This window comes from Sceloporus occidentalis, unplaced genomic scaffold, assembly GCF_023333645.1.
Source record: "Sceloporus occidentalis isolate IW3139 unplaced genomic scaffold, rSceOcc1.0.p SCAF_59, whole genome shotgun sequence".
NCBI lineage: Eukaryota > Metazoa > Chordata > Lepidosauria > Squamata > Phrynosomatidae > Sceloporus > Sceloporus occidentalis.
Window position 1 is genome coordinate 604,811 of NW_028317039.1, and position 288,358 is coordinate 893,168.

The window sequence follows — 288,358 nt, forward strand, 5'->3', positions numbered from 1 at the left end:
GCACAAATCCTACCACCAACCCTTGTCAAAGTTTGTGATAGTAATTGTTTTTGGTGTTTTTTTCACATACTTTGTACTGTATGTGTTCAGCAACATCTCCTGAGTACATTGATACCCCACATGCATGGGTTTGTCAGAATGTTTGGAGGCAAAAGGGCCACATTTGGAACATGACCAATTCAAATTCAGTAGGAATTTTACATCTGGGTAAAGAAAAATGCTTGTACCCAACTATCAGTAGGGACAGGTTACAAGAAAGCCTGGCCTATCTCCAAGAAGGGATTTGATCTAGCACCTTAAGTGGTCCCTCATGCCACGGAATGGACACAGGGTTCACTTGACAGTGCAAATAAAAACGCTTAAAAATGGAGGAGCAAATAAAAGCTAAAAAACTGTAAATGTAACAAAAAATTTAAAAAAAAAAATACAAAAATGGAGCAGGAACAAAAAAAAAATAAAAATGGGAAACTGTGTGATACAGCTTGAAGCAGTCACCGACACAGAGTGCAGGTTTTCCAGGGCAATCTGGACAGTAAAATGTAGTGTCCTTTCTTTGCCCCCTGCTGTAGCATACCCTGCATCTCTTTTGGGGATTCTGCTTCTTTGCTGTAGGGGGGATTTTAAAAATAAAATGGGTAGCCCCAATTCTGTTGGTTCCCATCACTACTTGGGGACCAGGTGCATCACGGTACAAGATACCTGAAATTACTTCGAGCTGAAACTGCAAAAAAGACAGCTTCAGCCCAGTGTCTGCTTTTTTGTGCAGCAAAAAAGCGTTATAGGTTGCAATTTGCATTAGATAAATTGCAACCTTCTTGTACCAGGCCTTTGTCTTCCTCATAATGAGGTAGGGCTGTAGGAGTTGATCTGACAGATCAACTCCACCCATGTGCTTGTTATAGGCCCTGATGCACACTGGCTTTGTAGTGACCCCAGCTCTGCCACAGACAGAAACCTCCACGGTTCTTTCATCGTGGATGGTGCTCAGCATGCACACCTCTTTTCTGTCCCTGAACTTCAATGCCAAAAGGTCCTCTTGGCGTAGAGCTGAGGTCTCCCCCTTTCCTAGCCGGGTTCGTACCAGGTGTTGTGGGAAACCCAAGCGGTTCTTTTTTATAGTACCGCAAGCTACCGTATCGAAACAATACAGCAGCTTGAACAAAGAGACGCTTGTATAGAAGTTATCTACATACAAGTGGTAGCCTTTGTTCATAAGGGGGAATATTAGGTTCCAAACAATCTTGGCACTGGTGCCCAGATGGTCTGGGCAACCTGGAGGGTCAAGGTAGCTATCCTTACCCTTGTATACCCGGAAGGCATGAGTATACCCTGTCTCGCTCTCGCAGAGCTTATACACCTTCACTCCATACCTAGAGCGCTTGGAAGGAATATACTGCTTGAATCCCAACCTTCCTTTATATTTCATCAGGGATTCATCCACGCAGATATCCCTTCCAGGTGTATAAACCTCTGGAAACCTGGCAGCGAGATGGGTAATCAGGGGGCGGATTTTGTAGAGCCTATCAAACTGGGGGTCCTCCTTAGGGGGGCACAGGCTGTTGTCGCTAAAGTGCATGAAACGAAGAATCATTTCATACCTTTGCCTAGTTATAGTTTGGGCATAAATGGGGGTACTAAAGATGGGGCTGGTGCTCCAGTAGGAGCGGATGGAGGGCTTTTTTATAATGCCCATTAACATTGTGAGTGCCCAGAATTTAAGAAATTCTGGCACGTCAATGGGAGTCCATGGCTGTTTTGCCCAAAAAGAATTAGGGCTAGCAGCACGGTGCTGCTGGGCATAAATGTTTGTTTGTGTGACAATGTCTCCCAAGACATCGTCTCCCAAAAAAACCTGCACAAATTGCAGTGGAGTGAATCCTGTAACATCAATATTGATGCCAGGAATTCCAGAAAAAGGAGGGATAGCTGGCTTGTACCTATTAGGCGCTACCCATGCCTCTGGTGCACTGCCACGACTACGTGTGGCAGGCGTCCTAACAGCCACAGATACATCACTAGATGTATCTGTGACCTGACCAACGTCAAAATCTGACGCTGTATCAGTGGCCTCAGAATCTGTGGCCAAAAAGGCATACGCCTCCTCAGCCGTATACCGCTGCATGGTAACAATTGCAGCAAAAATAGTGGGGAAGGAAAGGGTTAATGGCTATAATAAAAACTAAAAAAAAAAACTAAAAAAAGTAAAAAAAATATGTAAAAAAAAAAAAAACCCCAAAAACAATTGCCACTATGCAAGATCACTGTTTATGCAGTGATCAATGGCAATGAAGGGGTTAATATTATATGGGTGGCTCTTATAAGAGCCTTTGGATCAATATATATATATTTTTTTATTAGAGAATACCTGAAATACCAGAAAACACACCGATCTGTTTCTCTCCCTCACTAGAAACAAGTGAAGGAGGGAGGCAGATCCAATACTGATCAAAGTGATTAGAAAACATTGCCTTTGATTTAGCAAATCATGATCACTCTTATGAGTGATCTGACCACTAGGGGTGTTATTCACTGGATGTCCATGACATCCAGCAACACCCCCCCCCGATGATGACAGCAGGCTCCGCCCCCCAGCTTGATGGGCGCCGCCATCTTGAAACACTGCGTGTGTTTCGAAGACGCCGGCACCGGGAAGGTAAGTTGAGCATTTAGGAAGCGATCGCGAGTCTCTTCCTTTGCTAAACAGGTGTTGCAAAGATGCCTCGATACTCGAGGCATTAGAGCAACACCGTTTGAGTGAAAAAATCGATCATGGATCGATTTTTTCACCCGTTTAAAGACGTGCCGGTCCTGGCACGTCAATTGTCATCAAATGGTTAAGGATGCTTACAACATTGCACATAAAGGCCCTCCATATTCCTTTAGCTCACCTTCCTAGTCCCTCTCCTGCAATACTTTTACTTGTGTGGCTGGTCCATCCCTAACAACGGCCCTTTTACCTATTGTGTAAATACACCCTATTGTAAGCTCATTTGAGCAGGGCCCTCCTCACCTGTTATTTCTGTAAGTTAAATTGTTATGTTGCATACTACTTGTTTGTCCTGTCCACCCATCGTATAGAGATGCGGAATTTGATGGCGTAAAATATAAAATATTGGGGAAATTCAGTCTTTCTCCACTGGGCTGCATGTGCCTATCATCTGCCAGTGCCTGCCTGGTTGGGCCCAGTGCTCTACTACTACTGCTGCTGTTCCTGCACCTCTGAATTACTCTGCATTACTCTGAATTAATTTTTTTTATACATTTCTATAATATTGGGGAAATTCAGTCCTGCTCATCTGCCAGTGTCTGTCTGCCCAGGCCCAGTGCTCTACTTCTACTGCTTTTGCGTCTCTCATCTGCACCTCATTGACTGATCGTTACTCTGGGGGATAATTTTTTTTTCACATTTCTATAATGAAAGGTGAGTACATAAGGTTTAAAGGTGAAAATCATGTTTTGGCTGTACTCAAAGTAGCAGAAAATTATGATTGGCAAAGCTTTGATGAGCAGAGAAGCAGTGCTAATAACCAAATTATAAGTCATCAGTATCAGTGGAAAGCCTATGTCTGCATTAACCCTTTCATGACAATGGTTGATTTTATTTTGTGTACCCTTTGCGGCAATGGCTGTTTTAACATTTCTGCGGTGCTCAGGTTTAGCTGCAATTTTCTTTTCTCTCATTTACTGAACCCACACAAGTTACTTTTTTTCAGGACAATAAGGGCTGTTAGTTAGATGCCATTATTTTGATTGTATCCTCTAATTTACTATAAAAAAAATTATAAAATAATTTAAAATAAAATAAATGAAATAAAATAAATAATAAAAATTGAAAAAAAAACACATTTTCTTACTTTGATTTGGAAAATCTTTTACTCATCTACAAAAGCTTATGAAAAAACCTGCTAAATAGATTCTACTATTTGTCCTGAGTTTAAAAATACACAAAGTTTTCATGGAGTTTTTTTTTGTTTTTTGCAAGTTATAGGGCAATAAGTACGAGTAGCCTATTGCTATTTCAGAATTATTTTTTTCAAAACTGGTCATTCTATCCGCATGTGCCATTTCGGACATCTTTGAACTCAGTTCAATGTACCCCATTAAAAAACTTTTTTAAACTACCCCAGGGTTTTTCAAATGTTAGTATTTTAACCCTTTCCATGCACTAATTCTACCACTAGCCTTTGTCAAACTTTGTGGTAGTATTTTTTTGTGTTTTTATTGTTTCCAACCCATATTTTACTTCAGGTATGAATTTACTGCTGCTAGTATATATCACTTTGAAACAACACCCCAATATGTGTTTAGCAACATCTACCATGGTAATACCACCCATACCAGGGTTTTTTAGGTTTTTGGAGGTTAAAAAGCCACACTTGGTTTTTTAACTTGGAATTTTGACATGTTGAAAACTGCCCCTATATCCTATTTGAGAGGTCTTTGAAGTGGGCCAATTCAAATTACCCCATCAAACCATATATTTTTGAAAACTAGAAAGTTGGAAGTGACATTGTCAGGATCTGCAGAGCTATAAATGTGTTTAGCAACATCTCCTGACTACAGTAATGCCATCCATGCATAGGCTTGCCTGTTTGGGGCCAAAGGGTCATATTTGTGAGGTGCGCATTTTTGAATATACAACTTTGACATTTAGTGATCCTGTGTCCATGTCCTTTTTGAAACCAGCCAATTCAATTTACCCCATCAAATCATATATTTTTGAAAAATACACACTGCAGAGTATTTTAAATGCTGGTATTTTAACTCTTTTCATGTACCTTTTTACATGTCAGGTATGTTTTGGGATAGATACACAATGCAGGGATATCTGAAAAAAGAAATAATTATCTCCCATTTCTCCTGAGCACGTACATATCTCAGTATCACAAGGTTACAAGACACCCTCAAATCATGAGTGCAAAGATGTTTCAACTATTTTTACAGTTGAACCAGGAAAGTACACCTCATGCTTTTGGGGATAAACCCAAATCTAACAGGAACACACAGGATTGAGTTTTTTTCTTCTATATTTTCACATTTCTTGCAGTTATCAGAGTTAATATCAGGATTTCCTTTTCCTTGCACACATGGCATGTGTTTTTGCTGAAGTTCCTTCCCTGGGTTTTGGGCAAAATATTTTAATCATTTTTGGTGTGTCTCCTTCCCTGGGTTCAAGCACATTTTGTTAAATGCTGTTTTTAGTGTCCTCTCCTTTCCTGGGGTTAGGGCTATTGTTTAAATGTCTTTTTAGTGCATCAGAACCAACCAAAACACAAATAGCTAACTTAACAACCTGACTGTTTCTGATTGACTACTGTCAGATATTTTATGATGGAAAACATGTATTACATATATATTCTGTATGTTACATGAACACAAAATGGAGTCAGAGCCATTTTATTTTACTTAATCATATAATGATTATTTATTTTTGTCCTTATTCCCTCTATAATTGAGAACAAAGAAGTATTCATGTATATAGATGTTTCAGTATATATGATCCAATTAACGTTATGTTCCATGAGAAAGTTAAGGAGTAGACACTACATATCCTTAGGAATGTAAATTGGAATGGGGGATACGTCGTAAGACCACCAAAGCCTAATTTACTACCTAGGAGGCAACGTCTGGAGATATGGGTGACTACAAAGACCTGATTTACTATCTAGGAGGTAACATCTAAAGATAAGGGGACCATGGATAAATTCCAAACGCATATGTAATGGTCTTAAGTTATTTAGACCAGAGCGTCTCTCGGAGGTAAATTAAGAAATTACAACGGTGTAAATATGAGTAGAAGTCCTAATTATAATGGGTAAAACCCACCGTTATGATTGGATAATTCCAATCAAGAGGTGGAGGCTATGATAATAAGCCCTGTCTTTAAAAGCTGATGTCTTTAATAATTAAAGACTCACCTTAATTTAATAATTAAAGACTCACCTTACTGCATTTGTACTTCACTGTACTGCAGTTTTACTGCACTTTTTTTTTTATATTGCAAACCTACAGTTGTGCTTCAATGTACCGCAGCTTTATTGCATTTGTACTTCTGTACAAAAATAACTGCAGTAAAACTGCAGTACAGTGAAGTACAAATGCAGTAAAACTCCAGTAAATATGCAGTAATACTGCAGTAAAAGTGCAGTATTGCAGTTTTTTCATGTCCAAAAAACTGCAGTATTACTTCAGAAAAACTGCAGTAATTTTTTCGTAAGGGTAGTAATTCATATTGATAACTATGGAGGGTGAGAGGTGGTGCGGGGGGTATCAGTGACGGGTGAGAGGTAGTGTGGGGGGTATAAGGCACAGAGAAAGGGTGAGAGATAGTGTGGTGGTTGTCTCAATGACAAGGAAGTTCTAGCAGCTATGGTGGAATGCTTCTCTGAAGAAGTGGGTTTTAGATTCCAGAGATATGGGGCAGCTCGAGTGAAATCTTGTAGACGGGAAAAGGAAGAGGTGATAAGTGAGGAGGAGAGCCTTTGTTAGGGAACAGTTAAGAACTGGAGGGAGTTTATGGTTGGAGATGATAGGAATAAAATTGGTTAGGTTGACCATGTTGGTTAAGTTTGGTGGTAGTATCATATTGCTAAGGACATAGCTACTTGTTTCTCTGATTACTATCGTGGTTTATATAACCTGTCCCCTGGCTCGGGGTCTGAGAACGGAGCCTTGTCGCTTGTAGATTCCTATCTTCGTAAATATTTACGCCACAGGATCTCTGCTGAGGACAGGGACAACCTTAACTCTTCTATCAGCTTGGAGGAAATTGAGGGGGCCCTTAAGTCCCTTCCTCAGGGTAAATGCCCAGGCCCTGATGGGTTTACCCCCCTTTATTATCATAATTTTTTTCCGGCCCTTGGCCCGCATATGGTAACCCTCTTCAACTCGTTGGCAACGGGTGCCTCTTTGAACCCGCAGTCTAATGTAGCTCATATTACAATCATCCCCAAACCTGGGAAGGACGCAGATCTTTGTAGTAGCTACCGTCCGATCTCCCTGATTAATACTGATCTCAAGATCCTGGCGAAAGTTTTGGCCAACAGATTGAAATACCGTATACCTGGTTTGGTTCACAGCGATCAGGTTGGTTTTGTTCCCGGGAGGGAGGCAAGAGACGGTACTATTAAGGTCCTTAATCTCTTAGCGCAAGCGCAATCCAGACAGGTCCCTTTTTTGTTGGTATCCCTGGACGCCGAGAAGGCCTTTGATAGGGTGTCGTGGTCCTTCTTGTTCAAGGTGCTTGAGAGGTTGGAACTTGGCCCCCGTTTTATACAGCAGGTGAAGGCCTTATATTCCTCCCCTTCGGCGTGTGTTCAGGTCAATGGGATTCTGTCAGATAAATTCCCCCTTGCTAATGGTACGAGGCAGGGCTGTCCCTTATCGCCCTTGCTTTTCATCCTGATGTTGGAGCCTCTTGCTAATGCACTGCGCGCGAACCCGGAGATTTCGGGCCTTTCTGTTGCAGGCACGGAATATAAGTTGTCGATATACGCTGATGACCTGCTTTGTATGGTGTCGAATCCCTTGCACTCCCTCTCCAGTATAACTGCTGAATTACGTCGGTTCAACCTTCTTTCTCACTACAAGATTAATATACAGAAATCTGAGATCCTCGGGTCTCATATTTCTTCTGAGTTGAGGGCCTCCATTCAGGCCCTGCATCCTTTTCGTTGGGCTGACACCTGCTTAACGTATTTGGGGGTGCGTATACCTGCCGATCTTTCCACTCTGGTGGAGGTGAATTTTGCCCCCTCCTTTCTTCGGTTGTCGCGGATTTGAGGCGTTGGTCCTTTCCTCATATTTCCTGGCTAGGCCGAGTCGGAGTCCTTAAGATGAATATCCTGCCTCGCTTCTTGTATCTGGTCCAGACCCTTCCGGTCTATCTCACTAGGTCTGTTCTTAAGGCATGGAATAGGGCCTTTACGAAGTACATCTGGGCTGGCCGCTCCCCTAGATTAGCTTTCAATTACTTAATTGCTCCTAAGGAGTGTGGTGGCTTGGGCCTCCCGGACGTCGAGGGGTACTGGGTGGCTTCCCATATGCGCAGGATTGTTGAATGGACGGTCAAAGCCCCGAAGCAGTGGGTTCTCATTGAGAACTCTGTGTTCTCCTCTGAGATCTCGGCCGTGCCTTGGTTGATGGAGGAATTCCGCAGACCCCTTCTGTCTAGACACCCTACCGTTGCACCGACCCTGGCAGTTATCACGAAGTACCTCCGTAAACTGGGTTGGATGGGGTTTCCTGGCCCGTTGTTCCCTGTCTCTTCCAATCCAGCTTTCCCACCCGGCTTGGCGACTGGTGTTATGCGTCACTTCATGCCTGAGGGGGTGGGGGTTCTGAGGGTTGAGCATCTCTTCAAGGATGGGGCGCTTCGCCCCGTGTCTGATTTTGTTGGGCACCAAATTCCTTTCCCAGTGCTTTTCGCTTATCATCAGGTTAAGCACTTTCTTTCGGCTCTCTCTCCAGCGTATGATCCCTTGGTGCCCCCTACTCCTTTTGAGTCGTTGTGTACTGACGCCCGCCGACATTCCCACCTTCTTTCCACTCTCTACAAGATGTTTCTCTCTAAACGTGTTTCTGAGAAGCCATATTTCCTGAGCTTGTGGGAGAGAGATCTAGGACGGTCCTTTGACACGGAGGAATGGGATAAGATCCTGATTCTCACGCACAAAGGCGCGATTTCCTGCAAATTGCAGGAATCCGCGTATAAATTGCTTACGCGATGGTATAGGGTGCCTGCGGAACTACACCGTTTTCTCCCTCAGGTTTCTCCCTGCTGTTGGAGATGCGGGGCTGCTTCTGGCTCATATCTCCACCTGTGGTGGGATTGTCCTTTGGTACAGCCCCTGTGGACTGCTGTGTTTGCTGTTATTGAAGAGCTAGGAGATCCCGATTTTCTCCTGTCCCCTGAGGGTATGCTTCTCCATCATACTACATCAAGTCTGGGGTCCTATAAGAGGTCGCTCTCCATTCACTTAATTTCTGCCGCCAAGGCGGTTATCCCACGTTTCTGGAAGCAACCCATCTCCCCCCCTATTTCGGCCTGACTATCTAGTGTTAATTTCATCTGTCAGATGGAAGATCTGGTATCCTCCTCTAGGGGTGCCGGGTACAGAAACGGACTTAAATGGCTCCCTTGGAGGGAATTCTTGTCGTCCCCCTCTTTTCATAGGGTTTTGACGGGTTTTGTTGGTGACCCCCCTGTCCTTGACCCATACTAGGTTTCTAGATCTCGGTCTACGTACTCTCTGCGGTTCTCTGGTCTCTTATGCTCTGCCGTGCTAATACACATTTTTAATTCATACTGCCTGCTTCTCCTCGGAGGAGTCTCAGTCGTCCACTGTTGGGTTCTCGTTTTCGGTAGCTTGCATCCTACGATGCATTCGTTCCTCTGCTCAATTCCCGTTTTATGTATATGCCACTCGGTACTTCTCTGACATGCTATGTATGGGATATTCTCTATGGGCTGTTCTGTTATGCTGCTGCCCTATGTATACATATTGGGCTTCTATGGATCTGGACATGTAGATGTCGTTAGTTTCTTTTACTTCTTTTGATCCTTGTTATACATGCATTGTATACCATTCCCATCATATGTCTTCTGATGACCATTGTAACACTACTTTTGATATGCCATCTATTTTTTTGTATGTGGTCACAATTGTTTTAATAAACGGTGAATTGAGAAAAAAAAAAAGTTTGGTGGTAGCGAGTGATAGGAATTGGGAGGAATATTTGGGGGACAGAAGTAGCAGAGCAAACACAGGCAGGTTTCACATATAAAGGTTAGTGTAGAGGTACTGGGATAGCTGTGATGGCAGAGAGATGGAGAGGGATGGTATTTGGAATGGTTTAATGGGGAGAAGTGGGTACTAAAGGGATCCAAAGTGTTGGTGCCCTCTACTGGCATGTTTAAATAGATCTGGTAATTAACTGTCTATATATTAGGACAACACTGGGGTGGGTGGGAGAGGGGCAGGGAGGGCGGGCAAAACGTCAGTTGTTGTGTATCTCATTAATATCCCTAACACTACGTTCATGTACCAGACCTTGGCTTTGTTTCCCGACTCTGATCTTGTGCTGCCTGCCCTGACCTCGGAACCTCCTGATTACGTTTCTCTACCGCTGACCCTGTACTGCCTGTTTGCCTTGGACTTATTACCTAAGCTCTTCATTCTGTAAATACGCTACCGTCTCTGCATAGTGGGTGCATCACCTGTGTTGTCCTAGGTCCCGCATAACAAGGACAGTGTATACTGTACGCGTGTGTATTAGCTGGTGTTTGTAAAAGCAATGTGTTTATATTTGTGTATGTGTATAGGCAGGTGTTTTTAAGGGCAGTATATGTGTAAATGTGTGTGTAAGGGCAGTGTATGTATACAGTATGTGTGTATATGGGCAGCGCAAATGTCTTTGTACGGGCAGGCAGTTGTAAGGGCAGTGTATGTGTATAAAGGTAGTGTATGTATATGTGTGTTTGTGGGCAATGCATATGTGTGTGCATGGGCAAAAGTTTGTAAGGGCACTGTATGTGTATACTGTATGTATGTGTAAGGGCAGGCGTTTGTAAGGGCAGTGTATGTGTATATGTGTGTATGGGCATCCACTACGCAACATTATATCATTGTCCACCAAACTCAAAGCAGTTAGCCCTCCCTTGCTCTCCCTTACATGTAGACACATATGCATACTTCTGTTTCTGTTGATTTACCCCTTCATGACAATGGCTGGTTTGATTTTTTGTACCTTTTTTTAGTACAAGAAGGGCTTTCTTCAGATACTATTATTTTGATCATATTACGTAATTTACTATAAAAAAGTTTAAAATATGGTGAAAAATTGAGAAAAACTTGAAATTGTTTTTATTCATTTACGAAAGCTAATGAAAAAAAACTACCAAATATTGGTAAATTCTACTATTTGTCCTATGCTCACTGTTTTTTTTTTTTTTTCCTTTTTAACATATTGCTATTTCAAAACCATTTTGTTTCAAATATGGTCATATTGCCCTCGTGTCCTATTTTGGACATATGTGAAGCCGGCCAATTTAATTTACCCCATCAAACCATATATGTTTGAAAACTAGACACCCCGGTGTATTTAAAATACTGATATTTGAACCCTTTCCAGGCACTAATTCTACTACCAACTGTGTCAAAGTTTTTGGAAGTATTTTTTTCTTTTTCACACACATTTTACTTGAAGGACAGCTACTCTTCATTGGTTGATGCCAGAGGAGCCCCTGCCGGCGACCATTAGAGTCGCTCTTACAGACCCTTAACTCCTGGAACCGAATCCATTGGTCTCCCCTGGCCAAGTTGCTCAGAGGTGTACCTTGCCCTGCCCTTTGCCAGGGGGATTAAAACCCCTGCTCCTCCCGGGCCAAGTTGCTTAGAGCGGTTTGTCTGAGTCTGTGCATTAATCCTCAGATTAGATCTCAGACTAGATCAGTGATGAGAGTTGTAGTCCCCAAAAGCAAGGGCACCAAGGGTGAAATAATATTGGCATGCTTTTTTATATGGGTGGGCTGGCCCAAAGTTCAGGAAGACAATTAACCACTGGGCTTGTCCACATTCTTCAAGCAGGTATGGTCAGATTTGGGCCACTTGTGTTCTATCTATATTTAGTTTCCTTAGCATTATTATGGAACTTGACCCTATGCAGAGGGTCAGAGGTTCAGATGTAATGTAAGGAAGTTTTTCTTTACTGATAGGGTGGTAGATAAATGGAACAGCCTCCCATCAGAAGTGGTAGAGATTTATAAAATAAGGGAATTTAAAAATGCACGTGATAAACTGAAAGCTTTCCAAATATAAGGCAATTCAATGACTGATTAAAACCTTACATCCAGTCTTACGTCAGCAAAAATGGCGTTTTGTTATGTGCTTTTGCAACCATGTCATGTGATCAGATGCACGGTTTAACTTAAAGTAGGCATCTATGAATAGCATAATTTGGTTTGGAGAACAAATATAGGTTTCCCCAGTTTATATGGTTGTCACCTTAATATAGCAAAAAAAAAATGTGCCCCTACACCAACTTATTAAAGGGTAAATATATAACTTGTTTCCAACACGGTGCAACATTTTAGATGTTACCTCATATTGCCTTATAAGAACTACCTCAATCTGACTGCTGTGGATCAGTGCAATTGTCCTCCAATAGAAGATGTAAAGGTTAATATAGTAACATAATACAATTACACACGGAGTGGACATTAGATTGTTCTAACTTAAGACACAATGGATCACTAAATTGGCCTACAGGTTCTTACTAGCCAATGTAGTTTTACCTGTGAAAGACAATAAGGATACACCTAAATACAATATACAGTATAGATTTGCTAATGCTTTTTTAGGAAGTTCTTTTTAGCTCTAAAGATGACTTTGAGACTAGCAAGGTATAACCTACCAAGACAGAATTATTGTATCGTGGAGGATCATATAAAATTGACATGGTGGCTACACTAAGGTGCATATGCCCCAGTAGGTACCCCGAGGCATGGTTCGCAATTTTTACCTTAAATTTTTTCTGTAATTGGGCAAAAAAACAGACTGAAACATAAAATGTGGCAAATGAAGTCTCGTTTATTATTTACAGCAAAGACAAACTGGGATATGGAGTCCCCCCAACTGCTGAGTCACCGTGCACTGAGCGTACAGTCAACGCCGAGATTATCCTGCATCTGTTGTGACACGTGAGCCGGAGGGGCAGACTAGGAGCTCAATTTTGTGTGGTGTAATTAGACTTACCCAGGCCGCCTTCAGCTTGCACCAGTAGGTTTTTCCTTACAGTTGTTTGGGCTGTGATTCCTCTGAAGCTACGACATTGCTGTCTTTTTCCATGCAGCCCTGCACGGTTTGATTTTGCGTCACGGTAGGGATGTTTTGGCTTGAGCTGGGTGAGACGCCCGTCTGTGTTGATCCCGCTTGGCTCTGCTGAGAGAGAGGGATAACATTCTGTGTGGCCGGGGGTAATTGGCCGGGATGGTATGGGATTTGGTGACATGTATCGTCCCTTTGCTGGGGGTATTGCAAAGGCCTCCCCATAGCACGGTAGCTTGTAAAATTAAATGGCTGGGAAAGAAAAGGGTTAAAGTATGTTGACTGAGGGTTAAAAGGTCCTGTGTAGCCTTGGAGGTTCACTGGATTATCAGTGGGGTTCGGTGGAAGAGCACTAACCCGAGGGAATGGGGTTGGGGGCCTGGGGAGGTTGTATGTATGGCAGGGGGGATATGATAACATTATATAAATATATGCAGGGCCAATATAAAGAGCTCTTCAATGACCTGTTCATTAACAGAAATATACAAAGAACAAGAGGTCACCCCTGAGACTGGAAGAGCGCAGGTTTCATAGACGGCAAAGGAAGGGATTCTTTACAGTGAGGACAATAAAGGTATGGAATTCACTTCCAAGGGTGATGGTCTTATCCAATACATTAGATACCTTCAAAAGGGGCCTTGATATTTTCTTAGAAAGACATGACATACAGGTAAATAGAATAACATTAATATTTTAGAGCTTCTTGATCCAAGGAGAAATCCGATTGCCTCTTGGAGTCAAGAAGAATTTTTTTTGAGGGGATCTGCAGCACTGGACGGCGCAGAAGGGGGTGGGCCACCGCAGTAGCGGTACTGGCATGGGTAGCGGGACGGGAGGGGGCTGGGGAAAAGCTAAAGAAGAAGTAGGACGAGAGGGACGATGATGCCAGTGGATCTCCTCAGATGTCTAATTTTTCTCTTTTTCTTTTCCAGGTGAGCTCCTGTTCCAGGTTGATCGAGCAGGTAGAAGGCCTCGGCTTCAATTCTTCTCCACAGCGGGTCCAGCAGCAGGGTCTGAAAAAACAAAGCAGAAAGGTGAGTAATAATCAAATGGCAAAGAGGGCCAGTTTAAGAGCCACTTAATTTGCCTAAAATCCTTTCCCTGCCCTAAATTCTCCTGCCTTTGCAGTTAGCCCAGCCTACAGCCCTTTGTTCCCTGAAGGGAAATATTGCATGATGGGCTAACCTGTACACCATTTTAGGTGTACCTAGGGACAAAGCACCTTAATGGTGCTCGTTCCCAGGCAGTCCCTTGCTAGTTTCTAGGCTCTAATTTCAGAATAAACTATTTTTGTCATCACCAAAATGAATTTAATCCGTATTTCTAAACCTCCTCTGAGATCATTCATCAGCTATAGCATGAAAAAACCTAAGCAAGTAACAATTAGGGAAAAAATCAATAACGTGAAAACTGATCCATATTAACCCTTTGTGATATGCTACAGGTCTGCCTGGCATTTTAAGAGTTACCTTCTCCCCTTAATAAAGGCTTCACTTGTGTTTACAGTGGGTGAAACATACCAGATTCAAACCTTTAGGCAAAAGAAAGTGTTTCATATACAAAACCATAGGCGTATTTACAGATAATTGAGATTGTCAAATGTTTCAGTATAATGACAAAGTACAGAGATCCCCCTAAATTCAACAGCCTTGCTGGTTTTTGTTTTTTCAATGTTTTGCCCCAAGGGCTTTTGTTCCAGGGATAGGACAAATTAGGCTCTAGCTTCTCTAACATTGGAGGAACTCTGTGATTTTTATATTTTCATCATAGTCACACATATGGATTTTATTTTAGGCCTCAGCCACACACACACACAAACAATAGTAAAGGGAAAAATCCCTCCATTCCAGCATATGCATGATTTTTTTAATGTTGCTATAAAATACAGTAGTTTTCAAACTGTGTTCAAAAACACCTACAGTCTGAAGTCACAAAATCAGCACAGTGTTCCCTGTCAATATTTGTATTTAACAAATTTTTTGCACATTTAAATAGCTTACTTTCTTTTTCCCCATTATAGTAAAAACATTGCATATTATGCAATTAGATATGGATTAGCTAATAACACAAATAAATCTTTCAAACATTGGTGGTGATATATATGTTTTGCTCTGTTACCGCTAAAGTAAGTTTCTGCTCATTTTCAGTTAAAAGTCAATGGTTGTTTTATTTTAAGAATATTTTGTCTATGTTTGAAATTTCTTTTTTTTAAGAAATACATTTTGTTAATTTGCTGAGATTGAGAGCAGAACTAAATTTCTCAAAACAGAGAGTGTCATAAACTTTTTTTTTGCCTCCAGTTTCTGCAAAAGGGATCCAAACACAAGAATATGATATTGAGGATCTAGTGTTTAAATCTAAATTGTTCAATATATAAAATAAAACATATCATCTACTATGTAAACATTTATGAGCTTTTCGAAAGTTACATGAAAAACAATTATTATTCGTTACAATATTTTTGGTGAATAAGGAATAATATAGCACAGATTAATAATATAGCACAGCATTAAATGTATCAAAAACTTAAGTATGTAGAAAGTTTTTTTTATCTTCTAGCAATCAGATCACAAAATTCTTCATGTGACATATATCTTCATATATATATATATATATATATATATATATATTTGTGAAATACAAGTGGATATGATGTAAATAACTTTATTCGGAAAAGTTATTTAAAGATTTTTTCATATTCATCATTGAAATAGTTTCTCACCTTGTTTCATGTTTACTATTTTTGTTAATTAATGCAGATGTTTTCTTTTTAAAAAAATCACATTTCAATAATATATCTTAATTATCAATTATAACTCATAAAACTGTAATTTGGCATCAATGTCCTGTAATTATTGTTGACTTGTAAATGTATGTGTATAATTTTATATTTATATCACATATTCCATGGTTTTAAAAACTTCAAATTTTTCTAGAAGTTGATTTGATTATTCATTGTGTGTGTAATACCTTTATCCTTTAATACAAAACATTATAGGTACACATTTGTTCTTATTGTTATAGTAATAGATTTTTATTGTTTAACACTTAGTTTTCTTTAATATAATTATTATAGATTATTGAGTCTCCTGTTTTTGTCATTGCTATTTGATAAATTAAACTACTGTAGCTGAAACATCAATACATCTTTTTCGAGTTTCCTTACTTTGCTGATTTTATTTCCATATATGTTGCATTTATGTAAATAAATAAGCAGGTGGCATGACATATTACAAATATTAGCAAAATAATATTAGCTGATTTGCTATGCAGGTATATTCTACCTTAATCTATTAAGCACCAGGGGTCTGGGCACATTTTTTTCTCAATTTTCATAGTTTTACTATAGTTACATTTAGGTGACAATCAAATCAACAGTTTACATTTTACCTCAAGAAACAGGAATGTTTTCTTTTATCCAGGACAAGTAAAGTTATTCATAGATACCTAGTTGAAGGCAAACCATACATCCAATTACATGATATATTGGTAAAAATACAACCTCCTCCCTCAATAAAACATAGTATTTCACCTATTGTTTCCTTATACATCCAAAGACTATAGTAAAAAAAAAATATTTTTTTTTGTGCAACTCATGTAGTTTAAAGGTACCAAATATCAGTTTATATTTGAGACACAAATATCTGTATGTCTGTATCTATGCCAACCTTTTTACACCCATGGTGCACCCAGCAATACATTAACCTTCTTTAACCCCTTCAATCCCAGGGGTTTTTGATGCCTCAAGTCCCGGAGCAATTTTTCCATTTTTGCGGAATGTCAGTTCAGCGACTATTGTCCTTTCCTGTGAATAGTGTACCCATGTAAACTACATATTTTTTTTTCAACGAGAGATAGAGCTTTCTTTTGATACCATAGTTAGGTGATTAGCTGAACATTTAGGATGAGAAATTTAGTAAAAACTAGTGAAAATTTGAAAAAAAACACCTAATTTTTTATAAATTTTCCCTCGGAATCCTCACAAAATTAGGTTAAGTGATGGAAAATCCCCTCCAAGTCAATCAATTCAGGTGTCCTGATTTCAGAAATACCTAATTTATATAGATTTTCCATACTTTTCCAGCAATTATAGGGAACATACTATAAGGCATACATTATATGTAGAATTTTTATGCTTATGGCTTAACGGGTTTGGGGGTTGTGAATGGGGGCAGGAGGGTTATATTGTTTGGATGTTGTGTTAGGGCAATGGGATGTAAGGTGTTTTTTTTCTTTTTTATTATTTTTATATATATTTTTTAATTTTTTAATTTTATTTTTTGTATTTTTTGTGTTTTTTATATTTTTATTGTTTTTTAAATGGTTAGAGGTCCTCTTAGGGACCTCTTGAACATGTTATTAATGTCAGTGATGTCACAATGACATCACTTAGCTCACTTTATTGTTTTTATTATTATTATTATTTATTGTATTATTTAGTAATTTATTTATTATTAGTTTTTTTAAATCACTAATCATTTTTTTGTTTTGTGTTTCAGTATTTGAGGAGGGTGATAAATATGGTTTCTCACTCTCCTCCCTGCGATCCCCCTGCACCGATCACACTGTGATCTCTATGCAAGTCCCCACAGACTTGCATATAGATCGCAGTGTCTGTGTCTCATCGGAGCGATCGGATAATCCTGCAGGGGATATCCTGTCCTCCATTGACCTTCTGGGTGACGTCAGCAGTGACGTGACCCGGAAGGGAATGCCCGATTGACATTTAAAAATGTAACAGTTTTCTGGCGTTCGTGCCAGAAGCTGTTACATGAGATCGGACAGCAGAAAGCCAGCGATGCTGGCGTCTGCTGTCAGGGGGGAAGGATTCCTGGGCTGCGTTTTTGGACGTACCGGTACTTCCATAGGGGACTGAAGGGGTTAATCCCTAGCTGCCCACTCTTCGTTGGAGTCTGGACTGCTGGTCCCTGGACCTGCCAATCTAGGCATAATCAGCCTAGGCCAGAGTATGTCACCCAGTTTTACCCTTGTCATAGTTCTGGCTGTAAGCGATGGGAGTTGTAGTCCACCGAAGCTCATTTGTCCATTTGTCATTGTTTATTTTTTAGAATTTAGAGGCACTGGTGGCATCATAATTACTGATCCCTTCATGGTAGCTGGAATTGGGGTTTTCTTACCAGCAGGCCAGAGAGATTAGCTGGCACTGAAAGGGTAAAGGGATTGTATTGTTTTCTTTTTTTCAGGTTTTTTTTTTGGTTTTTTTATAGTAGTCATTTGTATTAGCCTAATTTACTAGACAAACCCTTTTAGTCAATATTCTGCCTTGTGGTAAACAGACTGGTTCTAAAAAAAACTAAAAGCATGAGTTTTAGTACTACATACAGTAATGTTCATAAGCTTTGAAGAAAACATAGTTCTATTTAAACTTTACCTTAATCTACACATATAGGTATAGAACACACACATATTACTTCTATGTGTGTAGCTGTCTGAAACTTTGTATTATGCAAAAACTAGAACTGTTTTTTCATGTTTTAATGGTTTTGCAAATGTATTTATGTGATACAAAAGAAGAAAAATAGATAGGAGGTAAAAGCCTTTAACAAGCCACTCTAGTCCAAGGATACTATTTGTTCACAAATTGTCTTTTTATATGGTAATTTCTGACAAAAGGGGGTATAGATAGACAACACCTAATGTGCTTGATGCCATGAAGGACACTGAATCTTAGGCTTATGTGATACTAGCAATAAAAAACAGTTCCCCTTTGACCTCCTAGCCTTGACACATTGTACAAGCATAACTTCATTAATATCTGCATAATGAATCAGCTCAATGTGATGTATATTCAAGGAAAGTCAGTCAAAATATCACATCACTGACAACAGTAGCCTCCAGGTCCTGCAGAAATGTATTGGAGCAAAATTAGTTTGTCAGTCCTACTGTGCATATACGTATAAAGCATTTTTTTTTTATTCCTTTGAGAACTAGAGCTTGAATTAATGAATAATTTAGGGCTGCAACTAACGATTATTTTAATAATCGATTAGTTGGCCGATAATTTTTTCGATTAATTGATTAATCGGATAAAAAAATTTAATTTTTTTTCAATTTAAAATAATGTAATAAAAAACGTACAATTTACACTTTCATCTCTTTATTGCAATGGCCTCTCTCTCTCTATTCACCTTCTTATTTTACTGACATAATAATAAAAGCTACAAGAACCCAAATAGTTTCTCAAACTAGGTTTTAATACAAAGTTATTAGTAAATATTAATTCATATGTTAACTATTTTTCATATTTAATAAAAACTATGAGAAAAAAGCCTTGTTTAAATTTTTTTTATTTACCAAACTGCCCCCGGTTATGCACATCTGACCCCCAGCTTGCCACTCTCTTATATGCCAGTGATATGCAACTGAGCCCCCTGATATACCTTTTACCCCCAGATATGTTTTATGCCCCCTGATATGCCTAATATCGATATGCCTTATACCCCCTATATGCCCTGAAATTCATAATACCCCCCATACACCACTATAACTCACCCATACACCACTCTGGCTCCTCCCCCTCCCATACACCACTCTGGCTCCTCCCCCTCCCATACACCACTCTGGCTCCTCCCCCTCCCATACACCCCTCTGGCTCCTCCCCCTCCCATACACCACTGCCTCCTACCCCTCCCATACATCACTTTGGCCCCTCCCATACATCACTTTGCCTCCTCCCCCTCCCATATACCACTTTGCCCCCTCCCATACTCCACTCTGGCTCCTCCCCCTCCCATACACCACTCTGCCTCCTCCCCTCCCATACATCACTTTGGCTCCTCCCCCTCCCATACATCACTTTGGCTCCTCCCCCTCCCATACATCACTCTGGCTCCTCCCCCTCCCATACACCACTCTGGCTCCTCCCCCTCCCATACACCACTCTGGCTCCTCCCCCTCCCATATACCACTTTGCCCCCTCCCATACTCCACTCTGGCTCCTCCCCCTCCCATACACCACTCTGCCTCCTCCCCCTCCCATACATCACTTTGGCTCCTCCCCCTCCCATACATCACTTTGCCTCCTCCCCCTCCCATACTCCACTCTGCCTCCTCCCATACATCACTGTGGCCCCTCCCCCTCCCATACATCACTTTGCCTCCTCCCCCCTCCCATACTCCACTCTGCCTCCTCCCATACATCACTGTGGCCCCTCCCATACATCACTTTGCCTCCTCCCCCCTCCCATACTCCACTCTGCCTCCTCCCCCCTCCCATACTCCACTCTGCCTCCTCCCCCCTCCCATACTCCACTCTGCCTCCTGTCAGCCATGGAGGTTCACAAGACACCAGGGAGCCGGGTAGAGAGGCAGAGTGCCGTATGGGAGGGGGAGGGTGGCTCCCATACACCCCTCTGACTCCTCCCCCCTCCCATACACCGCTCTGCCTCTCTACCCAGCTCCGTTACTGACAGGAACTTTCACTGCAGCTTCATAGAAGCCTCGGTGTAAGTGAAGGTGAGTAACGGAGGCTGTCTGTGCGATGCAGACCCCACCGGCTGACAGAGGATCAACAGATGCGCACAGACAGCCTCCGTTACTGCCCTTCACTTACGCTGAGGCTTCTATGAAGTCAGTAACGGAGCCGGGTAGAGAGGCAGAGTGATGTATGGGAGGGGGAGAGAGACGGAAGTGAGAGACCGGCCGACAGTGAGGGGAATCCAGGTCCCCTGCAGCGTTGCGGGGGATCTGTATTCTAGTGTTATAATCCGATCTCTGTTTGAAGTCGGATTATAATTTTTATAATCGATAAAAATCGATTCGATTAATCGATAATGAAAATCGTTGACAACTATTTTCATTATCGATTATTATCGATTTTATCGATTAGTTGTTTCAGCCCTAGAATAATTATATCTCACTAAGCTATAAAGGTAAAATCTGCACATGAATAGATGAGTTATTGAGAAATTTAGTTATTTAAATGTGAATTTAGCGTATTTGCTCAAATATAAGACAATTTTTTTTCAGAGCAAATTAAAAATACCCCCTCGTCTTATAATCGGACCTCAAATAGAGGTCTGACTATAAGAGTAAGATCCAGATCCCCCGCAGCGCTGCAGGGGACCTAGATCCTCCTCTCTGGCAACCTTGGTTGCTGTCCAGCACTACTGCCAAGGCTTCTATGATGGAGCGCCGGCGTGACATGACCTTCCCAGCAGAAGTACAGAGCAGCAGCGGAGGTTGTCTGCGCGCATCTGCAGGAGACCTGGATCCAGTGGTGTCAGCAGGGGGGGGCCATACAGCATGCTGTGCCCCCCCCGTGTGCCAGTAATAGACACGGAGGAGAGAGAGAGGTGCCGAACGGTCGGTGAGGAATAAGTTTTCAGAAACCGTTTGGCGCCTCTCACTCTTCTCCGCGATCCCACCCCTGGACTTCAACAAAGTAAGTGAACTTCAAAGGGGGGGAGAGGGTAGAAAGTGATGAGGGGGTAGATAGGGAGTGAGGAGAGGTAGATATGGAGTGAGAAGAGGTAGATAGGGCAGAAGGGAGTGAGAAGGGGTAGATAGGGAGGGAGAGGGGGTAGATAGGGAGAGGGGTAGATAGGGAGGGAGAGGGGGTAGAGAGGGAGGAAGAGGGGTAGATAAGGTAGATAGGGAGGGAGAAGGGAGTGAGACGGGGTAGATAGGGAGAAGGGAGAGGGGGTATATAGGAAGAAGGGAGGGAGAGGGGGTAGATAGGGAGGGAGAGGGGGTAGAAAGGGAGGTAGAGGGGGTAGAGAGGGAGAGGGGTAGATAGAGTAGATAGGGAGGGAGAGGGGGTAGAGAGGGAGGAATAGGGGGTAGATAAGGTAGATAGGGAGGGAGAAGGGAGTGAGACGGGGTAGATAGGGAGAGGGGGTAGATAGGGGAGAAGGGAGGGAGAGAGGGTAGATAGGGAGAGGGGATAGAAAGAATATTAAAATAAAGAGTCAGAATGAGAGAGACAATGAATGAAAGGTTGAGGTTAAGAATAAATGATTGTGTGAATGAAAGTGAATTAGTGAGTGACTGTAAAAGTGTTTGTGTGAATCATAGGTGTATTACTGATTTGTCAAAAAAGCAAAGATGGTATAAGCAGGGTGTTTAAGCACTGGGGACAAAGATGGCACAGGTTGCGTGTTTATGGGACAAAAATGGCGTCCGCTCATCTGTTTGGGGACAAAGTTGACTTATGCTGGGCTGTTTGGCAACAAAGATGGCACGTCCTATGTGTGTGTAATTTGGGTGCTGGTCAGGTTCTATGGGCAATGTGGACGCCGGGGTTGGCTTTGGGGTGTGTGACCTGTGATCTATGCCTATAATTTAGGGGGTTTTATCTATACATTTAATGCAGAGTTTATATGTAATTTCCAAATCATATATACCTGGTTTTGTGTTATTCTGTGGATCTGTATATTTGCAGGTAAACATAAATAATGTTTCCATATGTTATTTATGTTTACCTCCAAATATAGGATTTGATGTCTTATTCAGTTGATCAATAGCTGGAGTGCTGTTTCCATGTGTTGTTTATTTGATGTATACCTTCAGTGCTGAGTTTACATGTGATTTCCAGTTGATCTATACCTGCAATGCTGGGTTTGTGTGTTCTGTTGGTTTATACCTACAATGCTATGTTTCCATATGTTTCCATAGATCAAATAAACAACACATGAAAACAGCACATGCAACTGAATAACACAAAGAAAACCCTTGTACTTGCAGGTATACATAAATAATGTATGGAAACATAGCATTGTAGGTATAAACCAACAGAACATACAAACCCAGCATTGCACTACAGGGTGTACGTAAAAGAGCGGTATGGTTTAGTGAATGAGGGGAAATAGGGACTCTGGGGATGATTACAATGTCATGGTGCAGTCAGAAGGAGGGAAGACTGCACTGACTCTCACTGTCTTCCCCTGATCTGCAGTCAGTGTGGCAAATTTTTTTTGGTGTGGTGGCGGAGGGAGTGATTGCCTGCAAGGGAGCGTTGAGCGGGTCCCAAGGAAATGCTTGGGTAGTGTAGGGTTTAGTAGTCGGAGCCCAATATGGAAGGCTGGAGACGTGGATGAATCAAAAGCGAGGTACCGATAGGGATGAGACGTAAACAAAGTCAGGATAAGCAGAGGTCAGTTCAGGCAGCGAAGGTTCAGACACGATAAGGAAAGCGAAGGGTCAATATTCAATGAAACAATGATAAGGGAGCACTGACGTATATACGTAGAGAGCACAGTATATCTGAGCAATGAATGAACTAAACGGCACAGATTTATAGGAAGGAGGAAGGGATACTCCCTCTGATGTCCAGATTAACCTGATTCTATACACCTGGGAATATTGTGACTGTGCCTTTAAGAAAAGGAGTTGTATGCGCGCGCCACTAGAGGGCGTGCGAGAGACGGAACGTGTTCTCCGTTTCTGTTGGGACGGCCCTGCAGTTGTGTTCCGGCCGTCCTGAAGATCACCAGGCCGGGAAGAAGACCGCGGCATCGTCAACGTCGGGGAGTGAGCAGTTCTGCCACGTCGGACCCCTCTTCGTGCGTCGCCATATCGGCGGTGTGGGTCAGAAGGACGACGCGGCGTGGGACCAAGGTGAGTACCGCGGCGGGGACCTGACAGGTAGGGTCCAATTTTTTCACTATAAAATATATTGGCAACAGGGTCTAATATTTATATATATATATTGACAGCAGGGGTAAATATTTATATATATATTGGCAGCAGGGGCAAATATTTATATATGTTTTGGCAGCAGGGGCTAATATTTATTTATATATTGGCAGCAGGGTTTAATATTTATATATATTGGCAGCAGGGTCTAATATTAATATATATTGGCTGCAGGGGCTAATATTAATATATATCGGAAGCAGGGACTAATAATGTATATCGGCAGCAGGGACAAATATTAATACCGTATTGGCTCGGATATAGGCCGCCCCCGTATATAGGCCGCACCCTAAAAGTTTGGTGCTTTTTTAAAGAAAAAGTTTTTTTCTTTAAAAAAGCACCAAAAAAACATGCTGCCACTCTGCCCCCCCCGAGATATGCTGTCACTGTCCTCCCTCCCCGAGATATGCTACCACTGTCCGTCCGTCCCCCCCCCGAGATATGCTGCCACTGCCCCCCCCCCCAAGATATGCTGCCACTGTCCTCCTCCCTCCCCGAGATATGCTGCCACTGTCCTCCTCTGCCCCCCGACTTACCGGAGCTGACTCCCGGGTGTCTTGCGAGGCCGGCGGGGGACATCTACGCGTATTGCGTAGATGTCCCCCGCCGGCCCCGCAAGACACCCGGGAGTCTGCTCCGGTAAGTCAGGCGGGGGGCCAGAGGTAAAACGCATCGTGCGGTTAGACAACCGCACGATGCGCTTAGACAACCTCCCGTGCCGGCACCCCCCCCCCCGTGGGAAGTGCTGGCAGGGGAGGCTGTCTGAGCGTATCGGGGAGTAGGATGCAGGTCCCCTGCACCGCTGCGGGGGATCTGTATCCTAACCCCGCTGCCTGCCCGGCGCCCGGGACTTCATGTCCCGGGCGTCGGGCGCTAGACCCCGAATATAGGCCGCACCCCCACTTTAAAGACTTAAAGTGGGGGAAAAAAGTGCGGCCTATATCCGAGCCAATACGGTATATGTCAGCAGCAGAGGCTAATATTAATATATATTTGCAGTAAGGGCTAATATTAATATATATTGGCTGCAGGGTCAAATATTAATATATATCGGCAGCAGGGTATAATTTTTATGTATATCGGCAGCAGGGTATAATATAAGTATATATCCACAGCAGGGGATAATATTAATATATATATCCGCAGCAGGGGCTAATATTAATATATATCCGAAGCAGGGTATAATATTTCTATATATCGGCAGCAGGGTCTAATATTTATATATATATATTGGCAGCAGGGGCTAATATTAAAGAATGAAAAATAACAGTCAGTTCAGCTGTTATTTTGAAATCATATTTCAATCACAGTAGGGCTGCAACAACTAATCGATAAAATCGATAATAATCGATAATGAAATTCGTTGCCAACGAATTTCATTATCGATTAGTTGAATCGATTATTATCGATTATAAAATGAGGGTTTTTTCAGAGCAAACGCTGTGAAAAATACCCCTCATTATATAAGCCGTTTCAGTGACTCACAGCAGCAGCTCCTACTTACCAGTCCTTCCCTGTAATCACTGTGACAACTGGCCCCGCCCCCTTCCTTCTCCCAGAAGGCCAGAACCACATGGCTGTGACACTCATCTAACTGTAAGTATAAAATTAATATTTGGGCTGCTGAAAGTTAGGGGAGGTGGGGGTTAATTTAGGGGCAGTTATGGTTAATGGGGTGTTTAGGGGCAGCTATGGTTAATGGGGTGTTTAGGGTTAATTTAGGAGCAGCTGTGGTTAATGGGGTGTTTAGGGGCAGCTATGGTTAATGGGGTGTTTAGGGTTAATTTAGGAGCAGCTGTGGTTAATGGGGTGTTTGGGGTTAATTTGAGGCAGTTGTGGTTAATGGTATGTTTAGGGTTAATTTAGGGGCTGTTGTGGTTGATAGGGTCTTTAGGGTTAATTTAGGGGATGCTGTGGTTAATGGGGTGTTTAGGGTTAATTTAGGGGCAGTTATGGTTAATGGGGTGTTTAGGGTTAATTTAGGGGCAGTTATTTTGATGGGGTATTTAGAGTTAATTTAGGGGTAGTTATGGTTAATGGGGTGTTTAGGGTTAATTTAATGATGAGGACTGAGGGTTAATTTGATTAATTTAATAAAGTTAACTTAAGGTGCAGTTAGAGATAAAGGGGGGCAAACTAAGGGGAATCTAAATCCTGGGGGCAGTGAAGATTAACCCAGTACTTATTTAAAAAAGTATGGTGTCAGTGTGCTGTGAACGGGTCTGTGACTCTATGAGGGGACTATGAGATATCTGGGGGGTATAAGGCATATCAGGGGAGGACGGAGTGACATATCTGGGGGTATAAGGCATATACATTATATAAGGCATATGTGGGGAGGGCAGTGTGGCATGTCTGGGGAGGACAGAGTGGTGTATCAGGGTGTATAAGGCATATCTGGGGCCACAGTGGCATATCTGGGGGTAGACTGGAGTGGCATATGTGGGGAGGGCAGCGTGGCGTGTCTGGGAGGCAGTGTGGCATGTCTGGGGAGGATGGAGTGGTGTATCAGGGGGTATAAGGCGTATCAGGCACAGTGGCATATGTGGGGGTGGAGTGGCATATGTGGGAGGCAGCGTGGAGTGGCATATGTGGGATGCAGCGTGGAGTGGCAGATGTGGGAGGCAGCGTGGAGTGGCATATGTGGGAGGCAGCGTGGTATATGTGGGAGGCAGAGTGGAGTGGTATATGTGGGAGGCAGCGTGGAGTGGTATATGTGGGAGGCAGCGTGGAGTGGCATATGTGGGAGGCAGCGTGGAATGGCATATGTGGGAGGCAGCGTGGAATGGCATATGTGGGAGGCAGCGTGGAGTGGCATATGTGGGAGGCAGCGTGGAGTGGCATATGTGGGAGGCAGAGTGGAGTGGCATATGTGGGAGGCAGCGTGGAGTGGCATATGTGGGAGGCAGAGTGGAGTGGCATATGTGGGAGGCAGCGTGGAGTGGCATATGTGGGAGGCAGCGTGGAGTGGCATATGTGGGAGGCAGAGTGGAGTGGCATATGTGGGAGGCAGAGTGGAGTGGCATATGTGGGAGGCAGCGTGGAGTGGTATATGTGGGAGGCAGCGTGGAGTGGTATATGTGGGAGGCAGCGTGGAGTGGTATATGTGGGAGGCAGCGTGGAATGGCATATGTGGGAGGCAGCGTGGAATGGTATATGTGGGAGGCAGCGTGGAATGGTATGTGTGGGAGGCAGCGTGGAATGGCATATGTGGGAGGCAGCGTGGAGTGGCATATGTGGGAGGCAGCGTGGAGTGGCATATGTGGGAGGCAGCGTGGAATGGTATATGTGGGAGGCAGCGTGGAATGGTATGTGTGGGAGGCAGCGTGGAATGGTATATGTGGGAGGCAGCGTGGAGTGGTATGTGTGGGAGGCAGCATGGAGTGGTATGTGTGGGAGGCAGCGTGGAATGGCATATGTGGGAGGCAGCGTGGAGTGGTATATGTGGGAGGCAGCGTGGAGTGGTATATGTGGGAGGCAGCGTGGCATGTCTGGGAGGCAGCGTGGAGTGGTATATGTGGGAGGAAGCGTGGCGTGGCATATGTGGGAGGCAGCGTGGCATGTCTGGGAGGCAGCGTGGCAAGCCTGGGCTCAAATGTGCATAAATTGGGGGGGGCTGGTTGGGAAATAAAGACAAGAAATGTATTTTATCAAAGTTTTTTTTTATTCTGCTCTTTGTATTTAACAATTTGTTTATTAAATTATTTTAAATAAATGAAAAATTTACATTCATTTTTTTTATCCGATTAATCGATTAATCGAAAAAATAATCGGCCAACTAATCGATTATGAAAATAACCGTTAGTTGCAGCCCTAAATCACAGTCTTTACTTCAAAGAGATAAGTACATATTATGTAGTTAAAAATGCATGTCTAACGCATATATAATTATGTGTACCGTTTTATAATTGGCCCCCCTACTTTGGTCCCTGGCCCCCAGAAATATGAAAGCTGGAGACGCCACTGCCTGGATCCTCCTAACATCTGCTGTTATCTGACACTACCCAAAGCCGGGGTCGTCTATGCTCATTGCGCAGAGGTCCACCAGCTGCCCGCACTAGTAAAACTTTTTTTCCAATAGGGTAGACTTATATTCAGGGTTTTTTTAGGGGGTCGTTTTATAATCTAGCAAATATGGTATACATACACTTAATAGTATGCTAACATCCTGAGAAATACTAACTGATCCAGATAATGTTTGTGGTAATATGTAAGCTATCTTTACTAATTACGTTTAAGTCTGTACGTATTATTATTATTATTATTATTATTATTATTCCTATTATTATTTTCTTAGTGATTACAACAATACCATCATTTTAAGCATTATTATTTTTATTATTATTACGAATGTGCAAATGGCCCTGTTTTTGAGGTCTGTGTGTTGGAAGGCTGTATAATGGAATATATATTAAAATTAGTTAATAACCTAATGGTGGCATATTTTTTCAATATATCTATTCAATAATATTTTTTGACTGTTGAGATTATCAACTGGGAGACTGATGCATGACTAACCTCATCTAATATATTCTCCCAACCTCCAACAATATCTGATTTTGACAAATTTCCCAGCAAAGCGTAAAAGGTCACAGTTTAAAATTAATAAAATATAGAATAACAAACTAATTTTGTCATATAAAGGACCAACATAAAGATGTAACTTGAAAAAAAAAGACCTATGCCATTGTTATCATGATTTGTTGTTCTGTACAACGTTACACATAAAATGTCACATATTTAAACAGAGACAGTACGTATGGATTGTCCTGCCTACAAAAGCTAACAACCTTCTAAGTACCTCTAATTAATTTCTATGTAGCATTGCATATTGCAACTTTAATGTTGGTGGTTAAACATTTTTTTATTCTGTGGACTCATCTGAAAGCAGCCCTTTTAGGGACGATCACAGGGTATTTGATTGGCAACACTTACAGATGACTCTGGAATCAGACACAGGTAGTATTCATATTTATGAAGAGTGATGAATGGTGTTAGGAAATTGTAACCCAATTGGAACATTATATTTCTTTCCATTTTGGTACACAAGCCATACATACATGTATATATTTGAATGTGTGATAGAAGTGTTGTTCTTATCTCTTTAATAACTGACAACTGAAAGCCGTGACCAAGTAAAAAAAATAAAAGTTAAATATACTTCTGACTCTTGTTGATATATATTGGGGTGAATATAAAAATACACGATTGTTAAATGTATCTCAATATTTTCCAAGGCCAAGCAGCTGCACACAAGCTGAAGATCACTACGCACTATACACAACACGAAACGTCGTCTAGAGTGTGTAAAGCACACCGCTACTGGACTGTGGAACAGTGGAAAAGTGTTCTGTGGAGTGTCAAATTTTGCTTCACTATCTGGAAGTCTGATGGTTTAATGCGGGTTTGTTGGGTGCAAAAATAACATTCCCTGCTCAAATGCATAATGGCTACTGTAAAGTTTGTGGAGTAGGTTCAGGTTTTTGATAAGCATACTTCTCCATGTAGCTTATCGCATATCAGATTTATTACATTACCTAGTTAAGCCTAAATTGTCACTAAGTGCATTCACCCACATGCACATTGTTATATTTGCATTACGTTTTCTTTGCTTTATGGAGGGTCTTTGGGTGATTGAATTGTATGTGGATTCATTAAAGGTTGCATCTTTACCTTTTGGGTTTTTTTTTTCTCCTTTTGGTTTGAATTACTCAATAATTATTTTGTGATTCATTTCCTCATAGATAGGAAATAGGTTATATGCCCCCATTGCTGTATCACACCAACCTGACAACCTGATAACAGAGTTGAAGAATATCACTCTTTCTGCCTGTAACCTAGCTAGAGGTTTATCTGGGTTTTCTGGCAGGCATTAAATCCTTTCCTATGGGGCAACAGTGGTCAAGTGGAAAACCTTACACTACACCAGTCTGGGTCAAGGCCCCATATTTTTTTCCCCACCGCAAATTTAAATATTTATTAGCGGTTCGGCGACCTGCGGATCTTTTAGGAAACGGTTCACGCGAGCCAGCGCAAACCTGCTAAATTCCACCACTGGGTAAAACCTAATTTTGCTGCCACCTTTGCACTACCCCCTTGTATCCCATCCCTTTGTGCCCCGTTGGGGCAGAGTCATGTGAGCACAACATACACATGACCCTCTCCTGATTCACAGCACCTAATTCTCCAGTCCTCCTCTAATACAAAATGAAGGAACTGGAGCAAGTATATATAAAAAGCAGCCGTCCAGTACACTAGCCGAGAGCTGCGTCCCTTGTTCTGGGTGCTCACTCATTCAAGACACAGCCCTGCCTTTATGACCTGTATAATAAATATCAACTATAGAGTTTTAATTTACATATGTATAAAACAAAGATCTGGAGCAACATTAAGATGCACAAGGGATTGCATTGTACCGTATACTCTCAGTAACTGATACTTTAAAATTAAACATTTTTTTTCTAAAAAAGTCTGGCCCAATTCACATTTTTCTGTTACTAGTTGGTAACAAGATGTGTGGTTTGTGATGCTTTGTGATACCAACAAATTCAGAGAATAAGATGTAGAGGGTTGCATGACCTCAGAAGTCCCTTCTTTCAACCTGAAAAGCCCATGTGAACTATACACCTTTATAGAATGCTTGTGACTATATGCTAAGCCCAATAAGCACATGTTGTTAAAATTTTGCTTCCTGTCCTGGTCAGCGTAGACTTTTAATTTAGACGTTTCCATAAACAATTTCAGTGATCAGGTTTGGTGATTCTTTTTTATAGTTTGTGTGTAATTAAATCCTGTTGTTTGTGTGATGGAACAGCTATTTTATTAAAATTAGGGGCAATTTATTTACATTTCTGTCAACAGATGGTAATCAAATTTCTATTTAATGCTGAGTTTTGGGAAAATGTATATCCCAAGCATGCTTTGCATTAACACCATTGCTACCTTGCCTGATGTACATACAGTGAAGATGTTGCGTTATATCAGGTCACTGACCTTAGTAACTAGTAACATACAGATCAGCAGGAAGCAGGTGGAAAGCTTTTTGCTGGTTGATAGAAGCACAAGACCTGCCACATTGCTGACGTACCACAAGATAAATGATGGTAGACACTCCACTACAAGTTCTATATATATGTCTACAAAATGGCCATGGTGCTAATAAGTTATACTGCAGCACAGAGCAATGGAAATGTTCAGTATTGTACAGTGTATTTTATTGCTGCAGCACCTGTGGCACTATGTTGTCCCAAAGCCCAGAAGTTACATAGTTACATAGTAAATGTTTGAAAAAAGACCCCAAAAAATCCCTAATAAAGCTACTCTGAATTCTGTCGTCAGGGGGAAAATTCCTTCTTGACTCAAAAAGGCAACTGGATTTCTCCTTGGAACAAGAAGCTCTAAAATATTAATGCTACTGTACTTATAGCCATTGAAGGCATCTAATATACAGTATTTGATAACATCACCTCCCTTGGCACTGAATCTCATACGTTTATTGTCAGTTGTTGGTTAGTTAAATTTAAACCAATCAGTAGCTTTAGGGACCACCAAGGGTGATGCAAAGGGTTAGTATGAAGATAAGTAGAACTGTACACACCTGTAGCATATCTGAAGGAAACTCATAAACTCCTACCATGAAATCTAATCAAGCTCACATCCAACTTTTACTTGAAACAGCCTCAGTTTCTGAACATGTTTTACATTGGTTCAGCATATTGTCTTTCAAGCTGATCTTCAAACACATAACTTTTAGGAAAAAGAAACATTGACATAGTTAACAGGTAAATAATAGGTAATAGGTAAAGTGATGGAAACACCCCTCCAAATGTATCAATTCAGGTGTCCTGATTTCAGAAATACCTCATTAATATAGAAGTTCCATACTTTTCCAGCACTTATGGGGAACATACTATAAGGTGTACATCATTCTTTACAAAGCTGTAGATTTTTTACATTTGGGCACACTTTATGCAGCTATTTGGCCACCAATCACTGTCAAAGGTGGCCGCAGAAATCATTTCCTGCGCCTTCTGCGTAGCTTAGATTTTTTTGCACAGGGTATGTGTTACGGCAGAGAAACCCAGCCAAAATTGTTTTGCTGCATCTCCTGATTACGGAAATGCCCCACATCCTTAGTTTTTTTGTTCTAGGGGGCCATATCCATCCCTTACATATAGTATCCTATAGGGTGGTAATAAGGTGCATATGCCCTACTAGGTACCCCTAAGCATGGTTCGCAATTTTTACCTGTTTTTTCTGTAAGTGGACCAAAAATAAGACTGAAACATAAGATGTGGCAAATGAAGTATTCTTTATTATTTACAGCAAATACAAACTGGGATATGGAGTCTCCCAACCAGGGCCGGCCCTACAATGGAGCCGACTGGGGCAATTGCCCCAGGCGGCACTTCAGAAGGGGCGGCACTTTGCCGCCCCAAGCGTTTTTTTTGGTTTTTTTGAAGCGGAGGAGAGGGGGCACCGAGTGGTTTTCGCTTACCCGCTCGGCGCCCCTCTCTCTCTCCTCTGCGGCGAGTTTCCCTGTTCGGTCTCGGTGCCGGCTTGTAATGCAGAGCGCCGGAAGTGACGTGGCAGCACAGGGAGACTCGCCGCAGGACTGTTTAAGGGTAAGTACCGGTGGGGGGGGTAGATAATGCCGCCCCCCCCCGGCGTCGGCGGGGGGGCGGCATTTTAAACTTCGCCCCAGGCGGCGTAAAGTCTTCGGCCGGCCCTGCTCCCAACTAATGCTGCATTCCATTAGTTGGGGATAGCTGGTGAGTCACCATGCACTCAGTGTACAGTCAACGCCCCCAGATCATCCCGCATCTTGCGTGGGTCCGAGGGGCAGGCTAGGAGAGCAACTAGCCATCCACCCCTCCCCAAAACAACAGATATCAGCCAGGGCCACCCCACTCAGCTGCTATCGCTGAGGATCCACGGGGCATTATCACCATGGCCCTCCCCATCAGCACCCTGGCGTGCCTCTGGCAAAAGCCCCATTTGCCCTGAAGACAAGCCTGACCACAAAGTCAGTGCTTGGCATTGACCACCTGACCACAAAACAGGGCTTGTCATTGACCGATACCCTCACTTGAGGGGTATGCCTGCACCCAGCCATCTGCCGTTGCCAGGCCCGACCACAAAGTCAGTGCCCAGTTCTGGCTCAAATCGAACTGTAGAGGGTGTTTGCTGGCAACTCTATTTGTTTACCCCTCTTGCCGCCACCAAATTGGACTTCTGCCACCATTCAATAATTCCTACATGTTCTTGTTGAACAGATTTAACTCTATATCTGACAAATGAATCCTGTCTTGTCTGTAAAGGTCGCCACAGCTAGGATGGATATGGGGTAGGATACTCACCGTTCTAGGTGTAATGCCTAAACTAATGTAAACTCTGGCCGTCTCAGCAGTAGCTTTTTGGCCTCACTCTGTAATCAGATTATTAATTCAATGATTTAACGAATGTCGTTACACGCCATAAGTAAAATTAACAAAATTCTGCTTACCTCAGCTCCTCAGCTGTATGTCTAACATGCACAGCAGGTCTTTCTGGGTCATTCCTCTTTTCTTGAGCCAATGAATATTCTTGTGTGAGGATATCGCAGCTAAGGCTACTAACGGCCTTGGCTCTTGTCTGTTACCAACACCCAAAGGTTTTTGGGAATGTTAACGCCCTTGCGTGGGGCAGCTTTGAAAAATGTGTTCATCTCACCCCTGGACAGAGCATCAGCAATGGTATTGTTTACTCCTGGCACATGCTTAGCCTGAAAACTAATATTGTACTTTATGCATAATAGTACCAGGTGCCTAATGAGCCTGATGACTGGAAGAGATGCAGATGACAGGCTATTAATAGCATGCACAACACTCAAATTATCTGTCCAGAACACCACAGACTTGTTGGCCAAGCTAGCCCACCAAATTTCGAGTGCTACAACAATGGGGAACCGCTCGATGAGTGTCAGATTTTTTTGTGAGCCCCACCTGGTGCCATTTGGCTGGCCATATCTCGGCACACCATTCCTCGGATAGGAAAGCATCAAAATCCACTGGGCCCGCTGCATCGGTAAACAATTGCAATTCTGTTCTAGACACTTCCTTATCGACCCACAGTCTGACTCCATTAAAGTTAGGCAGGAACCTGTCCCAGACTGCCAGGTCTTGCTTTAGCTGCTTGGTTAGCCTTTTCTTAAAAATGCTCTTTGTCACCCTTGCCATGGATCTCTCCAATCTTCAGTTGAATATCCTCCCCATAGGGATCACCTTGCATGCAAAATTCAAAACGCCAAGCAGCAACTGAAATTCGCAAAGTGAAATTTTGTTTTTACACATCGTTTGGGTAACAAGCTGCCTGACCTTCTCTACCTTGTCTGCTGGTAACCTGCATTCTCTTTGCTCTGTGTCTATTTCAATTCCCAAGAAAGACAGTCTACTAGATGGAAACCCATCAGCAGACATTTGTTGACATAAAACTTTCCTTGAAAATAAGAACCCGTGTATTTAAAACTGTCTGGGCGAGTAACCTGAAAGCTGACTCAGTGTCAATCTTGGCCATTAAGGCCCCCGAGCCTACGTTCCTGATGATCTCCAGGACATTGTCAAATGACTGGTAATGCACTCTGCATATCACTTTATCCAGAGAATCGTTCACTGAACTAACTTCAGGGTAGGACAGGTGCTGAATGAGTCTGAACTGCCTCCTTCTTGGGTACTACCCCTAGCGGTGAAACACATAAATCTGGAATAGGAGGGTTATCAAAAGGACCTGCTATCCTGCCCAATACCAACTCTTTAGCCAGCTTGTCTTTGACTGTGCCCGGGTATTCATCAGATGACCTCAAATTTCTCAGGCTAGATCTATGTACCACAGCATCCCTGACAGGAATTTTAAAACCAAACTTAAAACCATGCAACAAAAACTACCCCTCTAATAACTCACTGAGTCTGCCTATTATTATTGGTGTTGGCGGTTTTAACAGGTTGGGCACAAAAGGAGCCATTAGCCTGGGTTTGTTTTTTAAAGCACTCAGCTGCTGGGTGACCCCCACCACACTCTCTGCACTTGTGTCTAAATTTACAATTACAACCCTTGCTATATTTTTTCTCATTAAAAACCCAACATGTTGGTTTTAAAGAACTATTCCCAGGGTTCTGCGTATTAACTGTCATGTTCTGGCTTTTCAGAAGGGACACTACCCTTGTCCAAACATCAATATCTTTTTGTCCAAAACTTAAGGTTTTTGATCTCTTTTTTTCCTCCTGAATTCTCTATTGTATTCGTGTCATATGGATCCAGGGCCGGCCCAAGGCAAAATGCTGCCTGGGGCGAATTTTAAAATGCCGCCCCCCCCCCCCCATTATCTACCCCCCCCTGTACTTACCTTTCAGCAGTCCTGCGGCGAGTCTCCCTGTTCGGTCTCGGTGCCGGCTTGTAATGCTGAGCGCCGGAAATCTTGACAGCTTGGTAAGCAAAAACCACTCGCGCCCCTTTCTCTCTCTCTTTCGCTTTAAAAAAAAAAAAAAAGTGCTTGGGGCGGCCCCACTCGGCTCCATTGTCGGGCCTGCCCTGTATGGACCCCCGTAAGACATGTACAGCTCGACTATTAGGTCGGCGTACTTTATGAGTTCCCGCACTCCTGCGGCTTGTGTTCAACATATATACTTGAATAAACATTAAAACCACAAATCCACTGAAAGATGTTATTAAGGTTTCTTTTTTCTATGTCACCTTCCCCTCTTTCTTCGTTATCCTCCTCGGCCATTACTGCCTCCTTAGTCAGTTCAAACACATTAATATATTTGCCTGCCCTGATCTTTCTTCTCATGTTCTCCTTTATATGCATGTGCGTAGGCGTTATTGCACATGCATGTGTCAACTGCCCCTGTTATCTCAACTTTATCCGAGCTGCCTTTGCGCTTGCTTTTACCCTTCTTCCTACTAACTTGTTTAACATACTTTTTCAAAAATGTAAGCATTGTGTCATCTCTAGAGTCGCTGATTCTGATGTGCCAGAATTGTCAGAAGTCGAGTCGGAGCAGGGTAATTGTGTGGTGACTTACCCAGGCTGCCTCTGAAGCCACGACATTGCTGTCTTTTTCCATGCAGTGCTGCAAAGTTTGATTTTGCGCCACGGTAGGGGTGTTTTAGCTTGTGCTGGGTGAGACGTCTGTGTTGATCACTTGGCTCTGCTGAGAGGGAGGGATAACATTTAGTGTGGTCTGGTTAGGCACCGCGGTGCTTTGGGAAGGGGCATGCGCGACTATAAGGGGGTAATTGGCCAGGAAGGTATGGGATTTGGAGGCCTATGTTACCGTCCTTTTCTTGGGGTATTGGAAAGTCCACCCCATAGTGGGGTAGCTTGTAAAATTAAATGGCTGGGGAAGAAAAGGGTTAAAGTACATTGACTGAGGGATAAAAGATCCTGTGTAGCCTTGCAGGCTCACTGGTTTATCAGTGGGGTTAGGTAGGAGAGCACTCCCGCCTAACCCGAGGTAATGGGGTTGGGCACCTTGGAAGGTTGTATGTATGGCAGGGGCAGTGGCGTAATTTATTGAGTCGATGGGGAGGTTATTGTTAGGCATGGGGATGGTGGGGTTTATAAAGAAATTAGGGGAAACTGGTAAAGAGGGAGTTAAATTAGGATAGGGGGAACAAACATTACCCTGTGATTGCTGGCTATTGTCAGCAATCAAAGGGTTAACTTGAAAAAAAAACAGGGTCGTCTCACCTGCCGCCAGGGAACCCTGGGGGTATCTCCTCGGCAGGGCCGGCCTTAGGGCAACAGGGGCGCCTGCCCAGGACTTAAATTAAAACATCGGGGGGGGTTTTTTTTGGTTTTTTTACTTTATTTAACATCCTCCATGTTAAATAAAGTTTTTTTTAACTTTATTTAACATGGATGATGTTAAATAAAGTTAAAACAACAAAAAAAAACAATGTTTTAATTTAAGTCCCAGGCAGGGAAGTTTTCAGCAACCGCTCGGCGCCCCTCACTCTCCCTGACTCCGTCGCGGTGCCGGTGTTTCATGCTGAGCACCGAAATATGATGTCATATTACGGCGTTCAGCTGTGAAGCGTGCACCGCGGCAGAGTGGGAAGACGGACGCCTCCCCACACCCACCGCAGGACTCAACAAGGTAAGTAAGGATAATGAGAAGTAGGGAGGGGGGGGAGGCAGTGAGTAGGGGCAGAGGGGGGGAGGCAGTGAGATGGGGCAGAGGGGGGGAAGGCAGTGAGAAGGGGCAGGGTGGTAGATAGTGAGAAGGGGCAGAGGTGGGAAAGGCAGTGAGAAGGGGCAGAGGTGGTAGATAGTGAGAAAGGGCAGATGGGGGATGGCAGTGAGAAGGGGCAGAGGGGGGAAGCAGTGAGAAGGGGCAGAGGTGGTAGATAGTGATAAAGGGGGAGAGGGGGATAGATAGTGCGAAAGGGGAGTTTTGTGACAAGATTTTTTTTCCTTTCTTTTTTTGGGATGGGGGGGGCGCCAGAACACAGGGTGTCAGAACACCTAAGACCGGCTCTGCTCCTCGGAGGTCTAACTTTTCTCTTTTACTTTTCCCGGTGAGCTCCTGTTCCAGCTTGATCGAGCAGGTAGAAGGCCTCGGCTTCCATTCTTCCCCATAGCGGGTCCAGCAGCAGGATCTGAAAAGAAAGCAGAAAAGTGAGTAATAATCAAATGGCCCAGAGGGCCAGTTTAAGTAGCAACTTAATTTGCCTAATCCCCTTTTCCCTTCCCTAAATCTTCCCGCCTTTGGAATTAGTTTAGCCTGCAGCCATTTGTTACCTGAAGGAAACTATTGCATGCTGGGCTAACCTGGACACCATTGTAGGTCCTTGTTCCTTAATGGTGCTCGTTCCCAGGCAGCGCCTCGCTAGTTTATTTTCATACTTATTGCTTAACGGGTTTGTGGGTTGTAACGGGGGTTCTACCTTTTAGATGTTGTGTTAGGGAAATGGGATATAAAAGTTTATTCCTTTTTTTAATTATTCTTTTTTTTGTAATTTTTTTATTTTATTTTTTGTATTTTTTTAAAAAAAAGTGCAGTATGGTTAGAGGTCCTCTTAGGGACCTCTTGAACATGTTATTAATGCCAGTGATGTCACAATGACATCACTTAGCTTACTTTATTGTTTATTTTTTTATTATTTATTGTTTTATTTTAGTGATTTTTTTTATTGTTAAAAAAAAAATCACTAGCACTTTTTTGTCTTTTATTTTTTTGTTTCATTTTTCAGCATGTGATCCCCTGCTTCGATCACACTGTGTCTCCATAGACTTGCATAGAGATCACAGTGTCTGTGATCAGTGCCTCATCGGAGTGATCGGATATCCCAGCAGGGTCTAGACAGACCCTGCAGGGCATATCCTGTCCTCTGATGACCTTCAGAGTGACGTCAGTAGTGACACGACCCGGAAGGGAATGGCCGATCGCATGATCAGGCATGTAAAACAGTAACAGTTGCAGTAGCAGCTGTAACACGAGATCGGAAAACAGAAAGCCAGTTTTTGTACGTCCAACAACCTGATCTCCCGTGTAGCGGCAGGGATGTGTCCCTGCCTCTGCAAGAAGGTCTGGAGGTACCGGTACATCCATAGGGGTTTCTTAAGATGCGTTTTATGGACGTACTGGTAGGTCCTTAGGGGACTGAAGGGGTTAAAGTGTGTGGGTAGGTTGCCACATATAGTATCCACCTGGGCGCCAAATACTCTAGCGTTCAACCTGCGGCCCTGCAGCTGCTTCAGGACTACATCTCCCATAATGCTAAGGGGCTGGCTGAGGAGGATGGGAGATGTAGTCCTGCAGGAGCTGGAGGACCACAGGTTTGACGCCCCTGCTCTAGGTAAACCCTGCTGTCCACCTCTGTGCAGAGCTATTATTTAAATGCAGTCCCCACAAGCCAGAGAAGTCCAAACACTATTATACTGTTCCCGCAGCTTACTTTGTTTAAATGGTCCTGTTAGGGATAATTAAACATACTTTCCCAAGTCTCCCATACTCAGGGAAGTTGAAACGTCAATCCGCATGTGTGTGCACTCTTATGTAGTTCCTGTAGGCCAAAACATTAGCTAGACCAATCTACTGTTCTCCTTTAAGTTTTAGGGTAAACATTTGTGTTTATAATAGCTGATGTATGCCCGGTATGTTACACATTTATATATATGTGCATATTCACATAAGAGGGTGGTAGATAATTCTAGGTTTCTACAACTCTAGATAGTACTTACAAACTATACTTACAAACTATATATAAATATATATATATATATATATATATACATATATATATGTATATATACATATATATATATATACATATGTGTGTATATATATATATATATATATATATATATATATATATATATATATAGTTTGTAAGTATAGTTTGTAAGTACTATCTAGAACTGTAGAAACCTAGAATTATCTACCACCCTCTTAGTGAATAAAAAATACAGACATAGCCCACATTAATGTACACAATTGTGTCCAGATTTATATATCTCAATGGCTGGTAAAATGAAGATATATTTATGCAAGTAAGCATCATACATTACATGGTGAAGGCCATATTGCTGTATGATAATGGGCCAAAACATTTGGCACCATTAAGAAATTGTATTTTGAAGATGTTTCCCCTGGAATTTAATTTTAAAACAGCCAGAGTGAGGAACATTTAATCAATAGTGCATTAGAACTTTAGTTTGTAACTTCTTTATGTAGCAAGACAATGCAAATGAATGTTAATTATGTTTTGTTGCTTATTGTTGTATTAAACATCTTTCTGTTGAGCCACAGCTCTACCAACATATTAGTATGTGAGGTATGTAAGCTACCAAAAAAAGTAGTATGTGAGGTATGTCAGCTACAAAAAACGCTGAATAAGAGAGTAAAAAGTACATTTGGTTGTCTTCTTCAAATTGAGTAAGTAATGTTTCAATAGTTCATTAGGTAATATCATGGGATCATTTAACACAAAATTTAATATGTTGCAGATATTTACTGCATCTCACCTTGCAAGAGGCAAGTAGTGACTGAGAGATAGAAAGAGACTATGATTGTGTGTCTTACTCCATTAATATATTCTGAACAGCCACATTTCCATTTGAAGTAAAAAGAAAATTTTATAGTATGCTGTTAACCCATCTTCACTAAAAACTCAATTTATGCATACCATATTCTCCTTTAAGTAACAGTAAAGCAAAGTTCACAGGGATAATAATTACCTATTCCAGTTTAACAACTCAGTTGTCAAGGTTTAGAAGCAGCTACTTTCAAGTCTTGTTACATTTGTTAGTCATTTAAGTGGCTGTGTGTGATTGTAATAAAAAACATGTAAGGTCTGATTCTGTTTGACTTTCTGAAGCTATGTCCATTGATTAGGCCCTGAGAGTTCATGGTAAATAAATGGTTTAATTCAAAGAGCTGTAAACATCCCAATTCCAACCACAGCCATTCAGTTAAGACATTTCTTATCTGGACACAATCAACTTAACGTGGAGGTCAAAATCAATCCATAAAAAGACATTATACCTTCATGAGGACTGTCAAAGTCACCAACAGAAATGTATCTGAAAATGACTCACATCTGGGGCTCTGATCATTTGCTACAAAATGGTATTTATATATAACACAAACTTACTGATTGAGACTTCACATGAGTGGAATGTCAGCATCCTACTGCAGTTTATACATGAATATATGTATATATTTGCAAATAAACAATTCATATACCTATAATTAATATGGTATATTTAAAGAACATTGCCATATATTGCAGGACGTTGTTTATTTCTTTTATCTGCATGTGCCATTGTGCGTGCGTATATATGTGTGTGTATATATATATATATATATATATATATATATATATACATACATACATACATACATGTGGCATATTTTTATTATAGAAGAACGACAGGACTTTGGAATGCAAGAAAATTCAGCTATTTATTATTTTTTTATCTCTGGTGTTCTGCTTTGTAGTGTCTGCTTTGAACAGTTATCCAGAATATTGATTTCGAAAAGGAAGTCAAAATATATTTTTTAATACCGGATTGTTTTAGGGGGAAAAGTATCCATGCAACGAAACCTTTATGCAATATAAAAGAGTAAGAAAAGTTCAAAAAATTAGCATAAAACAATTAAAGAATGGCCAACAAACATTAATTGCATAGAAAGCAATGTTTTTCAGTCACTGTCGAATCTATTTCAATAATTGATTTTTATAGTAGCCTTAATATTGCAAAGTTATGTAATACAGGTGTTCAATGCAGCTTGATGTTTTCATGGAGATATATTTTGATCGAAAGATCTCAGAAAATAGAATTAGGTCAACAGCAAATTCGACTTAATCCCACCTGCCTGCACATTACTAGGAGAGGATGCTGGATTTTATATGTATGTGTTTTTCGTTTTACGACAGTTTGGAAAAAACAGAGAATTCTTAAATAATGCTAATATAATGTATATAAATTTCAGCTTTGGTAAGATAGTGGCATACTTGTGGATTATTACAATTTTATGATTGTGATTATAAAAAATAATTCTTACTATACTTTTTTTTTATTTAATCAATTTACTCAATTGTTTAACTTTATTCTTATTTTAGTTAGCTCTTTAATGATGATATATATATATATACATATCTTACGTGTATGTATGTATGTATATGTATATATATATATATATATATATATTTAACGTGATATTTAAAAACCAGCAATATTTCAGTTCTGTTTTATAACTGTCCGTGACCTTGTGGTGAAATTTACAGTTTTAAGTTATAAAGGTATACACATTGTGAAGCGCTGCGGAATATGATGGCGATTTATAAAACAATCAATAATAATAATCACAAAAATTGTCCAAAATTGAAAATGCCACATCATCGTAAACTAAATAATATCAACAGTTTATATTTTACTAATTTCCCTTCCTGGGAGTTTGTGAAATTATCCGTTAAATCAAAATTCAGCAATAAAGCTTATATTAACATGTTTCGTGTGAATATCTCCTATATTTAATTATATTCGATATATATATATATATATGTGTGTGTGTGTGTGTGTGTGTGTGTGTGTGTGTGTGTGTGTATCGATTATGTCTTCTAATTTCGCAAAAAAAAATGGAAAGAGGTGATTTGGTGTATGTTTTTTCTTTAAAGATAGATGTTACATCGGCATCACGGTAGCAATTTGCCAAATCGTATAAATCTGTTCCTAGAGTTAAGCAGTTTTTGTACGTACAGCGCCCAGGAGTTGCCTGTAGAATTAATCTGCTGCCCATATTCACATGTCCTATACAGTTCCTAAAACCTAGTGAGTCACCATATCACTACCACACATGTAGAACGTCGTCTACACAGCAGGCTCAAACGAAATGTAGCCTTGATCCTATCGAATCTTCATCGGCTAATTGGTGAAAGTAGCGAGGTAGTTTCTTAAGGAATGTTACAATTTATCACTTTATGTGTCAAATGGATGTATGTGGATTTGTTCTGCTTCCCAAACAGTATGGTATATTATGATTTTACCATAAGAACATTATAATAAAATTATTTGCTTCCAGTGCCTTCAAATATATTTAAATTTTGCCTATACTTATATAATACCTTTAAAAAAATTGGAGTGTCTAAAACTGTCTTTGTTCTTTTGGGGGAAACCTTCAATAAATACTTTATGTTTTAGCATATAATGATTTTTTTGTACTGTTGTGGCCCGAATTATTATGGGTGTCCCAGACTCTGAATCGTAACTATATACAGTCTCCTATTTACATAAATATTACATTAAATAATTCCTTATTTAATGTAAACATTTTTCCAATTTAAACTACTAAAAGGATCTGAACTTCTGCAGACACTTAACCTCTAATGGGTGTAGATACCTTTGCTACTTGTAAAGAAACAAAGTCCACGCCAGTGTGTGTGTGGGGGCCAGCACATCATATCACAAGGATAAAACGAAAAGCTAGACGAATTGAAGGATTTATTTACATTAATGCCATTACCAACCCTCTATAATCAATTGGTTCAATGTGGTCAATACCATAACCATTTCTTACCTTATTCTGTTATGACAGAAGGGATTTAGATTTTTTTATATCTGAAAAAATATATCAGATTCATTCCACCTCTTTTTAAAGTAAAATGGCTGATTGTGTGTTAATTGGAGAACTCCTGGACTGGCAGTCCTCAGATAATAATAAGACTATCATATTGATGTATATAGATTCAATTTCATGTTGCTCTGTTGTGCGGAAGACATTAAACCTTTAGCGTTTTTGTGTGTTAACATGTATGTGGCTTTGGTGACTTATCATATAATATACCAATTAGGGAGCTAACGGACGCACACCAATAATCACAGAACACTTTAGTTCTAAAATATCTACACTACTAAAAAGATCGCCTCTGTCTAAGTAGTCTAGGCTTTACTTAATCAGAAAGCCTGGTCTCAGAGATGTATTAATCAGTGGACCCTTATAATCCATTTCCAGAATGAACAGTCTCTTGTCGCGTTAGGTAGGACGGTTCTCATCGGATCCAAAAATCCGCACGTTAAAATCTTAATTTCCCTTTGATCAGTGCTACTACTCACGCATAACATGTTATCTATCATATATGCATGCTGAAGTATATAGGAGCGTTGTAACAAATATGGCGTTTAGACCCTCGGGCTGCAACAACATTAAATACATATGTATGGCAGAAGGGTGAATAAAACATTAATTGGTTATGTCTATTATCTTGAATTCTAATATACTTCTAATAAACGTTTTATGTTAACTAAATACGTATATGTCTGTGTCCACGGTAATTATTCCCCAAACGTCTATGCTGCCATTTCATAGAACTACCTATGTGGCCTCCACATGGAGTCGATCAGTATGGGTGCTTTGGAGTCCTCCGGCATTCGAAGTCTCCGCTACATTTTCGGTCGTTTCCCAGATTGCCAGCACCGAGGGCAGGTGTCGTGACAATAGCTTTGCCGCTGTCTGACCTTTCACTCGTCAGGGTTATTAGTAAGTTCTGTAAAATGGTAAATGTGACGGGAGTATGTATCTTCTTTAAACGATATAAAATGCAAAGGTCGTAAGAGGTTGGGAGTCCACATCTTATGGATGCATCATATGATTAAACGTTCGATAAATTTCACTTAATGACACGATTAACTTCCTCAAGACGTTGGTAGTACACGGTTCCAAATCACTAAACTGTATTCCAACTGATTAAATGTACACAAATTCTTTGTTATATTCTACATAAAGGACCGTGGTAACCAAGACGCCATCCCAATGTATGGTTATGATAGTATAAACTCACATCATTATTAGAAACTGATAACATTGTCAAATGTATTAGCGTTTAACCATTTTGACTCCTGTAGATGGAACCTTTGAGTGGTAAAAGATTGCATCAAAAATGATTGCAACCGTTTGTTAACATTCTGTAATATTTTTCAAACTTCACTCTCATTCCTTCCAATAGTCTATTGGAAATTTCTTTACAAAAACAAAGTGTCCGAAATGTATATAAAAAAAGAAAAATGCAATACATGATAACCTTTAGTTTTGTTATGTTTTCTCTATTTATTTCACATTGGACATGTGTCTAGTTCTGGAACAAGTCTATTTAAATCCATTTCATTTTTTCATCATAGTGATCACCCACAACATTCACTCTTTCTGTGCCAGATGTTAAGAGCGTCAGTGTTTCTGTACTTTTAACCGTTTCTGTCATGGTTAACCCGTTGCTATCAGAAGCTACTGGGTAACACAAATATATGAAGAAAACACTACTTGTTAATCACTTTCTGTTTCTCATTTTCAAATTAACCCTGGGATTTCAGTGTGCTGTATTGCATACGGCCAGCAGGGAGCGATGTGTGAGGAAGACCGAAAGCATTGTTGTACTAAGCAAAACATACCTGGATAGCTCAAATATCAAGATTTAACTGTTCTTAGTGTGCTTCTCAGCCAAAAGCTAACTTGTACTTTTCAAAACCGTTGTTTTGCTTTGTGGCATTGACCCCCTGTTTGAGGGATGAATGTGGAATATTACAGGCACAGTCCATCGGAACTCAAACGGTACAAATAACTAAATTCCAGCTCCACTTCTATTTCTAAAGGTATAGAAATGTACCGTGTTACCCATAGAAAGAGAGAAAACAAATTTGGTAAAGATGATATTTTATTGCTAACTGATTTATATTGGATTGCAAGCTTTCGGGACTACCAATGTCTCTTCTTCAGGCAATTATGTATCATCTTTACCAAATTTGCTTACATTCCTACTATCACAATGCTTTTTTTAAAAATACAGCATGAAAAAAATCTTTCATAAATTATAAACTTATATCATAAATTGTATCATTAAAAACTGGTTTATGCCAGAGGTTCAACGCTGTAGAATTTTTACCTTGCCAAATTTCCCCTGAAGATTTCTAGTGTTAGGGGTGCTTTTTTTTCTATTAGAAAGTACTTTTATAATGAAATAGTCTTTAAACATAGGGGTTGATTGGAGGGGTTGAGGATAGTCCAGAAAACACACAGGTAGGGACAATTACCCAAGACTATATACAACGCGGTCCGAACCTCATTCAGAAATTTGTTATTTTAACCCTGTCATTAATTTAAGCCTGAATTAATCGTATAACGTTTAGGTGTGTCTTTCCAACGCAACAACTATTAAATAAATCAAACAGTGTTATATATATATATATATATATATATATATATATATATATATATATCGTACACAAAGTAAATTTACATTCCATTTAAAGTACTCCCAACGCTTTCATTTACTTTTAGGCCGGCTTGGTGTTACCCCTTAGGAAGGGGTAAAGTATTATTTGAAAGCAGTGGAAGAGCGCAGTTCGTAGAGATTATACGTTAACCAGCTGTAATCTGTAGACAGCTATTTGTTTTGTGACAAACATTTTATTGCTGTCTACAAACAGGGAAATTAAACCGAGAACCAGCAAAATCCTGCCATATACCCTTGTGTATGTCACAGAAACGAGGTACAAATTACAAATACATTTCTGTAAGCATGTCCTTAAATACAAAACTCCAACAACAAAGTTATTGAAATAACTTATTTTTTTAATTCAGCTGATGTCAAATTTAACAAACAGACCGAAAACTATGCCGTCCGTTTGTTATTTAATTCATCCACAATAATATAAATATTCTTGGTATATTTAATGGCAAAAAGTATATACAATGATTAAAAATCAATAATCATCACATTGACATGTTGGTCTTAGAGAATCGAACGTTGAACAATATTATTCCCTGAATGTTAACAATATCGTACAAAACTAATAATGAATTAAAAATCTAGTAACCTTAAGCATAAAGTAATTATTTACATTATTAATTATTTGTATTATTACTAATTTCCATTTAATTATATTAAACGGAATGCACATGCTTTTACTTTGAATCCTCTATAGAATAATATTTTAAAAAGTACTATATGTATTTCATCATGTAGTGCAAGACGTTTATATTCTTGTGCGCAGAATGACAATAATTTTATTAAACATACATTTATTAATAATATGTTACTTTCAACCTACACAAGCATGTTTTTAAAATTGTGGTTAGTTTTATTAAAACATCTTAAATATCTATATGAAAACTGTATATATCACACGTATAGACATTACACCCTTTTATAAGTCTGTATGTCTCTGAGCCTGACTTAATTACCTAGTATCAATAGTTACCCTTTAAAACGTTATTAAATATTTACACTTGATAAAATATTAAAAAAAATAATAAACGGCTATTCTTGGGGGGGGGGCGTTAAACAAAAAACTGCCAGCATCTGGTTAGTGAGATAAGCCTTCCTGGATTTTATAGAAATCCTGCCCAAAACTGGGGGGAAACACTTTAAATAGATAGCACAAAAAAGTAATATTCTTTTGGAAAGCGTATAAATTAATAATCAGGAAAAACATTATGTTTATTTTACCAGAGTACAAAAACTGGTCATATCCACAACGATGTCTACAGGTATAGGTAACGTGAGTGTCACAGTTGACTAAATAACAATTGACTAATATGCATATATATATATATATAGATATATATATATATAGATATATATCTATATATATATATATATATATATATATATCTATATATATATAGATATATATATACATACATATATAAAATGTGTGTATACATTATAGAGGTGTCCATGTGTCTGTCTTCCTGTCTATCTATCCATCAATTGGTATATCATTACCTGTCTATCCAATCATCCTACAATAACTGTGACCAATCAGGTTGTAATGCAGGCTGAATACCTTGTAATTAATTATAGCTCATATGTGAATCTGGATTTTCTATTATTATTACCAATCCCTGAAACTCGCGCTGTCTATCCAGTGACGCTGACACACACACACATATATATACATACACGTGTGTGTTTCATTTGGATTTACATGTCATGCACCGACGTAAGTATATTAATCTATTCTAAAGTGTGCCCTGTATTACTGTGTACTAAAGTAATTCATATTTTATTGAAAGCCAATGCCCAGTTCAGCAGACTTAATATTGTATATCGCGTATTAATAACAGCTTTATTTAACACATAATTGTATTAAAACATTTTAGAATCGCATACCATATGCTCACAATAATTATGTTTAGTACAAATTTATGTAACCACTATAGATTTGTGGATTAAGATTCTACAACATTTTCTGCAAGAATTTTGTGTACCAAATGCCTGTTTGTATTAATTCGGTAATTTGTCACAAAATGTTTATTATTTATACATAATTCTTATCGAGCTAATAGTACATATTATTAAATTGATTAAGACTAATCCATGAAATTCAGTAGTACTCATTAATGTTTACCCATATCTCAGCATGGACAGGGCACGGTGGAAATCCATCACTCTAGTGCAGTGATGCCACCATGTCACATGGACCTCGGGCGCCACCATAAAAAGCCTGCCTTGAGAGGCTCAACTGCTTCGGCAGGGGGACCGGTGTCACAGAACCTCTGTTGAAAGCTTATCTTGCCGCCCGAGACATAAAAAGAGAACGTCTAAACAGGCTATGTCAGGCAGGAATGCGTTCCGTTAACGGGCGACTTGGAGTAACGAGAACCTTAAAGAAAGGCACTAACAGGGAAAACGTTAACGTCACAAAGGGGTATTTGGGATTGACCTCTGGAACTATTTATGAAAATACATGGATGTATATATATGGCTGCGCGTGTACATAATATAACATAGAATACATCAATATTGGAATATAAAAAATGCACGTGCATCTGCTATAAAGCAAAAGGCATGCATTGGAGATCCCTTAAAGGTGTGTTATCCAAGTAACCCAAGTTTCAGGCCCTGAATATGGGGAACGTTGCTGCTGGTGCTCTGCTTGTGAAAGAAGTGAGACCCCAGCTGGGAAGGAGGAAGTCCCGAGCTTTATATTGCCAAGTTACCACAAACTGGACATACACCCCTCCACACAAACTGCTGGCCTGTGACTAATGACACGATATCTTAATTACATAATTTTGGACCCGTTAACTTTTTAACCCAGAGAGAATACTTACGTGTAATTATTAAAGTATTGAAAAATACTTGAATTTGAGGACAGTGCAGGAGAAAAGCGTGTTGATATCACATCGTGAAATTCACATACTAACAGGTATAGATCCGATGAAACATGAAACTCTTCTAAACTAACATTGCATTTTTTCATAACTGGTTTAACCAGCCAATGGCAAAGTGCAAACGAATGGCACACAGCTGCATTTATGTTGAATATTACCTTGTTTTACAGGAAGTTGCATTTAATCGAGTCCGTCATCTCATATTAAATACAAAATAATAATAAACGACTAGGTATTAGCACAGAGCCAGAAAGTGAGGCTGACAATTCAGTAATAGAAAAAAAATAGACCTAGGATTTTACAGATGCATATCACCCAGACGATACAAAATTTCCAACTCGTTGTTGTTGCCCTTGGAGAGTCCACGCCTGTTCATTTCCTCAGTCCCATAGAAAGCGGAAAAGCTCCCATTTAATTGATCATGCGCTTCTCTATTAGCCATAATAAATACCAAACCTCCGTACAGTGAGCAAGCTGTTTTGAGCGATCTTGTTGTCTGCGTGGACATAGCAATAACGTGAAGGATAGGGGCAAAGATTTTCATCCAGGCTTCCTGCTTAATTCTTTTCTCTGCACGTCAAGTTATCATTCTCTAGAAACCAAACGCACTGCCACTCGAATCTCAAGAAAAACAAAAAAAAACCCAGCAGCAAATCCAGAGCAGGTTTTCACGTCCTTCCTTTTTTCTATGCCTCCTCCTTTGGATTTATTTTTTCTTCCTGTGTACTGATCCTCCCCTCCCCATATCTGAATGAGATCCTCTCTCTCCCCCTTTCCTATTCTCTCCGGTTAATGGCAATATGCCCGTATGAGATCAGGTCTGCATGGGGGTGTGCGTAGAAGAGAAAAAAAATGAAATCAGGAAACCACGGACAGCCTCAAAAGGACTTGACTCTAGTCAACTAATAATCAGTACTGTCTGTGTGTGTCGTGTGCCAGTCACTTTGTGTTCCTGGCAGCCTAAAAAAGAGATTGAGTCTGTCACATCTCCTTTGCCTGCAGCCGTTTTAAGGGGGTCAAACGTGAATTGTGGCGATTTGCAGATTGGGCAGAGTTTCATATTTATTTAAAGTGCGAAGACTCTCAGAGCCCGTTCTCTGCCTCTTGTATACAATTTACCAGAGAAACAGGAAGACTAAAGGGTTCCCAATAACCTCTCATCCCTGATCACATTTATCCTCTTGCAGAAGACGACACGAAAGGGGACACATCAAGCAAAATATAAACCGTAAAACAACTGGGCAGACAAAGAGGAGAGGAAGACTGAAATATAAGAATATTAAAGCAAAGAAACTTCTAATCCTGGAGTCTTTACTTATGATCCATGGGCAGAACTTCAGCCCATCCCAGGCAACATACAGACCATCATTAAGCAGTAAGTACATGACACGAAAACACATTTTAACAAAATTATATTTTTTTCTCTATGTATTAATGTATTAATTGGCAGTTAGAATGTCGTGTGCCCAGTAGTCAAGATGTAACCCAGCACCTTGTAATGAAGGAACACTTTGCTTAGATTTACTATTGTATATTTAAATATCCAAAGTGTTTGCTTCTACCTACATCCACCAGGTATATAGAAGTTGGGTATTCATTTTGCTAAGAATGTAGAAGGAATATTTTATTTACTGTTTATGTATAGATATAGTTATAAAATTATATATTTGTCTAGAGCTGAAGCAGGTAAAGCCAGTGTATCAATCAATGAGGCTTAGGGATGAATTTTATTACGTTAAACAATTCTCCCACAAGTTTTAAAAAGGCACTTTGGAATTATTATTTTCAAGCAACATGAATTCTCAAATATGCAAATTAACAATATATATATATATTCATATATATATACACACATACATGTCTGTGTGTATTTGTCATATGGACTTTAGAGGTTTTACATGCTTACTTAAAAGGCAAACATACTTTACCCATTTTGTCTACATTTAACCTTGTTTTATACCAAGTTGGCAAGTGAGGCCAGTGAACTCTTCCCTTACTTCTCTCCTGTCTTTGCTCAATTATTTATTTAGATCCTTACTATTGTGACCTGCCTGGGAGAGCATTTTCTCCAAATCAGAACAGCATGGAGATCAGAAGTGAGAGTCCCAGTCTAAGGGATAGTCCAGATCGACAGAGTAACAGTCCTGATGCTAAAAGTCCTCTTCCACTCAAGGTGGCCAGGTTGGAACAGAATGGGAGTCCTCCAGGAGCCAGGGGTCGACCAAACGGCTCACTCAACAAATCTGTGGGAGGTAATGAAGCAGTATTTTTGAAGCATACAAAATAAGTTGCCAATGGCAATATAATGGCTTTGGGTGTCAGGGTTCATGCTAACTATATTTTTTTATTCTCAGTATAGCATAACAGGAAGTCAGTTTGGTCTGTTACGGCCTTGTGTTCTTTGTTAAAAATTGAAGTGTGCGGTGACCCAGGAGTTGGCATGTTGTGGGCGTAGTGCCACTATGAGTTGAGTTGTTGGCAGCTCTGTATCACTGAGGAAGAGGCTCTAGCTATTCCTCGACAGCTTGCAGTTTTTTACCCGCTTACCCTGATTACACAAATTCTGCAAAATGGTCATTAAAAGGGATTTGGATACATATAGAATATCATTCTATCAAGCATGTGTTCAAAATATGTTGATTTAAGCTGTGTCTGCATTAGACCCTGTGTTAATGTACACTGAACTCAAAATTATATTAAGCATATATAGTGTAGGTTCTATATATATATTTTTTCAGTATGTGTGCATAGTAGGGATCTTTACAATTTCATTTAATTTTATTCTTAATAATAAACTCAAAAAAACATTCAGAAATAAGTTTGTTGTCTCACAATAGTAAAGCATGTTTCTTGTAGAGCTTACATTAAAACGAGTGCAAATTTTTATTCAATATAATTTTCTGACTACAGAAATTAATATATATTTTTATATTATATATAATCAATCATACTTTTCGGTACACTTATTTTATGTGCTACACAGTGTGCTATTGACGTATATATTTTAATAATCACATGAAGACTAATCATAATTATAAAACACAAGTTTTCAACTATTTATGTTAGACATTTGCACAACACTATTCAAACATTTAGTTTTTCTAAGATTCCTAAATTTGCTGAAAATCAAAGCCTGCTTACACTAAAATATTTTTGCTACACATTTCTTTTGATAAAGTTGAATACTTTATTGTGGAATTCCCAAATATTTCATTGTTAACATTTTCTTACGTCTAATATGCTAAACACAAATTTTTGTGTTCTGGTTAATATTCCTTTTGACCGGACAAAGGAGTGTTGACAGTCTTGAAGGCTTGTCCTTAAAATAAAATGTATTATTTTATATTGCATTTAGGTTATATCTATATCTATATCTCTCTATATATAGAGAGATATAGATATATATATCTATATCTATATATATCTATCTATCTATCTATATATATAGATATATATATATCTATATATATATAGATAGATATCCACACACACATCTATTCATATGTCTACATTTATGTAAATGTGTTCAAATGTAATATAAAAATAATAGATGATAGAGGCATATATAAGTAAAAAAAAAAGTAATTCTCTTTATTTAAAAACTGTTAAAACTATTTTGAAATACATAATGTTCCCAAAATGCACCTATATTTGATGGGCTGTTTTTCAAACATACCCCTAGAAACTGACATTAAAAAGAAGAAGAAATGTGTAAATATGTCTGGTGCCAGGATACGTGATGTTTAGGCTAATACTGAAAGGAGTCAGTTCTGCCTGCCTTGCAGACGTCCTGGTGTGTGCCTTGTGGCTCTGCTAATACGAATGACCCCTTGTGCTTGCTCTGACCATTGCCCTTTAATCATTTGAAAATCATGTATTGATTCGTCTGGCCGATAGTGTTTAGTTTTCTAATTAACGTCACAAATCTGCAGACAGACCACACTTTGTGCTCCTGCGATTCTTCTGGGCTGTGCAGTGACTGGTGTCCTGCAGAGCTGACCGTATAAAGCACAGCTTGCCAAAAATATCAACACAGGACAAGTTAAGCCCGGGTGATTTTAAAAAAAAAAACTTTTTAGTGCCAATAACAACGTTTACACATAAGTATATGTAATTTTAGGCTTACGAACGGGTCCTCTTTACCTAACATATTGTTTTGTTTTAGTCTGTCAAGTCCAGGTTGGCAAAAAACTGTTGGCACTATATGAATAAAAGATAATATATATATAAATCTTATTGTTCATATCCACCTTAACAGTATATACATAGATAATGCGTGAGTGGTTGGCACTTTCACATTATGTCGCTCTGTCTATCAAGCTGTGGCTAGAAGTAGCAGGTGTTGAATACTTCTTATTGCGCGCATGGTTTCTTCTCTATTATATGTATTCATATGTGCACACATATGCATTGTGGTGCTTTTGAAATTAGTTAGGGACAGTTATGGAAATTTAGTTTATCATTCAGTATTTCACAAAAATATTACTGCAACAGAACCTGGCTATATGCCAATAAACATTTGCACTGGTTGCAAGGTTACAATTAATTTATACTCCTTCAAAATTAAATTGAAGAATATGATGCTGTTCAAGATTTTCTTTGTGTCTTCAGCATAGCTTTAAATCATTAACCAGCATTTTACTAAATCCAGTTGAAGTATGTGTGCACCTGAATTTAAACCAGCACTAAAAGTTACTCAATTACTTAACTGCATATAGCTCCAAAGGTATCATATACAGTAGGAGATAATATTTTACTTATTTAAATGTAGGATGTTATAATGTAAGAATTATAAAATGTTCAGTTGTTGCGGGTAAAAAACCAAACAATTATTTCTACTTTTTTTGTTTGGAAATTTCTATTTTGATAAATCTGCATACAAAGAAGTACATGTATAATTACATGGAAGAATGATACTCTGATCTAAAGAGGTTAGGAATAGATATCTTTGACAATTTAATGTTGTTATTTGATAATTGATTTACTTGTTTGATTTCAGACCAAAAGCTTTTAGTGAAAGTAACTCAATGAATTTTAATCTAATTATCATTTGGTAACGATTATCAACAACCACCTCCCTTTTGTGGAGTTCGATATATTTAATATTTTCTAGTTTAGCTGCAGATATTTTGTCATACATTACCCATGCAATTTCTTTACAATTCTTAATTTAATGTATATAAGGATATTTAATCACATATTTAAAATTGCCAATTAATAATTGTGAAAAAATCCATTAACATACTACCCAGTCTGACCAAAGTTTGCAATATTTGGCTGTTAAAAATGTTTAAATTATTTTATTGAATGAAAATCCAATAGCTTTAGCCTTTAAAACATTAGTGATTATCAATAACGTCAAAGTTATCCCTATCTAAATATACTTTGCTCCAATTACTATAGCCTAAAAGGCAATTATTATTATTAGTCTAAAATTATGTGTTTCCATTAGTATTATATTTTAATTGCAGATTTTTTTATTATATTTTTTAATAAATTAAATGTATTGGTACTTTGTTAGATATGTTGTGCTGTATTGAACTCTTTAAATGAAAAATGAGGTTTATCTTTTAAGCATCTATCACCATTCATTCTTAACAACGTAACTACTAAAACCCTGTGGAATATATATAAATATATGTATATATATATATATATATATATATACAAATACTATTTTATATTGAATTAAGCAATGTACAATTTAATACAAAAAAATGCAACAACAATGCAAACCTCCTTAAAGGAGTATGATCTAGGACTGTTGGAGTTGTCTCACCTTATACTCATGAGAAGGGACCTGTTAAATTTGGTCATTTTTTTAATGACCTTACGCAAACTGATTTGTGAAATTTCTCTCAAATTATTTATGTACATTTTTACCTAAACTAAATAATGGCATTTGTAGGCTAACATTTATTAAAAATATAACATTGGTATATAGATAAGGTTTAGACTCTAGGTTGTAAGCTTGTTTTAGCAGGGCCTTTCACATCTGTTATTTCTGTAGGTCAAATTGTTGAGTTATATATTACTTGTTATGTCCTGGTTACCTATTGTGCAGCACTGTGAAATGTGATGAAGCTATATAAAACAGTAAATAATAATAATAGCCCAGTGCAGCTGCTTAACCTGTTGACTTGGTAGGACCACATCAAATAAACTCAAGGCTGCTTAGCATTATTCACCTTATGTAGGGGTCCCTAGTTAGAGACACGCTATGGTAACCCTAAATGTCTAAGGAGGGTCCAGACTACTAAAATGACAAGAAATATTTTTGAGAAAATATAACATATTAGGGATACTAGTACAATAATTATATTCTTGTGCTGTTTGTTATTCATCAGATGAGTATTAATTTTAACTAAAAGCTTAAAAAATCAATTTGTTTAAACATTTACCATTTACATATGTAATATTTATTTGGCTTCAGTGAGTTCTTATTTTATTCTCTGTGACATAATTTATGTAACAGCCATCCTTTTATTTTCCAGGGACATGGAATTATGAGCCCAGGATTGAGGTCAAATTTGACAAATAAACTGTCAAATTGTATGTGTTATGTTGATTTGAATAAAACAGTAAATAGTATGATGTTTAATCTGTGGAGATCATCCTTTGATGAAGGTGATTGTTTTAAACATCCTACAGGGAAGGTGTTGCGGCAGAAATGAAATTTCATCATTCTCGAAGCAGATATGCTATTAGTGGGTCAGCCTTTTCCCTGATTTCCAAAAATATGTAATGACTTTTTGCATATTACAAGAATATCTTTGGATGAAAATTAAATGTGCATTAATGGGGTCATCTGCTCAGTTTGGCATCATGCAATATTTTTGTAGTATAGTTAGGTGGGTTTTACTATTCAGACTTTTTATATGGATATCACATGGGTCGTAGTTACGGGGAACAGTCTCCCAATAGAAGGTAATACAGGAATAGAACTTAAACTTAAGGTAAATCTAAGACGAGACCAAGGACTGATTACGGTCCAACTAGATGGGCCAAATGGTTATCTGCTGTCAACTTCTGTGTTTCTATGTTTCTATCTTGTCCAGTGTGATTATGTTAAATAACTAAACGCAAGCAGAGAACATAGAAATGGTGTCAGATTAGCATCTTAAACTAAAGTTTTTTCCGTAAATCCTTTTACAAATTAAATATAGATGCTCTTGAAAAAATTGCATATATATACGCAGTGGTTTTTATTTTTACTTCACTTGATTATATAATTCCTATTGGTAACTTTTTTTTTAAAGTTTTTGTAATCATATGGATTTCACATTTGTTAGCTTCTTTGAATTTTGTTTTAAATAAGTGTTTTCAAGTCCTGTATGTTGCTAATCAATAAGACAGAACTGTAATTAACCTTTAATGGTCGTTTGATTGCAAAACACCTAGTAAGGTGTCAGCCTCCCAGTTTCTCTGCATTTTAATTTAACAAGGCAAAACAGACTCCAGTCTCAGAAAATTGTTTATTGCAGAGGTATCAGATTTGAGCTTCAAATGTTATAAAAATGAAGTGATGTAGCAAGTGTTATCTGAAGGTTTGAGTCTATTGGACAATTTGGCAAGCCCCCTTGGACTATAGTTAAGGTTTACCACTTAAAACCAAAAGCAGTAAATGCAGTGCAAAAATATGTAGTATAATTTTTTGTAACTCCAATGAATACATTTATATTAAAACATCATATAGGTTTCTAAAAAAGAAACAGATTTCAACCCACTGTTCAGAGCAGTGGAATAGTATGGTGTTATATAATTCATTTAATAATAATTTAAAGCATCCAGACTTAAGTATAAATGTGTACTAAGGGATCTAATGCATTTTTGTAATGGAAGCATAAATGCTATGTGTGTTTTTTATATCAGCGATTAGATGCTATATGCTATTTTTACAATAGTTACCACATTCTTCACCACATTTGTACAAGGTTAAAGGTTCCCGAATAGAATTCTCTTTATTATACATAATGTGATTATTCTATGTAATTAATCTACAAAGTCCTGTCAAAAAGTTAATTTGCAAGGATCTGTCACCAAAAAGTATCTAGTTGGAATTAATTGATTACTTGCCAATGGATCCGACCATGTGGCAATTAGACAAATTCAAAATGTACAAATAGTAGAACTATTCAACAGGCCTTACTTCTGAAGTATTTGAAATAATATTTGGTGGTTGCAGATTGAATTTCTATACTCTGTTTGCCAATGTTACTTAAATATAAATAGTAAAAATGTACGGTGTTCAAATGTCAGAATGTGCAATATCAAATAATGATGTCTATGTATACTGTTTTCAATATATTTTCAAAATATTGTTTTGTATCTGTCCCAGATAGTGTATTGTTAATTTCATTCATAGCTGGAACATTTATTTTAAAGTAAAAATAACATTCTACAAAATGTCTTATTTAAAAGGATACTAAATATTAGCCATAGGAAAAATAACACATTAATAATAATAATAATAATAATAGTTATTCACAAATTATTCGTTTATTATTTTTCTTATTTCATGTAACTGATCAGCATATTTGAAGAGTACTGAAAGTGTTAAGTTGTCCTAATACCCAGGCAGTATTTAATAAAATCAAAAGTGCTTTGGTGTTGACAGTTTTATATCCCTACTGGGTAATATTCACTTACTCAAATTGGCAAGGTCTTTCAGTCAGTAATTTAGTCTGTAAGAATTCAGTATTAAGACAAATGATTGATGACATGGAAATGCTTATTTATGAAATTGTTGATAAGAATTTATAAATCCACACAGAGTAATCGTTTTTTTTCTCAAAATGTATTGTAAATAATAATACAGTATTATGAGCTGCACTTGAGACAATACAAACTTTCTTTGTTAAAGACAGCTTAACCATGTGGCTGTCCAAATATTATGTTGTTTGCCATAAGAAAGAAAGAAAGAAAGAAAGAAAAAAAGAAAGAAAGGGCTGTTTATATACACTGCTGTTGACTGTTAATGTGTTAAGCAATTTGGGTTGTTAAAAGCATTTTATAGAAACATTTTGCAGATTCGACAAATGTTACCCTTTCATGTACAAAATATTGGGTACATTTAAACCATAACATTTCTAAAACAATTTCACAAACCTTTATATGCCATTTTACACTTTATCTTTTATTTTTACTAGTGTTCCAACATTCTTGATACAAGTAAAATTGTTGAATTCTTAGTTTCAACAACACACACACAACACTTAAACACTGTGTAGTAGTACAGTGCCTTTCCTCTATCAATCTAGTGAAAATGATTGTTCAAAATTATTTTGGTGCTCAACGAATTTCTTGTCCATACCTTAAAGTATAATACTAATTCAACATATAGAACCACTTAATATCATTATCACTACTTTAGAACACTATCAGTGAAAGAAATACATGCTGGCATTAGTGATTAAAAAGAATAATGAAATTATTTAGTCTATGAATTATAATTGTTCATGTTTGGTTTTTTTTCACAAAACCAACCACTGTCAAATATACTAGACCAGATATATGATTTTAGTGAGTTAACATAATGTTTATCCAAAAATAACTTACAAACAGTTTTTAGCATCTAAATTGAAAATAGTACATTGTAATTTCAGTTAGCATGTCATGAAGATATATGGTACATTGAGTCCCATGAGAATACAAAGGGTTAAAGAACCAAATAAACCACATTTACAAAAAATAGTTCACCTCTGTTTAATGTATCCTTGTATATGTGTGTGGAAGAGGATCTTAAATGTATATGCGTTTGTGTAATAATATATATATATATATATATATAGTGAATAAACAGTAATATATAATTATAGTCAACACTATTGGCACCCTTAAATATTTTGTACATCATGTACAATATCTTCAGAAATAATTGTTTAATTTAATGGGATTTCTAAAGATATTCAACAAAAAGAGGCAATTTTAACTCATGCAGGGATTTCACAGAAGAAAGAGAATATGACCTAGGTAGCATTGAAAACACCCTTCCTTAATATTTGGTTGCACAACCATTGGGAATCATGGCAGCCTCTAAACATTTCTTGTAACTGTCTGTACATTTCTTGCACCTGTCTTCTGGCAGTTTCTTCTACTCTTTAATTGCAGGATTCCTTTTCTCAGTTTTTTCAAGAAGTTTTCCAATGGCTTGAGATCAGTACTCGATGAACAGTCTAAAACAGTATTTTTTTCCTTCAACTGTTATTTTATGCTATTGGATGTTTTCTTTGGGTTATTGTTGGAAGACCTATGATCTTTGACCCATGGCTAGTTTTCTGACACCGGGTAGCACATTTCACTGTAAAAAGCCTTGCTAATCCACTGATTTCACAATTCCTTTAATGCATTCAGTGCTTCCAATATCTGAGACAGCAAAGAAGCCCCACAACATAACAGATCCTCTATCATATTTAACTTTATGTATGGTGTTCTTTTTCTTATAAGTTTCATTTTGTTGCCTATAAACATATGGCTACTCTCCAGGTCAGCTTTAATTTACCTGGTGTTAGTTTACACCAACCTTCGAGGACATCTCTGATCAATTTCCTGGGAGGTTTTTAACAGTTCCATGAGCAGCAAATATCTTAATAACATTGTAAACTGTTTAAATAGGGATGTCAAGGTCCTTGGATATGGTATTGTACCCTTTAGAATGTTTATGTTTGGTTATGACATTTCTGATGCTCTCATATTGCTCCCTTGTCTTCACTTTCCTGAAAAGGGAACAGGGAATAGAAGTGGACATTATAAGCATTAACTCCATCTTTGATTGGTTAATTCAAGCCACTGGCATTTTATCACAGGTGATTCTAATTTCACAACAATGACATTCTATTTCATCGTTTCGAACTGATTTAAATTCTTCAAAAGGGTGCCAATAGTTGTGCCATGGCAATGGTACCATTTTTTTACTTTTTTGCCTTACTTCACTTTTTAATTATTGTTTTATCATGTGCTGTTCTTTATCAACCATGAGTATATATGACCATAGATGGTTCACTACATTTTTCTTACAAATAAATTACATTATGTACAAAATATTTGTAATATGCCAATAATGATGACCAGTGACTGTACCTGTAACTCACATATTTTGGACCTGTGATTAATTCAGAGCAGGCCAATATTCAAATAGGGGTGCACAACTGTTACTGTTCTACCACATTAAGTTGGCAAGTATTCAGTTATTCACAGGCATTTTAAAGATACCCTTTCTCGCATTAACCTCTAATTTAATAGTGATGTAATAGGCTGATTGAAGTCTGGTTCAGACATTTGGCAAACCTGTTATGTTCAATAAAGTTGAGTGAGAAATTGACATTAGTTATACGTTTGTGATTAGGACTTTTAAATACACAAAAAATAATTCTGATTACCTTTCAGAGGAATGTCATCACAAAATTATCAAAATATAGACAATGTATTTTTTTTATTGATATAGTCATTTACATTAAGGTAATATATACATATTTTAGTCAGACTAACTAAATATAAAGTGAATATGCAAGATGATAAATACTTTCATTTTTGTACGTTTTGAGTTTCAGTTATTGAATATTATTACTATTATTACATGTTTTAAAATCAGCTTTCTGTAACACTATTACATTAAGGGGAGAACACAAGTTTAATAACATTACAATTAATATACAATAGTAAAATCAACATGGACAAATGTAAGACATATTGTGTAGAAGGGATCCAATATGAACCAGCAAAAACATACATTTAAGGATTGTTGTGTCAGTAAGAGACATTGTAGTGCACTGAAGTAAGATACACATGGACAAAATAGTTTAAGCATAATATAGCAAATCTTACGTTGGTAGGAATTGTACAGACTATATAAATATTATTTGCCACATTTGTGGTTGATAGAAAGTACATCATAGCTTGGAGGAAAGACCCTTTGGAGCAATGGTTTATTATAATATCCAGTTATTAGCCTAAAGATGTTACTTTTTAATTGGTGACCTGGAGGCAGTAGATAGGCTAAATGTAAGCCATACTTAGATGTGATACCCACCTCTGTCCATACCCTTGGCATTTTATGCCACTTTCTGCTCCTGACTAGCCCATTGTCTGCATGCATAACTGGGGTGTAAATCTGGGCCTGTATCCAAATATGAAAGGGGCAGTTAAGCATGTCATACAGCCTCATAAACAGCACTTTAATGCATAGTTACTATTAACGTGTAATTCATTGGTATTGAGGAAAATAGACTGGGTCAGCCAGGAGTAAAGACATTCTTAAATTCTACAGGAATTGTGTCTTAGGAAATTGGTAGAGAAGCCAACAAGGAAGGAGTCTGTGCTAGATTTAGTATCTAAAAATTAAGACTTGATTTTGGATGTTACTATAGGGGAGTGCTTGGGCTTCGGTGATCATTAATCAGTGTGATTTTTCTAAAATGGAAAGGTCAAGTTATCATTCGGTATTCAGTATCAATTTAATAAACATTGCTAAAACCTTTTTTAGATGAATAAGTAAAAGAAGAAAATATAAACAAGAAACAATAAAACTTAATACAAATAAAGGGAGTTATGTAAATGAGTATAACAATCTAGCCAACTGCTTAAACAAATACTTCTGTTCTGTTTTCACAGAGTAAGGTAAAGATAAGGGACCCTGGTTAGCAAGTATAAATAGGGAAAAAGAAAAAACAGCACAATACTTTTGTTAACTTGTACTCTGAAACTAGTAATAAAACACATTGTTGGAAGATCCCCTTTAAAATTCAACATGAACGTGAGGAATAGAGACAAAATTATATTTATTCTACTAATTTCGTAGAAATAATTGTTATGAGATTATATGCAATTTTTACCATTAGAACTAGACTTTACGGTTTGGTTCATAAAAATCAAACCATAAGTGATTGATGTTCTACATGTTATAGTTTAGAACACTCAACATACATATGAAGTTGCATATACAGATGAAAAAAAAAACTTTAGAAAATCAGTGGGTACCCTGAATCTTCACTACCGGTTCTTATAATTGCATATTATTTATGTAGGGTTATTCCTTCTTTTTTTATAAGCTATTTGATTATGAGTGGCGTTAGCCTTCGCAGGATAGTAATTAATTTTTGACTTATATATACTTCACTGAGATAAGTTGGTACAAGCCATAGTTGGTTTAAATAAATGAAGCTAATCATTCTAAAAACTGTAGGCGGCAGTTTGGGTTTTAAAAAACATTTTAATATTGTCATCATTAAAAATTGCCTTTGTTAATTATTTTTACTATCTCCTTTTGTAGCAGCGCTATAGAATCTGCTGGCGCTGTATAAGTTAAACAAATGTAATGTAAACTGGAAGGCCATACTAACTGTGAAGGACCATACTGTTTCTAGCACCACTAAGTACATACAGTAGATTCCCTTACGAAAAATTACTGCAGTTTTTCTGAAGTAATACTGCAGTTTTTTGGACATGAAAAAACTGCAATACTGCACTTTTAGTGCAGTATTACTGCACATTTACTGCAGTTGCAGTGGCGGATCTACCGGGGTCGCAGGGGTTGCGGCTGCGACCGGGCCCCGGCGGCAGGGGGGCCCAAGCCAAGGGGCCGCCCGAAATCTTTTTTACGTTTTTTTTTTTTTTTTTTTTAAATAAGACAGGGGCGTCCAACATGCGGCCCGCGGGCCAAATGCGGCCCGCGAGACCTCGAGGTGCGGCCCGCGTAAGATCGGCAGCCAGGGCAACCGATCTTACACGAGCCGCACCTCAAGCCCTGCTACTTACTTGTGGGAGGGTCTTCTGGACAGCACGGAGGAAGCGGAGTTCACGTGACTTCCTACTTCCTCTGTGCTTTAGCAGAGAAGGCAGAGGGAGGCCGCGCCCCCTGCTGAAGTCTGTGAGCGGCATCGAGGAGCTGCAGTACAGGTAAGGGGGTGGGGAGGGTGTTTGAATGAGTGTGTGTGATTGAGGGAATGAATCTGTGAATTAATGATTATATGAATAAATGAGTCTGTGTGTGTGTGTGTGTGATAGCATGGATGTGTAAGTGCTGGAACCTTGGCATGATGGGACTGTGATTGCTGTTAGCAATCACACTCCTATCATGCCAAGTCAGCCAGTACATGCTGAAACCTGGCCAGCTGCCCCTCTTGTGTAGTGATAATGCCAGCAGTATGGGGTCTGCACTTACAGCCACCCTGTACCAGCATGTACTGGCTGACTTGGCATGATAGGAGTGTGATTGCTAACAGCAATCACAGTCCCATAATGCCTAGGTTCCAGCATTTACTGGATGGATGTGTAAGTGCTGGAACCTAGGCATGATGGGACTGTGATTGCTGTTAGCAATCACACTCCTATCATGCCAAGTCAGCCAGTACATGCTGAAACCTGGCCAGCTGCCCCACTTGTGTAGTGATGCTGCCAGCAGTATGGGGTCTGCACTTACAGCCACCCTGTACCAGCATGTACTGGCTGACTTGGCATGATAGGAGTGTGATTGCTAACAGCAATCACAGTCCCATAATGCCTAGGTTCCAGCATTTACTGGATGGATGTGTAAGTGCTGGAACCTAGGCATGATGGGACTGTGATTGCTGTTAGCAATCACACTCCTATCATGCCAAGTCAGCCAGTACATGCTGAAACCTGGCCAGCTGCCCCCCTTGTGTATTGATGCTGCCAGCAGTATGGGGTCTGCACATCACTTACAGCCATCCTGTACCAGCGTGTATTGGCTGACTTGGCATGATAGGAGTGTGATTGCTAGCAGCAATCAGAGTCCCATCATGCCTAGGTTCCAGCATTTACTGGATGGATGTGTAAGTGCTGGAACCTAGGCATGATGGGACTGTGACTACTGTTAGCAATCTCACTCCTATCATGCCAAGTCAGCCAGTACATGCTGAAACCTAGCTAGCTGCCCCCCTTGTGTAGTGATGCTGCCAGCAGTATGGGGTCTGCACATCACTTACAGCCACCCTGTACCAGCATGTACTGGCTGACTTGGCATGATAGGAGTGTGATTGCTAATAGCAATCACAGCGAGCACAGTCCCATCATGCCTAGGTACCAGCATTTACTGGTTGCCTAGGCTAACAGCAATCACACTCCTATCATGCCAAGTCATATTGCTAATTTTGTCCAATTGCGTGTTACCTACTTTTATTAAACATGTGAGTTTTTATTATTATTTTTAAAGGTGGGGGTCATTTTCGGTTTTGGCTAAGTGAACCCTGAATGTTTTGGTCCAGAATTTTCATTTTAGTTCATCCCTAGAATAAATCTAGGGAATCCTGAATTTGTAGTCGCAAAACTTTCAAGGCCCAGAAATCAGTGAGAGGAAGAGTAAAGGTTTTGTGTCATTTACTTTATTTTAATCTGCATATTTTATTAAAGGCCATATTTTTTGTCACAGTGAAAAATGAGTGCGGCCCGCGCACGTATACAATTCTGATGAAGTGGCCCACTGCAGAAAAAACTTGGACACCCCTGGATTATGCCCTTTGTACATGCGCCCCTTTTTCTTTGATTATGATTCAATATGTAAATTGAATTTGTTGAATTAGTTGAAAAAAAATTGTTGGGTAAAAATCATGTTTTTTTTGGGGGGGTGAGGGGGTGGGGGGGGCCCTTAACAGATTCTCGCACCCGGGCCCTGAGGCGTCTAGTTACGCCCCTGTGCAGTTGTACTGCATTTGTACTTCACTGTACTGCAGTTTTACTGCACATTTACTGCACTTTTTTTTTTTATATTGCAAACCTACAGTTGTACTTCAATGTACTGCAGCTTTATTGCATTTGTACTTCCGTACAAAAATAACTGCAGTACAACTGCAGTACAGTGAAGTACAAATGCAGTACAACTGCAGTAAATCTGCAGTAATACTGCACTAAAAGTGCAGTATTGCAGTTTTTTCATGTCCAAAAAACTGCAGTATTACTTCAGAAAAACTGCAGTAATTTTTTCGTAAGGGTTGTTTTTCCTCTGCATTAAAACATTTGCAATGTCTCCATTGCAATAGGCCTGAAATGTACTACAATGTACGTCATTAGCTATTTGTACAAATGTGTGATAATAATTTTTTTTAAATTGAATGCATGCACTTACTTGTCATTTACTACCAGTAAACCCTTTAATAATGAATAAAATAAAATGAGAAAAAAAACATTTTGATACAAAGAAAGGTATTCTTTATTAACCCTTTCGCTGCTAAGGACGTAGTGTTTACGTTCCCACAAGTGGGCTTCAGATGCTAAGGACGTAACCACTATGTCCTCAGCAGTGACTTACCTCAGTGGAGGTCACAGGCATCACCAGGGCTTCGTCCTCCAGAAATGACATCATCGTGCAAAGTCGTGATGATGTCATCTAGAAACTTTATTAACAACTGACAATTGTCAGTTAAAGAGGTATGGGGGGATGCAGCCTCTATCTCAGGCATCTAAGCAGCTACAGACCCCCAACATATAACATATATATTAAGTTAAAATTGTAAAAATTTTACCACAGTGATCATATAGCTATAAAAAGTCGCATTCCCTTTTTAAATTTTAATCCCATGATCCCTTTGATCATGGGGGTTAAATTTAGCCAATGGTAGAGGGAGGCAATTTTTGAAACACAGGTTTTGATATTATAGTTTAGAAAAAAAAATAAAAAAAAACTAGTTTTTATTGAGTCGGAAGTGAAAAAATACACTTTTTTCCTCATTTTTGGCTTTATTTTGCAAACCTAATGAGACATATACCTATAAAAATGGTATATTTGGAATCTGCTGGGTGTGCTGAAAAAAACAATATATAGTTTGTATAGTTTATTCCCATGAAATTTACTTCTAAATGCGTTTAAACCTGAGCTGCAGCAAAATGCTCAAAATTGCCTTAGCACCAGGGTGGAAAATGGCTTAGCAGTGAAGGGGTTAAACAAGTATAGCTACATGAAGAGTATAGAGATAGACAGAGGAGAAATACATTAAAAGATACCTTTGTGGACTAAAGACTTTTGATGTACTGTGCAAAAGTTTTAGGCTGGTATGAAAAACTATGTAAAGTTTTTTCCCTTTGTCCTTCCCTCTCCTCTCCTTTTTTTTTTTTTTCTCTCTCTCTCTTCTATCTCTCTCTCCTATCTCCTTTCTCTTTTTTCCTTCTGTTCCCATGGACCCTCGTCGCCTTCGCTCTCTTTCATGTCTCCAGCCCCGACTGCTTTTCTCTGTGAGTGACCATGCCGCCGGATCAACTTAAGATAATTACCCACAATGTCCGGGGCCTCAACTCCCCCCAGAAGCGGCGACAAGCTATGCGATACTATCAGAAGCTGCATGCCGATGTTATCCTTCTACAGGAAACACACCTTCGTAAGGCCTCCTTGCCCTCATACTGGAACAGATCCTTTGGAGTCCACTATCACGCTACACATCCTACTAAACGTAAAAACGGCGTTAGTATATTCCTGAGAGCCTCAATGGGATTCCAGTGTGCGGACGTTTTGCGTGACAAATGGGGTCGTTACCTCCTTTTGTCGGAACTTTTACATAATACACCTGCAGTCATTCTCAATGTTTACGCCCCGTCGACTCAGTCAGCCTCCTTTTTTTCATCGGCTCTCGAATCTTCTCCTGCCGTTTCGTAACCTCATGATTATTGTAGGAGGCGATTTTAACACATATTGGGACGCCTTCGTTGACCGGAAAGGTCCGAATATGCGGCAGGGCTCTTCTCCAGCCTCTAAACAACTCAGAGACTTTGCTAAAACAGCGGCGATTGTGGATATTTGGCGGCTTCATCACCCCAAGGATCTGGACTTCACCTTCTTCTCTCACCCTCACAACTCCTACTCGAGGATAGACTACATTTTCCTCGGTCAGACCCTGGCCCCGGCGGCCCATGCTTCGCGGATCCACCCTATCTCCAGGTCCGACATCACGGAGTTTCACCGCTTCAATGACACTCCGGGCACTGACCCGCTGCTCCTTTGGGTTACCCATAAGGCCTTGAATAAGAAGTTGCGGCGCCAAGCCATAGACTCCCTCACTGCTAAACTCTCTTCACTAGAACAGGTCCACAAGCGGACACTAGACCCCACTGTTCTCCGGGAAATTGTTCAACTGCGGGGCGAGCTAAATGTCCTTTTTAGCAATGACGTTCTACACTCCTTGAACCATACCAAGCAAAAATTCTTCGAGTCCGCTAAAAAGCCCGATGCCATGTTGGCGCGCCGGTTACGTACCCAAAGGAAGTCACAGAATATCCATAAGATCATTGACTCTACCGACCCATTGGGTGTCACCTACAGACATTGCTCAACAATTTGCTCTCTTTTACGGCACTCTGTATGACGGCAACAAGGCCCCCAGGAACCGCTCCGGGAGCGTTTACGTACGCCGATTCCTTGACTCGCTGCCAACCACGAAACTCTCTAACCAGCAAGTTGACTTTTTGAATCAAGAGATTTCGGAGGACGAGCTACTCGCTGCCATCTCCAGTGTCAAGTCGGCCAAGGCGCCGGAGCCGGATGGACTCCCGGGCTCCTACTATAAGAAATTCAAAGATCAACTTCTGCCGCAGCTGCTACGTCTCTTCAATTCCTTCCTGGGGGGCTCTGTCCCCAAGCCTGAAATGCTGCGAGCTAAAATTATTGTTATCCACAAAGATGGAAAAGACCCCTCTAGATGCGGCAGTTACAGGCCCATCTCGCTCATTAACGCGAATATAAAGCTCTACGCTAAAGTTCTGGCTACTCGCCTGGGCAAAGTCATCACCTCCATCGTCCACCCTGACCAAGTCTGCTTTATCCCGCACCAAGAAGCACCTGATAATATCCGGCGCACGGTTGACCTGATTGAAATGGCAACACTCACCCACCAACCGGCAATGCTGTTGGCGCTCGACGCCGAAAAGGCGTTCGACAGAATAGACTGGGCTTACATGTGGGAGACCCTGAGCTGGTTCGGTTTCCGCGGCAATATTTGGCAAGGTATCTGTGCTCTCTACGACAGCCCGATGGCTTCGGTTGCACAGATGGGCTGTGAATCTCGAACCTTCGACATACTCAATGGCACGAGACAAGGGTGCCCGCTTTCTCCCCTTTTATTCGCCCTCTGCTTGGAGCCCCTGGCGATAGCTATCCGCCAGCACCCCGATATATCCGGCGTTGAGGTTCATGGTCAGCAATATAAACTAGGACTCTTCGCAGACGATATCCTCCTGACTCTATCTCGTCCCCTTGTCTCTCTGCCGAACCTATACTCGGTCTTGAACGTGTTCTCTCAGGTTTCGGGTTACAAGATCAACGACGCAAAATGTGAGGCCTTAAACGTCAATTTGGATGCTGGGACGCAACGGACTATAGCCGCGACCTTCCCGTTCCAGTGGAAACCGTCGTCACTTAAATATCTGGGCATTAATCTTACCAACAGCCCCCAGACGCTTTACGCTGCGAATTACCCCCCCGCTCCTGTCGTCGCTCCGTCAGGCTCTTCGGCAGTGGTCGCAGTACGACATTTCCTGGCTGGGCTGGATCTACGCGGTCAAAATGACTACACTGCCATGTCTGCTGTACTTGTTTCGTGCCCTGCCGATTGCTGTCAACACCAGCGACATCGACTCGTTTCAATCGTGCATGTTCCAGTTCATTTGGAATGGCAAGCGGGCCAGGATCAACCGGCACACAATGTACTTACCTAAGGAGCGGGGCGGTCTGGCGGTCCCATGCCTTCACCTTTATTATCTGTCCGCCAGACTTTCGCAGATGGAATCCTGGTCTTTTCCGGCTGGCACACTGCCCTGGATTGACATTGAACGCGCCTGTCTACCTGACCGTCAGCTCCAGTTATGCTTGTGGCTTGAACACAAAAAAAAAAGGGGATCGATCCAGCATTTGAAAAAAAAAATCTTCCAGCTTTATTTAACTTAATGATTAAAAAGCATAGTTCACACCTGTGCATCCAGTACACAGGAAACCCCAAATCTGACGCGTTTCAAGCGGTGGCTTGGCCATGATCGGTTGCCGGGCTCCCCGCTTCTTTCCACTATGCAGGCGTCCTACTCTCTCTGGAAGAAGGCTAGATTTAAATACCAGCTGCGGGGTCGTGTGTCCCAACTGACCCCACTGTTCTTTAACCCCCTCTTCCCTGAGGGCGTGGATACGCGGCAGGCGTGGTGGATCGAGGCAGGCCTGTGTAGGTTGGGTGCCTTGGTGCGCAGGGGGCGAATACTTTCATTTGAGGAGCTGCTCGACCACAAACACATCCCCCAAGCCGAGAGGTTTCGATACCTACAAATCAGACATTTTGTGCACACTCTTCTTCGTGTAGCCGGGGTCTCTGAGCTGACCGCCTTTGAACAGAGATTTCTCACCTGCCGCAGACTACGAGGCTCTATCTCTTTTCATTACTCATACCTCCTGTCCAAGACATACGTCCATCCCCCGTCTTATCGGGCACGCTGCCATGAGGCCCTACAACAAACCTTTGAAGACGATGATTGGTGTAGAGCGGCGACTAACACACATCGCATTACTGCTAACACAGTTATACGAGAGCGGTCCTACAAGGTTATTGCTCACTGGTATCTCTCACCGGTGCGGCTTTCCAAGCTCTGCCCTACTTCCGACGCCAACTGTTTTCGCCACTGTGGCGATGTGGGCACTTATCTCCACGCCTGGTGGTCCTGTCCGCTTGTCCTGCCTATCTGGTCCAAGTTTTTCCAGGATATCTCGACGGCATTGGGCACTCCGGTGACTGCTTCCCCCCAGACGGCTCTGCTGAACATGGATGTGTCGATAATGCAGCTGTCAGTACCTGGGCGTAAACTGATTCATCGGATCAGTGCCGCTATTAAACAAGCCTTGGCCAGAAGGTGTAGGGGAGTCCCTCCAACAGATGCTGAAATTCAATCCAATATTTGGCATATCATCTCTATGGAAAGGATTACGGCTAAACTTCATGATGAGATGCAGAAATTCTCTGATATTTGGGACCCCTGGATTGCGGCCTTCGCCCAGGGGAGCTCTGTTCTGCCGTTGGTGTCTCTCTGACTCGCCGCTGGTGTGAGGTCTGTCCTATTGGGAACTTTTTTTTTTTCTCTCTTCTTCTCCTTTCTCTTCTCTTTCTCTTTTTCCTCTTCTCCTCTTCCCCGCTTTCTCATGGTCATCTGCTCCCCTTCCCCTCCCCCTCCCTGTGGCTACCATTTGCTGATTATACAGTGCATATGCCATCGCATTCGTTGTCTTTCAGCGCCTGCGGCGCCGCCTGACGGCGCTGACACTCTGCACAAGCGCTCATCGGATCACAAAAAAAAAACCCAGAAAATACTGTCGACTATTGTTTATTCAGTTTTCTTTATTCTCCTGCGCTGTATACGTGTTTGCCGTGCCAGTCATATTTGTATGTACCATCTCTTAATGCTGTATCATGAGTGCCTTTACCCTTTTTGACATCTTTTGCATTCTCATATGGGCCTTGATGGCTGTTTCATGACTGGCTGTCTGTTTCTCTTTTACGTCATTCGCTGTATTGCTGTCGACACCAATAAACATGTAAAAAAATAAAATAAAAACTATGTAAAGTATGAATGCTTTCAAAAATAGACATAGGAACTCGGCAGGTAGGTTGTTCGAAACGTCTTGTAAAACTTGGTAGCCTGTTATTATACTGTTAAGCTCATGGCTCTATAGGGGCCAATCCATCGCTTTAATGACTAACTTTTTCTTTATGCTGACGATAGTTCTTAAATACTTTTGGCTATATGCTTGGGGTCTGTGTTATGCTGCAAAATAAATTTGGGACCAGCCAGATGCCTCCCTGATGGCATTGCATGATGGATAAGTACTGCCTGTACTTTTCAGTATTGAGAAGACCTTCAATCCTGACCAAATCCCCTATGCCATCTGCAGAAATGCAGCCCCAAACTTGCAAGGAACCTCCACTATGCTTAACTGTTGCCTGCAAACACCTTTTCTTGTGCCACTCTCTGGCGAACAATCTGCCTTCTGCTACAGCCAAATATTTAAAATTTTGACTCACCAGTCCAGAGCACCTGCTGACATTTTTCTGCACCCCAGTTCCTGTGTTTTCATGAGTAGTTGATTTGCTTCCATGTTAGAGGTATGGCTTCCATGAAGACCACTTCTGACCACACTTATCTGGACAGTAGATGGGTGTACCAGGCCCCACCGTTTTGTGCAATGTTAAGCTGATGGCACTGGTGAACATTTTCCCCTTTGCAAAAGGAAGTAAGCATGGTGTGTCTTTCATCTTCTGGAAGTTTCCACTGTGTCTACGGTCCTCAATATTGACAATTCTTTGTCCTTCTTCAAAAGAACATGGACAGGACAACTGAAAACCCCTGTCTGCATTAATTTTGACATTAAAAAGTCTTCAACAACCTCAACTTGTTCGTGAGTTTGGCTGTTCCTCACCCAGTTTTATGCCTTCTATAAAGCTGTTTCTCTTTCAGTTAATTATTGTGTTTCAATAATTAAACACAAATTCAAATTAAATTGATGATCATTAGCGCCTGATCTATAACTATATGCCTACAAAATCCATGACTTTGTGCAAATGTACCTAGATGAATTGATGCTGTTTTAAAAACGAGTGGTCACACACACCAAATATTGATTTGATTTAAAGTTTTATTATGTTCACTCACTTTGCATGTTGTTAAATGATAAAAATAATCTTGTAACATGTCTATTTTTGAAAACATTCTTACTTTATTTTTTCACACTTTCCTAAAACTTCTGCACAGTACTATGCATTGAGATATGTATATATACCGTATTTGGTTGAAAATGCTCTGAAAAATACCCCTTACATTCAAGGAAGTCTTATAATCAGACCTCAAATAGAGGTCTGACTATAAGACTAAGATCCAGATCCCCCGCAGCACTGCAGGGGACCTGGATCCTCCTCTATGGCAGCCGGCGAACGTCTGCGAGATGCGCGCAGACAACCTCCGCTGCTGCTGGCACTTCCTCTGAGGATTCTATGACGGGGCGCTGGCATGACATGACGTTCTGGTGCACCATCATAGATGCCCCTGCGGAAGTGCTGGCAGCAGTGGAGGTTGTCTGGCCCCATCCCGCATGCGGAATGCACACAGACAACCTCAGCTGCTGTCAGCACTTCCACCGGGGCTTCTATGACAGAGCATTCAAAGTCAAGTCGACATGTATGTCCTGAGGAAAGTCAGCAATGACTGAAACGTCGACTTGACTTTGAATAAAGAGAAATTGTTAATTTTAAAGACCTGGAGAGCTGACCATCTTTTGAAAGTGCTTAGTATGGAAACTGCTGGTTACTAGCACCAGGCTTGGGAAATTTGGAATAGTGTGCAATTGACTTTGTGAGTAAATATATACTATACATATAAAACTGCTGTTTTCGTTTTTTATTGCTTTCACACAATGTGATATAAATAAGAGGATACATTGCCAAGAATGTCACAATTGAACTGACCCTCTTACCAAATACAGTATATAATGTTTTTGCTTTATCTCTTAACGGTAATCAATTAAACATGTATTCCTCTAAATGCTACCAAGTGAGTTAAAATTGACCTGCTCTGGAGCACAAATGCTTTGTATTTCTTTTTGCTGCATTGCAGTTTCATTCATACCTAAATAATAATGAGACAGATAATTCAATGTGCATCTTGTTTAAGTTACTAAAGATATATATTATATTTAAAAAAAACACAAATCCCTGCCCAATGTAACTTATCTCTTATTTCTTTGTGATAGGCTGCAGTAATCTGTTAAACCTCTCATAGTATAGTATATTCCATATTGCTACCATCATTTGTGCATTTTTTTCCATAGCAGATATATATTTCTTCTCAAAGAATATGGTTACTTTTAAATTAATCTAAACATTTCAATCTATTCAATTTAATTTTGTTATAGTTTTAAGGCTCCTATGGCTAGTTTGTCAAACAAGTGCATTTCTTGTTGAAATAAAAACAAATTACAACAAGCCTAATCATATACACATATAAGGGATGTGCCATAATATAATTTATAAAAATTTGGTATTAGCCTAACTATTATTCCTAACAACAAGCTACATTGATTTGCCATTTCATTCTATGAAACTCTGGATTTGCAAATCTGTAGCAGTAAATTCAACATTGTTTTTGTTTACTCGTTTTACCCCTTTGTAGCTCTGAGTGTGTCTTTTCTATTGAAACTATCACCTTACAGTACAATTAGTATGTATATGTATAATTTAAAAAAATTGTATTATTATTTTTTTGCTCGATTATAAGACGACCCTTTAGGAAAAAAGTTTTACTAGTAAATGTTAATTTTTGTAAACTATGTAAACAATTTTTTAAAAATAAAAGCTATGATTGAGAATTATTTTTTTTGTTTTTATTTCCTTTTATTTTCCAACCTGCCCCCAAGTTATGCTTGCCACTCTGCCCCAGAAATGCCTTATACCCCCTATATGCCACTGTGCCCCATGATATGCCTTTTAACCCTCTGTATGCCACTGTGCCCCATTATATGCCTTTTAACCCTCTGTATGCCACTGTGCCCCATGATATGCCTTTTAACCCTCTGTATGCCACTGTGCCCCATGATATGCTTTTTGACCCCCTATGTGCCACTCTGCCTCCAGAAATGCCTTATAACTCTAGATGCCACTCTGGCATTTAGGGGATTAAAAAGGGATATTATGGGGCAGAGTGGCACATAGGGAGGTATAAGGCATTTCAGGAAGCAGAGTGGGATATAACGTTTTAAAAAGGCATTTCTGGAGGCAGAGTGGCATAAAGGGGGCTAAAATGTATATCTGGAGGCAGAGTGGCATTAAGGGGGTTAAAAGGCATATCATAGAGCACTCTGCCTACAGAAATGCCTTATGCCCCCCATTTAACCCCCCCCCCCCAAACTTACCGGTGCTTCTGACTCCCTGGTGTGTAGTTGGGGGCTCGGGGCACCAGGTAGACGTCTACGCGATTCGCGTAGGCAACTTCCACTGCAGCCAGAAGGAGGTGCTGTTAGCACCGGGGGTTGATTGCGTCCATCGTGCATACACCCTCTGACTGTCAGAGAGAATTCCCTGCAGCGGTGTGGGGAACTCTCTGACAGCCGGGGAAGGTCTGCTCGATGGACATAGACTGGCTGCAGCGGAAGTTGCCTACGCGAATCACTTAGACCTCTACCCGCTGCCCCGACTACACACCAGGGAGTGGAGGTTACCAGACAGGAGGATCCAGGTCCCCAGCAGCGCTGTGGGTGATCTGGATCTTAGTCTCATAGTCAGACCTCTATTTGAGGTCTGATTATAAGACGACCCCGATTATAAGACGAGGCCTTGTCTTATAAAAGAGCAAATAGGGTATTTAGTGCCAATTGAAGTACTTTACAGTTTATGTTACAAAAGTGAGAGGTTTAGTGCAGTTTTGACTGGGGTACAATAGGTACAGTAGATACATTAGGAAAGTAGGTCACTGCCAAACAGAATGTATTCGCTAAGTAAAGTCTAAGCTTACAAATATTTGGCAATAACTGTGTTAAAGCCGTATTGTACTCTGAGCCTTATTTTTATAGAAAGGTCTAGATAGTTGGCACTACTACATTTTGCCAGTAAAAAGAGATGAACCAATGTGCTGGGCACAAAATAATAGTAAACATCTGTGGCTAAAGATGGAGACCACACACTGCTGCACAGAATAGTCATTGTTTAGAATCCCTTTCTTGTTAATAAGCCCATGGAATGTTGCTGGCAGTTCCCCAAGGTTATTTTTCAAAGACAGATAAAGAGGACATATATTGTTGCTTATTGTTTGGTACACATATATGTATTCTGTCATACAACTTTATCAACTTTACCAAATTTGCTTTCTCTTTTTACAGCTAACAAGGTACAACTCGTTCATGGTAATTATTTACCGATAAATGGAATTTTAGATCTTTACATAGCTTCCTGCTGTCACCTTAGAGGTGCATCATACATGTTAGATCATTACAGTTCAGGGGTTATATTAAAGAAAATGATCTAATGTTAAACTGATGGACAGGAAAGAAATAGGTTCATTGCGAATGAAGTACACGTTTATGTGAGAGTTAAGGTAATGTCCACATGAACACAGGTGAAGCCAATCAGATAGTTGTAGTAATATGTATCAGTCATTGGTCAAACTCTTTATAAGTAATTATAATAGCATTGTGGATCTTTTGACCAAATAACTTGGTCAAAATAGATTAAACATGTATGTTTAAGTCAAATATAAATAATGTCCAATAGACATTTATTGTTGATAAACTACCGTATTTGCTTGATTATAAGACGAGGTTTTTTTCAGAGCAAATGCTCTGAAAAATACCCCTCGTCTTCTAATCGGGGTCGTCTTCTATACAGACCTCAAATAGAGGTCTGATTATGAGACTAAGATCCAGATCCCCCGCACCGTTGCAGGGGACCTGGATCCTCCTGTCTCTCCCCCCCCACACACACTTACCGGTGCTTCCTGCTGTATTGCCGGGGCAGCGGGTTGACGTCTACGCGATCCGCGTAGACAACGTCCGCTGCAGCCGGAAGGAGGTGTGGCTAGCAGCGGGGGTTGTCTGCGTTCGTCGCGGATACCTTCCCCAACTGTCAGAGATCAGAATTCCCCGCACGGACGCAGACAAACCCCCGCTGCCAACTCCACCTCCTTTCGGCTGCAGCGGAAGCCTGGGGGCAGATGTGCGTAACTGGGGGACAGGTTGGAAAATACAAGGAAATAAAAACAAAAAAAATATTTTTCTCAATCATAGCTTTTATTTAAAAAAAATAGTTTACATGAATTAACATTTACTGGTAAAACTTTTTTCCTTTAGGGTCGTCTTATATTCAGGCTTTTTCTTTTTTTCCTAAGTTAATATTCAGATTTTGGGGGGTCGTCTTATACGGTAATTAGTGCAATAATAAATTATACATTAAAACAAACTGCATCAAGTAGTTAACTTAGCCATCAAAGGAGCCAGTTACAAACTGCAATTCACTTTGATAGAATAGTTGTTCTTCTTTTCAGTTAATGATTTTCCTAGTGATGAACTTCTAATGTCTGGATACAAAGATGATTTATTTCTTAAAGTCTGAGACATACAGGAGACACATTAATAAGATCCAGACACCCTAACGCAAAATCCTCCGGTTCTTTACTATGTTTAAAAAAAAGATTGTGTAGCTTATATGAAAAAATAATGAGAGGCTGTTCCACTTATCTACCACATCTAAGCCCCTACAGTATAGCTTGACAAAATTTACCCAAATCATGGAGTGCACTTAGTTCACCCGTAAAACGTTGTTGTTTTGAAACCTAATGATACAAAACTGTTGAAAATGTTCTGGACTCCCAGGAGGAAAAGGGTTAAAGGGAACATCCCATTGAAAAATATTTTTCTCATGTAGCATAAAATACAATGTAATGTAAATTAGCTTTGACAATAGCATTTTTTTAATCCAAATGTGCTTCAATAAATGTCCTTTTTTCACCACAAGATAATGCAGCATGCATGCATGCAAATAACTAATACACATCCACAAAAAAATCAACACAATACTTTTGAAAATGTATTGTTAATCTGGTCATAAAAAAATAGCGGAAGCTCCTCTTTAAACCACTCATAGACTTTTCTCTGTTGGCACGTATATTATTACAGGAGTCTTAATACTCTTGCTTGAAACTAGGTTTATCTTTCTTAAGTACTTGATTAGTTACTGTTAGCTACAGGAATGTAAAAAGTAGGTGACACTTTCTTAGGATAAAACACTGAAGGGGATAGTGTGTAGCAAGTTCTGTGTAGACTTTTAAGAGTTTCAGAACCCTGTTAAACCTACCAGTTTCTCACTTAGCTGTCTTACACTGGTCATACCTGGAATATACTTCAGCCCCAGAGTCCCCTTTCTAGGCTACAAACTAAAACATTCTGAACTTCATCCCATTAAAACCACAATTCTTTTGTGTTGCAATCATATTCTTGGTGGGCTTTTTTATAAGGTGTATAACTTTCAAAGATGTTGACTGATTTTTTTTAAACATACTTTAATGAACCTGTCATTGAAAAATTACAAGATGTAATTTTGTAGAGGGTAGCCAATTGTCTAGCACACGTATGGGTGAAAAATTATGCTTAATCTTAAATCATCCGTAACCTTCCATTATATGGCTGATGGGTGGGCTGCACGCAAATCCGTGCAAACCCACAGTCCTCTATATTATGTCACAGGATGTTGTTTGCAGAATCTCATGTATGCCATTCTGGGATCAAATAGAAGGCTGTCTTGGTGAGTGCAGTAGACCCTTTTATCCCTACTTTTTGGATAACAGGTCTACTTTAACCATTTCAATGCCACAAACATCTGTGATATATGTTTGGCAAAGGGGACATCAGGAGCCAACCACATATGTCCTCTAGCATAATTTATAGAGAGAAACATTTATGTTGTATACACAAGTCTCAAGCATTTAACAATACATATGAGACTTATGTTATAGAATGTACACTAGTCAAAACTTGACGTGAAGAAATTAAAACAAATAATAGATAAATTAAAAAAAACATTACTGTTTGGAACTGTAGGGACTTACAAAAAGATTTTTTTAAATGTTTTACTTGTTGTTTTACAATTTATGGGGATTTAATGGGGAGGGAAAAAATCCCTTCATATTTTCACATAATAATTGCATGGACAACATTAGACTAGGTATCTATGAATAGCAGAATTTGTCTTTAATTAAATATATATGTATACTCTATATATTGGTTTCCTTAAGTAAAGTGTTAAGTGTAACTATAGGAAAAAAAATTGTCCCAGTATCCCAATAGGAAAAATGTGCCCCAACCCCTGGCACTTAAAGGGAAAAGCCATGCTTCTTTGTGAGGTTATTTCATCAAGCAGACATAATAGTTGATAATTTTCAACATTTCTGGTTTTATACAATTTTCTTAGTTTTTTTACCTCTCGTTTTATTTTAAAATGGATTTAGGGTTGATGCTCCCTGTCTTTTGCGTGGTGGAACAGATAGACAGTCGGGAAGAACATGCAGAGTTTGTGCTGGTTCGGAGGGATGTTCTGTTTAATCAGTTGGTTGAGACAGCACTTCTGGCTTTGGGATATTCTCACTCTTCTGCTGCACAGTCACAAGGTAAGAATATGCAGGTTTTCTTTGTTTCTAAAATGCACGGATATTTATAAAGATAGTAATTTATAGTAATCTGGTGACTTGAGCATTAAAAAATTGCATTCAGAATTTACAGACTTGTTCACATGTAGGAACAAAAGCATTTTCACTTAGGCTTTCTCCAGCAACAACAGTACTTACCCAAACTATATATTTTGGGTTTTTTTCAGGAGAAGAATGAACTTTTTCTATATATATATTATATTTTTTTCTGTATTTTTACTATAAACTGTATATATGTACTGTGTATATATATAGATATATACATTTAATACACCTTTCAATTTGCCCGGATGCTATTATATATAGTATTTAAAAAATAAAAAAGTTGACAAAAAAACAGAAAAGAACACAGCTAATATAAATGCCTCATACATCTGGAGTTTGCATCTATGTTTTTCCAAATTCACTATATAGTAATGTTAGACAGAAATAAATATATTTCCTATTTTGAAATTAAAATGTGTAAATAAATTTTTTTTCTAGCTGTCATACACACTTACATAAATATCAGAATGTCACAAAGCCACATTAAAATTCTTGGTAAAGCTTCCCCCCATAGCCACACCTTGTCACAAGGTCGAATATATGCGTTCCAAACATATGAAATGCAGAAGCAAATTTTCAAGTTCTACTACATTATTGTTTTTCTTTATTATTCTTGTTTGGCTACATTACTGGAATGTAAAGCTAATATATATATATATATATATATATATATATATATAATAGCCCTCATGCAAGTTGTATATTGACTTTTCCACATAATAAATCATGTCCCCAATTTCTTCTATTTGCAAGTGACACAAAGTTTCTGCCTTTGTACATTTGGGAGCAGCCTTCATTTGGTTGCAGAACTTTTTCCCCATTGCATAGAAACAATGCCTCTTAACTACGATTAAACAACATGTCCGATCAATGTGAATAATGGTTTTTCAGATGTCCCTCTGGGTAAAACTTTTTACCTCTTAAAGTGATTCTTCCAAAGCCTTTGACCTGTAGATGAAACATACCAATTTGAAATGACTTAAACCTTAGGGCTAAGTTTTTACTAAGTTAATTTTTGTGTAAGGTAATATTTTCCTTTGCATTGTGTCATATGAATATGATTAGCAGCTCTGAATAAGCGTGAGTCACGCATCGTTCTTCCAATGGGGCCTTTGTCCTCTTCAATTACACATGGAAGTTAATCTAATTGTATTTATAGTTCATCTTCTCATTGCTTTGCTGCTTAATCTAATATAGGAATAACATCTTTATGTTGCAATGCTTGGAGGCAGAGTTTTATGGTGGCTTGGTACTGAATGAGAGAAAATATGCAATGAAAAAGCAAATGTATTCAGTCATCATGTTTTTGTAAGGAAACCCTTCATTGAAATGAGCAAAGTGTGAAAAGTTGAGAGGAATGAAGTGCACTTGAGCACATTGAAATTTTATCAGTTGCTTTATCCCAAATTAGGATAAAAGCTTATGGCTCATCTGGATACAAGGAAGACTATATCAACAACAGCCCTGTTTAGGCATCAGCACTAAAACTCTGTACTTGTGGCACCAATATGGCTTCTGACACACTACTTAACATACTATGTTCATAGTGGAAGTGCCTGCAATCAAAAGAAACAGAAAAAGGGAAACTCCAGTAGGAAAAAAATCTTTGCACATTAGATATTTTGTTGTGTACGAAACTGCAGGTTTGAGAAAAAACATGGTTGGTAATTTATTTAATTGTATTTCATAGAGCATATTTGTGTGGCATACTTGGCTAGCGCTGTCTGCTTGTAAACCACACTGTGCTGATTTGTTCACAGTGTAAGCATTTAGCTTAGTCTTTTTTTTATCATAAACGTCCTTTAGGTAAATAGTGGCAGTAATGGAAAAAAATATGCAGGCACTCTACTGCTAATCAAGAGAGCTCTATAAAATGTAATTAATATTTCCACTGATTTTTAAAATATATATATATATATATATATATTTTTTATTTTTTTTATAGTAATGCCTTTGAACTTTAGTGACTTGATGATATGGGAAAATGACTTGTTATAAGGGAAAATATATTAGTACTTCCAGAAAATGCTAACAGGGTCTAGGCCTAGAGACCCCTCTTGTGATGATTACATTTTTTGTCATCTGGGAATCCTATCACTTTTTATGCTATTTGTGTGTGATATTTTGCATGCTCATGCCAAAGGTTTTAATAAAAGGCTCTTTAATGTTGAGCACCCTACTGTAGTACAGTATGGTATAGTATATAGAGATGACATCTTGCTTGATTTGGTAGTTAAATGGTTTCTTTGTCCACATACTAAAAGTATGTGGACATCCCTTCTAAGTATTGAGTTTAGGTGTTTTAGTCATACCCATAGCTAACAGTTATTAAATCAAGCACATACAGTGCCTTGCAAAAGTATTTACCCCCTTTCTTGGCTTTTTACCTATTTTGTTGCATTACAATCTGGAATTAAAATTGATTTTTATTAGGATTTCTTGTAGTAGACATACACAAAATAGCCCAAATTGGTGAAGTGAAATAAAGAAAATAACTTTTTTAAAACAAATTCTAAGAGATAAAAAAAGGAAAAGTGGTGCGTGGGTATGTATTCACCTGCTTTCCTATGGAGCCACTGTCTAAGATATGGTACAACCAGTTACCTTCAGAAGTCACATAGTTAGTTAAATAAAGTCCACCCTTGGACAATAACCCTAAGCATACTGCTAGCATACCCTAGCATACTGCTAAAGCAACACTTGACTGGTTTAAGGGGAAACATTTAAATGTCTTGGAATGGCCTAGTCAAAGCCCAGTGGCTAGATGTGCCAAGTTTATAGGGAGGTACCCCAAGAGACTTGCAGCTTTAATTGCTGCTAAAAGTGGCTCTACAAAGTATTGACTTGGGGTGAATAGTTATGCATGCTCAGGTTTTATGGGTTTTTTTGTCTTATTTTTTGTTTCACAATAAAAATATTTAGCATCTTCAAAGTAGTAGGCATGTTGTGTAAATCAAATGATAGAAACCCCCATTTTTATTCTGGGTGAAAAATAGGAAACATACCAAGGGGGTGAATCAGTAGCGTACCTAGCGGGGGGCGGGGGGCGGTCCGCACCGGGTGGCGCTCATCAGGGGGGTGCCAACTTGCCGGCACCCGGCACCCCTCCAGAGACGGACAGTAATGTCCGCCGCTGGAGGAGCAGGCTCGCAAGGGAGCGGTATCGGAGGTCTTTAACAGACCTCCGGCTCCCTTGAGTGATTTTAAGCCGGGTTTAAAGACCTCCGATATCGCTCCCTTGCGATCCGCGCGGCAACAGCTGCTGTGCGCCGGGATTTGTTGTCAGATCCCGGCGCACAACACTGAAGCCGCGCCCACTGAACCGGAAGAAGACAGAAGAACTGAAGAAGAGGAGCGAAGAGGAGGAAAAGAAGCTGTAAGGAGAAAAGAGGAAAGGTAGGAAAGCATTCAGTGAGTGAGAGTGGATTGGTATATGTGTGGATTGGTATGTGTGTGCATTAGTATGTGTGGATTAGTATGTGTGGATTGGTATGTGTGGATTGGTATATGTGTGGATTGAAGTGAAATTCAAAGGGGGAGAGGGTAGATAGTTAGGAGGGGGTAGATAGGGAGAAGGGAGTGATACGGGGGGATAGGGGTTAGATAGGGAGAAGGGAGTGAGAAGGGGTAGGTAGGACAAAAGGGAGTGAGAAGGGGTAGATAGGGCAATCATACTCCTATCATGCCAAGTCTGCGAGTACATCCTGGAATCTGGGTATGCCTGGGCATGATAGGAATGTGATTGCTGTTAACAATCATATATATATATTAATATTGTTATTTAAATGTTTTGTCCTATTTTGGTGTGTTACTTACTTTAAATAAAAGTGTTAGATTTTTTTTTATGGTGTGGGGGGGGTCATATTCCTTTTCGGCCAGGTAAATGCTGCATTTTTGGTTTCAGTCCAGAATTCGTTTCGGTGCATCCCTACTACTAATGAAGTGGTAGGCCTACACCACATCAATGTTTGGCTTAGTATATAGTGGTAGGTGTTATGCTGCACTATTGTCAATGTCTGGCTCAATGTATAGTGATAGGGATTACGCTGTACCACCGTCAATGTGTGCCTCAGTATATAGTGATAGGTGTTATGTTGTACCACCGTCATTGTCTGCCTCAGTATATAGTGGTAGGTGTTATGCTGTACCACCGTCAATTTCTGCCTCAGTATATAGTGATAAGTGTTATGCTGTACCACCGTCAATGTCTGCCTCAGTATATAATGATAACAGTAAGTGTTATGCTGTACCACCTTCAGTGTCTGCGCCGGTATATAACGGTATAAGCTATGCAGTTTTAAAGTGTGTGTGTGTGGGGGGGGTGCCACATACAGGATCCGCCAAATACTCTAGGTACGCCCCTGGGGTGAATACTTTGGCAAGGCACTGTAGACATGACATCTACATAGACAAACATTGGCGGTAGAATGGTTCGCACTAAAGAGTTCAGTGACATTAAACTTGGCACTGCCATAGGATGCCAGTCAGTTTGTGAAATATCCTGCTGGATATGCGCTGGTTCACTGTAAGTGCTATTATTGTGAAGTGGAAGCATCTAGGAGTAACATCTCAGCCCAAAGTAGTAGCCCATGCGCACTCACATAGTGCTTTTTCATGGTTTGTCCTAAGCCCCTTTTAACCAGCAAAGGGTAATGTTAATGCTACAGCATACAAAGACATTTTAGGCAACTATATGCTTCCAACTTTGTAGCACCAGTTTTGGGAAGGCACTATTTTAGCAAGACTGTGACCCTGTGCACAAAACGTGGTACATAAAGACATGGTTTCATGAATTTGGTGTAGAGGAACTTGAGTGGCTAAATTGCAAACCAAGCCTTCTTGTCCAAAATCAGTACATGAGCTTTCAAACACTCTTGTGGCTGAACGGGCCACAGACATACTCATGCCCAACAAGCTCATATAGGTGTAAAGGTCAGATGTTCACATACTTTTGGTAGTATAGTGTTATTGTCATATTTTTGATAACTGTGAAAACAAGAAGACAAAGCAAAATTAAGGTTAATGCTGCACGGACAGCAAAATGTTTATGTTAAATTGGTGTTCATCCAATATGATTGCCTTTAGAGCTGATGAAATACTTCCATGCCTGAGTTCTGGGGTTTTCAGTGGTGAACCTATAAGAGTGAATACAATTACAAACAATGTAATCTAGTATTTATTGTTTATGAATTGTTGCCCACCTCTGTCTGAATACAAATGTTCAGAATCACATAAAAATCGTCAGTGTCTTCAGAGATGTCACTTGTAAACAAACAATACCAGTGTGCACAGGAATTTACAGAAGAAACAGAAGCTATCATCTCCATGTGATGTGTTTCTCCTTTAAATTTGGCGCTCTTCTTCAGGTTTAAAGTCAAGAACCCTTAATGCTACAAGACCCCTAAGAAATGCGTACTGTCAAGACTTCATTTGTCTAGAATGGTTAGAATAGTTGTGTAGCTAGATATGCAGGCCTGTAAATGTTTATTAGTCAATTATGTCACCCTGCTTATCCTAATCCCATTTAACCAAGCTATTTTATAAATAGGTTTTATCCACGTGCTGCTCTTTCATATCAGAGCATGAGGACATTATCATCAAAATGACTTATTTTCTTGCAAAACTAATTTAACAGGAATATTTTAATTTGCTTCCCTGCTTTGTGGTCTGTCACTGTACATTATACATCACATGAGGGGATTTAAGATAGATTTATCCATTGCTTCAGGATAATGGGAAAAGAACATAAAATGTATCCTGTTTCTTGAATGCGTATTAAGAGACATATTTTGTCTGTATTTCTCTTATGGTGCACATTTAATTGATAGCTTGCCGAATATTGCACACATTGCACTGGAAATGACTTTTTGTAACCCCAAGCACTTCCAACTGAAAATATACTGGGCAGGAAATACTTTAAAGGTTAATCTTATACAAGGTACAAAGGAGAACCTAGAGACATAGAACTTGGAAACAAAGTGGCTGTTTGCACAGGCATGATATATAGACCCATGGAGAAGTAGATGATCTTGATTATCAGCTAGTTGAAGAAGTAACTAAGATGCCTGTTAAATGTGAAGTTAATATTATGAGGTCCCCAGAGCCGTACATTAGGTGAGGTCTGACCAGTGATCTGAAAAGTGTTATAACCATCTGCCTCTTTCTGCTGCTAAAACCTTTATCTGTACAACCCTGTTTGCTTCTTCTGACATTTTGTTGCATTGCCTGCTTACCTTCATAATTACTTCCAAGTTTCTGTGATCTGTTGTCACTGACATCACAGCACCCTCAATTCTTATGTCTAAGAAGCATTATTGTAACTTTTATCAATAACTACAACCTGAATGATATTCCTGAAGTAAACCTTTGCTATCTCTGATCTTGCAAACCATTTGCACCCAGAAATGTTTTCTATTTAAATGCTTTCCATTCATTTCATGACCAAAAAACATTTTGTTAAAGTGATATTACAGTTGCTAACTTCCAGTCACTAGTGACTTGTTAAATAAGTCTGCTAATGATTTTTGCTTCTTTCAGTGGCTAACTACAGGGACCACTTGTTCTTCTCTACTCGTGCCGTTTCAAAATTGCTCAGAAAGGGCCCTTCCAACCTGCACTGGGCCAGTGTGAGATAGAGTGTGTGTAAGCATGAGTAGTGTGAGAGGGAGTGTGTGTTAGAATGATTGTGTACATGTGTGTTAGTGAGTATGAGTAAGTGTGACACTCACAAGCTGTTTGCAGACAAATGAGGTACTCACAAGGTGTTTGGGGCAAAGGTGGTACTGTGGGACATGTTGCTTGGTGAATTTGAGAGGCCCTGGGGCAATCTTCACCCTGGGGCCCTGTGGTTTCTAGTTACTTGCCTGGCTCCTTAACCCCTTGATGACAATTGCCGTTCCGGGCACGTCGTGCAAAATCAAGGCCTTAACGACAAATGACGTGCCAGGACCGGCACGTCTTTAAACGGGTGCAGAAAGCGATCTATTTTCGCTTTCTGCACCGAAACGGCGTTGCTGTAAGGCCTCGACCTCGAGGCATTCAGCAACGCCATGATCGGCACAAAGGGGCCATCTCTGGCCCCTCCCCGGGGCGTCAACATCCGCCATACTTTGTATGGCGGCAGACGCCCGTTTTAAAAGCGTTTAGGAGGCGATCGTTGATCGCCTCCTAAACTTAAATGGTGTCGCTGGAATGCCTCGATCAGGAGGCATCCAGCGACACCAAACACTTATCTCTCGATGGGCTGTGACCGCTCCGGTCACAGCCGCAGCTGCCGGTGATCTTCGCCATCAGCAAGAAGGCGGCAGCCCGGGAAAAAAAACAATAAAGAAGAAAAGGTTCGCTAGATGGTCTCCAGACCCTCTAGAGAACTCTGGCTCCACTTGCAGGTTGAATACAGGTACTGCATTCAACCATGCAAGTCAATGGAGCCCAGCTTTCTAATCACAGTGTTATTATTAAAAAATAAAATAAAATTTATAATAATTAGAAAAAAATATTAAAAAAACAGTAAAATGTAAAAATAATTTCCCACTGATGTCACTATCAGGGGAACCTTCAAGTTGAAAAAAAATGTTAGAATTTTTTTTTAAAAAAAGGCAAAAAAAAATAAAATATATATCTAAAAAATATATTTTTGTGAGCAAGTCCTAAAATTAGCATATTAGCTTAAAACAATTCTCGCATGGAAAGAGTTAAAATACTGGCATATTAAATGCCCATGGGGTGTCTACTTTAAAAAAAATTATGATTTGATGGAGTAAATTGAATTGGCCGGGGTCAACAATGTCCCAATTAACACTGGGGGAAGGATGGCCACACATCTAATTTCCAATTAGAAAAATGCACACGTACCAAATGTGGCCTTTTAGTTCCCCCAAAAAATGACAAACCCATGCATGTGGGGTATCACTGCGCTCAGGAGATGTTGCTGAACACATATTGGGGTGTTGTGTGACAGCGGCATAAACCAGGAGCTGTAAATTCATACATAAAGTAGGTGTGTGGGAGAAAAATACACACAAAAAAATACTACTGCAAACTTTGAAAAAATTCTGGTGGTAAAATGTGTGCATGCAAAGAGTTAAAATACCAGCATTTAAAATACCCTGGGGTGTCTAGTTTTCAAAAATATATGGTTTTGTTGGACACACTGAAATGGCCCGGCTCAAAGATGTACCAAATAGGGCATGGGCAGTGGATCCCCAAATACCAAAGTTCAACATTGAAAAATGCGCATGCCCCAAATGTGGCCCTTTTGCCCCCAAACAGCCAGGCAAAATCATTCATGTGAGGTATCGCTGTACTCAGAAGATGTTGCTGAACACATATTGGGGTGTTTTGTGATAGTGACATATACGAGAACCTTTTAATTCATACCTGAAGTAAAATGTGTGTGAAAAAACAAATGCAAAAAAATGACTACCACAAAGTTTGACAAAGACTGGTGGTAGATAAGGTGCATGGAAAGAGTTAAAATACTAGTATTTGAAATACCCTGGGGTGTCTAGTTTTCAAAAATATATGGCTTTATTGGGCACACTGAAATGGCCCGGCTCAAAGATGTACCAAATAGGGCATGGGCAGTGGATCCCCAAATGCCAAAGTTCAACATTGAAAAATGCGCATGCCCCAAATGTGGCCCTTTTGCCCCCAAACAGCCAGGCAAAATCATTCATGTGAGGTATCGCTGTACTCAGGAGATGTTGCTGAACACATATTGGGGTGTTTTATGATAGTGACATATACGAGAACCTTTTAATTCATACCTGAAGTAAAATGTGTGTGGAAAAACAAATGCAAAAAAAATTACTACCATAAAGTTTGACAAAGGCTGATGGTAGAATTAGTGCTTTGAAAGGGTTAAAATACTAGCATTTGGAATACCCTGAGCTGTCTAGTTTTCAAAAATATATGACTTGATGGGGTAAATTGCATTGGCTGGCTTCAAAGATACCCGAAATGGCACATGGGGGGAAGAATTACCAGATTCGGAAAAAATGGCTTTGAAATAGCAAAACGCTACCTGTACTTATTGCCCCATAATGTGTAGAAAAAAGCAAAAAAACATAAAAACATTGGGTATTTCTAAACTCAGGACAAATAGTAGAATCTATTTAGCAGGTTTTTTCATTACCTTTTATAGATGAGTAAAAGATTTTTCAACTAAAAGTTAGAAAGTAATTTTTTTCTAAATTTTTCACCATATTTTCTACTTTTTTTAATAGTAAATAATATGATACAATCAAAACAATGTCATCTAAAGAAAGCCCTTCTTGTCCTGAAAAAAACAATATCTAATGTGTGTGGGTTCAGTAAACTGAAAAGAAGAAAATTACAGCTAAACACGAGCAGCGCAGAAATGTTAAAAAGGCCATTGTCACGAAGGGTACAAAAAGTAAAATCAGCCTTTCTCACGAAGGGGTTAAATACCTTGGGTGCATAACATTGGGTCCCATAGATATATCTGTTTTTACTTTGGATATGTCAAGTAGAACGTATTCCTCTGTAAACACATGTTTTACATGTCTCACTATTTCTGTTTTCTAACTGAGTTCCCTTTCCGTTTATCTACCTCTGTAAGGTATCTCACTTTGTTTTGACATCTCTGTCATTTCCACAACTAGCAGATAATCAAAGTCCTTTTCTTGTCTAGAGGGTCAATGTATCTATAGGAACAACCATTTCTTTCCAAATTTTAAAGTTACCCAAGCTGTTTCTCATCCTTACCTTGTACCACTGGGCTGACTTTTTATGGCAGTGCTAAAAACGACCTGCTCCATTGACATTCGTTAGTCAGAGTGTCAGTGATTATAACTGAACTATTTTATTTTTTACTACAAGGTATGATAAGGAGTCAGGGTGTTTGTCTAGTAGATTGGAGCTAGAATAAAAACACAAATACAAAATGCAGCTGTCTGAAAACATTATATTATGTAGTTTATTTTTGAAATTGCATTTTAAATCTGTTACTAGTAATTATTTGGTGGGATAGTACCATATTCATTATCTTATTCTACACAGCAGGTGTGAGCCTAGAGTCCCTGGCACCTTTTTGGTGCCCCCTCATAGGTGTGTTTGGCTATATACGGCAAGAGCCAAAATTGTCGCACATCAACTGTTCTTTGATTTGGTTTGGCATCTCGGCCAACACATACATGTAACTGGCAGTAAATATGTAGCCCAGGAGTTGCAACTTAATAAATAAATAAATTACATTTAAAAAATATAATATCAAATTACAAAAAATATAGGATTAATGTATTTCTAAAATAAACGTTCTATGGAGACATTGCAGAAGTCTTCATATCTTGTTCTTAATATAGATTTATTTGGAGCTAAATGTGGTGCAGCTTGGTTTTTATAGAACAAGGGGACAATCATGAACAGCATATACAATTAATAAATAACGTTTTTTTAATAGCTAGGAGCAGCACAGCTTTAAATAAACATTAAGTACATTGCATTGCATGTACCTGTTTAACAAGTGGAATATTATACAACATATTTGTGCAAATAAAATTAATTGTTGAACACATCATATTTAATAAAAATGATGTCAAGTTCATTACATAAACAGATTAATTTGGGCGGGGGTATTTTCAATATGCCTTATATACATTCCCTTTACATTGTTAATTGTAGTAAGAACTCAGTTTGTATTGTAATAACTTTTTCAAATAATTTTTGCTGGAATAAAGCTCTTGGTGTGCCTTAGTTTCAGGATCTTCTTGATGTGGTGCACCCGCCACACCTGCCTCAGGCCCCTCTACTATATACAGGGTGAAGTGGACAACTGTCAGAAGCTTAATTTATGTAAAGAAATATTGAGCTAATACTATACATGTTTTTCTAGTTTTTCTTTTACCGTAAGTGATATTGATTGTTACATTAATAAGTTAGTTTTGACATTTAGTAACATATCGGTTTAAGTTTTATATTATTCTGTATTTAGGAGGGAATATTGTGGTCAGCAACATATTGTCATCTCACCTCTTTGACCTGTGTTGTCTGAGGATTTTTAACAGGAGCAGAGGAGATTTTTTGTTAACAATTCTAGGAGAATTTAGAAACTATGCTAGACCTTGCACTGTGTTTTACATTCCAGGGTAGTAACTAATGGTCTTCTGCATGTCTGTGAACACACCATAAATTGCTAATTATTTATAAAATACAGAACTTTAGTTGGAAAATATGTATCAGTCTAGAAGCTTTCCAAGGTCACTGCCTTATTATAAATCTCCCTATAATGCCCACTTTTTAATGTTCCAAGAACATGTTTTACTTGCACACTAAAGAGTAGGCTATTAATGCAAAACCAAAGGCCCACCTAGAATTTCTAGAATAGTCTAGAACTACAAGCAGCGTCCAGCGGGACTAAAACTGCAGCAATTACATTTGTATGTGCTAAGAAAATCCTTGGCATTTTAAACTCTATGTGCTCCCATTCATTTATATATATATATAATTATTTGTTGTTTTAAGTTTACCCTCTACTATGTTCTCCCTAGATACCCTAATGTTTGGTGTTTTTTCTAGTTCATTTACTGTGTTCTGTGTTTTATTTATTTAGAAAAAAAAAATATATTAAAGGTACATATGTGAACCATTTTAAAGAGAAGGTATAATTAAAACATTTTAAGGTACAAAACCAGAAATGGTGAAGTTTTTTTTTCTAAATAAATAAAACACAGAACACAGTAAATTAACTATAGAAAACACCAAACATTAGGGTATCTAGGGAGATACCTGTTTTTTGACATCATGTGTACTGGACTAATACGGCTTCACCCATTTACATATATATATATATATATATATATATATATATATATATATATATATATATATATACACAGATGAATGTTAATGCACTTTAATAAATTTTAGCAGAAAATTGCACAGTTGCATAAACCTGTGGGAAATCTGTTAAATACAGTGCTAACTTTCTCTTTAAAAAATGAACACTGCTTTTGTTTGTTTCAGAAGCAGTACTTTTAGATTGAATAATATGTTCTTTAAATATTTTTTTGTGTGGTTTTGACCAAAATTATAGAGACTTTCTATGTTCAGATGAATCAGATCTGGAGCTTTTCTTCTCTTTTGTATCTTTCTTTAAACTATTCTGTAAATATCACTGGGGCCTTTAATTAAAGAGATTCCCGTATAATCCTCAGGTCTTCAAGTTCCATTTAAACGGTGCCACTTTAGTGTGAGGTCTTTCTGAAATTTGTAATATAGGCTTAATAATTAATAAGCTACAGTAATTGTTCCAGACTTCAGTAGTAATAATAGACTGCAAAGCTGACCACAAGTATGCTTTTTTTGAAAGCTGTATTTAATAAATGGAGTCACTTAACCAAACAGCACATATTCTGCTATTTTTCAGTCTGTAGTAACTTGTTTAAACTTAGAAATTCAAGCCAACACTCCCACTGTAGTTATAGTATAGACAATCTATGATTTAGTTAGCATTTGATGCAGTGATACCAACCAGGAATACCAGACATCAAAGGCTTCATTTTGGCTTTTCTGTTATACATTATTTAGAAATAAAATAAAATGGTATGCTGTATCACGTGTGTGTAGGTGAAGAAATAAAAGTGATAAAGGAAGTGAGAAATAATAATAATAATGATATACTTCCCAAATAACCGCAGCAACCCAAAATGCACTCTTCCTTAGGGTGCAGATACGAATATACACAGATGATTGGGGCGCAGGTACATATAGGGAAGAAAAACAAATATATAGTGTAAATCTTATAAACACTGAAGAGTGTATGGAAATATGAATGCACTCACAAACACACAGAATGCTTCAGGCCTCTCAAATGTTGTAAAAGGTAGAATCTTTAATTGATCTTCATATAAGATCTAAAAAATAAAACTGGACATAGTGCAGTATCTTAATAAAAGCAAAAGTACTTCTTTCGATTGCACTCACAGTTTATCCATGCACAGAGTGCATTTAAAAGTAGATGAAGTCCACCAAAGGGGGGGGGGGAGTCCCGTATGATGTTTTCTTCGTGAATAAAATAATAAATAAATCATATAAATGATAATAAATCCGCTGTAGTCCTTCTAGAAGGACTACAGCGGATTTATTATCATTTATATGATTTATTTATTATTTAGAAATGTCCAGTTTTCTAATATATAAAAGTCAAGAAGGACAATGAGCCTTAAACATTAAAGGGGACACAAATAAAACTTGAATTTACAGAGCAAGTTGCTGTGTTGTATTACCTTTTTTTACCAGCAATTGAAAATGTGTACCTGCTTATACAGTAGGCATCTGCTTTCATCTGACTGCATGTACCCGATTTATAAACCTTGTTTGAGAATTTCTTAATTTACTGTGCCTTTACTATTTACTATTCTCTGATAATTTCCTCCTACAGGAATCATTAAGATTGGTCGCTGGAACCCACTTCCCCTCAGTTATGTGACAGATGCTCCAGATGTTACTGTCGCTGATATGTTACAAGATGTCTACCATGTGGTAACGCTAAAAATACAGTTACAGAGGTGGGCCAATTTCTTAATTGATCCAGATACCCTTTCGAATACACTGTTATAGAAAAATACAACAGGTTTAATTACAATAAATAAACGACTAAATGTATTATTGGATGCATTTAACTTAAATCCACACATTGATATTGTTGTATTAATACTTATTGTCAGAAGATAGGTTATATAGATGTTTATGATGTCTTCTAAAGAGCCATCACATTTACTGAACAAGTTGTAAAATTGTATAAACTTTAAAAACCTCGGACATTTCTCCTGCAAATGAAGCTTGGAAGCATATGTTACTATATACTGTCTATAAATAAGTTATCACAAATGTCTAACAACTGTTTGCAACTTTGGGTCATTTTTTAACGAAATAGCCTATGATTCATTGAAATATTCTGGTGTAAAAATGAATGGGTGTTATTTTTATCTTATGTACATTTTTGATAGGTTTGTCTACTTCTTTAAGATTAACAAACCTCAGATCTTGCTTTCTTCAAACCATTCATAGAAGTCAAATGGTAGGGATGATTTAGATCTAGACATTAATAGGTCAGCTTACTACATTACCTAGACAGTGATACAAACGTATACCCTTTTCTTGGACCCCTTTACAACATTGCAAAAAATAATGTAGGTGATTTCTGACTAAAGAGCCTAGATCTACAGGAAAGCAGTATTTTTATTAGAAATGTACCCACAGCTTGGTAAAAAGATAATAACAACATTGGCTATTGCTACCAGTACTTTCAAACTCATTACAGAATACTTAAGCCTTTTTTTCCACATTGTATGAATATCTAAAACATCTTACTGACCTACTTTGCAAAGCTATATGTGATAATGAATAAAAATTGTTCAAGAAATAAACAAAACAGTTGAACATATTCTAATAATAATAATAGGATACCCTTCCCAAGTCTCCCTTTTTTTAGGTGTGACAAACTCTCTTGAGATTCAGATTTCAGCTTATACACCTGATGTACCTCTTTTGTTGGTGTTCAAACTTTTGAGATTTACAAGGCACTATAATGGATGTAGAAGCTTTGAAAATGTAGTTATAAATGAAATTCTCCAAAAAAGTGGTCTTGTACATGACTTACTTAAATAACTACGAATAGATAACTAAGTTGCATAAAAACTATTGATAAAACTCTGCCCTCACCCACAATCCCCAAAACATTTAAAATGTTGGGAGGTATGTAAGTTAATAGGGAAACATATTTACTTGTGGCAGTGCTCTAAGTAACATGGTCCTTGTCTACAGTTGCTCGAAGCTTGAGGATCTGCCAGCAGAGCAATGGAATCATGCCACAGTCCGGAATGCATTACGGATGCTTCTTAAGGAAATGAATCAGAGTACCCTTGCTAAAGAATGCCCTCTCTCACAGGTTAGTGCCATATACAACCATAGTCATGCATTTACTTCAGAGGCACTTGCAACGATGAAAATATGGCCATACCTCAACACACACAAATATTTTATTGTTTGTTATCATACTCGTGATCAAAGTACACTGTGAATGACAGGTGGCATTGATATCAGGAAAAAAAGTAATTGTACCAAAGTAGTATTTAATGTATTTGTATGAAAACAATATTTTGAACGTGGCCACTATTTCAATGGAAGCTTTATGAGGATGTCTGCATAATATGACCTTTTGGTTTCTTTTTATATTAGCAGCTTCTGCATGGGTCTCATCGAGCAATTTTATTTGCACATTTGCTTACAAAAAGAACTACACAGCCATGTGTGTCCCAATAGGTTAATATGTTATTGTCAACTGCAGATTGGAATGTTGCCTCACAGGAGTAAAGGCTGTGGGGGAAGATACTGTTGATTAACACCTCCTGCTGCTGGGGTCTACTGCAGATTATGGCAAACCAATGTTAGCAAGACAACTGATTGAGAACGGTTAATAGGCGTATTTGAACAAATGTTGAGCTCTTAAAATTGTTGCTGTAAAGAAAGTGTATTGTAGTCTTTTTGTCTTGTCCAGTTTAATAGCAGCCCCTCAACATGCACAGAAACAAACCAGTCATTGTGTAAATGCTGCCAAAAGTCTTTGAGATGTGCCCAGTGGTTACATGTGGTATTTAGGTAAAATTAAAAGAAACTTTCAGTGGTGATTCAAAATTATTGGATCAGAAATTTCCATCCCATAGCATTTTCCCTCTTTCACAGAGACTTTTCTTAATATTTAATCTCACACTCTTACTATATTTAGTAACAATGGTTGCTTTAATTCCCAAAACAAAACATAGAAACATAGAATGTAATGGCACATAAGAACCATTCAGCCAATCTAGTCTGCCCTAGTTTGTAAAGACTAGATTCTTTGTAGTTTTATACCTATCCCATTCATGTTTAAATTCCCCATTAGCCATTATTAGCCTCTACCACTTCTGATAGTTTTATCTACCACTCTCTCATTAAAGTAAAAATTCAGCTTTCCTTCATGAATTGTGTACCACCTGCCGGAATTCATTAATAAACTAACCTTATTAGTATCTACCTATACTTTGGCACTGAAGAAGTCAAAGTGACTACAGGTTAAATTTGAGTGCCACAAATAATTATTGGTCATATTTCCAGCAGCTCTAAAGCTGACATCAAGTCATAGACTCTTTAAAGGTGACCTCTAAATAGGCAATTTATCATCTCCCTTGAGACTTCTGCTGAAGGCATCTGCTACGTTCAGCCTGTAGTTCTGATAATGAACTCTGCTTAACAGAAGCAAAGAACACTTGCAGCTCATAACACAGTAACATGGGATTCTTTTCACACATGCACAGAGTGCAGAGCCAAGCCATAAACAGACAGTGTATCATCTTCACATTGTTTCAAATTACAGAGCGTACGTAACCTTATACAGCTCATGGAATTGTGTTGTTTTCCCCACCAGTGTCTGGGGCAAATTCCATATATTTGTTGTAAATGTTTGCTAGATCTTGTGGTTTTAGAGATTGTAGGAATGAAGGAAAACACCTGTATTGTCTTAACTATTCTTTGCTATTAGCTGTGTTGTGTCAGTTATTCTTAAGGCACTTTTCACCCCTTTTGCATTCAACGGTTTAAACATCCACCCTAACCAATAATTTGGTCCTATATCAGGCTAGATGATAGACTCTAAAAGAAGACTGATGCAGCATTAAATGGGGGGATATATGCCTTTGGGAGCAGAAAAAATGTGGTGTCATTTCAATTAATATTAAGAACGGTTATTATTGCTATGTATTGTTTTATATAGTGCTATTATATTCATCAGCACTGTACAAGGGGTAAACAGGACATGACAAGTAGTATATAACATAACATTAGATAGAAACAATAGATGAGGAGGGCCCTGCTCAAAGGAGGTTACAAAGGAGCTTACAAGCTCATGATGGATTTAGAGGGGCGAGACAGATGTGAGGGAGACCAGCTAAAACAGGGTTACAATAGTCAAGGTGGGAGATAATGGACCTTAATGCCTTAGTGTCCTTGTGTTAGGAAGGGACAAATGTGGGCAATGTTTTTAAGATGGAGACAGCAGATTTTTGAGACAGATTGGATTTGGGGGGTGAATAAGAGTTAAGGGTGACACCAAGGTAGCCTGCATGAGGGAACGGGTAGATGATTGCACGATTGACATTAAGAGAAACTGTTGAGGTTAGCATGGGAAGGAGGGACGATGAGAAGTTCGGTTTTGGAGATATTGAGCTTTAGGAAACATGCAGATGTCCAGTTAGAGACAGAGGAAGGGAAGTAGTTACACAATCTAAGAGGGAGAGCTATCAGGAGAGGATAGGTTTGCTAAGGGAGGTAGTGTAAAGTGAGAACAGAAGGGGTCTTGCAACTGAGCCTTGGGGTACAACTGAGAGAAAGGGGATACACTAAAGGTACAATCATAAAAGTAGGATGTGAACCAGGAGAGAGCAGTGACATGGAGACCAACATTGCAAAGAGTTTGAGGATGGTCCAAATCGGATTTAGCATAGAGTAGTGGCCCTTGGATTTAGCAGTGCGTAGGTCATTAATAACTTTAGTAAGGGCTGTCTCAGTAGAATGTTGAGAATTGAATCCAGATTGAAGAGGGTTAAGCAAGAAGTTGGAGTCACGAAACTTAGTTGAGTGTAAACAATTATTCCAGTAAGCTTGGAGGAGACAGGGAGTAGAGATATAGAACAAGTTCAGGGAGAGCTTTCTCAAAATAGCAGTTATGGTAGGATCTTTGAAGGAGGATGGTACGGACCCAGTAGAGAGGGAGAGGTTGAACATATGAGCTGGTGTAGGGACAAAAGTAGATGAGACTGGTAAGATGAGGAGGGATTGGATCAAAGGGACATGTGGTTGGACAAAAGAAAAGAAGAAGAGCGAGAAACTTAATCTTCAGTGACAAGACGAAAAAGAGTTCAGTGTATGGGTACTGAGTCAGAGGGAGGGCAAGGGCAAGAAGGGGACTGACCAGATTGAAGCATGTGGCAAAGTCAGAAGTAGTAAGATTAGTGGAAGGGGTAGTTATGATAGGGAGGGAGTGAGAAAAGGGGTTGAAGTAGGTTTACTTAACAAAGATAAGAGCGGGTAATAGCATGAATTTATAGTGGAAACATAGAATGAGACTTCCGCCAACTACATTTAGCAGTGCATGAACAACATCAAAATGCTGGTTAAGGAACAAAATAAAGGTAGCATATTCTCTAAAGGTCATTTTCCACATATTTGCCAATGGATGAATAACTTGTATGGTGAAAGAAGACGTACACATGCTTAGTCTACTACATTAATAACAAAAGGAGAATCAGTATTAAAATCACACCTCCAAAATAACATACATGAATTGATATATATAAATATAAACATTGCAGCCTCATTTAAAGATCGAAAGATATGGTGAATGGAGATACATTAGCCAAGTGTTTTGGGGCTAGATTGCGCGTGCTAAAGATAGCTGCTCTTGTCATCTTTGGCCAGAGCTTACTAGCTAAGGCAAACCTCCTGGTCTGAATGGTACCAGTCCTGCCCTGTCATATTTACAGGTAGTATTTAGGACATTTTTAGATGTTGTTAGCAGTGTTTCATTGAGTACAGCCAGTTTTCAGTTTACGTGTCTGAATGGGTGACCTTTTTCCTGGTGAAGTAATCTAGTGTGGGGGATCTTGAGTTGTAAGGTTGCAAGGTTGAGTTTAGATCCCAATGTTGTTGAATAGATTAGGGAGTGGCAATGCGTAGTCAATGGCATATATTCAGAGCAAGGTCTTGATACCAGTGGGATACCTCAGGGATCTATACTTGGACCCATTTGCTTTAATATTTTTATTAGTGATATTGCAGAAAGGCTTTATGGAAAGGTATGTCTTTTTGCTGACGACACAAAAATTTGCAACAGGGTTGATTTTCCTGGAGGGACAAGCCAAATGGCAAATGATTTAGGTAAAGTGGAAGAATGGTCAGAGCGGCAACTGGCATTTAATATGGATAAATGCAAAGTAATGCATCTAGGGCATAAAAACCCAAGGACAGAGTATAGAATATTTGAAACTGTCCTAACCTCAACATGCGAGGAAAGGGATTTAGGGGTAATTATTTCTGAGGAGTTAAAGGTAGGTAGACAATGCAGTAGAGCAGCAGGATGCTTGGTTATATAGTGAGAGATATTACCAGTAGAAAGAGAGAAGTGCTCATGCCGTTGTACAGATCACTGGTGAGACCTCACTTGGAGGATATAGGATATAGATATGTTGGAGAAAGTTCAGAGAAGGGCTACTAAAATGGTTAATGGATTACAGGATAAAATGTACCAGGAGGGTTAAAGGATCTTAACATATATAGCCTGGAAGAAAGACGTGACAGGGGGATATAATTATTTAAATACTTAAAGGGAATCAACATGATAAAGGAAGAGAGTTTATTTAAAATGAGAAATACTACCAAAACAAGAGTCATAAGCTAGAGGGGCAAAGGTAACATGAGGAAATATTACTTTACAGAAAGGGTAGTGGATGCATGGAATAGCCTTCCAGCAGAAGTGGTAGCTCATAATACAGTAAAGACATTTAAGCAAGCATTGGATAGGCATAAAGCCAAGCTAGATATAGGATAAGGCCAGGTACTAAGAAAAGTACTCAGAGGGTGGGCAGACTGGATGGGCCTAATGGTTCTTATCTGCTGTCACTTTCTATGTTTCTATGACAGGGAACTGGTGAGTGGCTGCACTATATTAGAGTCCCTCAGTTTTTCCAGCAGTGAAGGCGTTAACCCTAGACTGGTCTATATAATTTATGGTCTCCTTTCCTCATTCTGGAACTAAAAACCATTTTGAATATGTCGATTTTATTTTAGCTTTCCCAGCTGTATTTATTGCACGTTATAAAGTTTAAGAAGATTAAATGATAAAAAATAGAATCAGTAGGAGCGTTTACATTTCCTTGTGGCCAGCAGATGGCTTTAGGAATGGAACAAGTTAAAAAGCCTTCTCCGTTGCACGGATTTCGGCACAGGTGCTAATGACATGTTCCTATAAGTGATATTAATTTTCCTTATTAGTTAAAGCGTTGTACTTGGGGTAGTGGCACGTACGTTCCCAGGCTCTTGGCTGTGTGGTCTTGTTGCAGTTGGAAACAGAACTGAAACATCTGAAAGGAATTAATAAGATTATTCATGCTGAGACATCTAATGTTACCTTTTATATTTTGCTTCCCAAATTACTATTGTTGTCTTCCATTGTCTTTAATGTGTATATACTAGTGTATGTCTAGGTTCATTTACAACAGTCATCCACAAAGCCCTAGGTCCTCAATTTACAGCTCTGGAAAGGGGCCATTTCCCCCAGAAAAAGCCAGCTTAAAAAAAAACCTCAGTAAAATAATATTTTTTTGTCTAATTATGTATGTTTAATGCTTCCAGTGCCAACCTAATATGTGATACATGGTTGCCAGGGAGGACCACAGGAGCCCACTGAATATCTGATACATGGTGGCAACTTTCTGTTGCATAGTGGAGGCTGTTGAGCCTCTCTCCTGAATCACTCTTGGACAAAACCCAATATGGCTGCTTGTTGCCATGGTAATTGATGCAGGAGGAGGTTAAAGTAGTCGTAAACTGTGTTATATTGTATACTGGCCATATGTGAAAAAGTAATTGGCCCCTTAATTAATTAAATCAACCAATCAACCAATTAATCAGATGTAATTGATAATTGGATTCAATTTCACCAGACACACCCAGGCATGATTAGTGCCAGCCCTGTTGTATCTACACATCAATTAAATAGAATCTGTCTACGTGACGTAGACTAAAATGTCTTAAAATCTAAAGAAATTCAACACTGGAAAGGGTTACAAAGACATTTCTAAGACTTCAGTGAACCACGGTGAGGGTCATTATCTACAAATGGAAAAAACTGAAACAGTAGTGAACCATCCCAGGAGTGGACAGCCTACCAAAGGTCCTAAAATATTGCATTATTAACATCACATCCAGGAGGTTGCAAAAGAACCCAGACTAACATGTATAGAACTGTAGGTCTCAGTTGCCTCGGTTAAGGTCATTGTTTACATCTCCACAATAAGAAAGAGACTGTGCAAAAATGGCATCCATGGGAGAGTTACAAGTCAAAAATTTACATTTGCCAAAAACATCTTGATGACCACCAAGACCGTTGGGGTACTATTATGTGGCCTGATAAGCAGAACTTATTACATCTTACAGCTTTCAATAAGAACCTCATACGAACAGTAAAACACTTTGGTGATAGTATGATAGTCTGGGCCTGCTTTGCTGCTTCAGTACCTGGGCGACTTGCCATAATTTATGGAACTATGAACCACGAATGTCCGTCCGTGAGTTCATGAACTAAAGCTCAAGCACAGTTGGGTTATGCAGCAGGATAATGATACAAGCAAGTAGGGCTGCAACTAACGATTATTTTAATAATCGATTAGTTGGCCACAGAGCGAATCGCACAGAGCCACTCGCACAGAGCGAATCGCACATAGACATGAAGAATACTTACCTCCGGAACGCGTCACATCCGTCACGTAGCTGAAAGAAGGCGGAGACTGCAGAGCGTGTAGCAGAAGCGGGGAACGCTCGCGGAGGTAAGTAAAAGGAGCCGAGTGCTCCAACAACGAATCGATCACTCGATTAATCGATAACCGAAATCGTCGACAACGATTTCCGTTATCGATTATTATCGATTTTATCGATTCGTTGTTTCAGCCCTACAAGCAAGTCTGAATAGCTCAAAAGAAACAAAATAAAGGTTTCAGAGTTGCCTAGCCAAAGCCTTGCGTTGAATCCGATAGAGACACTGTGGCAATTCATGCTTGAAAACCCTCCAATGTGGCTGATTTAAAACAAGAAGGGTAGGCCATAATTCCTCCAGAGCAAGACTTGTTGATTGTTAGTGCAAATATTTGATTGCAATTGTTGCCGTCAAGGGTGGCACAAACAGTTATTAGGTTTAGGGGCAATTGGCGAAAATATGAAACATTTAAACATGACAAATAAGCAAAAATCTAAGAACTATGGAAGGGTGTAAATACTTTTTCACGGCACTGTGATTAGATGCATAGTTTCCCCCGAACTAGTTTAATAGCTTAATTTGTCAGGAAATATATACATATATTTCTCTAGGTGAAGTGACACCTAAGTCTTACTATACCAAAACTACAAAAATTGCCCCTTTCAAAGAGGAAAAATATGCTTTGACCTGTAGCACTTAACATGGTTTACTTTGTCCATGTTTCGGGATATTTGTTAAAGGGACACCCTGAGCCATTGTATGTATACATAGCTGTGGGATCCCTTAAATTGAATTCTGCAGAATCCCCTATATGCATTTGATGTACAGAAGACCTCTGGACAAGTGATACACTTTCAGTGGGAACACATTCCTGCTCATTGATTGGCTGCCGGTGGGGAGCTGCAGTTTCTCCCTTAGGTAAGTTCTATTTTTGTAACCTTTTAAAGAATACATATTAAAGTACTCGAAGTACGTTAATATGCAATCCACTTTGTGAGATAATCAGGGACATTGAATTGCTCATTTGAAACAAAGCTGAAGCAATACTCTTTTAGCTTATTTACGATAGAGCTACAGGGACCATGCAGCTATCAAATGCATTAAGGAGCATGCAAATATTCCATTCCAATACATTGGTTGCTGCTGATATTCTGTTTTTTTTCTAGCAAAAGATTGTGTTGTGAAAAAAATTGTACTGAGTATTATTACAGGAACACTGCAAACATTATTTTACCACATTTCTTTCTACGCAGCATGTGCATCCCTATATATATTTAGATCATAGATCTGTCAGGATACACAATGGGAATACACTGGCTCTACATTACTAAGGTTTTGAGTAGAGACCTAAATGTTTCTGTTATTGCATATATGAAACATATTAAAATGAATGATCACAGAATTCTTTCCATAACAATAATACTTCTCCATTTGCCAGATACAACCTTCATGCCTCTCCTTTGCCTCTTCTGTTCTCTTTTCCAGAGCATGATATCCTCCATTGTAAATAGCACATACTATGCCAATGTGTCAGCTACCAAATGCCAGGAGTTTGGAAGATGGTATAAAAAGTACAAGAAAATGAAAGGTAATATTCACTGTTTTATAGGATGGTATATAACATTTTAAAACAAGGCTTCATCCTTGATAACTTGTATCAGTGATGAAAAGCAGAGATAAGCAGCAGTGATGTAACATGAAGTTCTGGGGGCCCCTACAAGCTGCACTTAGGTGCCCCTCCCCATGTGTGTGTTTTAGATCTAAATAAATCTAATTATAGCAGAGCAAGTAAATGCAATTTTACTCAAAATATGAGCCAGTGGCATGCAAACAAACAAACAAAAAAAACAATTTTGCAGGGCTCACTTATGCACCAACAAAAGGGTTGCAGAGGCCTGTGTTATACTCCTGTTCAGCAGTACTTTTAGAGTCACAAGGCTCACTACAGTAAAAGTGTTACTGTGTGTAACATGAGATAAAAGCACCAGATGAAGTTTTAATGAAAATGAAGCATTAGTTAACTGGTGGGTCCTTGTTGGTTGAGGTAAGGGCTTGAAGCCCCAAGTGTTTCAGTTGGTAGTACCAGTTCAACACTGCTAAGTGAGTCACTCATATGTTCTACAGAGTTCTGTTCTAGTTTGTAGCCTACATGTAAACTGATACAGAAAAAAAAAGAAAATGGCACTACTCTTTCAGATTACTGTAGTTTACAGTAACCATTCTTTAAAAAAAAAGATAAACTTAGTTTCAGGCAAGAGTATGAAGACCATTTTGTTATGCTAGTACAAGATTAAAAATAACAGTTCAAAAGTATTTTTTTAAAATTCAGCTATAGTTTTTGCATGTTTTCAAAATGCTTTATATTAGTTATTTACACGTGTTCCAGCTGTGTTATCTTAGCCTAGTATACAAGACAAACACCTTAACTCCTTTTGCTACCTTGTGAAAGAAAATAAAGTAGTCACCCAGCATGACACACTGATTAATGAACCTATGAATCCTATACCTAGGATGCCAGTGCAGATGAAAAAAAGATTTATTTGTTTATTTATTTATTTAAAAGACGTATTTGTCTTGATTTCAGAAACCTCTCATTATGCCATGTTATATCACATTTTGTGTATGTAGTGGGGTTAAAATTGGATCATATACATACATACTTTTTAAAATTGTTTTTAGTTTATTTTTACCCTAAAGCTGTGGATCTGCACAAGAAACTCCCCTCTAACCCTCCCTACACCTTAAGTGTATACAAATCAGCCAATAGGGTTTGCAAAACAGGCAGATGTACAAAGGCTGCTGATTAAGCAGTGATCGAGCAGCTCAAAATACAAAATACAAATGTATTAAAAAAATCACAGCACTGTTCCATGCCCTTCTCTGCCTCTGTTTACAGACATTACCATTGGCAACATGCATGTGATTGGCTCCTTGATGCATAGATGTACCTCCTATTGGTTTTTCCCTGGGTCTCTGGACAGCCAAAAGCAGCAGCAGTCCTGCCTCCAATTACAACTTCAATTACCATCAGTTTTGTTGGAACATAATATTATGGGCTTAATCCTTAAGGGGTTAATAGAAATGTTTGCCACCAATACACACTGCTGAGCTCTTTAGCTCAACCCATTTTAGTTTGATGGCAAGTTGGACTATTTTACAGGCTAATATTCAATCGGTTTGCATATATTTTTTATTCCAGAAGAAATGTATTTGAGGTATCTTAGTGGGACTCATCAGAATTAGGTTGGATAGTGACTTATTGCTGGCATATTAGAGCAATATGTGTAGCATACAACATAAGTTGTGGTGGGGTAAAGGTAATGGAAAAAATCTCCACTTAAAGTTAAGGGGCTAGCAGAGGCTTTATTAAACACAGCCCTGCAAACACCAGACAAGCTCAGTGGCTTGCTGTTCCCATAGAAATCATGTGATGCTGCCACCACTTCAAGGGATTCTGGGTAGGTGTGTGCAAATAAGGTTAGCAATGATCAGCTTTTTGCCTCTATAGCAACTTTATACAACTTTAAATAAATTGTTCAAACTTTCAATACAAGAACAATAGAACAATATTTATTTGGAAAATGGAGGTTTACAGAAAGAATTAGTCATATTGCAAAAGCAGACCACAAAAGATACAAATACAAAAACCTCAAGACCAATATTGCTAGGGCTAAAATTAGTATTCAAGCACACTCTGCTAAATGCAATTCTGTACCTTCCATGCTGCTCTATAAAGTATTGGGAAAACAGGGCGATCCCATTAGAGAAGAACTATGATTGACAGCCTTGTCACAAAATCCTCACTGATCAGTACCTTGTGTATTGGTATGGATATTCCCCAAGTACTGTCTGAGATACGAAAGACCCAGAAAAGCTCAATAACATACTGTAACATCCAGGGGAAGAAAAGTATTCACATATGCTGGAATTTAGGAACTCATGGGAAGTAGCTAGGTCACAAAGTAACCCCATCCTTGCTGTTTGCTGTCAGTGTAGTCTGTGCCCCTTTTGCATTATGAGTCCACCCAAGGGTACTATAAGATTAACAAATGGTCACTGTTGTCCACAGCCTGTTTGATCAAATAAACAATACGCTGTAAAATTTACATTTTCCTAAAATTTCCTTCATCAAGGTTGAAGGTTTTTTCTACTGTATTTGCCACAAAACTCCTGGTTTATAACCAAACCAGAGCTACCGTTACCCTTGTTAGAAATAAAAGACAAAGGGGCCCAAAAAAGAGAGTTTTGTGGATGATAATTTTCAAACCAACCAACAATTAACCAAACATCGCTTTGCATATAGCTCTGACCAACACACATGCTGAAATATATATGCATTCCCTAGTATACCTGTCTGTGTTTTATGGTATTCTCGTTTGGCTCATAATAATGCCAAAAAATTTACCATATATATGGTATCATGCTATTATTTTTTTGCTACTTATGTAGATGTGCCCTGCTAAAAGTGGAATTTTGGTTTAAGACACAAAAAAATGGATCAGTGGCATTTTGTATTTGGATTCTGTCACTTTAAGTTTATTTCTTACATCAGTTGCCTATACCTCTTTAAAACTTGTGGGGAGACCTATGTTATTTTCACTAGGGGAAGGTGATCCCACATCAGCACCTTAACAGCATTCTCTATGTTCAAGTTGTACAAATTGAAAATGTTGAAACCAACTAATCGGAGAAGGGAAGTATGGAGACTTTGAGAAGAACGTGAGTGAGAATGAATAAGAGAGCGTGAGTGACAATACATTTTTCATGGACAAAAATCCTCTGAATTTAATGCAACTTGAAAGGGCAGGAATCAAAATTAATTTTTCGAAAACAACTGGATCGAAAATGAAATAAAAAATGAGTCCAAATAATTTTTGGTCCATTTGCACAATCCCAGATTTCAGTTAGTGGGCTGATTAGAAATAGTTCCGAAGCATGTTGCAAAATGCTGTGTTTGCAGACCAAAAGCCCTATTTAATAAAAATGATGTCTAGGTAATAAAACATTTAATTTACAATGCATAAGTGCTTCCTATATACAGAAAAAAAATCATTTTTGATCTTTTTTTTCCCTATTGTTTAAATGGTAGAGATCTCACACTCTACTATAACAAATGTGTTTCTAATTTAAAACATTGCTGTTTCCCCTTACAATACTTTATTGAACAGGGATGTCTATTGTTTGCATGGATGCTGGTATGCCACTGCAGCCACATATCAGATTCAACGTAAAGTGTGTATTTTATCTTATTTTAAAATATGGTGAGAGGCTGGCAAAATACCTTGCTGTTGATGTACTGACAAAGGTCAGATGGCCAGGGACATCTATAATGCGGGGCAAAAGGGGGAAGCTTTGACGTATTCCTGGGGGGGCCAAAGAACCTTGAGCCCAGGGGTTGGCAAACAGGCATGAACTGGCCAGGGTGGCAATGGAGCTTTGTAAACAACTTTGGACTGGGCCAGGGAGACAGGAACCCAGCAGTGTAAGGTAACACAAGGTCCAAAATCTTTACAAAGTGACAGTCTGACCTAGAGCTTTTGTAAACAACTTTGAGACTGACTGCCCAGGCTTTAACCAATATTAAAGACTGCCCTGCCCATGGCATGCAATTTTGATAAGTTTAAGTAAGTCCTAACTAAAAAGCTGCAATTCCCATGAGGCAAGAATATATTGTTTCATGTCTGTGACTGCAAGTGTCCTTATCTGTACAGCTATACTTTCTGCCAATATTTTATGCTGGTGTTTGCTTGGTGTTCAGTGATAAACCACTGTGCCCTTACTAATATCATTTTATTTGCTGTGTTAGTTTACTCATGAGTTTTCAAGAAAGTTTCCTTTTCAACTCTCACACTTGTGCATGATTCGGAATTATGTCGGTGAGGTAACTTTAAAAAATCTCACTAATTTACCTATGTGTTATACAGGTCAGTTTTAACAGTTCTTGCAGGAGATGTTGAGGGATATAGCGATATAAAGGAGTTGAAACTCCAACTAATTGGCAAATTCATCTTTAAATTCCAACTTTAATTAATAAATGTCACCGTATTCAAGAGAGCCAGTTAGGCAATATGTCTTTTTACACTTTTTGCACAGTCACAAGACCTCACATGATACCACTGCCTCATAGTTGCGTTTGAGGAGGACCCAGTTCACCCAGTTCTACAGTTACAGTGTTTCTTGGCAATTGTAACAGTTATTAAATTGCAAATGCCCCAGTGCTTAATCTTCTTCAGATTTATGGTACTGATTTTGTAACATACATGTTCATACTTTATTCAGGTGAAGGCAAATAAGACTATAACTGCAAAGTGAGAATGGAGAATTCAATGCATTACTTGTACACCCATCCTCCACATAAAGGGTTGTTTGTCAGCAGCTTGTATTTGTATTTGCTATATGGCATGACAACATGACAACATCTGTACAGCAAAACCTTGGATTAAAGGAGGTCAAGGATCCCAAGCAGAGTGCTTCCCCCCTGACTTATTGTACACAAACAATTTAAAAAGCAACTCTTATTGGCTTTCTTTTATTGCACTTCCTGAGCCCGCTCATGTGCATAAGTGAGCCAAGAGGACTAAGGTGATGTGCTAGGTAAACAGAATCTGCTTTAATGGGTTGAAGAGGTTTTGAATTGCACAGCAATGTTTGGAAGCTTGTAGAAATAGCATCTGTGTCTCAGACTATTTTTTCAAGGTAACATCACAATAGTGTTAGGAATACACATTTCTTTGATCCTATTTGACTAGACAAAAAGGCTTGTAGACACCATCCATTCTGATAAGCTTTATTGAACTGTTATTGGTAATGGGGACCAGACATTGCTACTTATCTACTAGGGTAAAAAGTATTTGATTCATTTACAAACTTTGAGCTTGGCTGAAGATCTTTGTTCATTATTTATACCATATAAAAATCGAACATTTATTTTTTAGCAAACCATGATTTACCCCAAATTAGGTAAATCAATATGATTATATATGTGACAGACAAAAACGAGGAGGATCATATACATAAAAATATCCTCATAATGTGGTAACATCATTGTTGTAGGACACATGGCAGTGTTCTTCTTTTACTTGTATTTGTATGCATAGAATGCAATTAAAAGCTTGTATACACAAATATATTTGAAATGATTTCGTTCAATACACTAAATAATAAAGCCCAAATCCAGATTCATCCATCGGGCTTCCAGATAGTGAAGAGTGATTAATCACTCCAGATGATTCTAGAGTCCTACTACAGGGTCCAGTGGAGGAGTGCTTTACACCACTCCAGTCAACAATTGGCATTGAGCATAATCATCTTTGCTTGTGTCAGATCCTTATGCTTGCCCATTTTCTTGTTTCTAACACACCTGTCAGTGGTCAGAATGTTATGGCTGATCAGTGTATATACAAAACCACATATTGTTCTTGATAGGTTAATGCAACATTTGCAAGGATGCGTAGAGGAGCAAAAAAAGGGACACTTCAGTGTCCCATGCAGCCTTACCAATGAATAATGCATATCACTCTAATATGCATTACTCAACCTTCTTGATAATGGTGATGTTATGTGTATTAATTGTCAAAAAATGAGTGTATTTGTTGGACCTCAGGAACCAGATCTTTTGGAAGTGTATAACCAGGGCTGAGAGTTTGTTACATTCTTGTTTGTTTTTATGTTGTTACATAAGAAATTGTTCATTTGTATTGTCATTTTAGTGTGCTGCTAAAATGGTTATCCTAATAAAATATTTTTCTTCATCCTTAGTTGAACGGGATAATGTAATAGACTACTGTGTGCTAGGTCAGAGACCAACACACTTACCAAATATAAACCAGTTGTCAAGCCTAGGAAAAACAAGCGAGCAGTCACCGCACAGCCAGCTTCACCACAGCCCCCCAGTCCGAAGCCAGGTCCCAGCTTTGCAGCCCATAATGAGCCCCGGACTCATGTCTCCTCAATTAAGTCCTCAGCTGGTACGACAGCAAATAGCAATGGCACACCTGATAAACCAACAAATAGCTGTTAGCAGACTTTTGGCTCACCAACACCCTCAGGCTATCAACCAACAGTTTCTAAATCACCCTCCCATTCCGAGACCTGTGAAACCAGTAGAATCAACCAACTCTTCAGTGGAGGTCTCTCCTGACATCTACCAGCAAGTGCGAGATGAGCTGAAGAGAGCGAGTGTATCCCAGGCTGTCTTTGCAAGAGTAGCATTTAACCGTACACAGGTATGTGCCGTTTATTGTATGTTCTGTTCTATAATTGCTAAATTTACTAAATCTACTACTAGTTATTAAATCTGTAGAATTCAACAGTGAAGGTTAATAGTTCTGGAACTGTTCGTTGTATTGCAACTGTCTGTAAAACCGTACAAAAGTGTGCTTTAAATTGTGTTATTATAAATCATAACTTTAATACCAAACCTAAATATATGTAAATCATAAATGATTGTATACTAGAAACATTGGATTATTCAATTAAAGCTCTGACTTTTTTCAATGTAGATGTCAAGTACCATAAAAATGGATGCCCTCTTTTTAAAATATAATGTGTAAAATATTTATATCTCCTTCACCTTCATAAGAAAATCCAGTGAATTTACAACACTTTTGAAAACATTTAAATGCCTCTGTCTGATAAGCATTACATTCATGAGTCTTTCTCTCCTGAATGATCTCATTAATAGCTTTGTGTGGATTAGGCATAAAGGGAAAGAGATTGCTATTTTACAAGAAATTATGATCAATTTAATAAATATAATGAATGTTCATATTGCATCTCTATATGGTTTTGGATTACTGTATGTAATAGAGCTTGGAGAGCGACCATTGGCTAGAACTTTTGATTCACGTCCAATGATCTACATTAGAAAACAATAGAAAGTTACTGTCTTCTCATGAGTTCTCCTTAGGGGTACATCTACCGTTGTAAAAGTTGAGATTCAGGATATTCTTAATGTTCTGGGATGTGTCCACCACAAGTGACAAATATTATCTTCCCTACTAAAATGGCAATAGTCATTGGTCACATACTTGTACTGGGTAAGGGAAAACTATGGTTTAGACAGTTGCCAAATTGCTGTGAGACTTCTAATACCAGTTTTATTGCTATATACTATATGAAATAAAAATATATACTGTTGGGAAAATCCATCTTGGTGCTTAATCTACTAATGACAGTCCAAGAGAGCTTCGGTTAGAGTTATTAGACCTCATCTTTAAAGTAACAGTCTTACCTATTTCTCATAAATATGTCATATATTTACTTGAGGCCCTACCTTTACTTTCCGTTAAATAAAGTAAGGTCTCTCTTTAGTGACCTTGGCACCATAGTTTATTATTTATTCTTTTACATAGTGCCATCAAATTCTGCAACACTGTGCAATGGCAAAATGCATCAGACGTAGTTGCTCGAATGCTGTGCACAAATGGATTATTTTTCACTTTTTTTACTGAACCAGTAAAAATGCTGCTCCCAGATAAGCAACAGTATCACCATGGCACATTTTGGCCCAATAAAGCCCAATATTCCCCCAGCACATTGCCCACCCTCCTATTAAGTAATATACACTCTAGCACACACTTACACATTTACACACACAGTTATACATACACTTACTCACACTATCAAACAACTTACTTCCACAACTCACACAATCAAACATTCACACACACCTCCACACCTCACATCCTATGTAAGCAGCAATGCTATTATATTACATCATCTGAACATCACTGTATGTAATCCCAGTCACAAGTAGGCTGGTCCAACTCAGAATCACCCTTTTTGAAGAACAGCCTCCAAATCATCTTCTGCAATACAAAAGTGTTCCCCTTTGACCTAAATGTTTGGGAATATACTTCAAAATTATAGTATTGTCTAAATTATACTTAAAACATATACTTGTTAGATGAAAGCAAAAGAAGCTTTCCTGTACTGTGCCTTCAGGTTAGGGAAAACTAACAAAAGCATATTAGTCAACAGTCTAGCAAGAATAATAGGTCATAATTTATTTAGATAATGCAATTAAATCTGTATACTAATCTACAAGAAGTAAATTCACACCATTGGACAAAACTCCATGTTGAAAAAAGCAACAGATTCATGAACCTGCAAGCTGCTTTTAAGCAGCAAATGCAAGTTTCTACCACCCTTTTCTTCATCCCATGAGGTGTGTTGTACGGTGTTATATAATCCATATACTATCAATATTTTTATTGTTAATATTGTACTATACATACTTCTTTACATAAACTAAGATTCAGGTTTTAACTTTTATTAGTGAAGATCTGGAAAACAGTGTTTATACCAACAAGTATCACACAAATAGAAAGATATCTAAAATTGGATTTGTGATCAGATATAATATAAAATGGGGTTTATTGCATCCCATTTAGGACCCACTGCACAAAGTCTATTGGACAACAACAATATTTCATTGAACATGTAGCCCATATGTCATAATTAAGGCTCATGTCAAACTTTGCTAATTCAACTAAACAGCACTGGGAAGACTTTCCGGGACAATGCCTTGTTTATAGCTGCCTTGTTAGAATTACAAGACTTTGTGTGGGTTCTGTGTTTGGTTATCATTATAGCAGGAGTTTAGACAATCACATGAACGTAAATTAGCCTTTGTAGAATATGCTGAAATCTTCAGTTCTGACAGATTTGATTTATGGTCAGATTACACATGGGGGGCTAGAGTTAATTCTTTTCCCTTCTTGATTTCCAGCTAACTAAATGAGAAGTCAGTGTAGTTAGTAGCCACACTAACTGATCAGTCAACACTTGAGGGCAGCATCATTTATACCTTCTATGCACTGCTCTTCTAGCAGTTTCAGTAGAACATTACTAATGGACAGATTATTCCTCTGCAAACTGTTTTACCGAGAGTAGTGAACAAAAGTGCTACAGTACATAGTGAGATTTTAGATGTTTTTTCTGTTTTTTTTTGTATAGGTCAGTGGGGCACATCTTGGCAGTTGGATGTCCCCTGGAGAAATGTGAATGTGAAGGATAATTTACTAAATTCTTGGCTGCTTTATTCAGTAATAAAATTTGTGTGCATTCATGTTCAGCTTGGTGATTTCTGCTCTGATTTACGGATTGACTAACACATTTGAGCACACTTGATTTATCCTGCGTTGAGATCTGTAATGCTGAAATCTGCAATTTGGCAGCTACCTCTCTATCTAAAGTATGCAGTGATCCTCACAGTAGTATGCAAGTTCCCAGATATGGTTTTGGTGAACACAGATATGGTTACGTGTTTGGCAAGGCTTGTTTATAGTTACCACTCCTTAAGTCTACTTGATCCAGCTTGTCAACTAGGCACAGCCATCTACTAGCAGTAAAATTTTAGGAGCTATAGCTGTTTATATTTAATGGTACTGGGTGAGGGGGGCAAAGGGGAATTTATTTAATGATGCCTGAAAGAAATGCATGCCTGACTCTTTTATTTCTCAAGATTAAATTTTGTCCCCAAACTACCAATTTTGCCCTGAATCTTCACCACTTAACATGACAGCAAAGATTCATTACTTTTGTCCAAAAAAAATATGTAGGATGATGTAAGAAGCCACTCTTGTAATATTTGTTAACGATCTACACAAAATTGTCTTCCTGTCTTTTGTGTCCTATATTGATGTATAACACTGTCAAAGAAATTGTCACCTATGGTGTTATTTGCCCAAACCCAGGTAAGATATTCTTCATACCTGGCCGTTAAGGTTTATATGAGGACAGAGCCAATGACGAAAATGCTGTAGATTGCTTTCCTTGAGTACAAAATGAAAACATCATGTATAGAATCAGCTCTCGGCCGTCTCACAACACGCAGTATTTGCTTGCTCCCCCACCTGGTCTCTATCACTTTCTAAAAATAAATTATGCCTAATTTACTTACAATTAAACAGAATTATGATCATTTGTTTTTCTTCAAGGATGTTGCTTTGCATATTGAGTGACTAATTATTTGCAGGTGACAAAAAGGTTTGATAATCTCTGTGTAATAGGAAGTTACACAGATTTGTAGCATTTGTAGAAATGCAGATAAAGAAACATATTATTTAATAGAATTATGGATAGGTTTGAAAAGGATGAAAACTTAAATGACAACCACTGTCCCTGGAGATGCTTGTTCCTAAAATGTTGGCTTTAAAATGTTAACTAGAGACAAGTCAGTTTATATACAGATTCATACATCATTGGGTAGTAACTGCTTTCTGAAAACATGGGATTGTGGGATTAGTCTATATTTATGTTAACATTGACCAAAAATCTATAAAGGAAACTGTAATATCCTTTTTCCTTTTTTTCTAAATTAATTATATATATAATCCTATTTTTTGCTTAACCTTCAGATATTTGTGATGCAGCAACTGCAGAAAAAAGGGGAAATGTTTATATTATTAGCCTAGAAAAAAAAGAAAAGAAAGGATCACAAACAATGATGTGTAGTCAGATAAACCAGGCATATATAGTCCAAGACAATAGGTGTGCTACAACTTCCAACTTGGAGTGACAGGATTCCAGTGCAGCCTTCACTATGAGATTAGGCGATTGAAGGAAAATTTGCATGACATGTCCTTGGTGTAAATAAATCATTTTTTTCACTTGTTTAACACAGGACATGCTTTAACAAATGTGTTAAATGTGCACGTTAAAGGGATATCCCAGCCATCAAATGCACTTTATTGCATATCATAGTTGAACTGGCTCAGCAAACGTTCTAATGAGTACTTAGAGTACTTTCATATGCATTCATTGTTCAGGGGCTCTCTGGGACACTAGTCAATTTAAGGATAAGATCTACCATCATTCTACGTTTCCTCTGTGAGAGAACAAAGCAGTGGATGGGTTGTGCAAGCTAAGCATTACCTGTCCAATGTAAGATACCTTTAAGCTTAACTGCTAGAGTATTTGGCACCTGGGGTGGATCCTCTATGTGGCACCCCCCCCACACACACAAAAAAAATTATGTTGGCAAGAATAATTATTTTACAAATTTGTAAACTGTATGTCAACTGGAAAAAATACTAGAAATCTGCCTGGCTGTGTCACCCTGCCCCTTTAGCAGCCTGCCTGTACTACCTCTGCCCGTTTAGCAGCATGCCTGTGCCACCTCTGCTCCTTTAGCAGCTTGCCTGTGCCACCTGTCCCCCCTTAACAGCCTGCCTGTGCCAACTCCGCCTTTTTAGCAACCTGCCTGTGCCGCCACTGCTCGCCCTGAACAGCCTTTCTGTCAAACTTCTTCCCCAAACACTCATTCATTCATTCACTCTCCTGCACCCCCTTACCTCACTTGCATATTTCACTGGTCTGGGGGTCGGCTGAGCAGTACTGGGGCAGTGCAGACGTCTATGCAGCCCTAGTGGCCACCTAACCCGGGCCCACAGCTTACCTGTGTGAGGAAACTCTCTTACCTGCTTCATCTGGGCGGGAAAAGAATGTGCGAGCTCCACTGCTGGCCCGTGTTAGGCGGCCGTCGGGCCCAAGACATCTTCACAGCTGGTCCCCGGCTAACTGATCACCCACTGATGAGTGGCACCTATTAAGAGGACTGCTCTTTCTTAAGACTTACTTTTTAGCAGGATATATGGTGCATCAGGTCTGACAATGGCTTAAAATGGCAAAATTGCTTGGCATAAGCCTTACCGTAAATTCAGTATATATGTATCCTTACCCCATGAATTCGTAAAGTTATTACATTAACCTCTACCACCTCTGTTGGAAGGCTATTCCACATATTAACCACTATCTCTGTAACATGTGTTAACATTATGTTTTTCTATATGAGACATAAAATATAATACACAAATAATAACAAAACAGCTCTATGTTATGTGTGTAAACAATGCTAAATTAAAATATAAAGCTCACATTTTGTTTTTTTGTACCAGGGTTTATTGTCAGAAATACTTCGTAAAGAAGAAGACCCCAGAACAGCATCACAGTCTCTTCTTGTAAATCTGAGGGCCATGCAAAATTTTCTAAACCTACCAGAGACAGAGAGAGATAGGATCTATCAAGACGAAAGAGAGAGGAGCATGAACCCTAATGTTAATCTGTTGTCTTCATCATCCAGTCCTGGCTCCTCCCGAGTTCCACAGGTATGTGCAAACCATTTGGTGTTTTTTTCTGTTAATCTGATGTTTATTAAATACAGTTTGAAGGTTTTTTTTTAAATATCTAAATTAAGAATGTTAAGCTTAAACGGTTAAATAATAGAATAGCTTTTGTTATGTGCAAAAAAACAAAGTGATGCGCTAGTATAAAAGAAACCAATAATAAATACAAATGTGCAGGTGCTGCATGTTATAAAAGCAGACCTCACCGCCGATTTAGTGACAAAGAAAATGAAAAGAAACAATAAAAACCGCGCACTCTGTGTGGTTGCTAATCCACATGTGTGAGCAGGGCCGGATTAATGTAGGGGCTGATGGAGCTGCAGCTCCAGGCTCCTACCTGAAAATAGGCCCAGTCAGGGCGGGACTGGCCCAACAGGAAATCAAGAGACTTCCTGGTGGGCTGGCTGGTCCATGATTTAATGCGGGGGATTCGGCCCCAGGACCACCTGCAATGGCCACCTAAAGTTAAAGGGCCTGGCTTGTAGACGCCATGCCGCCTTATCCCTCAGTGAGGCTCTTCATCCCGCCCCCTTAGAGATGCGACGTGACGCTCGAGGGGGCAGGCTCACACGGAGTTCAACAGAATTCCTCAGGTGACAGTCGGTCCCTTGGAGGAGAGCAAAGAGCAGGCGGCAAAGTCTGGAAAAAAATTATTTAGCAAAAAAAATGATGTTGATGATGACATGATACTAAAGGGGGGGTCATAAGTATACAAGGTGGTAGGGGCAACAATACACAAGAAGGGTCTGGCTGGGGCATCACATAAGTCAATACTAGGGGGGGGTTGCTGGGGGTATAAATACACATTGTGTGGCTGGCTGGAGGGCACAAATATACGTAGGGGCTGGTGGCATCAATAATCAATACACAAGGGGGACAGCTGGGGCCATCTCATCTCATAAATGAATACTGAATGGAGGGGCATAAATACACATAATGCTGGCTGTGTTAAAAATATATATATTTTTTTATTGTTGTAGCTTAGCCTATTCGGATGTGGGTGGCAGAGCCTGTTCTGGTGTATGTGTTTGAGTGTCGGTGTGGCAGAGCCTGTCCTGGTTTGTGTATTTAGTCATCTATTTCCTGGCACTTTACTTTCTGTAGGAATAAATAGTATAAAACGCCCTCCTAGATTTGTAGTCACTTCTGAGGACAAAACTTTCTAGGCCCAGAAATCAGTGTGAGTAAAAGTGAAGGTTTTGTGTTATTTATTCTGTTTCAATCTGCATATTTTATTGAAAAGGATTAGTTGCACTAAATTGTGTCTTTAGTCGTCCCGTGTATGATGTTTTTTAATGTACTCCCAATCCCATCACGTAAGATTCTATTCTATATTACCTGCCTCGCACTGATGTTATCTTTATCCATTACACATCGATGCCGAGGTGTCTAATTTATTTATTTTCATAAAAAGGCCCTCCCAAAACCTCACCAGGCCTATGATGCTCTTAATCCGGCCCTGTATGTGAGTGAATAATAAAAAATACATACACAACAAATCTTTGAAGTGCTGGAAAAAACTGAAATGGATCCAAATATATATATATATATATATATATGTGTGTGTGTCACGGATCTGGCTTCCCAGTCACTAGCCGAGACTCAGTGTAGGGTATAACCAAAATGAAGACTGATTTATTTCTCACACACAGCGCTGGATATATCCAGCAAACACACATTAACATAAAACAAGATATTGGGATACAAACCGTGCCCTTAATCTGCCTCCCAGAGACAACAGGGACAGTAAAAGGGATTAACAATACAATAGGGTCCCAACCTTCACTATCTATTACTGGCCCAAATCTGTTCCAGTGATGGTCGGGGTAAATGTCTGTAGTGGTGGAACTGGGGGGAAGGGGGGGCATAATAATGCACCATGGGGTGGAGAGGTCTGATATTAACCCCTTCTGGACTGGGACGTACCTGGTACTTCCTGGTCATATGTCACCGTCAGACCGGGACATACCAGGTACGTCATCCCCAAAAAACGCCCCCACATCGCCACAATCGTGGTGATCGCGGGGGCGCTGCTGCTGTCTGCCCAGGTGTCTGGGAAGACCAGCACAGCCACTCTGAGCCCGCCCCCGAGCCTGTGATCACTCCCACGGAGTGATTTTGTAGGCTGAAAACGCGATTGCAGGAAAACCAGCAATCGCGTTTTCAGCTGCCACAGGCAGCTTCAGGAAAGGGGGTTGAGGGTTGATTGGGTCCCCTGACACAGCATCCCCCTGCTGCCTGATCACTCCATGAGAGCGAAAATGCAGCGCTAACCGCTTCAATGTTGCGATCGCTGCATTTTAGGGGTTAATTCCCGTTTTGTACTAGGGTCTGCTGCTGGTGGTCTGCCTAGAAGCCCAGACGAGCCCCCACAAGCCCTTTGATGACTCCTGTAGGCATGGAAGCCTACAGGAGTCATCAAAGAGACTCCTCCCTGCAATAGCTGGCCTAAACTTGTCACTATCAAGCCAGAAAACTGTCAAAATTACCCTAGTTGAACACCTTGACTTGTCTACTGTTCATAAACATATACTTTTATGGGGTAATTTAAATTGGGGGCTTCCAAAATGTCCCAAGTGTGATATGGGCCCAGCAAACCCATTTCTAAAAATTTGCGCATGTTCCAGTTTTGGCCTCATAGCTTCGCCCAAAAATGCATGAACCATGCATGTGAGGCCTTGTTGGAATCAGGGGATGTCAAAATTACCCTAGTTGAAGACCTTGACTTGTCTGCTATTCATAAAAATATACTCTTATGGGGTAATTTACAGTGGGGGGCTTTCAAAAATGTCCCAAATGGGATATGGGCCCAGTAAACCAATTTCTGAAAATTCCAAATTTGAAAACTAAAATGCGCATGTTCCAGTTTTACCCTCATAGCTACCTCAAAAAATGCATGAACCATGCATGTGAGGCCTTGTTGGAGCCGGGGGATGTGGATGAATACAATTTGGTGAAATCTAAAGCAACATTGCAATATATTAAAAAACTCACAAAAATATAAAAATACCTCAAAATTTTGTAGCAATTGGTGATAAAATACCTGTTTGAAAAGTGTCAAAATTACCCTAGTTGTACACCTTGACTTATCTACTGTTCATAAACATATAATTTTTGGGGGATAATCAGTATCTGTGACAACTACTGCAGTTATTAGACTACCATGCCAAATTGGAAAAAAATTACATTTTAAAAACATGATGCATGCCTTGCAACATTTGCCCTATACTGGTCAAAATAGATGAAAATCCTGGCCATATTGGGTGGTTTCCAAATCAGCACAAGTTAATGAATATATTTGGGATAATTTTTTCCCATTGGTTCAATGTGTGTACAATTTGTATGTATACAAAACTGTTAAAAAATAGTTGTTTTTCATTTTTTCCCCACCTTTTCACGTTTATTTCAAACAAAACAATGTACTACCCAGCTTAATATGGTTTCAAATGAAAGTCCTACTTGTGCTGAAAAAAAAACAATATATGATTTGTGTGGGTGCATTAATTGAGAAGAGAGAAATTACAGTTGAAGAAAGACATAACAAAAACGGCTCCGGTCTTTTAGCGCAACCTTAGTAACAAAAACCCGGTCCTGAAGGGGTTAAACTAAAACAATGGCGGTCACTCCGTGCTTGCAGATCCTGGCTGTCTGCTGGAGATAATCCCCTCAGCAAGTGATGGGATGATATACTGCTGGGGTAGCCACAGAAGTCTTTACAAAACCAGGGCCCATAGTCAATAGGGAGGAGGCTGCCAGTCAGGCCTCTCCAGTGGCCCAAGTGATGGGGGGTTCCGTCACAATATATATAAGAACATAAACACTATATAGTGTAGTAAGTAGATAAATGTGGAGGATATAAATAAAAAGACAGTCCCTTACATGATATAGGGTATAGAATAGCCCTTTAAAAAGGATCTGTGTTCTTCTTGGATATGGGCTCCCTCTGCTATATGGATTAGTTATACGGTCGCAGTGAAAAAACGTAGGATCTCCAATGTAAGAAAAAAAAAAAACTTTACTTATTATTGAATAAATATTTTTCTACTTGGGGGGCGTGGCCGACCAGCGAACATGATGGACGCATAAGTCCTGGGCTCCCGCTCACCACGCTCGTAAATAGGCTTCGGTTTTCCGCTATACCCCCCGAGATGGGCAAACACTCAAAGCTCAATACCCCGAAGCCGTCGGGGTCCAAGGACAGGACCGCTCTTACCTCCGTGCGCTCCTTTTTCACCGCGCCGTCCGACCAGGACTCCCGCGATTCCTCGCAGAGGCCGCCATCTTCTCCCGCGAGCCAGGCAAGTGAACCGGCCGACGAGGACTGCGGTACCTCACAGACACCTCACACTCACCGGGCGGACCGCCTTTGGCACGACAAGCTCGACTCTCTACCCTCTAAGGATGATATCGCGGCGATTGTCGACAGGGCTACGCAAGGCATCCACGTGAGTCTTTCTGCTATACAAGCAGACATACGACATATTGGCGACCGCGTGGCCTCTCTGGAAGACGCGCAGCCAAAGATTTGTAAAACCGTTGATGCTCTGACTTCCCAGCTGCGGGGCCAGGCAGATGTTCTAGTGCAACTCACCAGGAAATTGGAAGACCTCGATAACCGAGGCCGGCGAAATAATTTACGGGTCCGTGGCATACCGGAATCGGTTACTCATGAGGAGATTGCGCCGACGCTACAAACCATCTTTAATAAGATTCTCAACAGGCCGACTGACACACTTATCCATCTTGACAGGGCTCATAGAGCTCTCCGTCAGAGGCCTACGGGATCCGCACCCCCACGGGATGTTGTTTGTTGCCTCCAAAGTTATCCCCTGAAGGAAGAGATCATGCGCCATTACAGGAGTAACGCAACCTGCTTTTGGGACTCGCACCCTATCACAATTTTTCAGGACCTTTCACCGCTCACTCTGCAGGCCCGGAGGCTGCTCCGTCCCGTCACACAGGCCCTGCGCGAGGCTAATATCCCCTACCAGTGGGGCTTTCCGTTTGCCCTTCTGGTCCGCCGTGGCAACGCTACTCATGTCATCCGACATGCCTGTGATGTCCACCAGTTCACAGAGGATCTTGGTCTACCGCCGTGCGAGGTCACCGATTGGGAGCCGTCATTTTCTGCACCGGAGACTCTGCTGGACCCGTCACAAGATTGGTCCCCTAGGCCGCAAAGGCGTAAGAAGCACAAGCAACACGACACCCACTGATTACGGTACTCTGTTACCTTTTTGCGTCTCAGGGCCTTTCTCGCTGTTTCGGCTGTGTTTTGATTGTTATTGGGACCCACGGACGCCATGCTGTACGGTTTCGTCCTACTGTTGCCTCGTCGTCTCCACAGGGTATTTTTTCTTTTTTCGCTCGTCGGCTTTTGTTTTTTACCGTATCATCGTCCTTATTACACTTGCACTTACCTGTACACGGGTGTTTCACTTCCATTGCCGCATGGTAGCTGTTTCTACCTCGTTTACCGCCCGTTATAGCGGTCCCTAGTGGGGTATACTTGCACACATATATTTGTTTTTCGGTATGTTTTGTTCCTGTTTCGGGGGGCTTGTCTCCCTAGGGCTGGGTGTAGCGGGATACCTCTCCTCTATCTTCCCGTACCACCCTTTCTCGCACTCGCCTTTGGCGGCTCTCTTACCGGGCAGTTCTGCCCACCCCCCGAGAGTCTACTGGCTTGACCCATTCGTTGGGTTCAGGCACAGGATTTCGGCCTCTCCTAAGGTCGTCTGGCTCAATACTCGATGCTACGGCATCTTCTGTCGTTACATACATCTGTTGTTATGTTTTGTTTTTTGTGGTTGTTTTTTTTTGTTTTCTTTTATTATTTCTTATTTTTCTTTTTGGCTCCAGAGTTGACACTGTCCCAGCGGGGTTCCTCCAGACGTTCTCCTTATGGTTCCTGACATACTCAAATTTACCTCTCTCAATGTTAGAGGTTTGAATAAACCCCAGCAGAGGTCGAAAGTCTTATACACTTTACAACTCCAAAAAACCCATGTTGCTCTCCTTCAGGAGACTCACTTCAAAGCTACCAGGGAGTTTCGTATGACCAATAAATATTACCAACACGCTTTTTTGGCAAGTGCCCCTGACTCGAAAACTAAAGGGGTTGCTATTCTTATCCACAAATCCCTTCCGTTCCAACTCCTGGACGTCTGGAGGGACCCTGAGGGTAGGGCTATATTCCTGAAATGTTACATTGGTACCCTAAAGGTCACGATTGGTAATGTTTACGCTCCTAATCGTAATCAGTCTTCTTTCCTTTGTGGCATGTTGAATCTATTTGGTTCATTTCAGGATGGTCTGAATGTCTTTGGGGGGGACTTAAATATGATTTTGGATCCGCATAGGGACTCCTCCGCACACACCTCATCCATTCCCTACTCCAACATTAAGAAAGTTAAACGGGCCCTGCACCTTCACCAGTTGGTTGATACGTGGCGGTCCCAGCATCCGACAGCTAGGGACTATACCTATTATTCGCACATCCATGACCGCTACACGAGGATTGATAGCCTTTTCCTCTCCCACCACCACCTTCTACATCTCCACGATTCTGACATCGGCTCACAAACCCTCAGTGATCACGCCCCGACGCACTTCACACTACGCCTCCGGGTACGTGCACCCAAACATTGGTGTTGGAGATTAAATGATAATTTAATAGATAATCCCCACCATGTTGAGGATCTTACAACGCATCTCCGCAATTATTTCCAGGATAATGTTACAGATGAGCTTCCCTTCCCTGTGGTGTGGGAGGCCCATAAACCAGTAATACGTGGTCACCTGATTAAACTTGGTGCCACTCTCAAGAGGTTAAAATTGGCCTCTATCCTTGACATCACACGTAAGATCCACCGATTAGAACACTCACACAAACTCACATTGGCCCCTGAGATTCTGGCCCAATTGCATACCCTGCGGGATCAGCTGGCCTCCCTTCTCGATAGCACTACAAAACGACATTTTCTTTTGACTAGGAAATTGTTCTATGAATGGGGGAACAAATCAGGTAAATTACTGGCCAGAGCTTTGCGTGTCCAAAGAGCCTCCTCTTATATTCCCAAAATTAGATCCCCAGACGGATCTCTTCACTATGAGTCTCATGACATTGCCAAATGTTTTCACTCCTATTACAAGGCCCTTTATGATTTAACTCCCCCGGCTGCTGGTTCCCCTGACCACTTACGTCGCATTGAGGATTATTTAGGGAAATTTTTACCCCAGCGCTTGGACGGGGACGCGTTAGGTTTTTTAAATGCCCCTGTTACCGGGGATGAGATTCAGACAGCGTTAAAATCCACCCCTCGTGGCAAATGCCCTGGCCCGGATGGCTTCACCACTGGGTACTACCGAAAGTTTTTTCCCGTTCTGGGCCCGCATTTAGTCACTCTCTTCAATACTTTGGCCGCTGGAGCGCAGCTTGATCCCCAGTCCAATGTTGCCCACATTTCGGTCATCCTCAAACCAGACAAGGATCCGGAATTATGCGCCAATTACCGCCCCATATCCTTGATTAATACGGACATAAAACTTTTAGCTAAGGTGATGGCCCTTCGTTTGCAACGCTACATCCCCTCCCTTATTCATAGGGATCAGGTCGGTTTTGTGCCGGGGAGGGAGGCCAGAGACAACTCGATCCGCACACTTAATCTCATCGCGTATGCACGCGCCCACAACGTCCCTTGCGCCTTGGTCTCTATGGACGCCGAAAAGGCGTTTGATAGGGTTTCCTGGGTGTTTCTGTTTCGGGTTTTACAGAAGTTGGGCATCCGGGGCCCTTTCTTTAACCTACTCACCGCCTTGTATGCTAACCCCTCGGCTCACATAAAAATTAATGGCATCCTTTCGGAGCACTTTACCCTGCGGAATGGCACGCGACAGGGGTGTCCTCTCTCCCCATTATTGTTTATCTTGGCGATGGAGCCCCTGGCTCAGGCGCTACGGGATAACGATTTGATCACTGGGTTAACTGTTGCTTCCACCACCCACAAAATTGCCATTTATGCTGATGACAACCTGTGTATGATCACCAATCCCTCTTTTTCTTTGCCCCACATCATTTCGGAATTAAAACATTTTAATACTCTTTCTAATTACCAAATTAATTTACAGAAATCAGAAATTCTTGGCGTAAACATTCCTGACGAATTGCGTTTGTACCTGTCCCGTTCTTTTCCTTTTAAGTGGAAGGACGTGGCCTTTAAATACTTGGGTTTATGGATCCCGTCCGATCTTTCCCAGGTTATTCCACTAAATTTCTCTACATTATTGACTACCGTGACCCAGGACTTACGCAGGTGGTCTGTACCCCATATTTCCTGGTTTGGCCGTATAGCGGTAATTAAAATGAACATCCTCCCAAGATTTCTATATCTCTTTCAATGTTTGCCAGTATTTCTGCCCAGGAGCTTTTTTCGTGCCTGCCATAGGGTTCTTACGCGCTTTGTTTGGGGGGAGAGGACTCCTCGTTTGTCCTTTAGTCACCTTTCTCGGTCCAAAATGCACGGTGGCATGGCTCTACCGAATCTGGAGTGGTACTGGTTGGCGTCCCATTTACGTAGAGTGGTGGAGTGGTCGATAGCGGTCCCCAAGCTCTGGACCCAACTGGAGGACTCTTTTTTTGGTGCTGATCTCTCTGCAGCCCCTTGGTTGTTACATGGCTCTGGGGGTTGCACGCTCCCTCATCACCCCACTATTTCGGCCACCTTGAAGGCCTTTCGTAGAGTAGTGAGGGGAACTGCCCTCACCTCCGTCCCGAGCCCGCTTCTCCCACTGACACACAATCCTGATTTGCCTATTCATGTCCCTCAGGACGTGCTTCGGTTACTCACTTCCACGCGGACAGGGACCTTGCGGCTTTGCCACGTCTTGCAGTCGGGCGCGTTCCGCTCCCTTGCTGACCTCTTACATCCTCGCGCTCCGTCCTTCCAGTTGTCCTTAGCATACCATGGGCTCAAGCACTATATTTCTTCTTTATTGCCTGACACCCGGCTCACTAGGCCCTTAACGGGCTTTGAGCAACTTTGCCTGTTGGGTTCTGAACCCGCTCATTTGCTATCTCGGCTATACTCTCTGCTGCAGGAGGCCTATGGGCACTCTAAGCCCTTTTACTTCAGTCTGTGGGAACGGGACTTACAAATCTCCTTGTCTGATGCTGACTGGGACAAGATATTACAGCTCACTCACAAAGGTGCCATTGCCAGTCTGGTACAGGAGTGTAACTACAAGCTCCTGTCCCGCTGGTACAAAGTTCCGGCTGAATTGCATCGTTTTCTCCCCCAAATTTCCCCCCTTTGTTGGAGGTGCGGGGTCGAGGACGGCACCTATAGGCACATATGGTGGGACTGCGCTGATATCCGTCCTTTTTGGCAGGCTGTTGTGAAGGTCATTCAGGATGTTATAGATCCCGACTATGTGGCCTCTCCCCAGGGTCTCCTCTTACACCACACACACTCCTCCTTCACCTCTTATAAAAAATCATTGACCATACACCTGATTCAAGCGGCGAAGGCCATTATCCCCCGGTTCTGGAAAACCCGCGGCCCCCCCCCCCGCTATCTGCTTGGGTAGCGAGGGTTAACTTTCTGTCTCACATGGAGGACTTGGTGGCCTCTGCTCAGGGCCGTGAATATGCCAATGGTCTCAAATGGCTCCCATGGTCGACTTTCGTCTCCTCTCCTCGCGTAGTGGACCTTTATCTTTCGCACTAATTATGGCCGCCTCACGGTGTGGCTGGTGGGTCGATATTACTTTCGGGACTCTCCTAGTCTTCCGCCTTTGGGCCCTTGGGTCTGCGCTACTATACATTTTGTTTTCAGATGTGTTATTTCCCTGGAGCATGGTTATGTTTTTTCTTTTTTGTTTGTTCTTTTCCACTCACTGTTTATCTTGGAATAACGACATTGTAACATGTGTATTGCTATAATGTTTATTTTGTTACTTTACTGCTCGCTGCATTGCTGCTGGGTCATTCTGCGGTTACAGATAACAACGGCTCGGTCATTGTGTCTCTGCCTATTGCAGTTTTTGATGTATGTGCTGGCGCTATGTGACCCGCATTTGTATGCTCCTTTGCAACTTTGTACTCATGTTGCTTTTGTCCTACTTTGTACCGATATACTTGATATGTCCACTGTCATTTTATCATCTGCTTTGTCAATAAACGGTGTTGATATAAAATATTTTTCTACTTACATTCCGGCTTTCTGTTTTCTACTTATACTGCCTTGAGGGAGTCCATATCCAAGAAGAACACAGATCCTTTTTAACCCCTTAATGACAAAGCCCATACATTTATACAATACATGCATTGTTTTGAATGGGTTTAGGGACCGCCCATTGTCCTTAAGGGGTTAAAGGGCTATTCTATGCTCTATATCATGTAAGGGGATGTCTTTGTATTTATATCCTCCTCACTTATCTACTTACTACACTATATAATGTTTATGTTCGTTTTTTTATATATTTGGATCCATTTGAGTTTCGTCCAGCACTTCAAAGATTTGTTGTGTATGTTTCTATGAGGTTTACTTACTAATAGCTATTTTGTTAAGGTTAACTTGCTGCACACTGGCAAAAATATGTTGTTAATAGTAGTTCATCATGCAGTCACCACATGCAGAGTAACTCTCAGATTCAAGAAGGTGTAGTGATTTTCCTTGCCCCTGATTTTAGTGGGGATCTTTGGCAGTGGAACAGTGTATGTCCATGGTCGCTCCTCACTTACATTCTGCCTACTCCACTTCTATTATCTCATGTTTCCCACACAGTTCGCTCCAAACGCTGTTCATTCCTACACATAACTATCCACATGAAGCCCTTTCCCAGAGGAGAAGTTCATAGGTTGGAAAACATGGCATCCATAGTTGCCATGAGTTTTCATAAGCAAGGGACACATTCTGAACGTCTAGGAAGAGTATCTTCAGCTTAGGAAAAAGGATAAAGTTGTTTGAGCTTCTAATGAAAAAAGTGTACATGGTTGCTATTTTTATTTAATAATCTTTATTAAACCAAAATACCGTCTCCAAAGCACAACACTGCAGAGAGTATGTGCAGATTGGTCGCTTAAGACAGAACTTTTAATTTGTAAACTACATGACAGAGCTACAAAAGTTGATTTGATGAATTTAAAGAATCGCTATATACACCTGATTTCTTAGGTCATGCTCTACCTGATTTTGAGCTTAGCATTCTATCACAGTGAATAATTATTTTGTTTTAGAAGAAGCTTGTTTTACTTGTGAAAAAATAACTGATGAGGCAATTGTGGCATTCAGTAAGAATCATTATTTTCCTTTGCCCTTCATTTGTCAGTGCAGTAGAATATAGAAAATAATAATAGTTTAAGAAAATTAAATAAACAAATCAGAGGTAACCTAGGGACTAGAATGCAAAAATGAAATTCCTATTTTCATATCTGTTCATTTCCTAGGTGAAATTGGGTGCCCAACTTGTTAGCATAATGAGAATAATCATAGTTGGAACTATGTGCTCAGATGACATACGTATTTGTTTAATAAAGGATGAGCGGGGCATGAGGGAATTCCGTAAATTGAGTTGTAATTTATTATTTAGAGATCTGTACCCATTTTCTATTTTTTTATGGGAGACTTGGTTCCTACACTGAGGACCTCATCAAACAACAGAAAGGAAAAAATAGATCACACTAGCACTTGTCTATTCATGTAATTATTTAATATGTGGTAGGGTTGTACAGAAAATTTAAGAAGATGGTGCAGTGATGATGAGAGGGTAGTACAGGAAATTGTAAAAGGGTACTGCAGAGAGAGAGTGAGAGAGGATAATTAAAAAATATAAATAAAGGGCAGGCACTGAATTGGTCATAGAAATAGCTAAGAAGGTAAGGTTGGGAGGGTAAATCTACAGAGTGGAATCGAAAGTTTGACAGGGTAGTACAGAATGTTTAAAAGGTCAGTATGAAAACATTTACAGAGATTTTATTCTGTTATCAGGCCTAATTATCACTCAATAGTAAAGCACATTCCTTTCATTATATTGAAACCTGTAAAATAAACTTAAGTTTCCTAGCAATAATTACCATACCATAATTAACCCCTATTTAATTAAGACACAGTGTGTCCCACCATAGCTAATGCACCATTGAATCATTTGACCATATATCCACAGATGGTTTGCTCGAAAGATGTTTCTCACTTTTTTTCCCTTTTCTTGGTCTCTGACAGATGAAAAACACCAACACTCCAACATCTGACGTTCAAGTGAAAATGGAAGGGGAAAGTTCCAACGTTACCATCACAGCTGCTATTTACGATGAGATTCAGCAGGAGATGAAACGGGCAAAGGTGTCACAAGCTCTCTTTGCCAAAGTAGCTGCTAATAAAAGTCAGGTGAGTGCATTTGAAGAGGTAGAATGCTAGGTTCCCTCTCTGATGTTCATATCCCCCATATGTCTTATAAAAATACAGCTGCATCAGCTTTATGTTAGATCCATAATATATCACTGGCTCCACAAGCAAATATAATACCTGATAATACCTAGTATTATTAATACCTAATAATTAAGAAGTTAAAACTGTATAATTTATTTTTATGCAAGATATCAAACATGTTGGCCCCCAGTGAAATCTCGGTTTGATTAAAATCATTGTGGTTTTATGTTTACAGGACACTCATATCTGACTAGTCCATGAGGCCTCACAGCATTGTCAATTTGCAGCCATGTATCTTTAAAGAATCATGCCTTGCAAAAAAAAAAAAAAAGAAAACAACCCCTGTTTTCATACCTGAGGGGTAAAAGAAAGCTACAACACAATTATCATTTTTATATGTCCAATGTTGTACATTGATTTAACAATGCGGAAAATAACATCTGGTTAATGTTTTTGAAGAAGAAAAGGGTGTGGGGGTGTATGTGTTGTTTATTAGTATAAGGAGTTACATAATGAAAGCTGCCCCTCTGCTTAAATCAGGGTCTGCAGTGTACCATACAGATTTTTGTTTTGTTTTTAGAAAATTTCCCCTCTGCATTATGACATACTTAGATTCATTGTACATAGGCTATACGGATGACACTCCATAAGGTAATACAGAAAATATTTTATTGTATCCAAAGACATAAAAATAAATCTCCAACAACCAAAGTATTATAGGCCTAAGATTAAATGTGTTGCACAAGAAACATGCCAATGATGACTAACTTTATTATTTTGTAAATTGTTATTCAAATAAACTGTTTGCAAGAGATTGGCCATCTCATCCCTTTGAGATGTCCCTTACTTTTTGTCCATGTATAGATCAAAAAATTGTGAAATGTAGGTGTTTCATTGAAATATAGACACACTTATTTCAGTTGCTGGTATTAGTTGGTATTATAAAGACAACATTTATAGGTTATACTTTCCCACCGACAATTACTTAGTACAGATTATGATCTCCTTAAGGACCGGGATGTTTTTTCTTTTTGTACCCTTTGTGACCAAGGCTGTTTTAACACTTTTGTGGTGCTCTTGTGTAGCTGTTATTTTCTTCTCCCTCCTTTAGTGTACCCACACAAGTTCTATTTTCAAACATTCAAACATTTTTATAGATCATATCTAATTTCCTATAATATATATATATCGCTGTCCATGAGTGGTGATATGGCTATTACACCTTTTCCCGAGTTTTGTCTAAAGGCTGCTTTTTACAGCGGGTAATTACTTTCAAGGGATCCATGTATAAAGTGGATATAGAGGCAAAGGTGATAATTGTTAACCTTATTTGCATGCGCCTACCCAGAAACCCTTGTGTTCGTGGCAGCACCATGAGACTTCTGAGGGAAAAACAAGCCTTCTGGCTTGTCTGGTGTCTGTAGATGAGTGTTTAATAATACTTCTACTACCCCTTAAAATAAATGGAAGGGTTTCTATCACCTTTTACCCATCATAACTTATGTATATCTATATATATAGACAAAGGCATACACACACAGTATCTCACAAAAGTGAGTACACCCCTCACATTTTTGCAAATAAATTATATCTTTTCATGTGACAACAGTGAAGAAATGCTACAATGTAAAGTAGTGAGTGTACAACCTGTAAAACAGTGTACATTTTTTGTTCCCTTAAAAATAACAACACACAGCCATTAATGTCAAAACCTTGGCAACAAAATTGAGTACAAATTGGAATGTCCAAATTGGGCCCAAATTGTCAATATTTTGTGTGCCATGCAGCCAACTTGATGCAGTGTGCGGCATATGTTCTGAGCACTGACAGACTGACCCCCACCCCTTCAACCTCTGCAGCAATGCTGGCAGCACTCATACGTCTATTTGCCAAAGATAACCTCTGGATATGACGCTGAGCACTTGCACTCAACTTCTTTGGTCGACCATGGCGATGCCTGTTCTGAGTGGAACCTGTCCTGTGAAACCGCTGTATGGTCTTGCCCACCGTGCTGCAGCTCAGTTTCAGGGTCTTCTTCTTAGGCAATCTTCTTATAGCCTAGGCCATCTTTATGAAGAGCAACAATTCAGATCCTCAGAGAGTTCTTTGCCATGAGGTGCCATGTTGAACTTCCAGTGACCAGTATGAGAGAGTGTGAGAGCACCAAATTTATCACACTTGTTCCCCATTCACACCTGAGACCTTGTAACACTAATAAGTCACATGACACCGGGGAGGGAAAATGGCTAATTGGGCCCAATTTAGACATTTCCACTTAGGGATGTACTCACTTTTGTTGCCAAGGTTTAGACATTAATGGCTGTGTGTTGAGTTATTTTGAGGGGACAGCAAAATTACACTGTTACGCAGGCTGTACACTCACTACTCTACATTGTAGCTGAGTGTCATTTCTTCAGTGTTGTCACATGAAAAGATATAATAAAATATTTACAAAAATGTGAGGGGTGTACTCACTTTTGTGTGATACACAAGAAAATGTAAGTGCCCCGTCCGACTACTCCTAGGAGTAATCTTACTCACCATATTGAAAGGCTATATGCCTTTTTTAATATGGGCGTGCCCAGCAGCTAAGAAAAATTATCGCCTCCTAAATTCGCCCAGCATTGCTCAATATAGAGGCATTCAGCAACATGGGCTCAGTTTGATTGCTCCTAGGAGTGGTTCAAAACACCTAGAGGGTCTTTACCAACAGGTAATGCAGCCAACCATGCAGGTCAATGGAGCCCAGCTCACTAATTACTAAAATAAAAAAAAATGTATAAAAAAATATTTAAATATAGTAAAAAAAAATCAATAAATACAAATGTGATAACATTTAAAAAATACAAAAGACCCCGCGACATGTCACTATGATATCATAAAGGGAATCATCCAGTTTAAAGAAAATATGTCCAAAAAAAAAAATAAAATAAAAAATAAATACATTTATAATTAAGTCCTAAAACTGGCGCTGTAACCTCCCAAAAAGTCTGGCATGGAAATAGTTAAAATACAAGCATTGAAACTACCCTAGGGTGTCTAGTTTTCAAAAATATATGGGTAAATTGAATTGGCCGTGTTCTAAGATGTCCCAAACCGGGTATGGACACAGAATGACCAAATGTCAAAGTCCAACACTGAAAAATGCGCACCTCCCAAATGTGGCCCATTAACACCCAAACAACCAGGCAAACCTATGTATTGGTGGTATCGCTGTACTCAGGAGATGTTGCTAAACACATATTGGGGTGTTGTTTGGCAGTGATGTATACCAGAAGCTGTAAAATCATACCTAAATTAGAATGTGTATGAAAAACACACACACAAAAAAGTGCTACTTCAAACCTTGACAAAGGCTGGTGGTAAAATTAGTGCATGAAATTGGTTAAAATACCTTGGGGTGTCTAGTTTTTATAAATTTATGGTTTAATTGGGTAAGTTGAATTGGCCGGGTTCAATGATGTCCCAAATATGACATGGGGCAGAATGACCACATGGGTTGTCTAGTTTTTCAAAATTATACCATTTGGTTGGGTAAAATGAACTGACCGGCTTCAAAGATCTTCCGCATACTACCTTCTTGAAATCATCATTCTAGCTGTTTGCATACACTGTCACTTTACGCAATCCCGCTGACTTACTTGCTCCGTGATTGGGCCAGGCCAAGTCAGACCAGCTCTTTTTTAAGAATTTTGGCCAGCCTGCCCCTGCACAGAACACTAATCTTTAAGTAATATGGTCTATATTTCCGCAGGACCATAACTTCCACGGGATATTTAATGTTCTAGTTGATGTCAAAATGGGAGAACTGTCTCTCCATGAGAATTCTGTGATGATGTGAAACTTATACCTGATTGGTCATGGCATATGCTACCATAAGTAAAGACTCTGCCTGTTTTAAATTTTCACAGATATTTCCAAGGCTTTGTAATAAGGAAACATTTCACAGACGTTACCAAAAAGACCTAACATCCCATAAGGGACATATAAGTCATCCAGACTTTTCATGGATTTTGCAGTTAATGACCAAAATTCTGGGTGAGGTTACCACCATTGTGCAAGTTTAATAAGAGAAAATAAAACTCACTTAAAGGAATCTTCTAAATAAGGTATTGAACACACGGATGCTGTTTATGGGGCTTAAGATGAATTATGTTGGTGGTACCAGAGCCAAGTGGTTTGATAATGAGAGCCAGACAACAAAGATACATTTATGCAGCCAGCCAAGCTGGAGACTTTGTGTGAATTTATATTTTTACTTGCGTGCGCTATGTATAATATATATATATATATATATATATATATATATAAATATATATAGAAGTCAGAGCACATCTAATTATCTTGCCATGGTGCCCTGGACTGGTAACGTACCACGGATACAGAAATAAGTGGCAAATAAACTGCCATTCTACGGTCTTTGAGAAAATAGAGTTAATACTTAATGTGCTCAGTATTAGTGCCGCTGCCTAAAACTCTCACTATCACTTGTGGTCTCACTGTGTAGATATAATATCGCATTTGTGAGAAAGAATACACTTGTAAATAAATAATTCAGCTACTAGTTCTCCAAAAATCCAGTTTATAAAGAACTAAACGTCACCAGTTATGCCACTTATTTTGTTGCCTTGCCCAAACATAGGCAAATGCCTACTACTTTACACCTAGCTATGAACATAGCCATGGGATGGAATTGAATGAGCTTGAGCATTCCACCTACATACAGCTGTTTAGATTTTGTTAGATCTCACTAGTAAGGGATAAGACCCATGCAGGTACACAAATCATTATAGGATTAACAATATATCTTTATATAGAATATAGTTTTCCCTTTCTAAATATTTCAATTTGCCTGTGAAAATACATTACCGCCTCATTGTTAATGAAAGGGTTAAAGTGCTTTTCTTCATTAGTACTGCAACAGTGGCAAATATGGCTTATTCAGACTGTTTTGTTTGATTGATAAACCAATATATTAAAAGCACAGCATGTTAGGGTTGTTCATACACAGTCCCCTTAAGTATCCTGCCTTTCCATGAAATGCATTGTAGCGAAAACCACTAGAATCCTTCTTAAACTGCTAAATGAGTACATACAGAAACCCCCCTATGTACCACATGGCAAAAAATAATGAGGGTTGGAACTGTTAAATGACTGAAGCTGCTAAATACATAATGCTACTTGGCAAAACTACTGTGCATTTAACGGTTTTCCACTCTGTAATAAATGACATATGTGGAAAACGTGCAGTAAATGTAAAAAAGGCACAATTGGATTTGCAAACGTGCCCTTTCTCTCTCTCTTTCTCTCTTTTTTTCTTCCTCCTCGTGTAAATATCAAAGTTGAGCAGGCTATAACGGATGGTTTTATGAGAGGCTTTAGCAAGAGCTGTGTGTCCCGCATGTAATAGATCTAACAATACCAGTGTCAAGCATAAGGCTGTTAGCTAGGACTCCTGGCGAAGGCTATAGCCCTCTGCATGGTTAATAGTTTGGCAAATTCTCACTGAACATGACTTTGGAAGGATCCAACAAGCTGGTCCATTCTTATACCTGCTTAAAAACTTCACTTACTCTAGGTCATTGTTTATATTCAGGTTACTTTATGTATGTATGGATCATTGTTTTCATTAACTGAGTATATTGACATAACAACTTCCCTCTCTTTTAACCCCTTAAGGACCGGGCTCATTTTTCTTTTTGTACCCTGTGGGACCGAGGCTGTTTTGACACTTTTGTGGTGCTTGTGTTCAGCTGTAATTTTCTCCTCACCCATTTAGTGTACCCACATAAGTTATATATTGTTTTTTTCAGGACAAGATGGGCTTTCTTCAGATACCATTATTTTGACCGTATCATCTTATTTACTATAAAAAAATAAAAAAAACATGGTGAAAAATTGAAAAAAATACACATTTTATGACTTTTATTTGAAAAATCTTTTACTCACCTAAAAAAGCAAGTAAAAAACTAGCTAAATAGATTCTACTACTTGTCCTGAGTTTAGAAATACCCAATGTTTTTATGTTTTTTTGCTGTTTTTTGTAAGTTATAGGGCAATAAGTACAAGCAGCATTTTATGATTTCCAAATCTTTTTTAACAAATCCGGTCAGTCTGCCTCCATCTCCTCTTTGGAATATCTTTGAAGCCGGTTAACTCAATTTAACCCCATCAAACCATATATTTTTGAAAACTAGACACCCCAGGGTATTCCAAATGCTGTTATTTTAACCCTTTCCATGCACCAATTATAGAACTATACTTTGTCAAACTTTGTAATAGTAATTTTTTATTTTTTTTTTTCCACACAAATTGTACTTTAGTTATAGATATACAGGTCCTGGTATATGTCACTGTCAAACAACCCCCCAATGTGTGTTCAGGAACATCTCCCGACATGCATGGGTTTGTCAGGTTGTTTGAGATTTAAAATGCCACATTTGGGAAGTGTGCTTTTTTTCTCCATTTTGGTCAGTCTGTACCTATGCCCTATCTTTGAGCTCTGCCACTCCAATTTACCCCATCAGCCATTTTTTTATATATTAGACACCCCTTGGGTATTTGAAGTGCTTTTATTTTAACTCTTTGTTGAGATTTTTGAGAAATTTTAGCACTTGCTCAAAATAATAAACTTTATTATTTTATTTTATTTTTTTTATACTTTTTTATATTTTTTTTACACATTTTGCATCAAGTGACATCACTGCATAATTATTTTTAAATGTTAGCACATTTTTTTAAATTTTTTTTTTCCATTTTTTATTTATTTTTTGAATATTTTACTAATCACATAGTGATTAGAAAGCTGGGTTCCATTGACTTGCTTGGTTGAATGCAGTACCTGTATTCAACCTGCAAGTGGAGCCAGAGTTCTCTAGAGGGTCTGGAGACCGTCTAGCGAACTCTTTCTTCTTTATTGTTTTTTTTCCCGGGCCGCCGCCATCTTGCTAATGGCGAAGATCACCGGCAGCTGCGGCTGTGACCGCTCTCCGGAGCGGTCACAGCCCATCCAAAGGTAAGTGTTTGGTGTCGCTGGATGCCTCCTGATCGAGGCATTCCAGCGACACCATTTAACTTTAGGAGGCGATCGTTGATTCTATGACATCACATTCTAAATAGACAGACATTAATATGTAGTTGGACCCCCTTTGCAGTTATAACAGTTTCCACATTGTCTAAAATGTCTTGGTATGCTGAAGGGGACATACCAAAACATTTGGACAGTGCTATGCTTCCAATTTTGTGGGAGCAGTTTGAGAAAGAAACTATTCTAGCATGAATGTGCCTCAGTGCACAACGCAAGGTCAATAAAGACATGGTTGGAAGAGTTTGGTGTGGAAGAACTTGACGGCCAGCACAGACCCCTGACCTCAACCCCATCGAACAGCTTTGAGATGAACTGGAACGGAGATTGCAAGCCAGACCTTCTCGATCAACATCAGTGTCCAACCCCGCAAGTACTCTTCTGGATGAGTGGGCAAAATTCCCAGCGAAACACTCCAACACTTTGTGGAAAGCATTGTGGTAACATAATCACATATTCTGCCTGGGAAAATGGTGTGACCCTTTAATGTTGTTACAGATAGCTTCTGTTTGACTCATTTTGCTAAGGCTATTTATCTGCAAATACCGCATATTGTATGAATAAGTCCCCTATGAACCCATATAACTCAGCTTACCAGAAGCAAAAATATAAAATTATGATTACAGTAGGAAGAATGCCGATAAATGCTAAATGACCAAAAGTATGTGGATACCTCCTAATTATTTAGTTTAGTTATTTTAGCCACACCCATTGCTAAGTTAAAAATCCCCACAAGTCAGTTTATGAAATGTCTGCCCTACTAGATCTGTTCTGGTCCACTGTAATTGCTATTATTCTGAACTGGAATTACCTAGGAGTAACTACGTTGTGGTAGAGCATGCTCATAGAGCGGGGTCTGCTGTAGCATCACTCACTAACAGTTTTCCAAACTGCCTCTGGAAGCAACATCAGCACAAGCACTGACCGTCAAAAGCATCATGAAATGGGTTTCCATTGTATCAGGCAGCTGCACACAAGCTGAAGATCACTATGTGCAATGACAAGCTAGAGTGGTGTAAAGCACACCTCTACTGGACAAGTGCTCTGGAGTGATGAATCAACCTTCACTTTCTAGAAGTACTGTTTTTCTGAACAGTAATGTTAAGGCTACATCATGCAAAGACATTTTAGACAATTGCATGCTTCCAACGTTGTAGAACTGGTGTGTGGATGGCCCTTTCCTGTTCCAGCATGACTGTGTCACTGTGCACAAAACAAGGTCCGTAAGGATATAGTTTGAAGAGTTTGGTGTGAAGGAACAAGAGTGACCTGACCATAACCCCATTGAACGCCATAGGGATGAACTGGAACGCCAATCGCGACCCATGTCTTCTTGTCAAACATCAGTGAAAGGGCCTCACATACACAATTTTGGCTGAATTGGCACAAATTCCCACAGACCCAGAAATAGAGGCTGTTAGAAGGTGGAGTCAGCTTCATATTATTGTCCAAGTGTCCACATTCTTTTGGTTATATAGTGTAGGTCATTGGATTAATTAGCTGGTAAATTCTTCTTTTTATTATTATTATCATCATATATCCATGCTACAAACAATTTCATTCAGGGAAGTCAGAATAATATTCTTTGACCTTGATCTCTAAATACCATATTTGCTCGATTATAAGACGAAGTTTTTTCAGAGCAAATGCTCTGAAAAATACCCCTCGTCTTATAATCGGGGTCGTCTTATAATCAGACCTCAAATAAGTCTGACTATGACACGACTAAGATCCAGATCCCCCGCAGCTGCAGGGGACCTGGATCCTCCTGTCCCCCCGCCCGACTTACCAGTGCTTCTGAGTCCCCGGTGTGCAGCCGGGGCAGTGTCTACGCGATTCGCGTAGACAACTTACGCTGCAGCCGGAAGGAGGTGTGGCTAGCAGCGGGGGTTGAGATCAGAGTTCCCGGCGATGGACGCAGACAACCCCCGTTGCTAGTCACACCTCCATCCGGCTGCAGCGTAAGTGTAGACATCTACACGCTGCCCCGGCTGCATGACAGGGGAGTCAGAAGCACCGGTAAGTTGGGGGGGGCAGGGGAGTGTTAAATGGGGGGCATAAGGCATTTCTGGAGGCAGAGTGTTCTATGAAATGCCGTTTAAACCCCTTAATGCCACTCTGCCTCCAGAAATGCCTTTTTAACGCTCTATACGCCACTCTGCCTCCTGAAATGCCTGAAACCTCCCTATATGCCACTCTGCCCCATAATATGCCTTTTAACCCACTTAATGCCAGAGTGGCATATAGGGGTATAAGGCATTTCTGGAGGCAGAGTGGCACATAGGGGGTCAAAAGGCATATCATGGGGGCATATAGGGTTAAAAGGCATATCATGGGGCACAGTGGCATATAGGTGGTATAAGGCATTTCTGGGGCAGATGTGCATAACTGGGGGGGCAGGTTGGAAAATAGAAGGAAATAAAACCAAAATATTTTTCTCAATCATAGCTTTTATTAAAAAAAATAGTTTACATGAATTAACATTTACTGGTAAAACTTTTTTCCTATAGGGTCGTCTTATATTAAGGCTTTTTCTTTTTTTCCTAAATTAATATTCAGATTTGGGGGGATCGTCTTATAATCAGGGTCGTCTTATAATCGAGCAAATACAGTACTTTATTCCTAAAAGGTGAATGTACTACAGCCTTCAGACAAAGCTCAGGAAAGAGGTGCAGTAGCCAGACCACCACTCATGGACAGCTGTTTTTTCTTTAATGGGACTCGTCAGCATGAGGTTGTGATACTGGTTTAATACTTTAGTCTTTAACTTGACATATTTAATGTTTCTTTCACTAGCTAGGGTCTATGCAATATAATACAAGGTGATTATGGGTTTCTGCATAGCTCTCAAACTACTGATACTGCTACTGAGACCTATGATACTTAGGCAGGTGAAAACGTTGTAGTATATGAAGGTAATGTGTACGTTAAGAAAGTAGCTAACTGATGTTGATGATCACTTGAGTTTTTCCAAGTCACAGGGATATTAAGTTATTGGGTCCAAGTTCTGATGTAAGAGGACTACTGTAAAGAATCAGATGTGTGTAAATGTGTCATTTTGATTCTCTAATTTTAAGGAGAAATTGCAGCTGTATTTCATGATTGAGAATCTGTGAACAGTTATTCTCCCAGAACTGCACTGGGCACCATAAACACTGAGTTTGGTGGCCTTCATTATACATACTCACTATGCATGTAAATCTGTGCCAGATTTGTGTAATAAATATAATTCTGAGAGCATTACAGGTATTTTTGTTTAAAAGCATTGTCTTTTTAAATATATTATTTTTGGATCTCAAGCAATTCAAGCAATTTAGTTTGTGTGCTTTTCACATAGAGATTTAGCTTCACATTAACCCCTTCGCGACCTTTGCCGGTTCAGGACCGTCATAACAAGAAGGTCACTAAATGACCTTTGACGGTCCTGAACCGTCAAAAAATTAAATAAGCTTAGAAAGTGATCAAGGATCACTTTCTTCGCTTAAACGGCCTTGCTGCAATGCCTCGATGTCGAGGCATTCAGCAAGGCCGAGATCGGCATCGGGGGCCATGTCTGGCCCCTCCCCGGGGCGTCAACAGCCGCCATACATTGTATGGCGGCGGACGCCCGTTTTAAAAGCGTTTAGGAGGCGATCAACGATCGCCTCCTAAACTTAAATGGTGTCGCTGGAATGCCTCGATCAGGAGGCATCCAGCGACACCAAACACTTACCTCTGGGTGGGCTGCGGTCACAGCCGCCGCTGCCGGTGATCTTCGCCATCAAGCAAGATGGCGGCGGCCCGGGAAATAAAACAATAAAGACGAAAAAGTTCGCTAGAGGGTCTCCAGACCCTCTAGAGAACTGGCTCCACTTGCTGGTTGAATACAGGTACTGCATTCAACCATGCAAGTCAATGGAGCCCAGCTTTCTAATCACTATGTGATTAGTAAAATATTCAAAAAAAATAAAAATAAATAAAAAATGGAAAAAAAAAATTAAAAAAAATGTGCTAACATTTAAAAATAATTATGCAGTGATGTCACTAGATGAACCATCCAGTACCAGCAAAATGTGTAAAAAAAATATATAAAAAAAGTATTAAAAAAATAAAATAAAATTAAAAAATAAAGTTTATTATTTTGAGCAAGTGCTAAAATTTCTCAAAAATCTCAACAAAGAGTTAAAATAAAAGCACTTCAAATACCCAAGGGGTGTCTAATATATAAAAAAAATGGCTGATGGGGTAAATTGGAGTGGCCTAGCTCAAAGATAGGGCATAGGTACAGACTGACCAAAATGGAGAAAAAAAGCGCACTTCCCAAATGTGGCATTTTAAATCTGAAACAACCCGACAAACCCATGCATGTCGGGTATCACTGCACTCAGGAGATGTTCCTGAACACACATTGGCGTGTTGTTTGACAGTGGCATATACCAGGACCTGTATATCTATAACTAAAGTACAATTTGTGTGAAAAAAAATAAAAAAAAATTACTATTACAAAGTTTGACAAAGTGTAGTTGTATAATTGGTGCATGGAAAGGGTTAAAATAACAGCATTTGGAATACCCTGGGGTGTCTAGTTTTCAAAAATATATGGTTTGAATGGGTTAAATTGAGTTAACCGGCTTCAAAGATGTTCCAAAGAGGAGATAGAGGCAGACTGACCAGATTTGTTAAAAAAGATTTGGAAATCATAAAACGCTGCTTGTACTTATTGCCCTATAACTTACAAAAAACAGCAAAAAAACATAAAAACATTGGGTATTTCTAAACTCAGGACAAGTAGTAGAATCTATTTAGCTAGTTTTTTTACTTGCTTTTTTAGGTGAGTAAAAGATTTTTCAAATAAAAGTCATAAAATGTGGTTTTTTTTCAATTTTTCACCATGTTTTTTTAATTTTTTTTATAGTAAATAAGATGATACGATCAAAATAATGGTATCTGAAGAAAGCCCATCTTGTCCTGAAAAAAACAATATATAACTTATGTGGGTACACTAAATGGGTGTGGAGAAAATTACAGCTGAACACAAGCACCACAAAAGTGTCAAAACAGCCTCGGTCCCACAGGGTACAAAACGAAAAATGAGCCCGGTCCTTAAGGGGTTAATGTTACTGGATGTCTGTGTCTGTTTTGTAATGTGAATCTCACTACCCATCTGTATGGCAGATATATAACTCCCAATTACTGTGCAAATGATTGCTAATATTAGCTCATAATATTTCTGTTGTGCATGTTGGTTATTATTTATAAAAGTCACAAAACCAGCTGATACATTCGTAAGCTAATTATTTTGGCAGCTGTGTACACACTGAGCATTGTGATTGAAGCTGTTGCATATTTTTGTGCTGTAGTGGGTTCATTAGAATATTAGTGGTAGAGGTGACTTTACAAAACCCAGCAAAACAAATCAAACTCATTCTTGGTAAAATACAAAAGCTTATTCTCCCAGAATTACATTGCAGTCTGTGCTAATGACATTGACATGGGCTAAAAGTACGCATACAACCACTTATTACATATAACCACTTACTACTTATTAGCCTTCCACAAGGCTTGTGTCAGATCAGTGCCCCATAAATTAATTGATCTTATTACCAATGAAACCATCCACTATGTTTCTTGTATGTAATTACAATATTGAAGATTCAAAGTCTTAAACCTTCACTGCCAGGTAGCTCCATGTACATGTACCTAATTATATAACAACACTTTAACATTGAGATTCTTAATTTCCACTATGTCTTGTGATAAGCAATGATAATATGTTTGTGATTTGGGCATACCATTCTATGTGTTGTGGTTCGGTATATCACTCTACTTGTTCCACTTTGTCCTGTGAAGGTTTGGTCCTTGTTGGCTCCTTCTTTGCACCAGTCAAAATTGTGTACTGGTTTGGTGTGTGATATTTTTTCCTTGGTTTGGTTTGCTAATCAGTATTCTGTCTGTGTCGTAGACATTTATTTCATGTATGTTTGTGAAATGGACCTGTTTCTGTTAGGGATCCTTAAATATGTGATTCTACTAAAGAATGGAGTTATATCCCAACATATGTACCCAAAAGTTTTATACCCAAAAATTTCTACAAAAAGAAGCAATGTCTAGTTATTTAACCGTTACTTTACAGAGCAGTGCTGTTTCACTGATTCCTACTTCCAGGTCTGTGCAAAAGTGGCCTTTCTCTTGTAAAAACAAGGCAGTCTTGTGTTACAGATTACCCAATAAATCCCCAGTGCCTTCACAGTTCAGTGCCTACAGCTGCTACAGATGGGCTGGAGCCCTCTCTTTCTGCTCTGTGCTTTGCAGCCAGCATGCGTAAGAGAAAAAGGAATGAGCAGGCTATTAACATCAAGGCTGCTAGGAAGACAAGCCACAATAAGAACAGCTGGTGTTTCTGCCTTAGCCAACACAGTGAAGATAATCAAATCTTGCCCCCCCTTATTTATTTTTTGTTTAGGGGTAGGATTGTAATAGAGTTACTAGGGGCATTAAAGTTGAAGTGTTAGTAGTTCAATCTGTATAACACAAACTCGCTTTGCTGCACTTAACAAATACATTTAGGTAAAGGTTAGATATGCAACATATTGAGTGTATGCAGTTGTATGTCTGGAACTAAGTTTACATAGGGTTCCATGATTATTTTCAAAGACATTCCTATCGTTATAATAGATAATAAATTCTATAAAGTGAAAAAGCCATTGTATAACATTCAAATTTTATACAGTTCTACCAATTTATGCAGTGCTATATTTAGGGCAGGTGCAAGGATTTTTGCCACCCTAGGCAAAACATAATTTTGCTTCCCCCTGGCTCCACCCCAACAAGCCCCCCTCAACTGGCTGACTCGCTCCCACGCGTCCCCATCGTGATCGCGAGCCGCGGCCTTGCTTCCTGAATGACCGCGGCCAGCGGCAAGCAGCTGCAGCCTGCACTGCCTGCACGGCTGCCTGCCTCCCATCAAGTGACCGCGGCCAGCGGTTCGCGGCTGCAGGCTGCATGGCTGCCGGCGTCCCCTCCAAGTAGGCACCCTAGGCTCCGGCCCTGGCTAGATTCAATAACAAGATATGACAGATGTAAACATTAGGTAAAAGGGGGGTGATGTCTATCAACTTACAATCAGTTCTATAGCAGTTTCTAACCTAAACTGCACAAGTCATTTTAATTTGTTTACCACCTGATAGATAAAAGCTCACCTCAGTGTGTTATTTTCTTTTTCATTCTCTGTGGCTTTAGATATTATATAGCTTAGACATAAATGTACCTTTAATGTGAAAGTGAGGTCAATGACTAGGGTAATAACAGAACAAATGGTACATGTTCAGAATCGTAAAATGTTAGTTGCAAAGAGCTTTCTTCAACTAGTGTTCAAAAAGAACACGTTGGAAGGGAAATAAAACTGTTCTACACTATTTTTTAAACTATTTATTGTAAGGAAGTGATTATGTTAATTAATAATTAATACTATCACATTTACTTCCACCAGCAATAATACACTGTTGTCTGTGGCTGTAGCTGCCTACTGCATATACCCCAAAACAATATCTGCTGAGAATTACATAAGTTATGAAGCTAACTATGAAGAATTTTGTAGCATGATTCATTCTCCTATAGCTATACATATAAAATCCATGTCAGTGTGGGTTGGTCACACTGGGCAGGACATAAAGCCTAGGATCAATCACGGTCAGGGCCGGCCTTTGGGGTGTGCGACCGCACAGGGCGCCACACCCCAGGGGGCGCCGCCGCCAGCAGCGTACCTAGCGGCGGGGGGGGGCACCCGGCACCCCTCCAGAGACGGACAGTAATGTCCGCCGCTGGAGGAGCAGGCTCGCAAGGGAGCGGTATCGGAGGTCTTTAACAGACCTCCGGCTCCCTTGAGTGATTTTAAGCCGGTTCGAGGATCTCCCTTGAACCCGGCTTAACATCACTCAAGGGAGCCGGAGGTCTGTTAACCCCTTCGTGACAAAGGCTGATTTTACTTTTTGTACCCTTCGTGACAATGGCCTTTTTAACATTTCTGCGCTGCTTGTGTTTAGCTGTAATTTTCTTCTTTCCCGTTTACTGAACCCACACACATTAGATATTGTTTTTTTCAGGACAAGAAGGGCTTTCTTTAGATGACATTGTTTTGATTGTATCATATTATTTACTACTAAAAAAAGTATAAAATATGGTGAAAAATTTAGAAAAAAATGACTGTTTCTAACTTTTAGTTGAAAAATCTTTTACTCATCTATAAAAGGTAATGAAAAAACCTGCTAAATGGATTCTACTATTTGTCCTGAGTTTAGAAATACCCAATGTTTTTATGTTTTTTTGCTTTTTTCTACCCATTATGGGGCAATAAGTACAGGTAGCGTTTTGCTATTTCAAAGCCATTTTTTCCAAATCTGGTAATTCTTCCCCCCATGTGCCATTTCGGGTATCTTTGAACCCGGCCAATGCAATTTACCCCATCAAATCATATATTTTTGAAAACTAGACAGTCCAGGGTATTCCAAATGCTAGTATTTTAACTCTTTCCATGCACCATATCTACCACCAGTTTTTGTCAAACTTTGTGGTAGTCATTTTTTTGCATTTGTTTTGTCACACACATTTTACTTCAGGTATGAATTAAAAGGTTCTCGTATATGTCACTATCACAAAACACCCCAATATGTGTTCAGCAACATCTCCTGAGTACAGCGATACCTCACATGAATGATTTTGCCTGGCTGTTTGGGGGCAAAAGGGCCACATTTGGGGCATGCGCATTTTTCAATGTTGAACTTTGGCATTTGGGGATTCACTGCCCATGCCCTATTTGGTACATCTTTGAGCCGGGCCATTTCAGTGTGCCCAACAAAACCATATATTTTTCAAAACTAGACACCACAGGGTATTTTAAATGCTGGTATTTTAACTCTTTGCATGCACACATTTTACCACCAGCATGTTTTCAAAGTTTGCAGTAGTATTTTTGTGTGTGTATTTTTCCCACACACACCTACTTTATGTATGAATATACAGCTCCTGGTATATGCCGCTGTCACACGACATCCCATAATGTGTTCAGCAACATCTCCTGAGTGCAGTGATACCCCACATGCATGGGTTTGTCATTTTTGTGGGAACTAAAAGGCCACATTTGGTACGTGTGCATTTTTCTAATTGGAAATTAGGTGTGTGGCCATCCTTCCCCCGGTGTTAATTGGGACGTTGTTGAACCTGGCCAATTCAATTTACCCCATCAAATCATACCTTTTTTAAAAGTAGACACCCCACGGGCATTTAATATGCCAGTATTTTAACTCTTTCCATGCGAGAATTGTTTTAAGCTAATATGCTAATTTTAGGACTTGCTCACAAAAATATATTTTTTATATATATATATATTTTTTTGTCTTTTTAAAAAAAAAATTTTAACATTTTTTTTCAACTTGGAGGTTCCCCTGATAGTGACATCAGTGGGAAATGATTTTTACATTTTACTAGTTTTTTACTGTTTTTTTCTAATTATTTTTAATTTATTTTTACTAATCACACTGTGATTAGAAAGCTGGGTTCCATTGACTTGCATGGTGAATGCAGTACCTGTATTCAACCTGCAAGTGGAGCCAAAGTTCTCTAGATGGTCTGGACCATCTAGCGAACTTTTAAAATTTGTTGGTTCCTGTTACAGGGCAGCGGCCATCTTGCTTGATGGCGAAGATCACTGGCAGCTGCGGCTGTGGCCGCTCTCCGGAGCGGTCACAGCCCATCGAAAGGTAAGTGTTTGGTGTCGCTGGATGCCTCCTGATCGAGGCATTCCAGCGACACCATTTAAGTTTAGGAGGCGATCGTCGATCGCCTCCTAAACGCTTTTAAAACGGGCGTCCGCCGCCATACAAAGTATGGCGGATGTTGACGCCCCGTGGAGGGGCCAGAGATGGCCCCTTCGTTCCGATCGCGGCGTTGCTGAATGCCTCGAGGTCGAGGCATTCAGCAACGTTTTTTGGGTGCAGAAAGCGAAAACAGATCGCTTTCTGCACCCGTTTAAAGACGTGCCGGTCCTGGCACGTCAATTGTCGTAAAGCACATGCTTTTCCGTGTCGTGCCAGGACCGGCAATTGTCGTTAAGGGGTTAAAGACCTCCGATACCGCTCCCTTGTGATCCGCGCGGCAACAGCTGCTGTGCGCCGGGGTTTGTTGTCAGATCCCGGCGCACAGCACTGAAGCCGCGCCCACCGCTGTCCGTGCCCTCTGACCCGGAAGAAGACAGAAGAACTGAAGAAGAAGAACGAAGAGGAGGAAAAGAAGCTGTAAGGAGAAAAGAGGAAAGGTAGGAAAGCATTCAGTGAGAGTGGATTGGTATGTGTGTGGATTAGTGTATATATGTGTGGATTGGTATACGTCTGGATCGGTATGTGTGTGGATTGGTATATATGTGTGGATTAGTATGTGTGGATTGGTATATATGTGTGGATTAGTATGTGTGGATTGGTATGTGTGTGGATTGGTATATGTGTGGATTGGTATATATGTGTGGATTAGTGTATACGTGTGGATTGGTATACGTGTGGATTGATATGCGTGGGGATTGGTATGCGTGTGGATTGGTATGCGTGTGGATTGGTATGCGTGTGGATTGGTATGCATGTGGATTGGTATGCATGTGGATTGGTATATACGTGTGGATTGGTATATGTGCGGATTGGTAAGTGTGTGAGAGTGATGGGTGTTATGCTGTACCATTTCCAATGTCTTTTTCATGATCTAATTATGCTCTAAAAGTACATCATAACTCCCATCATTCTATACTGTTCCATACAGTGGCAGAGCTGGGAGGCAGAGGCCTTGCACCCCCACCGCAGGACTCCTGAAAGGTAAGTGAACTTCAAAGAGGGAAAGGGTAGATAGTTAGGAGGGCGTATATAGGGAGAAGGGAGTTGAGACAGGGGAAAGGGGGTAGATAGGGAGAAGGGAGTGAGAAGGGGTAGATACGGCAGAAGAGAGTGAGAAGGGGTAGATAGGGCAATCATACTCCTATCATGCCAAGTCTGCGAGTAAATCCTGGAATCTGGGTATGCCTGGGCATGATAGGAATGTGATTGCTGTTAATCATATATATATATGATATATATAGACTTGAAAACCGAAGTTGTTTGTGTGGTTATTTGGAAAGTCTCTGGAGTGCCGGTAACTATTTTTGGACTTTATATATATATATATATATATATATATAATATTATTTAATTGTTTTCTCCTATTTTGGTGTGTTACTTACTTTAAATAAAAGTGTTAGATTTTTTATGGTGTGGGGGGGGTCATATTCGGTTTTGGCCAGGTAAATGGTGCACTTTCGGTTTCAGTCCAGAATTCGTTTCGGTGCATCCCTACTACTAAGCCAGACATTTAAGTGGTAGGCCTAGACCACATCAATGTTTGGCGTAGTATATAGTGATTGGGGTTTTGTTACAAGTTTTTATTCCTTTCTTTTTTTGGGATGGGGGGCGCCAGAGGAGTAGTCCGCACAGGGCGCCAGAACACCTAAGGCCGGCTCTGATCACGGTGCACTTTAAACCATGTCAAAATTGGTGTTTCAATCACAACTGTTAACAGCATACAGGGCTCATGCTGTAGGATACCCATCCTTCAGCAAACGAGCTTTGAACAGGTATGTAATGTGAAGAGCTGAGAACACTCTGGGATTGGTTAGCAGTATTGACACAAAGTGTACATAAACGTAAAAGATTAGTGCATTCTCCAACGTGGGCATTGGTTTTGGGTAAGGGCCAGAAAATTTTATGACAGGACAAGAGATAAAAGGTATACCGTATATATGTTTATTACAAAAAATATTTTTTATGACAACATTTTAAGGAATGTATTTTAGAATGAGATTGTATGTATAAGTGTGTATGTTAACATGACTGTATATGTGTACTTGTGTATGCGTGTGTGTGTGTGTGCATGAACACAAGTGTTTGTGTGTTAGCATGGATGTGTAATTGTTTGTGGGGGCAAACAGGGCACAGGCAGGCTGGTGGCAAAGATGGAACAGGCAATGTGTTTGGTGGCAAAGATGACGCAATCTGGGGGCACTGCCAATATGCTTGGTTGCAAAGTGAGGACAGGCAGGCTGTTTGGTGACAAAGATGATGCAGACAATTTGTTTTGGGGCACTGGCAAGCTGTTTGGGCACACTGATAAGGTATTTGGGGGCACTGGCAAGCTGTTTGGTTGCAAAGATGGTACAGACAGGCTGTTGGCAAGATTACAGAGGCAGGCTATTTTAGGTACTGACAAGCCGTTTGGTAACAAAGATGGCACAGGCATGCTCTTTTCAAACACTGAAAACCTGTTTGGTGGCAAAGATGGCAATTACATGGCTGTTTGGGATCAAGAATGGCACAGACAGGCTGTTTTGGGGGCAAAAGTGGCAATTACAAATGTCGACTACTTGCCACTGATTGGCTGTTTGAAGCTCATGCACATGGAGATCTGAACAGACTGACTGGAGGTGAAGATATCACATGTACTGAGATGTGTTCAGTCATCTCCCGTACAGCATTTAGCTAATGGACGAGAAAAGGGCAAATGCATATGTGGGATTTTGCAGAATCACCTAATGCATTTGCAAAATGCAAACCATGTAAATTAAAGTGCATATGGTGGCTGGAGTGTCTCTTTAATGTAAAGCTATTACCGGTAATTTCATCATTAACCTCTGTGGCATCTATTCCATTGTTGAAATTATATCACTTCCTCTTTCTTCTGCAGGGATGGCTCTGTGAACTTCTTCGCTGGAAGGAAAACCCCAGTCCTGAAAACCGTACACTGTGGGATAACCTGTGCACCATTCGACGCTTCCTGGGGCTCCCCCAGCAAGAGCGAGATGCTGTTTATGAAGAAGAATCGCGTCATCACCACAGTGAGCGGCTTCAGCATGTGGTGCAGCTCACCCCAGAGCCAGTGCAGGTAAGGTGCTAAATGAGTACAGGCATTAGCCAGAAGGAAGTATTTTCATAGCCGAGAAATTGAACTTCTGATCTTCATAAAAAATGATGGATTACCAAATAAGCATATTTAATTCCCTGAAGGAAGTGACACCACTGATAAGTATCTGAACATTGGGTATCTGTTTTTGTTATTTTTTCACAACTCCCACAACTGTGGTGAATATTGGCCTTGCAGCCTTATAACATATTGTGTTATTTCCGGTCCATTTTGTCAAAAACCTTGTATGACTTGTTTAAAAAGTTGATTCTAGGTCCATGTATTATGGCAAATGATATAACGTTTTTTTTCTATCTTAACACTTTCAGTTTCAAATGTGATCCACGTCATTTTAAGTCAGGGAAAACGTCATGTTATAAAACATCATGTTATAAAACATCATGTTATATCAGTGTCACTCCCTAAAAGTGGCAAAAAGTAACATTCATATTACAGTAATAGTCAAGAGGTACTGTATCAAGCATATTTATATTCTGTCGGCTAACAATTTTCCTGAAGTGTGTGCATTATGATAAAAAATAATTAAGAACTGGGTAATTAAGGAAAATAGGAGTTATTTGTATGTTCCATGGCATCCCTGGAAATGTGTAAATGTCAAAATAATCTTTAAAAAATATATTGTTTTAGGACTTTTATGTTCTTGTCTATATCCAAGTCACACTTACTGTGCTTTCCAAGCTGCAATTATTCAGCTCAGAAAGAGTTAATTCGCTACAATTTTGAAAGTGTTTATCAGAATGTAATACTAGCCCAGGAACTTATACTTATCTGAGAGATAACTCATACACTGCACCTTAGAGATCTTCTCTCCAATTGCTTCTGAGGCCTTGCCTGGCCTCCTGTCTCATAAACTTTACATTGGGGACCTCCTGCCAGTCTTCCCTCTGTAGTTTAAATACTGCCCCTGGCTTACACTAGAAGAGATCTTATTGCTTGTGTAGATGTGTCTCTGATAAAGCGCACAAGAGAAACATATAATAACTGAGATAGCATTAATATATATCAATAAGAGGTATTTACCCAGCTCAATGCATAAATATCGTATGCAGCAGTATTCTGTTCTATTATGAAATCAAGTAAATGCTCCCTACCTTGAATTAACTAGCGTATTTGCTCAATGACATATACATGTTTAGCCCTCTCTTCCCTACTTTATTCCTCCCCTTTCCTTTAACCTTAAGCTCCATCCAGCATGACCTACAATTCCCACGCTGACAAGACAATCATATGAATATCTAGGACAACATTGGACCATACATTTTTCCTCAGTTCTTTGTGTTAAGAGATGCACTAATCACATGAATTATAAAGTTCTTGACAGTATGTTAGACCTGGTACAATGAGCAGAATGAATGGGATGTTATCATACCAGGATGCATGTTATACAGAAAGGATAGAGAAGAAATTCTGGACCGAAACCAAAAATTCAGCATTCACTTGGCCGAAACTGAAAATGACCCCCAGGCATACCCAGATTCCAGCGTGTGCTGGCTGCCTGGGCATGATAGGAGTGTGATTGCTGTTAACAATTATATATATATATATATATATATATATATTAATATTGTTATTGAATGTTTCTGTCCAATTTTGGTGTGTTACTTACTTTTAATAAAAGTGTCGTTAACACACCAAAACTGGACAAAAAAAGCAATAACAATATTATATACATATATATACAGTATCTCACAAAAGTGAGTACACCCCTCACATTTTTGTAAATATTTTATTATATATTTTCATGTGACAACATTGAAGAAATGACACTGTGCTACAATGTAGTGAGTGTACAGCCTGTATTAAAGTGTAAATTTGCTTTCCCCTCAAAATAACTCAACACACAGCCATTAATGTCTAAACCTTGGCAACGAAAGTGAGTACACACCTAAGAGGAAATGTCCAAATTGGGCCCAAAGTGTCAATGTTAACTGTAGCTCCCCAGTGCCGGCAGCACTCATGCAGGCCCAGACCATGACACTCCCACCACCATGCTTGACTGTAGGCAAGACACACTTGTCTTTGTACTCCTCACCTGGTTTTCTCCACACGCTTGATACTATCTGAACCAAATAAGTTTATCTTGCTCTCATTTGACCACAGGACATGGTTCCAGTAATCCATGTCCTTAGTCTGCTTGTCTTCAGCAAACTGTTTGCAGGCTTTTTTGTGCATCATCTTTAGAAGAGGCTTCCTTCCGGGATGACAGCCATGACCAATTTGATGCAGTGTGCGGCGTATTGTCTGAGCACTGACAGGCTGACCTCCAACCAGCACTCATATATCCCAAAGACAACCTCTGGATATGACGCTGAACACATGCACTAAACTTCTTTGGTTGACCATGGTGATTCTGAGTGGAACCTGTCCTGTGAAACCACTGTATGGTCTTGCCCACCATGCTGCAGCTCAGTTTCAGGGTCTTGGCAATCTTCTTATAGTCTAGGCCATCTGTTGCCATGAGATGCCATGCTGAACTTCCAGTGACCAGCATGAGAGAGTGCAAGAGCGATAACACCAAATTTAACATACCTGCTCCCCATTCACACCTGAAACCTTGTAACACTAACGAGCCACATGACACCAGGGAGGGGAAATGGCTAATTGGGCCCAATTTGGACATTTCCACTTAGGGATGTACTCACTTTTGTTGCCAAGGTTTAGACATTAATGGCTGTGTGTTGAGTTATTTTGAGGGGACAACAAATTTACACTGTTATCCAGGCTGTACACGCACTACTTATTGTAGCAGAGTGTAATTTCTTCAGTGTTGTCACATGAAAAGATATATAATAAAATATTTACAAAAATGTGAGGGGTGTACTCAATTTTGTGAGATACTGTGTATATATATATATATATATATATAAAACTGTTAACAGCAATCACACTCCTATCATGCCCCGGCAGCCAGTCAGGCTGGAATCTGGGCAAGATAGGAGTGTGATTACAGCCTCCCTATGCCATGCTATTCCCCCCACTTATACATCCATGCTATCACACACTCATTCATATACTCATTCATTCACAGACACTCATTCATTCCCTCAGTCACAGATACTAATCATTCACAGATTTTTTTTATTTCTGCATTTTGCCGAAAATGCCCTTTTTGGCAGATGTATTTTGGCCACCGGTATAGCTTAAAGGTAAACTGATAAAAGGTAAAGAGAGGAGCCTTATAATGGAAACAAGGGGGTCTACTGGGATGTCCCTGGCTGTTGCTGCCACCTTCCTCACATTCTGGCTGGCTACAGATGGGTAGCTGCAGTCCTTGGAATAAGGTAATACTCCGGGAAAGTTTAGGTGCAAACAGACTAACATTTAGTTAGGGGAGGGGGCATGGGGTTTCATTATCTATGACCATTGGGGCATCCAAGGTAATGGGCAAATGTCCCTTTAAAGTGGCCAAATAGATTCAAACCTGTATAGGTAGGACACCTGGATAGGTAGAAAAATTGGGAAGGAAATAAGGGAGCAGTTACTGGGTGTGGTGCATAACTATTACAAATATAACAAAAAATGTCTGTCAAAACCGTTAACAGACCTATTTAACGAGTCACTATTTAGATTAGTTCCAGAAGATTGACAGTTGTAGTACCACTTCACAAAAAGAGGTAGTAGGGAAGATTTTGGTAACCACAGACCAGTAAGTATGTCAGTAGTTAAATATCTGTAAATAGTTTGAAATATCAGAAACAGCATGGGTCTACTACAGGGAGCAGGGAGATCTTTTTTTTTTTTTTACGGGGTAAGTAAAATAACAGACCAGGAACGAGCAGCATATATAACATGTACATTTCAGGAACAGATTTGACACTGTCCCTTATAATTGATTTATAATTAAATTGCAGTGTTTGGCTTTGAGTATTAAAATGGTTGACTAAATGAGGCAATGGTTGAGAGAGAGGAAGGTTGTAGTTGATGGTGTATATTCAGAGGAAGGTCTTGTTACGAGTGGGGAACCTCAGGGATCAGTATTGGGACCCATACTTTTTAATGTTTTTATTAGCAATAGTACAAAAGGTCTTCATGATAAGATATGTCTTTTTGCATATGATACAAAGGTTCTGCAACAGGTTAGACATTCCTGGTGGAACAAACCAAATGGCAAGAGATTTAAGTAAGTTAGACAAATGGTTGAGAGTGTGACAGGTGCCGTTTAATGCACTTGGAACATACAAATTACATGACAGAATATAGTATTGGAGGCACTGTTCTATCAGTGACAACAAAAGAGGGGAACTTGGGGTAATTATTTCTGTGGTAAGCAGGGAATGCAATTAAACATCAGAAAGCATTAGCAGGGCGCTAGGTTGTATAACTTGTTGCCACCTTATGGATCTCTGATCAGATCTCGCTTAAACTATTGTGTACAATTCTGGTGACCCCAACTGCTGAAGGATATTGACATATACTGGACAGAGTTCGGAAGAGGACTATTAAAATATGTAAATGGTTTGCAGAAATAAGATTATCAGGAAAGACAAAGGGATCTTTATATGTATAGCTTGGAAGAATGAAGGGGAAGGGTAGATGTGTTAGAAACATTTCAATATTTAAAGGGATTTGCCAAAGTACAGGAGTGTAGTTTATTTCAAAAGAGGAGACATATTAGTTAGAGGGTTAGAGTTTTAGATATAATTTAAGGAAGTTTTACTTTACTGATGAAGTAATAGATAAATGGAATAGTCTCCCAGTAGAAATGGTGGAGGTCAATACAGTGAGGGAATTTAAACATGTATAACCTCTCCTGAATCTAAGACAAGACTAAAGACTCATTAAGGTCTTCTATGTTTTTATAAAGTAATGGCACCATCTATTATAAAACTAAAATACCTACAAAATGTTATATGCCTGCAATATGATTTTATATTCAACATAAATTTAATGCTAAAATATTACTCTCTCTTTGAACACAATGGTGAAGAAACATACATGAAAAGAACTGAAAGCCTGCTGTGGTATTACTTGTAGAAACAAAATGGTTAAGAAACGGTTAACAAATCTGAATACATGAAGCATAGTGATATTTGTGTATTGCCTGCCACATGAGTATTTACCTTGACATGCAAAGGGATACATAATAGTGTTGCAAGACTAGATTTCTGGAACACCTGCTGAACAAGTGCTAAAGCTGACTGACAATGAGTTTACCACATGGGCGCAGGCAGTAGGACATGTGTTTGTACACATTTACTGTTAGCCAAAGATGGATGCATCGGGACAGATTTTGCAAAATCCCCTTATACAGTTGTAACGGCACCAAACAGAAATTTAAAGGGGACACTCTTCTATCATATGCATTAACGAGCATATCATATCTGCAGTCGTAACTGTTATGGCTCATTTTCCTGTTTAGAAAACTAGTGTGCCACCTTACATGGACTGCTCATAATAGTTTATATTTCTACTTTCTACTGCTGGTGGGAAAATGTCTCTGTTTAAAGGAAAGTCACAAATCCATGCAAACAATGATTACTGTGAAAATAAAAGCTGGGCATTGCTGTCATTTAAATTTCTGAGAATGTGAAAAGTGTAAATGATTGGTAAATGTTAGCAAAACCAGATCAGAATTGTCAGTAAATCCATCCATGGAAAGTTTGTTTTTCCTTGATAGATCAACATATGGAAACTGTTAACAACTGTATATGTAAGTAAGATAATGGTTTATATTACACACAAATCAGTTTTTATTTTTATTTTGTAGCAGATAGAAAAATAGTTGGTTCAACTAGAGATTAGGTCTTACGTTAGGTCTTCTGCATAACAGTTCGGATGAAGGTTCAAAAACAGCAATATATTGTGTTGTTATGAGTGAATATTCTCTTATTTTTTTCTATGGCATGCAACTAATTAATATTTTACCTTCCTAACATGCATCAATGGTGCTTAGAGGGTTAAACTGTTCTAATAACAGGAATTTTTGAAATGCGTTATACCCTCATTATGCAGGCCAAATTCAAAGATTATTAGAATCAGTCTTCCAAGCCTCAATTCTTTTCTTTTATTAACACGTAGAGAAACCCACTATATATATATATATATATATATATATATATATATATATATATATATTACAGTTGTGTGAAAAAGAAAGTCCCCTCCCTTTAAATTCTGTGGTTTTGCATATCCGGACATAATAACGTATGTTTATTAGCAGGTCTAGATACAACCTTAGATGAACAACAACATATGTCATGATTTATTCAACAAAAATGAAGCTAAATGCATAAGCCATGTGTGAACAACTGAGTACACCCTTACTTCTTCCATAGGACTTAAGATGCTAAGTATCAGACAGGTGCTGCTAATCAAATCCCCCGTGATCAATTGATCACCAGCAAGTGTGACCCCCTTTATAAAACCCAAAGGTTTAGCAGATTCAGATGTGTGTTAACACAATGCCAAGCAGGAAAGACATCAGCAATGATGTTAGAGAAGCAATTGCTGCTGCCCATCAATATGGAAATGGTTATAAGGCTCAACAATTTAAAATCCATCATTGTACAGTGACAAAGATTTTTCAAAAGTTGAAGCCATTTAAGAAAGTTGCCAATCTTCCCAAGAGTGGCCAACCCATCAAATTCACCCAAAGGTCAGACCATTCAATGCTCTCAGAAATTGCAAAAAGCCCAAGAGTTACATCTCAGTTAGCATGTTAAATGTTAAAGTTCATGCCAGTACAATTAGAAAAAGACTGAAAAAGGCTTAGGTTTGCAATGTTGCATCTGAACAAACCACAAGACTTCTCTACTCCAATGTGGAGATGTTTGGGGCCATAATGCACAGTGCCACATTTGGCAAAAAACAAACACAGCATTTCAGCACAAACAACTCATACGAACTGTTAAGCACAGTGGTGGAGGGGTTATGATTTGAGCTTGTTTTGCAGCCACAGGACCTGGGAACCTTGCAGTCATTGAGTCGACCATGGACCATAGTATTCTAGAGTCAAATGTGAGGCCATGTGCCCGACAGCAGAAGCTTAGCCAAAATTAGGTCATGCAAAAATCCCAAGCACACCAGCAAATTTACAACAGAATGCCTGAAAAAGAAAAGAATCAAGCTGTTGCAATGGCCTAGTCATAAGTCCAGACCTCAACCCGATTGAAATGCTGTGGCAAGACCTTAAGATAGCTGTGCATAAACAAATTCCTGCAAACCTCAAAGAACTGAAGCAACATTGTAAAGATGAGCGCGCCCAAATTCCTGAACAATGATGTGAGAGACTGATAAAGTCATAAAGAAAAAGATTACTTCAAGTTATTGCTGCTAAAGATGGTTCTACAAGCTGTTGAATCATAAGGTGTACTTAGTTTTTCACACAATGTTTCTTCATTTTGGCTTTATTTTTCTTTAATAAATCATGACGCAATGTAATATGTTGTTGTTCATCTGATGTTGTTTTTACTTTTTTTTAGACCTCCTAAGGAACAGAGGATTGTTGTTAAGTCCCAATATGCAAAACCATAGATTTCAAAAAGGGTGGACTATCCTTTTCACACATTTGTATTCAAATATCACTTTTATTTTACTGAGAGGATGGGAGATAAGTGGAACAGTACCCAGCAGAAATGGTAGCGGCTAATACAGGGAGGGAATGTGGATAGGCATAGCACTATCCTGAATCTAAGAGACCAATGGCTGATTAAGATTTTAATATTTACATCAGGAAATGTGGGCAGACTAGATGGGATGAATTGATTCTTATCTGCTGTCAATTTTTATATTTATGTCAAACATATTGACAGTTTGGTAAGATAAGTTATTAACACAGTATGTTAGTGTTATGCTCCCAAATGGGTGCATTGAATCATGAATCATTACTAACCTATCTGCTGAAGTCGCATATGTACATTATTAAACATATTCAAAATTAGATTTGGTTGGTTGTGAAATTTACACCAATAGTCCATAGTCTGGCAGAATAATGTAGCATAGTTTGTTAGATTTACAAGTGGTCTTATGTGGTAGTTTATATGGTAGGTTAACTCACTGCTTTGTTTGACAGGTAAACATAGTAAATCACCGCTAATCCAAATGTTATCACAAATCAGTATGATAGTAAATAAGGTGAAAAGCTGCTACAATTATGCACATTTTAATAATTATACCCTCAAATTTTATTCTATGTGTCTCATAAAATGTAATAGTAAAATATTACATTTAGGCAGGAAAAAGTCTGTATGATTACAAAAAAACCCAACTCAAATAATTATCTGATGGTGTTCAAAATCCATGTCTAAGCACATGCCTTTTTTAAAACTTTAGATATTAAGTGAGTTTCTTATATGTGATACAATGTACAGCAGGTGCAATGTACATGTTTGTGACAGCTATCAGTACAGAAGAGTATATCAAAGAGTATCATTATAATCAGCATTCATTACATCTTTTAATACATATATTATCTTTTGTCTCAAGCTTTACACATAAGGCATGAGTTAACAAATTTAGTCTGGATCTAGGAGCCAGGCAAAAAATGTAGGAGCCAGTTTTCCCCCCAATCATGTTTTTATTTTCATTTATTTTTACCATGAACTGCTATATGTGGGGAACAAACAGTGATTCAGTTATAAAACAAACAAATATTATGTCTTTGCTGTAAAAATATAATATCCATCAGGAATTAACACCAATTTGTCATATATTTATATTCTAAACTCCTTGCATGTGTGATTACATTCATTCTAAATTAATAATGCCACATCAGGTATTCTCCCCTGAGCCAAACAGGGTTATAAAGGGTTTAGTATATTGTTAAAAGTATGAATGAAAAAAGTAAGGATTAACCCCTCCAGTGCCTGGCATTTAAATAATGAACGAGTAGACATTTTCAAATATCAAGGTTTCGCAGCAAATTTCATCCCATAAAAATGACAGTAGCTTGAATAAAAATCTCTAAAATGAGCCACACATACGATAAGTGCCAGAAAGTAACCTCAGATCACACAGAAATGAGTCTTCCATAGTGCCATGGTGCCAATAAAATCATATTTAATCAACACCGAGCGGGTTTAGAAACTGCCAGACTGAATCCCTTCAAAGTCAAATCTGATATGCCCTTGTGTAATCGGTGGGGTAGGGGTATACCTGGGAACTCTCTGGGTTTGGCCCGGAGAACTCCAGGAGAATCACTGCTTCTCTGGCCATCATCCGAATCCTCTGGGTCGCGGGTGCGCCCCACTCCCTGTAAATGGGGGTGTTTTTCCCGATGTCAGCGGGAACACCCCCAATGTCAGCGGGACAGTCCACTGACATCACTGGGCGATCCTGTCTCGCAAGGGTATGGGTAGGAGTCTGGAGCAGGTTACATGCCTTGCAAGCAGGTCTGAGGAAGTAATGGGAGGGTTAGTGTATGCAACAATTTTCTCTGTGTCCCTGTTGCATCTGCTGATATGTTCCACTTCATGTTCTAAGTAAAGTTATACAATTTTGAGAGCTGCTGGGGAGCCTGAAAGCTGGAAGAGCTCAGCCAGGCATACCTCCCAAGCTAGGTAGTGGTTTTAAGTTGCCATGGTGACCTGGCACTTGGGATTTGGTCCGTTTACCATCTCTCAACATATTTACCTCTTAGCTCCCCTAGCTGTTTAGTGGCAATGTATACTAAACTACCAATACCTTTTTGCACATTTGTGGATGGGAACATGCATCAAAATGTAGCCATCTACAAATGAAATGGGGACAGCTTTCAGCAAGATTCAAATGTGTAGATTAAATATTTATTGTGGCTGTGGGGCTCAGAGTGGGTAGCTGAATCTGAGATACCAGCTTTCTCTAGAGAACCATCCTGTTATAAAGGCACAACAAAACATGGTGGCAGTTTTGTTGTGCAGGTTCACTAACTTTATTTAGATATATATTCCTGTTTTCCTGTATGAATGCTTTTTTTTCTGTAGTTTTATGATTCTGTTCCTGAAACTGTAAATGCTTATTTATGATAAATACAGCACTTTGAGACCCCAATGTCTATGTGTTACCATCAATGATTAAGGTGTTTGTTCGTGTGTCACTCGATTACATTTGGTATAAAATCTGAATCTTGTATTTATTTCCTTCATAATATAATTACAAAAACATGATTAGCATATTCACACTTAAAATATGGAAACAGGGACCCTCAACCCAGCGATTTTTGTTATTCCTCTAGCACTCTTGTGACATTTGCAAAGACACTACTGGTTAGCTATCAAAATTAATTATCTCAAAGAATAGTGCACATGGAACTCTATCTCAGGTTTTGTTTTGTCATTTGGTAACATATGCTTAAACAAACAAGGAAAGCACTGAGTTGTGATTTATTAATTTGTAATATTTAATACACATCTATTGTCAAATGAAGTTATTGGAAGTAGTTTTGGTCCCTGTGAAACCTGACCTACGTTAATGTGTTTATCATTTAATACTTTTTGTAAATCTGAAACAAAGACCAATAGCGTACCAAATAAGCACATAGATATGCTATACAGAAGTGTGTTTGATGGGAGTCTTCTGTGTATAGTGATGTGAGTAGAGGACTTATAGGTTTCATTTATTGTATAATAAGCTGTCCTGATTTGTCTTTTTTGTCTCAGAAAACGATATTTAGGTATATTTTCTGTTGTGTTGGTATTAGAGTTAATAAAGACTCCAGAGCTATTCCCTGTGCTTAGCCTAATCAAGGGTCAATTACATACCATAAATATGTAATTTACAGAGTATTCAGTTTTACAGTGATCATACATATTTTGGCAAATATATGCAATGCTGCAGAGATCTTAATAACAAAGATTAAGACTACATTCAGACTGTACGTCAGATATATGACTTAAATAAACAGCATTTTAAAAGTAAAATACCATATGAGGGGTAGAGCACCCTATTATGCATTTTAAGTTTTCAAAAGTGGCATCTTATGCTTTTTGAAAAGTTTTGCAAAGTATTTATCATCTCTTTCTTTAATTATTCAAGTTAGTGGCTGAGCCACAATATTCTATTTGCTGCAGCTAAACTTAATTCCTAAAGAAATCAATATCTCTATTACACTGATAACAATAATAATAATTAAAATAAATACATTAATTAATTTAAAAAGCCCTGACATCCCATTACTATGTAAGATCTACATGTGGCCATCTTAAATATATAAAACATATTTATGTGGGTATTTTTGTAATCAGGAGATGTTGCCAAACAAAAATTGATCATTGTTTATCAGTGGCACCTACTTAACAACCAGTGACGTGCTAGGCACGTCATGCAAAAATAGTTAATATCATGGCATTAAAGAAGCTTAGAAAGCGATCTAAGATATCAGATTGCTTTCTTCTCTTAAACTGTGTTGCTGTAATGCCTTGAGGTTGAGGCATTCAGCAACATCGAGTTCGGCAGCAGGGTCCACCAGATGTCAACGTCCGACATTATTGTACAGCAACGGAAGCCTGATTTGAAAGCGCTTAAACTGTGTCGTTGAAATGCCTCAATATCGAAGCATTCAGGGACACTTGATAACCCACCCCAGCTCTCCGGAGCGGTCACAAGCATCACTGCAAAAATTTTTACCAGCTTCCTTCTCCTGGATCTCTCTGCAGGTTGAATACAGGTGCTGCATTCAACCATGCAAGTCAATGGACCCCAGCTTTCTAATCACAATATGATTAGTAAAAATATATTTAGATATTTAATTATAAAGTTTATTTTTATGAGCAAGTGCTAAAATTAGCTTTGTATCTTCCCAAAAACCCTGACATGGAAAGGAAAAATGGAAAAATACTAGCATTTCAAATACCCAAAGGGTGTCTTCTTAAAAAAATGTACCTTGGGGTGTCTAGTTTTCAAAAACATATGGTTTGATGGGGTAAATAGAATTAGCAGGCTTCAAAGATATGCCATATAGTACATGGAGTCAGTAGGACCAGGATTCACCCCCAGCCCTGCAAACTGCCAGGCGTGGCCACCTCTTTAAGAGGTCTGCCTGGAGTTGATCTCCTCTCCACAGCTTGCTGTTTTGTTTACTTGTGTGTCTGTATTTTATGTACCTTTGCCCTATTTCCCTTATTCATCTGAAGATCTCGGTTCCTCTCTCCTCTCCCCATGTCCTGTTTGAGATATCCTATCCTTGCTTAAAGGAGAAGCATCTGAGGATCTCAGCTCCTCACTCCATCCCGTGTTCCTTGCCTTGTTTCCTGTCCTTTGTGGTGTCCTGTACCATGTATGTCTTGTCTAGTTATGTTTAGAATCTGTGTATTTATGTTCAGCTCTGTTGGTTATGCTATATCCAGGCCTCCCTCACCTGAAGCCTATATCATTACCACACCTGACCTAACCAGCAGGCTTTATTATCCTGCTTCCCTCACCTGAAGCTTATTTCATTAACACACCTGACCTTATCAACAGGATTTATATCCCTGCCTCCCAGTTACAGATGTGTGAGTTCATTAAGTTACTTTGGAGCTATAGTTCATGCCATACTCTGGATCTGTCTCTTGGATTTACCATTTTGCCTGCCTGTTACATTTTTGATCCAGACTGCCTATTGGATTTATCATTTTGCCAGCCTGTTACCTTTTTGACCTGGGCTGCCTATTGGATTTACTCCTTTTGCTTTCTACCCGTTCCAGACCCTTTTTGATTCTTACCTGGACTAATCTAACTTTGTACTCCCAAGCAGTCTCTATGTACCCACTTTACGGAAACACATAAAAAAGATCCCACGGGCTTAGATTTTATAGGAATTGAAAACATTACTAAGTATTGGAGGGGTGATAATCTAATAAGGACTATAGGCCAGAAAGAGATGAAATGGGCATTTAATTTACAAACTCTAGCCCCAAAAGGATTTAATATTGCATTTGACCTATTCAATTTCTTATAATAGGATCTCCTAAAGTAAATTTTTTATCTTCTAAGTTTAATACATTTTTTATGCTATTGGTATTGCCTCTTCATAATAATATATATATTTTTTTATCTATTTTAATATACATATATATTATAATCATGACATTTTATAAATATGTATGTATTTATTTTTTAGGTATTAATGTGATGTTTATTTTAATATTTTTTCATATATGTCTTACGGATAAACAGATATAATTTTTGTTGTAAATGGATGAAGAATTCTATATCTATAAATATATATATATATATATATATATATATATATACTATCTATTTTTAAATACAATTAAAAATATTTATTTATTATTTTATTTTTATATATACATTTTCTTATTTTTTTTATAATTAATTATATATATAATATCCCTACTAAATAAATACACAATAATTTATTACATATATTTCAATAATTTATTATATATTTCAATATATCCTTCATCCATGTGAATTGATACAAATGGGTTAAGTTTAACAACACGTGGATATAGTTAATCACATCATTATATGATATATAAGACGGACATTGAATTGCAACCAGAATGCACCTGATGAATCCGAGGAATTTGGCGAAACGCGTAGTGCTAAACTCTAGTTTGGATACCTTGAGACCCCGTTTGGGGGAATACGTCACGTACGTGAATCCGGAAATTGAATGGCGTCTTCCCAGGAGGAAAGAAACGCCGACCAAAGCAACCACCTGTACCGCTAGCCTTGGATGTTTGCTGTTTTTTTTTGAGAGGAGAGACATACGAACTCAGGAAAGGTTCTTGTCACGATCTCTCCCTCGGTGTCGGGTGCTCGCGTACATAGGACCGCTCGCGAGCAGCCGCTACCGGGGGTGACGGGTATCCCTCTCGACGCGGGCGGTCGAGTCCTCGATCGCCGGCGTCGAGGAGTCTTGGTCTCTTCCCCGGTGACGAGTGCTCGCGGGCGGAGGACCACTTGCGAGCGCCCGGCTCCGGGGGTTACGGTTGTCTCCCACGATGCTGACGATTGGGTTTCCGATCGTCGGCATCGAGGTTTGAATGTGGGATCTGGGGACAGTGCTGCCGTCCGGCATCATGATGCCCGACGGAGCACTGATCCCCAGTATACGGTACTTACCCGCTCCCGGTCCAGTGGCGTTCCTCCTGTCTGTATTGATGGGGGCGCGGCTGGACGGGTCCGGAGGCGGAGTTCTGGGAGATTACCCAGAACTGTAATGACGCGGTCCAGGGGGCGGAGCTTGTAAGGGCGCCAAGTTTAAAAACCCTGGAACTGCTTCATTCTGTACCCTGTTGTGGTCTGAGTATCGAGAGCTTTTGCTGCTGTTATTATTGCTTTAGTTTTTGACCCTTGCCTGCCTGACAATTCTTTTGCTTGACGATTTGTTACCGTATCCTGCTTATCCTGGTTACCAGTTTTTTGGCTCGTCTGATTACCCGCTTTGTTACCGACCCGGCTCGTCTGATTACCCGCTTTGTTACCGACCTGGCTCGCCTGATTACCCGCTCCGTTACCGACCTGGCTCGTCTGATTACCTGCTCTGTTACCGACCCAGCCATCCTGTGCACGTTACCAGAATTAACCCCGGCTCAGCTCCTATTGCCTACCGGCTCCGGCTGTCGGGGCTTCTGCACCTTGCACACCAACTCGGCCCTTAATTTATCCACCTGCATCAGGCCTCCTCACTGTTGGAATCATCCCAGCCTCTACTCCCTGTCTCTAAGGGTCTCCCTTGGTGAGGGGTTTCGGAGCAGAAGAACTTCTGCGGTGAGTGCCTTGGTGTTCGTGGTCGTGACAGTTCTTATATCAGCGTCTCTGTGAAGCTTTTCCAACACGCATATTTGTGTCTGCTCTCGTAAGCATATATATTTTTATATCCGTGATTACAGATATTGAAGATTCGGACAACCTATTGTTTGATTGCTCTTTAATTATTTATTAAATTTGTATTGGTATCTTTTCAGCATATTAGTCCCTTCGGCATTAATTTTATTTATTCATTTTGTTGTCTCTATCACTTGGCTACAAGTTGCGCTATGTATGGACCATTTTGTTTGTTTTCCATGTAAATGATCATCAATCTACTTGGATGAACAACCGTGGAGAGATATATATAAACATATATAAGTATATTATTTCATTATTTGATCACTGTGGTGTTTTAAACACATTTTTTAATAAAAATTTACAGCTCACCTACTCTTATTTGTTTTTTGTTGTTCTATATCTTGGGTGATTTAAGGGAGAATGCCCTGAGTATTGGTTTGAAGCTCTTTCTCACTTCACAGCGCTTTGATTTCACCTTTTCTGGTTGTTTTAGTCTGTATACTTGATATGCCTCCTACTCTGCTACTTATGGTGAGATGTATCTGCTTTGTTTAACCCCTTAACGACAAAGCCCGTACATGTACGGGCTTGCAGTGCAATGTGATAAACTTTGCAGCTTTGCAGCATCCACAGAAGCCTCACAAGTGAGGCTGACTGTGGATCCGGGGAGGAAAGCCCTCCCCACAAGAAAAATGGCCGCCGCACATCGATCATCAAAGATCGCTGCAGCGGTAGGCTAAAACAGCTTAGGAAGCGATCGTTTGTACCTCCCAAACAAACCCATGCATGGCATGGGAGATGCTGCTGAACACATATTGGGCTGTTGTTTGGCAGTGGTATATACCAGGAACTGTAAATTCATACCTGAATTACAATTTGTGTTAAAAAAAAAATACAACAAAAATTACCAGCACAAACTTTGGCAAATGCTAGTGGTAGAATTCGTGATGAGAAAGGGTTAAAATTGCATTTGAAATACCTTGGGGTGTCTAGTTTTAAAAAAGATATGGTTTGGTGGAGTAACTTTTCTTCTACTGTTGCACTTATGGTGTGCAAGAAATTCAATGCAACATTGAAATTTATGCGTTAATAAAATAATAAAATAGTTTCCCTGTGAACTTTGGCAGACATCAGTGAAGAAATGGCTGGCTGAAAACTGTCAAAACTACCCTAGTTGAACACCTTGACTTGTCTACTGTTCATAAATATATACTTTTATGGGGTAATTTACAGTGGGGGGGGCTTCCAAAATGGGATATGGGCCCAGTAAACGAATTACTGAAAACTTGCGCATGTTCCAGTTATGGCCTCATGGCTTCCTCAAAAAATGCATTAACCATGCTTGTGAGGCCTTGTTGGAACCAGGGGATGTTGGTGAATAAAATGTGGTGTTTTCTTCCACTGTTGCACATATGCTGTGCAAGAAATAAATTGCAACATTGAAATGTATGCGTTAAAATACATTTTCTGTGAACTTTGGCAGACATCAATGAAGAAATGGCTGCCTGAAAACTGTCAAAACTACCCTAGTTGAACACCTTGACTTGTCTACTGTTCATAAATATATACTTTTATGGGGTAATTTACAGTGGGGGGCTTCCAAAATGTCCCAAATGGGATATGGGCCCAGTAAACCAATTTCTGAAAATTCCAAATTTGAAAACTAAAATGCGCATGTTCCAGTTTTGCTCTCATAGCTTCCTCAAAAAATGCATGAACCATGCATGTGAGGCCTTGTTGGAACCAGGGGATGTTGGTGAACACAATTTGGTGTTTCTGCAGTTGCACATATTCTATACAAAATATAATATGAAATCTAAAGCAACATTGAAACATATGCAAAAAAAACATAAAAATACCTCAAAATTTGGCAGCAATTGGCGATAAAATCCCTGTTTGAAAAGTGTCAAAATGACCCTAGTTGTACACCTTGACTTATCTACTATTCATAAACATATAATTTTGGGGGGGATAATCAGAATCTGTGACAACTATTGCAGTTATTAGACTACCATGCCAAATTTGAAAAAAATTACATTTTAAAAACGTGATGCATGCCTTGTAATATTTGCCCTATAATGGTCAAAATAGATGAAAATCCTGGCCATGTTAGGTGGTTTCCAAATCAGGACAAGTTAATGAATATATTTTGGATAATTTTTTCCCATTGGTTCAATGTGTGTACTGTAGAAGTTTATGCATGGGTGGTATCACTGTAAAACAGCCTTGGTCACGAAGGGTACAAAAAATAAAAATACAGCCTGGTCCTTAGGGGGCTATAGAAGAAATTCTAAGCAATATTGCAAAACATTTTTTTTTAAAATTTTAGTATAGTTTCTTTAAATACTAGCATGTGTATAACATAAAAGAGGGATATTGATTAAACCAATATATGGTTAAAAATGTTCAGTACATAGGGTATTACAAAACCTTGGTACAGAGAGGGTTTAACAATAGATGTGTTTTATTAGATGAAGAAAACATTCTGTAAATATGTACAATTAACAAATATATACAAATTAACAGTATACCTGTGGTCCTATGGTGTTTTAGAATGTTTTCATCAAAGAAATAGCCAGGTTGAGCTGATATTGGCCTAGTAACCTTCTACAAAACCCTGTGCCTCAGGCACGCCCGCCCACAATTGGATCATAAATCCTATTCACTGATACAGATGCACAGTCTTCTACACTTCTGAGTGATTCTGCATGTTTGTTTTTTTACTACAAACAGGCCAGCAAGGGACAAAAACAAGAAACCAAATACATAGTATCTTTAAACGCTGATACTTAAAAGTTCAGGTGTGCCTTGCTGTAATGCATGGTCTGGCTTATGATAGATGCAAGTGCTAACACACACATAACTAACTGCTGATTTGGACATTCCCTTCTGGTGTAAATGTGTAATTTCCAGGTGCTCTGGGTGTAGTGCTGAGAATTATAGATCACAACATACTTTTTTTGCCTCAATAATTGTTTCATTTGTAACACGGTAGGAATGGGATCTAATGATGAACACCTCTACAGAATACTACAGTAGTAAAAAGAGAAGGCTATTTATGAAAATTGCAATAAATACATCATGTAACCCATCAAATGCAAAAATATTGTGCCTACTGGTATTTTCTATGAGTGACTTTAAAATATCGACTCAAACCATGAGAGACCCTAACTTGGCTTAATAGCCACTTTATTTAGCTCTGTTTACTTATAAAGTTTTATTAAAATCCGTATATGCCCAATAAATGTTTGCATTTGAAACATCTTTAAACATTAAACAAGTTTTGATTGGCGAATAAAATTTCATTTTTAATATGGATGAAAGTAAGTTTAATACATCTGGTTAAACTAGTTACTATTCACTAACTACTATAGTTATTAGATGTTTGCGGTGGCTCTTGGTGGACAATCATAAAACTTTTACATGCCTTAGAGGTATTTTTTAACCCTAAATACATTCTAACACAACAACTATGTAATCTTGAATCAGCTATATGCTGCCAAACTATGTTACTGTATATATGGTAAAGAAATGCATTGATGCAGCAATCCTTCATTTTCTCAGGTGCTGTTTCAAATGCACCTTACCTTTATTCATTAGTTAATTTTAAACCTTGTCAAGTAAAATACTTATGAAATAACTATTTTTCACTTAAAAATAAACTCCGCAAAAAGTTATACCTACTTGAAATGACTGTATTTCAGACAACAATGAGTTAGGGATACAGTTACATAAATTAATAAATTATTGGACACAGGCATGGTACATGCAATTCTCCTGTAGACTCCCACAAACTCCAGATTAGTAAATTCACCTGTCATGGTTGCGGGTACTGGATATGTATAGAACAGATGGACTTATGACTCTCCTTCCAGGCAGCTGCCTGCCACAATCTTAGTTCTGGTGCCATCTGCCTACAAGGTTAAAAACTATTGGTAGAAAAGGGTTGGTAGAAAGAGTAACCTGGAAGCAGGACAGGCAGGAGCCACTGGCAGCTTTAGTCTCTCCATTTTGGGATTCCAAAGTTTTTTAATATATTTATATATATAAATACAACATAACTGGTAAAACTGTTGCCTTCATGATTAAAATTTCCCCAATAATATATTTTACAATTTCATTTTTCTAAAACAGTATCCCTAGATCTCTCCATTTTATTTGCATAATCAAAAGACACTCCCAGAATTGTAATACAATCGCATTTGATCAGGACAGCAGGAATATGTTAATATAAATCCCAGTCACCAACAGTAAAATAGTTGCATTTATTAAGATTCATCTTAAACACAGAAGCACATGTAAGATATTAGGTTTTTCTCATAGCTCCTATTTGGGGTTGTACAGTATATACTGATGTCATCCATACACACTAGAGCTTTTACCTTTAATCAGTGACCCCCTGAAAATACTTGTGCTTCTGTAAAAGGTCTAAAAAGGGTTAAATGGCACAAACAAAAAAGAGAGATTACTGCAGACGACACTATTTTGCCTCTAAATTAGAAAGCCATTGTTTATATGTAAATTTGTTTCCAAAGATTTAAACAAAGTATACACTGAATTAACTTATCTGGTAATGAAGTGAAATGGAGCAAATATGAACTATCTCCAATGTGTCAATATCCTTCTAGAGATGGGGTTTCCAGATCTGTACGCAATACTCTAGGTGAGGCCTGACCAGAGATCTGTGAAGTGGCAGAATCGCCTCCCTCTTCTAGCTACTAATGCCTCACCCTAAGTGATGCTTCTTCCAAGTGACCAATGGCTACAGGTGCCCAGACTCTACATAAAAAAATAGATAATGTTGCACATCTTGTCCAACCCTTGTTATTTTAAACTTTATTACATGTTGCTGTATTCTGCAAGTAAAAAATGATGAATTTATGTGACAAGCCTAACCAGAAAGGTGACAAAAAATAAATTCCACGGAGCTTCCAAATAATTTTATTTATCACAACACTTTATTTGTGAACTTTGTCTCAAGAAGAGTTAATAAACCCACGTTTTAGGATTAATGGATACCACGTGCCAAGAGAATGTGGTTTGTTTTTAGCATCTATAATTTCTTCATTTAGTTTCTCTAATTTCAGCACTGTGTACAAAGATCACTTCTAGATAAGTTACAAAGGCATTCAGGAAGCGATGGGGGCAGGTTGTGGTACAGTCTAACTCAGAAACAGCTGTTTTCAGGGTAAAGGTAAAACAGAGAGTGAATAGGGTAGTAAACCTTTAGTCTGCGGTCAGAATTGGATTCTGTTTTTTGTTGGTGGGTCATATTTCAAGCACATTACAATCTAGAGTATTTTTCGCAAAAGACCTCAACAAATGAGTCAAACATTAGATTGCAAACTTAGTAAAAGCTATGTAGTTAAATTGGCTATTATATCAAACAGGCCAAACACATTTATTTCATCAATGTTGTAAGAATATCTTTTTAAAATGTCCAATAATACAATCTAAAGATTTTGGCAAATATATTGTTCCTGTGGTTTTCCTGCATCTTTTTGGGGACACCATCTTGCCATTATTGACTTCATTTCTGTGTTTATTATAAAAGCCAAGATCAAAAGATCAACATAGTCAGCCAGAATTAGCATTGTGGCACCACAAACACCAGGTCATTTTTATTTTCACTCTGATCGTTACATGCAGATTTAAATTTAGTTTAATAAGAAGCATACCTTAAAATTGACAGGAATATGCTTTTTCATGCTATGTATTGATTCAACTACGTTTAAATGTAATCAAAATAATACGGATTGTATGTAAGATTTAAAAAAAAAAAAAAAACATTGAATATTAGAGCATACTTTTAATTGACATCAATTATTTAATTATTTGGGGTATTTTGCGTAATTGTTGCAGCCTTACCATGAGAGCCATGGTAGTTTATAAATAATCCTCTGTTATCCTGAAAAAAATGTTTAAAACTTAGCATGAGTTTATATTATACCTGAAGTTTTGTGGTCTATCAGTTATCTTCACTTAGACACAGATGAGAGTTGCAGCAGGATTAGAATATTTTATTTGTCTTTACAGTCAGGGTAGGCACTAATTTATTACCAGATTAAGCAGCTGCTCCTTGTAGTTTGATTGAGAGACAATTCTAGAAAAATATCAAATTCCTTAAAAATAATATCTCTGTTATGTATTGTTCTTACAAATGTGTGATATTACATATTGAGGTCCTTAGTGGATGTCCAATTATTTCCTATGTTAAATATGGGTCACAGATAAATCCTTTGTTTTAATGCTTTCCCCTGTTTTACACAATGTGTTCCCCACAATGGCTTCTTATGACTTTTAAAAAACATAAAAGCATTGAATAAAATGCAATTAACATATTTGATTATTTTAGTTATTTTCAATAATGTAATTTTCCTCTCTCGCTTAACTAATTGTTGCATCCTGGATGGCAAACCACAACCTGAAGCTGAACATCTCAAAGACTGAGCACCTTGTCTCCTGTTGTTACCTTAACACTACACCTGATTTTACTTACTCCTTCATCCTCACATCCATTCACTTACCAAACCCTGTGCCATTTAGCTGTGAAATGTCTCTCAAACTTGCTCTTTCCTCATACAAGACATAACTAAAATACTAATTACTTCGCTGTTAATACAGTGTAATATAATATTGGTACTTGGCCCTGTGTTGTGTTAATGGTAGCATTAAGTCTGTTTCAAGAACCATATGGTATTAATTTCTTCTAGAACGCCACTCCATCTTTCAGCCAGTAAAATGAGTAAAAGTACTTTCTAAAATTAAATTAAGACTTTATTCCTCTAACGTTCTGCTATGACTTTTTGTCCCTCCACTTCTCCTCCATTGACACATACACTATATGGACTTAAGTATTTGGACTCCTGACCATTACACCAACAGTTATGTCCTCTTCAGCATACCAAGACATTTGGACAATGCTTCCAACATTGTGGGTCCCTTTTCTATTCCAGCATGCCTGTGCCCCAGTGCACACAGCAAAGTCCATAAAGACATGGTTGGATGAGTTTGGTCTGGAAGAACTTGACACACAGAGCCCTGACCTCAACCCTATCGAACTTATATGAACTGGAAGAGAGATTGCGAGCCAGGCCTTCTCGTCCACCATCAGTCCCTGACCCCACAAATACTCTACTGGATGAATGGGCAAATATTTCAACAGAAACACTACAAAATCTTGTGGAAAACCTTCCCAGAAAAATAGAAGCTGCTATAGCTGCAAAAGGGGGACCAATTAAATATCAATGTATATTTATTTAAAATGAGATGTCATAAAAGTCCCTGTTGCTGTAATGGTCATGTGTCCCAATACTTTTGTCCATATAGTGTATATACTGAACTTTGTCAAACCCATTTTGTGTTACTATTATATCACCAATGTCATCTATCTCTTGTATTTCCCTTAAGCTATACATGTTCGGTAAATGTATTTAGCCTTTCATAGGCATTGCCAGAGGGTCCCACAGTGTACAGCTAGCTTAGGGTTTATAAACATCAATGCACAAATAATCGACTCAAATAAAGTACAGAACCTTCTTAGACCTAACACCATTTCATGTAATTATTGTGTAAGTTATCAACCTATGCTACATAAAAACAATATATGTGGCCAGCTCTGCCATGAGCAACTTCTCTATTATTAAAGAAAACTTGGTCCAGGCTGGATGAAATCGAACACATATTTCCATGTCTGACTTGCATGCTACTATTGATTTTCCTTGATGCACTCTTTTTATATTGGAGAACGCAGATTTTATTTACTGAGAAAAGAAATTTTGAAAAAAAGTAATATTAATCCTGCCTGAAGTAAAAAAGTAATGTAACACCTGTACTCTAAAATTTCACTTTGTAAATATATATATTTACTTATATTTAATAAAACTGAGATTCTCTTGAGAGTTTCACTATATTTCAGTCTGCAAAGCACCAATATTAACCAATGTCTTGCATGGATTTTTTTCCATTTTCTACAGAACAAAGCAGTTGAAACAAAGTATATAATATGATTGGTCATTGTTTTGATTCATTCTTTACTGTTACAACATATTAACTTCATATAACTGTTAGGTTATTCTCAATGTTAGTGACATCTTTATGGAGAATTTTTAGATGGGGAAATGTTTTCACTATATTTATATGCAATAGAATTATGAATTTTCAGAATTGTTATAAAGGATATTACGCAACATGATAAGGAACAGATACCAACATTGACTGCCTTATCTGTAGTGTGTAACGTCTACCTAATAGCAACCAATTGAATGGTTTAATCAGGAGAAATATTTATTGGGTTGTTATAAACTAAATTAAAAGGTCTTGAACACCTGGCATATTTTCAGATATATTTCTGATATTGATTTCCAGTCCTAAATCTCAAAGATGACACTGTCAGACATGTTCCTGCTGATGCTATAGAACATTTGGATAAAACCATAGCTACTGTCTAGTCCAGACCTGGGCAAAGCACGGCCCGCGGGCCACATCCGGCCCGCTGAATAGCTCGGACCGGCCCGCAAAGAGTGTCCTGGTGACTCACCAATGAGTCCGGTGTCCCCCCCCGCCCCGGTCACTTACCTTAAACTCCTGTGTTGGAAGCGTTTGTCTCGGGTGCCGGCGCTTTACGCTGGGCGCCGGCATATGACGTCAGACGCCGGCGATCAGCAGTGAAGCGCCGGCACCCGAGACAAACGCCTCACGCTTCCAACACAGGAGTTTAAGGTAAGTGACCGGGGCGGGGGGGGGGGAGATCCTGAGAAGGGGGGGTTAGGGAGTTAGAGGGGAGATACTGAGAAGGGGGGGTTAGGGAGTTAGAGGGGAGATACTGAGAAGGGGGGTTAGGGAGGGAGGTCTTACTGTGTGTGTGTGTCTTACTGTGTTTGTGTGTGTGTGTCTTACTGTGTGTGTGTGTATCTTACTGTGTCTGTGTGTGTCTCACTGTGTCTGTGTGTGTCTTACTGTGTCTGTGTGTGTCTTACTGTGTCTGTGTGTGTCTCACTGTGTCTGTGTGTGTCTTACTGTGTCTGTGTGTGTCTTACTGTGTCTGTGTGTGTCTTACTGTGTCTGTGTGTGTCTCACTGTGTCTGTGTGTGTCTTACTGTGTCTGTGTGTGTCTCACTGTGTCTGTGTGTGTCTTACTGTGTCTGTGTGTGTCTCACTGTGTCTGTGTGTGTCTTACTGTGTCTGTGTGTGTCTTACTGTGTCTGTGTGTGTCTTACTGTGTCTGTGTGTGTCTCACTGTGTCTGTGTGTATCTTACTGTGTCTGTGTGTGTCTTACTGTGTCTGTGTGTGTCTTACTGTGTCTGTGTGTGTCTCACTGTGTCTGTGTGTGTCTCACTGTGTCTGTGTGTGTCTTACTGTGTCTGTGTGTGTCTTACTGTGTTCATAGCTTATTCAGTTATTGTAATAAATATTTTAGCCCATTTTTTAGCTCAAAATATTTTTTCCTTTTTTTTCTCCTCTAAAATCTAGGTGCGTCTTATCAGCAGGTGCGTCTTATAGAGCGAAAAATACGGTATGCACTCCGAAGCCTTGTTCATTTTGTTCACTTCTGTGCTGTGCTAATAGTTATTCAGGCCTTACTTATTCAAGCACCTCTACCAATGACGTAGGCTTGAATAACTTTATTAAACAGCACATAAGTTAACAAAATGGACAAGGCTTCGGAGTTTGTAGTTTGTAGAGGTCTGGCCCTCTAAAACCATTCCAATTTCTCATGTGGCCCCATGGGAAAATTAATTGCCCACCCCTGGTCTAGTCTGTCACTGTACACCATAAATCCTAAATGGTCTTCAAGAAAATGCATGAATCTCTATAGCTTTCCACAATCATTCAACCAATACCTTCCTTGCAGACTGGGTTGACAGTTTAGAGAGCTTACCATCTATATAGAAGAAAAGTTTTGTGTTCTTCAGTATCCCACAAAGCCCACAAAAGAAGAATGCATATTAAAATACTTTGTAAGTACTTTAAAATGCATTTTTAACCATAAAATCTATTACTGTTAGTAGAAGCTGCAGTTCCAAACTTGCAGTACACCACCAACTTCATTACCCAATTTTTACAACACTGATTGGCTGCTTCAAAAAGCCAATCATTGGCAGAAAAGTGCTCTCTTATTGAAAACAGTGTGAAAGCTTCCTGCAAATGAGCACCAGAGGGTTTATTAGACCCCACACAGAGCCCTTGCTGAGCCAGCACTGGAACAACTGGCAGTAAGCAAACCAGGTGAGTGCAGGCAGCAGCAGATACATTTGGCCAAACACATCTCCTGCAAGGCTAGGAGCCAAGAGCAGGCAAAGAGGAAAATTAATATGGGGGATTATGCAGTATCCATCATGGATTAGGAAGAAGTACCACACAAAAAGGACACATTCAGCTATCATACGCATTTAGTGCATATGATGGGTGGATTAACCGATTAAAGACTACGCCCTGTTCAAAGCTGTTGGAAACTTAAAGTAAACTAAATATGCACATTCTGGTTGATTAGAAATGGCTCAACATGCTTGATTTCTTTTTGTAGGGAAGCCTGTTTCAGCACAACACAACCACCATAACACGTGTCATTAAAAATAAATCTTAAAAACCCACAAAAAAACAACGAATTTATGCCTTGCCAACACCAATTGCCTACAGGTTGCAATTCACTTTTGGACATGCATATTCTTGGTCATCTAAAGTCTTCTCTGCCATCTGAAACAATGATAAGACAGCTGCTCGCATAGTAACACATATACTTTTCTGATTTGTTCCTAGTCCAATAGCAAAATAGCACTAACTGGTGCTTATATGTAATCCAGATCACCAACCCAATGATACAGTATATTATATACTTTCCTACACTCATTTATTCAAAATCTCACTTCCTTCCCTCCAGGCCATTATATTTTACACATGCATTCCAGCTGGTTTCCATTCCCCGCTTCACAAAATATTTCAGCACACCGAGATTGAAGGCACTGTATCTGCTATAGTCAACTACATGTGAGGCTTTCCTACTCATATGATTTATCAATAGTTTTTGGACATATTATAAAACAAACAAAGGACTTTATTGGTAACCCTCTATAGAAAAACTTCAGGTTCTAGTCTCCCAGTAAAAACAGTAGCTCAGAAGCAGAAGTATATACTTCAGATGGTCTTACACAAGATACTTTAGTTGTTACCTATGCACGGTATTGGTTAAACAAAAACAAACAACAAAGAAGCGGCCGGCTAGGTATTTAACCATTGCAAAGAGTTTGGAAAGTATACTAAAGACAACTAGTGGTTCTTCATCGTCTTGCACCATTGCAGATCCTGTGAGCTGTATTTGTACTGCATCCAGAGGCCCACAAGTTGGCCATCCCTGGTTTAGGGAGTACATTTTAAAAAGCTAGCAGTGATTTCCAAACATAGAAATGTGTCACGGAAACAGTTTTGGACAGCTTCTCTGTTTTATTTTGAAAAAATTATTTGATGATGTGAAATAAGATGTACATGCTATTTTTACTAGAAGTAGGTACTCACACATTGTAATTAAAAATAAACTCTGTTTCATTTTAATAGGTTCTTCTTGGGCAACAATCTCAGCCAGCCAAAGAGACCTCACCACCAAGAGATGAAGCACCTGTTGCCCCACTTCCACCTGATGACAGCTGCACCAAAAAACCCAGATCCCGCACCAAAATTTCACTGGAGGCTCTAGGAATCCTTCAGAGCTTCATCCATGATGTAGGTCTCTATCCTGACCAAGAAGCCATCCATACTTTGTCTGCCCAGCTTGATCTCCCAAAGCATACCATCATAAAGTTCTTCCAGAATCAGCGCTACCATGTAAAGCACCACGGTATATTTAAGGAACACCTGGGCATAGCAGTGGATGTGGCAGAATATAAAGATGAAGAGCTTTTGACAGAATCAGAAGAAAATGATAGTGAGGAGGGCATGGAGGAGATGTACTCAGCTGAACAAGGGGAGGAAAACATTTGCAAAACCAAGGCTAGCCAGTCAGAGGAAGACCAGAGATAACACAAAAGAACATCCAGGAACAACAAAAACATACAAGCAATGCAAGTGTACAAAAAATCACCATTACTACTTGTAGAACTCTCCACAACGTGCAGAGGGTGTGATATTGCTGTCATGAAAATTTGCCTTGCCACTTGAGCATACAAATTATATATATGACTAGAAGCAAACGTGCAAAACTTTTATCCCCACTCATCTCGCTCTTATAAAGATGATTTAATCAAATTTCAGGTCCTGAAGACTGATAATATCAACAAAGGAAGTATTTATATATCTAAACTATGTATGTGCGTGCATTTGTATGTGTACATATATATATATATATATATATGTATGTGTGTGTGTGTGTGTGTGTGTGTGTGTATGTGTACCTTTGCATGCTTACACTTCCAAACACACACACACACACACACACACATATATATATATATATATACACAGACATATAAATTGCATGGGAAGCAACATTTCATTATTGATGTATAGACTGTGAAATGAGTTCCAAACTGGGTTATATATTAAAAACCACTTTGAAGTGTGATGATCTGGGATTTCTCTTTAACAAACTGCCCAATCTCATTGAGATTCAGGGTGATTTTTTAACTGTGTTTTTCTTTGGAATTTTTTTTTCATTGTTGACTTTTTTGCGTTGTCTCTGGCTTTGGTTCTGGTCGCATAGTGAGTGTATTTTGTTTAACAATACGTGTTGGAAAAGTAAAAAAGGCAATAAACTTGTATAATATAAGGATTCATGGAAAATACATTGTATCTGTAAAAAACTGATTTGGTGATAAACACATAATTCCTTTCCTGGGGCAGTAGAGCAGTCCAGATGTGGCTGGCTTCTTAGTGCGTGCACACATTGAACTTGTATATTTAGCAATCATTTACGTTTTCTAAATGAGGTTGATTCATTTATCTTGCTGTGTAGTCATTAATTGATACTTTCCACTTCCATGTATATATCCTAATGAACCTGTCATGGATTCATAGTATGTAGTAGGCTTGTGCATTTGTTTTCGTACAAACTTTGTTTTTAACCAAAATCGCCTGTTTTGTGTATTTGTACAAATCAATGAAAACAAGGGTGATTTCTGACAAAATTGATGTAACTGCAAAAGTGCTGAAAATTCATCATGATTTGTGTGTGTTACAAGCCTTTTTGTCGCTTGTTGATGAGGGAATGTGTATAGGAGGGTACATATCAATGATTGATAAGGTGGAGTAGCCAAAATAATAGGGATGGTCTCATTGATGGCAAAGGCTTTTCCTTACTTTTTTCACTCTGGCCAATCAGCATTTACAAGGGGAAGGGATAAGCGTTAGTGTAGCAGACTGATGAAAGTTGGAGTGAGATTGATGCTCATTTCTCACCTACCATACTGCAAGTTAATAGGTTATTATAGTGCAAAAAATGTACAGTTGTAGCATGGCTTGGAGAAGCTGTAGTGACTACTGTAATGGGTTACAGGGACTGCAGCAGATATTTTCTCCCTGTTCCTGAGTGGTGTTAAGATGATTAAGACAGTTGCCCTAGCCAAACCTAGATGCTACTAGCCAAACCTGTAATTTGTGGACAAGTTGATTTTTTTAATAATCTTTCTATCATATCATATATTATTCTTGATAAATATTGGTGACAAGAAATGTTGGTGATAAACTGATATATATAATATTGGGAAATTCAGAACTACTCCATGGGGTTGCATGCACCTATCATCTGCCAGTGTCTGCCTGCCCAGGCCGAGTGCTCTACTACTGCTGCTGCTTCTGCATCTCTTTGACCGTCCCCTTGGGAACCTTTTTTTTTTTTTTTAAAGTTCTATAAAAGATGAGTACAGAAGATTTAAGGGACCTAGTCCTCCAATTTTGTCCAAGCTGTTCAGCCAGGAAAAAAAATTAGTTGCCCGAAAACTTACCCCGTGCAGTAGTCTAGTAGTATGCAGAAAAGAGGTCATGTGTTAAACCAATAAAATAAGGAAAACCATTTTTTTTAAGATTACCTTCATTTTAGCTTGGCAAGTCACTATGGGCTCTTTCCTTGGCTTATCGTACATTGAGTGCGAGGCAAAAATGAGCCAAGTTCCGTCACGGTAGTAACCTCTAAAACTTCCTTACATTACATCTAAGCCTCTGACCCACTAGTTTTAGACAATCTTATCGTAACATTCCTCCTTACTAAAATGACAGCTCTCTTAAGGTACACTGAAGAGTACAATTAATGATTTCTATCATTACCTCATCAAGCCTGTGATGATTGCAGTCTTTTAAGGGATTTCAGATATCTGATCATTCTTGGCCTTGGTAATTACAGTCACAGAAGCACATGTTAGGTTCCTTTAGAAATTTGCATACTTGCACAACAAGCAAAAATGATTTGGACAAAAGTTTTGTTTGTTTACAGGCAACAAATTTCATTTTCTGTTCGTTCAATTCAGATGAAATTCAGAGGGTTTTTTATTTTGAAAATTTATTTATTAGGGGATTTTTAAAGGAGGAAGCCCCTGACGCTTTCTAGACTCACCTTTACAGCAGCTGCATCTCAAGGTTTAGGGGATGCCCCCTCTCAACACACATGATTCAATGATGTTGCATATTTCTAATTCCTCATGATTGTCAACCAGAACGGCACGTGGACATGGCATCGAGGTGGTGTAGCAGTAACACACCAAAGATTTCAAAAGGGAAACATGGAATACGTTTGAGATGCGCATGCTAGGAGGGAGGTCAAGGGCATAGGCTACAAGGTTAACCCTTGAAGGACACACAAAAGTCCAACGTAATGGAGTGCCAGTTTTAGGACCCGTAGGTTGCGGTAAGACAGCCAGACCCTCTCACTGACCTGATAGGTAGGTGCTAGTAGGCGTTATGCCACAGGGGACATCCAGCCCCATGCTACAGGACTTAGTTTCTCCTAAAAATTAGAAATGTAAGCAACAGGTGTGACTGAAACCCCTAAATAATAATTAGGAGGGTTGTCCCAAAACTTGTGTCCACATAGTGTATGTATAACATTACAACAGTTTTGCAGAACTTAATAGCCTAATTGCCACTGATGAACAATGAGTTATGATATGTGATAGGTGTCATTGAGTGAGGTGTTTTGTGTGATGGGATTGATGTGTGATAGATGTGAAGGAGTGAGGTAGTTTGTGTGATTGGTGTGATGGAAGCCATGTATGATTGGTGTGAGGTGTTTTGTGTGATTAGAGTGATGTGTGATAACTGTGAGGTCACAGAGTACTCACAGTGTACTTTAGTATGCATTATTCTATAATCTGAACTAAACTATTCTTTTAAGGTGACCGCTAGCCCTATTTAAGTGTGATTGCCAGTATCTTAATTGCATATTTAGTAGGCTACACAGATGGCTAGTTTTTCTGTGATGTCCTCTAGTGAAGGTAATTGGTAGTGATCTTCCATTATCACTGTATTCAGATCACACGGGCCAATACATATTCTGACTGCCTCTTTTTTTCCTTTCTACCACCACCATACAGTAGACTCAAATTGTACAGTATCCATTTTGAATATCCATTCTTTCCAGTTTCTTCTCCTTTTCTAGACCTTTAGAAATGTGTTACATGTTTTGTCATCAAGAGTCATTACGATCTTCACAAATCCAATCTCCTACCCTGACACTCATCACTGCAGCCCTGACACCTTCTGGAATCACTTCCCCTTAGAGCAGCAGAATTTCAATGTGTAGGAAGAGATTCAGAGTCAGATTTGCATGGAGGGCTATCACCAGCAGCAATACACCAATGGATACATGCATCCAGCTGCATGCTATAGGGCTGAACTTCTCAAATTGGACCATTTTGATGAGTTGAAGAAGGGGATAAGGCAGCGGCAGTAGTAGTAGTAGTAGGGCACCAGGTAGACAGTGGCAGATACACATATGCAGCCCCACAGTAAAGGACATTGAATTTACATTTTTTTTTAAAGAATTGATCCCTCAGAGTAAGGAAGGAGTTTGAGTTGCAGCAGAGGCAAGGTAGGCACGGGCATTCAGACATATGCAAAAATATGGTACAAGACTGAATCCATCCCTTCCACCAATATTAGAAAAAAAGAACAAGAACTGATCCCTCAGAGTAAGGCAGGGCATTGTACAACAGTAACAAAAGCAGGGTACATGGCAGGCACTGTAAGACAGACAAATTCAGATTGTAAAGGACTACGTTTCCCTAAATATTAGAAGAAAAAAACTGATTCCCCAGTAAGGAGACTGAGTCACAGCAGAGGCAGGGCACAGGATACAGGTTAAAAAATGTGAAATATTAAAAGAAGGAATTGACCCCACAAAGAAAGGAAGGAGACTGAGCTGGAGCACCAGAGGCAGGGAAGTACATAGGGGAAGGACCAGCAGACATTCACATCCAGTCACACGACTCAACCTCTCCAGTATTAGAAAAAAGAACAAGAACACATCAAGTTATATAGTACAGGACTAAATTCCCTCCCGCAGTATTAGAAAAATGGACAACAATTGATCAACCAAAGTAAGGAAGAAGACTGAGCCGTAGAGCATCCAGCCATATGGTACAATACTGAATCCCTCAATATTAGAAAAAGAAACATAATGCAATGCGACCACCACAAAGTGAACAAGGAGAAAGAGGAACAATAGCAGCAGTAGTAGTAAGGCATGTGGCTTAGGCAGGCACATACCACCACCACCACTTCGCGCAGGGCTAAATTTCCTGCAATATTTAAAAAAAATAAAAGGACCTCCTCACTGTAAGGCAAAACAAGGATGCGCAGCAGTAAAGAATGAGGCCTGGGTAGGCACTGGCACATGAAACCCATTGGTACAGGAATGAATTCCCCAAACATTAAAAGTGATCCTCCAGAGTAAAGAAGCAGACAGAGGAGCAACAGCAGTATGGCGCTGGGCCTGGGCAGGCACTGGCAGACAGACATCTCCAGTCACTTGGAACAGGACTGAATTTTTCAGTATTTGAATTGATCACCCAGAGTGAGTAAAGAGACAGAGTAACCGCAGCAGCAACAACAATAGAGCATGGGGCATGGGCAGGCATTGGCAAACAAACACAATCCAGCTACTTGGCACAGGTCTGAGTTTTAATAATATTTAAAAAAATGAAAATACTAATCCCCCCAGAATAAGGAAGTAGACAGAGGAGCAACAGCAGTATAGCACTGAACCTAGGCAGTCACTAGCAGACAGACATATCCAGCCACTTGGTACAGGACTGAATTTCCCCAATATCCAATTACTTAAAAGAGCAGATCCCCAGAGTAAGGAGCAGCTGCACTAGACCCTCACTGGATTGGACCTGAACGCAAGAAGGTCCAATGTTCGTGGGGAAATGACAGCTAGATGGCTAGAAAGGAGATTTTAAACTAGGAATGAGGGAGGGGTGAATAATAAATACTGGGCTAGACAGTATATAAAAGAAAGGTTCCTAGGTGGCTGGATCTGGGGGCTTGGTTTTTACTGATAGTAGCATATATGTTGCCCCCCAAAAAGGACAGAAGGTGCCTGCAGCATGTGTGTTAAATGACAAGCTAAAGGTCATGTCTACAAATGCTCGCAGTTTAGGGAATAAGATCCATGAACTTGTAACAGTAATGTTGATTTAGTGGCTGTTACTGAGACACGGTACAGCAAGAACATTTACAGGGACATAGCAATACCAGGATACACTTTATATATAGAAAAGACAGGCAGGGAAGAAAGAGGGAGGGCTTTATATGTTGATTAAATCTAACTCAACACAAGTTAGTGGGGAGAACATAGAGTCAGTTTGGGTTACATTATGAATTAGTAAAAGTAAAGTAACAGGTGTAGATGTGATTTATAGGACAAGTAGAAGAAGTAGATAATCTACTAATTGTGGAAATAGCTAAAATGACATTGACGCATTTGCTCGATTATAAGACAAGGTTTTTTTCAGAGCAAATGCTGAAAAATACCCCTCATCTTATATTCGAGGTTGTCTTATAATAAGACCTCAAATAGAGGTCTGACTACAAGACTAAGATCCAGATCCGCCGCAGCGCTGCAGGGGACCTGGATTCTCCTCCCTGGCAGTCAGTGAACGTCCTCCGCTGCTACCCGATACTTTCGTGACGTGACCTTCCTGTGCTCGGTCATAGAAGCCCCGGCTGAAGTCTGCCCCCACTTGACACCGGGGAGTCTGGAGCATGGAGGGCAAGGATGGGGATGCATTGGTAAGTCGGGAGGGCATATCGGGGGGAAAGATTGGTAAATAGGGGGGAATAAGGCATATCTGGGGGCCAGAGTGGTATATGGGGGGTATAAGGCATATCTGAAGGGGCAGACTGGCATATCTGGGGTGCAGAGTAGCAGGCCGTGGGGCAGATGTGCATAACTGTGGCGCATTTTTCTCCATCATAATTTTTATTATATATGAAAAAAAGTTTACATGTGAATTAATATTTAGTAATAAAACTTTTCTTATAGGGTAGTCTTATATTTAGGTTTTTTTTCTAAACTAATATTCAAATTTTGTGGGGTTGTCTTATAATCAGGGTCATCTAATAATCAAGCAAATACGGTAATCATGGAAAACCTCAATCTGTCACATTACACAAAAACGTTTTAGATTTTTTAAAAAGCTTTTAGACTTTTCTAAAATGATTATTTATGTAGCCATTTAAATGGAGTCCAGGAGAAAATGGGTTATTTAAAAGTAAAATTGTTGAAAGCAATGGAAAATTATATTAGGCTTGTCAGTTTCTAAAAAAATTAAGAAACCATTGTACTCCGCAGAAGTAAGCAGAATAGTAAAACACAATATAATTTGCAGGAATCTATTATCTGCAAACTTTCTTTGTCCTAGGAATAAGCATAACCACCTAGCAAAGCTAGTGGGTATGCGGCAGCCTCCCAGAGTTACATTTGCCAAGCTGAAAATGTTTGAGCTACGCTCGGGCACAGCAACAGCATTTCAGCCAATTAGGTGATCAGGACAGCCATGCTGAGTGCAGGAGCCCTGATCATCTCAGGTTTTAAAATAGGAAACTGCAGATGGTAAACTCATCCAGTAGAACACTCTATATATTGCAGGATAGAAGATAAAGCCCCAAGGGGAACTGAACATATAAAGTTCCATGTAAATTAAGAATAAACACACCATGCCGATGAATCTGGAAAAGCATTTAATAACATATTCCATAATAAAGGCAAACACAGGCAATTCAATATGCTAACAGCCCTGGATCAGTTATAGAAGAAAACAATGTAACAGAAGCCAAGTCCTGAAAACTGACAAATAGTAACATGTTAAATGTAATAAAACTATCCATGAAAAGTAATTGAAAAATGGAAATAGTCCTTGTGAGAAGTATCAAGCCTCCCACCAAAGGAGCATCTGCCAGTGCCTTAACTTTAGGATGGTCCTTGATCTGCTGGTCCTGTCTGGAAGGACGGTTGTAATCTAAGAAGACAAAAAATGGACAATTAGAAGGAGGAACGCACACCGATCACTATAGTATCCTAAAACGCCCTACAATGATAAACCCCACCACCAGGCACCAACACAAGCCAGGGAGTGAAGGGTGGACGCTGTTGCTAGATGGTTATGCTCATGCCTAGGACAGAGAAAGTTAGCAGATCATAGATTCCTGCAAACTCGATTTTGTCCCTCCGGGAGGCATAACCACCTAGCAAAGCTAGTGGGTAGAATAGCACGCGCCAGCTGGTGGTTCTAAGGAACTGTAAATGATCCACTTCAGATGGTCTCCAGTAAAACTTAACAAAAGTCTTACAGGAGGGCCATCTTGCAGCTTTCCAAATAATTGGAAGAGGGAGACCTCTTGCAGCTGCTTTCAAAGCTGAGGCTCCCCTGATCGATGCCCGCAGCAGACATAGCAGACAGAATCCAGAATGTTTCCTAGACAAATGTGTAAACTCTTGTTTGAGTGGTGCTGAAATATTCAAATAGGAGTCTAGCAATTTAACTAAACATAGACCAGGCGCTGACAAATCTCGGACTAAATCCAATTCTACGAGGTATGGGGAAATATGGGAAGTCTTTTGCCTCCCTTTGAGGATGACGTGAAATCCTCCTGGAGTCCGTGACATCCATGGTTCGAGTATATTAATTTGGATTAGTCCTGCACCTCTAGCTGCCAGTGCCAATCAAATCAAATGAACTAGGCCTTGGAGAGCTAATCTCATTTCTCTCAATTCCAACACATTTATGTGCATGGTTCTCTCTTGAACAGACCCTCTCTGACCCTATTGGGTAAAAAAAACCCTTTGACTCCCAGAGGCCATCCTGCCTTAGTTATTCTCCTAGAAGTAACTGGCTCCGTCTGCATAATGGGGGAGGGGGAGTTGTCGTAGCCTGGTGTTAATGCTATCAGTATCGAGAGAGGACTGAAGCTAAATAAATAGGCCAGATTTTTTTTCCATTTGTCTTGGGGAACTCCCAGGGACATGGTCTTGGTGTCTAAGATAAACCCCAGAAATATGATGTTCTGGATGCAAACAAGGCTAGATTTTAGTAGAATCACTACAAAACCCAGATCTTTTAAAAGGGAAATTAAATAATTTATTTGTTGAACTATAACATCTACCTCTGGGTTTAACAGCAAGATATCGTCCAAATAGTAAAAACATTTGAACCCTTTTTGTCGGACATGGGCTATAATAGCCGTCGTTATCCTGGAGAAGGTGTAAGGTGCGTTGGATAGGCCAAACACCATCACAGTCAAGTGATAAATCTGTTCCTTCCAGGTGATTAATCACCTGTGTTTTTTGCCAATGGGAACTCAATAGAAGGCATCTTTGAGGTATAACTTGATGCAGAAGAAATTTCTCTGCAATACGCCTGGAATGTCTGATAAACCTTCCATTCTGAATATTTTCCATTTTATGAAGGTATTCAGAGCTTTGACATTCAGTACCAGTCTCCAAAAACTGAAAAAAATCTGATTTTGAGATGGGAAACAAAGGGCTGATCCAGCCTGAAATAGCCATGTCTGCCTATTCTATTTTCCCTTGAGCTAAGGCTAGGGAAAGTGGATCTAGAATTGGATTCACAGACTGCCACTGGAAAGGGAAAAGTGAAAATTTGAAGTACCCATTTGTCTGAAGTTATATCTAACCAATTTAGATGAGTGTGAGGTAAAACACTAACTTGAGTGTATGAGTCTCCTTTTCCCAGGTGAACCTCCTCTGGTATGGGCTTCAGTATCAGTAATCTTAAACTGAATATTGCGAAGTGTCTGATCCATGGTATCTGCAGACATATTTCTCCCAGTAATAGAAAGCAGAGCCATCAATGCTTAAATATCTGGATTGCCAATATGGCTCCTTAGGAGGAGATCATCCCTTTTTAACTAATCGGGATCGAAAGGCCAATTTTTCAAAGTCCCTGACTTCTGACTTCTACTCCATAGAACATCTAGAATGGAACAATTTTGAAGGTAGCACTTTACCTAAAAGGCCAACCCTAGTCATTTGAATATTGCTCAGCTTCCCTCTTTCAGTGGAAGCTGTTGAGCATACCACATCCTCTGACTCCCAATCAATTTCAGAGGACCCCTGTCTGGAACAGGAACGACTGAGCAAACGCACGAGAGGAGGAATGTGCCAGACTACCAGCGCTCCAATGAGCCTTGTCCATTTTGTTGGAAATGTGTTTAGAAACTTCAAACAAGGAAAACACATTTTTCCTTTTAATAGGTACTGTCCCTTTAAGACTTTTCTTACTGAAATGAGTATGAGGGGAAGAAGGAGTACCAAAATCCTGTTTCTCAGATGAGGAACTAGAAGAAAAAGGAAGGCATTCCTTTTTTCTTCTTTTAATTGAAACTGAGACCGTATCCTCCTCCTCCTCCTCAGAAGAGGACAGGTCCCTGGCAAGAAAGTCTCTTTTATGGAGCCTTTTTCCTTTGATGGCGCTGCTTCTAGGAGAAGCATTCACTATATCTGCGGCAGACACAGATAAAGCGTCTTCCATCAACGTTGACATTTTGAAATCTGAGGTGATCAGGGCTTCCACGCGCAGGTGTCCTGATCACCTGATTGGCTAAAACGCTGTTGCTGTGCACGAGCACACCTCAAGCATTTTCAGCTCGGCAAATGTAACTCTGGGAGGCTTTTGCATACCAACTAGCTTTTCTAGGTGGTTATGCCTCCTGGAGGGACAAAGTTAGCATTTAGTAAGTACAAAAAAACCCCAAAGTGAGATAGACGGACAGATCTATGACAGAATCTTTAGACAGATCTTTAAACAGAAAGCAAGTTATACAAGCTGCCAAAGCAAATGCAGAGAAATTGCCCAGTCGTTAAAAAAATGAGATAAAACTGTTTTTGAGAAAAGGAAGGTAAAACATGCATTAGTTAGATTAAAAGCAAAAGATGGAAGGTATGTAGGGTAAAGGACCAGCTGACTACCTCAATGAATATTTCTGCTCAGTTTTTACAGATGGAAATGAAGGAAAGGGAACCTTGGCTATGAAAAAAGACTGCTTAATTTAATACATATGAGTTTATCGAGGAAGAGGTTCTACTTCAGCTGTCTAAGGTAAAGACAAATAAGTTGATGGGGCCTGATGGGATACACCCAGAAGTCATCAAAAGAACTTAGTGGTTTACTAGCAAAACCATTAACCAATTTGTTTAACCAATCATTAACTGGAGTAGTCCTAGAACAGTGAAGGAGAATGTTTTTGGGCCCAAGTGCCCAATTCTCTGCATGAAACCAAGTTGCAGACCTCAAAGTGCTGACACTGGATTTACACGAAGAAGATTTTTTTTTCAGTACAAAATTACTATACACAACAGTGTGCATCAATTTGCTCATATAACTTATGTCTGTTTGTTTTTTAAGCATATAAACACAGAATGTGTCAGCAGGTAATAACTATTTGGTACATCTATCTGCCCAAGCAGAAAAAGACATGAAAAGAGGGTCTATTCGTTAAAAGGAATACCAGCCACAAAAAATGTGTGTAGCCACAAGTTTGCCGTCATATTGCGTGCTTGTGGTGCTCCATATGTTGAAGGTAAAGTGGAGGGTCTGTTCAGTTGCCTTGGAAAGCTCACCCTTCAACAATGACACACAAGACTGGTTAAAGGAATGGGGCACTATAGTCCTGTTGAAGGTGGTGCGACGGGGGTAGTGGGAAATAAGATCCTCTAGCAGCTGCCTTAAGAGCCCCCCTATTAATCATGGAGAAAGAAGCACCTCTGACAACAATAAGCTGCACAAGCAGTCACGTCAGTTTATTTGACTACTGCGTAGACATGCCCTTGAATGGAAAGCCATGAAGTGTTCTGGGGTAAGCTGGTCAAGTGGATGTCCCTGCCCCACCTGTCACATTCTCACTTACTACCTACTCCATTACTAGTATACATCCATCAAAAAGCATTACCATGTCAATGTTGCAAAATATTTATAGTATCCAACGTAAAAGTCTAGATAAATGATAAATTGATAAGTGAGTTTAAATTTGAATAGTGATAGGCAAACACTAGTGAGACCTTACCACATCCTTTGCTCTGGCTGCTGCTGGTGGTGACTGTTGTGGGTTTGCTGTCATTTCCCCCTGAAGCAAAGCTGCACCATGGTGTGTACGTAGGTGTTGTTTTATACCACAATTAGTGCCCTAACACCTTACCCCAGCTCACTTCCTTAAGACACAGCCTGCACCTTGCAATGCGCCCATCTCCCATAATCTCAAAATGATCCCACATTTTACTACAGCGTTGCCAGGCAGGCGAGATAACAGTGATTTTTTCTTATTTTGATTTTTCATGACAATATTAGTGATGGTTGTGATGGTGGTGATCGTAGTGGTGCCAGTGCATGTAGGGGAACCAGTGGCATAGCTTCAGCATATGATGCCTCTGTGAGTCCTTGGTAATAACTAAAACCATGCCTTATTTTGGTAGGTGGACAAGTTTTTAGCAGCACTACTGACTCCAAACAAGATGGCTTCAACCTACTTAGGACTGGTAAATGTAAATGCCTGCCACCTGCTCTGCCCGACCCCCGACAACTGAGGTTATTCCTTCTAACAGATATTTCAGATTTTTTGTAATCACTGGTAAAACTGAAAACATAATTAAATTGTCTAACTCTAGTGAGGGACAGTATTTCACAGTACCGTGCCTAAATTTTGTCGCCAATATTTATAAATGGTTTATAATGTTGTGTTTGTCCACAAACTAGACCAGGGGCGTCCAACATGCGGCCCGCAGGCAAACCTTGAGGTGCGGCCCACGTGAGATCTACAGCCAGGGCAACTGGGATCGCAAGGGCCCTGCTGCTTACCTTTGGGAGGGTCTTTTGTACTGAACAGGGGAAACGGAACCCAGCAGAGCCACGTGAATTTACGTCACATCACATGACTCTGCTCCATTCCTGCTTTCTCTGTGCAGTACAAGAGAAATTGTACGCACAGAATGCAAACAACGCAGAGGGAGGCCGCGGCCCCTGCAGAAGTTTGTGAGCGGCACCTAAAGAGCTGCAGTGCAGGTAAGGGGGTGGGGGAGGGTGTATGAATGAGTATGCGTGATTGATTCTGTGAATGAATGAGTATATGAATTGGTGTGTGTTTGATAGCATGGATGTGTAAGTGAGGGGGCATGGCACTGCAGCTCTCTAGGTATGCAGACCCCATACTGCTGGCAGCATCAATACACAAGGGGGGCAGCTAGCCAGGTTTCAGCATGTACTGGCTGACTTGGCATGATAGTTGCTGTTAGCAATCACACTCCTATTATGCCCAGTCAACCAGTACATGCTGGAACCTGGCTATGCCTGTGCATGATAGGAGTATGATTGCTGTTAACAATCATATATATATATATATAATATTGTTATTGAATTTTTTGTCCAATATTGGTGTGTTAACCAAACTTTTATTAAAAAGTTGGACACAAAAATACAATAACAAAATTGGACAAAAAATACAATAACAATATTAATTTATATATGATTGTTAACAGCAATCACAATCCTATCATGCCCATGGTTGTCTACCATCCAGAATTGTCTACCATCCAGAATATTTTCTCTAAAAAAAAAAAAAATTAGTGCAGCCCACGCACGTATACAATTCTGATGAAGTGGCCCATTGCAGAAAAAACTTGGACACCCCTGAACTAGACGTTTTGTTGGTAGCATAAATGTGCAACTGTCAAACTCTAATGAGGTACAGTATTTCAAGGACTAAAACACACTGTGCGCATGCACAGGGTTTACTGGTATTTTAAATATGCAACTGTCTCAACAACACATTTTCATGAACTGAAACACACTGGGTGCATGCACAGTCCAATGCCTAATTTTGTCATCAATATTTTTTTGTGTGTTGTCCACAAATTGGAGATTTTGCTTTTAGTAAATGTACAACTGCCTTAAACGCTACTGAAAAACAGTATTTCAAGTACTAGAACACACAGTGTACATACACAGTCTATATCTATATATATATATATATACTTTTCTAGAGCACATAAATGTTAGTCTTCATATACTCTTCCTAATTGAATAACATATTTCTTATAAATTGGTACCCAAACATGAACTACATCAGTAGTGGGAAATTTAATAGAAACTATGTTAAAGGATAGGATTGTTAAGCATCTAAAATAACATGGCTTTCAAGATCTACACCAACATTTGTTTTCTTCAGGAAGATCATGTCAGACTAATCTTATTGATTTTTTAATTGGGTGATCAATAATAATAATAATAATTAATCGAGGTGGTGCAGTTGACATTTGCGTATCTAGATTTCAGTAAGGCTTTTGACACTGTCCCACATAGAAGGCATATTAATAAACTACAATCTCTGATTTTAGATCCCAGTATTGTTGAATGGATTAGGCAGTGGCTGAATAATGGACAACAGAGAGTTTTAGTCAATGGAGTATATTTGGAAGAAGGTCTTGTTACCACTGGGGTACCTCAGGGATGTGTACATTAGTGGTATTGCAGAAGGTCTTGATGGTAAGTTATGTATTTTTGCTGATGACACAGATTTGCTACAGGGTTCCTGGAAAGTCAAAAGGTAAAACGTTTAAGTAACTTGAGAAGTGGTCAGAGCTGTGGTAAATTAAGTTTAATTTTGAGTAAGTGCAAGATAATGCATCTAGGGCATAAAAAAACAAAAATATTTGATACTGTCCTAACCTCAACATCTGTATAGATACAGTTCAGAGAAGGGTTACTAAAATGGTTCATGGATTGCAGGATAAAACTTACCAGGAAAGGTTAAAGGATCATAACATACATAGCCTGGAAGAAAGACGTGACAGGGTGGTATGATAGAAACACTAATAATCAACATGATAAAGAAGTTTATTTAACAGAAGAAACACTAACACAACAAGAGGACATAGTCTACAGCTAGAGGGGCATAGGTTTAAAAGTAATAACAGGAAATATTACTTTACGGAAAGGGTAGTGGATCCAACAGATGTGGTAGAGGTTAATACAATGAAGATGTTTAAAGACGCATGGGATAGGCATAAAGTTGGGCTAGCTATAGGAAAAGGCCAGGATTAGAATAGTTCTTACCTGTAGTCACTTTCTATGAATTGTATTTCCCTGCTGCTCGGACCACCAGAAACACCAACACTGCATATATGGATAAAGGCTTCCAACAAAATGCTATGGTACTTGATTTCTCCAAAAATTGTACCAGTTTGATTATTTGATCCCCAGAATAAGGAAAGTGATATGGCACGAGAAGCAGTAGTAGTAGGACACTGGGGGTAGGTTGACACTGGCACATATGCAGCCCCAGTGTACAGGTCACTGAATTTCCCCCAAATTAGATAAATATTTATGCCTCAAAGTAATGAAGGAAATTGAGCTGCAGCAGCAGAAGTGCTCCACAGGGCAGGCTGAATACCCCCGCTCCTCATACTAGAAACACGAACAAGAATTGATCCACGAGAGTGAGGAAGGATATTAAGGACCAAGGCAGGAAACAGGTCAGGCCCGGCAGACAATGACAGACAGACATCCACCCACAAAATTCATCAGAGGAAGGTGAAAGAGGAGCGACAGCATTAGTAGTAGTGGTTCACTGGGCCTGGGCAAGCGGCCACTGGCATATGATAGGCACATGCAGTCACTCCAAATGGTGAGAGTGATGGGTGTTATGCTGTAGTTTATGCTGAATGTTTGTGAATGAGCGTGTGTGTGTGTTATAGCATGGATGTGTAAGTGTGTGTGTGGGGGGGTAGCATGCCATAGGGAGGCTGTAATGACATTCCTATTATGCCCAGGTCCAGCATGTAATGACTGCCTGGGCATGATAGGAGTGTGATTGCTGTTAGCAACTATATATATATATATATATATATATATATATATACCGTATTTGCTCTATTATAAGACGAGGTTTTTGCTCTGAAAAATACCCCTCGTCTTCTAATCGGGGTCGTCTTCTAATCAGACCTCATATAGAGGTCTGATTATGAGACTAAGATCCAGATCCCCCGCACCGCTGCAGGGGACCTGGATCCTCCTGTCTCCCCCCCCATTTAACACCCCCCCACACACACTTACCGGTGCTTCCTGCTGTATTGCCGGGGCAGCGGGTTGACGTCTACGCGATCCGCGTAGACAACGTCCGCTGCAGCCAGAAAGAGGTGTGGCTAGCAGCGGGGGTTGTCTGCGTCCGTCGCGCATACCTTTCCCAACTGTCAGAGATCAGAGTGTGGCACCGGTGCGGGGAACTCTGATCTCTGACAGCCGGGGAAGGTATGCGCGACGGACGCAGACAAACCCCCGCTGCCAACTCCACCTCCTTCCGGCTGCAGCTGAAGGAGACGTCAACCCGCTGCCCCGGCAATACAGCAGGAAATTGGAAGCACCGGTAAGTAAGTAAGTAAGTGTGTGTGTGTGTGTGTGTGTGTGCTTGTGTGTGTTAAATGGGGGCATATGGCATTTCTGGAATGCCTTATACCCCTATATGCCACTCTGGCACTTAGGGGGTTAAAAGGCATATTATGGGGCAGAGTGGCATATAGGGAGGTATAAGGCATTTCAGGAGGCAGAGTGGCGTTAAGGGGGCATTTAATAGAGCACTCTGCCTCCTGAAATGCCTTATACCTCCCTATATTCCACTCTGCCCCATAATATGCCTTTTAACCCCCTAAATGCCAGAGTGGCATATAGGGGTATAAGGTATTTCTGGAGGCAGAGTGCTCTATACAATGCCTTTTAACTCCCTTAATGCCACTCTGCCTCCTGAAATGCCTTATACCTCCCTATATGCCACTCTGCCCCATAATATGCATTTTAAACCCCTAAATGCCAGAATGGGATATAGGGGTATAAGGCATTTCTGGAGGCAGAGTGGCACAAAGGGGGTCAAAAGGCATACCATGGGGCACAGTGGCATATAGAGGGTTAAAAGGCATATCATGGGCCACAGTGCCATATTGGTGTGGCAAGCCTGGGGGCAGATGTGAGTAACTGGGGGACAGGTTGGAAAATACAAGGAAATAAAAACAAAAAAAATATTTTTCTCAATCATAGCTTTCATTTAAAAAAATAGTTTACATGAATTAACATTTACTGGTAAAACTTTTTTCCTTTAGGGTCGTCTTATATTCAGGCTTTTTCTTTTTTTCCTAAGTTAATATTCAGATTTTGGGGTGTCGTCTTATAATCAGGGTTGTCTTATAATCGAGCAAATACGGTATATATAATATTGTTGTTGATTTTTTTGTCCCATTTTGGTGTGTTAGCCACACTTTAATTAAAAGTAAGGAACACACCTAAATCGGACAGAAAAATGCACACTAAGCCAGTGACACTGAAGTGGTAGGTCTACACCACATCAATGTTTGGATTGGTATATAGTGAAAGGGGTTATGCTGCATTATTGTCAATGTCTGGCGCAATGTATAGTGATAGGTGTTATGCTGTACCACCGTCAATGTGTGCCTCAGTACGTAGTGATAGGTGTTATTCTGTACCACCATCAGTGCGTGCCTCAGTATATAGTGATAGGTGTTATGCTATACCCCCGTCAATGTTTACCTTAGTATATAGTGATAGGTGTTATGCTGTACCACCGTCAGTGTGTGCCTCAGTATATAATGATAACAGTTATCCTGTACCACTGTCAATGTTTGCCTCTGCATATAATGACAACAGTTATGCAGTACCACCGTCAATGTTTGCCTCAGTATATAATGACAACAGTTATGCAGTACCACCGTCAATGTTTGCCTGAGTATATATTGATAGCAGTTATGCTGTACCACCGTCAATGTTTGCCTCAGTATATAATGATAGCAGTTATGCTGTACCACCATCAATGTTTGCCTCAGTGTATAATGATAACAGTTATGCTGCACCACTGTCAATGTTTGCCTGAGTATATATTGATAACAGTTATGCTGTACCACCGTCAATGTTTGCCTCAGTATATAATGATAGCAGTTATGCTGTAACACCGTCAATGTTTGCCTCAGTATATAGTGGTAGGTATCATGCTGTACTCCTGTCAATGTTTGCCTAACAATAGAAGCTATGCAGTTTTAAAGTGTGTGTATGTGTGTGTGGGGGTTCCACATACAGGATCCACCCCAGGTGCCAACATTCTAGGTACGCTCCTGGTCCAAGGGCCGGCAAAGCGAGTTTTAAAGCGACTGTAAGATCGCCTCTTCCGGCCGCTTAATTATTTTAAAGCGGCCAGCATACCTATTTCATTTATATTATGTTTATATATTTGTTGCCAACTTTATTAGGGTGAGAAGCGCAGACAGTATTTTGTTTTTTGTATACATTGTACAGCCAACACACTGTATTTGCAGCATGCTTACACCTGTTTGGTAGGCCTCATATTATACATTTGTATTATTTGAGCCTGAGACTAGCTTAGCGCACCGACATTTTTTCTTTTCCCTGTTTGCACATATTTGAGGTTGTTGGCTCCTCATCAGTCTGGTTGCAGCTTGCTGTCCAGGGGTTAAATGGGAGGAGGTTTAATTGCACCTCCCCCAACACATTAATCTGGTTTTGGTAGCAGTATAAACTGCTTTGTGTGCCCACTATGTAGGAGGTGAGAGTAGGTTCTCACCCTATTGAGAGTGTGCCTTGACGTGGCAGGTGAGCTTAATTATGCTTTGGCCAATTCATATAACCAAAACCTCTCATTTATATTATGTTTATATATTTGTTGCCAACTTTATTAGGGTGAGAAGCGCAGACAGTATTTTGTTTTTTGTATGCCTATTTCATGCCGGCAGACCAACATTCAAAGCGGCCGCTGGCGCCTAATTAAATAAAAGCGGCTGGCGTGCGCGCACCGTGCCGTCCAATGGCCATGCCTCAGCTCTTCGGCCCACCCCTTTTAAGAAGAGAGATATATACACATATACATATATACACCTTATATATGTTTTTTTAATTGTTATGATGTAATGGCGGAAATTATTAATGCCCCACAGTTTTGACTTTGAAATTTAATGTGCCCCCTATATATTGTTTCTAGAGTCACCACTGCTCTCAGATATGCCTCTTGACCCCATATTTGCCACTCTGCCCCCCACATATGCGTTATACCCCTATATGCCACTCTGCCCCCCCATATATGCCTTATACACCCCTATATGCCACCCTTCCTCCCTGATATTCCTTTTAACCCCCTATATGCCATCCTGCCTCCCTGATATTCCTTTTAACTCCTATATGCCACTCGACTTACCAGTGCATCCCTAGACTTGTCCCCCTTGCTTCAGATTCCTTGGTTTCTAGTGGGGCAGCCGGTGGAGGTCTGTGGGATGCGCACAGACAATCTCCGATGCTGCTGGCACTTCCACCGGGGGTTCTATGAATGAGCACCAGTATAGGCACAAACCCATGGTTCTCCTACGTTCCTTCTCTTCCTCTGATAAATGTAGAAGAGGACCAATCTCCATGGGTTCTGGGGATGCCAGGGCATCTTTAAAGGCATCTTTAAGGGACTCATTAAGTCCCATCTTGAAGGTGGCACCTGCATTCCAGTCAGTCTCATAAGCAAGTGTCCCAAACTCAATGGCATATTGAGCCACAGGTCTCTTACCCTGTACCATCTCCATGAGATTGGATTTGGCGGTCTTTCGTCTGCCTGGAGCATCAAAGACAGCATGAAAAGCAGATATGAAGTTATCAGCATCCTCTAGGAGGGGGGAATCTTTTTGAAGCAGTGGAGAGGCCCGGGACAAGGCTTTGCCCCTAAGGAGGTTAATAATGAACGCGACACAGAATGAATGCATAGCAAAAGTCAATGGCTGAGAACGGGAATGAAAGAGGCATTGGTTTAGGAACCCTCTACATTCTTTAGGGACACCTGAATATTTGTCTGGAACCGGCATTTTTGGAGGCTTGGTTACACTTAGCGTTCCAGCATGGGCTGATGAGGGTTCAGGAGCAGATGCAGATGGAAGAGGGTTTGAGGTAGCAGAGGTTAGGATCATAGTAGGTCAGTCATGGTATCCATCTTCTTCCTTGAAACCCTCCACTGGCTCCCCTTTATAATTAAATTTAAAATCCTGGTACTAACACATAAGGCCCTCCATAACACCGCGCCTCCATACATTTCTGCCCTCATAAGCAAATACTCTCCTACTCGATCCTTACATTGTTCCCATGGGCTAAGGCTCTCCTCCTTACTTATCCCCTCTTCCTTTTCTTTTTTCTACAATATTTCACTTGGGCTGCCCTATATCTCTGGAATATACTTCCACCAAACCTTCAGCATTCACCCTCCCTCCCAACATTCAAGAAACATCTCAAAACTCACTTCTTCAGAGAAGCATACCATCTTAGCTGCTAGAACTTCCTTGTCATTGATACAACCACCACACTACCTCAAGATTGTGAGCTTGCGAGCAGGGCTCTTTCCACCTAATGTATAGGTTTGTCTTAGTCTGTCAATTCTCATCTTGTCATACCCCTTGAATATATGTATTGTATTAAGCGCTGCGTAGATTGTTGGTGCTATATAAATAAAAGATAATAATAATAATAATGATAATAATAATCTTATGTTCAATGTTTTGTAGAGGTGAAGTATGTATAGCCAGAATCTGTTTATGTCCGTCTTGTCTGGACGATATACGGCCCAATTCTGCGGGTGCCCTGTAATAACTGTCACAGCAGGCAGGAGAATAGTCAGACAGGCAAATAAATCGGTGCAGGCAGCAAACAGGCAAGGTCAGGATCAGGAACTGCTGTGTTAGAGGCACTATTACAGGCAAGGTACAATGAGTAGTGAGGGTTTAAATATCCCTCCAGTAATTGGTGAGCCAATAGCAGCAGGCAGAGGAGAAAGTAAGGTTTTAAGTATGGCCCTTTAAGATCCTGTAAGGGCAAGAAGCCAGAAATGATACTGCGCATGCGCAGTGAACAAGCTATGTGAGCTCCGTTCCGCGTGGCTGAAGCTGCGTGTGGGGCCGGGGTTTCCCGCTAGAGTCCCTGAAGTCTGCTGTCTTGCACCCCAGAGGATCTGGAGAGAGTAAGGTGAGGGGTTCTGGTTGGGAGGGGTAGGTATGCGTGACGGCACCAACGAGACAATCTGCTCTAGACATGCATTTTTAACTACATAATATGTACTTATCTCTTTGAAGTAATTGATTGAAATATGATTTCAAAATGATAACAGCTGAACTGGCAGTTATTTTTCAGTCTTTAATATTAGACCCTCCTGCCAGACTATTTATTAATATTAGACCTGCTGCCAATATATATAAAAATTAGACCCTGCAGCCAGAGTATTTATTGATATTAGACCTTGCTGCCAATATTTATTAATATTAGACCCTGCTGCTAATATATATTAATATTAGCTCCTGCTGCCAATATACCGTATTTGCTCGATTATAAGATGACCCTGATTATAAGACGACCCCCCAAATCTGAATATTAATTTAGGAAAAAAAGAAAAAGCCTGAATATAAGACGGCCCTATAGGAAAAAAGTTTTACCAGTAAATGTTAATTCATGTAAACTATTTTTTTTAATAAAAGCTATGATTGAGAAAAATATTTTGGTTTTATTTCCTTCTATTTTCCAACCTGCCCCCCCCCAGTTATGCACATCTGCCCCAAAAATGCCTTATACCCCCTATATGCCACTGTGCCCCATGATATGCCTTTTAACCCTATATGCCACTGTGCCCCATGATATGCCTTTTGACCCCCTATGTGCCACTCTGCCTCCAGAAATGCCTTATACCCCTATATGCCACTCTGGCATTAAGGGGGTTGAAAGGCATATTATGGGGCAGAGTGGCATATAGGGAGGTTTAAGGCATTTCAGGAGGCAGAGTGGCAAATAGAGAGTTAAAAAGGCATTTCTGGAGGCAGAGTGGCATTAAGGGGGTTAAAAGGCATTTCATAGAACACTCTGCCTCCAGAAATGCCTTATGCCCCCCATTTAACAGTCCCTCCTCCCTCCTCCAAACTTACCCGTGCTTCTGACTCCCCTGTAATGTAGCCGGGGCAGCGTGTAGAGCTCTACGCGATTTGCGTAGAGAACTTACGCTGCAGCCGGAAGGAGGTGTGGCTAGCAGCGGGGGTTGTCTGCGTCCATCGAGCAGACCTTCCCCGACTGTCAGAGAGAATTCCCTGCACCGGTGCCGGTCCCACACCGGTGCGGGGAACTCTGATCTCTGACAGCCGGGGAAGGTCTGCGCGATGGACGCAGACAACCCCCGCTACTAGCCACACCTCCTTCCGCTGCCCCGGCTGCACACCGGGGACTCAGAAGCACCGGTAAGTGGGGTGGGGGGGGCGGGAGACAGGAGGATCCAGGTCCCCTGCAGCTGCGGGGGATCTGCATCTTAGTCGTCTCATAGTCAGACCTATTTGAGGTCTGATTATAAGACGACCCGATTATAAGACGAGGGGTATTTTTCAGAGCATTTGCTCTGAAAAAAACCTCTTCTTATAATCGAGCAAATACGGCCCTGCTGCCAATATATTTTATATATCAAAAATATGCTCCCTAGCATGCAATGACTCTCTACCACACCAAAAAAAATTATTTGCCACACTGACTACAGATTAGGGGAAGACTGTGGGAGTCAGTGCAGTCTTTCCTCCTTCTGATCTTACAGTGACATTGAGAGGTCCTCTCCTCCATAATCATCCCCAGAGTCCCTTTCTCCCCTTATCCGCTAAGCCACACCTCTCTTTTACAAACTCCCTGCAGTTCAGGTATAGATCAAATAAACAACACATGGAAACAGCACTGCAGGTATTGATCAACTGAATAAGACATACAAACCCTGTATTTGCAGGTATACATAAATAATGTATGGAAACACAGCATACCAGATATAGATAACAGAATAACACACAAACCCAGCTTTGCAGATATAGATCAACTGGAATACACATAAAAACTCAGCATCAGGTATAGATAAAAAAATAAATAAATTACATGCATAGATCACAGGTTGCACACCCCAAAGGCCTGCCCTGGCGTCCACATTGCCAAAATAGAACCTGCCCTTTTTGTCCCCAAACAGCCCAGCCTCAGTCAACTTTGTACCCAAACAGTCCAGTGTGAGCTACCTTTGTCCCCAAACAGCCCAATATAAGAAATCTTTGTCCTCAAATAGCCCGCCCTGTGCCATCTTTGTCCCATATACAACCTGCCTGTGCTATCTTGGTCCCCAAGGCTCAAACATCCTGCTTGTGCCATCTTTGCCTTTCCACAAATCAATTATACATCTATGATACACACAAACACTTATACAATCACTCACTAATTCACACTTTCATTCACACAATCATGTATTCTCTCACTCATTCTCACAATTCCTCCACACATTCATTTCTTCATTCTCTCACTCATTATGCATCCACACTCACTCATTCTCATTCTTTATTTATTTCAATATTTCTCGCTTTCTCACTTCTACCCTCTCCTCCCTTTTCACATTATCTACCTCCTCTCCCTCCTTTCTCCCTATCTACCCTCTCTTCCCCCTCCCTTTTGTAGTTCACTTATCTTGCTGAATTCTTCTGGTGGGAGCAAAAAGCCTCTTTCTTGCTGCTCTGCCGCAGCTTCACTGCTGGGATATGATGTCATATTCTGGCACTCAGCATGAAGCGCCAGCACCGCAACCAAGACAGAAGAGACTGAGGGGTGCCAATTGGTTTCTTAAACGTATTCAACGTATACGTTTCAACTAGGAGGGGGCACACGGGGGCACTGCATGATCTAATTGTGTGTCATATACAACCACTGATACATGGCTTTTGTGATATAGACCTGTATTTGGACTGTATTTGGAGTAGCTCTGCTGTAGAAATCTTCTTTTTTTTAATTTTGATCTAAGTCTCGCCATTCCAGGGCCGAGTATTTTTTTTGTTTTTTTTCCAAATCAATGCTCGTAGAGTCATGATTCAGAGTAGAAGAGTCAGGACCGTTAATTGGGTATTCTCAAAAGCCATAAGTCTTGGCTTTTGTCATCTTTTAAATGTCTGCTGTCATGTTTTGTCTGTATCGATTGTAACCGGCTATCGAGGGATTCGTACTAGGGAGGTGAGCAGGAGGAGGATTATTTTTATTTTCTTGTTAAGATTAAATGCTTATCAATAAATGTTCAGGGTCTCAACACACAGAGTAAAAGAAATAGGGTTTATACATTTCTTAGAAAAGAAAAGATAGAAATTGCCTTCCTACAAGAAAAAGCATTCAATAGGATCGATGGGGGATATATGAGTCAAGTTATTAAGGCTTTTGGTATTACAGGATGGATGTTTAAAGCTATTGGAGCCTTGTATACTAGTCCTTCTGCTAAAGTAGTAGGAATTGATCTAAGTTGGTTCCAGTCGAAAAATGGCACCAGACAAGGTTGCCCTTTATCTCCAACAGAACCTTTGGCTATCAATATAAGAAATAACTCAGAAATCAGAGGATTTCCAGTAAAGAACGAAGAGTTCAAAATCTCATTGTATGCAGATGACATCATAATTACATTAACAGATCCATTAACATCTACATAAAGGTTAATGCAAGCAGTAAAAGAATACAAATTACAAACTTAATACTCAAAGATCAATAGTTCAATTCAAGAATATCAACAAGCTAATAAAGGAGAAAATTCAAAAAATATACCAGTTTAATAACCAACTATCCATCAACTGCAATTAGCTATTTTGGTATTAAGATTCCAAAAATGATTAATAAGATTATAGAAGTTAACTTTCTGAATCTATTGAGAGAAACAAACCTTAAAAGAATGGAACCAAAAAGGCGTCTCATGGTGGGGGGAGAATTAATGCTCTAAAATCATATCTATTACCAAAATGGATCTATCTATTTCGATTAATACCATTAGCAATTTGGCTCGAAATGGTTCAAACCAGTTTTATACTTCATATGTGTCACGCGCGCCGCCGCAGCATGTACCTTTGGCGCTCGCGGCGGCTCGCCAGTTCCCGGCACCTCCGTCACTGCCGCCAATGCTGTGCGCACATGTCAGTGCCTCCACACCTTCGGCCGGGATCGCGCCGAGGTTCTCGCTGGGGTCAAGCAAGGCTGCCTTCTTTCACCTGATCTTTTTGTCTGTTGTATAGAGCTCTTTGCGGAATGCATCAAACAGAATACAGAGATCAGAGGCATCACCGGGCAAAGACAAAAAAAGTGATAAAGTGCTTGCTCTACATGGATGACATGACCATCTTCTGCGCAGACAGCCAGTCGGTGAGAGCGCTCATCCAGACGTGTGAGGACTTCAGCAGAGCTTCAGAGGCAAAGGTCAACTGCTGGAAGTCGGAGACCACAGCCAGTGGGACCTGACCTCTGACGCGCTCCTGTTTCCCATCGAGACATGACTTCCTTAAGCTCCTGGGAGTTTGGTGCGGCAGAGACGGCACTGGCCTGAAGAGCTGGGAGGAGAGACTCGCTAAAGTAAAGCAGAAATTTGGATTGTGAAGCCTCAGAGACCTTACCATTGAAAGGAAAGTACTGGTGCTGCACAATGAGATCCATCCTGTTCTGCAATACGTGGCTCAGGCCTGGCCCTTGCTGGTCACCATACACCGAACCATCAACAAAGCAGTTTTCCATTTCATCTGGGACTCCAAAATGGACAGAGTAAAGCATGCAGTGATGTACAAAGAACCTTGCAAGGGAGGCAAGGGAATGCCTGACATCCCCACCATGCTAAGGACTTTTTTTTGTGTGAAACTGCATGTGCAGGACTCTCAGAGACATAGTGAAAGACTCTACTGGAAACTCCATGTCTCGCTTCTTCCTACTGCCCCTCTGGAGGCAGCTCAAGTGGGAAAAGGGGGACTGCTCCATCCCTTACAATTGGACTATGCCCTGGTTCTACTCAGACGTGGGCAAATTTGTAAGGGAGCACCAACGGAGGGAGTTAAGCCAGACCTGTGGTCACCTTGTGTGATCTACAAACTCATCAGACCCAGAGACATCCCAGGGCTCCCTGCTGCCACAGAAAATGCGGCATCAAGCAGGCTGACTGACAGGCATAAAGACATAAGGACATGTATGAAAGCCAGGGGGCTCTGCAGATATAGACACTGCCCACAGTGCATTGTGAAAAGGTAAAATGCCCTTTCACTTGCTCTGGCAGTGCCCGTTTGCACAGACTCTGTACAGAGCCCAGGAGTTGGAACTCAAGGACTCTATCGAGAAAAAATACATGCCCTAGCACTCTTTACTTTACATACTTTTTCCAGGAACACACACTGAGAGCGCCATTGATGATGCTTGGCATCTCATGTGCTGTGTAAAGGATGCTCTTTTTTTTTTGCCAGGAACAACCTGGTGTTGAGCAGGAAGCACATCACAGTCTTATCCACAGCCTGCTGAGAGACTACTCTCTTGTGGACAGTCTAGAGGCTGACAAGTAGTCCTAATTTTGTGGAGCTGTGACTGTTAATGAAGGCTGCCATGAGGACTTTGCAATATGACGTGATGATGTCATGAAGTAACAAGCAGGGGCATAACTAGAAGCCTCAGGGCCCCGGTGTGAGAATTTGTTACCCCCCCAACCCAATCTACCCTTCTCACACCATCTACCCCCTCTCACACCATCTACCCCCCCTCACACCATCTACCCCCCTCTCACACTAGCGACCCCCTCTCTCCCCTTCTCAGGCTATCTACCATCTCCCTACCCCCCCATTCTCACTATCTACAATCTCCTTACCCCCTTCTCACTATCTACTCCTCCCTACCCCCTCTGACTTTCTACCCTCTCTCTACCCCCCTTCTCACTATCTACCCCCTTCTCACTATCTACCCCCTCCCTACCCCCCTTTCTTACTATCTATCCTCTCCCTACCCCCCTTTGTAGGTCACTTACCGTGCAGTCCTATGGTGGGGGCGCGAGGCCTCTGTCTCGCTGCTCGGCCGCGGTGCGCGCGGCTTCACTGCTGAGCACCGGCATATGATGTCATATGCCGGTGCTCAGCGTGAAGCGCGGGCACCTGAGACAGACGCCTCACGCTCCCACCACTGCAGTCGGGGCAGCGCTGAGGCAGGTGGCGGCAGAGAGCAGAGGAGACAGAAGCTCCAGGGCCCAGTCACAGTCGCGACCCCTGCGACCCCGGTAGTTCCGCCACTGGTCACAAGGCATCTCAAAATGGGAAATTTTACTTATGTAAACTACTCACACAGTTAAGGTATTTGTTTATATGAAATTGTGTTCATTTTTGAAGATGTACTAAAAAAAATACTATAGCACTATTGCAATTAATGCATCTCCCACACCTCTGCATACTAGGGGGAGGAGTTAACCAATGAGTTGAAGAATTAGCCACATTATCCGATATACTATTAACTAGTAGATCCCTACGTTTTTTCACTATTTACAACCAACCTTCTAGTCAGATGAATTAAAAATCATATCCATCGAAAGACCTTGGTCTATATTTTGGTCATCTCCACAGGAAGGCATTTAAAGTAATGAGTTTATAGGACAAAATGTATTCTTGAATATTATCTCTTAACAAGCTGTCAAATATTTTCCTGACACATGTATTCTATCTTATTTAGTGGTTATCACTTTGTCCTATGCCTGCCAATCACATGTTTGTCTTAAGCTTTCTTTAGCATTAAGTTGCAAACCTGCAGACATTGCTTTTGCAATTATAGGGATTACAATTATAATTTTATATGGACCTGCAGGGGTTGAGTATTAGTTTATGTTGTTGCCTTCTTGTCTCCATTTACATAGTAACATAGGCTGAAAAAATGCATCCATCAAGTCCAACCTTTCCCATATCTGTTAATTGCTGTATGTGTCTTAAGTCTGTTTAGTCTATGTTTTAAGTGTCTATGTTTTAACTATCCCAATCCCTCTGTTACATTTGTGTATGTCTGTGTAAGCAGATCTGTCTTATGCTGTCTTGATACTGTACTGCAATTGTGTTATTTGGCCTTGTGCACAGCAAGCAACATTTATTCAGGGGAATTATTCATATAGTTTTTGCCGCCTTTTTTTCCACTCAATAATGTTTTGTTTCCTGATTTTTCATTTCCAATGAAATTCTGAGGGGCTTCATTGTTTCATTTGGAAACAAAAGTTTCAGCAATATTTTCAAAGGGGGAGGACCCTGCCACTTTTTGGACTTAGATCCAGACCACTTATCACCACCAATTTTGCACTAACCAGGGAAAAAAATCCTTCTTGACCCCAAAATGGCAGTCAGATTTCTACTTGGATCAATAAGTTGTTTCCCCATAATTAAAGATTATATCCCCGAATATTATGTTTTTCCAAGTATCCATCCAGTTGCTGTTTAAACGTTTGTACAAAACTACCTCTGCAGGCAGAGAATTCCACATCCTTATTGTCCTTACTGTAAAAAACCCTTTCCTCTGCTTTAGACTAAATCTCCTTTCTTCCAGTCTAAACGCATGACCACGTGTCCTATGCATAGTCCTGTTTAAGAACAGATTTCCACACAATGGTTTGTATTGGCCCCGAATATATTTATATAATGTTATCATATCCCCTCTGAGGCGCCGTTTTTCTAAACGAAACAGATTTAAGTTTGTTAACCTTTCTTCTTAACTATAGTGCTCCATTCCTTTTATTAATTTTGTAGCTCGCCTTTGCACCCTTTCTAGTGCTATGATATCCTTCTTTAGAATAGGTGCCCAAAATTGCACAGCATATTCAAGGTGCGGCCTTACCATTGATTTATACAGAGGCAAAATTATATTTTTATCCCGTGAATTGATGCCCATTTTTATACACGACAATACCTTACTGGCCTTAGCAACTGCTGACTTACATTGCACATTGTTGCCTAGTTTGTTGTCTATAAGAATTCCGAAATCCTTCTCATTTGTCGTAACCCCTAATTCACTACCGTTTAGGGTGTAGGTTGCTTGTGCATTCCCTACCCCGAAGTGCATAACTTTACATTTATCTACATTGAATTTCATCTGCCATTTGTGTGCCCAGTCCCCCAGTCTATCTAGATCCCTCTGCAGCACTCAGTGGCGTCGCTACAGGGGGGCAAGGGGTGGCCCCCCCTAGGTTATTCCTTGCCCCCACTGTTACCCCCCCGCCGAATTTGGAACCACCCAGGACAGTCCCGCAATGGGACTTTAACCCCTTGACTGCTAACGAAGGCATGGTGCCGTCGCTAGCAGTCCCAGTCAGGTGCTAACGACGGCACCATGCTGTCGCTAGCACTACCCTACCTTGATGGAGGTCTGTGGACCTCAATCACCACCTACCCCGGCGATCTGCCCCTCAAACTGAAGGGCATCACCGGGGCCACCTGATCTGCCCGGTGACATCTCGCGCAATGACGTGATGACGTCACCGCGCAACTTTATTAACAACAATTGTCAGTTAAAGAGGTATGGGGGCATGCTGCTTAGATGCCTGTATCAGACCCAACATATACTGTTGGAAAGGTAATCACCTCACCTTTCCAACGGTATATAGCTTGTAAAAAAAAAGAATACAAAATATTAAGTTAAAAAAATAAAAATGTAAAAAAATGATTTGGGGGTCTCTAAAGGCAGATAAAAAAAAGATCAAAATTTCCTAGAGACCCCCAAATTAAATTATTTAAACATAAAGTAGTTTAACTTTAAAAAAAAAAAAGTTTAAGTATTCTAGCTAAATGATCACTGTGGTAGCCAATGTTACCACAGTGATCTTATAGCAATAAAAAGTCACATTCCCTTTTTAAAAATGGCCGATACAAATTTTTAATCCCATGATCCCTTTGATCATGGGGTTAAATTTAGCCAGCGGTAGAGGGAGGCAATTTTTGTAATTCTGATGAACTGCAAATATTATTAAAATCAGCCATTTAGCCTGTGCGGTGTGAGTAACCATCTCATCCCTGGAGCGCCTTGCATTTTTACTGCAAAACTTATTTTTGCTGTAAAAGTGATTTTTTTTTCTCCCTTTACCATCATTTCTTTGGGATTGTAGGGGGAAAGAATGGTGTGTGCTTCTGTGAGTGAATGTATGGAAAGTATGGTGTGTGCTTTTGCGAGTGAATGGATATATGAAAGGCGTGTGAATGATCAGTAATTAGGGTTGAAGCCTTGACGTGGCATTACTGCTCACGTAGGAAGTTAAATTATGGCACAAAAAGTACACATTTGCAAAAACGACACCCCTTGGCGCATCAAATGAGGGGCTGCATGTGTTTCTAATACAAACCTGGAGTGCGCAAGACACAAATGAACATGTCGCTATGGTTAGAAAAAACATATTTTCTAGCCAAAGTGACATATTCCATCATTATTTGTGCACTCAACTTTTATCCTAGAAATACATGTAGCCCCTCATTTGAAGCTCCAAGGGTTTTTTTTTTTTTAAATGGATGAATTGTCTGAATGAGGGAAAGCATGAGTTAATATGTGGATGAATTGTCTGAATGAGGGAAAGCATGAGTTAATATGTGGATGAATTGTCTGATTGAGGGCGAGCATGAGTTAATATGTGGATGAATTGTCTGAATGAGGGAGAGCATGAGTTAATGTGTTTGTGCGTATCATAGATGTATAATTGTGGAAGGGCAAAGATGGCACTAGCAGGATGTTTGAGCCTTGGGGACCAAGATGGCACAGGCAGGGTGTATATGGGACAAAGATGGCAAACTTATGTGTGTTATCTGGGTGCTGGCCAGGTTCTTTGTGGGCAGTGTGGATGCCAGGGCTGGCTTTGGGGTGTGCAACCTGTGATCTATGCCTGTAATTTAGGGGGGTTTAAATATACCTTGAATGCCGTGTTTTTATGTGAAGTCCAATTGATCTACACTGCAAAGCTGGATTTCTGTGTTATTCTGTAGATCCATATCTGCTATGCTATGTTTCCATACATTATTTATGTACACCTGCAAATACAGGGTTTGTATGTCTTGTTCAGTTGATTAATACCTGCAATGCTGTTTCCATGTATTTATTTGATGTATACCTGCAATGCTACGTTTCATATATTATTATTGTATACCTGCAAATACAGGATTTGTATGTCTGATTCTGTTTATTTGATATATTCTACAGCCAACACACTGTATTTGCAGCATGCTCACAGTGTTTGGTAGGCCTCATATTATACATTTGTATTATTTGAGCCTGAGACTAGCTTAGCGCACCGATATTTTTTCTTTTCCCTGTTTGCACATATTTGAGGTTGTTGGCTCCTCATCAGTCTGGTTGCAGCTTGCTGTCCAGGGGTTAAATGGGAGGAGGTTTAATTGCACCTCCCCCAACACATTAATCTTGTTTTGGTAGCAGTATAAACTGCTTTGTGTGCCCACTATGTAGGAGGTGAGAGTAGGTTCTCACCCTATTGAGAGTGTGCCTTGACGTGGCGGGTGAGCTTAATTATGCTTTGGCCAATTCATATAACCAAAACCTCTCATTTATATTATGTTTATATATTTGTTGCCAACTTTATTAGGGTGAGAAGCGCAGACAGTATTTTGTTTTTTGTATTATTTGATATATACCTTCAGTGCTGAGATCACAAGTGAATTTCAATTGATCTATCCATACAAAGCTAGGTTTGTGTGTTACTGTGTTGATCTATACCTGCTATCGGCAGCAGGGTCTAATATTTATGTTTTTTCAGTGGTATGATTTAATGGTGGAAATTATTAATGCCCCCCCAGTTTGACTGTGGTATCTTGTGTGCCCCCCCTATATATTGTTTCTAGAGACGCCACTGGCAGCACTGTAATATCCCGCTCGCACTGTATTACTTTACCTAGTTTAGTGTCATCCGCAAACACAGAAACATGACTTTCAACGCCTATTGCCAGGTCATTTATAAATATGTTACTACCTTTTACTACCTTTGACCAGCTTGAAAATTTACCATTTATAACAACTCTTGTTCTCTATCTCTAAGCCAATGTTCTACCCAAGCATGATATAGAGACATAATAAATTATGGGAAGCTGTTTAGTGACAAAGATGCCAATGGGAAACTAGGGACAGAGTTTGTCTACAGTTTCCCATAGGCATCTTTGTCACTAAACAGCTTCCCATAATTTCTTATGTCTCTATACCATGTATGCTGGAAAAAAGGAAGAACTTTATGCAACCATTGTGAATGTGAATGGGACTATGGGAAGCTATTTAGTGACAAAGATGCCAGTTTCCCATAGGCATCTATGTCCCCAGCCTCCCACTGCCAACCAGGTCCCCAGTATTGTTACTAAATAGCTTCTTATTGTCCCATGTTTAGTGACAAAGATGCCTACGGGAAACTGGAGGCAAACTGTCCCATAGGCATCTTTGTCACTAAACAGTTTCTCATAATCTCTTATGTCTCTATACCATGTATGCTGGAAAAAAAGGAAGAACTTTATGCAACCATTATGAATGTGAATGGGACTATGGGAAGCTATTTAGTGACAAAGATGCCAGTTTCTCATAGGCATCTATGTACCCAGCCTCCCACTGCCAACCAGGTCCCCAGTATTGTTACTAAATAGCTTCTTATTGTCCCATGTTTAGTGACAAAGATGCCTATGGGAAACTGGAGGCAAACTGTCCCATAGGCATCTTTGTCACTAAACAGTTTCTCATAATCTCTTATGTCTCTATATCATGTATACTGGAAAAAAAGCGAGAACTCAGTTATGCAGCCATTGTGAATAATAGGATAATTAATGTAGAATGAATCAATTAACACAAAACAATGTTGAATCCATTGCCTTATGTCCAGCTGTGCTTTCTGCATGTAATTGTTTTGTTGTGTTTTATTGTGTTCGCTCTAAATACTAAGTGGTAGGAGGTAGGGTGATGACACACAAGCTATGTAATGGTAGTAACACAGTGTTTACTGACAAATATTCCTATGGGAAACTGGGGACAAAGATGACTACGAGAAGCTGTTTAGTGACACAGATGACACTGGGAAGCTTGGGACAAACATGGCACTGTTTAGCTGTTTGAGGGCCAAGATGGCACAGTTTAGCTGCATGGGTATAAAGATGGCATCATTTAGCTGTTTTGGGAGCAACATGGCACTGTTTAGCTGTTTGAGAAGCAGCATGGCACCATTTAGCTGTTTTGGTCCTGTCTGGGGGCCAGGTTGGCACTGTTTAGCTGTTTTGAGACCAGGTTGGCACTGATTAGCTGTTTGGATATAAATATGGCACTGTTTAGCTGTTTGAGAAGCAACATGGCACCATTTACCTGTTTTGGTCCTTTTTGGGGAGCAATATGGCACTGTTTAGCTGTTTTGATCCTGTCTGGGGAAAAGGTTGGCAGTGATAAGCTGTTTGGATATAAAGATGGTACTGTTTACCTGTGTGGTTGTAAATAAGCCACTGATAAGCTATGTGGGGAGTCTTTGGGATCACATTTTAGTATACCAAAGTGCAATTATAAGCTACCAGAAAGTAACCCTCAACAACATTTAATCCATAGTTGGCAAGTATATTTTCACCAGTCCTGAGCAATATTTTGATGCAATGCACTTGTCAAAGTAAGTGCATACTCTGCAGCCATCTTTAATTATATAGAGATGGAGTGCTCCCCTCTGCCTGGCCCCAGCAGCACCTCTCAGCTCTGGTGTTTAGAACAATGCTCTTAACACTAGAGTTGACATGTGCAAAATAAGAACCCAGCCAAGAGCACATTGGACCTCCATTGCATAAGGATCCCGCTGAGAGCGTCTTTTCCTCCATGATTGGAGGTCAGCTCTCGCGTGGCACCATGAGCGAGAGTTTTCTGGAGAGCACGGTGACTTCAGGCATCACGTCCGTGCTCATTCAGAGTGAATCCTGGAGCTGACAACAATTACAGCGGTGTCCAGCAGTGACAGATATTATATGTATTATATTGAGTTGGGCTACTCCCAGGCTGAGCCTGGACAAAATATAGTTTAATTTCACCTTTTTTTTTTTTGCTGTTGCATGTAAATTCTCACTTCTTGATAAGTTTAATTTTAGCTTTAACTATTTAGCATTTCATACTTCGCAGCACAATGTCTTGGGCAGGCCCTGATTGTATAGGACTGAATTTCTCCAAAAAATAGACAATGAATTGAATCCTATGAATTGATCCAAGGAAGGTTAAAGAGTGACAGCAGAAACAGTAGGACACTGGGCAGGAATTGGCAGACAGACACATCCAGCCACATGGAAGAAACCCATCTGCTCTTCCAGGTGTGGGGACAGCTGTGTCCTCTCCTTCGCTCAGCATGCTCTTTTTGTAAGGGCCAATTTACCCTGGGTTGGGTCAGGGCACGGGTAAGCAGGTCAGGTAAGAGCCCAGTTGCAGGGGATATCAGAGGCTCAGTTTGTACTCCGCGTCATTACCAGGAGGAAGGTACAGACAGGCAAAATGAAACACAAAGCAGTCTGGATCTTAATAAAAGATGGTCTGTATTGAAGAAGCTGGCAAGACAGACAAGTACAGGCTGTAGACACGGCGGGAAGCCCTCAGGCAGGGCAGGCGGCTGGAAGCCCTCAGGCAGGGCACGCAGCTGGAAGCCCTCAGGCAGGGCACGCAGCTGGAAGCCCTCAGGCAGGGTACTGGACACACAGGAGGGCACTCTCAGGCAGGACAGACGTAGTCAATGCCAAATTTGAATCCAGGAGAAGAGTCAGAACAAGCCGGGTCAACACAGACAGAGGATATGCCAAAACAGGAACCAAGTCAGAAGCAAGCCAGGTCACAACAGGTTAATCCAAAACAGACTGCTACTAGCAGGAGAACAGGGCCAGGCAGATACACCACAATGCAAATGCCCAGAATGAAGGAATCAGCCGGTACTTAAGGGGAGGGCTGCACCCAAATAAGGAGATACAGCTGGTCAGGTGGTTAGTCCACAGAGTGCTGTGATCAGACAGGCGGCCTCTAGAGGCTGCCACAGATATGACACCTATAACTAAATACAGAGTCCAGGCTAACATGGTAGAACCCTGATAGTCACAGTGGGAGGCCAGCATGTACTCCGGGGACATTCATTATAGCTTGCATGGAGCCTCTTGATCAATGTTAATCAATGTTTCCTCCAGGTGTAAGATCTCATTGAATTCCAGAAAGTCATCAGGTAGATAGGTATAGGGATGCATGGAGGAAAAGTCCCGTCTTTGGCGACAGTCAGTAGTACAGGAATGTGGGTCAAAATAGCACAATCCCTATCGGCAGTTAGAGGTTTAGTAATGCTTTGTGCAAGAGCAAGATCCTCTGCAGCAGTCAGATATGCAGGGATGTGGTGAAGAAAAGCCTCATCCCCAGCGGCGGTCAGAGGTTAATAAGAAAGGACTTTGCACTCTGAAGGTGTGTTGTGATATCTGATTCATCAGACAAGGCCACCTTCACCCATTGCTCCATGGTCAAATTCTTATGCTCACTTGCCCATTGTAGGCGCTTTCGGCAATGGACAGGGGCCAGCATGGGCACCCTGACTGGTCTGCCGCTATGCAGCCACACACAATCTTTCTATCAGAACCAGCTTTAACTTTTTCACCAATTGGAGCTACAGTAGCTCGTCTGTTGGGTTTGACCACATGGTGCAAGGTTCGTCCCCCCAACGTGCATCAATGAGCCTTGGCTGCCCATGACCCTGTCGCCAGTTCACTGCTTTTCCTTCCTTGGAGAACTTTGGACTGATCGCTGCAGACCGGGAACACCCCACAAGAGCTGTAGTTTTGGACTTCGTCGTCTAACCATCTTGTCAAAGTTGGCCCTTGTCAAAGTTGCTCAGATCCTTGTGCTTGCCCATTTTTCCTGTTTCTAACACATCAACTTTGAGGACGACATGTTCACTTGCTGCCTAATACATCCCAACCACTGACAGGTGCCACTGTCAGTAGTCATAATGTTATGACTCTTTGGGATAGCCGTGGCAGTCGCGCCTAAGGGTATGATGGCTGTGAGGGTCTTCCAATATAACCAGGGGATGGAGATATGTAAAATGAAGAAAAAATGAAACATAGTGCAGTATGTCTTATGGAGCCAATGTGAATAATAACAAGAAACACTTACACTACATAGAGCTAAATGTAGCTCTATTGTAACAGCATGGGCAGTATAATCCTCACCTGTGGATGTTCTTGTGGGTGTGGCTTCTTCTGATCATATACTTAGGTCACAAGTTTTCAGAGTGGGTGTGTAGAGACATTAATGATACTGTGGTAATGGGAAATGCTTTAGAGAAATAAAAAAGTACTCACATTTGGTGTAATCGATTATGGAATCGATTATGGAAATAGTTTTCAACAATTTTCATTATCGATTAGTTGGTCGTTTGATTAGTTGGTCTGGGTACAACATATATATATATATATATATATATATATATATATATATATATATATATATATATATATATATATATATATATATAGTTTTGAAGCTAAAGTTTAACTTACATCAGACAGATGCTACTTTGGAGCGTCAGACTGTTGTAAAGTATGTATTAACTCCCTCCCACACTTCGGTTTGATCCGGTCCCCAGTCTCTCTCTCTTATCCCAATATTAACTCACGTGGATCCCTCATTAACCCCTTGCTACCCTCTGTTCTGCAAATAAAATCAACTTCCTTTCTCCCACCTTTCGGTCTGATCCGGTCCCCAGTTCCCATCATAAACCTCCCCTTATTAACCCCCTCCTACTCTCCAATCTGCAAACAAAATAAACTCCCTCTCACCCGTAGGTCTGCTCCAGTACCCAGCCTTTCTTTCCATTATCCCTTGGTCTGCGCAGATGCGGATGAAGAAAGAAGAACGCAGATTAAGGATTGAATATGTAAGACCGAATAGAGAAGAGAAGGGAGAAGATAGAAGATGAACAAGGTAGGGAGACAGCTAAAAAAAAGTGAGAGAAGAAAATTAACAAGAATGAGAGTGAATGTGAGCTTTTTGCTTTCTTTTCGTCAGATTCGTGGGAGGACTGGCCTTGTTTTTGGGGCTTTGTACGAATCACTGTATTTTTAAAATTTCTGTAAATTTGCAATCCGTACTAATCCAAATGCACAAGTCTAATGGATACTACATATAGACTGACTGTGTGAATCTGTGCCAGCTGGTAGCTATGAATGACCAATAAAATGGTTGGTCCCCACCCTTAACATGGTGGTGTTACGAATGAAGAAATGCTAAGAGTTGCCATTCTCTTCAAATAAAGACCCAAGAGACAACATTGTGTTTATTAAGGACTTCAGCACTGACCAAAACATAATTAGCAAGATTTGGCATAATCTGGCTTCACCCATCTTTTTGGGGGTTGGCTGGCTAGGTGTACTTGTGCTTTTGCAAACATTGAAATAAACATACTGGCTTTCCTAAGCATGGCAATGTTTAACCAGGCAAACCAGGGACACCACCCATGGAGGGGAGACACCACTACCAAGCTTATTCGCACTAGACCAGCCCTCGCACTAGAAGCACCACCAACTTTCCGTTCCAGCCACAGATAATAATCCTGTAAGAAAAATACAGTAAATAACCACATGTTGCCATCGAAGAAGAAAGATGGAGAAGCCTGGTATAAATAGGGCACCATATCCTGTCCCCCGAAGACAAGACCTACCCCTCTTACAAACACCTACCCAAACTCAGGAAATTCCTTGGAACTACCCCTAATGCAGCTCTTTGGTCTTTATGTGGCCTGGGCTATTCTCTCAGGAATTTGTGGTTTACTGTGTGCACACTATACCAATACAAAAAAAAAATATTGAAACATATATATATTCTCAAATTTTGATTTACACCTTACTCACTTGACTTAGTGGACCCCCCAAAAATTTGAATATTTAGACAAAAAAGAAAAAGCCTGACTATAAGACTACTATAAACAACAAAAAAAGTTGTATTAGTAGATATTAATTCACATGTAAACTATTTTTTCATATTTAATAAAAACTATGATTGAGAAAAAGTCATTTTTTGTTTTTATTTGCCAACCTGCCCCCTAGTAATGCACATCTGCCCCACGGCTTGCTACTCCGCCCCCCAGATATGCTGTATACCCCCCTATATGCCACTCTGCCTCCCTGATATGCCACTCTGCCCCCCCAGATATGCCTTATACCCCCTATATGCCACTCTGCCTCCCTGATATGCCACTCTGCCCCCCCAGATATGCCTTATACCCCCTATATGCCACTCTGCCTCCCTGATAGGCCTTATACCCTCTATATGCCACTCTACCCCCGTATATGCCCCAACGCTATGCGCACAGACACCCTCCGCTGCTACTCGGGACTTCAATTGGGGCTTCTATGACTGAGCACTGGAAGGTTACGTCATGCCGGTGCTCCGTTATAGAAGCCCCGGCGTAAGTGTCGGGTAGCAGCGGTTGTTTCCTGCATGGTGCAGATGTTCACCATCCCAGAGAGGAGGATCCAGTTCCCCTGCATCGCTGCTGGGGATCCTTCTCTCAAGCAGCCAGTGAACATGTGCGCAATGCACGTAGACAACCTCCCCTGCTGCTGGCCAGTACTTCCGCAGGGGCTTCTATGGTGGAGCACCGGAAGGTCATGTCACGTCAGCGCTCCATCATAGAAGCCCCAGAGGAAGTTCTGGCAGCAGCGGAGGTTGTCTGTGCGCATCACACAGATGCCCACCGGCTGCCAGAGAGGAGGATCCAGGTCCCCTCCAGCGCTGCGGGGGATCTGGATCTTAGTCTTGTAGTCAGACGTCTAGAATATAAGACGAGGAAGCATTTGCTGTGAAAAAAACCTAGTCTTCTAATCAAACAAATACTGTAATCAATTTATCATCAGCTGTGTGAATCAAGAAGGGGAGAACCTGAACAAGGAAGTTGATCATGTTAATGAGATGAGCCTATTTGTAAAGGTTAGGCAAAGAGAGTTAGTTTAAAACATTTTAGATTATAGGAGATATGTTAGAGGTAATATAGTGCATAATGGTTTTGGGGTAACTTAATACCTAAGTAATCAATATACACTATATGAAAAAAGTATGTGGACACCTGACAATCACACCTCCTATTAGCTTACTGAAATCCCATTCCAAAACCATGGGCATTAGTATGAAGTCCCCCACTATGTGGCTGTAACAGCCTTACCTCCTCTGGAAAGGCTTTCCACAACAATTTGGAGAGTGTCTGTGGGAATTTTTGCCAATGCAAGTAAATGAGCATTTGTGATGCTGTAGCATTAACATTACCATTCACGGGAACCAATGGGCTTTAGACGAAACCCTAAAAAACAGCCGGAAGAATTTAGATCACTTCCTACTATCAAATGAGAAAAAACAGTTTCCCATTGTCCACATCATTAGGCTTTATAAGGGCATACATGTTAACCAGTGGAAAGCTGTGCCTATTAATGGTAATGTCCATCACAAGGAGCATTCCTTTAGGGACCCAGGCCAGCAGGTCGAGTATGAGCCCAATTGCAGGGGATATCTGAGGCTCTGTCTGTACTCCGAGACATATTGACAGACAGGTAAGTACAGACAAGAGATAACAGTCTCACACCAGGCTGGTATACAAGAATAGATTGTATTGATGAAAGCTGGCTGATCAGAAACAGGACTGGTATATACAGTGGAATAAAGCATAAACAGGATACCATTAATCGTAATACACGGACTAGAAAGTCTTGCCGGACAGGCCTGTAACTGGAGACCCACTGGCAGGGCACACGGCAGAAAGCCCACTGGCAGGGCACAAGGCAGGAAGCCCACTGGCAGGGCACACGGCAGGAAGCCCACTGGCAGTGCACACAGCAGGAAGCCCACTGGCAGGGCACGCGGCAGGAAACCCACTGGCAGGGCACACGGCAGGGAACTGCAGCGAGGACAGGGCACACAGGTTGGGCACGAGGCAGGGCACGGGGATTTGAAACAAGTAAACAGATCTTTAGCAGCAAGCAGACTAACAGGGACCCAAGCCAAACAAATGCAAAGGCCCAGACTGAAGGGCAGAGTAGGTATAAAAGGGCAGGGCTAAACTCGTGTAACGAGGCTCAGCTGTCCCAGGTGATTGGATAGGGGTGCTCCTGAGAGGGAAGGGTGTTTTAAGGGTTGACTTGACTGAGGCAGCATACCTTGCTAACACTCTCAAAATATATTCACTAAAAGTTGTTTGCCACCAATAGTGACATATACATTTACAGAAGGTAATTTTAGAGCTGGTAAGTTCCTCCTCTTCTCCTACATGCAACCACCTGCATATTAGGAAAGAAAAATATTTAGGAAAGGAGTGTTGATAATTCAAGTGCTGTTCTTGTAATGATTAAGAGGTGATCTCATATTGTGGAATAGAATAGAGTACCAGGAGAAGGTAAATGAAGAGCAAAAATCACATTGAGCTAGGGAAGAGTACTATGAGCAGATAGAAGATGAAAAAATTGTATAAATTACAGAGGAATACTAGAGTTATGGAGAAGAGGGTAAGACACTATGTAGGTTAAAGAGGAACACTGGGAGTAGGTATGAGGCAGCAGTAATAGTTTGGTTTAGGTGGAATAACAGGCATGGTAAGTGTAAGAGGTTCAGAACAAAATACAGTCTGTGTGGGATAGAAAGCAGTACTATAAAAAGGTAGAAAAGGGGTAGATATGGAGTGGATTAGAGAGAAGCAGATTAAGTAATAGTTATATGCCTGTAGGTGCAAATGGAATAATATCCTTCTTAGCAAAATGAGTTACATGAATGTATTCTGACCAACATTGTTGAAACATGGTTGCTGAGAAACTGGAATATAACACCTAAAAATAACCTAAAACATCATAAATATAAACTCCCCAGTTCAGTTCTTATTTCTTATTCACTCCTCTTACTCCACAAATATTTTCTGTTTATAATTAAAAACCACAAATTATTGCTTGTCAGGAAACGTTAGTACCACATGTGTGTATGGTTACTGGACATAATAAAAGGCTCATTTTATTTATGGCGGGCATAAAAAAAAATCCAGACATATTAACCTATGTTTGAAATGTGTCCAAATAATTTATTGTAATGGAATTTCAGAGACAGACTTATGTTCATCTCTGTATCTTATGGTACTAGTCCTGAAACTGTAATTTGTAAAGGTTGTCAAGTCCGCATTAACACTCACATACTGTAATGCCACAAATTTTTTAAAAACAATGTTATACATATTTTCATGAACTTCTGATGTTACCCTTTGCCTCCTAGTATTGTAAGCAATATATTGTTCTCACTTTTTCTTCACAATTTACAATTTTCCAGGAAGTACATAGGTGTCTCCATTTTCCCTTATAATAATCAATTCAAACAATATTGGTCAAAAAAGGTGATGCAGCTGTAACAGGAACCTAGCGGAATGCCTCTGGCTGTCATTGAATCCTTCCTCGTAGCAAAAGCTGGCTACTAGATCACTCTCAGAGAAAAGTTGCTTCCCTGGGGAAAAAGGGTCTCCCAAAGAAGAATACCTGTCACGACAGGACACACTGGTCAGGATGCAAGAGAACACACTTTATTGGGCCTGGAGAAGTGAAATATAGCCATTTACCAGGAGAAGTGAAATCAACAAACAATGGAAACAGGAAAGGATTAACATAATTGACACAGAACAGAATGGCCGACAACATTGGCTCTAAACTATTCTCCTCATACGTTCTACAATGGCGAATACACAAACAAGATTAAGGGATTTAGGAAAGTAACAGTGAATCTGAGACTAGACAGCAAGACCGGTCCAAGGATTTTTGCCAAAAACCTTAATTTGCCGCCACTTGCTCCTGCCCATTTAGGGTCAGTCCATCCAGTCCCCATTGGTCCCCTAGCCCAATTGCCCCTACAAGGGTAGTGCTCACCAGGCCATTCTCTGCCTCTCCTGATGAACATACTCACCGCTGGAGGGAAGTGCCGACTGCCCCTTCTCCCTGGAGTTCACTCAACGGCTGGGGAATAACGCTGGTGCTCTGGCTGCTGCTGGGGAGATGGGCCAGCTGCACCATCTCCCCAATGAAGAGGACAGAGGTTGGCAACACTCTGCCAGGATATCAGCACTTCAGCTGGGGTGGTAGGGCTGGATGGTGTGGGACTGTCGCAGTCAGAAGTGGGCAGAGACCAGCTGTCTTGTAATATCCTCTGGCTCTGTAGCAGTCTGCTAAATGCTGTCTAGCAGCTCTCGGTATGCACTTTCCAGCTGCCACTCTTTCATGACTGGATAGTCCAGATCAAGTCTTAGCTCTAGGACTTCTCCAAGACCATGCATAGCCTCTCTGTATTCCCCAATGTCCTCCAGATTACAGTCCCCCTCACTGCCGAATTCAAAGAAATCAGTGAGGCTCTCCCACAACAATCCAGGATGGTCAAAATCATAGTCCATAGTCTAGAGACCATTCTGTCACAGACCCCAAATATGTTTGCTCTGCATGCCATGTTGGACCAGTTTGTCCAATTCGGATACCCATTGCTCCTGGGGTCGCTGTCCCAGGAATGACATCTGTAATTCCCATGGTCTCTAATCCTTTGTCCGGAGCCTCCTGGAGTGCCACCTCGCATAGTGACCCTCAAATCTGTTGCCTCAGCTCTAGACGAAGCTCATTGTAGTGAAACGTACGTTGGGGTTGGTACGTTTGGACTTGGCACCATTCATTACCAGGCTTTTTGCTGTTTTCACCCTTTCTTCTAGGTTTGGTTAGTAACTTTTGAGCACTGATGTACCATTGCTGTATGTTATTTCATTTGTTCCTTTTCACTTTATCGCTGTGGTCATCCTTGTGTTTCTTATTTGTGCCTTCATATACATACGTATTTCCATCCTAGTTCCTGTAGTCTTGTGCCTCTGTTCATATGTACCTTCCTATATGTATCTTGGTGCCGAGATGCTTTTATATTATATATATTTTTTTATATGTATTTAAATCATATTGTTTAATAAAGATTTACTTTGTATATACCTTTTTTCCTTACGTGCTCTCCTTGCAATAGGTTTTGGTGTTTATATTTTTGTATTGTTCCAGAGGCAGAGAGGTGATGTAGCAGGAGAGGATGACCCGCAGCAGCCCCTGGAACTCTGCTGCCACATCCATGTCCCCGTCAAGGCGACCAAAGTCTGCCGTCCTGTTGTTCAATCCCGGTAGAAAGTAAAGCGTTCCACCACTTGAACTTCTAGTAATGCTTTTCCATCAGCTGTAACTCATATTAGGATGAGGAAGGTATCCTGATGGTGGTTTGAATATCCCTCAGCAAGGAAGGACATCCCACCGCTGTCACCAAATGTAGACTGAATAGATCTGCTTTAAACTCAGTTTATTGAGGACAGCACAGATATTTATACACAAACAAGATAGGATTAGGGGTTTAATCCGATCAACTACCAGACAGCCCAGCACCTCCATAGAGTTCTATGGCCAGCAATGCCCACCCGACAAAGAGTCACAATTTTGGGGTGATCTTGAGGGAACAGCGTCAATCCTGAGGTACCAATGGAGAGCTCAGGCTCTGCAGATGTTATGGTACAAAAAGCGCCGTGATCCGACATCGGGACCCTGAGCGACAGGGTCGGAAACTCCCCCCTGGAATAGTCCGCACGTTAGCCAGGCCAGAGTTCCATAGCTGCGGCTCGGTAAATCCCGGACTCTGTAGCCACCACCAAGTGTTGTCCACCACAAGCTTAATTTAACCTCAAAAGAGTGATGTGATGGGACAAGGCGTCAATTAGCGACGCAGTTCCAATTGTCAGCCGTCATTGCCGCGGTTCCTAGCAGACTTACAGTTCCATGAATTTGCGGCTAGGTCCCTGTCAGGCACATTGAGTGTTTCCTGGCCTGTAAAGCCCCCATTTCCAGCTAGTTCATGGGAGTCTGGTTCAGGCAGACCAGATGGGGTTTCGTGTTCACCCTGAGCCCCCCAATGAGCACAGGGTTACTTAGACAAAAGAGGGGACTGGGCAGACAGGTAATGAGTCTCCCCAGGAATCCACCTGTGCCCCCTCCCAAACTGTAATTTATAACCAAGTTAATTTCGTTATTACCTTTCTATCATATAATATATGATTCTTAATTGTTTAAAATGTAAAACCTGTTCCTGAGTAGTTTAAGAATGTTGCCCATTTACACTAGTACCAACCAAACCTATTATTGTGGACAAGTTAAATTTTTTTTATCATCTTTCTATCGTATCATCTATCATTCTTCATTGATATATATTGTTGACAAAACCATGTAATTTACTGGGCTTGCACACAGTGTGACTGCCTATTTCTTAAATTTCTGTAATATTGGGGAAATTAAATCCTGCTCTACGGGGCTGCAGGTGCCCATGTCCAATGCTGTACTACCACTACTGCTCCTCTTCTTAGTTCTTAGTCTGAGGAACCTTTTTCTAATTGCTATGATGAATGGTGAGTCAAGAAGGTGTCAGGGAAATCCCCCTTTAGCAACACCTCCCCGAATGTCGTTCTGAATAAAAAGGCCCCCAAGTTTCATTTAAGACAAACAGCTGAGAAACAAAATTTGATACAGAAAATAAACACACCAAAAATGTAAAAAAAGATTTTTACCCGTTGTGCACTAGTCTAATTTATAGTGTAGTATATTTATTATGATTGCCCCGCTACCAATAGTGGTACTTACAGGATTTCCAATGTCATAAACCACATATAAACATATAAAAGGCATCAGTCTGTAGGCCACTACTGAAAACACCAAGTCCACAGTGTAGTCGGGTCTTCAAAACATTGGTGGACCAGTGCTGGATGCTTTACGTGCAAATGGGCCAAAAATGATTCACGTCGTAAACTTCCTCTAAAATGGCGGCAGATGTGGTGCCTAAAATGGCTGCACATGAGGTGCGCCGCTGTTTTGCCCCAAATTCAAATGAGGGCAAAATGATGGTGCTTTAGGTGTCATCCTTTCCCCCAATTTGAGAGTCCTGGTGTGTGTTTGGGTGTCGGTGTGGCAGAGCCTGTCGTGGTGTGTGTTTGGGTGACAGAGCCTGTCCTGGTGTGTGTGTGTTTGGGTGTCGATGTGTTTGGTCATCTGTTTCCTGGCACTTTACTTACTGCAGGAATAAATAGAACAATTACATTTTTATTTTTCCAGAGATAAAACGCCCTCCTGAATTTGTAGTCACTTCAGAGGAGGCAACATTCTAGGCCCAGAAATCAGTGAGAGGAAAAGTAAAGGTTTTGTGTTATTTACTCTATTTCAATCTGCATATTTTATTGAAAAGGATTAGTGGCAGTAAATTGTGGCTTCAGGTGTATCATGACCTTTTTAGTGTATGGATGTACTCCCAATCCCATCACATAAGATTGTATCTCATACATCTGCCAAGCTCTGATGTCATCTTTAATCAGCACACATGGATAGTGAGGAGTTAAGTACCTGAGAATGGACAGAATCTTATTTGGGCCTTTTAACACTTTTGGTTCCTGGGATTTTAATAATAATGTGGTATTCTGTTATCGTAAAGGAACAATTTATTATAGTTTTAAAAAGAATGATTTATAGGTATTTGGATAGTAAATAGGGTGGCTCAGATAGGCATGTGTAAGGAGTGTGGCGTGTGGGCACAAGAGCTTGACCATGCGATACAATAGATGGGGCTGGTGTCCAAATATTTCCAGGGCTGCTTTTCAGAGAGTCCAGCCTTGCTGCCAGGGCCGTCTTTAACGCAGGGCAAAGGGGGCAGCAGCCCCTTGAGGCGCAGAGGAGTTAAGATTCTGTCTGTTCTGCCTATTTTATTTATTTCCATAAAAAGGCCCACTAAAATCCTCAGCACCAGGCCCATGATGCTCTTAATCTGGCCCTGTGGGTCAGCAGTACACAGGGTATTCTGAAAACATTGGGGGTGCGTGGGTCCCTGGGGTGGTGGGTCAAGGTGGGCTCTGTCTGTCTGTGGGGGCTCCATCTTGTAGAGGGGGGCCCTGACTGGTGAAGTGAAGCCTCAGGTTATCTAGTGGTGCAACGGGAGGTGAAGGGGACTGTGATGGGAGAGTCTAGTGGGTAGCGTGCTAAAGACAGCTCAGGAAGATTTAGTATTAATTTATTATCCAATTTTAAATTTAATAGGTGTTATTAAAAATAAGGGGTTCGTTTTTTATTGTATTATTTACTTCTACCTAGAGATTTGCATACCAACTTTACCCAAATTTGACGGGACAGGGCTGAAAATAACAGGACTGTCCGGGAAATCTGGGACTGTTAGCAGGTATGCGGATGGAAGAAAGTGGGTCAAAGACTCAGAATAAGCTTAGATTTAGAGTTATAGGGTAATGTAAGCTCAAGGATAGTAGTAGAACACCGGTTTGGTTAAAGGTCTATTATTAATTTATTATCTAATTTTAAATTTAATAGGTGTTTTTAAAAATAAGGGGTTCATTAATTATATTATTAAAGTTACTTAATGTGTTATATTAATTTATACTTCTAACATCTGCATACCTACTTCACCTGAATTTGCCAGGACAGGACTAAAAAAATTAGTCCCGTGGAAATTCAGGACTATTGGCAGGTATTTAGATGGAAGAAAGTGGGTCAAAAACTCAAAAAAGCTTAGAGTTGTAGGGTTAAGGCAAGGTTAAGGATATTAGTAGTGCACCGGTTTGGTTAAAGATCTATTATTAATTCATCTAATTTTAAATTTAATAGGTGTTATTAAAAATGATGGGTTAATTTATTATTATATTATTAAAGTTATTAAATGTGATATATTCATTTATTCTACCTACATTTGCATACCCACTTTACCCAAATTTGATGGGACCGGACTGAAAAAAAACAGGACTGTCCTGGGAAATCCAGAACTGTTGGCAGGTATGCAGATGGGAGAAAGTGGGTTGAAAACTCAAAATAAGCTTAGATTCAGAAGGAAAAAAGTTTTACTAGTAAATATTAATTCGCATGTAAACAATTTTTTCATATAATTGAGAAAAATTAATTTTTCATTTCCATTTTTTTGCCAACCTGCCCCCCAGTTATGCACATCTGCCCACAGGCTTGCCACTCTGCCCCCTTTACATGCCACTCTGCCTCCCTGATATGCCTTAATAGCCCCTATATGCCACTCTGCCTCCCAGACAAGCCTTACACCCCCTTTATGCCACTCTGCCCCCCAGAAATGCCTTTTACCCCCTATATGCCACTCTGCCCCCCACCCAGACTTACCAATGCATCTCCAGACTCCATGCTCCATGTCTCCATGCTCCAGACTCACTGATGTCTAGTGGGGGCAGCTGGTGGACAACCTCCGATTCTGCCCTGCACTTCCGCTGGGGCTCCTATGACTGAGCACCGGAAGGTCATGTTAGGCTGGCGCTCTGTCATAGAAGCCCCACGGAAGTGCTGGGCAGAAGCAGAGGTTATCTGTGCATTGCACAGACGTTCACCGGCTGCCGGAGAGGAGGATTCAGGTACCCAACAGTGCTGCGAGGGATCCTCCTCTCTGGCAACTGGCAGAGCATTTGCTCTGAAAAAAATGGTCTTATAGTCAAGTAAATATGGTATTTTTGTTTACTAAGTTGTATATAAGAGTTCAATGGGTGATGGGGAACATAACAAAAGTTTACTATGGCAGAGACATTCAGCAGTGGCGTAACCAGAGTTGCAGTCGCCTTGGTCAGAAAAAAACTTTCACGCTCCCCCCATGTAACCCTTCTCTGCCATGACAGAAATGGAACAAGCTTGTTTTGTTTCAGTGCCTCAGCTAAACAAATAGGTTTGTTGCCGTATACCCCGCCGGCAACTAAGCTATTTAGCTAACGCTGAGGGACTGATGTTGGAGACACAGCAGCAGTGGAACGGAAGTATCAGCTTGGAAACGGGATGATCTCACTGACTCTCAATGGACCCGCGCAGGGCCGGCCTTAGGTGTTCAGGCACCCTGTGGGGACTACTCCTCTGGTGCCCACCCACCCCACAAAAAAAGGAAAACATCTTGTAACAACTAGTTTAGTGAGAGATTATTTAGATGTGAATGCAAAGAAGTACAAGAATATATAACTGGAAATACTGGTAACAATAATGTATGTTAAATACATTAAATATCAAAAAAGTAGACCCTAGGCAAGGATTTTTTTGGGCACCCTCCACGCTCCCTAGCATACAATCACTCCCTCCGCTATCACACCAAAGAAAAATATTTTCCACACTGACTGCAGATTAGGGGAAGTCAAACTGTGAGAGTCAGTGCAGTCTTCCCTGCTTCTGACCCTACTGTGACATTGAGAGGTCCTCTCCGCTGTAATAATCCCTGGAGTGCCTTTGTCTCCTCGTTCACTAAACCACACCTCTCTTTTACTTACTCCCTGTAGTTCAGGTATAGATCAAACAAACACATGTAAACAGCACTTGCATGTGAAAATCAACTGACTAAGACATACAAACTCCATATTTGCAGGTATACATAATGTATGGAAACATAGCATAGCAGATATAGATCAACAAAATAACACACAAACCCAGCTTTGCAAGTATAGATCAATTGGTAATTACATGTAAACTCAGCATGAAATGTGTAACTATAAGTCCCTAAATTACAGGCAAAGATTACAAGTTTAACAACCCAAAGGCCAGCCCTGGCATCCATATTGCCCACATACAACCTGACTACCACCCAATTTGTACACATAGGACAGCATGTGTGCAAATTGGCCCAGCATGAGCTATATTTGTCCCCAAACACACCAGCGTGATCCATCCTAGCCCCCAAATAGCCCAGTGTAAGACATCTTTGTTACTTTGTTACTATGTTACTTATACAGCCATTCACTCATTCACTCTTTCATTCACACAAATCATTTACACATATTAATTAAGGCAAAAATCATTCAAACAATTCATCCACACATTAATTCACTCATTCTCTCACTTATTCACATAATTCACCCACACATTAATGAATTAATTCTGTCATTCATTCACACAATCATTACTTCTCTCACTGATTCATACAAATAATTTGTATTATTATTAATGCATTTTCAAAATCATTCAAGCAATTCATCCACAAATTAATTCACTCATTCTCTCATTCATTCACATAATTTATTCACATATTAATTCATCCACATAATTTATTCACTCAATTCATCCACACATTAATTTATTAATTCTCTCACTCATTCACACAATTCATCCACACATTAATTCATTCAGATGATTCATCCACATTCATTCTCTCTCTCACTCATTCACACAATTCATCCACACATTAATTATTCAGTCTCTTACTCATTCTCACTGTTTATTTTAATCTTCTTACTAACCCCCTTTCTTACTATCGACCGCTCCTCCTTCTCACTATCTTTTCCCTCTCCCCTCCTCTGCCCCCTCCCATTTGTAGTTCACTTACCCTGCTGAAGACATGCTGTCGGAGAATAAACAGAGGTTTAGTAGAATGGTCTCAGAATATGTTTGTATATCATTATGGAAATTATCAGTATTGTTTAAGTTTACAAAATCTGAAAAGAAATGTGGGGATGTACAAGGTAAAGTTATCTAATTAAATGGTCAAGCCCTTTTTCAGGTAAACGGTCTCCATTTCAAAACTCTTATTCTAGAAGGTAAATTCATAATGATAGTTTGAAATGTTACTACATGAGAGTGGCAATTTTCATCTAGATTTCCTCAGTGTAAGAATGCATATCCAAGAACATTAAAAACTGCTCCTGTAATATAATGCTCAGATCAACTCCATCTCCAGTAAGCAACTATGGCTTTAATGATTAGTGCTGATATAGCAGATGTAGTCAGATCTAAAATCATTTGTTTACTTCACTGTTGTGTTTTGGATGAATTAGGAATTGTTTGTGCAAGAATTTTGCGCAAATAGTTTCATAATAACCTCTGTGTTTAAAAAATGGCAAGCGCAAACCGCTCAAATGTGCAAAAACCATCACTTAAACCTAAATGAAAGTGTGAGAAAGAGAGTAAGGGATAGAACTGTAAACATATCAAGCCATGGTAAAGTTCAATGACCATGTGCTTGTTTCAAAAAAGAAGTCATTGAACATGTGCTGGTTTCAAAGTGGAGTCATTGCAGTACCAAAAGTGGTCCAAGGAAGGAAAAATGGTGAACCAAGAACTGGGTCATGGCTACTGTAGCTCAAATTGCTGAAAAGGTTTATGCTGGTTCTGATAGAAAGGTTTTAGAATACACAGTGCGTCGAAATTTGTTGCGTATGGCCTGGATAGCAACAGACCAGTCAGGGTGCCCATGCTGACCCCTGTCCACTGCTGACATTGCCTACAATGGGCACATGAGCATAACAACTGAACCATGGCGCAATTGAATAATGTTGCTTGGTATGATAAGTCATGTTTTCTTTTGCACCACGTGGGTGGCTGGGTGCATGTGTGTTGCTTACCTGGAGAACACATGGCACCAGGATGCATACACGGAGGCCCCACCTCACAACTCACAGGATTTAGAGGATTTACTGCAGGTACCACAGCACACCTTCAGGGGTCTAGTGGAGTCCATGCCTTGGTAGGTCAGGGTTGTTTTGGCTGCAACAGTGGCACCCAGATAATATTATGCAGGTCGTCATAATGTTATGGCTGTACACTATAGGGACAAAAGTATTGGGACACCTGACCATTACACCAACAAGGACTTTGATGACATCACATTCTAAATACATAATAAATAAAGGCTCCAAGCACTCAAGAGTTCCAACGTCAGGCAGATTTATTGAGATAAAGAACAACGTTTTGACCTCACAATGAGGTATTTTTCAAGTTGAAAAAGAACTCTTGAGTGCCTGCAGCCTTTATTTATCTATTGGATTTACTGGGGGACTGGCCCTTCCTGGCACAGTTAAGCGTCGGGGTTCTTTTGGAGTGTGCAGATTCCTCATTCTGGTTATTCTAAATACATAGGCATTAATATGTTATTTATCCCCCCTTTGCAGCTATATCAGCTTCCACTCTGGTGGGAAGGCTTTCTGCTGGGATTTTTGCCCATTAATCCAGTAGACCAGGGATGTCCAAGTTGTTTCTGCAGTGGGCCACTTCATCAGAAATGTATATGTTCGGGGGCCGCACTCATTTTTCACTGAGAGAAAAAACTGCCTTTAATAAGACATGCAGATTGAAATAAAGTAAATGACACAAAGTCCTTTACTATGCCTCTCACTGATTTCTGGGCCTAGAAAGTTTTGTCCTCTGTCGTGACTACAAATTCATAAGGGCATTTTATCTCTGGATACGTAAAAATGAAATAGTTCTATTTATTCTAGGGATGCACCAAAATGAAAATTCTGGATCGAAACCGAAAATGCGCCCCCCCCATCTTTAAATATAAAATAAATAAATAAAAAACACACTTTTAATAAAAGTAACACCAAAATTTATAAAAATGTATTTATATATATATATAAAATTGCTAACAGCATGCCATGCCCAGTATACCAAGGTTCCAGCATGTACTGGCTGATCTGGCATGATAAGATTGTGATTGTTAACAGTAAATGCAGGAACCTGGGCATGATAGTACTGTGGTTGCTGTTAGCAATCACACTCCTATAATTCCAAGTCAGCCAATACATGCTGAAACTTGTCTAGCTGCCAGCAATATGGGGTCACTTACAGACTCACTGTGCTATGCCCCCCACTTACACACCCGTGCTATCACATATACACTCATTCATATACTCATTCATTCACAGATTCATTCCCTCTGCAGATCTCTCACTCGCAGACTTACACAGGGGCTGCTGCTTCCCACTGTGTAGCTTGCGAGCAACTTCTCTTGTGCCAAACAGCGGAAGCAGGAAGGGAGCGGAGTCATGTGACCCCGCTGGGTTCCGGTTCCCCTGTGCAGTACAAAAGACACTGCTGTGCGAGCAACCCACAGGAAAGCAACAGGGCCCTTGCGATTCTGCGACGCCGGTTGCTCTGCCTGCGGATCTCACGCGGGCCACACCTCAAGGTCAGACGGGCCGCTTTTGGCCCACGGGCCACATGTTGGATGCCCCTGCAGTAGACTATTTGTCTACTATTTGTGAGGTCTCGCAATCTACACTCCCCGGTGTGTAGCTGGGGCAGCGTGTAGATGTCTATGCGATTCGCGTAGACAACTTCCGCTGCTGCAGGAAGGAGGTGTGGCTAGCAGCGGGGGTTGTCTGCGTCCATCGCACAGACCTTCCCCGGCTGTCAGAGATCAGAGTTCCCCACACCGCTGCCGCACCGGAAGATCATGCCAAACTAATCTTATTGATTTTTTTGATTGGGTGACTAAAGTAATTGATCAAGGTGGTGCAACATACATTGCGTATCTGGATTTCAGTAAGGCTTTTGTCACTGTGCCACACAGAAGACATAAATAAACTGCAATCTCTGAGTTTAAATCCCAATATTGTTGAATGGAGTGACAGAAAACAGAGGGTTGTATTCAATGACGTATATTCAGAGCAAGGCCTTATAAATAAACTGCAGTAGAAAGAGGGAAGTGTTCATGCTGTTGTACAGATCACTGGTGAGACCTCACTTGGAGTAATGTGTACAGTACTCGAGACCGTATCTCCAGAAGGATATAGATATGTTGGAGAAAGTTCAGAGAAGGGCTACTAAAATGGTTCATGGATTACAGGATAAACCTTACCAGGATAGGTTAAAGGATCTTAACATATATAGCCTGGAAGAAAGACATGACAGGGGGGATATGATAGAAACATTTAAATACTTAAAGGGAATCAACACAACAAAAGAAGTGAGTTTATTTAAAAGGAGAAATACTACCACAACAAGAGGACATAGTCTTAAGCTAGAGGAGCAAAGCTTTAAAAGTAACATCAGGAAAAAGGACTTCACTGAAACGGTTGTGGATGCATGGAATAGCCTTCCAGCAGAAGTGGTAGATGTTAATACAGTAAAGACATTTAAGCAAGCATGGGTCAAGCATAAGGCCAAGCTAGATATAGGATAAGGGCAGGTACTAAGGAAAATACTCAGAGGATGGGCAGACTGAATGGGCCTAATGGTTCTTAACTGCCGTCACTGTTGTTACCAGTGGGATATCTCAGGGATCTGTACTTGGAGCCATTCTCTTTAATATTTTTATTAGCAACTTTGCAGAAGGTCTTGATGGTAGGTTATGTCTTTTTGCTGACGACACAAAAATTTGCAACAGGGTTAATGTTCCTGGAGGGATAAGCCAAATAGCAAATGATTTAGGTAAACTGGAAAAATGGTCAGACCTGTGGCAACTGGCATTTAATGTGGATAAATGCAAAGTAATCAATCTAGGGTATAAAAACCCAAGGGCAGAGTATAGAATATTTGATACTGTCCTAAGGAAAGGGATTTAGGGGTGATTATTACAGAGGATTTAAAAGGTAGGTAGACAATGTAGGAAATGCTCGCAGAATGCTTGGTTGTATAGGGAGAGGTATTAGCAGCGGAAAGAGGAGAGTTCTTATGCCGTTGTACAGAGCACTGGTGAGACCTCACCAGGAGTATTGTGTACAGTACTGGACACTGTATCTCCAGAAGGAAATAGATATTTCGGAGAAAGTTCAGAGAAAGGCTACTAAAATGGTTCATGGATTACAGGACAAAACTTTCCAGGAAAGGTTAGAGGATCTCAATATATATAGCCTGGAAGAAAGACGTGACAAGGGGGATATGATAGAAACATTTAAAAACTTAAAGGGAATCAACACAATAAAAGAAGTGAGTTTATTTAAAAGGAGAAATACTACCACAACAAGAGGACATAGTCTTAAGCTAGAGGAGCAAAGCTTTAAAAGTAACATCAGGAAAAAGGACTTCACTGAAACGGTTGTGGATGCATGGAATAGCCTTCCTGCAGAAGTGGTAGATGTTAATACAGTGAAGACATTTAAGCAAGTATGGGATAAGCAAAAGGCTAAGCTAGATATAGGATAAGGCCAGGGACTAAGGAAAGTATTCAGAGTTTGGGCAGACAGGATGTGCCGAATGGTTCTTATCTGCTGCCACTTTCTATGTTTCTATGAATCCAAAACCTCTGCTAGAAGTCATTAGCTAACAACAAGGCTGCCTGCTGATCTGGGTACTATTCAGTCAGGGGGCAAAGGTCCTTTGGTGGGACTTCTCTGCCATGGTGTGCTCTGCTTTACTGCTGAGCACCAGAATAGGACAGCGTTTCAATTGGAGAGTAGTGATGTCCGGATCATGAACGAATCGTTCATTTGATCCGGTTCTTTTTAGTGATCCGGATGAGTCGGTTCACTAGACTGAACGATTCGTTTGTAGCGGTTCAGTCTGTGAATCATGCAGCTGTAACCTGATCCTAGAGCTGTGAGTCATCTGCAGAGCACTCTGGGGTCAGGTTACAGCTCATTAATTCACACAGGAACGATGACTCATAGAGTCAGAGAGTCGTTCAAAGAGTCGAATGATCCGAAGAGTCGAATGAACCGAAGAGTCGAATGAACCGAAGAGTCGAATGAACCGAAGAGTCGAATGAACCGAAGAGTCGAATGATTCGAATCTTACAGGGATCCGGATCTTACAAGGATCCGAATCTTACAGAGATTCGAATCATTCAGAGAATATCACTGATACCATACTTTTATAAATAAATACATTAATAATGTTCACACTGCCCCCAGGATTTAGATTCCCCTGAGTTTGCCCCCCTTTACCTATAACTGCACCTACAGTTAACTTTATTAAATTAATTAAATTAACCCTCAGTCATCAGCATAAAATTAACCCTTATACCCCATCAACCATAACTGCCCCTGAAATTAACCGTAAAGATCCCATTAACCATAACGGCCCCTGAAATTAACCCTAAAGACCCCATTAACCATAACGGCCCCTGAAATTAACACTAAATACTCCATTAACCATAACTGCCCCTAAATTAATTGCATGTACTCCAGATAAATTACCTAATAAATTGGTATGGTTGATGGGGTCTTTAGTGTTAATTTGGGGGCAGTTATGCTTAATGGGGTGTTTAGGGATAATTTGGGGGAAGTTATGCTTAATGGGTCTTTAGTGTTAATTTAGGGGCAGTTATGCTTAATGAGGTGTTTAGGGTTAATTTGGGGTAGTTATGCTTAATGGGGTCTTTAGTGTTAATTTAGGGGCAGTTATGCTTAATGAGGTGTTTAGGGTTAATTTGGGGGCAGTTATGCTTAATGGGGTCTTTAGTGTTAATTTAGGGGCATTTATGCTTAATGAGGTGTTTAGGGTTAATTTGGGGGCAGTTATGCTTAATGGGGTGTTTAGGGTTAATTTGGGGGCAGTTATGCTTAATGGGGTCTTTAGTGTTAATTTGGGGGCAGTTATGCTTAATGGGGTCTTTAGTGTTAATTTGGGGGCAGTTGTGCTTAATGGGGTCTTTAGTGTTAATTTGGGGGCAGTTATGCTTAATGGGGTGTTTAGGGTTAATTTGGGGGCAGTTATGCTTAATGGGGTGTTTAGGGTTAATTTGGGGGCAGTTATGCTTAACGGGGTGTTTAGGGTTAATTTAGGGGCAGTTATGCTTAATGGGGTGTTTAGGGTTAATTTGGGGGCAGTTATGGTTAATGGGGTGTTAAGGGTTAATTTTAGGGGCAGTCATGGTTGATGGGGTGTTAAGGGTTAATTTAATGGTGAGGGTTAATTTAATTAATTTAATAAAGTTAGCTTAAGGTGCAGTTGCAGGTAAAGGGGAATGTAAATCCTGGGGGCAGTGATTATTAATGTATTATTTATAACAGTATGGTGACATTCTCTGAATGATTAGAATGCCAATGAAGGCAGAGAGTCGTTCAAAGATCCGGATCTTACAATGATCCGGATCTTACAGTGATCCGGATCACTGTAAGATTCGGATCCCTGTAAGATCCGAATCTTTGAACGACTCTCTGCCTTCATTGACATCACTGGAGGCAGGGGGGAGGATTCATAATGAAAGGGGCGGGGCCAATCGTTAGTGTGCCTGCACGGAGTTACTGGAAAACAGTAACTCCGTGCAGACACACTGAGTGATCCGAAGATCCGGATCATGAATCGGATCATTTCAGTGAACGAATCGAAATGATCCGATTCACTTTAATGATCCGAACTTCCCATCACTATTGGAGAGGCGTCTGATTCTGGGACCGTGGGAAGAAGCATGAACAATGTAGCTGACAGCAGGAATAAGCTGAAAAGGACACAGGGATCCACTACAGGAGAGATCAGACAACTTCCCCCTGTCCCTTCTCAGTCATTAGTATCACTTATCTGAATTTCCTTTCTCTGAAAATAAAAAAATATAACATTTGGGATCATTTTGGATAAATAATTTTCAGATAAAGGATACTCAACCTGTATTACCAGCTTCTCCTGCAGTCCCCACAAGAGGCTCTGTCACCCCTGTTGATTCTAGGTTGTCACCAGGTAGTGAGTCTCTTCTTGATGCATCTACATACACTAAATGGATTAAAGTATTGGGACACACCTTTTAATTATTGAATCCAAGTGTTTCCATCAGACCCATTGCCAGGTGTAAAAAATCAAACACCTAGTCATGCAGTCTGCATTTACAAACATTTGTGAAAATATAGGTTGTCCTGAAGAGCTCAGTGAATTCAAGTAAGGTGCTGTGATAGGATGCCACCTTTGTAATGATGCCCACGGGGGGGCCAGCATGGGCTATAGTGGGCCTTGACTGTTGTGCGGAGGAGGGGTAGGCTTTTTGGCGGGAATTTCGGGGGTTGAGTTGGGGGTAGATTATATAAGTGGCTGCTTTCCCAGGCTCAGGAACCATTTTTTGTGGTTAGCTTACCTAGTTGCGTGTCTGTGCGCTGCTGGGATTTAGCTGTCTGTCTGTCTCTCTTTGTTTTTCTGTTTTTTCTTTCTGGCTTTGCTTCTCTCTCCCCCCCTGTTGTCTTTTTACCACCCCTGCAGGTTGGCAGATGGACCAGGACATGGAGGAGCTGCTCGCTGGCGTGAGGAAGGCTGCGTTGGAGCGTGGATCAGCGTGGCTGAGGGAGCAGCTGGGATCTGTGCTGGAGCCGGTTCGAGGGTCTGGAAGGCCGGTGAGGAGGACCCGTTCGCCGCGTCGTTTGAGCCCTGGTGAGGAGGAGAGGCCCAGCGACGTCCGTGGTGCGGCCTCCGGTGCCGGACCAGGCCGGAGCACCGGTGTTTCCCAGGACGGCGGCCGGGATTCGGAGCGGAGGAGGCGGCGTCCGCCGCGGACGGCGGGATCCGGACGGCAGACGGGGGTTGTATTAGGGGCTGCGGTTCGCTGTCGCTCCCGTAGTCGGTCGAGCAGTGCATCTGGCCATTCTCGTCGGGTCAGGCGTTCTCGTTCCCCGTCGCGTCGTAGTCGGTCTGTTCGGCGTTCTTCACGGGTTAGGGGGGGTTCTCGGTGTTCTGGTCGGGATGTTCGGGGCCGTTCTCCTGTTCGTCGGGGGGGGTTGGAGGGGGGTCGGCCGGTTTCTCGGGATAGGGTTTCCGGGGTGCAGGCTCGGGGGGTTGTTTCGTCGGGGCGGCGTGAGAGGTCGTCTTTGGCTGCACATTCCAGGTGTGTTTCTACTTCCAGGAGTCAGCGGGCTGTTGAGGATCGACGGCAGCCGGATTTGCAGCCTGGGACCGCGGCTTCGGTGGCAGCCGCTCCACAGGTTCCCTCGACGCCCGCCCAGGATTCTACGGCCCAGCGGTTCGGTGCAGCCGGGGGATCGGTTGATGAGTGTCTTTTGCAGTTGATAAGCGCGTTGCCCGGGGCGCCGGTGGGTAGTGGGTCGGTTCGGGGTTTGTTGCAGGGGCTTCAGGCTTTGGTGGAGGCGTGTGGGCTAGGGGCCAGTTCGGCCTCGGGGGTCCAGGGTGCTTGGGAGCCAGGGGCTCCAGTGGCAGGTGGTGTACGTTGGTGGAGCGTGGGGCAGGTGATGTACCCTCGCCTGTAGGGCCAGCCGTGGGGGGCTCGGGGGCGTCTGCTGAGGTTACGGTCGGCGAGGTTGTGGGTGATAAGGGGTCCTTGGCCGGTGCGGTGCCGGATGCGGCACGGCAGACGGCGTATGTCTCTTTCGCTGGTCCGTTGGGGGTGCATTTAAAATCTGAGGTGAAGGAGAAGATTTGGAAGGGGGAGTATGTTGAGTTATTTTCTTTACTTCCTCTGGAGGAGTCTCTGGACATGAAAGAGGATGACAAGAAGGATAGTAAGAAAGAGGATGAGGAGGAGAAGAAGCGGAAGAAGTGGCGGAAAATTCCGAAGACCTTCGGAAATTGGCTGCGGGCCTTTTGTATTTTGGCGAGTGTTATCGGGGAGAAATCCCCTGATAAGTGCTCTTCTTTATTTTGTTATGTCGATGGCATATGGGAGGCTTACATGGTGTACGGGGGTTGGGCGTGGTGGCGTTATGACGAGCAGTTTCGTCAGCGCTTGGCGGCGAATCCAGGGATGCGGTGGGACCAGATGGACCTCCCGCTGTGGTTGAAATTGATGATGGCGCAGAAGGCGTCGCCCTTTCCTGGGGGGGCCGGCGGGGGTTCCCAAGGAGCTTCGTCGGCCGCACATAAAAAAGGTGTCTGCTGGCTGTTTAACGACAGCCAGTGCAAGTGGGGTGCCTCGTGCCGGTTTAAACATGAGTGCTCCGGATGTGGGGGTAATCACAGCCTGTCCAAGTGCTTTAAGCGCGCCAAGGCAGGGGCAAGCTCGGGTCAGTCTGGGTCTAAGGGGGAGAACGCCGGTGAACCGCGACACGATGCTGCCGTGGCTAAGCCGTTACGGTAGGTGGGCGGATGCGGCGTTTCTGGACGCTGGTTTTGCGCAGGGATTTCGTACCCCTTTTGTTCCTCGGGATTCGCGGATATTGAGGCGTAATTTGAAGTCTGTGTCGGCGTATCCTGAGGTGGTGCGGGAAAAATTGGGCAAGGAGGTCCAGTTGGGCCGTATGGTGGGGCCTTTCATGGAGCCGCCGTTGCTTGGTTTTCGAGTGTCTCCCTTGGGGGTTCTCCCGAAGCGGGAGGTGGGCAAGTTTCGCCTTATTCACCATCTCTCGTATCCGAAGGGTGCGTCTGTTAATGATGACATTGATAGGGAGCTGTGCTCGGTTTCGTACACTTCGTTCGATAGGGCGGTGGATTTGGTGCGGGAAGCGGGGCCCGGGGCGCTTATGGCAAAGGCGGACATTGAGTCCGCTTTCCGGCTACTGCCGATTCATCCGGAGTGCCATCATCTGTTGGGTTGTTGGTTTGACGGGGCGTTTTATGTTGATATGTGCCTTCCGATGGGCTGTTCCATTTCCTGCTCCTATTTTGAGAAATTTAGTTATTTCGTGGAGTGGGTCGTGCGTGAGGAGGCAGGTTGTCGTTTTTTGGTTCATTATCTGGATGACTTTCTGTGTGTGGGGCCGGGGGATTCGGATGGGTGTTTGCGCTTGTTGCGCACGTTGCAGGTGGTGGCGGCTTCTTTTGGCATTCCCTTGGCCCCGGATAAGACGGAGGGCCCATCTTCTTGTTTGAGTTTCCTGGGGCTGGAAATTGATTCTGTCCGTGGTGTGTGCCGGCTTCCGGCTGATAAGCTGGCCGCACTGTCGGCGGTTGTGCGGGAGGTGCGGTCTGCTAGGAAAGTTACTTTGCGGGTGCTGCAGTCGTTGTTGGGGCGCCTTAATTTTGCTTGTAGGGTTATTCCGGTTGGTCGGGTGTTTTCTCGTTCATTATCCAGGGCTACGGCTGGGGTTCGGGCCGCTCATCATAGGATTAGAGTGTCTAAGGCGATGCGGGCTGATTTGGCGGTGTGGGAAGTGTTTTTGGCCCAGTTTAATGGGACGGTGTTTTTTCAGTCTGCCTTGGTGTCGGCCGATTCTTTGGAGTTGTTTACAGATTCCTCGGGTAGTGTGGGTTTTGGGGCTTATTTTGGGGGTCTGTGGTGTGCTGAGCGGTGGCCTGCGGCTTGGCATGCTAGTCCACTAATCAAGAATCTGGCTTTTCTGGAATTGTTTCCTCTGGTGGTGGCTCTGACGCTCTGGGGGTGGCGGATGCGTAATCACAGAGTGGTGTTTTATTCGGATAATTTGGCGGTTGTTCATTCGGTTAACAGGTTGTCGGCTGCTTCGGTTCCGGTGGTTAAGTTGCTGCGGTGGTTTGTTTTGTTGTGTATGGAATTAAACGTGTTGTTTAAGGCTGAGCATGTTCCTGGGTATCTGAATGTCATTGCTGACTCTCTTTCTCGCTTTCAGTGGGATCGGTTTCGGCGGGAGGCTCCTGGGGCGGACGCCGTGGGCTTCCCGTGCCCGGAGGTGATGTGGCAGCTCGGGACCGCTTGCTTGCGGGATGGGTGAAGTCGTCATTGGCGCCTGCGACGTGGGCAGCTTATGATAAGGTTTGGCAGGAGTGGGACCGGTTGGTGAGTTGTGTGGGTCTGGTGGAGGGGGATAGCGCCCGTTTGGATGTTTTGTTATGGTATCTTACTGGGTTGGCTTTGGAGGGTGCTTCTCCCTCTAAGGTAGATAGGGTGTTGGCGGCTTTGGCCTTTCTGTTTAAGTTACAGGGTTGGGCTGATGTGACGAAGCATTTTGTGGTTCGTCAGGTCTTGAAGGGGATTAAGAGGGGGCGGCGGGTTCCTGATGCTAGGCGTCCGTTGTCTGCGGGGCTGCTTCGTCGGTTGTTTGGGGTGCTGGAGGGTGTTTGTTTTGACGGTTTTGAGGTGCTTTTGTTTCAGGCGGCTTTTGCTTTGGCCTTTTTTGGTGCCTTTCGGGTGTCGGAATTGGTGAGTCCCAATAAATCGGTTCAAGGTGGTTTGGCTTCACGGGATGTCATGTGTGAAGGCGATTCCGTGGTTATCTGGTTGAGGTCTTCTAAGACTGATGTGTTGGGACGCGGCAAGCAGGTTAGGTTGTATGCTCTGCCTGGGGATGTAATTTGCCCGGTGCAGTGCGTGCAGCATTATTGGGCTGTTCGGCCGGCAGGTGGGGTGTCATTTTTGGTTCATCGGGATTTATCGCCAGTGTCTCGATTTCAGTTTTTACGTGTGCTGAGGCTGGGGCTTGGTAAGCTTGGGTTGGCGTCGGCTGAATTTGGGACGCATTAGTTCCGGATCGGGGCGGCTACGGAGGCGGCTCGTTTGGGGTTGGATGATGGCGTCATCCGGAGAATTGGTCGGTGGGAGTCGGCTTGTTTTCGGAGGTATATCAGGCCGTTGCGGTTGGTGAGTTGATTGTGGTTTGTTTGGTGGGTTTGGTTGTTTCTTTCCTCTGCTCGTTATGTTTTTTCTGTTTTGCTTTGCAGGGCCTCGTTTCATCGTGTGGATCATCGGCCACTCCTTCGTGTACTGGGCCCGACGGAGAGCCGCAGTTAGGCGCAACGGCCTCCAGCTGGGCTTCCCCATGGACTTGGTGCATGTGAGGTGGTTTGGGATACGAGGCATGGTGTGGGATGGAGTGTTGTTGGAGGTAGTGAAGTATTTGAGGTTGGGTTTCCGGCCCTCGGTAGTGGTTATCCACGCTGGGAGTAATGATATGGGGGCTACGCCTCAGCGCGAGCTTGTGTGGAAGATGAGGCGTGATGTTGAACGTTTGTTGGAATTGGTGCCTGGCTTATTGTTGGTGTGGTCGGAGATGATTCCAAGATGCAACTGGCGTCATGCGAGGGATAGGGCGGCTATGGAGCGTAGCCGTGGGAAGGTGAATAAGTTGATGGCGAGTTTCGTGCGCCGGCATAGCGGGGTGGTGGTTCGCCATGTTGCGTTGGAGGAGTTTTGCCCCAGTTTGTTTAGTGGTGACGGGGTGCATTTGTCGGATTTAGGGCTTGATTTCTTTAATTTGGCTCTCGCGGAGGGGATAGAAAAGGCCTTGTTTTTTCTTGGGGGGGGGGAGCCCATCCGGCGTAAGGTGTCAAGGGATGGGCTCTTGGCGGCAGCTTGCCAGGTATCCAGGGGGTTAATGTGGTGGTAAGTGAATGGTTGGTAACATCTGGTGGGAGGTTCTTGGCTGTCAGTGCTGGAACCTCAGGTCAGGGTGGGGGCATCTCGGTATGTCCCTTCCTTAAGTGGCATTTGGTTATGGTACCTGGATTGCTTGGCAAGCTTGGGTGTTTTTTTATTTTTTTATTTTTTTTTTTAAACTTCTTTATTACACGGAGAAGACAAAGCATATAGCATAATGACAAAGTCATATACAGACAAGATGACAAAATAGGCATATACAGATACAAGTGATGTACAATATAGTATCACAGACAGTGCAAACAATAATCCGAGTGACCAAAAATAAAGTTAAGCAAATGACAATCATGGAATCGACCATAATGCGTAGAAAACAAAAACAAACATGTTACACACATGTACAAACCCGTCCATCAATAAGATCAAAACCCTGGTATGGGGCGAGTACCTTTCAAGACCTGAAGGCAAAACCACCCAGTAGTATTAAAGGTTTGAAACAACGACAGCCTGGTATCGCCATCCAGTGTCGCAATATACGGGGACCAACGATTAAACAAAAATTTAACTTTGCTCTCTTTATGAAGAACGGCTTCAAGCCAATCCATTTGAAACAAAAAGCGCAACCGCAACAGGACCAAAGGCAGCGTCGGCGGTTGGGGAGCAATCCATTGTGACAATATAGCCCGTTTTGCAACTGCTGAGAGAATGAGCAGGATAAATTTAGCTCTCGCTACAGTGGGAGGAACATGGTCAGGAAGTATACCAAAAATTGCCCATTCTACAGAGATCGCAAAACGAATGCCCAGGGTGTCTGTAATATACAATTGCAAAGCATTCCAAAATGGGGTAATAGAGCTACAGGACCAGAGGCCATGAAGAAGATCGGCCTCAGGCAAGTGGCACTTAAGACACCGGGAATGGTCTGATAAGCCCATTAAAAACCGGAGCTTGGGGGTGACATATGCTTTATGCAAAATCTTAAGGAACATCTCACTGTAGTCCCTAGACACCAAGACTTTAGAATTGCACGTATACGCCTGGAGAACCCGTTTTGGACTCAAATTCGGAAAATCAGCTTTCCAAGAGGTAACACCTGTTCTGTGGGACTCCCAATTGATGACCGGTCTGATCAGAGTATATATTGTGGACATTGTGAGCATTGTGGCGGGGGACAATATCGTTATCTGGTCCAAAGGGTTATTGGAATTAGCCCCAGAAAGGTAAGGAAGTAGAGTGTTAACATAATTACGAAGTTGAAGGTAGTGAATAGGGTGAACCTGAATAGTAGAGTATTTAGATTGGAACTGCAGGTAGGACAGTAATTTACCCGTTCGCGGGTCAAGAAAATCACCCACAGCGCGACCCCCCGCCCGGGCGAGTCATTTAAAGACACCATCCTCCCTCCCATGCTGAAACTGCGGGTTACGGACCAGGGGCAAGAACCGAGAATAGTGAACCTCCAAACCCAGGCGACGTCTAACACGTTCCCAGGCCTTCAACGTATGAAATAACAATGGATTGGAGACAACGTCCGATGGTAAGTTAGCTTTAGACAGATGCAGGAGAGAGGCCAAAGAAATAGTTGGAGAGAGTTGTTGCTCCAGAGTCACATTAGTGAATCTAGACCTGCCACGCAGCCAATCCGCCACATAACGATAGTTAGACGCCAAATTATAGTCCAGTAGGTTAGGTAAATTCACCCCACCATTATGAGCAGGCTGTTGGAGCTTTACCAACGAAATTCTAGCTTTTTTGTTAAACCACAGGAACTTACGCAGCAACGCATTATGACATTGGATGTCCTTCTTCTTCAAGGAAATGGGCAGCATATGAATCGGATATAATAGTTTGGGGAAAAAGGCCATTTTATATAGGTGGCATGTACCTAAAAAGGAAAGATTAAATTTGGACCAAGATTTAAAAGAGTCTTCCATTTGACGCAACAATGGGGGAAAGTTTAGTTTATAAAGATGTGCCAAATTCGTGGGAATAGTAAGGCCCAGATATTTCAAAGAGGGACGTTGAGTCCAATTAAAGGGGAACGACCCACCCCATCCACGCTTAGCCTGGGGGAAAATGGGAAGCGCCTCAGTCTTAAGTTTATTTATCAAGAAACCCGAGGCCTTATGAAATCGATCAAATAAGTCAAGTAGGTAAGGCATCGCTGCTTTGGGGTTAGAAAGATACAATAAAAGATCGTCAGCAAAGGCAGCAATCTTTAACTCAACATCACCCACCCTGATTCCCTCAAGCTCGGCGGAACGCTCGATGACACGTATTAGAGGTTCAATTGCCAGATTAAAAAGTAGAGGGGACAGGGGACAACCTTGACGAGTACCTCTGCCAAGGGAGAACCAACGGGAATTCATATTATTCACCGTAACCTGAGCCATCGGCAAATGGTACAATGCTCGAAACATCTGAATGAAAGGTAAACCAAAATGATGGAATTTAAAAAAACTAACAAGGTAGGGCCAGGAAATTCTATCAAATGCCTTATCAGCATTACAACTAATCATGATAGAGGCCCTACTATCCGTAAGCTTGGCAGTAAGGATAGCTGAGATAAGGCCTCTAATATTTTGAGTGGAGTGGCGCCCTTTAACAAAACCAGTTTGGGAGGGGGAGGTGAGTTTCATTAGGATAGGTTGCAATCGAGAGGCCATAATTTTGGTAAATATTTTTAGATCTTGGTTCAACAAGGAAATGGGGCGATAGGAGGAGAGCAAGGTAGGGTCCCTGTGAGGTTTGGGAAGGACTATGATGCGGGAGGCTGTAAATTCTCTCGGGGGAATCCTTCCTTGCAAAAATCCATTATAAACATAAGTAAGATGTGTCGGCAGGCACGTAGAAAGAAGTTTATAGTATTCAGGCCCCAGGCCATCTGGGCCTGGGGATTTGCCGTTAGGAAGGGATTTTATAGCAGCGGTAATTTCAGGAGGGGTAAACGGTTTAATCAAACGCTCGCGGTCCGCAGGCGACAGTTTTGGAATATTAGCCTGCCTAAACATTTGAAGCATCATGTCGGGGTCATTGGATTCTGAGGAGTAAAAATCCTCAAAGTACGTAGCAAAGAGTTGTGTAATTTCACTAGGTTCGGTCACAACCGAGTGGGAAGCGTCCTGGAGCCGAGTCACATTATGACACTTAGACTTAGAGTGACGGATAAGATTGCCCAAAAGCTTGCCGGATCTATTGCCCCAGCGGAAAAAGGTATTACGAGTATAATTATAAGAAAGCTGCGCCTTTTCAGTGACCCAAGCATCGTAGAGGGATTTAATTTCTTTATATGCTTTTAGGGTATCTGGACTTGGGTGAGTTTTATGGGCAGCATATGCCCTGGAAAGATCATCCGTGAGTCGGACAAGTTTGGCTTCGGCCTCTCTTCTGCGTCCCACAACATAAGCAATGATATGTCCCCTCAAAACCGGCTTAGAAGCACCCCAGAAGAGATCAGGGTCATCGAGATGTTCATGGTTATCATCGACATAGTCATTCCATTTTGCAATAAGGAATTGTTTAAACGCCTCTGAAGTATATAAATAAGTAGGAAACCTCCAATTACGGGACACCTGATATGGGGAAGCCAGACAGATATCTACCCAGATAGGGGCATGGTCGGAGATTGCAATTTGACCAATGTGGGCATCCTTTAGCCTGTGTAAAAATAACTCGGGTATGAACAGGTAGTCCAGCCTAGAAAAGGAGTTATGGGGATGAGAGTAGAATGTATATTGTTTATCCGTCGGGTTAAGAAACCTCCAAGCATCCCGCAAACGGAGGTGATCCAGCATAGGTAAGGAGGTGAGGCCGACAGGGCGAGAGGAAGGGCCAGATACATCTAAGGAAACGTTGGCCACTAAATTAAAGTCACCCCCCAAAATAACGTTAGGGGCCGAAAGTTCCAGCAGGAGTGAATAAATTTTGGCCAGAAAAGCGGGCTGATCAGAATTGGGAGCATATATATTGACAAAGGTGAAAGACTCCGTAAACAATTTAACCCTTAGAATAATATATCTTCCCTCCGGGTCACTACTCTCAGACTCTACAACAAAGGGCAACCGTTTGGAGAGGAGGATAGTGGCACCTCTAGATTTTTTTGTATACATGGCGGAGTAACAAGTTCGAAGCCATGGAGCTTTTAGCGCATTTTTGACAGGGTCACACCAATGGGTTTCTTGGAGATAAATAACATCCGGATGCATACGTTTAAGATGGCTAAGAACTTTTTTACGCTTAACAGGTGTATTTAAACCTTCCACATTCCATGATACAATACGCAATGAGGATGGCGCATCACATCTAACATCTGACGGTAGCACAACAACAGTGACAACGGAGCCAGGAGTTCATCCAATGCCCCGCTGAGGAAAAGATAAAGCAAAGAGTGAGTCGGAACATGTTGGCTTAGGGAGGTCCCAGCCAGCCCCCCCAAAGAGAACAAAACTGTACATCACTAGCTGTAAAGTGCTAAGCTTCTCCCATTTTTTGTTTTTTTGCATAAACCAAAACGTGGCACAATGAATCGTGTGCCTAGAAACACAACAGAATAACCAAAAAAAATAAGCATAACTAAGAACCATCAAAACAGTGTACAATGACAAGTAAAGGTGAGCCGGAAGATACCTAACCAGACACCAACGGTTTTCAAAGATCTCGAGCCCTAGGAGAGACAGGCGGTGAGGAACGAGGCAGAGAAGCAGGGCGAGAGCGAGAAGAGGGAGGGGGGGAGGCCCCAGGCACTGCCGAACTTCCAGTCGGAGAGGGAGGAGATCTGGATCCAGCGTGAAGAAATTCCTTGGCCGCTTGAGGGGTGTCAAAAAAGTAGGCATGTCCCTCATGGGTAATCCTGAGCTTAGCAGGATAGAGAAGAGCGAATTTCACACGCTTGTTGTAAAGTTCCGTACAGATTTCGTAGAACTGGCGTCGCTTGGCTGTGACCGCCGCAGAAAAATCCTGGAAAAGTAACAGCTTAGTTTTGTGATAATAGAGTGATGTAACCTTTCTATAAGCGTCCAGGATCTTGACCTTGTCAGAATAGTTCAGGACCCGAAAGATCACCGCCCTAGGGCGAGATGTAGTAGAAACTGGCAATTGACCAATACGATGTACTCTTTCAATGATCAGTTCACCTTGAGGAAACACCAGGTCCAAGGACTTGGGAAGCCAGGTCATTACAAGGTCATGCAGCGCTGTGCCCTTAACTTCCTCAGGCAGACCAACCAGACGCAGGTTATTGCGCCTACTACGATTCTCAAGATCATCTATACGTTCCTGTAACGATGTAATTAAATGATCCTGTGAGCGGAGAGACGCAGCCATGGAGACGTTCCCATCTTCTACGTCAGAGACCCTGGATTCCAAAGTAGTAATTCTCTGTCCCTGAGAGACCAACTCAGCGAGAACGGCATTAATGGAATCAGACAACTTTTCAAGCTTGACATCCAAGAGTGGAGATATGACACCAATAAGGTCTTGAGCCGTCAGTGGATCTTTGGAGGAGGCGTCGGATACGGAGTGACCCTCCGCTACAACAGAGCCCGGCCCAGGAGGTAGAGCCGGTTTGAAGGACGCTGTGGATTTATCTCTTGTCTTGCTTTGTCGAGTGGATGTTTTAGGTGGTGGATCCATATATTTCTCCATGCGTAGACCAGAGGCCGTGAGGAACTCACCCCCAAGAGTAGGAAAGAGCGAGACAGCACAAGGAGATACGACACAAAACTACAATCTGATCACAAAAATGATGATAAGGTGATGATATGAACCCGCGCGGTCAGAACGTGACGCAGTCCTGCTTGACACGATGCACACCCCTTCCAAATTGGGCCCAAACCACCCAACCTAACTAGAGCCCACCCGTAACCCTAACCTAACTAATGATGAACAACAAAAAAAAAAAAAAAAAAAAAAAAAAGGGGGCCAACAGAGTCCCGCGATGAGTAGGCAGACAATTGAGCCGAATATCCAGCGACCCGAGGAATAGTGAAATGGAAATAATAATATGTCCCCAATATGTCCCCAACACCCCTTCCTAACCCTCCCAACCTAACTACAACCCTCCCGTACCCTAGCTAACTAATGGCAAATAAAAAGAACTAAAAATAATTTAAAAAAAAATAAAAAAAAATAAAACAGTAAAAATAAAAATAGACCAGCCCTGCAGGTACACTGCTGGGGCCTACCTGACCAGGTACCGAGGTCAGCCGCAAGATGCAGCACCGTGAGGTGCAATGTAACGTAGGGCCGTCGAGCCGCAGCAGAAGGAGTAACACAGACTCCGGCACAGCGTGGTCGTCAGCTTTAGAGTAGCCGGGCAGCAGAGGCCCTCACCCAGCGCACGCGAGGAAGGGAAACAGCCCCAACCCCGTCGCCCGCCACGGAGGACCACGGCAAAGACAGAGCTCACCACCGGAGCAGCAGAAGGCAAAGGGTAGGACGGCACCGGTACAGCGGCTGGATCCGGTAAGGCAGAGCAGAGGAAGTACCCCTCTCCAGGCCTAGCATGTGCGGTCGTCACACGGCTCCCGGGGAGTGAAGAAAGAGGGCAGCGTGGCCAATAAACCCGCGATCCAACGCCGAGTAGGTACACCTCAGCAGCGATGGTAAGTTGGTGAAAAAGTTACGGGCCAAACGCGTGGATGGATGCCGATTGTCAAGCTTGGGTGTTTTATTGTATATATTTACATGTTGGTGTTTTGAGTCATTGTCCTTGTTAACGCACCTATGTTTATTGTTTCAGGTTTTGGCGTGACAATGACTCTAATAAATAAAATTGGCTGTGGCCTTTTCCCATCCATTTTTATGGTGTGCGGTGTCATTATTGGGGGGTTTTTAATGGGGAGTTAAGCCTAGCCCGGAGAATCGAAGCTACAACAGTCATAAGTCAGTTTGTGAAATTTCATCCCTGTTAAATATTTCATGGTCAACTGTAAGTGGTATTATTGGCAAGCGGAAGTGTTTAGGAACAGCAGCAACTCAGCCACGAAGCAGAAAACCACATAAAGTCACATAGCGCTGATGATTCCATAACTGAAGAGCTCCAAACTGCATGCAAACCTCACATCACCATGTACAATTCCAAGCGTCGAATTAAGTGGTGTAAAGCATGTTGCCACTGGACTCTGTTCTGTGGAGTGACGAATCACACTTCTCTGCTTGGCAGTCTGATGGGCAAGTCTGGGTTTGGCGGATGCCAGGAGAACGTTACCTGCCTGACTGTATTGTGCTAACTGTAAAGTTTAGTGGAAGAGGGATAATGATAGGGGTTTCAGTGATTGGGCTAGGACCCTTACTTCTAGTGAAGGGAAATCTGCATGCTTCAGCATACCAAGACTTTTTGGACAATGCTATGCTTCCAACATTGTGGGAACAGTTTGAGCCTTCTCGTTCAACATTAGTGCCTGACCTCACAAATGCCCTACTAGACGCTCACACATGCTCTACTCGATGAATGGGCTAAAATTCCCACAGAAACACTCCAACATGTTGTGGAAAGCCTTTCCAGGAGAGTGGAAGCTGTTATATTGTAGCTGCAAAGGGAGGACCAACTACATATTAATGTCTTTGTATTTAGAATAAATGGTCAGGTGTCCCAATACTTTTGTCTATATAGTGTATTGATATACTGAACAATAACATTACAAAGATGCTTAAAACAAATGTGTTGAGAGTGGTTTTTCAATTATTCAGTTCAAACACCTACATTGTTTTGTAAAAAAGCACTTCGGTATATATATGGCGCTCTATTAAACAATAAATAATATCATAGTACATAACAGCTTATGATCTATTAAACAATAACATAATAATAACTTAATTTAACATTGTTTTCAACAAACCTAAAATAAGAGCAGACAGCACAAAGTTAAAGACAAAAACAGAGTTTCATTTTGTATTGGCACTTTCTTGGACTTATGTCATTACCCTACTGCAAGAGGTAGAATAACACCTCAGTTGAGCCTAACATGTGGGTATCAGTTAAGACCGAATAGCACAAAGAAAATAAAGAAAAGACGGGTGTCTATTTTTCTAATTTTTGTAAAGTACCTGTATTAAAAAAAAACCTTACTAGTAAATTAATTCATATCAGCATTAAGCTACAAATAGGTCTAGATAGTGTGTTATTATTTACTGGCTACACATGGTTAGTCTCATGAAAATAAATAATATATTTTCATTCTGTACCATAAATATGGGTATTTAAAAAAAACTGATATACTCTTGTCAATGACATACTATCACCATGTTGTTGAATAATAGTTGTGCAAAATGGGTTTTGATTGAGGTATCCATCGAACCACAATAGGAGGAGCCCAGCAGCACTCTTGTGCTAGGGGCAGACAGTATACCCAGGAAACAAGGAGCCTCAATAAAATAGCATTGTATATATGTTATTTTACTGTACACATATAGTGGAGATATGGTGACCCAGGGCCGCACCTGTTCCTTAAATTATCTTGATTGTAAAGTTAATTCCCCCAAATAGGTGGAAATTTTAAAAACTTTGCTGAACACCATTAGGGATTACTATGAACAAACACCAAAAAATAGTTACCCGCTCACTATCCCAAACACTTGTGCCATTTCACTCCAATGCCCATTAAAATGGAAGCTCGCCTGCCACGTCACGGCAAACCTCTCGGGCGAGTCCTACACTGAACAATTCACCTCGCTGCTGTGAGCTAAAGGTAAAAATCTCTAATGAGACAGAGAGGGGTATTCTCTAAACCCCTACACATTTATTAGCCCTTAATAGGGACCACATGGGGTGGGAGGCAGCAATAGTAACCTAGCTGTGAAATACAAAATTTAAATACAAACACACAGAAGAAAGCCTTGCGCTATGTAAATATGTTTTTACCAAGAAAGATCATACCAAGATACACTGCCACTGTCAGAAAGGATCGCAAATCCATGTAGACTGCATGCTAATTAGATCCTACTGATGACTAGACAATAACAAACGTAACTGTTAACATAATATTATAATATGAAAATAAAGATACACTCATGCCAATGTGCACGTGTGATTGTTGTTAGGCAAACTAGGTAGCTGCGTAGCATACTCAAAAATCACCTTAAAAAATCTTGGGTTATCATTTTGGGTAAAAAATTAGACTAGGGAGGGGAAGTGTATTTCCAGAGGTATAGGATTCAGCTAACCCTATATTTTCAACCCTCTCCCTGCCTACCTAAACAGCCCTGGAAACATTTGGACACCAGCCTCATATTTTAATCACACATTCAAGCTCTTCTAGCCACACGCACCCCTCATACATACCGAGTCACACCATTTGCCATCCAAACAACTATAAATCATTCTTTTTTATCACATTATTTGTATTAAAATCCCAGAAACCAAGTTTTAAAAAGCCCAAATAAGTTACAGAAATTAAACATAATGGAATCAAAACATTTGCTACTTTTTTAGATGGAAATGTTACAGTTCTGCCAGTGTGTGTTTGTGTGTGTGTGTTTGTGTAAAAGGTTTCCCCCTTTTTTTTTCTTTTATATAGCTTTTGAAAAGTTCTTGTTTTAAAATCGAAGTTCCCCTAAATATTATTTTTGGAACAGTAGAGAACATTTTAAGGCATCATCTTTTAGCAGAATGTGCCAATGCTTTATGCTTTTTTGACTTTATTAGACTTATTATTATAGACCAGAATAACCGAGGGTTGTCATAATTCATATTGTCCTTATCCCTATTTATATATTAGTAATTTTGACCTCTCTATACCTTCCATTTTAGAGATAATTGTATCTATATCATTGATCTGTCATTGGCTCTCTTTAAACCTCTGTTTAAACCATAGTTTGTGCTTTATAAATATCCAAATCTGTTTGGATGGCAGAGGTGGCACAGGTGGGCTGTTTAGGGCAGAGATGAGATAGATGGGCTAGTAAGGGGGCAGAGATGGCACAGGCAGGCTGGTTAGGGATACAGATTGCACAAGCAGGCTGTTTAGGGCAGATATGGCACATGCATGCTAGTTAGGGGGCAGAGATGGCACAGCCAGGTTGTTTTGGGGACAGAGGTGGCATAGGCAGGCTGTTTTGGGTCAGAGATGGGGCAGGCTGTTTAGAGGGCAGAAGTGGCACAATCAGGATATTTAGGGCAGAGATGGCATATGTAGGCTGTTTAGGGGCTAAGGTGGCACAGGCAAGCTGTTTAGCTGGTAGAGGTGGTATAAGCAGGCTAATTAGGGCAGAGATGGAATAGACAGGCTATTTAGGAGGCAGATATGGCACAGTCATGCTGTTTAGGGCAGCAATGGCATAGGCAGGCTAGTTAGGGGGCAGAGATGGCACATGCAAGCTGTTTAGGGCAGAGATGGGATAGGTAGGCTAGTTAGGGGCAGAGATGGCACAGCCAGGCTGGTTAGGGGCAGAGATGGCACAGCCAGGCTGTTTAGGGGCAGAGTTGGCACAGGCAAGCCGTTTAGCTCAGAGGTGGCACAAGCAGGCTGTTTAGGGCAAAGATCAGATAGACAGGCTAGTTAGGGGACAGTTATGGCAAAATCAGGCTGTTTAGGGGCAAATATGGCACAGGCAGGCCGTTTGAGGACACAGACAAGCTGTCTGGGGACAAAGATGGCACAGCCATGTACGGGGGAACTGATGACACATAGACACTGTTTTTGGACAAAGGTGGCTTGTTGCTTTTGAAGTTGGCATGTCCTAGGCAATTTTTGCACCTGGGCCCTGTGGTTTCTAGTTACACCCCTGGTGTGGCGTGTGGGCATATGAGCTTGAACACACAATATGTCCAAATATTCCCAGGGCTGCTTTTTATTCCCATGTCGGCCCTGGAGGGGTGGCCCTTTATGTGGAAAATAGCATATAATCTAACTAATCTAACACAAGTTAGGGAGGCAAATATAAAGTCAGTTTGGGATACTTTCAGTAATCATATGCTAACTCATGTAGTGTGATTTATAGACCCTGTGAACAAGTAGAAGGGCTAGATAATCTACTAACTGAGGAAAATTGTATTAGGCTTGTCAGTAAAAGCATCTTGGAAACCACCTTGGTACTCGGCAGAAGTGGCCAAAATAGTAAAAAAACTAGTAAGTTAGCATTTAGTAATTATAAAAAAATTAAAAATAAAAGGAGGTTATGAAAATTAAGGAAAGAGACCTCAGTTAGGAAAAAAAGACTAATGAGTAATTTGAAACATGTGAGTTTATAGAGGAAATGTTCTACTGTCTAAAGTAAAGACAATTTGATTGATAGGGCCTGATGGGAGACAACCAAAGTTATTAAAAGAGCTTAGCGGTGTACTAGCAAAACCATTAAAAAATATATTTAACCAATCATTGTTAACAAGAGTGTGCCCATTCACAAGAAAGGAAGTAGGGAGGAGTCAGGGAATCAATAGGCCAGTAAGTCTTACGTCAATAGTGGGGGAAATTAATGATAACTATGTTAAAAGATATGTTTGATAAACATCTATGGATTTCAAGATAAGAAACAACATGAGATTACTTCAGGGAGATCATGCCAAACTAATCTCATTGATTTTTTGATTGGGTGGCTAAAATACCGTATTTGCTCGATTATAAGACGAGGTTTTTTCCAGAGCAAATGCTCTGAAAAAGACCCCTCGTCTTATAATCGGGGTCGTCTTATAATCAGACCTCAAATAGGTCTGACTATGAGACTAAGATCCAGATCCCCTGCAGCGATGCAGGAGACCTGGATCCTCCTGTGTATATATACAGGCAGTGGCTGAGTGACAGACTACAGATGGTTGTAGTCAATTGAGTATATTTGTAGCAAGGTCTTGTTACCAGTGGGTTACCTTGGTGATCTGTACTTGGACTCATTCTCTTGGATATTTTAATTAGTAATATTGCAGATGGTCTTGATGGTATGTAAGGTATGTCTTTTTGCTGCTGACATAAAGATTTGCAACAGGGTTGATGTTCCTGGAGGGGTAAGCTAAACTGCAAATGATTTAGTTAAGATATAAAAATGGTCAGAGCTGAGGCATAGGACATTTAATGTGTATCCGTGCAAGATAATAAACCTACGGCATAAAAACCCAAGAGCAGAATATAGAATATTAGATACAGTTCTACTCTCAACATTCAAGGAGAGGGATCTAAGGGTAATTAAAAGGTAGGTAGATAATGCAATAGAGCAGCAGGAAATGTTAGCAGAATGCTTGGTTGTACAGGGAGAGGTATTAGCAGTAGAAAGAGGGATGTGCTTATGCCGTTGTACAGATCACTGGTGAGATCTTACATGAAGTATTGTGTACAGTACAAGCAACCATATCCCCAGAAGGAAATAGATACTTTGGAGAGTTCAAAGAAGGGCTACTAAACTGGTTTGTAGGATAAAACTTACCAGGAAAGGACAGGGAGCTATGATAGAAACATTTAAATGCTTAAAGGGAATCAACAAGATAAAACAGGAGAGTATATTTAAAAGAAGGAAAACTGCCACAACTAGAAGACATATTCTTAAATTAGATGGGCAAAGGTAACAGGTATTGTTACTTTATTCAGAGGGCAGTAGGAGAATGGAATAACCTTCTAGCAGATGTGGTAGAGGCTAATACAGTGAAGGAGTTTAACAATCCAAGGGATATGAATAAGGTTATACTTGATAAGGCCAGGGTCTAAGGAAAGTATCCAGAAATTGGGCAGACTAAATGGTTCTTATCTGCGGACACATTCTATGTCATTTATGTCATCTGGGCTAATTGTTTTACCCTCTGTTTTGTCTTCATAGGGCCCAGCAGGTGACGAGTGTGACTAATCTTTCATTGTTATACATATATTGAGCCGGGAGGGAAGTGAAGATCTGCCCGGGAGGGGTTTGCCTCAGTCTTCTCCCAGTGTTTCAGAGGTGAGGTAGTTCTGTACCTGGGGCATGCAATGGGTTCAACCTAGCTTGTGCTGTTGTCCCATCTCCACAGCTCTCTGGATATACCGGTAATTCATTTAGGGCCGAATGACCTGGGCACTTTACCGGTTGAGTCAGAATATAACATTGGGGACACTGTTCTGTCAGTAACAACGGAAGAGAGGGACTTAAGAGTAGTTATTTCTGATGACTTAAAGGTAAGCATACAATGTAATAAAATGTTAGGAAAATCAATTAGTAGCAGAAAGAGGGAGGTGATTCTGCCACTTTACAGATCTCTGGTCTGGGCTCATCTTGAGTGTCGTGTACAGTTCTGGAGACCCCATCTCCAGAACAATATTGATACACTGAAGAGAGCTCAGAGGAGGGCCACAAAAATAAGTGGAAGATAGAAATTATCAGGAAAGACTAAGGGATCTTTATATGTATAGCTTGGAGTGGAGATGCAATAGAAACTAGACTTGTCCATTCTGATTTGTGGAATTGCAAATTTACTGAATTTATGTAAATTTGGACCAAAACAAAGCAAAAAGCTCAGAATTTCCGTCCAAAATTGTGGGTCCACATTCACTCACACTCTCATTCACGATCTCTAAATGTTTTGCTACTTTCTCTGCCAAGAACTTCCGCCGACCACTTCCGCTTCTCCATCTTCTACAACTTCTATCTTCTCCCATTATTTCTCTCTTATATTATCTCTTCATCTTCTATCTTCTTCTGCATCTCACCGGGAACTTCTGGGAAAATGGCAGCGCTTGTGGTGAAATCCTCTCCCTGATCTCGTGGGGCATCCTGACCCGGTTGGTGTCCCAGGTGGTGGTTCATTGGTATTACATACCTTTGTAGTTGGGTGTGAGGTCTCTACAGTAGTGTTGGGAAATGTCCTAGAACTGAGGTTGCATTCTGAATTATTGAGTGGTAAAGTAAGAGAATGCGAGACATGCATCTAGTCTACAATACTTACTTGTCCAGAACCACATGCAGTTCATCTGCCATTTGGATTTGGAGAGTTTGTGACTCTCATGGTTCAATTTATGAATCTCCCGGTGTAGCACAATTGATTTTACTCATGCTCCACCACTGCACTTCAACAAGCTATTTCATTGGTGCTATGTATAACTAAACCTGAATTTTAATGTTTATGATCACTACAAGATCAACTCCTGATTATCTCTAACTATATATGTTGCACTGTTAATAGCTAAACAATTTATATACTCACACAAAACATCATGCACTACTTAGCAATACAGTACCTAATACTTGACTGACAGTCAGATTAACCTTTTTTCTAATCAAAATAAGGCCTCATATTTCTCTTCAAATATAATTTCACAAGTAGAATCTTCCCTGTGGAAGAAAATAGGGAGATATCAGTAAAACCGGATGCAAAAATAGATCTTCAGTAATCTTTTTTACTATAATTTACAAATACAGATAAAAACACCAATGCAAGCAGAGACAAATATGTAATTCAATTAATCACAGAATCTCTTAATCAAGTTAAAACATTGTTAAAATCAATTGATTTGGTTAAACATCTGAAATACATCTTAATACCACTTAATTGTCATATAACATACACTGAGACATACATGATAAATATATTAGATAAAAGTCCAGATAGAGTACCGTATTTGCTCGATTATAAGACGACCCAAATCTGAATATTAATTTAGGAAAAAAAGAAAAAGCCTGAATATAAGACGAGCCTATAGGAAAAAAGTTTTACCAGTAAATGTTAATTCATCTAAACTTTAAAAAAAAAATATATATTTTGGTTTTATTTCCTTCTATTTTCCAACCTGCCCCCCAGTTATGCACATCTGCCCCAGAAATGCCTTATACCCCCTATATGCCACTGTGCCCCATGATATGCCTTTTCACCCTCAAATGCCACTGTGCCCCATGATATGCCTTTTAACCCTATATGCCACTGTGCCCCATGATATCCTTTTGACCCCCTATGTGCCACTCTGCCTCCAGAAATGCCTTATACCCCTATATGCCACTCTGGCATTTAGAGGGTTAAAAGGCATATTATGGGGAAGAGTGGCATATAGGGAGGTTTAAGGCATTCAGGAGGTAGAGTGGCGTATAGAGGGTTAAAAAGGCATTTCTGGAGGCAGAGTGGCATTAAGGGGGTTAAAAGGCATTTCACAGAGCACTCTGCCTCCAGAAATGCCTTAGGCCCCCCATTTAACACCCCCCCCAAAACTTACCGGTGCTTCTGACTTCCCTGTCATGTAGCCGGGGCAGTGTGTAGATCCCACGCACTTACGCTGCAGCCGGAAGGAGGCGTGGCTAGCAGCGGGGGTTGTCTGCGTCCATCGCGCAGACCTTCCCCGACTGTCAGAGATCAGAGTTCCCCGCACCGGTGCCATCTACACGCTGCCCTTGCTACACACCGGGGACTCAGAAGTACCGGTTAGTGGGGCGGGGGGGAGACAGGAGGATCCAGGTCCCCTGCAGCTGCGGGGGATCTGGATCTTAGTCGTCTCATAGTCAGACCTATTTGAGGTCTGATTATAAGACGACCCCGATTATAAGACGAGGGGTATTTTTCAGAGCATTTGCTCTGAAAAAAACCTTGTCTTATAATCGAGCAAATACGGTAATATAAATTAATTTATAAACACCCTAAAAAGATAACTTTAGAGTAATAGTATAAAAGACTGTATATTTTTGTAAAAATGCCTTCAATTCAAAGTCTTTATTAAACCATGCAGCTGCAATGTTTCTAGGTCATGAATCCATTTGGCCTTAGATCTATCTAATTTATTCATATAAGTACCTTTCTCTCCTCTCCAGTCAGATCCAACTATATCAATAACCATTATATAGTTTACCTGATGTTTGCATTGTAAACAATTTAATTATCCTTTAGAGAGTTTGGTTATTAATGCAACCAACAAAATCTATGCAGCTAAATAATCACTTGTCACTAATTGTCAGTATATTCAGGTTTCTTTCTCTGAACCATATGTAACAAACAGGTCATCAGAGAGTGGCTGGTATTGTCCCTGTATTTATTTATATAATAGCCGTATTTGCTCGATTATAAGACGACCCCCCAAAATGTGAATATTAATTTAGGAAAAAAATGAAAAAGCCTGAATATAAGACTACCCTATAAGAAAAAAAAGTTTTACTAGTAAATATTAATTCACATGTAAACTATTTTTTCATCTAATAAAAAAATTGTGAGAAAAAGTGAGAAAAATGCATGTTTTTGTTTTTATTTCCTTTTCCCTATCAGAATTAGGGTTATTTAGTTTGGGAGAAAGACGGCTTAGGGGGGATTTAATAACTATGTATAAATAGGGGACAGTACAGAGATCACTCCCAGGACCTATTTATACCCAGGACTGTATCTATAACAAGGGGACATCCTCTACGGTTGGAGGAAAGAAGGTTTCTACACCAGCACAGACGGGGGTTCTTTACAGTAAGAGCGGTGAGATTATGGAACTCTCTGCCAGAGGAAGTGGTTATGGCAAACTCAATAAAAGAGTTCAAAAGGAGCCTGGACGTGTTTCTTGAAAGCAATAATATTACAAGTTATGGATATTAGATTAATAGGGACAGAACGTTGATCCAGGGATTTATTCTTCTGATTGCCATATTTGGAGTCGGGAAGGAATTTTCCCCCAGGTATGGGGCAATTGGCATCTGCTTCATAAGGGTTTTTTTGCCTTCCTCTGGATCAACACAGTAGGGACACAATATGTATATAGGTTGAACTTGATGGACTTTGGTCTTTTTTCAACCTTATGAACTATGTTACTATGTTATTTGCCAAACTACCCCTAGTTATGCACATCTGCCACCCAGATATGCCTTATACCCCTTATATGCCACTCTGCCTCCCAGATATGCCTTTTAACCCTCCTATATGCCACTCTGCCCCCCTGATATTCATTTTAACCCCCTATATGCCACTCTGCCTCTCTGATATTCCTCTTAACCCCCTATATGACACTCAGCCTCCCTGAGGCAACACAAGTGCAGAGACCAGAAAACCACTGGTTAATAGCATCAAAACCAGAGGGCAAGCCAAAAGTGAGGACCATAAATGAAATCCGAGTCAGGAGGAAGAGTTAAGCCTGGACTGCAGGGATGCAAGGACAGGCAGGAAAGGGTCCAAAGGTCAGGCGAGGACAGGAACAGGCCAGGAGAGGATAACATGGTTAACCTTGGGTTCAGAGGGAATCAGAACGACAAACTGCATCTAGAGACTTTAAACAACTACTGAGTACCTTGAGAAAGGTGCCAGTAGTTTAAATAGTCTCAGCCCAGTCTCCACTGACGCGGTCCCTTTAACTCTTATGTCTACTCACGCAAAGCACAAGTCGGAAAAGCTGCAGACTGCGCAGATGACAGAGGCTTCGAGCAGCGAGTACACAGCTACCTCTTGCCCGGGTAAGTTGTGATCCTGACACCACCATCCTGCCACAAGATACTTCAAGATAGAAAGCTATTCAATAGACTTGGTCGCTGGCGAAGTCTTCATGTTCGTCTTCAGAACATTTGCAACTTACCTACAACCCAAATTTTGATGGGACAGAACTAAAAAAAATTAGACTGTCCCAGGAAATTCGGGACTGTTAGCAGGTATGCAGATGGAAGAAAGTGGGTCAAGAAAATCAAAATAAGCTTAGACTTAGAGTTATAGGGTTAAAATATATTTTTATTTTTTTTCTTTATAAATCAAAGTTTTTATTGTTTTGTGTCACAACATGTGAAATAAAAAGAAAAAAAAAACAAATACAATGGGAAAAGCGGGGAAGGGGAAGACAAAAAAAAGAGGACAGCCAATGGTTACAGGAATATATTGCGAAGCCCTGACGCAGCAGGGTAAATCACAGTGTCACATTATCAAGCAGTAAAATGGCACCACAAAAGAAGAGGCATATTAAAACCAATTAGGCCAGTAGCAATTGAGTAGAGGGGTCCATCAAGTATCGGGACCAGTAGAATCAGGTCCGTCTATGCCGCTCACCCAGCCGATCAGAGCAGACCAACTCTTTTAAAGCCCACACATTCTCAACCCTCAGCACCCATTCTCTAAAGGAGGGTGGGGTAACTGTACCCCAATGCAAGGGAATCAAGGCTTTAGCCTCATTCAGCAAATGCCTGACCACCGACTTTTTATACACAGAAGTTGACAGGGAGGTTACAACTGGCAGGGTCAAAAGGTGGAGGGGAGTCAGTGAAATTCTGAAGGGTGCCATGGATAGGTCTCTAAAAAGGGACAATAAGGGGAAAGAGGTAAATGCATTTGGAGGGAATCTACAGAACCCCTATGAATTTGCAAAACAGACCACACGAAAAAGGGACCACACAGCTATCATATGCATTAAAGTGGATAAGGTGGCTGAAATGTCCCTTTAAAGAAATGTTATGAGAACAGTGAGAACAGATCAAGGAGGATATCCAAGATGTCACCAAAGAAATCAAGCAAGAGTTACAAACATTGGTCGACAGAACAGGCTTAATGGAGACTATACTAGACAAAGCAGTAGAATAACTTAATTGACTTGCAGACCTTCAGAATAGGCAAGCTAAGGTAACCTGGGATACTTCTGTACAATAGGTCCCAGAATTCTAATATTCTAGAAATAGGGGTTTGCCTGAGGAGATGCAGATACAAGATTTGGAGAGCATTGTTGTAGAATTGTTTTAATTGGCTCCTATAGATATTTTATTAGAGTGTATAGATAAAAATCCCTAAACACAAAGGGCCTAACCTGGGATGTGATTACTGCTAGGGTCCATTGTTCCAAATTAAGGAACAGATCATGCAAGTTAGTAGAAAAGTATGTGAATTACCTGAGAAATTGAATTCTATACTACTCTTTCAAGACCTGTCAGCGACGAGAACTAACATTGATCATGCAGAGTTGGTGTAAAAACAAGAGAGCACACCTACAATATGCAGTTAGCATATGTAGGTACCATGGCAAGAACACATCTGAGTTAAGAATGGTCAGCAACACCCTTTAAATGCTAAGCTAAGCCTGGCTCCCTACCCAACTCCCTGTGAGACAGTCAACATGATGCAAGCCCCCCGTTGACAGTTGGAGGAGAAATGCTGCAATTAGAGTCTCTCTCTGCAGATGGACAGATGGAGTAAGTATGGCTTTTCTTTATCCTTTTTGAGTTTGTTTTGGACATAGATATGTGTGCAACTTTTATTTTAGTTTTTTGGAAGTCCACCATAGCAACATAAAGGCTAGAACATTTTGATCCAAAATAGTAAGGAGTACTCCAACATAAAGTTCTTTTAAGGAATGTTTGAACTTGACATCACTGCAACCTGAAGCTGAGGTTACAGCCATGCTGCAAAAGCTTTCTTCTTCCTTCATGATCCTGCATCTATTGTCACTGATTGGCCGCTTGAAGCCAGAGGGATCAGAGATCTTCACTCTTAACATAAAAAACCTAAACAGACCACATAAAAGGCACCAACTCTAGAGGAGGCAGAAGATCTAAAACTAACTTAATATGTTTATTTTCTTATTAGACAAATTCAGGAGCTGAAAGGCATTACTCTGTTGAGAGCAAAATGTAACATCACACCCAAATTTACACTCCACTATGATAAGTTGTTAATGCTCAGAAGAAAGCTAGAGCTGCAAAGAAAATAATGCAATTACCAATTTCAGTGAGAGGCTTGGGAGTGTCATCTCTTTTTACACTATTATAGATCAGCGATACAAGAGCAGATAGTACATTTTCACTTCTTATAAGGATGTGGTCTGTTGGGCCAACATTAGAACTCCTTGATATTGGTCCCCTTGCACAGGTGACATCAGGTCTTCCTCTATTGCCTACAAAACGATTATCACTCAAAATATTGGATTCATCCTTTGACACACAAAGACAAAATTTCAAACCGAAATGTTTCTGCACCTCTTTTTCTCCACATCTCTATCTCCATTATCCTGGCCTCTCTGACAGAGCCACAGGGACAGACTATCCCCTGTTCAGCCAATCAGGGTAGATGGTGTGCCTGGAGGCTCTGTCTTTTTGTGGACATTCACCGTGAGACCATGTCCACTTAGAAAGAAGGAAGACCGTGACTGGGTACATGGCTTCATTCTGCCTATAACCTCCAGGAATACAGAAGTTGAAACATCAGGTGGAAAGACAGTATGAAACACAGCCTCTCAGGAACAGTGCTTTATTGTACTGACAAGGACAACACCGAATCTTACCCCCAAAACAAGACAGAACCCATATTGAGGTAAAACAGGAACTGACTTTATTGGGAACAGCACAGATATTTATACAGACAACATAATTGGATAAGGAGTATAATCCCATCAACTACCGGACAGCCCGGCGCCTCCATACAGTACTATGGCCAGCAATGCCCGGTGTCAATCCCGGGGTTCCAATGCAGAGCTCAGGGTCAGAGGATGTTATGTTCCAAAAAAGTGTCTTGATCGGACCTCAGGACCCTGAGCAACAGCGTGTTACAGACGACTGTAATGACCCAGGGCGCCCAAAGATGGAGTTCAGTATGCAGTAGCGGAGTCACAGGACAGGGCCTGATGCAGGACGACTGCACTCACCCGGGTGGTGAGCATCTAGGGTTGTGCAGCCACATACCAGCGCCCTGATATAGCAGCGGATGTAGTCCAGAACGAAGCAAAGATAAATCCTGCAGGCACCCGGGAACAGACATAAGACATAGCACTAGACTCATGTGCAGGATGCTGCAGGCTGGGAGTGTGGAAGCTAAGCAGAGTAATAGCTGAAACATAGTAAGCAAGGGACAGGGAGACCAGAAAAGACATACATATTACAGGGCACAACAGAGAACAAGACAAGGAATAGACATAACCAGACAAGATATACATAATACAGGGCACTACATGGCACAAGACAAGGAATACTCAAGATCAGACATGAACAAGACGGGACACCCCTCTCCCGGGGATACAAGACGGGACAGCCCACAGGTTACATCACAGACTGACACACATAAATACAGGAACTAGCCCAGGACTATACGATAACTATTGGAGATTCCGTCACATCTTATGGCCATAGTACGCTTAGCCCACCACTACACCAAAGTACTCCAATGAGGGTGGGTCCTAACGCTAAACCCTGCTTACAGAGGTACTAAACAAACCAAACAAGAAATCTAAACACATAGCAATGAGACATATCCTTAGACTGCAGACTGAGACAAGCATAACGGGTGGGGCACACCTTATAAAGGAAACAGAGCTGAAGCAAAGAGCAGAATTAGAAACAAGGAATGGAAGATTAGAACAGAGCATAAGGAAATCCAGGAATGGATTGAAGCAAAACAGAGAAACTGAAGCAAGATTGAGATATGCAGTAGACTTGGGCACCAGGGGGCTCTTCGTGTTCGTGCTCATCTTCGGCAAAAAAAAAAAAATCTTCATATTCCACGAATATTCGCCCGTTCCTGTCTTCTCTTCGGGCGAATATCTACTCTATTGGTCGCCGGCTGGAGGCTCGTCTGGCATCAACAAATGAATTGCAGAACTGCAGAATGCACTTCATTCATTGATGGCAGGCGAGCCCCTGCTGAAACGACCAATACAGTCGCACACACGTACCTTCATGGTGCTATCCGAGGTGTACAATACATACATACACACACATTGCCCTAAACTGAGGGCCAAGTTGCTCCGAGCAGTTGTCTTGTCTGAGACCTAGACAAACGCTCCGAGGAACTTGGCCTGGGAGAAACGGGGCTTATTTATTTATCATACACACACATCCATAGATGTTTAATAAAAGAATAGGGATTTTACATTTTTAAATCGATTTTAGACCACTTCTAAATACATGCCTAACATTTGCTACCTATTTACAATAGCATACTTTCCAACAACCCAACTTTTACGGAACAGGACTGGAAAAAAAGTTGGGACTGTTGGCAGGTATGCGGATGGAAAAATGTGTGACAGGAACTAAAAATAGCTTAGGGTTAATGTACGGTTATGTTTAAGAGTAGTAGCAGTGCACTGGTTTGGTTAAAGATGTATTATGGCTAAATAATAATTTAATTGTAATTTTAATGGGTGTAAAAAAAAATTTGGGGGTTAATTTATTTTATTATATTTATTTTAAAGTTATATTTATTATTTAATTTATTATATTTATTTAATGTTTATAGTGCTACCTACCTAGCTATACCTACCTGCATTTGCATACCTCGTTTAGCTAAATTTGATGGGACAGAACTGGAAAAAAGCAGGACTGTCCCTAAAAAAGTTGGATCTGTTGCCAGATATGTGGATGGAAAAATGTTATAGGGTGAAGTGTGAGTTATAGCGTTAATGCTAGTGAGTGTAGAAGTGAAGGCCAGGGCAAATAACAGGAGGAAAGGTCCTTGTGATTTGTGAATTGTACATGTGTGTGTTATGTTTGGCTGGTTGTGTATCAGACGGAAAAAATGAAATGAAAGATTACCTGAGAAAAAGTAGATGATTGAAAAATGGAAAAGGTGAATGAGTGAGCAATTGGCGACCCACTCACCTGTTTCACCCCAGGGCAAAGCATCCAAACACTGTCAGTCCTAGACGTTTGGCAGCAGACTTCCAGAGCTCAGACACTAGGCCCTAGCGTAAGCTGGCTACTCCTGCGGAGGTAGCAGGCGTTGCCACACCACAAACAGGCGCAGCCAGGGGGAGAAACTACCCTTACCATTAGGGACATTTTGGGCATAACTCTAGCCAGGAAGCGAACTGGCAGAGAAGAGATGCTGGCACCACCACCAGCAGCAGCATTGAAAATGGAAAAGGTGAATGAGTGGGCAATTGACGACCCGCTCACCTGTTTCACCCCAGAGCAAAGCATCCAAAGACTGTCAGTCCTTGACGTTTGGGAGCGGCCTTCCAGAGCTCAGACACTAGGCCTTAGCGTAAATTGTCTACACCGGCGGAGGTAGCAGGCTTTGCCACACCGCAAACAGACGCAGCCAGGGGGGAGAAACTACCCTTACCATTAGGGACATTTGAGGCATTATTTTAGCCAGGAAGCGAAATGGCAAAAGATGCTGGCACCACCACCAGCAGCAGCATTGCGAAAGGTGAATGAGTGGGCAATTGATGACCCGCTCACCTGTTTCTCCCCAGAACAAAGCATCCAAAGACTATCAGTCCATGACGTTTGGGAGCGGACTTTCAGAGCTCAGACACAAGGCCCTAGCGTAAATTGGCTACACCAGCGGAAGAAGCAGACGTTGCCACTCCGCAAACAAATGCAACCAGGGGGAGAAACTACCTTGACCTAAGAGCTGGGTACCCCAACTTAGGCAGATTGAATTTAAGAAAGGCAATCGGCTCCATCAGATGAGGTGCCATACGTGAGCATACTGTGGACTCAGTATGTTTCCAGTCATAGAAAACACGCGCTCACTTTGAACAGTGGTTGGCGGACATGATAGTAGCTGGTGCGCAACCCATGAGAGTGCAGGCCACGCACTCTTCTTTTCATCCCACTAGCTAAGAGGATCAACATTAGGTGCCGAAGGAACTTCACAGAGGTAAAGTTTGACCATTTCAGCAGCACTACTCTCCTTTTTGCTGCTAGCTCTGTCAGATGGTCCAACTATACTCCAAAGTGCCTCTTCCCAAAACGCAGCTGCTCCACTCAGCTGTGTTGTGCTGCTTGTGGCACTGCTGCTGATGCTGCTGCTAGGAGTAGCAGACAACATCATCTCTTCCTCCTCCTGCATTCCCATTTTAAGCTGCCAGTCACGCACCTTTTGAACCAATTGCTCCTGGTAGCTATTGAGAACATTGAATTTCATTGCTAGCTTTCCCTTAATCCTTGGATCGCAAAGGCACGCTAACATAATTTCGGGACTTTCTTCCATGGGTTTGCGAAGGCATACTTTTAGAAGATCCTTCAGCTTCCTGACTATGGCTGCTACGTCAGGATGTAGAATGCCACCTTGAACAGCCTCACGGTTTTCAATGAACACATCCATCTTGCTGCCTAGATGGGGGAACACTGGGATTACCTGGGCCAGACTGGCAGTGTTTGAGCTTAACTTTTCTGTGGCATCCCTGAATGAATTAAGGACTGCCACTAGCTGGGCGATCACTGTCCAATCCTCCCTATTCAATGGAGATGTAATCCCAATATTATGCTCTAAAGTGTCCAATCCTCCCTATTCAATAGAGATGTAATCCCAATATTATGCTCTAAAGTGGAGTTCCACCGCGTACTGACATCCTGTCATAGGCAATGTACGGGAAGACCTGCCCTCTCTTGCTCTTCCCTTAAAAGTTGGCTAGCCTTAACACTATGGTGAAAATGCCCAGCGATCTTTCTGCAGCGTGACAGAACTACTGCTGCTACATTAGTTCCTTCTGACATTGCTGCCTTGACTACAAGATGGATGCACAGCGCACACCAACAACATGACCATCTTGCAGCGCTTTCACCATATTGGCACCTCCGTCAGTTACAAAACCAACTTCAACATTGGTGCCCGCCTCTGCTCCCACCCAAAGGCTAAACATTTTCCTCATTGCATGCAGAATATTTTCAGAAGTGTGCTTTTCATCCATCTCTTCTGCATGGAGAAGGAATGATCGGTAGCCTGCTGCAGCAGCTTCCTTAGACACACCCGGCTGCCACCAGTGTGCTGTCAAAGAAAGAAAGGCATGCTGCCCTGTAGGTGCACTCCACAAATCTGTTGTGAAATGAACACACTGACCAGCAGCCTTGGAAAGCTCCACTTTCACTGCTGAAACACAGGACCAATACAATGAAGGGACAATGTTCCTACTGAAAGTGGAACGTGACGGAACTGTGTATTGTGGAGCCACAGCCGCCATCAATTGTTTGAAAGGCTCCCCTTCAATCATGGAGAAGGATGCCCCTCCAACAGCAATGAACTGACCAATAAGTCGGTTTACTTTATTGGCCTGCTGTTTGGGCATTGACCTCTTGGAGTGGAATGCCCCAAATTCTTCCAGGGTGGGCTGGACATGCAGTACTCCAACCTGTCTTGGTCTCTGGCTGCCAGCACTAGGTGTTGCTGCTATTGGCTCAGAAGCAGCTGTTAGGGTTTTTCCACTCTCTCTGGAGATGGTACTAGTTGTTGTAGTATCATGGCCAAAAGCTATTCTGCCTGCACTACGTTTTTCTTCTGCATCTTTCCCCAATAGCACAGCGATGTGTTGAGTGCTGAGTTGATGCTTCATGCTAGCACTGGTAAAATGCCCAGACACTTTCCCTCTGCGTATTAGCTTCTCACAATGTTTGCACTTTCTATAGCACCCTTCTTCGACATTTTCAAAGTGCTCCCAAATTGGGGCGCGGAGAGCCTTGGGTGCTGCTTCTACTGCTCGGGGTGGATGAATAGCGGCCGAACTAGTGGTTGGTCTTATTGGCACAGTTACAGTACTGGTGGTGGCACTGGTGGTACCAGTACTGGCCATAGTGGGACTGCTAACTGCTTTAACTCTAGCAGATTTGGTAGGTTTTGCTGCTGGTGGTGGTGATGATGATCGTAGCGGAGAAGGGGGAGGCTCAGGGGAAAATTGTGCACTAGTCTTTTGTACACTGCTCCCTAAGGAATCTGATTCCTGGCCACTCATCTCCTCTACTTCCTCTGGCTCATAGTCAAGTTCTTCACAAGCCAGATCAAATGGAATTCCTGCTAGGCTGGAGCTAAGACTGATATCATGACTAGTAGTAGTGCGAGCAGGAAGAACAGACCCTAACTCTGCACTTGGCCTCTCAGTCTCAGGCTCCTCTGGTACCTTGCTAGGTGGAGTTCCACTTTGTGTAGCCCTCTCTCTAAATGTCTTTACAAAAATATTGTAAGGACTTGGTGGCTTGCTAGAGGTGCTAGGACGACATGGCGTGGCGGTACCGGTGGAAACAGTAGACGCAGCACTAGTGGTGGTAGAGGTGGTGGTTTTCCCTACGAAGGAATGAGATCGCTTTGGTTTGGGAAAACCCCTCTCAGTCTTGCTGCTAATTTTGCTCTGCTTGGTACCTTGCATGCTGCTCGTGGATGGGGAAGATGCTGCTTGGGGCAAAAGGCACTTCTTTTTACTCACTGGGCTAGTAGAAGTACTAGTTGTTCTTTAACTTTAACTTTGAACGTGCTTCGGGTGCTTTAGGCTTTCCGTAAAAAAACTTAGAGCTTGTGGGTCTAGCAGCACTACTACTGTTTGCTTTTGGTGCCTTTCCTTTACTTGATGATCCTTCAAGCAATGCTTCCCCAAACGATAAGTGAGAGCTTGGCCTACTTGGCCGACTAGACTGACACAAAGGCTGCATCGTGGTGGTGGTGGTGGTAAATGAAGCTTGTCCCTCCTTAGTCCCAAAAGGAGGATCCATTTCAAATGTTGTGTTGTGTGTGTAGTGTAGTGTTTAAAACTAGGGGGACAGGGAAAATAAATCCATTAAGGAAAAATAGGATTTAAAAATAAATAAAAAAATAAAAAAATTAAAGACAAAAACAATTGGAGGAAGGTTCTCTTCAGTGTTACTGCTGAAAAAGTAAAACTATGCACAACTGCACTGTGCTGTTGTGTGCAATCTGCCAAAGTGCTCAAGTTATTTAAATTATTAACTCAAGATTAACTATTAACTAGCAGTATTTTATTTTTATTTTACATTTACACAGGCCTAAGAGCCTACTACTATGCTAAAGCTATATTTCCTTACTATTCTAAATCCACCTCTAGGCAAACACAGACGCTCTCAAGCCCACTAAACTAAAGTGAGGTTATATCAGTATATGATGTATTAATTAATATTAATTTATATAATATTAATAGATTATAAATTAGAATTACTTCTATTATAGAATATAGATTATGAATTAGAATTACTTATTATATTATGTTATAGATTATAGATTATAAATTATAAATTAGAATTACTTATATTATAGATTATAGATTATGAATTAGAATTACTTATTATATTATGTCATAGAATAGATTATAGATTATAGATTATAAATTAGAATTACTTATTAAATCATGGGTGACTTAAATCTCCCTGATGTGAACTGGAAAACGAAAGTAGCTGGTTGTACCCGGAGCGTGGATATTCTAAACGCCCTACTGGGATTATCTTTAAAACAAGTAGTTGAGGAACCAACTCGTAACGAGGCCATATTGGATTTAGTGTTCATAAATGGAGATTTGTTAACAGATATTTCTGTAGGTGAAAGTTTGGGATCTAGTGATCATCAGTCTGTGTGATTTAATATACGAACAGTGACTGAGTCACACCACACAAAAACAAAAGTTTTAGATTTTAGAAAAGCTGACTTTTCTAAAATGAGAATATGTATAGAGGAGTCATTATCAGACTGGGACAATCTAAATGGCGTTCAGGAGAAATGGGATTATGTAAAAGCTGTATTATTGAAGAAAAAATTAAAGAAACCGCTGTGGTACTCTGCAGAAGTGGCCAAAATTGTAAAAGACAAGAAGTTAGCCTTTAGTAGATACAAAAATACCCAAAGTGAGGAAGATAGACAGATCTATAAAATTAGGCAAAAAGAGGCAAAGAAAGTTATAAGATCTGCGAAATCACATGCAGAAGAGCGAATTGCCCTGTCAGTAAAAAATGGAGATAAAACATTTTTTAGATATATAAACGAGAAAAGGAAAGTTAAACAAGGATTAGTTAGACTAAAAACAAAGGGAATGTATGTAAAAGAGGATAAAGGTTTAGCTGACTGCCTCAATGAATATTAGGGCTGAAACAACTAATCGATTAATCGAATCGATTTTTATTGATTATAAAAAGAGGTTTGTTTCAGAGCAAATGCTCTGAAAAACTCCTCTCCTTATATAATCCGACCTCAAACAGAGATCGGATTATAACACTAGAATCCAGATTCCCCGCAACGCTGCAGGGGACCTGGATTCCCCTCACTGTCGGCCGGTCTCTCACTTCCGTCTCTCTCCCCCCCCTCCCATACACCCCTCTGACTCCTCCCCCCTCCCATACACTGCTCTGCCTCTCTCCCGACTCCCTGGTAGAATAATCCTGTCAGCCGGTGGGGGTCTGCATCGCACAGACAGCCTCCGTTACTGCCCTTCACTTATGCTGAGGCTTCTATGAAGCTGCAGTGAAAGTGCCTGTCAGCAACGGAGCCGGGTAGAGAGGCAGAGCGGTGTATGGGAGGGGGGAGGAGTCAGAGGGGTGTATGGGAGCCACCCTCCCATACACCACTCTGGCTCCTCCCCCTCCCATACACCACTCTGGCTCCTCCCCCTCCCATACGCCACTCTGCCTCTCTATCCGGCTCCCTGGTGTCTTGTGAACCTCCGTTGCTGACAGGAGGCAGAGTGGAGTATGGGAGGGGGGAGGAGGCAGAGTGGAGTATAGGAGGGGGGAGGAGGCAGAGTGGAGTATGGGAGGGGGGAGGAGGCAAAGTGGTATATGGGAGGGGGAGGAGCCAAAGTGATGTATGGGAGGGGGACGAGGCAGAGTGGAGTATGGGAGGAGGCAGAGTGGAGTATGGGAGGGGGAGGAGGCAGAGTGGAGTATGGGAGGGGGGAGGAGGCAGAGTGGAATATGGGAGGGGGGGGGAGAGGCAGAGTGGAGTATGGGAGGGGGAGGAGGCAGAGTGGAGTATGGGAGGGGGGAGGAGGCAGAGTGGAGTATGGGAGGGGGGAGGTGGCAGAGTGTTGTATGGGAGGGGGGAGGAGCCAGAGTGGTGTATGGGAGGGGGAGGAGCCAGAGTGGAGTGGGGGAGGAGCCAGAGTGGTGTATGGGAGGGGAGGAGCCAGAGTGGTGTATGGGAGGGGGAGGAGCCAGAGTGGTGTATGGGTGAGTTATAGTGGTGTATGGGGGAGTATTATAAATTTCAGGGCATATAGGGGGTATAAGGCATATCGATATTAGGCATATCAGGGGGCATAAAACATATCTGGGGGTAAAAGGTATATCAGGGTGCTCAGTTGCATATCACTGGCATATACGGAGTATAACACATATCAGGGGCACAGTGGAATCTGGCATATAAGAGGTATAAGGCATATATGGGGGCAGAGTGGCAAGCTGGGGGTCAGATGTGCATAACTGGGGGCAGTTTGGTAAATAAAAGAAAACATAAACAAGGCTTTTTTCTCATAGTTTTTATTAAATATGAAAAATAGTTAACATATGAATTAATATTTACTAATAACTTTGTATTAAAACCTAGTTTGAGAAACACTGTGTTTGGGTTCTTGTAGCTTTTATTATTATGTCAGTAAAATAAGAAGGTGAATAGAGAGAGGCCATTGCAATAAAGAGATGAAAGTGTAAATTGTACGTTTTTTATTACATTATTTTAAATTTAAAAAAAATTGCATTTTTTTATCCGATTAATCGAAAAAATAAAAATCATTAAAATCATCGTTAGTTGCAGCCCTAATGAATATTTCTGTTCAGTTTTTACAAATGAAAATGAGGGAATGGGACCTCAGTTGGGAAAAAAGACTGAATCATTTGAAATATGTGAGTTTATCGAGGCAGAGGTTCCCCTTACGAAAAAATTACTGCAGTTTTTCTGAAGTAATACTGCAGTTTTTTGGACATGAAAAAACTGCAATACTGCACTTTTACTGCAGTATTACTGCACATTTACTGCACTTTTACTGCAGTATTACTGTACTTTTACTGCAGTATTACTGCACGATTACTGCACTTTTTTTATATATTGCAAACCTACAGTTGTACTTCAATGTACTGTAGCTTTATTGCATTTTTACTTCCTTACAAAAATAACTGCAGTACAGTGAAGTACAAATGCAGTAAACTGCAGTAAATGTGCAGTAATACTGCAGTAAAAGTGCAGTATTGCAGTTTTTTCATGTCCAAAAAACTGCAGTATTACTTCAGAAAAACTGCAGTAATTTTTCAGTTGTCCAAGGTAAAGACAAATAAGTTGATGGGGCCTGATGGGATACACCCCAAGTTATTAACTATGTTAAAGCAAAGGATTGTTGAACATCTGAAGTCACATGGGTTTCAAGATCAAAAACAACATGGGTTTTCCTCAGGAAGATCATGCCAAACGAATCTTATTGATTTTTTTGATTGGGTGACTAACGTAATTGATCAAGGTGGTGCGGTAGACATTGCGTATCTGGATTTCAGTAAGGCCTTTGACACTGTCCCACATAGAAGACTTATAAATAAACTGTAATCTCTGGGTTTAGATCACAATGTTGTTGAATGGATTAGGGAGTGGCTGAGTGACAGAAAACAGAGGGTTGTAGTCAATGGCGTATATTCAGAACAAGGTCTTGTTACCAGTGGGATACCTAAGGGGTCTGTACTTTGACCCATTCTCTTTAATATTTTTATTAGTGATATTGCAGATGGTCTTGATGGAAAGGTATGTTTATTTGCTGACGACACAAAAATTTGCAACAGGGTTGATGTTCCTGGAGGAAGAAGCCAAATGGCAAACGATCTAGGTAAACTGGAAAAATGGTCAGAGCTGTGGCAATTGGCATTTAATGTGGATAAATGCAAAGTAATGCACCTGGGGCATAAAAACCCAAGGGCAGAGTATAGAATATTTGATACTGTCCTAACCTCAACGTGTGAGGAAAGGGATTTAGGGTTAATTATTTCTGAGGATTTAAAGGTAGGCAGACAATGCAGTAGAGCAGCAGGACATGCTAGCAGAATGCTTGGTTGTATAGCGAGAGGTATTAGCAGTGGAAAGAGGGAAGTGCTCATGCCGTTGTACAGATCACTGGTGAGACCTCACTTGGAGTATTGTGTACATTACTGGAGACCATATCGCCATAAGGATATAGATATGTTGGAGAAAGTTCAGAGAAGGGCTACTAAAATGGTTTATGGATTACAGGATAAACCTTACCAGGACAGGTTAAAGGAACTTAAACTATATAGCCTGGAAGAAAGATGTGACAGGGGGGATATGATAGAAACATTTAAATACTTAAAGGGAATCAACAAGGTAAAGGAAGATATTTTATTTAAAAGGAGAAATACTACCACAACAAGAGGACATAGCCATAAGCTAGAGGGGCAAAGGTTTAATGGTAACATCAAAAAATATTACTTTACAGAAAGGGTAGTGGATGCATGGAATAGCCTTCCAGCAGAAGTGGTAGAAGTAAATACAGTAAAGGCATTTAAGCAAGCATGGGGTAGGCATAAGGCCAAGCTAGATATAGGATAAGGGCAGGTACTAAAGGAAAGTACTCAGAGGTTGGGCAGACTGGATGGGCCTATCTGCCGTCACTTTCTATGTTTCTATATTAATATAGCTAATTAATTATTAAGCTAGCTAAAATGAATTATAACAATATTATTACTAAATATTAATGATTTTAGATTAGACACTAGTAGTTGTCTACACTCTACACTAGTATACTATATTATATGACAATATATATCATAATATTAATGTATTAAATTATTATATATTATATTAAATTATTATTTATAAATTCTATTATTTATTTAATAATTCTAACAATTCAGCAACTAAGTGAAGACAGGGCAGGTAGTAGGCACTGCCAGCCCAGGACAAGGGCACCCCAGTGCCAGTGAGGCACTGTGTGCACTGTCAACTCAACAGCACTACACAGTTGATGACAGACAGAAGCACTGAAAAAAAAATTCAATTAAAAAATGACTAAATTATTAATTCAGTAGAACTGAAGTGAAGAAGAGTACACTGTGAGAAATGGCAGGCTGAGGCTTACCAGTCTCACACAGAACAATCTCTCTCTGTAACGCTTGGATGTAGCACAGCAGTGTTGCCAAAGCAGTCACAGCGAAAATGAATAGATCTCTCAGGCAAGCTCTGGTCTTATAAAGGCGGTTTCTGAATTAAAAAAATAGCAGCACAGGCATTGGATGAGACCCTTAGCGTGACGTCACAAGAGCGAGCTGATTGGACAGACAAGGATCAGCTCACAGTTGTTTGAAAATTTGTCAGTTGTGCCGCGCTTCTTCGTGTTCGTTTTCATGTTCGCCCGAAGACGAATGCACAAGTCTAATATGCAGCTCCACAGCCTGGGTAGAACATGACACAGCGTTGGAAACATCCCCAGGAATAGTCTGCGCGGCAACCGGCCCAGAGTTCCATAACTGCGGCTGGGTAAACCCCGGTTCTAAAGATAGGTAATAAATCCAGGGTTCCCAAATGAACTCCCTCTCCGTAAAGACCACAGAGTGTTGCCACACCAATATCATAGTGTAACCCCAAAAGAGCAACTTGGCGGGACAACAGGTGTCCGTAGCGACGCAGTTCCAATTGTCGGTGGGCATCTCAGCAGTTCCTGGCAGCCGCACAATTCCATGGATTTGTGGCTAGGTCCCGCTCAGGCATTTGGTGCGTTTTAGGCCTGGTTATGGCAGACCAGGGTTTTCCAGTCACCCTGATGGGGAGAATCCTTGCCTGCCTGCCCAGATAGAAGAGGGGACTGGACAGGCAGGCAAGGAGTCTCTCCAGGAATCCATCAGTGCCCCCCTCCCAAACTCAACTCTACCTCCGTGTGTCCTCATCCTCAGGGGGTTATCCTGACAAAGACACAATATGACAATGAGAGAACGTGAATGAGAGTGTTAGAGAGCGTTAGAGAGAATGTGAAAGAGTATAAGAGGGTGAATGAGTGTATGTGACATATTTTTGTTGTATAGCTTATCTCATATGATCTCATGTACTTTCATGTGAATATATAATATAGCAAATTATTAGGGCCTTTTCCTGACAGTATATTTATTCCAGCTGCTAATAAAGAGGTTATGAAAATTCTGCCCATGAGCAGAAATAGTCTATTGTTATGAAACAGACCTACATCAAACAAGATAACTTGCATGTATTATGTACCACACAGAGAAACCAGCATTTTGGCAAACCACTTCACCGCCAAGTGCTTAAGTGCCAATTTCAAGTTATGTGCCCTCTTATATGCAGGGATTGCTTTCCAAAAAAGAAAATTGATAGTTACAGACTGGCTAGTTTCCACTTTCAAAGAATGCAGCCTTTCTGATGGAATGCTTTACTTTATTTGCGGGCTGGCCTTTTGCTGCCAGACAGACCAATAAAGCATTGTAAAGCAGCATAATTATTGTCCCTTTGGCAAGTAAAGAAAATACCATGTCTATTTTTATGAGATAAACAAGTGTGCATCAGAGCCTGGTGAGAATTTCAGACTAGATGTCTAAATATAATCCATAAATATAATTCAGTAACTGTTTTTTAAACTTGTCTTTTTTGAGGTAGAGAGCTGTGCTAACTAATATAATTTATTATAATTAACTATAGCTTGTGCTTTTACGTTATAGTTGCCCAAACAATTCCCCAAAATAATTATTTCATTATGTGAAATTTTGATCCATGCATAATTTTTCAGGGGATGCTTAACCCCTTAGCGACTAATGACAGGCCTGGCACGTTACGCAAAAACGGTCAGTTAAGGACCAATGATGTTCCTGGCACGTCATGACATTAAACAAGCGTAGGAAACGATTTACAATTGCTTTCTTCAATTAAACGATGTTGCTGTAATGCCTCGGTGTTGAGGCATTCAGCAACACTGAGATCAGCATCAGGGGCCATGTCTGGCCCCTCCCTAAGGCATCAACATCCGTCATACACTGTATGGCAGCGGACGCCCATTTTAAAAGCACATAGGAGGCGGTTGCTCGATATTGAGGCATTCAGCGACACCGAACACCCACCCCAGGACGCACTGTGACCACTTCAGAGAGTGGTCACAACTGCCACTGCAAGAGACTTTGCCACTCGCTAGATGGCAGCATCCTTTAAAAAAATAAACAAGTTTCCAAGAGGGTCTTTCCATATCTCTGGCTCCACTTGCAAGTCAATGGAGCCCAACTTTCTAATCACAATGTGATTAGTAAAATATAAAAAAAATATATTAAAAAAAGGAAAAGAAATACAAATCGCTAAAATAATAAAAAGTGGTAACATTTAAAAATAATAATCCAGTAATGTCACCATCAGGGGAACCATCCAGTTCCAACAAAATTTTTTAAAAAGTCCAAAAATAATAAAATAAAACAAGTTTATTATTAAATTAGCACTGTATCTTCCCAAAAATCCTGATATGGAAAAAGGTAAAATACTAGAATTTCAAATACCCAAGGTGTGTGTTCGATGGGGTAAATTGGAGTGGGTTCAAACATAGGGCATAGGCAAAAAACCGCACTTCACAAATGTGGCCTTTTAGCCCCCCAAAAAACAGACAAACCCATTAATGGTATCACTGTACTCAAGAGATGTTGCTGAACACATATTGGGGTGTTGTTAGACAATGGCAAATACCAGGAGTAGTAAATTCATACCTGAAGTACAAGGTGTGTGGGAACCCCCCCCCCAAAAAAATACCACCACAAATTTTGACAAAGGCTGGTGGTGAAATTAGTGCATGGAAAGGGTTAAAATACCAGCATATGAAATACCCTGGAGTGTCTAGTTTTCAAAAATAAATGATCTGATAGGGTAAATTTAATTGGCTGGTTTCAAAGATGTCCCAAACAGTTAAAAAATGTGCATTTCCCAAATGTGGTCTTTCACCTACCAAACAACCCGAAAAACCCATGCATGGTTGATAGCACTGTACTCGGTATGTTGCTGAACATATTTTGGGGTGTTGTTTGAGAGTGGCATATACCATGAGCTATAATTTCATACCTGAATTACAAGGTAAGAGTGAAAGAATATCCCTTCCTTCATCCCCCATTGCAGATTCAAAATTAAGCCATCTCTCCTTCTCAGCCCAAAAGGACTGAGAGAAAATTGCATGGGAGAGTAACACTGCCTCTGCATAGTCCTGCATCAGAGGGCTTCTCCGACCCCCTTGTCTCCTCTTTCTTGCGAAGATGTCAATTGAAGTTCTGCGTTGTAAAAGCAAATTGAATCATCTTGATCCAACTGCAGGGAATTTTTAGGGGAATCATTCTTAGTAAATAAATAACTTTGGGCATAACATAAGCCTTCACTGAATGTATTCTTCCGCACCAGGATATCTCAGTTTTTTTCCATTTACCTAATTGTCTGTTTATGTCTCTTATTGCGGGGAGTAAATTAAGTTCTACTAATTTAGCTGGATTTACTGAGATTTTAACTACTAAATAGCTATAGACGTGTCCATGTAAAGCCAAATCTGGAATCTAGTTGGGCTATTCACCTAGTCCTCTAGTTTGTTTTATCCACATTGAGCCTATAATTCGAGAAACGCTTGAATACCCTCCACAGTTCCAGTTTGGATGCAACAAGGTCCGTCACCTTAACCAGAATATCATCAGCATATAATTTAAGTTTGCAAAGATATTTAAAGACTTTTTCATATACCGAAAAAAAAAAGTAATCATACACTGGATGCCTGAAGCCACAATGTAGTGCCACTAATCCTTTTTAATAAGATATGCAGATTGAAATAGAGTAAATAACACAAAACCTTTACTTTTCATCTGACTGATTTCTGGGCCTAGAAACATACAACCAGGACAGGCTCTGCCACGCCGACACCCAAACACACACACCAGGACAGGCTCTACCACACCGACACATAACACACATTGCGGGTAAACCCAGCTTCTCCCAATATTAGGTCTATACGGGAATATGACATTAGATTTATTTATAAAGCGCTGGCAGATTCTGGCAGATTCTGCAGCGCTGTTACAGTCAGTAGAACAATTTCACATACAAAAACATACACAATAACAAACTGGTACAAAAGGAGAAGAGGGCCCTGCTCTTGCGAGCTTACAATGTAGTCGGTGGTTGAGGGGGAAGTGAGACAATAGGAGAGGACTGCTTGGATTGGGATGAGTTGATCTGGTTCCGATGGTGCTGTAGCCGCTTTCTGCAGTGGTACATGGTATGTCGTTTCCCTCCCGTTTAACTCCAGTGTAACTCTTACATAGCCACTTATAAGGAGGCCACTTAACTACAGTGTAACTCTTACATAGCCACTTATAAGGAGGCCACTTAACTACAGTGTAACTCTTACATAGCCACTTATAAGGAGGCCACTTAACTCCAGTGTAGCTCTTACATAGCCACTTATAAGGAGGCCACTTGGGAGAGGCCACAGGCGCTACATTTCCAAGCAAGCTTGTTTCCAAGTGAGGTCTAGGAATATATAGGGCTTCCTCACAAGTGGTCAGATAAGGGGATTGCATACAGGAGGCAGACGTTTCACACCTTGGTTAACAAATGCAATTAGGCTAGACTAGAGGGCCCCGAATTTAACCCTTTGATAGAAGCAGGTATGGAGACAGGCAGGATACAGATATTCCAGGTGGAAAACAGGGGTAACAGCAGGAGATGAGGGGTTCAAATGAAATATGGGATATTCATACCTTGGATAATAAATGCAATTAGGTTAGACTAGAGGGCACCAAATTTAACCCTTTGATAGCAGCAGGTATGGAGGCAGGCAGGATACAGACATTCCAGGTGGAAAACAGGGGTAACAGCAGGAGATGAGGGGTTCCAATGAAATATGGGATATTCATACATCCCAGGTGGAAAACAAGGGTAACAGCAGGAGATGAGGGGTTCAAATGAAATATGGGATATTCATATATTTACTAGACTTGGGCACCAGGGGGCTCTTCGTGTTCGTCTTCGTGCTCGTCTTCGGGGAAAAAAAAATCTTCGTATTCCGCGAATATTCGCCCGTTCCTGTCTTCTCTTCGGGCGAATATTCGCGGACATTCTTCGTGCTCGTTTAATCTTCGTTTTCCTCCTGGTTGCCTAGCAGGGGTTAATACGGGGTTAATAACACATCACAGCAGCAGCAGCTGCCGTGAAGGTACGTGTGTGCAGCTCTATTAGTCGTTTCGGCAGGGGGCTGGTCTGGCATCAACGAGTGAATTGCAGAACTGCAGAATGCACTTCATTCGTTGATGGCAGGCGAGCCCCCTGCCGAAACGACCAATAGAGTTGCACACACATACCGAGGTGTACTGTCCATAGATGTTTAATAAAAGAATAGGGAATATTTTACATTTTTAAATTGATTTTGGACCACTTTACATGCCTAACATTTGCTACCTATTTACAATGGCATACTTTGCAACAACCCAACTTACTTATTGGACAGGACTGGAAAATAGCAGGACTGTCCACCAAAATCTTGGGTGTGTTGGCAGGTATGCTGATGGAAAAATGTTGGACAAGAACTAAAAAATAGCTTAGGGTTAATGTACGGTTATGTTTAAGATTAGTAGCAGTGCACTGGTTTGGTTAAAGATGGATTATGTCTAAATAATAATAATTTAATTTTAATGTTTTTTTTAAAAAAAAAATAGGGGTTTATTTAAATGTATTTTAAAGTTAGATTTATTATTTAGTACTTGATTATATTTATTAAATGTTTATAGTAGCGTTACCTACCGAGCTATAACTACCTATGTGTATTTGCATTTTGCATACCTAGTTTAGCTAAATTAGATGGGACAGGACTGGAAAAAAGCAGGACTGTCCCTGAAAAAGTTGGGTCTGTTGGCAGGTATGTGGATGGAAAAATGTTATAGGGTGAAGTGTGAGTTATAGTGTTAATGTAATGCTATTAGTGAGTGAAGGCCAGGGCAAATAACAAGGAAAAGGTCCTTGTGTTTTGTGCATTGTAAGTGTGTGTGTATGTGTGTTATGTGTGATGTCACTGTGTGTTATATGTGTTATATGTGTTATTGTGTGTGTTATGTTTGGTTGGTTGTGTATCAGAAGGAAAATAATGAAATGGAAAAGGAAATGGGAAAGGCAAATGAGTGGGCAATTGGCGACCCGCTCACCTGTTTCACCCCAGGGCAAAGCACCCAAACACTGTCAGTCTTAGACGTTTGGCAGCAGACTTCCAGAGCTCAGACACAAGGCCCTAGCGTAAGCTGGCCACTCCGGCGGAGGTAGCAGGCGTTGCCACACCGCAAACAGAGGCAGCCAGGGGGGAGAAACTGCCCTTACCATTAGGGACATTTTGGGCATGACTCTAGCCAGGAAGCGAACTGGCAGAGAAGAGATGCTGGCACCACCACCAGCAGCAGCATTGAAAAGGCGAATGAGTGGGCAATTGGCGACCCACTCACCTGTTTCACCCCAGGGCAAAGCACCCAAACACTGTCAGTCTTAGACGTTTGGCAGCAGACTTCCAGAGCTCAGACACAAGGCCCTAGCGTAAGCTGGCCACTCCGGCGGAGGTAGCAGGCGTTGCCACACCGCAGACAGAGGCAGCCAGGGGGGAGAAACTGCCCTTACAATTAGGGACATTTGAGGCATGACACTAGCCAGGAAGCGAACTGGCAGAGAAGAGATGCTGGCACCACCACCAGCAGCAGCATTGAAAAGGCGAATGAGTGGGCAATTGGCGACCCACTCACCTGTTTCACCCCAGGGCAAAGCACCCAAACACTGTCAGTCTTAGACGTTTGGCAGCAGACTTCCAGAGCTCAGACACAAGGCCCTAGCGTAAGCTGGCCACTCCGGCGGAGGTAGCAGGCGTTGCCACACCGCAGACAGAGGCAGCCAGGGGGGAGAAACTGCCCTTACAATTAGGGACATTTGAGGCATGACACTAGCCAGGAAGCGAACTGGCAGAGAAGAGATGCTGGCACCACCACCAGCAGCAGCATTGAAAAGGCGAATGAGTGGGCAATTGGCGACCCACTCACCTGTTTCACCCCAGGGCAAAGCACCCAAACACTGTCAGTCTTAGACGTTTGGCAGCAGACTTCCAGAGCTCAGACACAAGGCCCTAGCGTAAGCTGGCCACTCCGGCGGAGGTAGCAGGCGTTGCCACACCGCAGACAGAGGCAGCCAGGGGGGAGAAACTGCCCTTACAATTAGGGACATTTTGGGCATGACTCTAGCCAGGAAGCGAACTGGCAGAGAAGAGATGCTGGCACCACCACCACCACCACCACCACCAGCAGCATTGAAAAATTGGAAAGGCGAATGAGAGGGCAATTGGCGACCCGCTCACCTGTTTCACCCCAGGGCAAAGCACCCAAACACTGTCAGTCTTAGACGTTTGGCAGCAGACTTCCAGAGCTCAGACACAAGGCCCTAGCGTAAGCTGGCCACTCCGGCGGAGGTAGCAGGCGTTGCCACACCGCAGACAGAGGCAGCCAGGGGGGAGAAACTGCCCTTACAATTAGGGACATTTGAGGCATGACACTAGCCAGGAAGCGAACTGGCAGAGAAGAGATGCTGGCACCACCACCAGCAGCAGCATTGAAAAGGCGAATGAGTGGGCAATTGGCGACCCACTCACCTGTTTCACCCCAGGGCAAAGCACCCAAACACTGTCAGTCTTAGACGTTTGGCAGCAGACTTCCAGAGCTCAGACACAAGGCCCTAGCGTAAGCTGGCCACTCCGGCGGAGGTAGCAGGCGTTGCCACACCGCAAACAGAGGCAGCCAGGGGGGAGAAACTGCCCTTACCATTAGGGACATTTTGGGCATGACTCTAGCCAGGAAGCGAACTGGCAGAGAAGAGATGCTGGCACCACCACCAGCAGCAGCATTGAAAAGGCGAATGAGTGGGCAATTGGCGACCCACTCACCTGTTTCACCCCAGGGCAAAGCACCCAAACACTGTCAGTCTTAGACGTTTGGCAGCAGACTTCCAGAGCTCAGACACAAGGCCCTAGCGTAAGCTGGCCACTCCGGCGGAGGTAGCAGGCGTTGCCACACCGCAGACAGAGGCAGCCAGGGGGGAGAAACTGCCCTTACAATTAGGGACATTTTGGGCATGACTCTAGCCAGGAAGCGAACTGGCAGAGAAGAGATGCTGGCACCACCACCACCACCAGCAGCAGCATTGAAAAATGGGAAAGGCGAATGAGTGGGCAATTGGCGACCCACTCACCTGTTTCACCCCAGGGCAAAGCACCCAAACACTGTCAGTCTTAGACGTTTGGCAGCAGACTTCCAGAGCTCAGACACAAGGCCCTAGCGTAAGCTGGCCACTCCGGCGGAGGTAGCAGGCGTTGCCACACCGCAGACAGAGGCAGCCAGGGGGGAGAAACTGCCCTTACCATTAGGGACATTTGATTCATGACACTAGCCAGGAAGCGAACTGGCATCGAAGAGACACTGGCACCACCACCAGCAGCAGCAGCAGAATTGGGAAAGGCGAATGAGTGGGCAATTGGCGACCCACTCACCTGTTTCACCCCAGAGCAAAGCATCCAAACACTGTCAGTCCTTGGCGTTTGGGAGCGGACTTCCAGAGCTCAGACACAAGGCCCTAGCGTAAGCTGGCTACATTGGCGGAGGTAGCAGGCGTTGCCACACCGCAGCAAGTGCAACCAGGGGGGAGAAACTGCCCTTACCATAAGGGACATTTGAGGCATGACACTAGCCAGGAAGCGAACTGGCAGAGAAGAGACACTGGCACCACCACCAGCAGCAGCAGCAGCAGCATTGGAAAAGGCGAATGAGTGGGCAATTGACGACCCGCTCACCTGTTTCACCCCAGGGCAAAGCATCCAAAAACTGTCAGTCCTTGGCGTTTGGGAGCGGACTTCCAGAACTCAGACACAAGGCCCTAGCGTAAGCTGGCTACACCGGCGGAGGTAGCAGGCGTTGCCACACCGCAACAAGTGCAACCAGGGGGGAGAAACTACCCTTACCATCAGGGACATTCGAGGCATGACACTAGCCAGGAAGCGAACTGGCATTGAAGAGAGACACTGGCACCACCACCAGCAGCAGCAGAATTGGGAAAGGCGAATGAGTGGGCAATTGACGACCCGCTCACCTGTTTCACCCCAGGGCAAAGCATCCAAGCACTGTCAGTCCTTGGCGTTTGGGAGCAGACCTACAGAACTCAGACACAAGGCCCTAGCGTAAGCTGGCTACACCGGCGGAGGTAGCAGGCGTTGCCACACCGCAGCAAGTGCAACCAGGGGGGAGAAACTACCCTTACCATCAGGGACATTCGAGGCATGACACTAGCCAGGAAGCGAACTGGCATTGAAGAGAGACACTGGCACCACCACCAGCAGCAGCAGAATTGGGAAAGGCGAATGAGTGGGCAATTGACGACCCGCTCACCTGTTTCACCCCAGGGCAAAGCATCCAAGCACTGTCAGTCCTTGGCGTTTGGGAGCAGACCTACAGAACTCAGACAGAAGGCCCTAGCATAAGCTAGCTACACCGGCGGAGGTAGCAGGCGTTGCCACACCGCAGCAAGTGCAACCAGGGGGGAGAAACTACCCTTTCCATTAGGGACATCTGAGGCATGATTTCAGCCAGGAAGCGAACTGGCAAAAGATACTGGCACCACCACCAGCAGCAGCGTTGGAAACGGAAAAAGGTGAATGAGTGGGCAATTGACGACCCACTCACCTGTTTCACCCCAGGGCAAAGCATCCAAAGACTGTCAGTCCTAGGCGTTTGGGAGCGGACTTACAGAGCTCAGACACTAGGCCCTAGCGTAAATTGGCTACACCAGCGGAGGTAGCAGGCATTGCCACACCGCAGCAAGTGCAACCAGGGGGAGAAACTACCTTAAACATTAGAGAGAAAAAATTTAACTTTCCAAGCTAAGAGCTGGGTAACCCAATTTGGGCAGATTGAATTTAAGAAAGGCAATCTGCTCCATCAGATGAGGTGCCATGCGTGAGCGCTGTGGACTCAGTATGTTTCCAGTCATAGAAAACACGCGCTCACTTTGAACAGTGGTTGGCGGACATGATAGAAGCTGCTGCGCAACCCATGAGAGTGCAGGCCACACACTCTTCTTTTCATCCCAGTAGCTAAGAGGATCAACATTAGGAGCAGAAGGAACTTCACAGAGGTAAAGTTTGACCATTTCAGCAGCACTACTCTCCTTTCTGCTGCTAGCTCTGTCAGATGGTCCAACTATACTGCCAAGTGCCTCTTCCCAAAACGCAGCTGCTCCACTCAGCTGTGTTGTGCTGCTTGTGGCACTGCTGCTGATGCTGCTGCTAGGGGTAGCAGACCACATCATCTCTTCCTCCTCCTGCACCTCACCCTCCTCGGACAGCATTCCCATTTTACGCTGCCAGTCACGCACCTTGTTGACCAATTGCTCCCGGTAGCTACTGAGAACATTGAATTTCAAAGCTAGCTTTCCCTTAATTCTTGGATCACAAAGGCACGCTAGCATCATTTCGGGACTCTCTTCCATTCGCTTGCGAAGGTGTACTTTTAGCAGATCCTTCAGCTTCCTGACTATGGCTGCTACGTCAGGATGTAGAGTGCCACCTTGAACAGCCTCACGGTTTCCAAGGAACACATCCATCTTGCTGCCTAGATGGGAGAACACAGGGATTACCTGGGCCAGACTGGCAGTGTTTGAGCTTAAATTTTCTGTGGCATCCCTGAATGGTTTAAGGACTGCCACTAGCTGGGCGATCACTGTCCAATCCTCCCTATTCAATGGAGAGGTAATCCCAATATTGTGCTCTGAGGCAAGATTATGGATTGCCCTCTGCTGCTCCAAAATCCTCTCTAGCATGTCTAACGTGGAGTTCCACCGTGTACTGACATCCTGACGTAGGCAGTGTACGGGAAGACCTGACCTCGCCTGCTCTTCCCTCAAAAGTTGGCTAGCCTTAACACTATGGTGAAAGTGCCCAGCGATCTTTCTGCAGCGGGACAGAACTACTGCTGCCACATTAGTTCCTTCTGACATTGCTGCCTTCACTACAAGATGGATGATGTGGGCTGCACAGCGCACACCAACAATATGACCATCTCGCAGCGCTTTCACCATATTGGCACCTCCGTCAGTTACCACAAAACCAACTTCAACATTGGTGCCCGCCTCTGCTCCCACCCAAAGGCTAAACATTTTCCTAATCGCATGCAGAATATTTTGGGAAGTGTGCTTTTCATCCATCACTTCTGCATGGAGAAGGAATGATCGGTAGCCTGCTGCAGCAACTTCCTTAGACACACCGGGCTGCCACCAGTGTGCTGTCAAAGAAAGAAAGGCATGCTGGGCGCTAGGTGCACTCCACAAATCTGTAGTGAAATGAACACACTGACCAGCAGCCTTGGAAAGCTCCTCTTTCACTGCTGCAACACAGGACCGATACAGCGAGGGGACAATGTTCCTGCTGAAAGTGGAACGTGACGGAACTGTGTATTGTGGAGCCACAGCCGCCATCAGTTGTTTGAAAGGCTCCCCTTCAATCATGGAGAAGGATGCCCCTCCAACAGCAATGAACTGACCAATAAGTCGCGTTACTTTATTGGCCTGCTGTTTGGGCATCGTTCTCTTGGAGTGGAATGCCCCAAATTCTTCCAGGGTGGGCTGGGCATGCAGTGCTCCAACCTGCCTTGGTCTCTGGCTGCCAGCACTAGTTGCTGCTGCTGCTGCTGCTGCTGCTATTGGCTCAGAAGAAGAAGCTGTTGGGGTTTTTCCACGGCCACCAGCTATGCTGCCTGCACTAAGTTTTACCTCTGCATCTTTCCCCAATAGCACAGCGTTGTGTTGAGTGCTGAGGTGATGCTTCATGCTAGCACTGGTAAAATGGCCAGACACTTTCCCTCTGCTTATTAGCTTCCCACAATGTTTGCACTTTCCATAGCGCCCTTCTTCAACATTTTCAAAGTGCTCCCAAATTGGGGCGCGCATAGCCTTGGAGTGTGCCTTGGGTGCTGCTCTTACTGCTCGGGGTGGATGAACAGAGGCAGAACTAGTGGTGGTGGGACTGGTGGTAACAGTACTGGCCATAGTGGGACTGCTAATTGCTTTAGATTTGCTAGGTTTTGCTGCTGCTGCTGGTGGTGGTGATGGTGATGATCGTAGCGGAGAAGGTGGAGGCTCAGGGGAAAATTGTGCACTAGTCATTTGGACACTGCTCCCTGAGGAATCTGATTCCTGACCACTCATCTCCTCTACTTCCTCTGGCTCATAGTCTAGCTCTTCATTAGCCAGATCGAATGGAATTCCTGCTAGGCTGGAGCTAAGACTGATATCGTCGTGAGACTCGTGACTAGTAGTAGTGCGAGCAGGAAGAATAGACTCTGCACTTGGCCTCTCAGTCTCAGGCTCCTCTGCTACCTCGCTAGGTGGAGTTCCACTATGTGTAGCCCTCTCTCTAACTGTCTTTACAAAAATTTTGTAAGGACTTGGTGGCTTGCTAGAGGTACTAGGAGGACATGGCGTGGCGGTACCAGTGGGAACAGTAGGCGCAGCACTAGTGGTGGTAGAGGCGGGGGTGGTGGTGGTGATGGTTTTCCCTACAAAGGAATGAGATCGCTTTGGTTTGGGACCCCTCTGAGTCTTGCTGCTAATTTGGCTCTGCTTGGTACCTTGCATGCTGCTGGTGGATGGGGAAGATGCTGCTTGGGGCAAAAGGCACTTCTTTTTAGTCACTGGGCTGGTACTACTTGTGCTACCCTTTAACTTTGAACGTGCTTCTGGTGCTTTAGGCTTTCCGTAAAAAACCATAGAGCTTGTGGGCCTAGCCGCACTACTACTGCCTGCTTTTGGTGCCTTTCCTTTACTTGATGATCCTTCAAGCAATGCTTCCCCAAATGATAAGCGAGAGCTTGGCCTACTTGGCCGACTAGACTGACGCAAAGGCTGCATCTTAGAGCTGGTGGTGGTGCTGGTGGTGGTGCTGGTGGTGGTGGTGGTGGTGGTAGATGGAGCTTGTCCCTCCTTAGTCCCAAAAGGAGGATCCATTTCAAATTTTGTGTTGTGTGTGTAGTGTAGTGTAGTGTAGTGTAGTGTAGTGTTTAAAAAACTATAAAAAAAAAAATAAAAAAATAAAAATAAAAAAAAGGAAAAACGAATTAAAGACAAAAAAATTAGAGGAAGTTCTCTTCAGTGCTACTGCTTAAAAAGTAAAACTATGCACTACTGCACTGTGCTGTGTGCAATCTGCCAAAATCCTAAAGTTATTGAAATTATTAACTCAAGATTAACTATTTAATAACTAGCAGTATTTTATTTTTAATTTGAATTTACACGGACCTAAGAGCTTAGCCTACCACTATGCTAGCCTAAAGCTATATTTCCTTACTATAAGTCTACCTCTAGGCAGACGCTCTCAAACCCACTAAGCTAAAGTGAGGTTAAATCAGATTCAGTATATGATTTATTAATTAATATTAAGTTATATAATATTAATAGATTAGAACTAATTTACTTATATATTATGTATTATAGATAGAAGAATATAGATTATGAATTAGAATTTAGAATTAGAATTACTTATATTATAGATTATGAATTAGAATATTATTATTTATAATATATTATAGATTAAGATTAAAGAAGATTAGAATTATTTTAGTACTACAGCTAGTAGCTTGAAGCTTTGCTTAGTACAGCTCGTCACAGTCAATTTTTCTTGAAAAGAATTAGAAATAAAATAAAATGTCACAGCAAAACAGTTATCTTCACTGCTTGCTGCACTCACTAGCCCAACAAGTTCACTTCACTGATGGACTGAGGTGAGCAAAACACTAAGGGTACTTTTAATAAAATTGAAATAAAATGTAAAATAAATGAGAAAATCTTTGCAAAACAGTTAACGTCACTGCTTGCTGATCAAAAAAAAACACAGCACTTATGCGGCTGCACTCACTAGCCCAACAAGTTCACTTCACTGATGGACTGAGGTGAGCAAAACAAATGAAATAAAATGAAAGATTAATTAAGAAAAATTGACTTGGTCTCTTACTGTTGCTAAAACAAAGCACAAACTATAGAGCTGCAGCACCAGTACTAATAAGATTAGCTGAACTATACGCTAGTAGTAATTAATTAATATTATTACTTTTATTTATAGCTAATTTAATTAACTATTAAGATAAGAAAGAATTAGAGAATTATTGATATTACTGATTTTAGATTAGACACTAGTAGATGTTCTGAATGTCTACAGTACACTCTACACTAGTATACTATTACTAACTATAACTGACAAATATATATATAATTTTATAATGAATTCAATTATTAATTATATTAATTAATATTACTGATTTTAAATTAGACACTAGTAGATGAATGTCTACAGTACACTCTACACTAGTATACTATAGTATATATATATATATATGACTGACAAATATATATATATATATAATATTATAATGAACTATTAAATTATAGATTCTATTAAATTGTAATTTATAAATTCTATTTAATTTATTTAAGCAGGACAGGCAATAGGCACTAGTGCCAGCCCAGGGCAAGGGCACCCCAGTGCCACTGAGGCACTGGGTGCACTGTCAACTCAACAGCACTTACACTAAAGTTGATGACAAATTAATTTTAAAAAAATTAAATTAATCAAATTATTATTATTAAATATATTAATTAAGTAGCACTGAAGTGAGGATGAAGTACACAGTGAGAAATGGCAGGCTAAGGCTTACCAGTCTCACACAGAACAGAACAATCTCTCTCTGTAACGCTCGGATGCAGCACAGCAGTGTTGCCAAAGCAGTCACAGCGAAAAATGAATGGATCTCTCAGGCAAGCTCTGGTCTTATAAAGGCGCCTTCAGAATTCAAAAAACAGCAGCACAGGCATTGGACGAGACCCTTAGCGTTACGTCACAAGAGTGAGCTGATTGGACAGACGAGGATCAGCTCACTCCTGTTTGAAATTTTGGCGGTTGCGCGGCAAAAACGAAGACGATCACGAAGAATCTTCGATTCTTCGTGATTGTGAGTCTTCGTCTTCGCCTACGGTTTGCCGGCACTGTATTCTGTTCTACGTTCCTTCGGAACGAACAAAAAAACGGCCTCTTCGTGCTCGTTTTCATGTTCGCCCGAAGACGAATGCACAAGTCTAATATTTACCAAGGTGAATAAGGCATCATCTATCTCACAAACCATTATAATAAAGGATCCATTAGGGTCTATTTCTTGATGTTTGATAACTATTTTTAGGTCTCTTTGAGAATAATATGGCAATCCCATAACAATTAAAGACAAGCTTTCGAGAGGTCTGAAGCAATACTGATCAACATGATAAAGGTTACAACTTAAAACAAGTGATGATAATAGAGAAGGGTAGGGTGGGGGTTGAGTGGGGTGTCATAAATAATTTATTTAAGTTTAAGTGTATTGGTTTCCCTAGGTTTATTTGTTCTGTCCTTTGGTTATCTCTCTACCTCGCTGCATTTTTCACCTCCAGGCCAATTATTTATGATACCCCACTCAACTCCCCACCCTAACCTTCTCTAATATCATCACTTGTTTTAAGTTGTAACCTCTATCATGTTGATCAATATTGCTTCAGACCTGATTAAGAGAGGATAACTCTCGAAAGCTTGTCTTTTAAATATTATGTTAGGCCAATAAAAAAGGTATCACCGCATACTGTGCAATACTTTTGTTTGACATTGTATATATATATATATATATATATATATATATATAACTGAATGTTCTTTAAAGCACAAGGAATCAGTCAGAGATCTTTCAGAATGCACGCCAGTTCCAGATCCAGAAAAAAATCGAAATACATATTTTCTTCAAACCAGCAGCTTGAACAAAAATACAATATAAACAAAAATAAACCCTTGCTCATCTGAGCACTAACTTAACATAGGATTGTGTTTCCTCTCTAGGTTGGGGTGGCTTCCCCACCTTCCAACAAAACACTCCAAACAAACAAAATAAATCCAGCAAGGCTTTTTGTCCAGCAGCTCTCTTGGCTAGAAATAAGAAGAGAGACTGAATAGCACCAAGCTGGGCTATTTAACCCCTTCGTGACAAAGGCTGATTTTACTTTTTGTACCATTTGTGACAATGGCCGTTTTAACATTTCTGCGCTGCTCGTGTTTAGCTGTAATTTTCTTCTTTCCCGTTTACTGAACCCACACACATTAGATATTGTTTTTTTCAGGACAAGAAGGGCTTTCTTTAGATGACATTGTTTCGATTGTATCATATTATTTACTATTAAAAAAAGTAAAATAAATAATAATAAAATTAGTTGAAAAATCTTTTACTCATCTATAAAAGGTAATGAAAAAACATGCTAAATAGATTCTACTATTTGTCCTGAGTTTAGAAATACCCAATGTTTTTATATTTTTTTTGCTTTTTTCTACACATTATGGGGCAATAAGTACAGGTAGCGTTTTGCTATTTAAAAGCCATTTTTTCCAAATCTGGTAATTCTTCCCCCATGTGCCATTTCGGGTATATTTGAAGCCGGCCCACGCAATTTACCCCATCAAATCATATATTCTTAAAAACTAGACAGCCCAGGGTATTCCAAATGCTAGTATTTTAACCCTTTCCAAGCACTAATTCTACCATCAGCCTTTGTCAAACTTTATGGTAGTAATTTTTTTTGCATTTGTTTTTTCACACACATTTTAGATCAGGTATGAATAAACAGGTTCTGGTATATGTCACAATCATAAAACACCTCAATATGTGTTTAGCAACATCTCCTGAGTACAGCGATACCTCGCATGAATGATTTTGCCTGGCTGTTTGGGGGCAAAAGGGCCACATTTGGGGCATGCGCATTTTCAATGTTGAACTTTGGCGTTTGGCGATCAGCTGCCCATGTCCTATTTGGTACATCTTTGAGCCGGGCCATTTCAGTATGCCCAATAAAGCCATATATTTTTGAAAACTAGACACCCCAGGGTATTTCAAATGCTAGTATTTTAACTCATTCCATGCACCATATCTACCACCAGTCTTTGTCAAACTTTGTGGTAGTCATTTTTTTGCATTTGTTTTGTCATACACATTTTACTTCAGGTATGAATTAAATGATTCTCGTATATGTCACTATCACAAAACACCCCAATATATGTTGTTCAGCAACATCTCCTGAGTACAGCGATACCTCACATGAATGATTTTGCCTGGCTGTTTGGGGCAAAAAGGCCACATTTGGGGCATGCGCATTTTTCAATGTTGAGCTTTGGCATTTGGGGATCCACTGCCCATGCCCTATTTGGTACATCTTTGAGCCGGGCCATTTCAGTGTGCCCAACAAAACCATATATTTTTGAAAACTAGACACTCCAGGGTATTTCAAATGCTGGTATTTTAACTCTTTGCATGCACACATTTTACCACCAGAATTTTTTGAAAGTTTGCAGTAGTATTTTTTTGTGTGTATTTTTCCCCCACACACCTACTTTATGTATGAATTTACAGCTCCTGGTTTATGCCGCTGTCACATGACAGCCCAATATGTGTTCAGCAACATCTCCTGAGTGCATGGGTTTGTCATTTTTTGGGGGAACTAAAAGGCCACATTTGGTACGTGTGCATTTTTCTAATTGGAAATTAGATGTGTGGCCATCCTTCCCTCCGTGTTATTTGGGACATTGTTGAACCCAGCCAATTCATTTTACCCCATCAAATCATACATTTTTTTAAAGTAGACACCCCATGGGCATTTAATATGCCAGTATTTTAACTCTTTCCATGCGAGAATTGTTTTAAGCTAATATTTTTACATTTTACTGTTTTTTTTACAATTTTTTTCTAATTATTATTAATTTTATTTTTTAATTTATTTTTACTAATCACACTGTGATTAGAAAGCTGGGCTCCATTGACTTGCATGGTTGAATGCAGTACCTGTATTCAACCTGCAAGTGGAGTCAGAGTTCTCTAGAGGGTCTGGAGACCATCTAGCAAACTTTTTCGTCTTTATTGTTTTTTTTTCCCGGGCCGCCGCCATCTTTCTGATGGTGAGCGGTCACAGTCCATCCAGAGGTATGTGTTTGGTGTCGCTGGATGCCTCCTGATCGAGGCATTCCAGCGACACCATTTAAGTTTAGGAGGTGATCGTTGATCGCCTCCTAAACGCTTTTAAAACGGGCATCCGCCGCCATACAATGTATGGCGGATGTTGACGCCCCGGGGAGGGGCCAGAGATGGCCCCTAGTGCCGATCGTGGCGTTGCTGAATGCCTCGAGGTCGAGGCATTACAGCAACGCCGTTTGGGTGCAGAAAGCGAAAGTAGATCGCTTTCTGCACCCGTTTAAAGACGTGCCGGTCCTGGCACGTCAATTGTCGTTAACGACTTGATTTTCAGTGACGTGCCCGGACCGGCAATTGTCATCAAGGGGTTAAACCCTCCTGATTAGACATGGTGAGCTGTACTTGGTCACCTGTAAATCCTGGTCTGGGTTTTAAAACTGTTGGAGCACCAGCCCACCCTGCTCTTCTGGATACTCCACCCCAGGGACCCATTACACAATTTATAAATCATATTTTTTTATTGTGCTTCTCTTTCCCTGGGGCTTTAATTTTACACGTAAGGGCACACAAAATTAGCCAAAGTAGGGCGTATTTACCACCCATCCACTACTGTACCGGCCTTTCTGTCACAATATATATATATATATATATATATATATATATATATATACACATACACATTACATATATAGTATATATATTGTCAAAAGTAATGTGCTATGGAATTATGCTTTTTTTATTGGACTAACATAATACTTGGTCATTCAACATGGGAAGCCTGAAACTACAATTTAGTGAAACTAATCCTTGAAATAAATATTATAGCGTAAATAACACAATACCTTAACTTTTCCACTAAATTATTTGTGGGCCTGAAGTCACTACAAATTCAGGAGGGCATTTTATCTCTGGATAAGTAAAAATGAAATAGTTCCTACTGTAAGTAAAGTTACAGGAAACAGATGACCAAACACATACACCAGGACAGGCTCTGCCACACCAACACCTAAACACACACACAAGGACAGGCTCTGCCACACCGACACCCAGACACACACACCAGGACCGGCTCTGCCACACTGACACCCAAACACACACCGGAATAGGCTCTGCCACACTGACACCCAAACACACACACCAGTACAGGATCTGCCACACCAACACCCAAACACATACACACACCAGGACAGGCTCTGCCACACCAACATCCAAACACACACACACCAGGACAGGCTCTGCCACACCGACACCCAAATACACACACCAGGACAGGCTCTGCAACACCGACAAACCAAACACACACACACCAGGACAGGCTCTTCCACACTGAAGCATAAAAAATGTATTTTCTTCACTGCTTTGTCATTAACTCCCCTATTGTATTTTTGTCCCCTTGTGTATTGATGCCCCAGCCAGGTCCCCCTTTCCCCACAACACAACCTTGTATATTGCCCATTTGTGAATTTATTCCCCCACACCCTTGTGTATTGCATTGATTTATGTGATGCCCCAACTAACCCTCTCCCTTGTGTATTGATGCCCCTACCACTTCTGTATTGGTTAATGTGATGCCCAAGCACACTCTTGTCTATTGTTGATGCCCCCCCCTCTGCCATGTGTATTACCCCCAGCTACACACCCCCTGTTTATATTGATTTTGTGATGCCACAACCCAGTCACTCCCCCTTTGTATTATGAAATTTTTAATGATATCCCAAGGCAATCCCCCCTCCCTTAAATATGGGTCTGCTTTCCTTTAACCCTATTTTTTGGTAATACTTACATTTTTTTTTCCTGCTCTCCTCCAACGTGACGATCCTTTCCCTGTCACGAGGAACTCTTGACAGCCGCTGAGAGGCTGCGAGCGGAATTGAAAGCAGCTGTTGTGCGGCAGTCAAGCCGGCTCTGCCGGCGCCAATTGAAATTAAAGCGGCCGGCGTGCACCCACCGCCCAATGGCAGTGCTTCAGCTCTTCGTCCCACATATTAAAAGGAGTGGGACGAAGAGCTGATGCATGGACATTGGGCAGTGTGGTGCATGCACTCCGACCGCTTTCATTTCATTAGGCACCGGCTGTGGCTTTGACTGTTGGTCTGCCGGCCACCCGGCCCACAGACTGGCCGGCCCACCGGGAAATTTTATTGCAGGCTTTCAAGAACGATTGGGCTGACCTTCTTCCACTTGCGGAGTTCACCTAAACAATGCTGTACAAAGCTCTACCCAGCATACACCTTTTTACTGTGTCTATGGTTTCCACCGACTGTTCTTCCTGCGGGATCCCCTGATTCGAGAGTTCCTGCGTTGGATGATCTTAAGCAGCTATCTTCAGTGTGGACCTCTGTACGTTCTGCGTCCATTGCTGCCTCTTAGGATCAAAAGAAGTACTATGATGGTAGACGGTTGCCAGCCCCCACTTACATGCCCGGGGACAAAGTCTGGCTATCAAACCGACATATATGCCTACGTACTCCCTCCAAGAAACTGGCTCCTTGCTTTATTGGACCTTATTCCGTCCAGCGTCGTACCTGTCAACCCTGTTACCTATGAACTGGACTTGCCACGCAACCTCTGTATTCCTCCTACGTTTCACGTTTCCCTCCTGAAGCCGGTGGTATTTAACCGTTTTTTACGGACGCTGGCCAGTCCTGGTCCTGTTTCGGTCTCCTCCATGGACGATTATGAGATCCCTTCCATCCTGGATTCTCGCTTCTTCAGGGGTTCTCTCCAATATCTTGTACACTGGAAGGGGTACGGACCGGAGAAAAGAAGCTGGGTGCCCGCCTCTGAAGTCCGCGCTCCTCGTCTGGTTCGTCACTTTCATGCCAAGTACCCCCGGAAGGGGTCCTGGTCACCCTGGTTCTCGGGGGGCGGGTATTCTTAGCAATTACCTGCCTCTCCGGTCCTGCTCCATGGCTGTTCCCGCAACGCTTCCTTCTCAGGCTGCTTCCCCGCATGGCCAACCACGCGGCAAACAGGTACCACAAACTTAATATTGCACGTTACAATTGTAACGTGCTCTTATAACCTCGGGTGACCTCTTCATGCAGGGCACGCCTCCTCCTCTCCCTATTTAAACCTGGACTTCCTCTTCTGGGTCACCCTTGGTTGGTGTATTTTGCTACTTGCTTGTGACTTGGCTTGCTGACCTCGTTCCTGTCTCTCTGATTCGGCTCCTGATTCCTGCTCATCTGGTATTGATTCGGCTTGTTGACCTCGTCTCTGGATTCTAATTCGGCTTATCCTGATTACCTGTCTGACCCGGTTGGTTCTCTGACTTTCTGGTTCCTGTTTGGCTTGGCTCACTCCACCATCCGGGGTCCTGCCTCACCATTACAAAACTCAATTAGATCATAGATCATTACAAAGCTACAAACTAAGAAAGATGAGTGAGATACTGGCCCACTTAAAACAAAAATGGTACTGTAGTAATAACCAAATATGCTGAGACTTAACCAATAAACCTAAAGCACAAAACCAAAATTACAGAATTAAGCAAATATATTTTAATGATAAAAACTGTTTATCACCGTCCCAGATAGAAGAGGCATTTAGAACCTATTATGAATCACTTTATAATTTAGAAAATCTGAATAATTCCGAAATACAAATATCCTCCTATTTAGAGAAATTAGCTCTCACTGCTATTTATATTTGTCTATTTGACATGATTTTTACACTTTAATATATATGTGATTTAATATCATTATTTTCTAAAAAAAAATTCAGAAAATATTATATTCCTTTATTAATTGTATTTTTTTATAAACTGCACTTTTTTCACTTTTTAAATTTATATGCTTAATATTTTAATACACTTAAAGTTGCACTTTGTTCAGAATATGGACTAATTTGGGTATAGGGCAGTATGGAATGTGCTTAATACTTTAATTGCATATTTGCTTGTAGTATTTCTTTTTCTTTTTTTCTCCCCATTTTACTTTATTGTTGTGGCTCTTTAATGTTATTAAATGATTGTTTATGTACTTGGTCGTCCTGATGACCGTTCTGCCGATACACCTTCTTCCCTTTTTGGGAGATAGGCAATACCACTCTGAATGCGCCTGATCACGTCTGATCTCAGAAGCTAAGCAGGGTTGGGCCTGATTAGTACCTGGATGGGAGACCGCCTGTCAATACCAAATCTTTTTGGTTTTTGGTGGGATGTCATCATGCAATCACGTGATCTGGTCTGGTCACATGATCAGACATCGACAGAAGGGCAACAAGAAGAGATTAAGTTATGGAGACACAAGGTATTCACTTAGGATTTGATTAGTATGTGCCATTAATATGTCTGATTATTTGTAATATACTGTATAATGTAGATGTAAACATTTTAATTCTTTGATGTTTTTAAATCACTTGATGATTGATTGTTTTTAAATAAGATATGTAATTATCACTAATTGTTTGCATTACTTGGTGTGACTTTTTACTGAACCTGATTGGTTTATATAGAATTATACTCACTACTTAAGGGTGTGATTTGGAGTGAAGTGTTAGCTTGACAAAGGCCCTGTTTGGCCCGAAACATTGTTTTTTTTTTTGCTTTCGCTAAATAAAGTATCCTAAAGATTGGAAGCTGTTTGGAGTGCTGAGATTCCTTTTCTTTGTTTGTGTGCTTCAAGAGGGTTTATGCTGTCCCTTTTTTCCTGCTTGCCCAGCTTCCTGGGAGTTGAGTGCAGAACCACTGGCCAAAAATTAGACAAAAAAAATAAACAACAATATTATATATATATATATATATATAATTGCTAATAGCATTTACACCCTCACTTACACATCCACACACTCATTCACAAATATTCAGCATAAACTACAGCACCCATAAACACCCATCACTCTCACACACTTACTAATCCCCTCTCACTGAATGTTTTTCCTACCTTTTCTCTGTCACTGTCACTTTTCTTCCTTCTCTTGGCTCTTCTTCTTCTGTGTCCTGTCCTTCCAGTGGAGTAAGTGCGGAAGGCGGTGGGCGCGGATTTAGTGTTGCCGGGATATGACATCAAATCCTGACGCACATCATCAGTTGCTACGCACATCGCAAGTGAGCAGGATCAGAGGTCTGCATTAACAGACCCCCCGCTCTCTTGATTGTCTTTAAGCCGGTTAGAGGGAGATCCTTGATCTCCCCAACTGAGCCTGCTCTTCTAGCGGTGGACATTACTGTCTGTCTCTTCGGCTGATGATGAGGGTCTCTGGAGGGTCTGTCTCTGGAGGTTGGACCGCCATGCCTCCCGCTAGGTACGCTACTGCCTTGGACCGACCAGCCCACCGGGAAATCTCCCGGTGTCCCGGTGGGACATTTACTTGTTAATGATTGCGGTAGAAATAGGCTAAATTAAATAATAATATCAGCAATATTGTGTATTTTGTAATATCTATAGAAAATAACATATAGCTTAAATGGGAAATTCCATTACATTAAAAACTCATATTTAAGGG

General features: G+C 40.9%; 1 protein-coding gene and 1 non-coding gene across 2 annotated transcripts; one reads left to right on the forward strand and one right to left on the reverse strand.

Annotated features, from left to right (window-relative positions):
- Positions 1-219: 219 nt before the first annotated feature.
- Positions 220-349, reverse strand: LOC149287529 (small nucleolar RNA SNORA35). Its single transcript, XR_016277471.1, has one exon. It is a non-coding gene; the product is annotated as a small nucleolar RNA SNORA35 (small nucleolar RNA).
- A 49,104-nt stretch (positions 350-49,453) lies between these two features.
- Positions 49,454-172,172, forward strand: LOC149287530 (DNA-binding protein SATB2-like). Its single transcript, XM_089492683.1, has 11 exons — positions 49,454-49,511; positions 50,167-50,388; positions 77,090-77,248; positions 90,735-90,861; positions 92,120-92,243; positions 100,344-100,446; positions 106,617-107,083; positions 112,760-112,969; positions 125,209-125,373; positions 145,229-145,426; positions 171,711-172,172. Exons 1-11 carry the CDS (start codon positions 49,454-49,456, stop codon positions 172,170-172,172), a joined length of 2,295 nt encoding a protein of 764 aa, XP_089348809.1.
- The last annotated feature ends 116,186 nt before the right edge of the window (positions 172,173-288,358 follow it).

Coding starts and splice junctions, on each gene's coding strand:
- LOC149287530 (XM_089492683.1), top strand. CDS start 49,454: ATGATCCATGGGCAGAACTTCAGCCCATCCCAGGCAACATACAGACCA. Junction 49,512..50,166: donor ATACAGACCATCATTAAGCA/GTAAGTACATGA, acceptor TTATTTATTTAG/ATCCTTACTATTGTGACCTG. Junction 125,374..145,228: donor TAGCTGCTAATAAAAGTCAG/GTGAGTGCATTT, acceptor TTTCTTCTGCAG/GGATGGCTCTGTGAACTTCT.